At 40.5% G+C, this 288,358-nt stretch overlaps 4 protein-coding genes, 1 non-coding gene and 1 pseudogene across 6 annotated transcripts in view; 4 read left to right on the top strand and 2 right to left on the bottom strand.

Moving 5' to 3' along the window:
* Positions 1-17,377, top strand: part of Filip1 (filamin A interacting protein 1) — a 154,189-nt gene extending 136,812 nt beyond the window's left edge. The window contains exons 3-5 of one of the 2 annotated variants that reach the window (XM_032910334.1): positions 1,589-4,394; positions 5,850-5,907; positions 16,789-17,377. In XM_032910334.1, coding sequence (XP_032766225.1) covers positions 1,589-4,394; positions 5,850-5,907; positions 16,789-16,829 — 2,905 coding nt within the window. In that variant the 3' untranslated portion in view covers positions 16,830-17,377. Of the gene's footprint in view, positions 1-1,588; positions 4,395-5,849; positions 6,690-16,788 lie in introns of those variants that run through there. The other variant, XM_032910335.1, reaches the window with a different exon arrangement.
* An 11,576-nt stretch (positions 17,378-28,953) lies between these two features.
* Positions 28,954-52,693, top strand: Tmem30a (transmembrane protein 30A). The gene is made up of 7 exons (XM_032909276.1): positions 28,954-29,486; positions 41,808-41,915; positions 44,793-44,900; positions 45,587-45,674; positions 46,552-46,701; positions 47,474-47,683; positions 50,184-52,693. Exons 1-7 carry the CDS (start codon positions 29,250-29,252, stop codon positions 50,375-50,377), a joined length of 1,095 nt encoding a protein of 364 aa, XP_032765167.1. The 5' UTR covers positions 28,954-29,249; the 3' UTR covers positions 50,378-52,693.
* An 8,268-nt stretch (positions 52,694-60,961) lies between these two features.
* Positions 60,962-65,185, top strand: LOC116907043 (cytochrome c oxidase subunit 7A2, mitochondrial). The gene is made up of 4 exons (XM_032909997.1): positions 60,962-61,089; positions 62,107-62,196; positions 64,308-64,392; positions 64,984-65,185. The coding sequence occupies exons 1-4, from the start codon at positions 61,072-61,074 to the stop codon at positions 65,040-65,042; spliced, it is 252 nt and encodes an 83-aa protein (XP_032765888.1). The 5' UTR covers positions 60,962-61,071; the 3' UTR covers positions 65,043-65,185.
* Positions 65,186-114,755: 49,570 nt separating this feature from the next.
* Positions 114,756-231,783, top strand: Col12a1 (collagen type XII alpha 1 chain). The gene is given in 67 exon segments (XM_032909894.1): positions 114,756-115,127; positions 118,031-118,139; positions 125,720-125,836; positions 127,225-127,368; positions 127,996-128,055; positions 129,717-129,980; positions 130,149-130,313; positions 131,543-131,716; positions 133,506-133,796; positions 134,217-134,819; positions 136,723-136,995; positions 140,224-140,496; positions 140,989-141,261; positions 150,185-150,457; positions 153,499-153,765; positions 154,322-154,514; positions 155,437-155,558; positions 157,272-157,421; positions 157,503-157,622; positions 157,722-157,886; positions 158,605-158,751; positions 161,012-161,151; positions 161,638-161,767; positions 162,283-162,425; positions 162,729-162,858; positions 170,557-170,693; positions 172,127-172,256; positions 175,540-175,679; positions 176,278-176,410; positions 176,516-176,542; positions 177,592-177,734; positions 179,580-179,709; positions 180,959-181,095; positions 181,524-181,653; positions 182,656-182,798; positions 183,912-184,041; positions 184,661-184,803; positions 186,648-186,777; positions 188,440-188,559; positions 190,329-190,475; positions 191,746-191,862; positions 192,010-192,156; positions 192,772-192,846; positions 194,852-194,991; positions 196,387-196,510; positions 196,654-196,746; positions 196,749-196,796; positions 198,573-198,737; positions 199,468-199,506; positions 199,605-199,743; positions 201,799-201,941; positions 203,169-203,278; positions 209,659-209,808; positions 211,254-211,331; positions 212,697-212,783; positions 214,367-214,420; positions 214,907-215,002; positions 215,777-215,830; positions 216,356-216,409; positions 220,013-220,066; positions 221,476-221,547; positions 224,346-224,381; positions 224,473-224,539; positions 225,233-225,421; positions 226,338-226,406; positions 228,371-228,541; positions 230,793-231,783. Coding segments are annotated over 66 exon segments (9,357 nt in total). The 5' UTR covers positions 114,756-115,127; positions 118,031-118,066; the 3' UTR covers positions 230,969-231,783.
* Positions 231,784-258,457: 26,674 nt separating this feature from the next.
* Positions 258,458-259,113, bottom strand: LOC116908218 (annotated as a pseudogene).
* Positions 259,114-287,982: 28,869 nt separating this feature from the next.
* LOC116908467 lies at positions 287,983-288,088 on the bottom strand. Its single transcript, XR_004388984.1, has one exon. It is a non-coding gene; the product is annotated as a U6 spliceosomal RNA (small nuclear RNA).
* Positions 288,089-288,358: the final 270 nt, after the last annotated feature.

Here is a 288,358-nt window from a genome sequence, read left to right as displayed (position 1 = left end):
GTAACGATTTCTATAATAATCCTATGACAATCGATTTTAAGTGATTTTTATAAATATGCCCAAACATTCATTGTACAAGGCATTTCTATGCACTTGGTTAACTGTTGGCCTTGTCATAAGCATGAAACAAACCCTTCTAAAGAATAAGGCCGTAAAATATACTGAAAGAATAAAATGTACTTAAACACATGATAGTGGCTTTTGTAACCTGCACCTCTTAATTAGCATAAAAGTTTCTGAAGTGTATTCTTACGTTGATTGATGGTGACTGATTTTAATTTTAACTCTGACTTACGGGTGTTCAGAGATAACCCTTAACAACATGTTAAGGCCTGATGATGGTTCGGCAGTTTAGAGCATTTTTCTGTGCAGCCATAAAGACTGAAGTTCAGATCCCAGCACCCATACCACAAGCTGGGTACCTAACAAATGTTTGCTAACTACAGCTCTGAGGAGTCTGATGACCCTGTGCACATGTGTCTGCATACACAAACACACATGCAGACATACAAAGTCTGAAGAATTGGTTGTGTTAACTGACCAAAACAAGAATGATAAATCTCTCTCCCTTTCTGAGGCTATACATAAACAACATGGAGAAAGCATACTTCATACCTACAAAATATAATTCCTGTAGCTGCCACATGGTTTTTTGGGGGGTTGGTCATCATTTAGATTTCTTCTCTACTTAATCATCAATTTTAAAAATGTTTAAATTGCAAAACTGATAAACTCTGTCAGTTTTTATGTCGATAGAAATGCCTGAGTAGAGCAGCTTTTGTATCTTTGCCTCCTCCCTATCTGGTGATAGTTGCTTAGTTTCTTTCCATTTCTGTTTCTCTGTGGAGCCCTGGTTGCTCTGAAACTCCCTCTGTTGACCAGGCTGACCTCAGACTGAGAGATCCACCTGCCTCTGCCACACAAGGGCAGGGGTTAAAGATGTGTGCCACCACACTGGACTGGCTTACTTTCTTTCAAAGGTTCAAAATAAAACCTGTGTGCTCTGTTCTGGTCTTTCCTTTATTTAAGTATATTTCTCTCATGAGGTTGGGTGGTGTGGAGGTGCTAAGTAAGAATTCTGGAAGCCTGCTTGCGGCTGAGCTGTATGCCAGCACAGCCGTTTACTTTGTATGTATGTGTCAGGCCACACGTGCTCCGGTGTCCCTCTTACCGAATGAGGGTGAAGTAGCAGTACTTTTCCCATAGGATGCCTGTTAAGATAAAGTATACTAACTGTTCCCGGAATACAGAAAGCACTATATGAAGTCCTTCTTGTTGCCCCAGTTAAGGTACTCATGTCACATGTTCAGCTTATGAATGTCATAAACCGAACAATTCAGCAAGCAAATCATAAAACAGAAACAAGCGCCCTCTGAGCCAGTCTCATGTCCCCTACTAGTCACTGCCCCTCCCCATGGGGAACTGCTATCCTGACTTCTCATTAGTTTTGCGGATAGCCACTGGTGAGCCATACTTTTCTGACGTTTAAGAGGGACCACGGTGCAGCATTTTGGCTATCTAAGGCTGTATTTGCTGATTGTATTTGCTGATTACTCTCCTAACATGGAGCTGACATTTTGTTTTTTAGGTTGAAAAAGCTCCTTGAACAAGAAAAAGCTTACCAAGCCCGCAAAGAAAAGGAAAACGCTAAGCGGCTTAACAAACTTCGAGATGAGCTTGTGAAGCTCAAGTCCTTCGCCCTCATGTTGGTGGACGAGAGGCAGATGCACATCGAGCAACTGGGCCTGCAGAGTCAGAAAGTCCAGGACCTCACTCAGAAGCTGAGGGAGGAGGAAGAAAAACTCAAAGCGGTCACTTACAAATCCAAGGAAGACCGCCAGAAACTGCTCAAGTTAGAAGTGGACTTCGAACACAAGGCCTCGAGGTTTTCCCAGGAGCACGAAGAGATGAACGCCAAATTGGCGAATCAAGAATCTCACAACCGGCAGCTTCGACTCAAACTGGTTGGCTTATCGCAAAGGATTGAGGAGCTGGAAGAGACCAATAAAAGCCTTCAGAAGGCAGAGGAAGAGCTCCAGGAGCTGAGAGATAAAATTGCCAAAGGGGAATGTGGAAACTCCAGTCTCATGGCGGAAGTGGAGAGTCTACGCAAGCGCGTGCTTGAGATGGAGGGCAAGGATGAAGAGATCACGAAGACTGAGGCCCAGTGCCGGGAGCTGAAGAAGAAGCTCCAAGAGGAAGAACACCACAGCAAGGAACTTAGACTAGAAGTGGAGAAGCTGCAGAAGAGGATGTCTGAGCTGGAGAAGCTGGAGGAAGCCTTCAGCCGGAGTAAGTCGGAATGCACCCAGCTCCATCTGAACCTGGAGAAGGAGAAGAACCTAACCAAAGACCTGCTGAACGAGCTGGAGGTGGTCAAGAGTCGAGTTAAAGAACTCGAATGCTCGGAGAGTAGACTGGAGAAGGCCGAGTTAAGCCTGAAAGATGACCTTACAAAGCTGAAGTCCTTCACTGTGATGCTGGTGGATGAGAGGAAAAATATGATGGAGAAGATAAAGCAAGAAGAGAGGAAAGTGGATGGGTTGAATAAAAACTTTAAGGTGGAGCAGGGAAAAGTCATGGATGTGACGGAAAAGCTAATCGAGGAAAGCAAGAAGCTTTTAAAACTCAAATCTGAAATGGAGGAAAAGGTGTACAGTCTGACAAAGGAGAGGGATGAGCTGATGGGTAAACTGAGGAGCGAAGAAGAAAGGTCCTGTGAACTGAGCTGCAGTGTAGACTTACTAAAGAAGCGGCTTGATGGCATAGAGGAGGTAGAAAGGGAAATAAACCGAGGTAGGTCGTGCAAGGGGTCTGAGTTCACCTGCCCGGAAGACAATAAGATCAGGGAACTAACGCTTGAAATAGAGAGACTGAAGAAACGACTCCAGCAGTTGGAGGTGGTGGAGGGGGACTTGATGAAGACCGAGGACGAATATGACCAGTTGGAGCAGAAGTTCAGAACCGAGCAGGATAAGGCAAACTTCCTCTCCCAGCAGCTCGAGGAAATCAAACACCAAATGGCCAAGCACAAAGCCATAGAGAAAGGGGAGGCCGTGAGCCAGGAAGCCGAGCTGCGACACAGGTTTCGGCTGGAGGAGGCTAAAAGTCGTGATTTACAGGCCGAGGTGCAGGCTCTCAAGGAGAAGATCCACGAGCTGATGAACAAGGAAGACCAGCTGTCTCAGCTCCAAGTCGACTATTCGGTCCTTCAGCAAAGATTTATGGAAGAAGAAACTAAGAACAAGAACATGGGGAGGGAGGTCCTCAATCTGACCAAGGAGCTAGAGCTTTCCAAGCGCTACAGCCGAGCTCTCAGGCCGAGTGGGAACGGCCGAAGGATGGTGGACGTGCCTGTGGCCTCCACGGGAGTGCAGACCGAGGCGGTGTGCGGGGATGCTGCGGAGGAGGAGACCCCGGCTGTGTTCATTCGCAAATCCTTCCAGGAGGAAAATCACATCATGAGTAATCTTCGACAGGTAGGCCTGAAGAAACCCATGGAACGGTCCTCGGTCCTCGACAGGTATCCCCCAGCAGCGAATGAGCTCACCATGAGGAAGTCTTGGATTCCTTGGATGAGAAAAAGAGAAAACGGTCCTTCCACTCCGCAGGAGAAAGGGCCCAGGCCAAACCAGGGTGCAGGGCACCCCGGGGAGCTGGTCCTAGCACCAAAGCAGGGCCAGCCCCTGCACATCCGTGTGACACCAGATCATGAGAACAGCACTGCCACCCTGGAGATCACAAGCCCCACATCTGAAGAGTTTTTCTCTAGTACCACCGTCATTCCTACCTTAGGCAACCAGAAACCAAGAATAACCATTATTCCATCACCCAATGTCATGTCGCAAAAGCCCAAAAGTGCAGATCCTACTCTCGGCCCAGAACGAGCCATGTCCCCTGTCACGATTACTACTATTTCCAGAGAGAAGAGCCCGGAAGGTGGAAGGAGTGCGTTTGCCGACAGGCCTCCATCCCCCATCCAAATCATGACGGTGTCAACATCTGCAGCTCCCACTGAAATCGCTGTCTCTCCTGAATCTCAGGAAGTGCCTATGGGAAGGACTATCCTCAAAGTCACCCCGGAAAAACAAACTGTTCCAGCCCCCGTGCGGAAGTACAACTCCAATGCTAATATCATCACCACGGAAGACAATAAAATTCACATTCACCTGGGTTCTCAGTTTAAGCGATCTCCTGGGCCTGCGGCTGAAGGCGTGAGCCCAGTTATCACCGTCCGGCCTGTCAACGTGACAGCCGAGAAGGAGGTTTCTACAGGCACAGTCCTTCGCTCTCCCAGGAACCACCTCTCTTCAAGACCCGGTGCTAGCAAAGTGACCAGCACTATAACTATAACCCCAGTCACAACGTCATCCACGCGAGGAACCCAATCAGTGGTGAGTACAGCAGGACCCAGAGCAAAGCACAAGCGGGGGTGGGGGTGGGGGTGGGGGCTGGAGAGACTAGCCAGCTCCTGCACAGAAAGGAAAAAGGAAACCCCCTGCCTCTGCCTGTAATCCGATGTTTCCCGGAAGGGTACCTATACAGAAATAATAAGGCTCTTACCTAGAAATGAAAATTCACATTTTGACAAATCGAGCCAATTTTAAGGAAGCATTTCATTTATTTATGGAAATTTATGGAGACTCCATAACATACTTACAAAGGATCTCTGAAAATGGTGCTACAGAATAACCATAAGGTTTAAAATGTGATTTTTTTTAATGTTCAAAATATTTAAAAACAAACAAACAAATAGCAGAGTTAAAACTGCTTCCAGGTGTGTTTCTATAGTGTAAAGGCATGGCCACAGCCATTCTTCATTCCAAAATTAAGACCGCAGGATCTTCATATTAGAATCTTTTCAACAAAACGTGACTCTATATGTCTAAAAAAAAAACTGTATTTTATTTAACAACGTCTTGCGAAGCACACGTGACACTGTGAACAGTGACATACTGAAAACAGAACTGAAAACCAGGTGTGGCGGTATAGGCTAGGAATTCTAGCACTCGGGAAATGGGCAAGAGGGTTGCAGGTTTCAGCCCAGCTTAGACTACGTAGTAGGAACATACCTCGAAAGAAAGAGTGGGAAGGCAAAAATTAAAAGATTTCACAACAGAATGCATGCAGGCAGTGGCTCGGGGGTTCCAGTCTTTGCTATGTAACTAGGGCGGGAAATGTAAGATTTGTGAAATGCCTGGGAGATGCTGTCCATGTCCCTTGAGTAGCTGGAAATCAGATCTGGACTTCAGAAGGGACTGGTGGCTAACGACTTTGGGGCTTGGATGCATGGAATACAAGCAAGGGTATTCTCAGGGTAAACGGTGGGAACTTCAATAAAAGGGCCGAAGACTAGGGCATGACGACCCATCTAGAAGGCAGGCAGGGTCAAGGAACCATCAAGAGAAACAAAGGTGTCATTAGAGCTTGGAAGCATCAGTGAGACTCATACAGAGACCAAAGCAATGCACTGCAAGAAACGCTGTAAGAGGGTGGGCATAGTCAGGGTGCCAATTAAAACAGAAGTCTGATGTCATTAACAGGTGAATAGAGCCACTTCCTTTGAAAGGGCAGAATGGAAGGCAGTGGCACATCTAGGCCTTGAGGTCATCCTCTGTCAGGGTAGAGGATGGGAACTAAGGTTTGGGAGGGAAACTCAGCATAGATGTTTCAAGAACACAGAAGGGGTAGGGGCGGTTAGATGCAGACTCCAGCTTTCTCAGTCCTTTTCCCTGGTGTGGGTTGTTGTGAATACCCCTTCGTGGCAGGAATTACGCTAATAAACAGGTTTAAGGCAAAACTGGGCAAACTCACCAACGTATCCCTTTTGTCTGTGTTTTCTCTTCCAGTCAGGACAAGATGGGTCATCTCAGCGGCCTACCCCCACCCGAATTCCTATGTCAAAAGGTATGAAAGCTGGAAAGCCAGTAGTGGCAGCCCCAGGAGCAGGAAATCTGACCAAATTCCAGCCTCGAGCTGAGACTCAGTCTATGAAAATAGAGCTGAAGAAATCTGCAGCCAGCAGCACTGCCTCTCTTGGAGGGGGGAAGGGCTGAGGGCAGTGGCTAAGGGGGTACGTTGTAAGGATGCTACTGCTGCAGTGGAAACAAACCTTCCTCTGTTTGTGCCAACCCTTTCCTTGTACTACTAATTTAAGTTTTAAATATCTTGTTTATAAAATAACCATTTAATAGCCATCCACCCCCCCTCCCATTTTGTGCATCTGTTTCAATGCAGGGGAATAGAATTAATTAGCAGAATTTCTGTTTGCTGAATGTTCTGTTGAAGATGTTGGTCCAGTTCAGTTTTACTTCTAGCATGTGGCCCCATTCAAGGTAGCTCACGAGTTATGAAGCCCTCAATATTGTCACCGGAGAGATTTGAGGACCACATTACATATATGCTCCCAAAGGCTGGCTCCCAATTATCCTAATTGTAAGCCAACTTTAATAGACTCAGTTCTGTGATTTTTTTTCCAAAAAAAAAAATATTTTGAAATAGGACAGAGTTTAACAGTTGTCATTTTGCACTATCAAATCATGACTTTGATATATGGGTTATAAGAAAAGAATACTTTCAAAGCTATCACAGGGTCTCTAAACTTTTGGAAAAACAAAAGCCCCTAATATGACCTCAGGAAACAATTTGAACGTGAAATAAAATGGAAATGAACTATGGAATCTTAAAAAGAGAGTTTGATTTATTTGTGTGTGTTGGTGTGTATTCTAAAAATTGTGGCTAGCTCAAACCACCCCCAGCAGCCATCTCCTAGACAATAACTTTGGACCACTAGGATCAGAGTTATGCTCTCTCCTACTGTACAATTGGTTGAAATCGTAGAGTTGTAGGATAGCGCTGCTGAGGGGCCCTTTAAAAGCTCAGCAGAAACAGTGCTGAATAAAAAACCAGCGGAAAGCAAATGTAGGCATTCTAATGCCAAGGAAAAAGTGACATCATCCATGGCTTAATTGAATTTAATATTTTCCTCAGTGAAGTGCGGATTCTATTTGCAGATGTAGAACAGATCATGATTTGGGGTGCGTGTGTGTGCTTGCCGGTGTGTGAGGTGTGGGGAAGGACTTTATTATGGCTGCCAGTTTTACTCATGTTTTAATAATTTTCTTTAATTGTCAAGCATGCTCTAATAAGCATGGAACGGAGTGTAAACTCGGAGTGCCGTGTGTCTGGGACATTAACCTTGAAGAAGTAGAGTGTGTTTCATGGTCATATAACCATGAATGAGCTCACAGCTGGTCAACTACAGCTTAGCATTCCACTGTCGCATGCAGGCCATGCTGCTGCCAGACTATCTGAGCCACACAGATAAACTTCATAAAATGAGAGCAACTACAGGCTTTCAGATTTGTTCATTCCTATTTCTGACTTCTTCAGTATCCCCAATCATGTGGGATAGCACACACTTTGGGTGTCTAAGCAAGGCAAATTGGAAAAGGAAGATGTGTGCTTGGTTTCCAGACAGAACCAGTGTGTCTCTTGATGAAGAGGCACTTATTCCTCTCTGCACCAAACGCCATACATCCTGCAGAACATGGACTGAACGTATGTGTGATGGCGGGTGTCTCCGTCTCCAATCATCTGCACACAGGTTAGGTGAATCTGTCACTTGCTGCCCATTGGTTCTCTGCGTTTACATTAAATATGTGTAGCAAACCCTGTTAACAGCAATCCAGAATGCTGGTTCTGGAAGGTCAAAGAAAAATAGAGGTTAGCTAAGATGTGTGGATGATCATTGGACACATTTTTCACAAGACGTTTTGCCACTTAGAACACTGACTTGCGTTTCTAGAAGGATTTTTCTCCATTCTCATCAATGGACAGCCAACCTTCCAAAGACAGGACAGTCGTGGTTTTACGAGTGCCTATTGTGTGCTCATGAGGCGTTCACTGTTGCTGCTCTATGACCACACTTTGTTGGAGCAATGACAGTGTCAACCGCTGTGCTCCGTTCGACTCTGCCTGCCCTCCTTTAAGTGACTTACGATCTCAGGATCTCAGTGTCGCTCGCCAATCCTCTTGCTTTCACCTGCCCACATTATGGCTACCTCACTTCCTCTTGGAAGTTCACGGCACCCCTGGGAGAGAGCTCAGGAAGGCTTAACAGTGAATGAACAGGGTGTAGATCTGGCATAGAGTCGTGTACAAAGCACAACCTGTAAGAAACCTTGGCAGAACAATACATAGTCACTTCAGAAATGGCAAAACGGAACTGCTGGGGAAGTTTCTCTTTGTAATTCTAGAAGCAGCTGTGCACTTATTGAATAGCTTTGTTTCGAAGTCCACATTAGAAGTGGAATGCACGGGGGACAGGGAGTGGAGGATTAAATGCAGCCTTACTCGGTCATCTCATTGGTAAATGTCTTTTAAGATGCTACTTAATGTGCTTTCGTAAGGAGTGAATGGGCTAAAAACTTACTCTTTCCTGTGTTAGTAACCCTATTGTATATGCTAAAATAAAAGCGGTCTCATAATGGCTGATGTGTACAACTTCTATTTGGATCCTGCAGCGAGAAACTCTAAGAGGTGGGACACATGTGTCATTTGCAGAGTTCGCTGAGATAATGCTTTCTAGGGATGTGCCAGTACAACCCACACAGCTACAGAGGGGATCCTAGTTGCCCACGTCTGTGGATCATCTGCCTATACTGACTGTCTCACGACACCATGGTGGCTACCATGCATGGTCCCAGGCATACTCTGTGGGCCGCTGTGCAGCGTCCTTGTCACATTGATGCTGTGGGCTTCATTTGCTTAAATGGGTTCGCTGGCTTCCTATCAGGTTTGTGGGAGGACAGGTTAATGGGTAGCAGTGGGGTCTCTCATGAGATGCTAGCATAGTCACCAAGGGTGCTCACAGATCCCTTACTTGGTTGTTTCCAAGAACAAAGTCCAGACTCAGCACTCAGGTGTAGCCTAAGGACAGTGAAATTTCGGTGACGAAACAGGCCCAGGAGTACGAGATGCGAAGAAGACTTGGATTTCTCAGGAATTCGGAATACCGAGGGAAGAATGAGACTGAGCAAAACCGTGGGACTGTCAGTGAGAGGAGCACATGGGGCTGCTGAGGTGGCCCTGCGCTGGGCAGTTGTAGATCAGCGTAATGCCCTAGTGTGATATGAAGCAATAAATAAGAGAAAGAGATGTGTGTCAGAGGCTGAAGATGAGAGAAGGAGAGAGGCGGGGGAGGGAGGGAGAGAAAGAGAGAAGGAGGAGGAGGAAGAGGGGAGGAGGAGGGGGAGGAGAGGAGAATATGAGAGTAACAAAGAGATGGGCATAGGGGACATTTAAAATTCCATCCAAATGTGATATTTCCCTTCCACATCTGCCAGGGTCTCATCATTAGTTATCTCTTCATCTCTGTTCTCCCTCCTTCCTCCCTTCCTCTCTCCTTCCCTTCCCTTCTCTCTCTTTCTCTCTCTCCACCTCCCTCTCTCCATAAGTGCTCTACAACTGTCCTACACTCCCAGCCCCAGATTCCCCTTTTACCTGCCATTTCTACATAGGCTAGAAATACATTCCATCATCTTCGAGTTTAGCCAACCTTTCCGTTCATCTGAGCAGGCCTCTGCAGCTCCCACGGTCTCCACCCACGTCTATCTAAGCTATCGATGGGACAGTTTACATCTCCTGCCCCTGCTTTCGTCCTGCACACGTATCCTTAACATTTTATCATTTTTAATCATGTGCATGTGTGTGGGTAAGAGCCCTTGAAAGCAGGTGCCCTTCATAGGCCAGAGACGTTGGATCTCTCCAAGACGGAGCTAACTGTGGTTATGAGCGGTCATCTTAGGTGCTGTGAATTAGTTGGCCTTCAGCCCTCTGCCAAGCCATCTCTCCAGCCCCAACATTTTCTTTTTAAAAAGTTAATTCATGCACACTGCCTTTGTTGTTTAAGTACCAAGTGCATGGTGGACAGCAATAAAATACTTGTCGTTCTTTTCCTGTTCCTTCTGACCCAAGGTTTTCCTTGGGGACACTTTCTCCAACTCTGACCCATTTCAGTAAACATTTTTCTCCATATTTGTAAACAAGGTCTTCGTAGTCTAAACCTCTTATTTCTAGATTTTAGGTATATTGCCTTCCTAGTATGGTCTTGGTGGTGACCATTTAGGCTTCTAACTTTTTCCTTTTAACCATCCTCTCACCGTGGTCATGCCACATCATCTTTTGGATATAGGAGTTAGATGTTTAAGTGTTTATAAAATGTGTACAGTGGAAATTTGAGTATGGTTCCCTGCTGAACCCAGTCGTACACTCACTAGCAGTGCGTTCTCTTCCTCCTGACACTTCTTCCAAGGAATAATTGCTTTAATCTTTCATCTGTTTGGTTTTTTTATGTATCTATTTTAGTTTTCCCAAACACCCCATTTGATCTGCCAAACACCGATCAGTAATTTTTCCGACACTTAAACACAGCAGTTTTCTATTTCCTCCCACAGGCCTTCCTAGTGCAGCCCCGCTTCTCTCAAGCTGGACTGGTTGTCCTCCAAGACTGCTGCCCAGCTGTTGTCCTTTTGCCTGAACTGAATCCAACCTCACCTCTCTTCTGATTGGTTTCCTTCCTCTCCCCTTCCCTCCCCTCCCCTTCCCTCCCCTCCCCTTCCCTCCTCTCCTCTCTTCTCCTCTCCTCTCCTCCTCTCCTCTCCTGTCCTGTCCTCTCTGGTCCTTTCCTCTCCTGTCCTGTCCTCTTCTCCCTTCTTCTTCCCCCACAAGAAGGAGGTTCAAGGACAACTTTCAGAAATTGATGCTCTCTTCCTACCACAGGTTCCAGGGACCTAACTCTGGTCAGCAGACTTGTGTGCTTCGAGCATTTTAACTTCCTTTTATCTCCCAAGCCTTAGACCCCATTTTTTTTATTCTTTATCTTTCATGTCTTTGTGCCAACATACCCTTCTTCTGTGTTTTAGAATGCACTTTCCCATAGATTCTATAGAAAGAGCACCTGCACCCTGAAGCAGGTTCTAGAACAAGGGGGGCGAGATGTACCTCCCTGTTCCCACGAGTCAACTTTCCATGACCTCGTTCAGTCTATGCTGCCCATTGTTGTGCCTACTGTCAGGGTGTTTTAGATCAGTCCCCCACTCCCGGAAAATGATTGTCTCTATAATATAACTAAACGTCTTTATTTTATGTGTATGGACGTTTTGTTTGTGTGTGTGACTGTGTAGTATACCTGGTGCCAATGGTGGCTAAAGAGGAACTGAACTGTAGCTGAGTTACACGTGGTTATGAGCCACTGTGTGGTTGCCAGGAAATGAACCAAGGTCCTCTGGAAGAACAGCCAGTGCTGCAGGGCCACCTCCAGCCCCCCACGTTTGTTTGTTTGTTTGTTGTTTGAGACAGGTTACCTCATTGGAACCTGGTGCTCAATGATGATGCTAGAGTGAGTACCCGAGATCTGGTCACCTGTTTTTGCCTCTCTGGTGTTGGGACTACAAGCACACTGACATGATTTGCCTTCCAGGGATCCAGCTCAAGTTCTCATGGTTGCCCAGCCATGAGATTTCATGGACTCTGCTGTCTTCCTAGCCCCAAGTTCTAAAATGTATTTTAAGGTTGTATGTATGTGTACCCCATACGTGCAGGAGCATACAGAGGTCACAAGAAGGTATCAGATTCCTTAGTAGAGTGGTTCTTAGCCCTCCTAATGCTGCAATCCTTTAACATGCCACCTCATGGAGTGGTGACTCCCCCCACCCCCACCCCATTCCCGACCATATATTATTTTCATTGCTACTTCATAACTGTAATTTTGTGGCCGTTATGAATCATAGTGTAAACATCCAACATGCAGGGTATCTGATATGCAACCCCTGTGAAAGGGGTTCGACGTCCCCTGCCCCCAAAGGAGTTTTGATCCACTACATGAGAACTGCTGCCCTAGACAGAAAAAGAGAGGCATGAGGTTAAGAGTCACACTGTGAATGCTGGGAATTAAACCCAGGTATTCTACAAGAGCGTCAAGCACCCCTAACTACTGAACTGTCTCTCTAGAACCTCCGCCCAAACCGTTGCAAAGTTAAAGATAGATTTAAACGTTTAGCCTAAGTGCCTGAAAGAACAGAACCTGGGTATCACGGACTCAAAATGTACATATTTCCCATCATTCTGTTTATAGAGAATGTTATATTTGAGAGAAGCAGTTCGAATTTGCTTGTTCTGGGATTGGCTTGCCTGAAAAATAAATTATTAGGCATAACTATTGGTGACTCCTGTAGCCTGGAGCTGATGGCGGAGGAGGAAGTGTTTTGGAAGGAATCAGATAAAGGGTCCAGTGGTTATGAAACCCCAAGAGGGATTATATCATCTGGTTCAAAAGTTTTCTGGAACAAATGACAGAACTGATTATCGGAAGTACTTTTAATTAGCTGAGCTGAATCCAAAAGGAGGCGTACAAGTCCAAGCCAACAGAGGAAGTTTATTGAACTTCCTATTTAAAACAGATGTTCTATCGGGGGCCCTGAATGTGCTAATAGGATTGTATCCCGATGTAGTTCATGGGACTCGGAAATGCCAAAAACAACCCCCCCCAAAAAAAACAAAAAACAAAACAAAACAAAAACAAAAAACAAAACAAAACAAAACAAAAACAAAAACAAACAAAAAACAATACCTAAGTGTTCTCCCTTCTGAATGGCATACGCGACATTTGTTGAGCATTTCTGCAGGTGGGTAAGTTACTTGGAGGGTATCAAGTTCAAAGATGAAGTTTAGAAGCTTGGGAAGGGGAAGAACTAAGCAGGTATGCGTCCTTCAGAGTCCCTGGTAGGGAGGGAGTCACTGAACATGTGGGCAGGTTGGTGGGCTGGTGTGGTAATGGCCACAAGGACATGTACTCCGTAAGTTGATGTAAAATTTTCTGTGAACAAAGCCATCTTCCTCACTAGACGTAAAGCCCCGATACAAGGTGAGATGCCACGGTGCTCTGTCCTCAGTGTGTGTACCTAGCACACAGCCATTGCACTGGTTTGGTCAAACCAACTAGAGGGGACCTTTAAAATGCAGAGTCCCTTGCAGATAACTTGGCAGAGTAAACGCATTGCCTGGGAGGGAGATCAGGCCTTCTGCTGGAGGGTATCTTTCCCACTGGGTAGCCAACATGCTCTCCTGGGAAGAAGCAGAATTCCAACATGCTGTAAAGTTGTCCTACTCCAGCATTCAAGGGGATGCTCCCCGGAATTTCTCCCCAAATCCCACCCCATTGGAATCCACGCCATCTGGTTGGCTAGAAGTTCTGTGAACCACTCACAAGAGAATGGGTTCTAAGTAAGGTCGGCAGTCAAGCGAAACTCGGAATCAGTGAACTATCTAACAGTGTAATCAAAGAACGGGTTAGTGCCCTCCCAGGGCAATGTCGGAATAACAGTAGTGGGTTTATGTTTTGGCAAATTGTCAAAAGTATAGAAAAATCCAGTGTCATCTACATGCATACGATAGTCAAAGTTTAAAGAGCTTTTTCTTTCATTGAAAAAAAAAAGAAAATTATATTGATAAGTGCCTGGGTATCAGGGGCCGCAAATTTAAGTGTTTTTGTTGTTTTGAGTTTGCTAATAGTTGATAAGTAACTATGATATTGGTCTTTAGTGTCTATTAAATACTTGACAAATTATAAATAATCCAAAGATGTATTTATAGAAAGAAAAACTTCTTATGGAATTGTCATAAGACAATTCCTGGTCATAATAACCTCTCCTCAGAGACCCCAAGTGACTGACACTTGGGTTCTTTTCTTGGACAAAATGAAAGCCTAGGAAGAGATGGGAAATATTTGTCAAGTTTGTTACCATCAACAACAAAATTGAAAAAGGTTTTTAAAAATTACATTACTTATGCACTTATTTATTTCTCCCACCACTGTGTGTGTGTGTGTGTGTGTGTGTGTGTGTGTGTGTGTGTGTGTGTGTGCACCATAGAACATGTAAGTTGGTCATAGAACAACTTATGAGAGTCTCTTCTGTCTCCTATATGGGTCCTGGAAATCAAACTCAAGCCATTAAACTTCGTTCATCTCACTGAACAATCTTTCTGGCCTCTCAACAATTTTTTAAAAAACTATTTAATGAACGTTTTCAAAACCTTATGCTGTGCAATATTTATTTCTCACAATTTCGGGTATTAGATGAGTGATTCCTATTTGAATTCATTTGATACTTAGGGGGAAAGAGATCGTAAGAAGTTACAGATAGTAGACGTTTTTAATTATGAACGTACAGTTTGTATGCACAACAACTTGTTATTTGGAAGTTTCGAGTATTTCTGACAATCTACTATAAATATGCACATTTACCCATCGATTGCTACTTTGCTAATTTGCATATACTCATGAAGACATAAAGCGAGACCATGATATTGCTTCCTTTGTGTAAACCCTCTGCAGACCGCTTTGCCAAACATGCGTTCTAATGAGATTGCTGCTGTTGGACTGCACGGCACTAGAGTTAAGAGAAGGAGACTGCAGGAATGGGGAAGCTTGCACTCAGGACGGTGTTGTAAACGTTGAGAAATGTTAGTCCCGCAGGGGACCCTAAAGTGATTGCTGGAACCTTTACTGTTTACCCGGAATGAGAACAAGGATTCTGAGTTACATCACACTGGGAATGACTCTGGATTCCTCTCTGAGCTTTGTTTCTGATTCTTTAAGGGAGGAAACGGGAAGACACTGACATCCTGTAGAAGGGATTTGTGACGCAGGTCTCTTGAGAATTCTTTGATGCATACTATATAATTTTTTAAGCAGTGACCAGAAAATAGCATTTTCATCCTAGATGATGACTTATACATAATATTAAATGCTTTTACTTTCCTGGCTTGAGGATAGATACATTTTTAGAGACTTTCTTAAAAGTGTTTCAGGTCTAGAGAAAATTGTATATATGTATTTATTTTTATTTCTTGCCTTTCTATATGTATATTATTTAAGCTGTGGGAAGCCTTCATTGGTAAACTGTCTTAAGTACAAGATTATTTTTGTGCTTCATATAAACTTTGTTTTGTTTAAAGCCAAACTCAAGCCAAAAGGCCAAGAAAGGGAATGAAAATATCTCCACCTAGTGGCTCCACGAGGTAATTAATAAAACCAAAATCCAAAAGCGTTTTCTGTAGAGGATCATCCACCACACAGTTTAGCATGAACTGTGTCTACGGTGAAATGCAATTTAGTTAATATTTACATAAATAAAATAAAGTTCAGGTAATATGCACTATAATTAAAGTGAAAACAATATGTGGAAATACTATTTGTTAGTTCCTTTTTTGGGCAGTGCGGGGGGCGGGGGTGCTGGGCTGGGGAAGAATTGAGGAAGGAGCTCAGAGCCTTTCAAGTGCTAGGCAAGCATGCTACAACCGTGCTACCCAACAGTTGCTCTTCGTGCTTTTGCAAATGCTGATATAAGTTTCTTTTTTCTGCTTTGCCTACGCTCAGTGACCGTAGAGCTGTGTCTTCTCACCAAGCTAGCTCTCTGCTTGCCGCGGGGTACGGAAGCCGCAGGGTACCCACTTTGTACATGGTTTCTAAATGACTGGATGAAAAATGTGATGATCCAAGTTCATGAGGGCATAAGGGCTCATATAAAAGGAAAACTAATCAAACAATGTTACTAAATGTTTGTAATGTGGCTGGACTGCTTTAATTAATGAGTCAGCTTTGGAATTTATTATGAGACTGGATTAGGGGGCTGGTGGGATGGCTGAGTGGGTAAACGTGCGTGTTGCCAAGCCTGAGGGCCATCCCTGGGGATCTAAATAGTGTAAGGTGAGAACCAATGCCCACAAGCCATCCTATGACCTCCACATGTACACCTGCCTACGTACACAAAATAAATGAACATTAAAAAAAAAAAGGTAAAAAACACGGGATGGAGACCACTACTCTTCCAGGGGTCCTGAGTTCAATTTCCAGCAACCACATGGTGGCTCACAACTATCTGTAATGGGGATCCGATGCCATCTTCTGGTGTGTCTGAAGACAGTGACAGTGTACTCATATTCATGAAATGAAAAACAATGAATGAATGTTTTTTATTTCAAACAAACAAACCACAAATAAATTTATAGGGCCAGCGAGGTGGCTCAGTGAGGAGGGATGGCCGCTGCCAAGCCTGACAACGTGGGGGCCTACATGGTGAACAGAGGTAGCTAAGTCCTGCGAGTTGTCCTTTGAACTCCACAGGTGTGCTGCAGAACACGCACACACACGACACAACACACACACACTCAAATAGATAAATGTAGCTAGCCAAAGAGAATGAATCTAGATATAAGAACATTAGCCAGTTATGCAGAAAAGCAATAGTCAGAAAGCGAATTCTCTCTTAACTTCTTTGGAATGCAAAGGGACCAAGTCGTCATTAGCAATCCAATGCACACGCACGGAAAGAAGTCACAGGTGTGTGGACACCGTTCAGAACAGAGGCGTTTGCCTGGAGAACAGCTTCAGGAAAGTATTTTTCCATCATGTGACTTGTAGACCACAATTACCGTATTTGTGTTTAGTTTTTTTTTCATCGAGTAATATCTACCTAATATTACAAAAAAAAATTAGACACAGTTTCTAAAGGGGTTTAATTATTTTGGAAGTAAAGCACACGTTCATACGTAAAGAAGTTACCCCTAATAGCAAAGTCTGCCAAGCTGTTGTTCCTAGCCTTGTGCACCTGTTTTTGTTCTGTTGTTTAACATTTACAGTCTTGTAGTGAAGTGGTGTGCTACTGGTTTTCAAGTCAACTGCTTAACTTGAGTTTAATCGAAAACGCATCTTTCTTCTCTTTATAGAAAGCGTCGTCATTCACCAGTTGCGTATGAGCTCCAGATGAGATTACCAAGCACAGCACTCAATCATCACTGTGGTCACCAAGGCTACTGATGTTGACTGGAAACACCTCATGACTTCCAGTGATTTTCTTTTTTTGGAGGATACAATTTAGCAGTTAAAAACCACATTGTGGGGGACATGAACATCTGTGGCAAACGCCATTGATCTTTGTGCCCAGAAAAAGGTTTCTTCTCTTTGCAAAGTGTTCAGGCATGTGGGCACATGCTGTATAATGGATTTGTATAATACATTTTGTAATGTGATTTTTCCCCCTAAATTGTCTCTTTTCTCATAGTCCATGGTGCATGTATCTGTAGATTGTACTGTCAATTCTTCGAAGTATTGTGTATTCAAAAGAGGTTAACCTATCATTTTCCTTTGATTAATTCATTATTTTTTAAGGAAAAGAAAGTACAACACTATTTCCCTGGACAACTTCACAAGGTAAACCTAGATGCAGGAGATCCTGGGAATTTTACTGATTGAAGAATGTTATGGTTCTAACCCTGGCCCAACACTGAAAACAGTGTGCTGACTTAGGAGTTTAAGTACTTGAGGGGTTGGGGATTTAGCTCGGTGGTAGAGCGCTTGCCTAGCAAGCGCAAGGCCCTGGGTTCGGTCCCCAGCTCCGGAAAAAAAAAAGAAGGAAAGAAAGAAAGAAAGGAAAAGGAGTTTAAGTACTTGAAACCAATTTGTAATTGTCTCCTTAGCTGTTCTGAGTGGGAAACAAACAGCTTTGACTGACAGTTCAATTTTATTTCTATCTGCATTGTTTAATTCTGTGTACAAAACATAGTGACTTTGATGTCGCTGTATTTCCCACGTACTAATGCCCCCCACAAATCTTGCAAATAAAAACTGACCTAAATAATGTCAATTTTTTTCTCTAAAAACAATAGGGAAACCCAAAGGTAGATAATCACTTCCCTCTGATTTTGATAGACTTTCAAAACTACTTGTAGGTAGGAAAAACAACTCCTCTTCCTCCCCCTCCTCTCCCTCCTCCTCCCCTCCTCCTCCCCCCTCCTCCTCCCCTCATCCTCCCTCTTCCTCCTCATCTTCCTCTTCCTCCTCATCTTCCTCCTCCTCCCCCCTCCTCCCTCCTTCTTTCTCCTCCCTCCCTCTCCTCCTCCTCCTCCTCCTCCTCCTCCTCCTCCTCCTCCTCCTCCTCCTCCTCCTCCTCCTCCGTCTCCTCCTATTCTTTTTCTTGGTACAGGTTCTTGCTATGTATCCTGAGCTAGCCTAAAACTGGCTTTGTAGACCAGGCTGGCCTTGAAGTCACAGGGATCCTGCCTGTCTATGCCTCTCACATGTGCTCGGGACTAAAGGCATGTGCCACGGAACCCAGCTAAGAGTATATACTTAAAGATTTAAAAGCCCAGCATATACCACCCGTCTCATTGTCGGAGCTGCTGTTGAATTTGGGATATGTGAAAATGTGAAGCCTCCTTGAAACATTATATAAAAAAAATACTGTTGACGGGAGTGTACCTCTTATAAGATCTTTAAAGTAACTTTAAGGATAAGAGCTGACACTCAGGTTTCTAAATGAAGTCATTTACCGTGCTACCCCAGTACGAGTAAAGAGCCAAGGCGTCTTCTGAATGTTACGAGGTAAATCAAGTCACATAAGTCACGGGCTGGAGGTTCACCTCTGTAGTCCACAAACTGTACCCATATCAGCTGCAGAGGGAACTTTACAGAGTCTCTGGAATAGGAAACACAATACTAAATTTCCTCCCTCCTGTAACCTAGAAAAGTTTTGTATAGTCTGTGGAACTACATATTATATTCAATACATACTATAAATTAAATATTTCCTGAAAAGCCTTCTTGCATTTACTTAAAGTAAAATAAATGCTATGTTAGGCTTGCCCAAGCTTTAATGATTGTGGAAGTCTCACATAGCCTTCTGTGGTTTTGATTACTGACACAGAAGTCTAGACTCCGTGTGTGTGTGTGTGTGTGTGTGTGTCTGTGTGTGTGTGTGTGTGAGAGAGAGAGAGAGAGAGAGAGAGAGAGATTTTTAAATAGTTAAAATTTATTTTCTCAAAATGTTAAAATATAATGGTATTTTCAATCACCAAATAGTTCTCGCTTTGTGTAGTATTTTTATGTTGACAGTGAGTAGAAGCTTTAGGCCACACAGTTACTGAAGCTTAACTATTGCTTTACGTTACAAAATTACTAAGCTGTGTATATGGGTCTTCTGTGTTTCTTTCCCTCCTGAGTTGTAAAGAAGTTTAGAATTTGTAAAGTCAATGAAGATTATGTTGTAACCAGTCATTTGGGTAGATGCTGAGATTCCCTGCCTACCTCATCACCAATTTCTTTGTTTAAACATAAGTGAAAGATAAGTAAAAACGTGCACTGAACTTGAAGCAAGAGAATAGTAACAAGATCACAGTCACATCTTAGCGATCTTGTCGCTTGTAAAAGTGGCCTTCACAAGCAGTTCCGGCTCTAACCGGATACATCACATAACTTCAATTTCTTTTACTGTTTAATTTTTAAATAAGATATTTTTAAACATCTCCATCAACTTGGATAAGACTAATTTTTGGATGGAATTATTGCATTGTTTTCTGAGCTGTAATCAGTATTCCTAGTTCAAGGCACAGTCGATCTAAATCCATTGTTCTCTGTTCGATTTGTTGTTCTGTGTTTTAAGACAGGGTTTCCTTATGTAGTTCTGGTTGTCTCGAAACTCTCTCTCTCTCTCTCTCTCTCTCTCTCTCTCTCTCTCTCTCTCTCTCTCTCTCCTCCACCCCCGTTTTCCTGAGTGTTGGGAATAAAAATGTGCAATACAATGCCCAGCTTTTACACTTGTTTTCTGAGACAGGGTCTCACTATCTAGCCCAGGCTGTCCTCAGATACACTATGTAGCTAAGGATAGGTTCACACCCATGATCTTCCTGCCAGTCACCCAAGGTTTAGAATTACAAGCATGAATCACAGTGCTGACTACACCTTTCCTCTTGATCACTGGTTTTGCATATTTGATTTTGGTTTTCGTGGCATCGTCTGCATTTTGTCAAGTGTTCATAAAGTGTTGAGCTGGATGAAGGGACTGGATAGAGTGTATCCACAGGATGTTCATGCCCAGAATGTACATACACTACCAATTCATTGAGTCTTAAAACAACCACTAAGAAATCATGATGTGGATATCTATTTAAGCATTAACAGCAACATAGGCACCAATAACTTGGAGCTTGTAAAAGTCAGAGGCAAATGGAGAGTAAATGGTTTATTGGCATGGAATGGTTTTATCCACTGCCATTGTTGAACTTTTCTGGAAATACAGAACAAAAAACAAACATGGCAGAAGTTGTATATGTTCATGTATCGTTTCCGCCACGCATCTAAAAATAGCAGAAATACAAAATAAAAGTTAAAACTCAAGAGTTGATACCTGAGGCTCGTGTCATCTTATCTCCTCTGCTAAAGCAATACTAGAAAGACCAATTAGAGGGCAAAGAGGAGAAAGAATAAAAATAACTGTAAGAAACTTATAAAAATTAGAAGTTTATGAGCATTAGCATTTGCTTAAGTTTTCATAGTTATTTCATAACTATATAATAGTCGTGTGTTCTTTATGGAAAATGTAATAGTTTCACAAATTTTGGACAGGTGTGTTTATGGACGTCACGGTGGGAAACAGGCATTTTCTGCGTTTTTGTTTGTTTGTGGTTCATGTAATTTGGGGGTATTTCACCTTATCACCCAACAGATTTTGTCACTTTACCAGTGAAAATTTGAAATTTTAATCTAATTTTTAAAAAGAGAATGTAAGGCATTCAGATATCCAAAATAGTAAATGTGTAATGTGGTCAGTCAGTCTTAGAATCCTTCAAGTTTTCAGACTTTTCAAAAGCAAGAATATATTTTGGGAAGCTTTAGGAAATACATCCTATTTTCCTATCATTCTTAATTTTCTTCCCTTAAGCCCTATGAAGTACATAAGTTTATTATTTTCACCGAAGCCACCACATGGTTTTGTGTGCTTGTCTTTTATATGAGTGTAATGCCTTCTTTTCAGCTTTTATGAATGATTGAGTTACAATTAAGACATTCTCTGTTGCTTTTAAAATCAAATACATTTATGGACATCTCACCAGAGTGTGAAAAATGACAATGAAATATGAAAGGATTGTGTGATATTCTTTTTACATCTGAACACAACATTCATACAATTAAAACATTAAAATAAATTTCCTCTTTTAACACTTTATTATCTTATGTGTATGTGCATGTATATGTCCGTGTGTGTGTGTGTGTGATGTGCATACAGGTATACCAGGAGATCAGAAGAGGGCATTGAATCCCTTGGAATTGGAAGACTGGTACTTTTGAACCACCTGATAATGGGTGCTGGGCCCCAAACCTAGGTGCTCTGAAGAGCAGCAGGCACCGAGCCGTTTCCCCAGCTTTACAACTTCCACTTACTCAGAATCATTTGCTCTGAAATAGTTCTATGGCTCCACGTTTTATATTTTCTTAGTATCTTTCACTATGGCTCATAGACATGGCAAAGTAGGACCGTCAAAATGAAGGACGCTCTTCCTGGTTACCCCGTAGTTTGATTCTTTTTACACAGGAGACTGGCTAAGAGAGTCCTCTTGCCCCTTTACTACCCCCAAGTGCAGTGTCAATCAGTGGTCATGTGCTATTCTGCTTTCTATTGTTAATCTAAAGGCAGACCACTCCGAAGAGTGGACACACCCAAGGCTCTGCCCACGAGCATGCTAGGGTGATGGCAGTTTGGGAAACGGTTTCTGTAAAGGGGGATGGAGGTGAGGTGGATGACTCTTAACCTCTTCACTTATCAGCTAGCTCTGTGCCAGAAATGGTAGCCTGTAACCAAGGCTGTCCTAACTTACCTTTGTCTTACTTGGAATAAAGGGGCGAGTTAGAGATGCACTTATCAAAGAAGCGAAATGCCAGCGAGATCGAAAAGGCTATCGCTGTCTAGCTGGGCATCCTGAGTTCAATCCCTGAGACCCGTGCATGGTTGATTTTGTTCTCTGATCTCCAAAAGTACACCGTGGGGCAGGAGCTCTTGTACATATATAAGTAGGTATAATAGCATAAAATCAATAAATGTAAAACAAACCTTTTAAAAAAACAAGGGGGGGTTTAGCTCAGTGGTAGAGCGCTTGCCTATAACCCGCAAGGTCCTGAGTTCGATCAGCTCGAAAAAAAAAAAAAGCAAACAGGGAAGCATAGTTAGCCAAAATGCTTCCTGCAGACTAGTTGCAAGGGCTAGTGTGTCCTGCTTCTCAGGGGGTGATCTTTGCCGATGGAGAGAATGAAGGAGAGAAGCCCTGGGTGCACTATGGTTTAAGAACACTGGCTGAAAAACTCATATTATTTTGGCTTTTACAAGAGAAAATGCGCCAGGATCTAAACTACACTTAAATGAGTTTGTTAACCTGGAGTTTGGAGCTCCAGGTTAGTGACCATGAGAAAGAAAACAAGAACAGTCCCTCCAGCCCAGGCTTCTTCAAAGAACAATCCCTCCAGCCAAGGCTCTCGGCATCAGGGCACATTGTCTACTTCTGAGTTGACAACGTAGTCAAGGAACCTATGAAGGATATCAAATATTGAGACATTCTCTTCAAGTAGACTACTGAGGCAACTTCTAGTTCCAGGCACAGTGACCTGATCCATAGGGAAAGCCCTGGAATCTAGAAACTGGATTGCACAACCTCCTTTCTCCACCCCTGCTTTTTTTTTTTTTCTTTTATTCCTTGTTTCTCCTGGCATAGTTACAGGATTTCTTTCAGCTCTCAGGAGAATAAACTCCTTTTTTTCTTCTCTCCAGGACCCTATTTTTCAAAATCTCCCTTCTATTGACTGCAGTATCAGTTCCTTGCTTCTGTAATAAAATGCCCAAGGAGTCAACTGCTGCAGTAAAAGTTTATACTGGTTCACAGTTTCAGAGGTCAGCCCATGGTGCTTGCCTTTGTTGCACAAAGTACATCAGGGCAAGAGTCTGTGGTAGAGGAGACCTATTCAGCTGATGGTAGCCAGGAGGCAAAGAAAAAGACCGGACAGGAACAGGGTTTCACATTCCCTCCAGTGTATGCCCCCACCCGTATGGTTTGAATAAAAATGGGCCCATAGGCTCAAATGTTGGATGCTTGGTTCCCAGTGGGTAGACTATTAGGAAGGATTAAGAGGCGTGGCCTTATTGGAGGAGGTGTGGCCTTGGAGGAGGTGTGACCTTTGTGGTTATGAAAGACCACACCTGGCCCAGTCTCTTGCTCTGCCTGCAGCTTGCAGATCTGATGTGAGCTCCCAGCTACTATTCCAAAGCCATGTGTACCTGAATGCCTGCTTGCCTGCTGACTGTAGACTAACCTCTGAAACTGTAAGCCAGCCCTAATTAAATGTTTTCTTTTATAAGTTGCCTCGGTTGTGGTGTCTCATCACAGCAGTAGAACTAGACACTCTCATTGCTATAACTTCCTCCCTAGGCTCTATCTTTTATGGTTTTACTACCCCACCACCACCTGAGGAACACCATGAACTAGGATCAAGCCTTCAGTACATTGGACTGTGAGGGACATTCTAGATTGAAGCTATAGCAGCTGGTATTGCCTGCCATACAATACACACTTCTTAAAAGACTTACATACTCCATGCTGTGAATTCAAGAAACTGGGCACAGGGCTCCAGCAGCTCAATTGGTTAGCTTTTGGTGCTTATACAAGCAAGATACTGTACATTTTTTTTTCATGTGTTAGAGGTTGAACCTGGGTCTCATATGATAGCACCTGCACCGACAGTGTGTGAATATCAGGCGTAGGTCTGCGGGATTGAAAGAAAACATGTACATGGGTCACCTGTTTTCAGAGAGTGCCACCAAGGCTTTACTGAGATCTCCTTATATACCCAAGGCAGAAGCTGCGGGAAAACAAGGCAGGTGAAATTCCCCATCCAGGAAAACAGGAAAAGTCTGTGTGGTGAAAAGTCCCAGGCTCAATCAGGGGCATAAACAACTTCTTAACAACAACAAGCTGGAAGGCTAGGTGGGGAGGAAGGGTGCCATGGAAAGTCCCGGCCCCAAATCCAGGGCTAAGAGCAGCTGCCAAGGGTGTAAACAACTTCTTGCTATAGCAGGCTAAAAGGCTCAGTGAGGGGGAAGGGAACACCCTAAGGTAGGGCCCAACACTCATACATGTTTAGCAAGTGTTCCACCACAGAGCTACACCCCGCTCTTAGGATAAATGGTTTGAAATGGCAATCCCTGCTAGGACGAAGCCTGGCCTACCCTTCTCTCAAGTTCCCGATCTTCCCAGTTTTGAGATCTTTTCCCATGACCACAACTGCATTCATTCTCTCTCCTCTCCTTCCTCCATTTTCTTTTTGCTCTTTATGAATGGTTCTTTAGTGTCTTCTGCAGGAAGCCATATTAACTCAAGCCCCGTATGCTTTCTAGGCACAGAATGACCTGCTTCTAACCCTCGAAATGGCTCTTTGAGTATCAATTCTGTGTGGTCTTCACTAAAGTATTCTGGTAAATGTATCCAGTACCTTAGACCACTGATTCTAAAGGAAGTTATGCGGTTGTAAGGACCAGGGGCCCACAGCAGGCAGGCTTCCAGTTTATGATGTGTTAGCCAGGGAAATGTGCTCATTCCAAGGGGCAGGAATTGGCTTTCACATGGAACACTGGTCTCAGTGGGCAGTAGGACAAATGAATGGCTTAGGTTAACGTATCGATTACTGTTCTATTGCTGTGACAAGGCAGCAGGACCAAGGCAACTCTTCCTAATGAGAGGAGGTTCATGGCAGCTGCATGCAGGCAGGCTGCAGTTGTGACTAAGAGTTACACCCTGATCCATGGAAATGTGGGCCTGGTGTGAGCTTCTGAAACCTCGAAGGCTTCTTCCAGGGACATACCTCCCCCAGTCCCACAGCTACTCCAAGGAGGCCATGTCTCCTAATATTTTCCAACAGTTCCATTTCCTGGCCACCAAGCATTCAAATACACGAGCCCACGGGGCTCTTTCTCACTCAGATCACCAGTTAACAAATCTCCCCAAAAGCCAGAGCACTGGAGATACGTTTCTATGGTGATGTAAACTGCTAAACCCTTGCTCGAGAACAACTTGATCACCCAGGGTAATGCGGAGTATTAAAGCATTCAGCGTAAGTCTCCTTTGGTTATCATTCTATTTTCTCTTGAGTGGGGCCCCTCTTCCCTGAAGCTTAGTGTCTGACATCATAAAAGGGCCTCATACAACCCCTGTAGACTCATAGAGCTAAGAGCTCATGGTTCCCATGGCTGTTTGCCAAGTGGTCTCTTCCACCGAAATGTGAATTCACTGAGAGCCTCCAGGTAAGCTCCAGGTTGACTGAGTATGTTTTATGTCCTAAGCCTTTTGTCAGGTGCTGGACCTTTAGAAATGAAGAAAACGTCTCTGGCTTTGAGATCTATCTAGTAAGACAGATGTAAGTAGATACCATTCAGTACTAGATGGCAAGTGCAGGGGTGGGGGTCCCCTTGAACTCAGAATTTGGAGTTAAAGTTATAACTTCATAGGGAGCAATGACTAAATGAAAAGAAAAATGTACCTCCCACTGCTAGGATGTCTAACAATCCAAAACATGTCAAAATGGGAAAAATGTTAAGTTTAAGTAAAAAAAAAAAAATGGTCTGCCACACGAGAGGACACTTTTAAAGGTGTGATTCTACCTCTCTGATTTTCATGGAATAAGCTAAGCCTTTATCTTTTTCCATCCCACTCCCCTTTAAATAATTAAGTTCTCTGTTATGCCTCTAACAGATGTCAGCTGGCTGTCATCCTACAGATGGCACTATTTTTGAAGCTAAGCTTTTGTCTATAATTGATGAGACCTTGGGGAGGCAATCAACTGAGAGACTCTAAGCAATGGAAGATGTGGATCCTGAGGCCTCGCCGGAGGTATATTCTTCCGCTTAGAGAAATGAAACCTTATTCTTAAAACTAAGTTAGTAGGCTGTCTACTCGAATTTCAGGAAGTTGGTGTCATTGTTCTTCCATTAAATGACTCAAGATCAAAATACCTTGTTTAACTAGGGCTTATGATTGCTGACTGGTTATGCAAGAGCCTGCAACAGCGGTGACTTCTAGCCAATCAGACAACCTCTCAGTGTGAGGACAAAAGGTTTCTTAAAAGGTTTCTTAAACATCCAATTCTAAGAGTTCAATAAGCACACTACAGAAAAAATACGGGAAGAGGGTTTTTTGTTTGTTTGTTTTTGTTCTTATTTTTGAGTCAAGATTTCACATAGTTAGGACTAACTTTGATTTTCCTGCTTCTGCCTCTTAAGTGCTGGGATTTTTAGATCTGCATCATGTCCAGCTACAGAGGTTTTTTTTTTTGTTTTGTTTTGTTTTTTTCCTTCCAGGCAGGGTTCCTCTGTGTAGCCCTGGCTGTCTTAAAAGGCACGAGCCACTACCACTTGGCTAAAAAAAGATTAATTTTTAAAAGTAATTTTCAAACCCAGTTTTGAAGACTCTGGTATAATAAATACAGGAGACTAAATGTATCACACGAAGTCTACATCACCTTCCTAAAAACCCTCAGGGAAGCCTTAAATATTATTCCACCCAAGTCTCTATTTATGCTTAACTGAATGGTAGTGGAACCAAAGGATACTGAAAAGTCCTATTGAGGACTTTCTCTCAGCGTGCATTTAATTCCAGCACTCAGGAGGCAGAGGCAGTGAAATCTCGAGTTTGATGCCAGCCTGGTCTACAGAGCGAGTTCCAAGACAGCCAGGGCTACACAGAGAAACTATGTCTTGGGTAGGGGGGTATTCTAAGAACTGTGGCTCTCATCTTCAACTTTCCTAGGCAAAATTAATCGGTAGCCTCAAAACGAACCCTTGGGTATGCTTAAAAGATAAAGAAGGAAAAGCAGTTTGAAGTACTGAAGGAGATTGACATACAAACCTGTGTGAACTGTGGCCACACAGTCCAACAACAGTTTTAGTTTTCTTCTCTTCATTCTTCATCAAAGTTATTCTTCCACATTTTTTTCCCCTTTCTGGCATAGTGGTATAATGTAACTGAACTAAAAAATGAAGACTATATAAAACTTACATTTCAAATGCTAAACCAACTTTTCAGATTATTGATCTGACAGCGTTCAAAAATGTCACATAAATTCTTCCTTAAAAAAAAAAAAGATACGTTTTGAGACAAGGTTTCATTGTGTAGCTCTAGCTGTCCTGGAATTTCACTTACATAGACCAGACTGGCCTGGAATTCACAGAAATCTTCCTACCTCTGCCTCCCAAGTGCTGGGAGGAAAGATGTGTGTGACCACCATCTGGTCCCCAGTGAAGTTTTTAATAAAACAGGCAGTTAGTCTTTGCTATGAGCAAACTAAAGAAAGAAGAAGTAACACCAGGAACCATCAGATCACTACTCGGGTAACAACAATAGCACAAAGCTTTAAAGCAAAGGAAGGTTTCTGGCAGCATCCCCGGGAGGTTCTGAAACTTGTGGCTACAATCCTCAGAAGCTCAAATCTTTTATACACAATGTAGCTTTTGCACATCCTCCATACACTTTAAACGGATCCCTGATTATAGTATCTATACTACTCAGTACAGTGTAAAAGACGATGATGGGAAATTGTCTCCCTGTTTACTAGCAAAGAAGCAATCTTTTTTTTTTTCTGAATATTTTCAATTCTAAGTTGAAGGTCCAGTTGTAGCACTGTTTAAACCAAGTTCTACAGTAGAAACAAAGGAACTAACATCCAACTGTGATGATCTAAACAGGAGTCGGGGGGAAAAGAAAAAAAAAGACTCCATGATTATCTCTAACACTGTGATGAACATTTTACTAATCAATAGAACTCATTAAAATAAAAGGATATGCCTCTCTAACTATGACAGATGGTTTTTCATTTGAGCCACTGTGAAGGTAAACTTAGGCTGCTAAAGCAAGATAAAGACCTAAAGATTCTAGTGACCTTAAGAGTTTGAGAGATCAACTAGGCTGTGGTGGTGCAGGCCTTTGATTCCAACACTCAGGAGGCAAGATGATTTATATCAGTTTGAGGACAGCTTGGTCTATGGAGAGAAACCCTGTCAGAAAACCCCCGGGTGGGTGGGTGGGTGGGGATCCAAGATCAAAGAACATACCTATCCAAGCAAGTCAAAACTGTAGGCAAATATTTTTAAAAGTGGGTATTTGCTGTCAGATAGTCTGGATTTCAAACACAATTTTGAAATATAGATGCTATATAATTATTTTTGTAAATTTATAAATTTACATGTTTATAAAAGAAAATTTGTAAAATATAGAAAAGTAAAAAGAAAAAAAATCCAGTCTGCAGTCAATCGATGGAGGTTAGTTAGCACTTCATGCTTTATAGTTTGCATCCTCTGTAGTGCCTCAGTGTCTTTGAGTTACTAATTATTGTTTGTTTTATTGAGACATGTCTCTCTGGATTTCCCTCTGGCTTCTTTTTTCTCTAGTAGCTCAGGCTGGCCTTATATTCTCAATTATTCTGCCTCTACCTTTTGAGTGCTGGGATTACACATAGTCTCAATAAGTATTTCCTTGGCAGGTTAAAATATGTTCTGGTTTTTGATTACCAAGTTTTTTTTTTTTTTTAAATCACTACCATGTTTTACAATAATCTTCCCAAATCAATGTGAAGGAAACAGAAAAATAAGTGAAAATCTATCATAAGCGAGAGATTAGGGCTAAACTAGGTTACATTATTGATTTTTTTTTTAAGATCAAATGGGTCACGTCACCTCACTTAAATTCATGAGTGGCGAATTAAAACTTAGAAAGGAGCTGCATCCTTTTATACGTATGGACTCTGGAACGCTACAATTCCTTTCAGAAAAGGGGTAGGCTTAATAAGAAAAGTCAACCCAGCGCCGAAACTACAAGTAGCCCAGGTCACCGAGTCCGGTCAGACTGCTCCAGAAGTCTCCATGATAACCACAACAGGAAGTAAGCACAAACAGTAGCGTCTTCCCGGGGAGCTAAGACGCTATTGTCCCAGTGCGCAGACGCGGTGACGTCGCCCAGGGCCGCGCATGCGCTCACGTAGCTGCGCGCCCGGCCTAAACCCCTCACTTTGTCGTCACAGGGCAGATGATCAGGGTGCGTCCGCCTTTTCCCTCCCCCTTCCATCCTCCTCCCCCTCCCCTCCCCTCGTCCCTCAATCTTCTCCCTATTTCCTCTCTCTCCATCCCTGGGGCGTCTCCTGAAGACTCCCGCTTCCGGTCAGCGGCCGTCCGCAAAAGCGTGTCCCGCCTCTTCCGCCTCCCCGGTGGCGGCGCGGGTGGCGGAGGTAGTAGCGGCAGCGGCGACTGCGTGTCTCCTGTCAGGGTCGGCAGGCAGGTCCTCTGGGCGGCCCAGCTGGACGTGGCCGAGCCGAAGCCCGGGGGCCAATGGCGATGAACTATAGCGCGAAGGATGAGGTGGACGGCGGGCCCACGGGTCCTCCGGGGGGCGCCGCCAAGACCCGGAGGCCGGATAACACGGCCTTCAAACAGCAACGGTTGCCTGCCTGGCAGCCCATCCTCACCGCCGGCACGGTGCTGCCCACCTTCTTCATCATCGGCCTCATCTTCATTCCCATCGGCATCGGCATCTTCGTCACCTCCAACAACATCCGTGAGATCGAGGTGAGGGAGGGGCGTGGCGGTGATCCCCGGCTCACGGAAGGTGACAGGCGGGCCCCGCCCTCTGGTGCCTTCTCGGTTTCTTCTTATGCGGCTTTTCTGAGTTTGCAGTTTTGTGGGCTAGCTTCCTTTTGCTCTCGATTGACCTGGCTGGAGACGGAATGAATAAAGCTAGAATGTCGGGTGGACGAGACTTATTTTGGGGGCAGTTTGCATGGGTTTCCGAGAGGTAGAGTGTATGGTTTTTTTAGGAGAGGAGAAAAAGTTAGATTTAGGTGTTTAACCCTGAGGCAACAACAGGGGCAGACTGTTGTTATTTGGGTGGGGATCATTCCGGGACACCGAGATTAACAAATTGGTTGCATGAAGGAACCCGGAGTCTTAAAGATATTGATTCTTCTGTGAAGAAATTAAGTCATACAGGGCACACACAAGTAACTTTCATTTTGAACTAATTAGATATATTTAGTTGTTGGCCACGATGTGGTTAAAAGCAGGAAACTTGAGTTCTGGTTTGCTTTTAGTCTGTATTCATTTCTAATTGTGTCTCACAGTGGCCCCAGATCTCCCCGCTTGATTTTTAAAATGTGTGAGTCAGTGATTCCACACGAAATAAGTTGGAATCTATAAACGATTTCACTGGCATTGGGTTTTGTTTTGTTTTTTTTTGTGTTTTTGTTTGTTTTTGTAATATTTTACTTAGACATGATAGAAACCCTCTGCTCGGGGAAACATTTTGATTTGTGCTGGTGCAGCAGTCTCTGCATATTTATCCGTCCACATCAGTAAAGATTGGTTGACAGCAGAATGTGAGTGTGTGTGGCGTACAGGGTTAGATGCCCGCAAGCTCTCCTTCATATTTTAGGGGAGTTGTGATCTGTTTGAATTGGCAAGAGTGATGTGGAGTAAACCCACTTTCTTCTCTTGTTGTAGACATATATTTTTGTCTACATAATTTTAAAATAAATAGTACATGTGATTTAATTGGACGTCCCCAGTCATTTTAGCTAGGGAGTTTTGGTGCCTTTCCAGCTTGCTTAAAGTAAGGTGGCTACATTTTTTTTTTTTTAAAGTGCACAGTGCTTCAGTGTTAATGAAAGTAAGAATAATATCTATAGAGTGTATTTTTTAAGTCTTTCATTAAGGATTATTTTCAGTGTGTTGACTAGAGCAAGTTCACAGCATATGTTTTTGGTATATATTTTATCTTCCTGTTTTTAGCCTTGTGATGGTACTCAAATGTAGCCCAAAATCCTCCAAAATGTAAACGAAGTTCTGGGCCAGCCAGGTTGGACATGAGAAAAGTTTTGATTTTAGAATATTTTGGATTACAGACTTTCAGATTAGGTATGTCCAACTGGATAAAACTGCACACATGTTATAGACTTTTTTTTTTAAGTTCTCAGATGTAAAACACCTGTCCCCTATCATACCCAAACCCTGAATTTTGCAGCTTTTTTTTTTTTTTTCTGGAGCTGAGGATGGAACCCAGGGCCTTGTGCTTGCTAGGGAAGCGCTCTACCACTGAGCTAAATCCCCAACCCCTCTGCAGCTTTTAATTAGCTCAGATTTGGGGTATTTGACTTACTTTCTCTGAAGGTTAGTTGCCTCATCTCTAAAATAAATAGAATAATGGATTTCTTCTAAGATTTCACAAGTAGAAGCAAAATAGATATGACCCATCAACAGATGAGAGCTAAAGATTAGCTTGAGTTAGGACTGGACTGTTTGAGAGTGCTATTGTCCTGGTTCCAAAGTATAAGCTCTTACACTGCGTTAAGATCCTTACTAAAACGGTAGTAAATATAATGGAATTCGTCCTAAGCATTAGAAATTTGAATCACCTTATTTAAACTTAAATATTAACATGAAAGCAACAATGATTTAGATTGTATATGAATATTTACTAAATTGCTTAAAAAACTAGTATTGTTTACTCCAGTATGAAAATAATTTTCTGGGGCTGGAGAGATGGCTCAGCAGTTAAGAGCACTGACTGCTCTTTCAAAGGTCCTGAGTTCAATTCCCAGCAACCACATGGTGGCTCACAGCCATCTGTAATGGGATTTGATGCCCTCTTCTGGTGTGTCTGAAGACAGCTACAGAATATCATATACATAAAATAAATCTTTTTTAAAAAAGAAAATAATTTTCTTTAAAACTTTTGGGTTCTGAAGTAATGTTCTGTACACTTACTTATTAGTGAAATGAAAATTTCTTGTGCTTAGTGTGGCCTTGGTTTTAAGAGTACACTGTAGTTTGCTCGGAGGGACATTGGAGTTAAGAGTTGGTGTAGAGGCGAAAGTTCCAACTCTCACTCTAGTTGGTGATGGGCCCTGAATGTTTGTGTGCTGCTCTTCATACACTAAAAGAATTAGAGTAGGTGATCCTTAAGATGCCGTCCATTCTGAAATTCTGACTTCCATCTTAATTCTGACTTAAAACAATGCTATATTAAAAATGCCATAGTTGAAATCAGAAGATATGAAAATCAGGAGTTACTGGAAATTATTAATATCAACACATGCAGATAGAATGATAAAAATTTGAGCAAAATTATTTCTAATTAGGTCTGGAGTTATTAGAAAAACTTAGAGGACTTTTCCAAAGGGGCATGCGAGTTTGTATGTTTATTCTCATTTCTCTGTGTGTGCTAGAGATTGAACTCAGGGCCACAAGGAAGTGTTGTACCACGAAGCTCGCTCCCTAGCTCCCTAGCTCCCTAGCTCCCTAGCTCCCTTGCTCCCCTGCCTTTTGTTAGTTGTGAGCTTACACTAAAAGCCTCTGAGGGTTATTAAAATGAAATAGGAGGAGCTGGAGAGCTGGCTCAGCCGCTAAGAACACTGGTTTCTTTCGCAAGAGTACCCAGGTTTGATTTCTGTTACCCACATGGTGGCTTACAGCTGTCTTTAACTACAATTCTAGGTCATCATGTCCTCTTACAGCAAGCGTCAGATACCCATTTGGTTCACCTACACACATGGGAAACAGAGGTGGGCGGATCTCTGAACCTGGTCTACATAGTGAGTTCTAGGATAGACAGGGCTAAAAAAGATGATATTGTATCACATAAATAAATAAGTAAATATAAAAATAAAGTAAAAGAAAATAAAGGTAAATGATTTCTGCTCTTTTTTTTTTAAACATGGTTTAAGTTTCCTTTTGAAAACTCAGTAGTCCAAATGCAGTATAGTTCAGGTTACTAGGGCAGAAGAAACTTATAAATCAAAATGTTTGGCTTGAAGTCTTTGCTTAGAACTTGGAAAATTTAAAGTAAAACTAATGAATCTTTCACATTTCCCAGAAAAGCCACTTTTATATTTTAATGCTCGTAGTTAGTGTCCTCTTACCTTCCCTTGTTAAGTTAATGCTCTTACTTAGTTGGTTTTTAGATTTTCTAAGTAAAATGAGTTTTTTTTTTTTTTTAGAAAAGTACCACTGATAATTTTATTAACCACTAAATATTTTAATTATGAATATATTTATTGAATACTTGCTTAATGTCTGAATAAGACTGAATATTTCCTTTAATTTGACAATTAAGTGTCAAGCATGTTCTCACCACAAGGCAGTGAATGACTCCTCTAAGGCTCTTGGTTAGGCCAAGATACACAACTAACTTGAAAGTGCCATCTTTGTAACTTATGTAAAAGCATTACTAGTGTGAAGTGATATCATTGTAAGTTAATGCTTAGAGAGCTGGGTCAGGTGTCCTATTCCTATAGCCCCAGATACTTTGGGGAAGCTTGAGGTAGCAAGATTGTTTGAATGGAGTTATTCAGTGCTAGCTTGGATGGCATAAATCTAGTGTCCAAAAACAATAAAAGAAAAATTAATGGTTAGAGTCAAATTTGGGTGTGCTAAAACATTTAATACAGTAATACCTAGAACCTAAATATTTAAGTTAATATTGCTAAAAATGTTGAAGTGTTAGTGGACTAATACTCACTTTGCTCAACTCCCAGCTTTCCTTTTTTTAGAAAAATCCTATTTAATATTCTATGCTCAGTTATTTTGCCCAGATTATTTCGTGTTTCTGATAAAAATTTACTATTTTTCTAATTTGAATCCTTAGATTGTAAAGTTCTTGAAGGAGATTAAATCTTTTATCTGCATTTAGTAATTTTTGTTTTTACTTAAACTTAAGTAAGCATAGAATCTAGAAAGGATAAGTTTTTGTTTTTTGTTTTTTTTTTAAGATTTTTTTAATGCTCAAATGTACTATGGTAGTTAAACAGGGAACCTTTGGCAAGAGCTTTGCATGATAGGGCTTTTGTTTTTCTTCTTCTGGGGGGATGGGGAGTGGGCAGGAACTGAGACTGGTTTTCCAGATGAGCATTTGTAATTTGGTTAAAGAAAACACTAACTTGAATACCAGTTATATAAGGTATTTCCCTCAAAGAATTCAGTTCTTCTCATAAGTGGAGCTATGTTGCTACCAAGAAATTGTATATAACTGTTGTGATTATATCGTGAATTTCATCCGTCAAGAAAGGTGCAAACCTTCTTTTGTTTTGGTTTTTGGTTTTTGGTTTTTGGTTTTTGGGTTTTTTTTTGTTTTTGGAGCTGAGGACCGAACCCAGGGCCTTGCGCTTGCTCTAGCACTGATCTAAATCCCCAACCCCCGCAAACCTTCTTTTCTTAAAAGGATTAAAAGTTCTCCTTGGGGCTGGAGATATGGCTCAATGGTTAAGAGCATCAACTGTTCTTTTTGAGGTCCTGAGTTCAAATCCCAGCAACCACATGGTGGCTCACAACCATCTGTAATGAGATCTGATGCCCTCTTCTGGTGTGTCTGAAGACAGCTACAGAGTATTCATATATAATAAATAAATCTAAAAAAAAAGTTCTCCTTGGCATCTGCAGCCTAAAATATTTATTTCCTAGTCTTTTATAGAGACAAAACTACCCCTTTCCCCCGATTCAGAGTTTTAAAGAAATGTACTGGCAAATTTAGCATGTGCTACCAAAATAGTTGTATTGAATTACTCATTCTAATGACTTCAGAAAATTCTTAAAGTGCTTTAATGTAATCTGACTAGTACTTACAGTGACCTATCTTATTAGTCAGCATCTTGTCATGTGGCCTATTTAGGTATTATATTGATTTCCTTTCAGATAAATCTACATTCAAAAACTGGAAGTTCCTAACTCTCCTTGTACCCAGTACAGAAACGCATGTCCTTCATAGTCCCCTTATCACCACATTACATTCAGTCTTTTTCTGAGGAGTAGGCTGTGGTTTTAGAGTTACTAAGAAGAAACGTTCCCTTGACTTAGGGGAACGTTCGTAGTTGTCTGTGAACAAAGATGGAAACTTTTCAACTAATCTCATTATCCACATCTGTCCGTATTGCCTCTGGTGTTTTGTCATTAGGATTTAAATAGTTAGAAGAGTTTATGCTTACTCTGTTCTGAACTATGCCTTATATACTTTTGCCATTAAAAACATGTTAATTTTCAAAATAGGGGATTTGGGTCCTTATTTCTACTTGACGGCCTCTCTTCCCTTGATGTTTAGAATTGTTATTCCTTAGTAAACTTTGTCTTGAAAACTATTGAGTGTTACTTCCATGTGGCATGTTTTATTAGGTCAAACTTCCCTTGAGTTTCAGCTGACAAAGGATGTCGTGGTTATTTGATAGAGAAAACTTGTACATTGAATTCTGTTTATCAAGGATTTTTATCAGTATTGGGCATTTTCCATATACAAAGTACCTCTTGGGACATAGGGAATTATTTAAAAAGTTCAGTGACAGGAGTTCTTTTTCCTCCTGTGTTTGAAGAGGGCATCCTTTCATGGAAGGCAGGAGGGTAACTAAAGTAGTTGAGGATGCATCCGTCACTCAGTGACAGTACTTCTCTAGCCGTGTAAGACTCTGGGTTCAGTCCCCAGCTCTGGAAGACAAACACACACGCCGACCACCACGGTGGTGTATTATGACCTGTCACTTAAGAGGTAGGTGCCAAAAGGATCCAGGAGTTCAAGGCCAACCTTAGCTACATAGAGATTAGTGCCCCCCTCCCAGAGAGAAAAACAAAACTAGGTAGGGAGAAGTAAAGAAAAGAAATATTAGAGGAAAATTAAACATTGCTATGTGAATGGCACATGCAGAATGTGCCTGAGTAGTTCCAAGATAAACTTTGGCTAGATGTGGTAGAGCATGTTTCCTAGTTCTGTTTCCTGTTGTAATAAAACACCTTGACAAAAGGAAATTAGTGGACAGGGGGGGTTATTTTAGCTCACTTCCAGGTTTCAGTCTATATTGCAGGGGAGTCAAGGTGGCAGGAACTTGCAAAGAGTCATATTCACAGTCAAGAACAGAGAGAAATTAATACACCTTTGATTGTATTCGCCTGCTTTTTCCTTTTAATATAATCTAGGACCTAAACACAATGATTGATGCCTTACCTTTAGTCTAGATCTTTCTGTATCAGTGAACCTATTCAAGACAGTTCTCCACAGACATACCTACAGGGCAACAGAGTCTAGACAACCACTCATTGCGATTCCTTTCCCAAGTGGTTCTAGACTACAAGACAATGATTAAAACTAACTGTAACAACTCTCCTACTTGTCAACCCGATGTATAAAACATCACTTTTAAGCCGTGATTGTCCACTAAGTTTGATGTTTACCTCGTATTTTAAAATGCAGTTCTTCTGTAAATCCTCACAGCTTTAAAAATTGTAGCTTTAAAAGTTTAAAGCTTACCTGTGAGGTCCTATAACAATACATGGGCATGGGAAATCTCAGGCAAGTAATGTTGATTGCTACTTTGTTCTCTTAAAAGCAGGTTAAACAAACAGACTGAGTACACAGTAGGCTAGCTGTCACAAGTGACCTTAAGGTATTAACTCTTGCTGTGAGGTCCCACAAAAGTTTCAGACTCTTATAAGAATGATTTTTATTTTAATGTTTTGCCACAAAATGGCATGTATTGGGGAGCCCTAAGCAATGGTGTGGATATGCAAGAGAAGACTACTCCATGCAGAAGTAGAAAGAAAAAAGGAGGCATGTGTTTAATAGAAAGAGGACAAGAAAGAAGCCATTGTGGTACTGTGAGAAGGGGCAAATACAGTTCAAAGCAGTACAGTTAGGGTGTACGTTACATGGGCCAGTGTTAGGACTGCAGGTAGTGTGATGGGAAGCCATTAAACAGTTTTGCATAGCTAAGTCATTCCTTAGACCTAAAAGGTTCATAAACCTGATGCTGGGAAAGAAATTAATGAACTGAAATTAATGATTAAGTGAGAGAAGAGCAAAAATCTAATTCCTCTCTATTATATTATCTTACAGTTTATAGAAAACTACTAGACAGAGTAGAGCATGTGTCTTTATCTCCCCTCTCCTTAGGGCTTACTTGTAGGATTTGGAGAGGGAGAGAAGGAGGGTTCTAGAGTACCAGTGCTCCTTCCTTCAGTAAAGAGATTTGTTAGTCTTACAGCAAATCGTACAAGGATTGGGTAGAGTGAAGTGTCTGCTGTTAAAGGTTCTGTAGAAGGGGGAGGTCCTGGACTGCAATGATGTAGCCCTTATTTATATTCAGCCTGTGCTACCTGACCTGGTCACAGAGACTCTGGGTAAGGGAGTTAGTGTATGACTATAGTCTAGCTGCCTTGAGCTCCACACTGGGATTTGTGTGAGGGTAGAGGACTCTTTCTGTGACCTTCCAACTTTGCAGCAGCTGTGAGGAAAAGACACTAGGGGCAGAGGGGTTCAGTCTGTGAGGCTCTGGTGGCAGCACCTGGAAGGTTTGGCTTTTAACAGGGATCATTATTTTGAAGTGACATGATGACACTTAACTGTTAAAGAGTGTCTTAGGCTTGGCATAACATGGAGATTATTGCCTGGGGCAAAGGAGTAGAAGGATATTTGTGATTGGGAGAAACCATTTCTCACTCTAGATGAATGGGGAGCATCCCCTCCCCCCTTTCTGCAGCAATTCTACATTTAGATGCTTATGTACATACCTTATAATATAAGTAATTTCTGACATTGTCTACCCAAAATAGCATCAGATCCAGCTGATTAAAGACTAACTTTATTGTTGTTTATTCTGTTTGGTGCTTAGAGTTTTTGGTGCTAGGGATTGAACCAAGAGCTGTCCTAATTTAAAATAAGAAAAATAACAATAAACTTTTCAGGGCCACTCTACTTTTAAAAGTATTTGTTTTGTTTTATTTTTATATGTATGGGTGTTCTGCTTGCATGCATGCCTAGTGCCCACAAAGGTCAGAAGAGGGCCTTGGATCCTGTGACGTCAGAGTTACCAGTGGTTGTGAGCCGTTACTGTAGGTGCTTGAAACTAAAGCTGAGCCTTCTGCAAGAGCTCTCTCTGCTGAGCTGTCTGTCTGTTTCAGCTCCTGTTCTTTAAGATGACTTGAATTGAGTTCATATATGGCTGACCGAACACATGTGATAGCAGCAGTCAGTAAAATGGGGCGTGCTGTTATGGTAGCTCACCTTCTTAGCTTTATCTCTTTGCTTTCCATCGTGAAAATTCTCCACAATGTAGAGGGTTAGTTCTCATTGTGTTTATCTCTTTTCCAATGCTGCCTCTTTTTCCATATCTTTTTCTGGATTTGCTCAGATTCTTATTTCTTCTAAAAAGTTCAGGTCCTTTGCTAATGATTGATTGTCTCTCTGATATCCAGTTTGACAGCTTTCTTTCTTTGTATTAATGAAGTCTGCCCTCTGGTTGAGTAGACTGAGTTCCCGGGTAAAGATGGTTTAGCAGAAGGAGCATTGGGCTTGAGTCAGAGATCTTGGATTCTAGACTTGTACTTGGGAAGGTTTCTGAGTATGTTCTTATGTATGGAGGTAGCATAGTAGGATTTCTTTAAGGATCAGATAGGATAATGTGTATAAAGGAAAGCCGTTAACTGTTGATGGTATACTATAGCATTACTTATATGGTCCTAGTACTTTGTAGTGTGCCTCGCTTCTATTCAAATTAAGTCAACTATAATAACTTTTGGTTTAGGTTTTTATTTATTTTATGTATGTGGGTACACCATCACTGTCCTCAGACACACCAGAAGAGGGCATCAGATCCCATTGCTGTGGTTGTGAGCCACCATGTGCTTGCTGGGAATGGAATTAAGGACCTCTGGAAGAGCAGTAAGTGCTCTTAACCACTGAGCCATCTCTCTAGCCCCTTATAATAACTTTTAAAAACACTGTTTTCAGAGTTATCTGAAGTTAAAAGATGTAACTTTTGATGCATTTTAAAAGTTAAATCAGCAGTTCGTGATGAATGTATTTTAGCTATCCGCTTTAAGTATTATTTGATATTTAGTAATTATCTAAATAAAATGTTGAGTTTTATACTGAAGCATATAATTTGACTTCCAGTTCCATCAAATTGTTCTTGTTTAGTTAAGTGAAGTCTATCTCTTTGCACAGATGATGATAAAAATAAAAGAGGGTGATTTGAGTCATTCTATTTCTTAGATAAGTCTTAAGAGGAAGAAATGTGAAATTAAAAATGCAGTTTCCTTTGTGGTTTATTTTGACATAAATTTGGTATGTAAGTGGAATGATATGTATAAACAGGCTTTTACAGAGTTGTAGCACACAGGTCTAATGATATTCATGTGTACTTTCCTGTCTTCATTTAATTTTTGTTACATGCGTTGCTTATTGGTGATATTTGCAGTGAAAATAATAAATTAAAGCAAAGTTCTACTAGTTAACAGATACAGTTGTACAGAACATTATGTAATGATTTGATAATACCAAGCATTCTTAAGTTATTGCAGGTTTTTAAAAATTATCTCACTGTTACAATTTAGATGGTGGTTCTATGGTTTTCTAGGTACAGATTTTAATTTAAAATTTTCTGTTATAAAGATAACTATTTTCGGGTTGGGGATTTAGCTCAGTGGTAGAGCACTTGCCCAAACACAAGGCCCTGTTCAGTCCCCAGCTCGGAAAAAAAAAAAAAAAAAAAAAAAAGAAGAAAAAAGATAACTATTTTCTATTTTTAACATGTAGGACTATTTACCATAAAACTCTTATTTATCAAGAGATTTGAAGATAAGCCATAGACTGGCAGAAAAGAATTTAAAGTAATATCTGATAATTGTTATATAAAAGAACACTTAAAATATAAAATCGAAACAGCCTGATAAAAGTGAGCACAGGACCTGATTAGAAACCTCCTCAAAGAAGATGCTTAAGCACCTGGTGGAGGGAGCTGCTGGGATAAAATACTATAGACCAGTGACATAAGTAACAGCATTGGCTAGGTATGGCATAGGCCTTTAGGCTAGCACTCTGGAAGGAGAGGCAAGAGGATCTTTGTGGGTTCAAGATCAGTTTGGTCTTGTCTTTTAGTAGGTGAATAGATAAACTATATATAGTACATCAAACTCTGAACTGATATAGGAAACTTAAGTGTAGGTTACCAAGTGAAATAAGCCAGTATGAAAAGGCTACCTGTAGTATGACTCCAGCTTTGGAAGTGCAAAACTATCAGGACAGTGGAAAGGTCAGTGCTTACTGTGATTTAATACAGAAGATGAATAGGCAAAAGAAAGATAAAGGATTTTTTTAGGCCAGTTAAAGTATTTTAGGTTATATATCATTCTGCATTGTTTAAACCTATAATTTTTCAACCAAGAGTGAACCTGAAATTAAACTTTAGGTGATGATAATGTCAATATTCAGGTATTATTGTAATAGACCACTTTGGGGGGAAGTGTTGATTGTGGAGTACTTACCTGACCAGAAAAAACTCAAGGAAGAAAAGATTTATTTATGTTGGTTTACAACTTCAGACATTCACTCATAGCTTGCTTTTTTCTGTGTCTGAAAGGAAACAGCATCATGGTAACAGAAAAACGTAGCAAAAGGTGAGCAGGAAATAGTGAGAGGAGATGGGCAGCGATAATATGCTACCAAGGACTTTGTCCCTCAGAAACATGCTTCTATCTAGGTCCTCTTCCGAATTTCCAGAACATCACAAAATAGCATCACCAGCTAGGAGCAAGATCTCAACACCTGGGCACTTTTAAAGGGACACTTACTATCCAAACTGTAATAACAGGATAGCCCGTGCATCCACAGATAGCTCTACTAAAAGTACTCTCTAAAAAGAAAGTGCTTCATTTTTTTCTTATTTATAATGCAAAAACAAATCTGTGCTGCTAGAGCAGGCTGACTTTAGCTGGTATTGTATAATTCAGTTCTGACCGAATTAGTATCAGAGGCCACAGGTTCAAAGCGTACACCCTAGTAATTGGCTTTACTTTAGATACAAAGTAGTTCCCTAACCTAAAATACTTCATACTTCAAAATCCCTTATTTTCCCTGCCTCTCACAAGATAGACCTCCCTCATTTCGTATGTCATACACTGTGAGAAGAGGAAAGTTCTTGAAAGAAACACAAAGGGTGGGTGGGGTCTGATCACAAAGCTTTCCATGCCTTCTCTCTGTGTACTCACAGTGCAGCATGTCTATGCCTTACCAACCGGATGGCTCCCTTGTACAACACTAGAATGAAGTGCAGGATTGCATAATTAGGCATGTTTGATTGAATGTTGGCTACGTAGTAGTTTAACTATAAATTTCCAGCCCTCTCTTCACAGATGTTTTGCCTAGGCCAAAGCCCCTAACCAAAGGATTGGTCTTCCTGGGACTAATGGCTATTTTGAATAATCTTGTTTTGATGTTAACTCTGGTTTGAATCAAGGGGCACATCTGAGCAACAAAGATACCCCAGTCACCTGGGATATTCCTATCCTGAAATACCCAGGACCCAAGGTCAAAGAGATGACAGACTTAGCATCAGGTTTTTGGGTGGGGAGAAGCTTTTTGTGATATCTGATGGTTCTGGGGATCATTAAATCCAGGGCCTTCTGCATGCAAGGCAAACACTCTACCATGAGTTACTTTCTGAACCCCCAGGTTTCCTTCCCTCCTCCTTTCCTTTTTTTCCCCCTTTTTTCTGAAATTGGAAATGCTCTGTGGAAAGCAGAGGTGAAATATTTAAAATTGTCATATTTAAGAAGAAAAGTTGTGTTGATCTCTAGGAACCTGGTGTTTTAGTAGTTTAGACCTTGCAAACATTTATATCTTTATACATTATGTGGTGTTGAATCTTGTAGTGACAGTTTTATCCATAAGACTTTCTTCAGGTGAAAAAGGAGGATTATGAACAACAATGAACCAAGAGGGGCTTCTTTACTTCTTAATGCCTCAGACTGTTAAAGTACAAAGCAGGGGTTTTGTTCACATTGCTTTGTTGGACTTATTTCCCTTTTTAATAGCAGGTTGTGTAAGTAAGGAACTGCTTGCTTAATCTTTTTCTCTTGCAGATTGATTACACTGGAACAGAACCTTCCAGCCCCTGCAATAAATGTTTGTCTCCGAATGTGACATCTTGTGTTTGTATCATTAACTTCACACTGGAACAGTCGTTTGAGGTCTGTGTTTCAAAGTAATCTGTTAGAAACTGCATGTTTAAAAAATAATAGTAGTGGGTTTTTTTTTTTTTTTTTGATAATTTATATTGACAAATCAGCTTGGTTTATTGGGATCCATAGACATTTGAAAATTGTTCTATATATTTGGTTGTTGCATCATTAAATTAATTAAATCTGGTAATTAAATATATTTATTTGAATTTTTGCCTTTTAGTATTTTTTAGACAAAATTTAAGGCATTTCATTAACAATGATCCATTTTTTTAAAAGCAAGAATCAATTTTTTTGTCAAGTTTATAATTTTCTCGTGCTTGTATTTTAAAATTGTTTCTTGGTACTTGATTTCTTTTTAGATGTATGTATAAATCCTTAGCCGTTAAGATTTATTCTTAATTTTTAAAATAACTTTTATTTATAGAAGTCTTAAGACAACATTGATCATCCCATTAGTTATTAAATTATTTTGTGAGATGTGAAACAATACCCCAAAATCAAACACTTATTAAAACTGTATTGATATTTTATAGTTTGGTATTTGGACCTCACCCTGTGTGCACGTGTGTGTATGTGTACAGGTGTGGGTATGTGCATTCGTGCCTCTGTGACATTAATACTGGTCTCTACTTTTAGTAAATGAGCATATGGGAAAGAACATAAAATTCCAGAATTGGCCTGGATAGTGACCAATTTGTTCTGCCCTGTACTTGAAAATTGAATTGAAAAACATTCTTCAGGAGCCAGGTGGTGGCAGTGCATGCCTTTAGTCCCAGGAGGCAGAGGCAGGCAGATCCCTGTGAGTTCAAGGCCAGCTTGGTCTACATATTGAGTTCTAGGACAGCCAGGGCTACACAGAGAACCCTGTCTCAAAAACAGTACAAAACAAAAAGCCCCAAAACAATATTCTTCAGGAAGCAAAGCTGTCACAGTACATACCAAGGTTTGAGTGTCATTTAGATTTTCTGTATGTAGTAATAACTAGTAGTTTCTGGTGGTTGGAAGCCATCTAGTGGTTACAGATGCTCTAACACTAAGTTACGTGCCTTTGGGACTAAGATATGAAAACCGATTTGGGAGAAGACTGAAAAGTGCAGTGGTGGGCATACTCTAAAGATGCAGTAAGTTTTGGTTCTGTGCAGAATTGAAGAATTGAGAGGATTAGAACAAGTTAGAAGTTCCATTATTCCCTATTCAAAATATTTATTTTAACTTGGGAGACAGAGATAAGTAGATCTGAGTTTGAAACCAACCTGGATTATAAAGTTCCAGGACAGCCTGGGCTGTTACAGAGAAACAAACAAAATCCTGTCTTCAAACAGAGTCCCGTACTTTAGAACTCCTGTTTAAAGTGTGTTTGTCTCTGTAGGTTTGTTTCTTCACAGATTTTGAATTGGACTAAAACCATTTCAGGGAACTTAAAAGTTAATTTTATATCAGAATTGATTGACAGGATCTCTTTTTCAGTTTACAAATTAAATTTACTATTATTGTTCTTAATTGAGATGCTATTTTTTCCTAAACATTTTTATCATGTTTTTGTCACATAATTTGATACAATTCTCCCAAAGATTTTCACCTTAATACTTTTATATGGAATGGAAAAGTGTATCGTTTGCTCTTTAACAGTCATTATTTTCATTCATTTACTTTTGATGCATGATGTCACGTAGTCTAGGTTGACCTTAGGCTTGCTGTGTAGCTCAGGCTGGCTCGGAATTAATGATTCTCCATCTGCCTTGTAAATTCTGGGATTACACAAGCTTCTGCTACCAAAACCCTTCCGTATTCAGTCTTTATGTCTGAAAGTAGCAAATCAAATAAATCACATCTGTGTTTAGAGAATTCTTTTAATTGAAGGTAGAAATATAAAAATAGGTGCTTTAATCATAAAACAGAAGATAACCTTTTTTAAAACCTATAATAGTTGTAGTCAGTTGGTTTCTTAGCACCTTGTAGTTAATTCAGCTTAAGTTTATGTATATTACTCTTTCCCAAGATATTTTGAAGTTACCTCCATTAAAGTGTCATTCTTGATTATTATAAAATATTATAATAGTATATTTTTGCAACTAATTTAATAATTTACTAATTGCTAATAGTCTATAGTATCCTGGGGAACTATGTGGAGGGCAGAAGGGGAACAGTGCAAGGCGGGAGGAAGTGTCATGAGCAAAGTAAAATATATGTGTAGAAATGTCATTATGAAATATTTGCTGCACTAACATAAACTTTAAAAAGTAGGAAAAGTAGTATATATATCATCTTGTGAAATTGTATATTCTCATTCAACTTATAATTTACTTGTACAATAAATCAAAAGTTTAATCATTCTTCTGAAAGGTGGATGCTAATTGGATGAAAACCAATTTGAATTAGTAAAACTTTATATTAAAAGTAGCTGAGAGCACACTAATATTTTTCAATATTATTTTGATGAGAACACTATTGTGTGCATGTAGTACAAGGTGCGTGCCTTCCTTTGTCACCTTATTCATGGGACCAGTCTCTCCTGGACTCGGACCTTGTCATTTAAGCCAGACTGGCCAGCCAGCACGCCCCTGGGATCTGCCTGTCCTCTCCCTGGCCACCCTCCACCTCTGGGTTTAAAGATGAATGTCGCTGGGATCTACACTGAGGTCCTCATGCTCACACAGCAGTTTGCTTACCCAGTGAGCCATCCTAAGAATTGAAGAACTAGAATGTAGTTGCTCTACTGTGATTTAATTTATATTTAATTGTACAATTTTAGTTGCTACTTCACCTCAGTACCTATTTATCACAAATTGTAAACCAATAAAGTATGAATTGCTTAATTTTACATACATATAAAATAAATACTAACTTTTATGTTAAAAAATTTCCCCTTTCTGTTTTCTCTAGGGCAATGTGTTTATGTATTATGGACTGTCTAATTTCTATCAAAACCATCGTCGTTATGTGAAATCCCGAGATGATAGCCAGTTAAACGGAGACCCTAGTGCTTTGCTTGTAAGTATAAAGAGGAAATACAGATATGTGGCATCTGGGAAGTAAGGACCTGGAGTAAATATTCATCGAGAGATGCTAAAGGACTTAATAATCTTAGAGGAAATTAGAGAATTATATGTCGTTTCTAGTTTTAATAGAAAATTTTAAGTGCTTTTTCTTGAATGTCCTGTACAATGTAAAGATTGGTGTAGACTGCTATAGATTATTTATTTTTTTAGACATGAAGATTTAACTCCAAAATGTGTTCATTTTATAAGTGAGAACATTTACCAAGGGATTTTTCCAAGAAGCTAGAATGTATAGTATCTTTATTCCCAGGTTACGACGTCCTTTATTGTGTATCACAGCTGCATTGATAACTGGTCATCTAATTTTTGTCAATCAGAAATCTTTGAGGTTGTGGTTTCTGTGTTGATAAGAAAATCAAAATGTTAAGTTGATAAGTCATTTATAGCTATGTACAGGTAAGCAAGTATTCTATTTAAAAAGTACTGTAATATAAAAGAGTTTATTTTGAGTATTTAAATGTGATGTTAGTTTACAGCTTACTTTCCTTACAGACTCATATACTTTTATGAGTGGGAAAAACACAAGGCTAGAATTTTTAATTAGTAATTAGGGCTAGCTCCTCACTTTTCCAGAGATCTAGATGATAATTTCTCTTTCTTTTTCCTTCTGAAAACTAGAATCCAAGTAAGGAATGTGAACCCTATCGAAGAAATGAGGACAAACCGATTGCTCCATGTGGGGCCATTGCCAACAGCATGTTTAACGGTACGCTGGGCAGGGATGTCCATGCACACAGATGGTTAGGGAACCATGGAATAGACTAGGACTGTGAATGGAACTACGAAATTCACCTTCAGGACACCTACTCAGATCATGAATAGGATCTTAATGCCCTGTGGCTTTGAGCATTCTTTTATGAGAATGGATTTCTGTCTCTGAGAAGAAAATAGAATCTTTCAATTTCTTACAAGAGAGTAAAAGCCATGGAGCCACCTTCACTGAATTACACCATTAAAGGGGATTGCAGTTGGTCACTTAGATATGCATTGTCTGATAGAGACATAGTTTGAAGCATAGATACAATTTCAAATTTTCTAGTGCTTATTTATATTAAAAGCCCTTAAAGGCGACAAGTAAAATTAACTTGAATAATTTATTTAATCCAGTGCACCAAAACCAGTGTCATTTAAACATATTAGATTACTGAACTATTTTGTGCGTTTTTCACCAAGTCCCTGGTTTCTGTGAATTACTTATTCAAAAGGACTTGTTTATTGTACCCTGAGTACCAAGTACAGAAAACTGGATCGGCAGGAGCTGTTAGGAATGCAGCAGTGACCAAAGAAGGATAAGAAGGATGTCTTTCCAGTTGTGTTTGGATCAGCATTAATTTAGCCTTCTCACATGTCAGTTCAGGAAGGTGACCTGGATGTGTTGTAAATGAAGACAAGTGCATCTATTCATCTATAATTCTAAAATTACAAAGGTTAATTCATGTCTGAATAAAGGGTGCCTGTTAACCCTATGTCTTCTCTGTCAGCTACTTTTGGAACAAATCCCAGATTCTCATTTCTCATAGAGCAAATCAGATGCTATGGATTTTTGGTGAATGTTAGTAACATCTTCCATTTCTTGTGCTTAGATACGTTAGAGTTGTTTCTGGTTGCCAATGAATCTGATCCCAAGCCTGTGCCAATTTCTTTGAAGAAAAAAGGTATTGCTTGGTGGACAGATAAAAATGTGAAATTCAGAAATCCACCTGGAAAAGACAGCCTTCAAGAAAAGTTTAAAGGTAAAACATGACCAATATCTCCTTGTTTAAAAGCTAGTAGGTTTAATAAGGTAACCTAAGTTTTGTCAATGCACTAAAATTATAACGAAAATGGTTTCCTTTAATTGTTATTTGAATTTCTCCTGTGTTTTTAGCTGTAATCCTTACAAACTACTGCAGATTGTGTTTTAACAAACCCTATTTATAATCCACATAGAGTTTTGTTCTCTATTGCCTTAGCTTTATAATACACTTATTTCTCTTTAAAATTTATTTTCACATTTATTTACTTGTTTATTTTGTATGTATGTGTGTACGTGTGTGTGTGTGTGTGTGTGTGTGTGTGTGCGTGTTATACACATGTGTCATAGTGAATGAGTGGAAGAGAACAACTTGTGGGAATCTGTTCTTTCCCTTTACCATTTGGGTCCTGGGGATTGAACTCAGGTCCTCAGGCTTGGTGGCAAGGGCCATTACCTGCTGAGCCATCTTATTGGCTCATATATTATTTAATGCTTTATTTTTACATGAAGTAATCTGCCTTTTCTGCAGTATCTTTTTTATATTCTCTTGAGATATTAGCTGTCTTTTTTACTTTTTGCTATAGATAAAATTGGTTTCTCTTTAAATTTTAAGATAACCTTAGGATACCGATATATTTATACCTTTGAATAAGAAAATATTCAGATTGTGTTTTGTGCCTTTTCTTTTTAGTACTGTAAATTTTCATCGAAACTGTTCATAAAATTGAATATTTTGATTTTCCATCTCTCTCCCTCCCAAACTTATCAAGATACAACAAAGCCAGTAAACTGGCATAAACCAGTATATGAGCTAGACCCTGATGATGAAAGTAATAATGGATTCATAAATGAAGACTTTATTGTTTGGATGCGTACTGCAGCTTTACCTACTTTTCGTAAGTTATATCGTCTTATAGAGCGGAGAGATGATTTACACCCAACACTACCAGCTGGACAGTACTATTTGAACATCACATACAGTATCCTTTAATTTTTTGGTTACGTGTACACATAGAGTTTGAAAAGAGTTTCATGAAATATGTGACATGTTACTTTGCACTCTAGATGCATTTACCTATCTGTGGTGCTGGTAATTGAATGTGGGCTCTCACACTTTCATTTCTGCGTAGATATCAAGCCTTATTTGTTTTATTCATTTCAAAGACCTTTTATTATTATTATTATTGTTATTATTATATATTTATGTACGATGTGTGCACACGTGCCAAGATACATGTATAGTGGTAAGAGGACACTATAGAGAACTTGATTTTCTCCTATTACCTTTTTATAGGGTTTCAGGAATTGAACTCAGGAATTGAACTCAGGTTCAGCACAGCAAAGCCTTTTCCCACTGGGAAATCTCTCTGGCTCAGAAGCAGCCTTTTACAAGAAGGAAATACTGGGCAGTTCTTTTTATCCCTTAACAAAGTTAAGTGTTTTAAAGTATTTTGCCCATCATATATATATATATATATACAGACAGAGTAAACAAAGATTTCCAAATAGTAGCATTTTTAAATGTGTGTTGGATCTTTGTACTTTTTCTTATCTAAATAAACCGTAAGTACATTCTTTTTTTGTTTGTTTGTTTGTTTGTTTGAGACCAAGTCTCATTATGTAGCCCTGGATGGCCTGGAATTCTCTATATATCTATGAGAATAGTCTGGCCTCAAACTCCGATTGGCTTTCCTCTGTCTGAAATGTACTTGGATTAAAGGTGTCATAACCACACCCAGCCTAGGTGGTTTTTGTTTTTATTTGTTTTGTTTTGTTTTCTTTTTTGTTTTGGTTGTGTTTTTTCTAGTTTGGGTTGCATAGTAAATAGTTAATAGGCCTATTTTCAAAATAAAGGTTATCTTTGGATCTTGGACTATCGTTTATACAACTGAAAATGGCCTAATAGTGCCTGACTGAAAGCAACAGTACGCACTTAGAGCAATTTGGATACACAGACTCACTTTATGAGCTGCTGGGAAGATCCACTCCTTTTAGAGGACAGCCAGAATATAGGGGAGCACTCATAGTGTCTAAAAAGATCCAGTACAGTGTACTGGTGCATGCCCGTGTGTAGCCTACTACAGAATGTGGGAGAGGAAAGTGTGTAGCACTGAGAGTTCTGTAGATGGCAGGGAGTCTGCAGTAGAGTCCTAGGGACCGAGAGCACTTTCAGAAAGGATGTAGGATATCTAAAAGACTGACAGGACCTGGGGCTTGCAAAGCATCAGGAGCTAGATGTAAAGGTGCAAGATAAAGAGGGAATTAAGAGCAGAGTTGAATGGAGTTAAAACAGAAACCTGAATGTTTAGAGGAAAAAGAGAAAGGAGGAGCACAGTTGATTTGATACTGTGTCTGGTCCTTGGTGAGTTAGATTAAATAGCACTGATTCTTGCCTCAGGTTAAGATTCATTTCAGTAATTAGAGCAGAGCCTGCCACACCTCCAGACTATTGCCCTTTTCAGTTCAGAGCTTAGTTATAGTTTTGTCTTCTCTACTCTTTTTAGCATCCTAGAGTGGACCATGTAAATAGTTTAACACTGCTTTCTCCTCTCTTGTATATCCTTACTAATCAGTTTTGAATTCTGTATTAAGCTATCAATTCTTAGAGCACAAGTATTGTTACTGCTCCAAATGAACCAGCTAAAACTTGGGCATCATGCTTTGTGACCCTCTACCTCGATCCTCTCTGTTTTATAGCTATGTCTTTAAACATGCTCTATGAACTTAAAACTTTTGATTCTTTTCTGCTTTCTTCTTGCCTGTTAACATCGTGTGTGGCCATCATTGCTGTTCATCTGATGTATTTTTCCATATTACATTACCTTGAAGTCTTTAGTCCTTCTTTGGTAATAAGACTAACACTATCCAAGATTCTTTATAGAAATGAATGTTACTGTTTTGTTAAGACATTTTACTTTTTACTAGCAATGTTATTTCTTTCAGTAGACCAGGTCTGGGAATATATATGGAGGTAGAATACCTTGTCCTGGGTTCAGTGTCTAATACTATATAGAGAAAAATTCTAAATTAATTTTTAAAGATAGTTTTATTTGCTGTGCATATTGGCACAATCCAGCACGTGGGAGGCAGAAGCAGGCCTGTCTTTTGTGACTTAAAGGCCAGCCTTGTCTACAGAGTTGGTTCCAGGACATGCAGAGCTACATAGCAAGACCTTGTTTTGAAAACAATAACAAAATATAGTTCGCTCTGTCATTGTTGCCTGCCTGACTGCCTCCATCCATCCATCCATCCATCCATCCATCCATCCATCCATCCATCCATCCATCCATCCATCTCCATCTATCTATCTATCTATCTATCTATCTATCTATCTATCTACCCTTCATAATATATAAGCAAGGAACTCATGTATCAGAATTATATAAATGAATTATAAGTAATTAGATTAAATGTTAGCTTTAAAATGTGTTTTAAACATCAAGTAACCACAGACAGAAAGTCTTCCTATACCCTCGTCAGATTACCCTGTACATTTTTTTGATGGACGAAAACGGATGATCTTGAGCACTATTTCATGGATGGGAGGAAAGAATCCATTTTTGGGAATTGCTTACATCACTATTGGATCCATCTCCTTCCTTCTGGGAGTTGTACTGCTAGTAATTAATCATAAATATAGAAACAGTAGTAATACTGCTGACATCACCATTTAATTTTCTATTCTGAAACCAAATCTACTGCATGTGCATCAAGGCCAGTCCTGTTCAACCTAGCTTTTGAATGCCGATGTCTGGTTAGTATGTCATTTTGAAGTTGGCACATAACAAAAAACAGCCTTTGTTCTTTGCTTCTTACATATGGATGACTTATGAAAATATATGATGGGTATAAAAATTAGCCATATTGATTATATCAATATATAACTGCTAAAATGACATTCTAATGTCTGCTTTTTATTGGGACAGGCCATGTGATGCATAGAGCCTCTTTGATGTGAAATGCGTCTACTGCTTAAACTGTTTATGCTGTGTTGATAACATTATATTGACATGATGCTGTATATGTGTGCCTACTGTGTGATGAAAGGGATTATGAGATGTATGAGTGTAATGACTTGCTAACCTTTGAAAATTTGGTTACAGTTCAGATTGAAGAAAGACTAAATATAAATAAAACACTTCATCATTTTCATGTGTCGTGTGTAAAAGGCTTAAAGTCTCCCCGTGTTGAGGTGGTTCATATGTTCAGTTTCTCTGTTATAATCCTCTGATAATGACTTTCAGACTTTAGGTTGTCCAGCATAGAAATTAATATCTAAAGAGGTCAGGTGGGTCGTGGATAGAATTTTAAATTCCTTCTCATTTGGCTAAAATATTGCATTCTGGAGTCCTGAGCTACTAGAAATGTTTATATGTGACCCAATTCCCTGGAAGCTTCCACTTCATAAGGGAAGAAGGGACATAGATGAGATGGGACAGCTGCTTGGCAAATCCTTTCCTATGCCTCAACTGTAAACCAGACATAAATGTTCAAAGGAGACTATTTTCATTATTGTGGTTTGTAGTGTTAAGATGATTGCTTCTGCCTTGGAAATACCTCAAGCTGTTCTTACTTAGCAGGTAAGTGATTTGACTTAGTATTAATATTATATTCCAGAAAATTTTGAAATCCTAATTTCTTCCATATTTCATTAAATTTTTACATACAGGTCAAACAAATGTGGATATGTATACACATTCTCTTTAATGAAGGTAATATTTTGGTTAATTTTCCTGAGATATACCTTAAAAGATGTTCTATACATTTCCTACTTAAATTCTTGGGGATTTGGAGTATGTATATGAAAGAAAAAGATTATAATATATTGATTGAAGTTACTTTATTTTCTAACTAGAATTATTTTAATAGTCCTTTATTGAATAAGTGCTGTAATTTGTTTGCTATGAGACTTATTCCTGAAGTGGATGTAAATTATTTTTCCACATGCATGAAAATGTATGTATTAATCAGAGTTGTCTCCATTGCATTGAAATTACTTGTTTTTGAACTAAAGTAACTCATATTTATGTAGTAGAATGCTTGTGTTTTCAGACTTTGTAATGATTTCCTTTGGTTGTATTTTAAATCAAACAGTCTGGGTAAATATATCAGTTTGATTAATATGTGCTTAAAAGGAGAAAAAAATTCAATGGTTCATGGTAGAAATGTGCCACACTTAAATAAGCTTTGTATGACATGAAATTCTGTTAAAAGCTTGTAATTCATGGTGACTTTTAACTTATAAAAATACTACTTGCACGGGTTACTTGATTTATGGATATATGAAACCTCAGGACAAAAGTTCTTTCTCTAAAACTATTCTTTTGTCAATCATTCAGAATGCTGTTATTCTGAAAAGTGTCCCTGTTGCATATGATAGTTTATTTGGGGGATTCTTTATAAGGCGTGGGATGCTGTTGCCAGCCTTTCCTGAGTAAGTGCTGGTGAAAGAGGACTACTAATTTGCCTGCATCTGTCTCTAACTGGGGACCAAGGGGTCTGCTGAAGGAAACTGAAGAGCTCTAACATTTCCACAGCTTGGAGAAGAGATAGAATCTTTAAAAGTACAGTTGAAGCTTGATCAGTTTTACAAGTGCACTGATGGTTCCTGTCTTCCATGGTTCCTGTCATTTGAAACCAACTCCTGTTGTGTATATGAAGAATCTGGGACATTCATATTTTAAAAAAAGTTGATGTCATTAAGGGACTAAGTAGGCTTAGAAAAATGCATTAATTTGCAAGTATTTTGGCACAAGAAACTTTCCAACTGAAAAAATTATTTAGTAAGCAAAAGCTGATGTTTCTTTGAAATCATAAGGCAGTTTAAAATAAACTGAAGAAAATATAACTGTGTTCTAATAGAGAATAATCCAATTAAGAGTCAAGTGAATGTTATTTATTCGATAGTAACAAAATTTATTTGTAAACTTAATTATATTAAAAGTTATTCTGTTAGGATGTTTTGTATTAATAAACGTGAACAAAATTAATTGTGCTGTTTATGTGTCTTACTGAAATAACAATGCCCATCTTTCCTCGCTAATGCTTAGTGTTCATTTTTAACCCAGTCTTAGTCCACAGTTTAACTTGTCCATGGTACATTTGAAAAACATCATTAATTGTTAAAATTATTGTACTTATATTTATTAGTCACTGACAACATAATCACACAACTTATTAATGTTACTGAGGGTTATTACCAGGAAGTAGTGAGACTGTTATGTTCTCGGCGGACTGACTGAAGTTGGGGTTCTATCCAGGAGAGTGGACCATGAGAGCAGTGAAGCCCAGCAGGCAGTAAATGAAACCCTTACCTAAGAGAGGGGCAGGTGAGAGGCGAGGCTTGGGAGGCTGCTCTGCCGCTGCCCCTCCATCTGTGTGTAAACATTGCCTGAGGGTCAATACAGGCTCTTTACGTAGCAAAGTTTTCTTTTTTGTAAACATAAACATTGGAGTTTTAAGTGTAAAGGGGGTAAAAGTGCTGTAGTCACAAAGTTTTGATGTATAAAAGCCTGTTGTAAAGTGAATGATCTAGAAAAGTATTTTAAAGTCCAATTGAGCCCATGCACCCATCAGTTAGTAAATGTGAAAAGCACATTTTTCCTGATGTCATTTTCTTTTAAAATAAATGTATTGTCTAAAACCAAATGAGATGATGGCGATCTTATTTACATATATTATATAGAGGTGTGTGCAGTTTTCAAAGTCAAATAAGTTATTCACAAGCCATTATGATGAAGAAGGATAATCCTTGGAACACTCTTCCTTTCATTCCCAGAGATTCACACGTAAACACACAAAACATTTTTTTAGTTAAAAATAAATGACATAAAAATCATTTTTGACCTTCATAGCTCACTAATAGCTTGACCACACACACATTTTAGGTTAAAAGTAATTTTCTCTCCGTTACTGCTCTGATATATCTGATCTTAAATGCTTGCCTCTCAGTTTGCTGCATAGGTATCCTGTGTGTTCACTGTGTAGTGCAGATGTCTCCCTTTTACAGAATTCGGTTTGATCTTTCAGCACCATCATCCTTCTGTTGAATTAACAATACACATTTAGAAAAATTAGTTTCTAAAACTTTTCACTTCTATTGTTCAGCCTACTTTTTGGTGAATATGTTTTGATGTGTATGTGTTCATGCTCTGTATATGTGTGTACGTGCTTGTGCATGTGTGCTCATAGACACAACATTCTGTTCCTGTCCTCCCTAGTCTCTTCTGGCTTTTCCAGTCTTTACACCCTGACTTCCACGGTGGCCCCAAAGACTTGTGGGTGATGTAGATGTCCCAAGTTTCACATGAGCATCCTGTTGACATTTACTCTCTGCATTGGTCAGTTGTCAGTTCTGTGTAAACCACCATTCACTTGTGGGAAGAAACTTCTCTAACAGCACTGTTTTATGGGTAATCTAATAGGAGTTTGGAGGATAGTTTGATTCTGTGTCCCTTTAGCAGAAAATAGTAGTAGGTTATTCCTGGGGCCTGTTGCTCCTGGCAGCCTTTGAGCAGAAACAAAGTTTGGATGAGAAGAGTAATAGAGATCTGACCTTTTTGTTGTGTACACCTTTCAACTGGCCATTTTCAGGCCCAACCCTGAGTCTATCCTTTGCTGTAACTTTTGTCCCATGTCTAAGCTTCTGAAGGCCTGTGGACCAATAGGCATGCTTTGTAATGATTCTGTCTCATGCTTTAGATTACAGCGTCCTCTGTCCACTTCAATTACAGTATATCTGATTGTTTCCCACAAATTTGTTGGAATTGCTTCTTTCCCTGTCTTAGCTATTTGGGCCTTAAACATTTTTTATAAGATTTTTTTTGGTACACATTACTTTTTTCCTTCTTTGTATACTTCTGTGAGTTTTAATACCATGATTGGATACTAGACAGATCCACTGTGTCCAATAAACTCTTGTGAACCATCTCTTCATTGTACCCTTTCCCCAGGATAGCCAGGTGTCCTATATCTACATACTTTGTCTTCTGCAATATTCTAAATAGTGTCATACCACATGCAGTCTTTTGAAGCTAATTTATATTACTTTGATTTTTGAGGTTGGTCTAAGGTGAGGTGTCCGTCAGTTATTCTTACAGCTTTCTTGTTTAGTCTTGTTTGACTGCAGTAGGAGAGAAGAGAGAGAAGTGTTTGATGTTGGTGTACCATCTTCACTGTCTGTAGTAATAAGAAAATGAACTCACTTTTACATTTTCCAAGCCTAGCATGCCACTTTGTTTCAGGCTTCAGATGAGAAAAAATGAAGTCTTAGAAATATATATCAAATTATATTTGAACTAATCCATCTCTCCACTTTGAGAATCAGTGCTTTATCATAATTCGAGTGTGTTTCCTTTTCACTCAAAGCTTGTAGGTTTTTTTTTAATTTTCAGTTTATATTCATCATTCCATGTCAAAACTGCATTGTGTTCTGTTCATTGACACCGATCTGAAAGATTCAGTAGAAAGCATAGAAATAGATCCGCAGGCTATTAAACATTTATGCGCTGTACCTTCAGATTTCGTTATCTCCTAAACCACGTACGCATTCTTTCTAATGTTGGGATTTCAGTACCTTCTTAACATTTTGTTTTGAGAAATAAAGGAAGTGATGGATGGAAAGCATATAGAAAAGATTATAGCAAATTAGTTATGCCACTTAGCTTTATGTCAGCGTGATGACATTGACTCTGCAGGGAGTCAATGGGGAAGGGCGGAGAAGAGAGAAAGAAATATTGCAGCAGCGTTTCTTTGGGGTTAGCACACAAGGCCTGTGGTCCAGAGCAGGTCAAGGCTGTTGCTCCTGGCAGCTGGACTTGGAGATGTGCCAGCATTTTCTAGGTAGTACGGTTCTTGAAGACATGAAGGGGTCATGGAGAGCAGCTGAGGCTCAGCATTAGGAGAAGCCATTGGTGAATGTGAAGCCTCAGTTGAAGTAGAAGCCCCAGGACTGACAGGGTCATGGACAAGTTTAGGTATGGCACCATGAGGCAAGGTTAAAGTCCCTTAGAAGAGCCCAGGTGAGGCTACTGATAAAAGTGCAACCCAGTTCCAGTGGAGACTCCAATACTTTAGAGATGGCAGTCTGATAGGACCACCACCAAGGACCAGTGTTCACAGAGTAGAGCAGCTTGGATTTGAGCCTCCTAGGAGACAATTTGTTGTATATGACAGAGCCAGAGAAATGTCACCGCCAAATGTTTTGGAGTCCAGAGAGCCTGAGTGAATCCCAGAATTCTGACATCGAAGTTTATACTGTTGGACTTTGGTTGTGCTTTGCTCTAACTGTGACTGTGCCCTTGGTTATTCCCTCATGGAATATTTTTTTAAACTTTGGAGTTTTAGAAACTTTTGACTATCTTAAAGACTTTTGGACTTTTAGATAGTTGAAATTTTAAGACTGGCTCCTTTTAAAAGTTGGAGTGTTTTATATTGTGATATTGATGTTAATGTGAGTTTTTTTGGCGGGGGGAAAACAAGAAAAGAATAGTTGTGGCCTAACAGTGACGTGTTTCTGTGTCACGCTGACAAGGGGTCAGTTGTGCTGGCTAGTTTTATGTCAGCATAAAACTATGACAGAAACTAGAGTGATTTGGGAAGAGAGAACATTAATTGAAAAAAAAAATGCTCCCATTAGATTGGCCTGTTCGTAAGTGTGGGACTTTTTTTTTTTTTTAAGTGTTTGGTGTGTGTGAGATTAACTCTTATCTTGTGAGTGGTGCCACTCCCTGTTAGGTGTTTCTAGGAGTATATAATGTGGAGAGCTCTTGGTGACGCTTTAAGGATATTGGCAAGAATTTGACACTGGAGTAGGACAAGGAAGTTGGCTTAAGAGTTTGATCATCTTGATAAGTCCCTGAATACCATGGGAATCTTTGTTTATGCCTTGTTTGTTCCTTGACTACTTTGTTTATGCCTCAGAAATGGCCATATTCATTGCACGTACCTAGAATGATATGATAAAAAGCAGACTGGAAAAATTAAACCCACTTCAGCACTTGCTGGAATCATACTACAGTATTGTCTAATAAGTCTTTTCTTTAGTCCTCACTCCCTCCCTTGAGACCCTGTTGACTGAGCGGGCTTGGTCAATATAAGAAAGAAAACTCAGCATGCATTGAGGAACAAGCCAGTAAGCAGTGCTCTTTTGTGGTTTCTGTATCTGCTCCTGCCTTGAGTTTTTAACTTCCTTTGATGATGAACTGTGATGTGGACATGGGAGCAAACTAACTCTTTTCCTTTCCAAGTTGCCTTTGGTTATGGTGTTTCAGCAAAGGAATTGAAACCCTAAGTAAGCCTAGGTACCCAATGAATTGTTTCTATTCATGTCTGTCAGGTCAAACAATTTACTTTTTTTACTTTTATCTTGATACTTTTCCTTTTCTTTTCCTTTTCATCTTTAGCATCTGGCTTGTGACCAACTCTGGGATTTTCTTTCTACTTACCTTCCTTAGTTTCCTTTGTATTAGTTATGTTCTGGACTCTTACACATACGTCTGGAACAAAATGAGCACTTCATTTGTTTAGAGACAGTGTCTTACTGTGTAGCCTTGCATGGCCTTGAACTGGACTTGTAGGCCAGAATTGCCCTCACACAGCTCTACCTACCTCTACCTCTTGAGTGCTAGGATTAAGATAGGGACCACCATACATGGCCTTCTAGTGAATTACCATTTTTCACTACCATTTTTTTTATGTGTATTCACTGAGATTCTCCTGAGATCCAAGTAATTCACTCCTTTAATTATAAAACAAGTGATTTATATCAAATTAAACTGTTAATAACACAAACCTAGCAATCATTCCATACAAGCCTGGCTCTCCTTTTGTTAGATGTTGAAGGTGGAATGGCTGCTGGGTTGTATTGAGTCTCTACTGGGCTATATAACTCCTTGCCCAATAAGTTTCTTTTACCCTATTACGAATTAATGTAAAAAAAACCAAAAACCCGTCTTTTCAGCTGCTGGTTTTTTATGGTACCTTGTGTCCACTCACATAGATCCCCTTATTCATCTGTGTCCTGCTGCTGTTAAATTCAGCCTGTCTTCCTTCCTTGGGTTATTACAAAACCTGACTCTGGCCCTCATAACTTGGGGTCTTGCAAGCTTTTAATTACAACCAATGCTATCTTAAAATGGAGTCTGTATTGTAAGCCTGCACTCCTTAAATCTTTGAATGCTTCTAAGGCACTTTCAAAGTGATACTTAAGTTAGTCATGGCAAACAGCCCTCTGTGAACTACTCCTCCTCCTGTCTTTTTGCCAATCCATGCTATTCATTTGTTCCCCTCTCTGCCTGAGTATTCTCTGCCTGAGTATTCTCTGCCAGCTGCCGAGAATTTTCTTCTGTTGTAATAGCTAATGAAGTTTCAACGTAGAAACCACAACCACAAAGGTTTCTGGTAGAGAAATATTAAGAAACGATCAACCGTCCATCCATCTGTCATACACAATAAAGGGAAATAGTAATCTGGAAGTGACACTAGACATTCTAGTTTCTCAGACACATTCCTTTATTAAGCTTGGACTTATAAAATGAATACACCCAGCAACTTCAAATTTCTAAATTTAGAGTTAAATCTCATGTCAGCAATTCCTCCAAAGCCATTCTGTAATATAAAAGAACAAGAACAACAACAAGCAAAAACAAAACAACCCCAAACCGATGTTTTGGAAAGGAGCTCATTTTGAAAGCTCTTATGTCATTGGATAAATTCAGAGACCCGGTAGTAAATTTCTAGCACATTTAGGAGGAACTAGTAAGGTCTGGTAGACCAAGGCAAATTTCAGTCAAATTTTTCTATCCAAGTGATGACAGTTAAGAATGCAGAAACAAGCTCTTGCTCTCTTGCCTTCTTGCTTCTGCTCTGACCTCTTGACGCCCCCCGCCCCCACTCCACACCCACTCCACACACACTACGTGCTCATGGTCAGCCTCTACTCCCTTGTTGCTCTGCCTTTCTCTGTCTCTGCTACCTTCTCGACTCCCCGACCCATGCCCTGAATAAGCTCTATTCTATACTACGACTACTACTACTACTACTACTACTACTACTACTACTACTACTACTACTACTACTACTATGCAGAAACAAGCTATAGAGAACCCTGGGACTGGCAGAGCTGTGGAATGAAGCCAACACATTAGGTGGTTTGTTCTTGTTCTGCTTTCATATTCATGGGTTTTTATGTGTGTGAACAGAGTCCTATTTGTCAAACAAGCTTTTTTTTTTTTTTTTAATTTTTTTTTTTTTTTTTTTTTGGATGATGGGAAACAACGGTGACAGAAGATGGAGATGGAAACAAATTAAGGCTTTTGCAGAAATAAGACCAAGAGATGTTGCTGGCTTGGTCTGCAGTGGTAATATTGCAGATCATAAATGGTCAGATAAGATTCTGAAGTTGCACAGATAGAATTTGATTGTAGGGTTTGGTAGGAAAATTGTAGAGACTTTAAGAACTAAAATAAATGAAAGTATAAACTAGTATGAATTAGAGAAAGGTACTTTGAAGTTTTGGTGTTGCAAGGATTTGGAGCCAAACAAAAACTGGAAGGACCAGTGTGAAATAGGGCTATTAGGAGAGTGATGTGGAAACTTCACTAAAAGTCCTGTGTTTTACACACATGCTGTTCTGCTTGCCTTGATGGTTTATTTCCAAGTTAAAATGTACTCTTGGGGGAATGAGCAACTGTGCTATCTGTGGCTAATAATGCAGAAGCTTGCCTAAGAAGTGATTTTTAAAAAGACTAGCACAAAAGGCAGGGCACACAAGTTTATAAAGAAGTCTGTTTTTATTCCGGAGAGAATGGAGTGGTAAACAGTTTGGCGTGCTTTCCTTTTTAAAATGGAATGTGTTTGTAGATGGAATGACCACTAAAGAGAATATTGTACTCCCTAAGTGACAGGGCTGTAAGGATCAGTATCAACAATAAATACTTTTAATGTGAAGTTGGTTCTTTTTGGACAGTCTTCCTAGGTCTGCCAAGCAGTATGCATTCACTGTTGTTCAGTGGTCCATCTTTGATAGTGCCAGGGGAATGGTAAATATATATATATTCTATTCTGAGAAAACTTATATTCTGTGGTGAAACAGAGACCACAGCACAAACTTTAACGAATTCCAATTACAGACAATAAATGTAAAAAAAAAAAATTCCCCATACCCTAACTATTGGTATATATTGTAAGTATGCTCAATGTTACATCAAATAATTCAGAGGTGGTAGAAAATAAGTCCATCATGATGGGTGTTTATAAACTTGATAAGGAAGAAAACTTAGACTGTAGAGTCTGACATAGAGTAGGTTATGAAGAAAAAAGTACCCCAAGAGTTGAAGGAATTAGGCATTACCAGTTTCTCTTCACTCAGCACTGTTGAACCCGTTTATCATTAGCTCTTACTGAGATGGCAATGAGGTCGTTTCTAAGTTTACAAAAGGGTGGAAAGAAATTTGTTGTAGTGTTGAGTAGATTATTTTTAATTGCACATACATTAGGGTGTGCAGAAGAATAAAGGCAGTTGTAAGGAGGAATAGTTAAGCAAGACTGATGCAAAACACAAACATCCTATCTGTAAAATACGCGCACCTCTGACAACTCCATCAAGGAGTGAAATGTACAGCTGATCTGAGAAAGCACGACGCAGTCGTTATTTGTGTTGAACATGGATTAAAAATGTATTCCCCTCTTTTCAGCGTTTTCCCAGACTCAATAACGAAGCCAGCCAGTTCCAGTCTGGGGACACAGGACGAGCATCCAGCACAAGAGCTTTAGCAGAAGGTGCTAGATACCTGTGGATGCCAGCACCGGTCTTTCCTATATGATCTCAGCACAAAGACTAACGCCTCCCAGTTTCATCTGTGGAAAACAAACCCCCAAACTGAACTCTATCCGTGTTAAGAGGAGCTTTTATTTATTTAAGCTTGCACGAAGTAGCTTTGACAGCCATTGTTCCTTCAGACTGTAAACAATGACTCAAAGCCTTCTCAAAAGACAAGCTATTTCCGGATAGTCTGGTTGCCCACTGATTTCAGCAGAGCGTACGAAGAGGGCTGCAGACATCACGCCTCTCCATTGCGGGCGGCTTTTGCTTTCAGTTGTGATTCTAGGTCCCACTGCGGGTGCCACAGGGCCGAGACAGGAGGTACAGATGGATTCGGAGGTCCGGAGGGTAGACCGGCCGCTTCGAGGAGTCGCTCTGGCTCTCCCTCCGCTCTCTATGGTCCGGAGCGCGAGCCCCTCCTCTTCCGGGAACGAGCACTCTTCCTTGACGCACGCGCAGCGCCAGGAGGGAGTTCCGTTTCCGGTCTGGTGGTTTTCGATTTTTGGCGTTCAGTAGTCGCGGTTGGTGGGTAACAACTGAGCTAAGATGCTGCGGAATGTGCTGGTAGGTAGCTTTGGGGATTTTACTGGTACTGGAGTATCGGGGCCGAGAGTGAGGTACCTTGACAGTAAGCCGTGCTGGAAATGGGACCGAAGACAGCAGCGGAGTCACCTTGGCCGGGCGTCCTTTTCCCTGACCTTCCGACCACTCGCCCCTGGCTATTTCTGGGTAGTTTAGAGAGAAGAACACGATCACATTTGGTTCCTAGTCACTACTGCTTACTGTTGCTTATTGGTAGCTCTGATGTAGTCTCTAGTGGGGGATCTCGAACACCTGGAAACACTAGGCGGGAAGTGGCTTTTTGTTGTCATTTTGTTTTGTATCATAGTGGAAAAAATAAACATTTACACGATTCCTACCTGATTCAGAAGTAAGCTAAAGAACTAAATTACACAATTTTAGTTGGGATTTAATGGGTTTCATGATTGAAGTGTAATGGTGATTCTGAATTACCTTTAACACTTGGGGAATAAATTTTATTAATGTACCAATACCATTTAGAAAGTGGAATGCATATTTGTCTGACTTAAACAAGACCTAGACCCCATTACATTTTTCTTAGATAACTAGGAGTGTTCTAGCATGTACCCTCCACTGCAAAGTAATTTTTCGGTGCCTTGGCTATCCTGTAGCCTAGCCTCTGCCTCCCTAGTGCTGGGATTAAAGTCTCAAGCCACCGTTGCCTTGCCAGGAATAGTTTTTTGACATAGGCAAATATTAAATTTCTGTATGTCATTGTATTTTGTCCAGTGGATATAAAGTACTATTGAGTAATTTCAGGCACAAGTTATATAGGTCATGACTTCTGAAGACTTTGGAATGTAAAATGGAAGACAGCAGAAAGTAGACACCATCTGGAAAATTTGGATGCCATTCTTGACAGGTTCTTGACTTTATTACTGACAAGTTCGATAATGGTTTGAATCTCAGCTTCCTTTCACAGTGTGAAGGGTTGGAAGTTGCCTTTGCAGGTTTCTTTAGACTAAGTCTTATGTGATGTGTGTGGATTTTCTGTTTCAGGCCCTTCGTCAGATTGCCCAGAGGACCATCAGCACCACTTCACGAAGGCATTTTGAAAACAAAGTTCCAGAGAAGCAAAAGCTGTTTCAGGTACTGAAGTATTCTAGGTGATTGTTAATTGTAATAGAGCTGAGAAGGTGGAGTAAATCCAGAGGATCTGCTTCTTAGAGGCTCTCAAGTTTTTGTTTTTGGTTTTTTTTTTTTTTTTTTTTTTTTGAGCATAAGTAAGAATATTTGCTGTTTTTAAGAGGTGCTCAGAGAGGTGGGGAAAAAGGGAAGAGGATTTTTGTGTGTGAGGAATTTATGATGAATTGGTATTCTTTGGGGGCAATAATTGCATAAGCCATCAAAAAAGGTCCACAAACAAACAAACAAAAAGCAGAAATCCAGTAGATGTTAACAGGGTGTAGCATACCTGCTGGAAAGAGTACAGTAAATAATTCTAGGCTTCTAAGGAAACATCAAAAGACCCAAGGAGAAAAAGCAAAACCTAAAAATACCTGTTTTAATCACTGAATGGGGGGAAGAGATAAGCACCTTAAGTGTGGTTATGTCACTGGTATTCAGAGAGTTGCAGATCTGTAAGAAATGCACATTAATCTCACCATAGCGGTCAGGGCAAGAGATGGAGATCCCTGTGGAATGTGGCAGGCATTGCAGTTCTGATTGGCTCTCAGTTAACCTAGTACTCTGCTCCTGCTGTAACTACTGCATTCTGGTTGGTGGGTTGGGAAGCTGCCGAGGTTTGGGGTATGCTATGCCACTTTATGGAGCCAGAATATGGCTTCTCTGACATCTAGATGCTGGCCCCTCCATACTGGTGCAAGAGGAGTCCAGCCAGCTATGAAGGCTGCCAACACAGTTCTTCCAGCCCCCTCAGGACACAAGTTTTTATATACCAGCTTGACTGTGTCACTAAGAAATGGTTGTGACCTGTCACTAACTTTTTGGTTTTATAGATTTAAGACGACTACTTTATCTTGACTTTAAATGTTCTTGAAAAAAAAAAAAAAAAAAGGGGCAAAACGGGGGGAAAAAAGGTCGCAGGCAGCCCTGCATAAAAAATTCCTTCCCTTCGGGGAATAACCACCTGCAAACAATGAATCGGCAAGAAAGCAAAAAAAAAAAAAAAAAAAAAAAAAAAAAGCAAAAAACAAAACAAAAACCAAAAAATAACAAATAACAACAGCAAAACTGTAGCTTCTGTGCCAGCTATTGGAACTGTCTTCTCAAAGCAAACAGATATGAGTCATAATAGATTATGTTTGCCAGGAGAAAGATAGCGTCAGTCATAGGCTTTCTTACAAGTTGAGCAGTGGTGTATTAGGGACAGTTTAGCTGGTACTGGAAATATTGTAAACACATCTATCACGTCAGACCCTTCTGTAGGCTGCATGCATGAGTATAAGGAAATTGAAAAAGGATTTTAACCCAACCTATAAATTACTGGAGGATTGACTAATGTAGTTTAGACTCTTTTTTCACCCAGTAGAATATTATGTAGCCATTGAAGAGAGATTTAAATGGACAAAAACTGTTTTTCAAAATAGTGTATACCATCATTACATTGCATAATGCCGTGTTATATATTAAGTACATATAACTTAGAAGAATTGGTAGATAATAAGCATTAAAAATAGAGATGTATGCCGTAACTGTTAATGGGTGATGGTATGTCTTGGACAAAGGCCCTGTAGACTAGAACAGTTACCCTTTATAAATAATTAGATTGTGAATAATTTTTGTTTTCTTGTGATGTGTGATTTTTCTCTATGCAAAAGTAGTAAAGTATTATACATGCTACATAAAAATAAGATTCTTAAGTGGATATAAGATGATAGACTACTGTTATAAATCAGAGCCCCCTACCCTATTTGGTAAGGGAAAAAATCTTCCTGGTGATTGACTGGCCGGTATCTTATATTTACATTGTTGAATTCAAGGAATATATTTTACTACTCTGGTTTGTATAGTCTCAAAAAGACCTCATTAGGTCTCAAAAAAGCTGGAAAATGATGCTGTCTTTTACAAGTTTGTAAAAGAGAAAGTGCTAGTAGAGAAAGGAAAAAAATTGTAAGCCTCTTAAATTATGTAAATTCTGGGAGTATCTGTAGCTGTGGGTTTAGTATGAATAATTAATGTCCTGCCTCTTAACTGGAAACGAGTGACACATGCATCAATGTCTTTTTGTTTTTAACCAGGAGGATAATGGGATGCCAGTTCATCTGAAAGGCGGGACATCTGATGCCCTCCTCTACAGAGCCACAATGCTTCTGACAGTTGGTGGTAAGACATCGTTTGAGTGTTTACAAGTCAGGAGCAGCTGTGTTGGCTTTCTTGCTTTTGTGGTGTGTTTATTGCAGTCTGTCTGCACATCATCTCCCTGCCCCTCAGATGAGCATTCAGGAGGGCAGTTAGAGCACACTAAGCATTTGACCATTAAAGCCGGTTTGACACGGCAGGTTTGTGGTTAACAGAGCTAGTTTTCTACAGATGTCACTAGTCATTCTCAACCACCCAACCCCAAACATTCAAACTACAATAGTAGGGGTTCGAAAAAACAAGTTTGTATTCCTTATTCTATTGAAGGATATTGTTGTGCTACATCTACATTTTAAAAATAGAAATGAGGTAACGATAAAACTAGATTAAGTAGTTTTTTAGCATCTATCAAGATACTTTTATGTTTGATCATGGATGTGTATGTATGTTCCCACTAGAGATCAAACCCACGAACTTAGGCATTAGATGCAAACACTGCTTTTGCGGTATTCTCAGCCATTAAGCTTAACAGCAACTTTGTCTTTAACGTTTGAGCTGAACTACATATGTGTATGCACTGATATCAGAAGTCTTAGCCCTTCATGTGTTTCTCAGGAACAGCGTATGCCATCTATATGTTAGCTATGGCTGCATTCCCCAAGAAGCAGGACTGACGTCGTCATCCCAGTCTCCACATGGTTCAGTTTCATTCACTGCGCGATGGACCAGGAACCTGATGAATAACTGAACTCTTCTCTGGGGATCAATATTTATTGATGTGTATTAACTGCCACCAATAAAGCAGTCCTTAACCATTTATTGTCTCCCTTTCATTTGAGAATAAATTATTGGTAATAAAGTTTTGGGTCAGCAGTTGGCAAATCTTAGATAAGAAAAAAAATTTAGAAGTTGTTTGTCTGCAAATTTATCTAAAGCACCATTGTGATAACATTTAAGCAAGTTTTACTTTTAGCACCTAGGAATATTTAGTGGATGGTCTTGAACATCATCTGAGCTTGACCATTGAAAGGATGTTGCTTTGCCGGCTCTCCCCTGTCTTAAGGCCTGGCTGAACTGCTGGGCACTGCTTGAGTGGAAGTAGGTCCTGTGGGCTCTTACTCCATTTTCTACGCTGCGTGCTGACTGAGTTCTGTCTCCTAATTAGGGTTTACTCGGCTGCAAAACAACTGAGTGCCGTTTCTACATTCACAATGGGTTTTAAATGGTTTTATTCTAATCCTTAGCATAAAGCTTAAAAACCTGAATTTATAAAAGTTTTGGGGGACTCTAGGGAGTCAAACATTTTTTTCTTTCTACATGGTGTACCCTGGTAATCTCTGAGAAGACTGGAGACTACCTATGTTAGAATTAAGGGAAATTTATGAGGAAGTGTTTCATAAGCTTCAATTTCTAGGTAAAAGTAAAATATATTTAGAAAACTTGAGCCATCTGAAATAGCCACATTAGCCTTTGCTATAAAAACATGAAGATTTGTGGTATTAATTTTTATCAACAAGTTACCAATTAGATGTTTTAGCATCTGAAGTTGAAAGGATCATTAGACTGTAGTATGTATCTTGCTGTCATTAGAAGGAAGTAAACATTAGAGGTCTCTAAAAGCCGAGAAAGCTCCCCAGCGCTTAGAAATTGGACCAAGCCAGTGTCTAGTGGTGAAAGTAACCACTGATAATATTTTGAAAAGAATGGTCTGGGGCTAGTTTGCATAAAAGATTTAAAGTTTTTATGACAGGATGTGAAAGGAAAACCAGGAAACATAGCTTGGAGTCTTTAATAATAACTTTAATTTGATAACCCATAGGTTTACTGTCTCATGCTTAATCAAGTAACAGTTATCGAGAAGTTTTCTGAGACAGTTTGAGTATGTTGCCCAGGCAGCCCTGGAACTCAGGATTGTTTTGCCTCCACCTCCCAAGGAACTGAGATCTCGGGCTTAAAACACTTGGCCCAACTCTACCTAAAGTTCCCCAAGAAGTTTATGCCAAAGCATCCTGCTTGGGGCCAGGTTTAATGTACTACAACTATTCAAGGTGAAGCTACTGCTAAACTGGATTTGCAGATGAAATTAAGTCTCCTGCAGTTTTACAAAGCTTTAATAAATGGCAGCATAAGAGTTCAAGTCCATTTTCTCCTGATTGAAAAAGTATACTTCATCTTCGTAGTTTGATTAAATATATTGACCGTGCTGCATTGATAGTGCTAGACTGTTTACAACAATGCGTGCACACGGGGAAGCCCTACAGACTTCGCTGTGCAAGGGGGGCTTCTAGGAAGATGGTTCAGTTACACTTTGATCTCCAGTTTAACATCCACCTCATCATTGAGCCTTGTGTCTCTCTCACCTTCTACTTCAAATCTAATGTCAGGGCCTTTACTTCCTAGACTTCCTGGTTATTTTCTTTCAGGCAGGGGGACGCTTTCCATACGGTGCCAGAGCCTTGGCTTTCAGCCCTGCGTCAGTGCTTCCGGTGGTCCTGATGGTCACATAGATCAAGCTTTCACGCAGACTTGTTAAGAACAAGAGCTCTGTAGCCTTGTAATAACAGATAGCCTCCAGCCGTGGATTCTTAGGGCTGGCTACAACCACTCAAGTAGCCTGTGCTCTGTGTAAGTGGGATGTAGTTTCTCGAATGCTTAGAAAGCTCAAGAAAGGTTTTGGCATATACCATGTATACAATATAATTTCATGCCCCTGCTGTTAGCTCTGAGAACAAGAACCCTTAGCTTTTCCTCTTGTTCATTGCTCATGTCCATCAACTAGGACAGGATTGGTAGCACAGGGTTATAGTTTGATCTTTCAGCTCTGCTCTCCTTGTAAGCTGCCTGCTTTAGCTCAGGTTCTTTTGAATGGTCTGTGAGGGAAAGTGGAAGAGCACACAATGGACACACTTGTTACTAGCCAGCCACAAAACCTGAGCCTACCTCCCTTTGTAGTAAGTCACACAAACAGAAATGACAGTACTAGGCAGGCTTCCCAAAACAGAGTTGGTATTTGGTTTACTAAAAGCAGAAGGCTGTCAAGTTGGCCACTTGTAGCAGAATCAGTTTCCTATTTTTTGACCCATGGTTTCTTAGGGGATACAGAATACAAAGGGGTCGGGCGAAGGGATATAAGGATAATTGGACTGCTACGTGTACATTTAGTGTTCGCGAATCTTTCCTGCTCTGAGTGAGTTATTCCCAAAGCTGGTAGCCGTGCAGGCATCCAGCCAGCGAATCCTCTGGGATCTGGTGTGCAGCCCTGTGAAGAGTACTATCTTGTGAATGTCCATTCAGGATTTAACACGTATATGTCAAAAGTGATTAATTCCTGCAAGGAGAATCACATTCCTGGCTTTTAGAAAGTTTAGAGTGTAGCAAGTGCTGTCAGGGGGAGCCTTATAGAACAACGTATATAGAATTGTTACAAGTTTTATGAAGGGGAAGGAACAAAGGAAAAATTCAGAATTAATTAAGGATCAAAGAAGCTGAATATACCTGTGGCCAATCAGGTATATATTCTGCATTTGAGGAATAAGGAACTCTGCAGAGTAAATGCCCTGATATTTCTGGCCCTGTTCAAAGAAAGGGGAGGGGAAGGCACTGCTAAGACCTCCATCAAGGAGGGCCTTGCAGTCTTATAGGGAGGGAGCGATTGCAGGGCTCTCTGCTTTAGGGAACATGACCCCGTCTGGCTGTTGAAATAGAGTATAAGGCTCAGCGATAGAGCCACTCGTTAAGGTGCTTTCTGCGGCAAATTGCAGCAGATGATGGAAGCAGACAGGTGTTTGCTGTGGGGTGAAAAGTAGCCAGATCTGAACAAAGGCAGGTCCTGTCAACATCCTGGAACTTAACCTTTCCCATCGGCCACCCTGCCTTCCCAATTACTGAAAACCTACTTTGGAGAAAGTATTCTTCTAGGCTCCGAAATGGGCCGCTAAGCTTTACAGACCTTATTGTCCGGTTAGTGGTTTCACTTCCTCCTGTGAGAACTCGAGGTCCACAGTGTGATCGCTTAGAAGTTGTGAGGTAGAACCTAGAAGAGGTCCATCAGGAGGTGACATCTGAGTGGAAAAGACTGCTAAAGAAAGCACCCATGCACAGGAAGATCGCTTTTCATGGCTGGATTACAGAGACAGCTGGTATTGGAACACAGGAGATGGAGGAAGCAGAAATTGTTACCTTTCCCCCAGTGACTTACCAGCAAATCACTGGGCCCCCACGTGGAATTCTACAATGATCTTTGCTGGTTTTCTAATTAGGCAATGTTATTTGGTAACTATACTCTTTATGTAACTAAATGAATTACCATGAATACCCTTACGATTACTACTATTTGCAAGAAATAGAAACTGAGGGGCTGGAGAGATGGCTCAGTGGTTGAGCATTTACTGCTCTTCCAGAGATCCTGAGTTCAATTCTCAGCAACCACATGGTGGCTCTTAACCAGCTGTAATGGGATCTGATGCCCTCTTTTGGTGTGTCTGAAGACAGCCACTGTGTACTCACATACATGAAATAAATCGAAAATAAATGAAAGAAAGCTGAAACAAACCAAGTAATACAATTACATTAGAATGAGACCATACTTTGATCTGTTTTATTCTGAAGCTTTGTGTTTAATGTGCACCTAGCTAAGAAATGAAGGAAAAACAGGTTCTAGAACATTGCCAGTTAGTGTCTCCACTGAAGTATTTATATCTTTAAATGTGGTTACATCACTGGCTATGTTTGATGGTTTCGATTTAATATTGTTTCCAATTTCTGTAGATCTGTCTGGCTATGATTCTGCTTTGATGGGCCCTACTGAATCTGTATTTTTAAAGCAAATCCTTATTAAAGAAGTGATACTTAATTTTGAAGTGTGTGTGTTCATTCATTTTCCATTGCATGCATGAGTGCAGGTCCCCGCTAATGTCAGAGGCACAGATCTGTCTTCCTGTAGCTGACGTTACCTGGTGACTGAGCTCTGCATTGCGGGTGCTGGCCATCAAACTGATCCTCTGTAAGATCAGTATGTGCTCTTAACTGCTCAGACATCTTTCCAGCCCTGCAATTCCTTATCTTAAAAAACAAACAGCTTCTGTAATATCAGAGATACTTCTGAAGGATTCAGTTCTTGAAGGAAACCAGTCAAAACCTGGGCATTTTCTAATTCCTGGTAGATTAGAAATCTTAAAATATTTACAGTTAGATTGCTTGGAAGATAGAGAAATGCCTACAAAAATAGTAATATTTTTAAATGTAAGTTATTTTTAATTATGTATATGTCTGAAGGTCTCAGGGGATGTCTGCACTTGAGTGCAGTCAGGCTACTGGGAAGATCTGGAGCTTGCGTTCCAGATAGCAGACCAGCTGTGAGTGCCAGGGATTAAACTAGAGCACTGGTACATCCTGGTAACTCTGAGCATCTCTGCAGCCCTAAAGTGGCCATTTCAAAGCCTAAGTGAAGCCTGCTAAAGGGAGGGGAACTCAAACTTGCATACTGAGTGTAAAATATACGACATGTAAAACCGAATTTGACCAGCGTGTCATTAATATGAAATATGAGAAGTGACCGGGCCTCCTAGCTGAGGATCAAACTTTTGACCTTTATCTTTACCCTCTTATCTCTTTCTAGGGAAATTTACCCCATTAATGTGATCAAAACCATCTATGGCCAGAGTGGTGGTACACACTCTTAGCACTTGGGAGGCAGGTCTCTGAGTTCCAGGTCAGCATGGTCTATAGAGTCCCAAGAGAGCAAAAGCTACAAAGTGAGACCTTCTCTGAAACACACACACACACACACACACACACACACACACACACACACACACACACACAGCAAAAAGCCAGTCTGATCATTAGCATGCTTTTCTCATAACACCTTTTCCTGACAGCATCTGTTTGGGGAAGTCAGTTTGGGGTGAGTTATCTGAACTGTTCTATAGTAATGAGACCTTTTACCCAGTACTCATGGCGATCACACCCCTGTGTCCATCAGAATGGGTTTTTGTGGCTTGCTTTCTGTGTTACTTGGGACATACTGAAGAAGAAATAGGGAGTCCCATACAAGGATTAGTAGGAGTCTTTCTTCTGTCTGTATTAAGTCTGGACAGAAACTAACAAAATTCTTCTTGAAAGACTGAAGGAAAGCAAGTTGAATTTTAGTTTATTAGGTCATAAAAGATTCTTATGATTCTTTCCCCAAACTTCAGCTGTATGTCCATTTGTGGTGATTCATTTCCAAATCAAGTCTTTTAAATTGTAGTCATCGTTGTTATAGATGATTAAATACACAGAGAAAAATAAGGTGGACTTCTTAAGGAAACTTACCAAATACCTCATGCATTTTGTTGAAGGCAATGCCTTCCAGACTTCTGTGTGGTTCCAGTCCACCAAAATAACTGTCACAACAAGGCATGCTACACAGATGTTCTGTTTTCTGTTTCTATGCTATGTTTACACTATACTAGTATGTTTGTTGTGTAGTAGCATGTCAAGAAAGCAGTGTACTCACCTTAATTGAAAATTGAGCTAATGATACAGCTCAGTGGGAAAAGCGTATGCCATGCAAACCCGATGGCCTGAGTTCGATCCCTGGAACTCACATGGTAGAAAGAGAGAACCAACTTCCACCGACTTCTACACGCATGACACGGCACACACGAGTGCCCCATTTCCACACGCCAGTTAATGTAATTTTTTAAAGTTAAAATGTGGGGGGAGCTGACAGAATGGGTCAGGAGGGAAAAGTACATGCTAAGCAAGATTGATGAGACTTCAAAGAAAACTGACTCTGAAGGTTGTGCTCTGACCTCCATACGTGTATGTGTGGTACTATGGCATGTGTGTACTCAAGTACACACACACACACACACACACACACACATTAAGTTTAAAGAATTATTATTTTTTGGTTAGACTCCGAATAACCAGAGCAATTTTGGGGCAAAAGAGCAATGCTGGAGGACTTGAGAGACAGCTCAGTGGTTAAGAGCACCAGCTGCTTTGCCAGAAGCTCCAGGTTCCCTTCCCAACACAACACCCATATGACAGCTCTCAACTCAACACCAAGGGGCCTAGGCACCAGTTCCAAATGTGGTATTTGGTGCCACATACAGGCAAAAAGTCTTATAAAAGATAAAAAGTGCTGGAGACATACTATTCAATGCCACAATGCCACCATAGTAAAATGAACAGCGTGTGTCTTAGTCAGGGTGTCTATCATGACCAAGAAGCAAGTTGGAGAGGAAAGGGTTCATTCAGCTTACACTTCCACATTGCTGTTCATCACCAAAAGAAGTCAGGACTGGAACTCAAGCAGGTCAGGAAGCAGGAGCTGATGCAGAGGCCATGGAGGGATGTTACTTACTGGCTTGCTTCCGCTGGTTTCCTCAGCTTGCTTTCTTGTAGAACCCAAGACCACCAGCTCAGGGATGGCACACCCACAAGGGGCTGGGTTCTCCCACCTTGATCATTAGTTGAATCTTTCAGCTGAATCTTATGGAAGCATTTCCTCAAGGGAGGCTCTTTTCTCTGTGATAACTCCAGCCTGTGTCAAGTTGACACACAAAACCAGCCAGTACATCATGGTACCACATAGAAACATATATTGGGGAAAAGATAGACTTCTCAACAAATAGTGCTGTGAAAAATGGATGTCCATGTGCAGAAGATTGGAACTAGATTCCTCCCACTGTACACAAAAATCTACTCAAAATTGATCCAAGACTAAGACCTGACGCTTGACACTGTAGAGGAACATGGAAGAGAAAGACTTGCATAGGCTGAGAACTTTCTGAATAGGATCCCAGTAGCTCAGATAACAGCAAGCGTTGACAAATGGTCTTGCACAAAATTGAAAAGCTGTGCAGGAAAGGAGACAACAGAAGGAAGGACTAGATGGAATATTTAACAACAAACACCAACATTCCATAATCCAATAAAAAAGCAAATGTATTGAACATATAATCCTCAAAGTACAAGTGCACAAAAAGTATGTGTAGAGAGGGCTGGGGGTATGGCTCAGGAGATAAAATGCTGGCCATTTGAATATGAAGTCCTGTGTGGTACCCAAGTCAAAAAGTGAGTCGGGGGGCTCAATTCTCTCCTAAGCTACGTGTCTCTACCCTCTTTAACTGCCATCCCACAAACATGGATCAGGTAATGCAGTTTGTTGAGCCAAGTCGGCAGTTGTTTGTAAAGGACTCAATTCGGCTGGGTAAAAGATGCACCAAACCCGGTAGAAAAGAACTCCAGGAGATCACCATGGCCACAGCCATAGGATTTGCTATCATGAGATTCACTGGCTTCTTTGTGAAACTGATCCACATCCCTATTAATAGCATTATTGTGGGTGGCCGAGTCCTTTCTGATCGTGGGACTAGTGAACCAATGAGGGGGTGACAAGCTCATGAAGTAAAAAGTTACCTGGATGCTTTGTGATTTTTGTTTCTTTCCTCCTTCCTATCATGTTTTCTATTTCTAAATTAAAATAATTTCAACATTAACCTTTTTTTTCCATAACAGAAAAAAAAGTGGGTCATGGCAATGTTCTGGCCAGACAGCCTAACCTATTTGATGAGCCTCAGGCCCTAGTGAGAGACTGTGCTTCAAATACAAGCAATAAAACAAAAAACAAGATGGCTTAATATGTGACAAAATAATCAATATCCTTAGCTATCAGGGAAATGCAAGTAAAAATGACACTGAGATTCCCTTTCAATGGCTGTCATGGAGATAGCTGATAAGAATGAATAGGGAAGCCACTGCAGAAATCACTGGACACTTCTCAAAACAACAAAAACCTTGAAACAAGACCACCATGTGATGCAGACCACTCCTGAGTTATACCTGAGGGAATCTAGGTTCCCGAGATACCTGCACGCCCTGGCCTAATGGAGCTATTCGCAATGTGTCATTTGCAGGAAGATGGATGGAACTGGTGGTTATCACGTTAGACTAAATAAGCCAGATTTAGAACGAAATATGCCATTCGTATGCAGAATCTGCTATTTTAAGAAGACGTGAAAGTATTTGCGAAGAGATAAGGAAACTGGGAGCGAGGGGGCGAAGGGAGGAGGATGGGGATTGAAAATCAAATGAAGGCTTGGTGGTAAAAATCACATGTGTCTATATGTTTGCGACGAAGATGCTGTGTTATCAGGCACGCAAACAACAGCCATGATCCAAGTGTAGGGGTGCATGCCTGTAATCCCAGAACTCAGACGTGGAGCCAGGTGGCCCTTCAAGGCCAGCCTGGTCTACACAGTGTATTCTGGGCTACATAACAAAACGTTGTCTCAACAAGTGTCCCATCAAGCCCAAACCTAGACCACCAACAACGACATACTTGTTACTCACCTCTGTCATAGCTCTTTGATAACCCAGGGCTTTAATCGCAGCAAAATCAGCCTGGATCTATGAATCCAGGCCTTGACCTCTTGTTAGTGCTGAAGCTCCTGGTGGCCTGTGTGTCATCTTGTGGCTGCACTCATCAGTTTTCTTGGCGAGTGTCTAGACAGCTTGCTTTGGGTAGCACAACAGTGTTTCCAACCTTATCTTGCATGTTTATGTGTGGAGGTGTTTCTTTTTCTTAAGCCTCATGGGCTGAGCTGCGGCTCTTCAACTGTTTTCTTCTAGAGATGTCAGTCCATCATGGTGGGACTGGTATGATACAGCAGGACATCCTGGCCACCAAAGCTTTATATCAGCAAGAAGACTATTCATCTACCATTCACGTTCTCACTGGGGTAGTGCTTCAGAGACTGTTTATCTACCATTCACATGCTCACTGGATCCCGTTCAAGAAGCTTGCCCTTGTGTTCTCAGTATGGCGAACTCTTTGGTCAAATAGCTGGCTGTTGGTCTGTCTGGAGTCCTGACACACTTTGCTTACTAGGCCAACCTTTCTAGCTCTTGGTTAAAGATGAGAGTTTGTGACTAGTTCTCTCACTGAACATTTATGAAGCCGTGATAGAGTTACTGATGTGATTTTCATATTCTTTTTTTTTTTTTTGGTTCTTTTTTTTGGAGCTGGGGACCGAACCCAGGGCCTTGCGCTTCCTAGGCAAGCGCTCTTCCCCTGAGCTAAATCCCCAACCCCTGATTTTCATATTCTTACATCATGGGAAATAAGTTGAGGAGAGTGAGAAAGATGATAGAATGGCCATTTCATTTAGTGGCACAGTTAGAACTTATACACTTCTTGGTTAAAGTCTCTATTTTGTAGAGACAAGGCTCATTAATCATCCCACCCCACACCCCAAATTACCTTAGTAACATAAAAGATCATTAGCTCCAGATCGCTTGGATTTAAGAGCATTTGAAATACTGTGAAAATTACCAAGATCCACAGGATACAGATACGTCACAAGAGCACAGCTTGATAGACTTTCTTGGTTCAGGGTTGCCACAAAGCTTTATGTTTGGGTAAAAAATACCCAGTCTCCAAAAAGTGTTAAAGGAAGGTGTGCCTGGAGCAAAACACTTGGTTTTAGGCATTCAGTCCTAGAGTTAGTAGGCACTAAGGAGAAACGATACTCCACTGCATTCTACTTTTCTGTGAGTGTGGGAATGTTTTAGGAACGTTCCACTTCTCACTGGCCAACATCTACGGCTGCCTTTTCTGCATCACAGATGTGTTTGGTAACTGCATTTCCTGGCTTTATAACCCATGCCTGTCAAACCCAAGCTGGTAACATAATACCATACACTGAGTACTGTAAGTGACAGGTTATTCCTCACAATTCTGGAGGCAGGACAGTCCCATCTCAAGATAGCAGCCCGTTTAGGTCCTGGTGAGAGCTCGCTCTCTCTCTCTCTCTCTCTCTCTCTCTCTCTCTCTCTCTCTCTCTCTCTCTCTCTCTCTGATGCAGTCTTCTTGATGTGTCCTTATAAGCCCTTTCCTCCTGGTGTGTCAAGGGTTTCCCTTTTGTGTACCAATACTGGACAGAACACAACCCTTGTGACCTCCTTTAACTATGGTCTCCTTGGTTCTGATCTCTAGCTGTGGGACTTGAGGGTTAGGGCTTCCATGCAGGAATGTTGGGTTGATACAAATGAAAGGATTGTTTCTTCTTCCAACTTAAAAGTTTAAAAAAAGTGAGCTTATAACCCATCAAATAAAGACAGTCACCACTATACCGATTGTTTCAGAATTCATGTTAGCAACCGCTCACAAAACCCTCATGTGTCACAGAAACTAAAATAGAACTGAAAACACAATGCCATGATTCAGAACAATCTGCAGGTTTTTTTTTTTTTTTGGTTTTTTTTTTTTTTTAATCGGTGGAACAAAATGTCACTGGTCGCTGTTTCTACAACCTTCCACTTGGTGCTGGAGTGGCTTTTTTTCTTGAGTGACAGCGTCTTTAGTCAGTGCTCTATTGCTGTGAAAAGACAGCACGGCCACACGGCAACTCTTATGAAAAGAAAGTAATTTGGGTTTGCTTACAGTGTCAGAGGGCTAGCCCATAGTCATGGTAAGAAGCATGGCGGCCAGGCAGACATAGTGAGGGGGTAGGAGATCTGCAGGCTGCAGGAGAGCCAGGGATCTGGCTTGGGCTTTTGAAATCTCAAAGCCCACCGGCCAGTGATACCTTCCTCCAACAAGACCCCACCTCCCCCAAGGCCACACCTTCTCCAAGGCCACACCTCCTCCAGCAAGTCCACACTTCCAAAGCCTTTCAAATGGTGTTGATCCCTGATTCCCTAAGCGTTAGAATATATGAGCCTACAGAGCAATTCTTACACAAACCACCAAAGACAGCTTGGCCTATAGTGGGGTTTTCTAAGTGTCTGTCCCAATGGGAGTAGCTAAGTTCCATTTCTGCAAAACATAAAGTAAGTTCCTTTGTTGTTGTTGTTTTTCCTTCACAGGACAAGGTTTTTTGACACATTATACATGCCTATGTAGTTCAAAGTTCTTTGGACTGTGTTGCAACCTCCCGTGAGCCTCTGCGAGGAGGTTACTTCCTAAAGCAGTCTGAAGACAACAACTGAAGGTTGACTTCTTTTGGTTTTCTTTTCCCAGTGTACTCTCACTTAAATTGCCGGGGTTCCAGACGCCATGATGCATTTACGGTAAATATCAATTTCAGTTAAAATGGCGCAGCTGGAGCCTAGTGCTCACAAATTAGCTCGACTCAGTCGCAGTAGAGGTTTGCTAGCGGTTTGTAGATGCAGTGAGGATTCTTAGTGATTTGTTTCTTTTGTTCTTAAGTTGTGAGGGGTTGTGAAAGAGCCATGTTACCACAGGAGGGTAGTATTGGACACGGAAGAAAAGGATACCATTTCTCTTGTTATCACATAACTAAATATTTCTATAAATCTCAATTTAAAATGTTAAGGATCTGGACTCTGACCTCATAGGTAGCAATGAATATCCTAGTAAGAGCACCAGTGGAAGGGGAAGCCCTGGGTCCTGCTAAGACTGAACCCCCAGTGAACTAGACAGTTGGGGGGAGGGCGGCAATGGGGGAGGGTGGGGAGGGGAACACCCATAAGGAAGGGAGGGGAAGGGATGTTTGCCCGAAACCAGGAAAGGAATAACACTCGAAAAATGTATATAAGAAATACTCAAGTTAATAATAAAAAAAATGTTAAGGATCGCTCCAGTGGGAAAGCTTGCCTCTTCAGACTCCTATGCTGTTCCTTAAGTGCACGTCCAGTAACGAGCGCGCTTTAATTATTTGTGGAAGAACAGTTTATGAGCATCTTCTGAATGCAATCTGACTTCATAATATTTGAGAAATTTTTTAATAGAAATTTGATCTTGATTTTTCTTTGTTCTTAACCTACATGCAAAATTGTGTTTATAATGTACACACATTTTTAAAAGGTTAACTTTTCTTTAAGATTTGTTTTGTTTTATTTTTAGTTTTGTGTACATGTATGTGTATATGGGTGTATGCAGGTATCTTCAGAGTCCACAAGAGAGGGATCCAGGTTTCCTGGAGCTGCAGCTAAAGGTGGGTGTGAGCTGCCCAAAGCGAGTGCTGGGAGCTGAGCTCGGGTCCTCTGCGAGAGCAGTCTGTGCTCTTCACTGCTGGGCCGTCGCCTCTCCAGCCTCACAACATGGTATTTTAGTATATTTGCACATTGTTGAGTTATTCATATTTAACATGTGCATTAAAGCATATACTTTTTGTTATGAAAATACTTAAAATCCATGTGTACAGTAGTTATCAAGCATTATCAGATGTTTTTATTGGATGCAATCACTAAGACTGATGAAACCTATCCAATGCTCACGTTCTGTGACCTTTGAACAAAATTGCTTACTCTCCAAATCTCAGTTTTACTCTATTTTTATGAGTTCATTTTTTTCCACTTGAAAATGAGATTATATTCTTTCTGTTCCTTAACGTAATGCCCTCTAGAACCATCATACTGTTGAAAACAACAGGATTCCCTTAGTTTTTAGTGTATCGTTCTATCATCTGTCTGTCTGTCTGTCTGTCTGTCATCTGTTGCCTGCCTGCCATCTCTCTCCGCTCCTTTCTGTATTCGTCTTGGGATGGACACTTTAATGATTCCAGATCATGGTTATTTGGAGTACAGTAGCAGTTAGTATGGGTGTCAGGTAAATACTACCCCCTCCAAGTGCTTCTTGTTTTTAATTTAAATATTAGTAATTGCCATTTTATAATTTTTTTTTATTATGTAAGGATTTAATACATATATGCTATAAATCTTAATAGTGTCCACTCTGCAACCCCACCACCCAACTCTTCCCAGCTCCCACCAACACATCTCTCTTCCAAATTCATGTCCTTTTTCTGTTTTTAGAGCACACTCAATCCACTTCATGTTGCTCATGTGGGCATGGGTATCCAGCCATCCCCTGAGGTTTGGGCAGCCTACTGGTCGACACCCACAGAGAAGAGCGACTCTCGCCTGACAGTCATTAAGGCCAATATCTTCTCGGAGGTGGAACCTTGGGAGCTCTTCCCCACTCCATGCTGAATTTGAACAGGCTTGATCTTGTGCAGATAAGCCCACTGCTTTGAATTCCTGTATGCAATAGCCCTGCCGTGGGCCAGAGGACATTTTACAGCTCTCTTCCTCATGTGCAGCTCTTATATAATTTCTGCTCGGTCTTCTGCAATGGCTCCTGCGTGTTGGGTGGTGAGCAGCTATCTGGACGATCCATCCAAAGCTGAGCACTTACACTCACTCCTACTTGGCATGGAGACCTAAGTCAACTGCTACCCACCGTATGAAGACGTTTCCCTGGCAAAGGGTGAGAGCAGCACACATCTGTGGATGTAGACATACATAGAAGGCAGCTTGATAATATGACCATTAGCAAACATAATCAAAGGGTTCTTCTCTTGGGCCTTTGACTTCCCCAGCCTTGGGTTTTGACTATGTTTTCAGAACAAGGCATGAATCCCTGCTGTAGAGCAGGCCTACATCCAACCTAGAAAACAGTTGGTTACCTCCATAAACTGTCTTGCCACGATTGCAACAGCCAGAAAGTCAGTATTGTAGCATACTAGTCATATCTTTTCTCCTCCAGCATCCTGCAAAGCCCCTTCTAGCACTATTAAAGCTAGTCAGTAGGGCAAGAGTTCCCCAGACAATTCAAGGTCAATTTCTTTCATCTTGCAACCAGTGTTTTCCATAATAGGTTTTACCATCTAGTTATGGGGGGCAACCAAGAGCAATGGCAATAACCTGGGTTGTTTGGGATACCTCTGGGCCTCTCTGAGCCCTAAATTCCTAGGGACCAGCCCTGGCACTGAGATTTTCATTTAACAACTTCTGTCTTCTGGCAGTAACAACGTGTCCCCGACCTACAGGTTTCGAGAACAGCCTGGCCACTAAACTGCCATCTCTCTGCTTCTGTAAACACTTGTTTACTACAGATGTCCAGAGCTGCTTTTCTGCATACATCACAGTTGCAGTTTTTGTCTTTAAAAACTTGATCAAAATGGAGGTCAAGGCTGCTTCCTGCTACTATGCCTGAGACAACCCACTGGAGGTAAAGACTCCATATGACTTATCTACACACCTTGGGAATTTTTCTCTTCAGGTACCCTTTAATACTTGGGGGCTCCTACCGACATTTTAGAGAAGACCCCCCCACCCCCTGACCCTAGTCAAGGATCAGGGCTGTCAGTCCAAGGAGAGGTCACGGAGAGAACATTCCTTGGCCCTAGGAATCAACTGCCCCTCTCCAACTTTCCCCCTAAATGTTTTTGAAGAAGTCTACCTACATTTATATTTGGTTCCTCTGGACATAAGATAAACCTAGGTTTCAGGTTCCTGGTCTTTCTGGGAAATTGGGGGAACTCATGGACAAAGGGACACATGGTAGGAATTCCCGTATCCAGGATTCCCCTTCTCACCCTCAGGATCTGGTTTGTCTTGGTGGCCACCGATTTCTGTCTTGTTTGTTGCATTCGTTTTCAATGTCTCTTTCCCCTGTCTGTGTTTCTGTGCCCCATTAATCTTTTCCATTTACAGTCAGGCGTGGGAAATCAAACTTCAACAACACTGTCTCCTGAGACTCAGGTAAGTGTCACCAGAGCTGCCTGCTCTGTCTCTGTTGGCTCCTGGAGCCTATTACAGTTACAAAAGCTGTGCCAGTGTGTCAGACTGCTTCCCCCACCCGTCCTGGGCTGTTAAGCTCTGTCTCCCAGCTCCCTCCTGGATCTTGTTCTGTCTCTCTTGCCCCATTGCTCTTCTTTGCTTTGGGCTGCCGCCTCACTAGCTCGATCTGTCTCTCACCTCCCGCCTGGTGCTTCTTCTATCTCTAGCCATGGCAAACAACTTGTTTTTCCTCTTCTCCCTTTCTCATTGCCAGACTGGACCCTGCTGTTTCACAGGTTCATCGGGCATTTCTCTATGCCTTCCTGGGCCTCTAATATACTGCAGTTCTCCATCTGTCAAAGCCCCTGTTTGAAGTCCTTTTCTCTAAGTTTCTCCCATCTCTTCTGCTTCTGAAGGGTGTCTTCTTGCCAGCCGTCTCTCAGTTGACTTCTGTCTCTAAGCACTGGGCTCTCAGGCTGCCTCTGCCCGACCCCAGCCAGTCTAGGGTGGTGCTGGCAATCATAGTAGGCAGATCCATGGGACCATAAGTGCCTCCACCTGCTTTGTTTTGCCACCTGCTGCCTGTTGTGCTATGGCAGCTCGCCTGTCCTCAGGACTCTTAGCTAGAGGGGCACTAGATTTCTAAATTCTCACAGGTTGTTCCTCTGCCATGGCACAAACAGATGTTCCCCAAATCTCTTATCTTCAAGCCTTCTTTGCTCTCTGCTCTCATCTCTGAGCCTCCTCTGTTCTCTGCTTGCTCTAGCCTCACCCTCTGCCACTGGATTCAGTTTTGCAGGGATTCAGGTGTCTTTGAGGTACGGATAAAATTAAGATACTGTTTTGTGTTGTTCTACTCTATAAAAATGCTGGATCTGAAGTTGTGCTATGGCCTTCTTTTTTTCTGCACCCCCCCCCCCAGCATGCTTGTTTAAAGATGATGGTGGCCACTGGCACCTGCCTCAGAGCTCTGAGGATTCTGAGAGACCCATGGAATATGCAGAGCTCACAGCAACTCTGGAACAACAATGACAACACCAACAGCAACAACAGCAGCAACAACAGCAACAGCAATAACAGGCAAGTTGAGAGATAGGATTTTTAATTAGCTCAAAACTCAGCAACAGGATCTGACTCAGGAAGACAGATTGTTAAAAATGCAGGAGAACTGGTATAGACTCACTGACACTTTGCTTATCACCGGACGTGAGTAAATGAGTAATGGATTCTGTTCTGCCCCTGTGATGTTTGTTCAAGCCCCCATTGTGCCCTCCAGCCATTTTGTCCTGCAGAAAGTATTCCAGGAAACGGGCCGCCAAGCCTAACCAGATGTGTTTCAGATGCAGATGCCTCATCAACTCTGACAAAAATTTACCCTAAAGGACAGGAATCAAGATCTGTTCTCAGGAGAAAGAGAGCTTGACCTTTCCCCTCATTTAAACCCTAGAGTCTTAAGAACAATCCTGTGACTTTGAGAGTTTCCCTTTGTGACATTTTTGGTATTTCCTTTTGACATCCCCTCATCTCCTGGAGCTTGTGACTTCTTCCTCTAAAAAGCCCTTCTCCCAGCCACTCGGGGTCAACACCTCTGTCTTCTGCATGGGATACGTGTCGGCCCGGAGGTCTCCATAATAGATCTCTGTAATAAACCTCGCCTTTGTGTGTTACACCCAAAATGGTCTCTCTGTGTCTGGGGTCCGAGACTTCCCAAGACTTGAGTAAGGGTCTCCCTTCGGGGATCTTTCAAAGTCTTATGGGAAGATGCTTTTGCAAAATAGACTCATAAAATTGGAAAGAAAGACAGTGGATCAGAGCCCTCAGTAGCAGATGAATATATCCCCTTTATCACCACTCAGCCAACAGGCTGTAAGCACATAGGTCATGCATGATGAACTGCTGGACACTGCCAGGGAGGACAGGGAGATGTGTGGCAGCCTTGAGCTCATGCAGAAACATGAAATTACCGAGTAGGGCCGGTCTTAGGCTTGCCATCATGGTGATGCTGTGGCTGCAGTCTGTGCTTCTTGCTCTGCTGAGAGGTGGAGACTACAGGGCAGTGGTAACCCTCAGGCTACAAGCACAAAGGTGGGTGGAGTCTGGCAAGCCTCCAGGTGGCAGACATCAAGGGCAGGGAGGTGTTTGGCAGTCAGGAGCTAACAAAGAAGCTGCCCTGGACACTCTGCCACATCGCCCTTCCTCTGGGCAATAGAAAGATACCAGGATGCCACAGACTTAGCAGTGGTCCAGTATTTATGGTGCTTCAGAAACCAGAAACTTGGAACCAGACCAACTACTTGTTATAATGAATATTTCATGTAAAGCTCTTTGGGAGAAAAATCACACACACACACACACACACACACACACACACACACACACACACACTACAGTTTTTATAATGCCACTATGATGTAGGAATACATGATGGAGAGGTGGGCAAAATGGAGGAACAGTCATGAGTGGGAGGTGGTGAGGGGTGGGACTAGAGGTGACAGACTTGAGAGAAGTCTTCAGAGGATGAGGGAATACGTTGCTGAGTAGGGCCAACCGGGTGTAGGGCAGCGCTCTGGAGCTTGTGCAGACTCAGGCCCCCAAACACACTGCCCACCTGTATGATCACCCTTGGTTTCTGGGTTGAACCTTCTCAAAAGACCTCCATGGTTTGTGCTGCCCCTGAAGGATATGTTGGTATCTATGGTCCACTGTCCCAGGCTGTGGTGCTGCTGGAGGCCATGGAGGCCATGTCAATGTCTGTGGTTTGTGCTACTGCTGAGGGCCATGTTAGGTCCATGATTCTACAGCGAGGGGTGGGTGGGGGGTGGGGTGGGAGGGTGCAGACTAATGTCCATGACCTGTGTTGCCACTGAAGGTCATGCTGATGTTATAATCCGGGCATTCTGAAACCATATTGATGTTTGTGGGTCATGTTCTGTAGGGAGTGGTGCAGCCGAAGTAAAGATGGCGCCGACAGCCAGCCCTGTCCGAATGTGAATAACTTACTGAGCATGCGCAGACTTGCCCCCTTGTCAGGGCAGCTGTATGATAATGAGGTGAACAACAGTACTGCGCATCCGTGGGGTTTTGCACCTGACGTCAGTCTGGCTGGGGCGGTACTATGCTAATGGAAATTCATGCCGCACCAATCTCTGGAGGACAAGTAGCTGGGATGACAGTGGGGTGACTCATGCCCCACCAATCCCTGAAAGAATATTAGCATACTGTTGTGTATATAAGGCGAGCGGATTTGCCACTCGGCGTGGTAACATTTGAAGCGGTAACATTTGAAGCTGTAACACTTGGAGCTGTAACACTTAGGGCTGGCTGCTGCCGCCGCCGCCTCCCTGTGTCAACAATGAAGGTGTCCTGCAGTAAAGGCTGTTGAGAAGAATCCAACCGTGTTGCGTCTTCCTTGCCGGCTGAGGTGGGCGTGACAATGTTCTCCTAGAGGGCCATGTCGGGGTCCATGGTCTATGTTACTACCAAAGGCCAGGTGGATGTCCAGGTTACTGCCTGAAGCCGTGTTGATATCCAGGGACGAGGCTGCCGTTGGGGACCATAGTGGTGTCTGTGGCCTGTATTTTCCCAGAGGCCATGTTGATGTTCTTGGCCTGTGCTGCTGCCTAGGGTTATGATGGTGTCTATGGCCCATGCTATGTCAGAGGGCCATGTTAATATCTATGGTGTTTATACCACTGGAGACCATGCTGACACCAGAGGCCGTGTGGATGCCCATGATCCAAGCTCCTGCTGACTGCAAAGGGCAAGGAAACTCCTTGTAGTCGTATCGACTGCAGGCATACCATAGTTGAGGAAGGACGTGGAAGGCTCCTATGACAACCCTTATCCCCTCCCCACCCCATCCCACAAAAGTAACAGCCTAGACAGAAAGCTATCAAAGAGAAAGCTTAAAATTGTGATAAGGATGCACAAGTGTAACTCCCCACAAGTGATAGCTTCTGGTAGGGGTGCAAGTGGGGAAGGACTCAGTTTTCCTTAAGGGGCCACCCCTTGGGAGTTTGACTCCTCCTTCTTCTTTTCTTCTGGTGGGGGAGTGGGACCTGGGAAGAGTGGGAAGTGAGTGTGATCAGGGTGCATGATGTGAAATTTCCAAGTAATAAAAATATTATGTTGGAATTTCTTTTTAAAGAAAATAAAAGTTTCCTTGAAAAATCTCCATCTTAGGCCACTTAGGAACTGTGACAGAACAGAACAGAACAGCCCAGGAGAAGGCACCATGTGCTTTAAACAGCTAGAAAGTAAACAATCCCTGTTAGGGATCTCAAGGTTTTTAAGAATAGTGTGTGAACTTTCTGTACCTCAGGGTTTATACGTTTGTTTGGTATGGTTTTAAAAAAATGGTACAATCTATAACAAGAAGTTAACATAAAACTCGTAATGAAAGGGTTGACAGTTAAACATCTGCCACATGCCTGGTGACTCAGATTCAACTCTTGTTTAGAAAAATTGAGATAAATAGAACCTGTGTGTGCCCGATGGGCTCACCTTGATGTGAATAGCAGCCATGTAGCTGGCAGCCATCTTTGCTAAGGTTAAGGAGAGAACATGTTATAGGAATTCAACCTCCTCCTCATTACCCTGTATAAATTCCTAAGGTTAAATATCTGTTCAGGTTAACAGGATGTATGTCTAACCACTCAAATCTTAGCTAGGTTCAACACCAAGATTCTGGAATATTTTAGATAAGAAACAGTGAATGTTTTATACATAATGCGTGTTTGATAAATAGGTTTATAAATTCCTAAGGTCTTTTTAGACTGACAAACCGAGCTGAAGTTGCATATCTAGCTCCTTTGTCTTGCTAACTGTGGTAAGCTTTAGCTATTTGGATAAATTAACTCATACAAGAATATGTGATATTCTGTATGGGTATATAATGAAAGGATAAAAAAGGTAACGGTCCCATCTGCCTATGGTCTGTGTTTGTGGCTTAAAGTTCTATTTTGATGCCAAAGGAACTTCAATTAAAATTTCAACTTAAAATTTTAAGGCTTAACTTAACAGGGATAAAACCGGAAAACCCTAATCTAATTAAAGCTACTAACTTGTAAACAGAAAGATAATTAAGAAGTGTGAGTTAGACACAGAGGCAAAATTCCTCTAGGACTGGACACTTCCAGTTTTTAGCGGGATTCCCAAACCCGCGGATCCCTGCCCGCAGCAGCTCACTGCTCCCAAACCCCTTGGGAGAGAGAGCTCACCGCCCGGATAGGTGGGCACTCCTGAGACTACAGAGCGGAAGAGACCACCAACACTGCCCACCCCTGCCCACATCCCTGGCCCACGAGGAAACTGTATATGGCCTCTGGGTTCCTGGAGATAAGGGCGCAGGAGCAGCAGGCCCCCTGCGTCTGAGACACCGCCGAAACCTGAAGGGACCGACCAGATAAACAGTTCTCTGCACCCAAATCCCGTGGGAGGGAGAGCTGGGCCTTCAGAGAGGCAGACACGCCTGGGAAATCAGAAGAGACTGCACTCTGCCCACATTACTGATTCCAGAGGAAAACACCAAACGCCATCTGGAACCCTGGTGCACAGAAGCTCCCAGAAAGGGAGGCACAGATCTTCCTGGTTGCTGCCCCCGCGAAGAGCTAATAAGCAACACCCCAGGAGCAAACTTGAGCCTCGGGACCACAGGTAAGACCAACCTTCCTGCTCTAAGCGACCTGCCTGGTGAACTCAGGACACAGGCCCACAGGAACAGCTGAAGACCTGTAGATAGGAAAAACTACACGCCCGAAAGCAGAACACTCTGTTCCCATAACTGGCTGAAAGAAAACAGGAAAACAGGTCTACAGCACCCCTGACACACAGGCTTATAGGACAGTCTAGCCATTGTCAGAAATAGCAGAACAAAGTAACACTAGAGATAATCTGATGGCGAGAGGCAAGCGCAGGAACCCAAGCAACAGAAACCAAGACTACATGGCATCATCGGAGCCCAATTCTCCCACCAAAGCAAACACAGAATATCCAAACACACCAGAAAAGCAAGATCTAGTTTCAAATCATATTTGATCATGATGCTGGAGGACTTCAAGAAAGACATGAAGAACTCCCTTAGAGAAACACAGGAAAACATAAATAAACAAGTAGAAGCCTACAGAGAGAATCACAAAAATCCCTGAAAGAATTCCAGGAAAACACAATCAAACAGTTGAAGGAATTAAAATGGAAATAGAAGCAATCAAGAAAGAACACATGGAGAATAACCCTGGATATAGAAAACCAAAAGAAGAGACAAGAAGCCGTAGATACAAGCTTCACCAACAGATTACAAGAGATAGAAGAGAGAATCTCAAGCGGGAGATTCCACAGAAATCATCAACTCAACTGTCAAAGATAATGTAAAGAGGAAAAAGCTACTGGTCCAAAACATACAGGAAATCCAGGACTCAATGAGAAGATCAAACCTAAGGATAATAGGTATAGAAGAGAGTGAAGACTCCCAGCTCAAAGGACCAGTACATATCTTCAACAAAATCATAGAAGAAAACTTCCCTAACCTAAAGAAAGAGATACCCATAGGCATACAAGAAGCCTACAGAACTCCAAATAGATTGGACCAGAAAAGAAACACCTCTCGTCACATAATAGTCAAAACACCAAACGCACAAAATAGAGAAAGAATATTAAAAGCAGTAAGGGAAAAAGGTCAAGGAACATATAAAGGCAGACCTATCAGAATCACACCAGACTTTTTGCCAGAGACTATGAAAGCCAGAAGATCCTGAACAGATGTCATACAGACCCTAAGAGAACACAAATGCCAGCCCAGGTTACTGTATCCTGCAAAACTCTCAATTAACATAGATGGAGAAACCAAGATATTTCATGACAAGACCAAATTTACACAATATCTTTCTACAAATCCAGCACTACAAAGGATAATAAATGGTAAAGCCCAACATAAGGAGGCAAGCTATACCCAAGAAGAGGCAAGAAACTAATCGTCTTGGCAACAAAACAAAGAGAAGAAAAGCACACAAACACAACCTCACATCCAAATATGAATATAACAGGAAGCAATAATCACTATTCCTTAATATCTCTCAACATCAATGGCCTCAACTCCCCAATAAAAAGACATAGATTAACAAACTGGATACACAACGAGGACCCTGCATTCTGCTGCCTACAGGAAACACACCTCAGAGACCAAGACAGACACTACCTCAGAGTGAAAGGCTGGGAAACAACTTTCCAGGCAAATGGTCAGAAGAAGCAAGCTGGAGTAGCCATTCTAATATCAAATAAAATCAATTTTCAACTAAAAGTCATCAAAAAAGATAAGGAAGGACACTTCATATTCATCAAAGGAAAAATCCACCAAGAAGAACTCTCAATCCTAAATATCTATGCCCCAAATACAAGGACACCTACATACGTAAAAGAAACCTTACTAAAGCTCAAAACACACATTGCACCTCACACAATAATAGTAGGAGATTTCAACACCCCACTCTTATCAATGGACAGATCATGAAACAGAAATTAAACAGAGACATAGACAGACTAAGAGAAGTCATGAACCAAATGGACTTAACAGATATTTATAGAACATTCTATCCTAAAGGAAAAGGATATACCTTCTTCTCAGCTCCTCATGGTACTTTCTCCAAAATTGATCATATAATTGGTCAAAAACGGGCCTCAACAGGTACAGAAAGATAGAAATAATCCCATGCGGCTATCGGACCACCACGGCCTAAAGCTGGTCTTCAATAACAATAAGGGAAGAATGCCCACATATACGTGGAAATTGAACAATGCTCTACTCAATGATAACCTGGTCAAGGAAGAAATAAAGAAAGAAATTAAAGACTTTTAGAATTTAATGAAAATGAGGGCACAACACACCCAAACTTATGAGATATAATGAAAGCATTGCTAAGAGGAAAACTCATAGCACTGAGTGCCTGCAGAAAGATGCAGCGGAAGTTTTTGTTATCATTTTAGCAGCCTTCATGCTTTCTCTTTTGGTTTTTGATTTTTTGGCTGCTGCTAGACAGCGTCAGAGGTTGTATGGGAGCCGCCCAACTGTAATAGCAGGGCAGAGAGTGCCAGGGGAGTTACAAGGCAGCATGTCAGAAACAGAGCGGGGTAAAAAATTAAAGAGCTCAAAGAGAAAAGATAAATATAAGCAAAAAGACCCTTCCAAAGACTCCAGATCTGAGGAAGCAAGAGGTTGGGGAAAGAACGCCCCGGAAGAGAAACAGAGAAAGGAGAAAAAAGTTTTGAAAATGAGAAGTCTTTATCCGGTAAAGGAGTTAGAGGCTTTAGAGCTTGATAGCTCAGAGACAGACTAGCTTGGCTCCTCTGAGGAAGAGGATTTAGAAGATGAGGCAGCTTGCTATGAAGAAGAGCTTCACAGAGTCATACTGATCAGATTTGATAGAGGTAGACTGCCTGAAAATTTATTCAGGAGAATCAAACAAAAGGACATCTCAACGCCCATACACAGCTTGATGGAGTTAATGTAATTGGGTTGTGAGTGGAAATATTCAGGACTATGTTTCACTTCCATACCATTTGTGAATGTCAGTCGTGCTGCTCAGATATCCCGTAATATATCTCAGTATCTTACAGGAATTTGGTTTCAACACGTTGATGGACTAGTCCAGGAATTGAGACAATCCATCGTCCATATCAACTCCACTCGAGTGGATGGTCACCGTGGAAGTGGTGGGAAAGGGGAAATCCTACCTCTCTGCTGACTCCTATTGGAACCTGGGTTCCTTTTTGTGGAACACCATCTAGTTTTTCCCTCTATGTGTATTGTCTGTCCTTGGTGCACCAAGCTGTCCATGTCTGTCAGTTTATGTCTGTGGTTCTTGCTTCTCGTTGTTTAAATGTTTTATGTTTCATGTTCAAAAGAGAAAATGGTAAAAACTTTATCTGCCAATCGTTCATATCTTGATTTGGTTTTAACTCATTTCAAAAAGGAACAAATGAATAAAAAGCAGTTTCAATCAGTCCTTTAGAGCCCTGTACCTGTAGCCAGGAGCATAGGTCAGCTGGAGAAGCTGCCCGGGGGTGAGCGTCTACATGAGCTGATCTTAAAGGCACCAGCAGCTCCTCAGCTTCTTTGGTACAGGAGCTGATGGCTGTTTCTCTTAGAAAAATCCCTGACTTATTATTTGACTCAACAGGTGACAAGGTGCTTCTCTTAAAATCATAGCTAAAAAGGTAAAAATGGTGCTTGGTCTAAATATTAAAGATATGCGTAGCCACTTCAATTTGTTTCTCATTGGTTTTAAATGTATAAATATGCTCTACTTGCCTTGGTCATGGATTGTTGGCTTTTAAGTTATTGGATATGGTTAAAAAGGTATAATATTGGTAACAGAAAGTTGACACAAAGCTGGTAATTTGGATGGAGTCATTCTAGACAACATGTGGCATGAGCCAACCTAGGGAAATAGGTCTAAATTGAGATAATATTTTTATGGAATTCTTACTCTAGAAACCAGGCTTCTAAAAGAATTTAGGACAATGTCTCTTTGTTGAGGTACTGGAGACTATACCATCGTGTGTTCATATGTAGGAATTGACAGTCAAACTTTGTAACATGAAGGACAGACTTGGCATTTTAGAGACTGGATTTTGGAGACTAGATCGTTTGTTGGAGGTTGAGTTTTGCTTTCCAAAGTTGTGGTTTGCCCTGAAGTTACTGTATTTTGATGCTAATTCCACTGCCCCAAGAACAGCTGCCTAGTCACATACTCAGAACTCAGGTGACTTTCCAAAGTTGTGGTTGTGCTCTGGTGTTACAAGGAGAACTTAAAGATTGTGATTAAGGATTGCCAGTGTTACATTGACTAACTCAAACTTATTTGTAATTAAGAAAAATCAAACAGGTAGAGATTGTTACAGGATTTATGAAGGATTGATGAGGTGTTGGAACTTGTGAGAGCATTACAGCCAGTTTGCTTACTTCAACTGCCATTTCAAGATAGATTTAGAGGATTGTTTTTATACAATTTATTTACATCCTGGCGATTGTGAGTTTTCATTTCGTGAGCTTGCTTATAATTTTAGAGAGCCCATAAAGTGATATCATTAGGAATGGCTAACAGCCTTATATTATGTAATTTTGTTGCTTCTTCAATGTAAGAAGTTAGAACTTTAAATCCTTCAGTGTATATGGAAATTTTTACTACAAACCTTTGCTCTCAAAATGAGCTTTAATATTTGGGGAGTAGCTGTTACACTGCTCCAGAAAAGAATATTTAAAACTAATTTTAAGCTTCTAAGGATATGTTAGTTGGCTAAGTACCTCACCTTACCAGAGGTCTTAACTTTGTTATCCCCATTGGAGATAAAGCTTCAGTTGTGTTAATACAGAATTGTAGGCTAGAGTCATGGAAGTATTTTAAAAAGAAACCTAGTAAAGCATACCTTATTCCAAACAGCAATTAAATTGGTTATTACAAAATACTGATATTTGGCCTATTACTTATACAAATTTTTCAGGCAAAGTTGATAATTTTACTCTTTACATGCTTTTGTATTTACTGTAAATTTGTACATGCTACCCATAGAAAATGCGCTTAGTGTATTTATAGGTGGTTCATCTAATGAAAAGGCTACATGTATGATTGGATCACTTGTTTATTCTCTTGAGTTTCTGTTGCTTCAACACAGATTATTAAATTCCGTGGTTTAGCCACTGTTTTTAAATCAAGCTTTCAATTCACATACTGATAGCCAATGTGTGGCTTGTGGTTTACAATTGATTTCAATTACTTAATGCTTTACTAGAGACAAGTTTTCTACATGAATCAGTGAGTGATGATTTCAGTGTGAATTGTCTGACAACTCACTGTCCTTTCAGTGCTCTGGCTCAGACAACTAAACAAAACCATAGACCCAGCTCTTTGAAAATGGTAATGGAGTTGATATAAAAAGAAGAAGACTCCATTTGCTTACTTTCAATTCTCAGCCTCGCCCTGCCAGCTCAGGGATTTCTAGTACGACTGAATCTGGACAATATTTACAGGATTTGACATTTCTAATTAATGCTTATGTTTAGGTAAATAAAGTTTGTGAGGTGCTAGAGAAATGGCTTAGTGGTTAAGAACACTAAATACTGTTACTTTATAGGACATTAAGAACTCAAACTGGATTGCCTGGGCTCCTTAACAAGGGAGGACAATGATACCACACAGATTATAGGCCTTACATAGGAACAATTAGTCAAAAAATCTCATTCTTTATATATCCAAAACAATAATGCTAGAGACAATAATTTGGCATACAAGTCAATTTATAAATACAAGTGCTCAGTGTCCTCAATTTAATCCTCGAGGACTTACCTTAATAAATAATATCTTTACTATATCTTAATAAATAAAAAGGGGGAGTTATCCCTCTATGCTAAATAATGCTCCTTTTATTTCAATTTTAAAATTTGGGTGCCAAGGAACACTCTGAGTGTTTATGACACTCTACAACTAGGCATACTTCTGACTAGGTGAAATAGAAAGATCCATGTATTGACATGATCCTGTCCAGATATTTTATATGGGGAAGAGGGAATGTTTGTGTTTTTTCTACAGGATGCTACAAGAATGTGCCAGCTGCTTGAGTGGCTGGTGAGACTTGCTGATCCTGGTTGCATAAAGATTCAGCTCTCCTGGTTCGGGTCCCTGGAGTCATTCCTCTGCCCTGAGAGGAAGATGGAAGATTCCCCCTCATCTTTTGTCATCACAGAGATTTTTGGCATTGCTACAGTCAGTGTTACCACTGCGTGTGTCCCGTCCCACTGTGGCCTGCTCTCTGACCCTCTGTGCACTGCTGCTTGCTGGAGAAGACTGGACTCCAGCTGTTGCTGCCCCCCTCATTCCCCTGGTGACTCTTGCTGCCTTAACTGCTGTTGTCATTTTACAGTCTGTAGCTTCACAGGAATGCCACCTGCGTGAAGCTGCTGTGGACTGGGGAACTCTGCCCTGGTTATGCAGATCTCAGACATGGTTCCATTGCCTGCTGGTTGTTCCAGAAAAGAATGGCTGATCCTGAACTGTCCTGGGAAAGACCTTGTCATTTTTGCTGCTATTGTAGCAGCCATTACTGCTACAGCCATTGTGCCTACAGTGTCTGGAGTTACCCTCCCCCAATCTATTGTTAGACAAGCACAGTGGGTAAACTTTCTGGAGTAGTTGCTGACAATTGGGATTTCTAAATTTTATTATAGGAGCAGCTTGACTATGGCCCTTGGTGGTAGCAGCTGAGGAGAACCAGATGAGGTGTCCACTATTTATCGGGAGTGGCTCTGTTTGGTGCAGCCCTATGCTGTGGATTAGTGTTCATGCTATGGTTGGTTTGCAAACTCAGATCTCAACAGAAACGTGACAAGGTCGTTATCACTCAAGCACTTGTGGCCATTGAACAAGGGGCCTCACCTGAAATTTGGTTATCTATCCTCAAAAATTAGTCGGTATCTGAGTTCTCTGCTCTTGCACTCCATGGATCTGTGGATCCATTGCACTGGGATGAGAGAGACTCAATGATTCTTTGATCAGCCCTTCTACATCGCTGAGGTTTCCTCATTGCATGCGATAGGGTGATCATGATTTCCCCACTAACTCATTTTCTGGCTGGCCTCTTTTATAGAGTTAGCCCTAGGTCATTTAATAGTTACTGTCACACAGCACTGCGGTATCCAGAGACGGGCAACTTTCCTCATGCACAGACCAATCTAAGATACGGGGTCTGGTGGCGATAGGGTTACCCTTCGACGGATAAGGCTGTGACATAGAGGAATGTCCTAAGACAGGAGCCACAGCAGATGGACGTAACTGCAGGGACCTAGACCAGCCTCATATTAATAAAATAATAAGGGGGATCATATTAATAAAACAATAAGGGGGAGATGTGGAGAGCCGCAATAACATTTGCCACCACAAGATGGCGCTGGCTTCCACTGTGCCCCACGTGGAAAGCCGGGATAGCTTTCGCCATTACAAGATGGCGCTGGCCTCCGCTGCGCCAACCGACTTCCTTTCAGGAAGTTAACTGTGTGCACATGTGCAAGAGTGCCTTTGTGCCAGGTCTTTGCCCACTCTGGGGCGTGCCTAATGAGATCATGGGTAAGCGACCAATCAGGTGTGGATGCGCCGCGCTAGGGTGTATATAAGCCGCGCCATGCCGGCGCCCCGGGCCCCTCTCTTTAAGATTCAATAAACGTTTAGCTGCAGAAAGATTCGTGTGTCCCCACGTGTTCTTGCTGGCGAGATAGCGCGGGGCACCCAATCACAGAAAAACACACATGGTATGCATTCATTGATAAGTGGCTATTAGCCCAAATGCTTAAATTACCCTAGATGCCTAGAACACATGAAACTCAAGACGGATGATCAAAATGTGAGTGCTTCACTCCTTCTTTAAAAGGGGAACAAGAATACCCTTGGCAGGGAATAGAGAGGCAAAGATTAAAACAGAGACAGAAGGAACACCCATTCAGAGCCTGCCCCACATGTGGCCCATACATATACAGCCACCCAATTGGACAAGATGGATGAAGCAGGGAAGTGCAGGCAGACGGGGGCCAGATGTGGATCTCTCCTGAGAGACACAGCCAGAATGCAGCAAATACAGAGGCGAATGCCAGCAGCAGACCACTGAATTGAGAATAGGACCCCCTTGAAGGAATCAGAGAAAGAACTGAAGAGCTTGAAGGGGCTCGAGACCCCATATGAACAACAATGCCAAGCAACCAGAGCTTCCAGGGACTAAGCCACTACCTAAAGACTATACATGGACTGACCCTGGACTCTGACCTCATAGGTAGCATTGAATATCCTAGTAAGAGCACCAGTGGAAGGGGAAGCCCTGGGTCCTGCTAAGACTGAACCCCCAGTGAACTAGATTGTTGGGGGAGGATGGGAGGGGAACACCCATAAAGAAGGGAGGGGGAGGGATTAGGGGGATGTTTGCCCGGAAACCGGGAAAGGGAATAACACTCGAAATGTAAATAAGAAATACTTAAGTTAATAAAAAAACAAAAACAAAACAAATATTCATGTGGGTCTCTTGGTATAATGCAAGTCACAAATGTCAGTAAAATATTTTTAAAAAATAAAAAAAAGAAGTGTGAGTTAATGCTCTGTCATCTTATAAATAATCATATTCTTTTTAACATTTTTAAAGATTTATTTCTTTATTTTATTTATGTGTGTACACTGTTGCTCTCTTCAGACACACCAGAAGAGGGCGCTGGATCATGAGCCACCATGTGGCTGCTGGGAATTGAACTCAGGACCTTTGGAAGAGCAGTCAGTGTTCTTAACTGCTGAGCCATCCCTCCAGCCCCAAATAATCAGAGTCCTTTTTCTCAGAACTATACTTGTAGTCATGTTAAATACAAATTAATTAATTACAGGGGCAACCTTTAGCTTTCTTTATAGTTATCAAGGTTAAGCCTGAGCAAGTAACTAAAAACATATAAACTTTATCTAAAATCAGATGTACTTAATAGCTAGATGATGGTCCTCAAACCCTTCATAAATCCACGGAATATGACATTTAAGGTGTTTAATAGGGGGTAGTGGGAGGCACTTACCATGATAGATAAAAATGCCAAATCCCTGTAGTGGCCCTGTGGACTCCTCCAAAAGATTGTAAAGGAACACAAATGAACTCTACCGGGAGCTTGCTTCAAATATGGCAAAGCTGGCCATTGAGTGAAGAACTGTCCTTTACCTCACTCAGCACCAGGACCCCGGCCAAACTGTGGACAAGCAGGACACTGGAGAACTGCTCGCTCCTCTTTGGCTTGCCGATGTAGGCCAGGTTTTCAAGTTCCTCAACTACAGCAAAGTCTCTCAGACCTTCTGAGTCTGGGAGCCCGGCGGATGCTGCTCTGTGTAGCAGCTGAAGAGACTCAGTGCTGTCCGGTGTGATGGCTGAAGACTGATGACTTCTGCCCCCAACAAAGCCATCAAAACCACCATGAAGAAACCTGGGGTAACTGTTCAGGGAGAAAGTAAGTCTTTTGGCATTGTAATTGATGCAGAGGACATTGGGTTACAGATCCTTTACCTTTCTCAGATTTCTGTGATGGATGCTGACGACTAGCTGTAATGTAACTTTATCTGTTTAGCAAGCAGCCAGTTCCTCCCTCCCCTTAAGGCTGCAGCCACCTGGTTGGTCCTTCTATGTAAAAATCAGGCATAGCTTTTTCTAGAGCTACTTGGTCTCCTGCTCTGAAAGAGAGAAACCCACACACCTCTCCTTATTTAAAGAACTTGTCTTTCAACGGCTGTTCTCAGTAATCAGCATCTGTGTTTCATAGTAAATAATTGGGTGGTGGTGGGGAAAGGCTTAAAGTTTAGATAAGTTGCAATGGTCTAGGGAAGTAACTTAAGGTATATAAGTGTTAGTTATGAGAAATGACTTAAGATATGTGAAAAATGAGACCGAAAGGTGATACATGGTGTTAAGACTTCAAAAGTTCAGAGTTCCCACATACTAATCAATGGAGTTCTCATAAGCTAAACATCTAGCTTTGGTAAAGCACTGGATGTTGTTATCATAGACACAGGTCAAATGGACTCCAGATGAGTATTCCTGTCTGTCAGTAGCTTGAGTCTGGGCTATTGCCTAACCTTGAGGGTGGGCTCTTCTCTTCCCCAGGACCACAGGCCTGAAGGTGTTAAGTGTATGGATTTCCCCGATGCTCCTTGACTTTATCTTCTGTTCCTAGTCTATATCTCTCCCAGTGGATCTCCACTTAAAGCTGACAGATACAATCCAGGATCAATGCTGTGGCCAGCAAACTGCTCCCAAACCTACCAAGCTCCGGGTGGTCCTGAAGAATCGGCAAACCCTGGACTTCCTGAAAGCTGATGTAAACCAGTCCATCTAATATGGTTGCTCCCAGTCTCTTCCGGCTGGGTCAGCAAACCAGAGGCTTCTGAAAAATGCCCCACCATTGCTTCAATCTCTTCCTGGCCTTTGACTAGCATTCCAGACGTCCTGAGTCCTGACGATGAAGTCCTAAACTTAGCTGAGAAGCAATTACAGAGTACATCACCCTTTATCATTAACAAAAGGCTGGCATGTTAGGTCCAAAGTTAACTGCTTCCCCTCTACCAAAGGAAGTTTGCCTCCTTTATCTCTGGCAGAAGGGACAGGCAGCTACCTATGGTGCCTGTAGGCATACAAAGGCTCATGATGACCTCCAGGCTCCTCCAGTATCACAAGTACCTGATAAAAATCAGAGATTTATAAAACAGAAAGGGCTACCCAAGACAGCTCGGATCTGATTGAATGGCTTGCTTCATGGTTAGCAATTTTTACTCAGTTAAAGTGGGTGTTTATTTTTCTCTGTCTTGCTGTTTTATGCATCCTAATGCTCATTTGTGGATGTCAGTGTCTACCCCATCCTATACCTCCTGGCCAATCAAAAGAAAAAGACACTGTAGATACCAGAGGTCCTAAAGTTAAATGCCCCAGACTCATTTTCTCAGACCCAGTAGGGCACATAGTAGGCTACTGAGTTATAATTATGCCATCCTATGATTCCTAAGAATCTTTAAAAAAAGAACATTTGAAATGTAAATACATAAACTATTCAATAAAAAAAGAATACTTTATTTTCTAATTCTATCTTGGGCAAATTGATCTCTGCTCATGTGCACTATTCATAAACTCCTAGAGCAAACTGGTCTTGGACCAGCCACAAATTCCTGTACAAGGTTATGAGAACTGCCTAGCCCCTTAACTGCTATCTCTCTGCTTCTGTAAACATTTGCTTACTGCAGCTGTCCAGAGCTGCTGCCTTTCTGTATGAGTCACAGTTGCAGATTTTGCCTCTAAAAACTTGATCAAACTGGAGGTAGATGTTGCTTCCGACTGTTCTGCCTGGGACAGCCCACTGGTGGTAAAGATTCTATAGGACTTCAGGCATCTCGAGAGACTTTCTTGGCAGGTGTCCCTATGACAATATATTGTTTCCCATAACAGCCATATTACTTCACATCACCATACTCTCCCCTTTCTCCTCGTTTTTACTGACGAGAACCTCTCATACGTTTTATAACAGTCATCCTAACATGTATAAGACACACCTTACAGTTTTGTGATTAGCATTGCCAAGCACTTTTTAGTGTAGCTCTTTGATGTGTATATCTTCTGAGAAATGTTTATTGTTAAGGTCCTTGCCTGATTTTTACAAGTATTTTTATACGTATGGGTGCTTTGCTCGCATGCATGCCATTTACCACGTCTGCGTGCCATCCTCCAGAGGCCAGAAGAGGATCCACTGAAACTGGAGCTGCTGATGTCTGTTCTATGAGCAGTGTGGAGTAAAGAAACTACTGAAATGACCACTCCATTAGTTGGGAGGTGGGATTTGAAGTTGGGGATGCTACCTGTAAGTAAGAAAGAGAGAACAGCTAGAGGCATTCGGAAGAGTCCAGAGGAGAGAGAAAGAGAAACAGACTGGACACAGCCAGGGCTAGAGAAGCAGAAATAGCGAAAGACAGAATAGGGGCAGGGAGAATCAGAATGGGGACTCTGAGGTGAGGAGGGCCAGGAGGCTAGTGTGGGAGCTTTGAAATGTATGCTGGGTATTTCCTCGTGAGTAGGGACTATCGGAGCCTGGTGGCTTGCATGAACTTAGATATATGCTGATGGCCACCCCAGGCACACGCCAATCGAGAGCCGTAGGTCCTTTGCCAGAGAGAAAGACCGTAAGAGCCAGAACAAAGAGAGTTTTCTGTGAGATTGTGTCTTCTAGGAATGTTGAAGCTATACACATAAAGCCTTGCTAACATGGCTGCCTAAACATGGGCTGAGCCAGCCTGACACCAATAGACACACCACGGTGGACCGGGGAAAGACCACAGGCCTCATCCCTACACCAATGACTACAGGCAACTCAGGAATGTTGAGAATGGTGGAAATTACTTTTCCCCAGGGACAGGCACACCAACTGAGTAGCCAACACCAAATGACCAGCCATGGTAATACACAAGCAGAATCACACAAACCGAGCAGGCTATTCTTAAGACCAGATAGTTGTGCATTCAATAACAATAAAAAAGGGGGACCATGAACTTTCAAGAGAGAGGAGGTGCATTTGGGAGGGTCTGGAGGGAGAAAACAGAGAGATGTAATTTTATTATAATTCCTAAGATAGAAAAAGTAAAAACAAAAACCAAAAAACAAGAAACAAGAAACAACCCTGATTGAGTGAACAAGTTCACCAAAAACCTTGTGTTATTCTTGAACAAAAGAAAGGGGTTAAAAAGCAGAGGTTGTGATGAGAGAGATTTCTTATACACTACGCTGGAAACTTTGTGTGTGTGTGTGTGTGTGTGTGTGTGTGTGTGTGTGTGTGTGTGTGTGTGTGTGTAATATGGTCTGTGTAAAACAGATAGAGTAAAATTGGAATCACTGACTTTAGGTTGTTGATGACCATGAAATAGAGATGTTCTAACTCTTAATAATAGACAAGGGGCCACTTGGAAGATTTTATTTTTGGTTAGAATTCCCATAGAGTAAATAAATCAAATCTTTCCTGAAGAGAATCATCTGTTGGGTTGCCTCATTTTTTATGGTTGTTTAGAGACTAATTTGTTCCCTTGTGACCCAGTTCTAAATTCAGTTCTCAAAACCCTTTCTGTTTCAGGAAGTGAAGTAGGAACGCTCTTTGGTACATTTGTGTGTTATTACATGGCAATCGCCGTGGAAATCTGTGGTTACTCCCTTTTCCCTCTGGGAAAATGTTGGCCATGTGAAGTTATCGGGGGTGCTTTATGATAATATAATAACAGACCAAGAATCTTATCTAAGTTTTCTCAGGCCAGCCATGTAAAATTGGTCAGCAAGAAATATCTACTAAAATGGAGGGTGTCTTAGTTAGGGTTTTACTGCTGTGAAGAGACACCACGGCCATGGCAGCTCTCATAAAGGAAAGCATTTAGTTGGGGCTGGCTTACAGTTTCAGAGGTTTCAGTCCATTATCATCATGGCGGGAAGCATGGTGGCATGCAGGCAGTCATGGTGCTGGAGGAGGCGCTGAGAGCTCTAAGTCTTGATCTAAGGGCAGCAAAAGTGAAAGGGATACTGGCCGGGCTTGAGCTTCTGAGACCTCCAGGGACACACTTCCTCCAATAATGTCAAACCTACTCCAACAAGGCCATACTTCCTAATACTGACACTCCTTATGGACCTGTGAGGGCTATTTTAACTCAAACCACCACAGAGTGTATGCTTCATTATAGTGCTCCTTAAACTGTGGATCACTGCAAAAGACACAGAGAGAGCTGCATTCCAAGGACCAGTCATGAAAATAAAAGAATTTGTTGGCTTGCAGAGAAGGCCCAGCAATTAAAAGAGCTTGCTGCTCTCGCAGACGATCCAGGTTCAGTTCCAAAGGCCCAGGTCAGGTAGTTCACAACCTACGTGCAGCTGCAGTATGAGAGGATAGATGACAGCTTTTGACCTTTTCTGGTACCCTTGTGTGAACACACATGCATATGTAAATGAAAAGAAAACACATCTTTAGAAACAGATTCCAGTTGTTAAAGAAACAAACTGATATTGATGTATGTATTTGGGAATAATCTTCGAAGTTAATAAAAATTAAAAAGGCAAGTTGTTTACCTGAGAATTTCATAATTTCATGCTTTGTTGATAACTAGGAAATACTCCGCTGTGTAAATGCACTTTTTATTATTCACTCGTCAGATACATCTAGGTCTTTTCAGTTCTTGACTGTTGTGAAGACAGCAGCAGTAGACATGTTTGAGTATGTATCACTGTGCTGAGGTGCTGAGTCTTTGGGTCTATGTCAAGAAGTGGTATAGCTGGGTCACGTGGTAGATCTATTTCCAGTTTACTTTGAGGAACCTGTTAGGAGAATTTGTTCACAGTCACAGAAGCTAAATCCTACACAGACCATTTGAAAACTGGAGAATGAGGAGGATGGGTGGTTGGGCTCAGTCCAATTTCAAAGGTGCTAGAACCACAGGAGCCAACAGTGGAATTCTCATCCACAGTCGAAGGCCCAAGAACCCTGGGTCATCATATCCAAGTGGGGGAGGGGATATGTCCCAGGTTCAGAAGAGAGTAAAAGTTAACACTATCCAAAAGTAATTAATAGAACGTAAAATGAGGTTTGTTAATGTACACAATCTTGTAACTAACCCATAATTAGGATATGGAACATTTGCATCATGTCCCAAGTTTTCGTTGTATTCACTGTCACGCTTCCTCTCATCCCTCTTTTGACTTCTTTCTCTGCCATTTTGCTAGTGTCAAGGTGGCAAAGATGAAATCATATGTAGCATCCATCCCTTTGTGTCTCGACTATGCATTTGAAATCTGATTTTCATATCCATGATGCATATTACCAGCAGTTTGCTCCTTTCATACGTAAGTGATATTCATTGTATGTGTAGTCTGTGTCTATTTGAGGGACAACACAGTAGCTTCTCGAATTTGACTACTATGAATAATGCTGGTATAAACACATACAAATGTGTATTTATGTGTGTATTTGTGTGTATGTATGTGTGTGTATTTGTGTGTGTGTGTGTGTGTGTGTGTGTGTGTGTGTGTGTGTGCGTGCATGGGCCAGAAGTCAATGTCAGATGTCTTCCTCAATTGTTTTCCAACTAACAGTCTTTCACTTAGCCTGGGACTAACCAATTTGGCTAGACTGTCTGGGTAGAAAGTGTTATAGATCCTCCTGCCTCTGCTTCTAGGCCTGGGATTATAGCTATGTGCTGCCACGCCAAGCTTCTAAGTGCGTGCTGGGGATCTGAACTCAGGGCCTCATGATTTCGCACACTTTACCAGCTGAGCCATCTTTCTATCTTCTGTTTTCAATTATTTTAGGCCAAGTATAGAGAATAAGAACATAACTTTTTAATAACTTTACAATAAAATGCTAATTGTTTTAAAATCTATTGTATCAATTTGTAGCAAGAACAGGTGGATTCCAGTCCATAGTGCTTTTAAAGTCAATACATATGCCCATACTTGATCTTTGGTTATATTAACTTTCATCTATCACTGTTTTAAAACTATATATAACTAATGGCTAAAAGTGATGTCGTCTAGTTGTTTCAGATTGTCCCGGTAGAATGATGTTGAATAAAATACATTTCTCTCCCAAATCATATTTCAGGCTTAATTATCATTCTGCTGAAAAGTGATTTTTAAAGTGATATTTTCTTGAAATAGTAAAAAATAAATCCCCTGGAAGCAAATTTGATAGGATTCTTTCACCAAGGTTTATCAGCACCATTTTCCAGAAGCCCAGCTTAGAGTTGGGGATAGACAGGCAGAATGTGGACATCTGAGTCTTAGGGCCGTAGGCTGGAGGATGTCCTGGAGTAGTGACTAAAGGATAACTTTATTCAATCTTAGGTTCTGTGAAGAGAGGGCAATCTCAAATTTTATCTAGTGAGCTTGCAGTGCTAGAGGGAGCCTGCGGGTGTTGAGAATGTGTCAGTACTGTGACGTACCTGCTGTGTCCACACTAGTGGTTCCATTACAGCCATTTATAGAACACCCAGATTTTCCTGGAAACCTATATTTCCTTACTATTTATAGCTCCATTTATTTTGCCTTATTTCCTTGCCTATTTTCCAGCATAGTGTTTGTTTATTTAAAAAAGATGTCAGGTAATCCTTTCAGTGACATCTATGATAGGAAAGATCAAATGTGAGTTGTTAGGAATTTTTTTTTTAACGGAATGAATGACTTGCTAGGGAAGAGACATGCCCAAGAGTGATGTCATCCATTAGGATTCCATGCTCCTTTGCTTCCTGGGGACATTCTGGGGCACCATAGACCATCTAGTTCAAAGCATGACTTCAAGTAGAACAATGCCAAAATGATGTTACAGGTGAAAGCCAAGAGCTAAGGAATTTCCAGAGGCAATGATGAAAACTGTACTTGTCAGCTGTTTCTCCAGATTGAGTGCGATGAGGCAAAATATCAAAGTCTTCGTAAATCTCAGGTTAGTCAGTGGGACTATTGACACTTTGAGAGCTTGGCTGTAGTACCTGGTTCACTGTCCATAGGTCACCAGTAACTGTTTACTAAGGAGAGAATCCATGAAAAAGATTTGCTGTCATAGTATTAAGGTGGACATAAGACATTGACTTTCTCAAAGAGAAATACTTGCTGGGAAACGATTGAATGTTTATCTCTCTATAAAATAACACAGGGTGAAAGTCTACTCTTCATGCTAATAGCATTTGGAAATGGGACTTTAGGGAAGTAAGCAGGAATCTCAAGAGGACTAGTGCCTTCAGAGAGGAGTTGGTAACCACTGCCAGGCAAGTTGCTTCTCTCTCAGTTACTTCTATCCCCTGCTTCTTTCTCCTCAGTGAAATCTGTATGTCGAGTCTACTGTTCAGGTGAACATCCTGCATCAAAGGTTGTGGGTGGATGTCTGTATGCAAGTGAGAGCAGGCACAAGATAAGGCAAGGCCTGTGATTGGGCGGTGAAAAAGAGAGGCGGGCTGAGAATTTTAGAGATGGGACAGAGAGTAAGGAGGGGGAAAAGGAAGGAATGGAGGACAAGAAGGACGACCCAGATCTGTGTGACTTTAAGTAGCCACGGGTAGCTATGAATATCTTATAATCTATGGGTTCTAACAGGACAATTTGTCTTATCTAGGTGGGCAGTTTATATCAACATCGATTGGCTCTGAGTTTATTGTGTGGGGTGAGAATTTACTGATATAATTCTGATTGATAAATTACAAGCCTTTAGAGTTTTGAATTTGCCAGATTACAGGGATTTGTGACAAATAACCTGGCGGTGGGCGGTCGTTGCATGGGGCTAGTGTGGCAGCGACCTGCTCTGGGAGCTTAGTGAGAGGAGCAGTCACTGCTGGGGCTAGACATGGAGTCAGTGAGACGGATATGGTTCCCTGGTGTCCAGCATAGTGTGAGATGGTTCTTCCTTTTTAAATAATATTTAACACTACAAGGGGGTATTTTAAAACAGAACCCTTATATAGGGTTCCGTTGTGCTGTAGAAAGAACTTGAATGTCCACGGACTTCAGGGCCATATGGATGACTCACTTCATAAACAGTGGTTTCCACCCTTCCTAACGCTGTGACCCTTTAATATAATAGCTCCTCATCTGTGGTGACCTCCATGCATGGGGTTATTTCATTGCTGTTTCATAACTGTGATTTTGCTACTGTTATGAATCATAATGTAAACATCTGATATACAGGATATCTGGTATATGACCCCCCCAAAGGGGTCATGGCCCACAGGTTGAGAACTGCTGCTCACGCATTCTGTGAGTCTCAGTACATTTTGTTGCCAAAGTAGTAAGGTGTTAGGACCCTCATGAGAGGAGTATTGAGAGGTAAGGCAGTGTTCTCAAGGACTCCAAGCGTAGGCTTGAGAAGTACGTGTATCTTGTCTGTCCTAAGCTTGACGAGTCCTTTCATCTGGCAACATGTGCATGTATACTCAACATTGCTGGGTAGTGCAGCATGTGGACCCGAGATACCTCCCTGCTTTGGAGCAGGAGACAGCATCTGATCTTTGCAGTTGTATTAGCTGGTCTGGCAGTGTTGGGCGGTCAAGGGACATCCAGGTGCATAGGTCATGACTTGTTTGCTCTATTCTGACATGGTTTGTAAAACTAACAAAATCCACAGAAGATGGGTACCAGAATCAACCAAAAAGAAGGTCATTCAGGTATCTGGCACTTGTGTCGTCATGGCCTTGCTGATAGGGACAAGACATTGATCAAGCTACTTGTCTCTTGTGACTCTCGGTTTGTTGCTGTGGGATGAAGACTTGGTTATAGGATATCAAAGAGCCTTGTTTTCTAGACCTCATTGCTGTGAGCATCTCTGTCACCACCAGGTCAGGCTGACCTCTGAGTCATTGATCTTGTCATATGTATATTTCTAATCTATTAGGTCTAGGTGCAGTAAAGTATTTATCAGAAGAAGCAAGCAACCTTTCCTCATGTTTTGGGTATATACGTATTAGTGTGAACTTTAATAAGAACGGGAAAATAAAAGATCACTTAGCATGTCCATTGGTTAATGGCATTGTGTCATGCCTTTGCCCGATTTGAATTTTAAATCAGTGATGACAGTGAACAGATTCCTTCTGGATGTCACATGGGAGTAGACGTGTGAATGGCTTAGGAAGCAGGGAACCTGGGTTGTGACTCTGGCTTCTCTGCTCAACAGCTCTCTGAACCTGGGCAATCAGCTTTGTTTCCTTGTAACTTTCCTAGTACTAATCCTTATGTGAAATCCACATTTAAATATACTCTTGAACCATGACTTGGAGACTTGTCCTAGAATCAGTTAGTCTTTATCTTACTCTTCTGGAGAGCAGCTGGGTCCTCAACATGTTTTAGATTCCTGTGTGTCTACTCACTGGCCATCAGAATTACCTGGCTGTCTTCAAAACTCCACAGATGTTCTGGCCTTCCAAGGCATGGAATTTAATTGGTCTAAGGGTAGAACTCAGATACCAGACTATCCTTCCTAGATAACCTTCTGTGCAGTCTGGATCAAGACCCATTTTCAGTTCTTACATTTTGGTTTCTTTAAATAGTATAAGAATGTGTTTTCCTTTTAATTTTGGACTGTCCACAGCAGCTGGCTATGATTTGTCTCTTGCTCTAACAGAGGCATATTTTTGCCTGCTACAGATAGTTTCTACAATTGGGAGCTTTCTACTCTGTGAACTTTTCAGAGGGCACAGCAGTCCCTGAAAGGAAGGTTTGTTGGTTGTCGGTTGTTGGTTGTTGATTGTCGGTTGTCAGTTGTTGGTTGTTGATTGTCGGTTGTCGGTTGTTCAGGGTGGTTAGTTACAGTTTGTTAGTAGTTGTACTGAAAGAAGAAACAAAGGGAAAAATAGATTCTGGGATCTCTTATCTTTCTCTCACCTCTTTCCTTCCTTTCTATTTAGTGGTAGGGGTGAAGTTGGGCAGATAAAGGTTGGGAAAATGAAGACTCCACAAAGTAGCAAATGTGGGCTGCAGCCATTGTCTTAGCCCTACCATGGCCATGTCAAGTCACAGAGTGGTCTCACAGCAAGACTCAGGTGGGAGGACTGTCTTGTCACTAGGGTCAGAGCAGCGCTTATATACTGAGACCCCTATTGCAGCTCCTGTGGAAAGGTCTGAGTGAGTACTGAAGAGCACTCGACCTCTTCGAGAGTAACAGTGAATAGTAAAAGGTCAAGCTTCCTCAAGACAGAGTAGATACGTCAGCACAAAGCACAGCACTTGCCTTTCTAAGTACTACTCTACCATGCATGGTCCCTGCCTGCTCTTAACTGTGGTGATCAAGGCCTTCCACTGAGGGAGTACCCAAGGTACATGTATTAGGAAAAAACAAACAGACAAACAAACAAACAGATCCAGGATATGAAGCTGTTCAGTAAGTAAAATTACCACTCCCTTCCTTTTGAAAGGGATGTGAGACGGTAGATGCATGTGAGGGTTTTAGATAACTTTCCCAATTTAAACAATAAATGCAGCTTTTGAGGATCTATAGCTTGATGAAGGAACTTGGGTATTTGATGGACAGGTGGGAGAGACCCTCTTGGCTTTTCCTAGATGCTTATTTGTACGTCATGCTGTATTGTGTATTTATCTGTGGACATGGCATGCTGTGTATCCAAGAAATGAGTACGCCATCTCTTCCCTTTGAATAACTCTTGTTGCATGGTATATAAATTTGTGTCTTTAGTAGTGTCTCATGTTTTCAAACTTGCAAAGAAAGAAAAAAGAAAAGAAAAAAGAAAAACAGAAAAAAAAAACCTTCTGTATTTAAGCCTGAGATGCAAATATTCTAAGGGAAGGTCACCAATCAACTTTCTTTATTAGGATGAAAATCCAAGGATTTTGATCATATCTGGAGCAACTCTAAAGCCATTGACTGTGCCACTAACTGGTTTACTTCCCCATATTTCCTCATAGCATCACAATCATTCTGGGTCACTAGGTTTGTGTTAGATTAACCTAAAAAGATTTTCTTTCTTCTTCTTTTCTTCTTCTTCTTCTTCTTCTTCTTCTTCTTCTTCTTCTTCTTCTTCTTCTCCTGCTTCTTCTTCTTCCACTTTTTCTACTGTTGTTGCTGCTCCTTTGCTGCTGCTGCTGCTGCTTCTTCTTCTCCTTTTCTTCTCCTGCTGCTTCTTTTCATTCTCCTTTGCCTTTTCCATCTCCTTCTCCTTCTCCTTCTCCTCCTCCTCCTCCTCCTCCTCCTCCTCCTCCTCCTCCTCTTCTTCTCCTTCTCCTTCTCCTTCTCCTTCTCCTTCTCCTTCTCCTTCTCCTTCTCCTTCTCCTTCTCCTTCTCCTTCTCCTCCTCCTTCTCCTTCTCCTTCTCCTTCTCCTTCTCCTTCTCCTTCTCCTTCTCCTTCTCCTTCTCCTTCTCCTTCTCCTTCTCCCCCTCCCCCCTCTCCCCTCTCCCTCTCCCCTCCCCCCCCTCCCCTCTCCCCTCTCCCCTCCTTCTCCCTCCTTCTCCTTCTCTTCTCCTTCTCCTCTCCTCCTCCTCCTCCTCCTCCTCCTCCTCCTCCTCCTCCTCCTCCTCCTCCTCCTTCTCCTTCTTCTTCTTTTTCTTCTTCTTCTTTTTTTTTTTGCAGCAGGGTCTTGTCATGAAGATTATGGTGGTCCAAAACTCACCTTGAACTCTTGAACCTCACCTCTGCTCCCTCCTTCCGAATAATCACTCCTTACTTTTTAAGCCAGTCATATTCCTTTGTGTGCTAGTATGAACAGTGGTGTGTGTGTGTGTGTGTGTGTGTGTGTGTGTGTGTGTGTGTGTGTGTGTGTACGAACATCTGTGCACTTCCAGAGGCCAGAGGAAAACGTTGGGTGCCTTCCTCAGTTACTATTTGCCTCATTCCTCTGAGAAGCAATCTCTCACTGAACACGGAGTTTGAGGCTTTCTGCAGGCTGACTGGCTAGCAAGCTTCAGGTATCCTTTTGTCTCCATAGCAGTGTTCTCAGTGCTGAGTTTGCAGACATGCGCTACATGCTCCCCTTTAAATGGCTGCAGAGAATCCAAACTTAGATCTTCATGCTTGTGAAGCAAGCACTTCTCCCACTGACCCATCTCTTGCAAATGAAACCCTCGTTTCTTATCTGAACCCTGGTACTTTCTCTCTTAACTCCTATTTCCTAGGAATTCTGTTTTGAACAGATTTTTTTAAACATCATTTTCACTCCTGTTTAAGAATCATATGTTTTTATTATAATGGAAACACTAAGGACTTTAGGCCTCTAATAGTTTCCTCTTCCAGAAATTCTTTAGGAATCACTTAAAGGATACCGTGCTTGCTCTTTCCCATGAGCCTCCAATAACCTTTATCCTTAGGAGACTTTTTTTTTCATGGTTTTCTCATATTTTTGCATTCCTGTGGATCAGAGGAACCTCTCTTTGTTCCAAGTGATCTTTTTGAGAGTGTCTTTATAAGAAAACTTTTGGAAGATAGAGATCATTTCTTTGCAGAACAAAGGCCAGCTGTGTCCAGTACAGTTAAGATGCATAGTCCCTCCTGGACAAAAGCCAGACAAGCTTACTACCCTCAGTAAAGATTCTGCACTCAGATGCTGCTCCTCTGATGCACATTTGTGGAACAAAGATCCTGCTGCACCCAGCGAGTGCTGCTGATGCTGTGTACGACATCTTTGGCTTCTTAGACTCTGCAGGTATCACATGTTACCTTATAGCGAGGATAAAAACATTAGACCCTGTCTTAGCTACTTTTCTATTGCTATTTCTATTCATGACACCATCCAAGGAAATTTCTAAAACAAAACACTTAATATCCATCTCAGTGCTCCAGAGGGTTAGAGTCCATGTCCAACAGAGTGTGGAGCATGGCGGGCAGTCATCAAGTATGGAATTGAAATGGCAGCTGAGGGCTTACTTCTGATCCACAAGCACAAGGCAGAGAGAACAGTGGTGGTGGGCCTATTACGTTCTTTTGAAACCTTCAAAATCCACCCCAGAGATGTACCTCCTCCAACAAGGTCATATCTCCTTGTCCTTTCCAAAACAGTCCTGTCAACTAGGGATCAAACATTCAAATATATAAGCCCTGTGGAAGCCATTCTCATTCAAACTATCACACTTCATTTGTTAGTCCCTACAGGATTGTAGTCACACCATGGTGCATAATGCATTTATTTTAACTTCAAACATCCCTGTAATCTTTTAGTCTCAACACTTAAAAACAAACAAACAAACAAACAAACAAACAACCCCCCACCCCCAAAGAAACAAAAGTCCAAAGTCTCTTCTGAGACCCAAAGCAGTCTCTTAATTGTAACCTTCCTGTAAAGTCAAGAGCAAAAAGCAAATTAAATACTTCCGACATACCATGACATAGAATATACATGACAAAAGGGCAAACTAGGGCCACAGTGAAGAGATACTTGGTCAAAACAAGAATCCCATGTTAAAGTCTCATGTCAAAGAGCTTACAAGGTCCTAAAATCCCCCATCCATTCTTTAATGAGGAAAACAATTTTCTCTCTTACTCTGGTTCCACTGTCTCTGCAGTTCTCCCTTGCACACGTCCCATAGCTCTGACATCTCAGAGTCTCCAACAAAATCCAGGCGTCCTCTTCAAGCTTCACGCAATGGCCTCTCTGGACTTCCATTCAGGGACACCCCTGACATGCCTGACCTCAGTAGATTTCCTTAACTAACAAAGAAGATCCCACGACATTTTTACTCTTGTTCTCTTCATAACTCTAAAGCCAGAGCCACATGGCTGATGCTGTTGGATGGGCATAGAATATACCCCTTCCTTGAATTGTGTTTGCATAAGCTTTTCTTTATTGCTGTTCATTCGGAACAGATAATTCCTTAGGCCCCTTCTTTTCACAAATTGCAGAATTAGCTGGGTGTGGGGCTTACCTCGAGTATACCACTCCTTTTATTCCACTTAACGCCTTTCTTTAAACTTCTCATCTCTTTGGGCATAAGACTTGGTTTCAGCATGATATTCTCTGGTGCTCCTTTCCCTCACAAATTGTATATTTTCTACTCCCCCCCATGCTTGTTCTTTTTTCTTTGTAGATCTGCATGAAAACGATCACTAATAACTACCCAAGAGAGTCTATATTAGGCTATCTTGAAATCTCCTCTGCCAATGAAATCAGTTAATTTTCATTTTAGCTTTTTGAAGACCTTTTTAGGACAAGGGCAGAAAGCAGCCACATTCTTTGCCAAAAATCACAAGAATAATTCGTGTCCGGTTGGTGATATTGTTCCCCTCTGAAATCTTTGAACAGGCTTCCTCCACAGCCCACATTGCTCTAAGCTCTACTGTCTTCCCCGCTCCTGCTAAGGCTGCCTATTAATCCGTGTTTACAGTGTTCAACTGATTTCCTAGTCCATCTTGCCCTCTAAAAACAGCACAGTCAGGCCTGACACAGTAGTGCACCACTTCCTCAACTAACTTCTGGTACTAACCTCGGCCGTAAAAACTTTTCTATTGCTGTGATGAGACACTGTGACCCCAGCAACTCATAAGAGGAAGTGGTGAATTTGGGACTTAAAGTTCAGGAGGGAGAATTCATAACTATGATGACAGGAAGCGTGGCAGGAGGATGGATGTGTGTGTGTGTGTGTGTGTGTGTGTGTGTGTGTGTGTGTGTGAGAGAGAGAGAGAGAGAGAGAGAGAGAGAGAGAGAGAGAGAGAGAGAGAGAGAGGACTGGGTCTGCTGTGGGGCATTTGAAACCTGAAGCCTACCCCAGTGACACACCATCAAAGCCACACTTCCTAATCCTTCCCAAAACAGTTCTACCAATTAGGGGCCAAACATTTGAATATATGAGTCTATGGGGTCCATTCTCATTCGAATCACCATAGATCGTTTATAATTCTTAATTAGTTTCTGTAGCATAAAATATGTCTCATATCAATTTATTTTCATCTTTCTTTTGTCATTTGAGGGGAAGTTGAGACATTGTGATAGATTGGGCTGATTTCTCTTCCTTCCTTCCTTCCTTCCTTCCTTCCTTCCTTCCTTCCTTCCTTCCTTCTTTGTTTTCTTTATCCTCTATCCTACATACTTTTCCAAATTAGTTTTTATCCTCTATCCTACATACTTTTCCAAATTAGTTTTTATTTTGGCCCTTCCCTGAATCTTTACAAATTCTCTGCTCATTGTTAATGTATTCACACTTTGTACAAAAGGTGCTTTCTTTTGGTATGGCCTTAAACATGGGAATCTAGAGATTTTCCAGAGTGCCTCAGTGAGCTCTATGAGAAACATTTGTGAATGATTGCTCCAGATTAAATAATGAAGTTGAGCCTGACCAGGGAATTACTTATCTTTTCCACTAGAGGGCGCATGTCACCAAAGTTTAAGGATAGAGAGACTTGTGGGTCAATGATGAATACACTTCACAGCATTGGTTAGTGAGTGTATAAAATACACTAGAAAATATTAGGAACTGAAACGTTTGTCTGGTTACAGCTGAACTTTAGTTGAGAAGAAAGATCTAAGCTTTGTTTGGTTGGTTTTTTTCGAGACAAGGATTTCTCTGTATAGCCCTGGCCTTCCTGTACTTGGCTTTGTAGACCAGGTTGACCTCAAACTCCCAGAGATCCTCCTGCCTCTGCCTCTGGAGTCTTCAGATTAAAGTCATGTGCCACTGCTTCTTGGCAAGATCAAATCTTAAAACACGAGTTCCTGTGATTTTTCAGTTCTACAACCTGAAAATGTGTGTCAGCATTCACATACTGCCTGCAGACACAGTAGACACTTGACTAGGAGTTCTGTGCCTTAGCTTACTCTGACAGCCATGAACAAATAGATCCTACTTTCCTGTGTTGGTCAGAGAGACAGTATCGACTACTGAGGGAATGAAGAGAGAACCAGGCAAAGAGCTGCTTTTTCCTCTTGTAAATGAATTTGTTTCCTTTTGCCTTTTACATTTTGCCCAAGGAGGTCAGAACCAACTTACACAGAAATTCCCAGCAGTCTTTGACTCTTAATAAACCTGAGTAGTCCACCGTGACAAGGTTTTACATGTGGATACTGTGCTTTAGAACCTTTACGATTTCCTATGCAACCCACGAGCTTTGGGCTGAGATCTTGCATAGTAAGATACATATGGTGAAGACTCTTTCTTCTCTTTGCTCCCAAGCTCCCCACACCCTGGACCCTGGTCGGGGAGATTGTGCCCTTAGCATAAATGAGGTGTGGGTAAAGTATTCCAAGTCTTTGGCTTCATGGAAGAAATTCTGGGAAGATAAAAGGTAGGCGTACACTGCACCCCTTCTTTCCTTTAAGAGAGGGCTGTAGTCGATGGGGCCCAATTACTTGAAGTTGCCTTAGGTGCCCAGCTCAAATGTTGTTTAACAGAGTTTTGAGAGGAAGGCCTTGTCTTTATTGCTTTACCATCGGCTGCCCAGAACTTGGCTTTTGGTGGTGTGATGGTTTCAATAAGAATGGCAACCATGGGCTTGAATGCTTGGGCACTGGGGAGTGGCACTATTTGAAAGGATTAGAAGGATTGGCAAGGCCTGAGTGGTGGTGGTGCATATCTTTGATCCCAGCACTTGGGGGACAAAGGCTGAGGCAGGCAACTCTCTGTGTTTGAGGCAAGTCTAATCTACAGAGTTCCAGGAGAGCCAGGGCTACACAAAGCCCTGTCTCGAAAAACAAACAAACAAACCAGAAGGGTTAGGAGTTGCAGCCCAAGGTGTCTCTTCACAGCTGTAGAACAATCATTAAGACAAATGGTACACAGAAGGTGCTGGTTAAATGCATATTGAATTGCCCACAGGGATGGGAAATGTTCACCATCCCTCCGACAACCAGGAGAAGGAACACCAGCAACTCGATACCCTCCAGACTCTCACAACCGTTTTCTGGGCCCACACAGAATCCTCAGCGTTCCATAGTGTCTCCATGTCAGGCCAGGTCTCTCTTTCCTTTCTGTGGGGGCAGGCCAGTCAGAATGTGCAGGGCGAATAGAAACTGTTTATCCTATCTCTAGGGACCTTAGTTAAATTGATTTCATGCACTTAGAATTTTCTAGAAGCTGGTGTGGTGCCATGTCTCAGTTTTATCTTGAAATGTATCTTTCCTCCCTGTTTATTTTTTCAAAAACTGTGCAGAGCCTCACAGCTTTGGGTCAGGGTTTTCTCTACCGAGCGCCTTAATCGACACCAAGTCCCTGTTTCTCAATTACCAGTCCGAATAGTCAGGTGGGGTGAATGTCAGATTTTTTTCCCCCTCCAATCGCTCCCAGCTCTCAAAATCCAATTCTACTTCCGTAATTTTGATTCCGATTTCTAGTCAGCCACTAGGTCGCGCTGTGTGACAAGAGACCTGCAGATCCTGAACCCCCGGGAACCCAGGACTCGAAGGGAGAAGAGGTGGGAACAGAAGAGAGGCAGAGAGAGGATGGGCAGATCGCGGGGATATGGCTCGAGGAGTGAGACCCACAGGAAGCAACTAGAGTCAATAAATACAACCAGCTGTGCTTCAAGTCAGCAAAAAACCACCGCTTTACTGCAAACCTAACGGATTCTAAGGGGAGTTAAGAAGTAAATGCCCATTGAAATGCCCATTGGGTAGGAGGGGTTCAATCTTGTTTGTCCCTTTACTGTACTTGAACTCAAGTTTAGAGGGCCCAGGAGACCAAACAATTGAGACTTTAGGCTGTGAGGATTTGAATTGCCCCATGGCCCCTTGTGAATAAGCGTGCTTGGATAATAAGTTTGTGACTGTCTCCTTCACCAGCAAGTCGTCCCCACTTCTTCCTCTAGAACCATGACATTTTGCGCAGGGATTGGTTTTCGGAGGGCGAGCAGGGCTTTTGCAGCTGTTGGCTTACTTCACCTACCTAGCAATTTTTTCCCCGGCCTTTCTGGCTAAGAATGACTAGAGCCAAAGGAGTCCCTGCATGGGAGCCTGTCCCTCTCTGCTCTGGGCTTGAGAGGATGTGTGTGTCCAGAAGCTTCTTCCACTCAGTCTTCCGGCTGCAGACTGAGCAAGAGGAGGACTGCAGATTGAGCAAGAGGAGGATGGGGACAGAAGGGACAGACACTCTTACTCCTGCACCTCTCCCTTTCTAGATAGGGAGTGTCGTTGTGCTTGTGTGCGTGCCTGTGTGTGCGTGTGCGCATGTGCGCACGTGTATGTGTTCTATGGCTGGTGTAGCCCTTCACCTACACAGTGAGGTGCTGGTCTGGTCAGTCTGGCTGCCCCCTTCCTTCACGTGTCTGGGGACCACACTGGACTCTGCTCCCTACACGTGGTGGTACGTGTCCTGCTGAAGAGCAGGCTGGAAGCTGAGGTCCCTTCAGGCTTGAAGAGGGGCTCACTGCTGCTCCTGGGGTACCTCTAAGCACTACAGGGATGTGAAACATCAGCTGTGTCGCACACATTGGTGATTGCATCCTCCAGACATGCTCACACGCTGGCTGGAGGTCTAGTCAAAGACACCAGAACTGTGGAGACATGAGGGAAAAGCCTGCGCACTGTGTGGGCGCTTTGTGCAAGTTGCTCAGTGGCCTTTGAGTGGGCCCTGCGTGCTCCAAGAATGTGCAGAGGTGGCCATTCTCATTTTTCTCGTTTCTTTTCTTCCAGACTCCCCTCTTGTTCTGGTTAGCTCTGGCCAGAGGCAGCCTGTGCACTGGGCAAGACGCAAGAAGACTGGGAAAAGCGTGCAGAGTTTTGGTCAATCCCAACACTATCGTGCCTAGAGGAGGAAAGAGCAAATCTGCAAAGGTGAGATCAAGGATGGAGGAAAGGCTTAGCTCAGGTGCGTTCTCAGCTTCTGCTATGAAGGGACGGTTAACTCCAGGTCCTGAGCTTTCTCCTGTTTCCAGTACCCACTAGCCCAACCCCGCTGAGGCAACTTCTCTCTGGGCTTCAAGAAGCCGGAAATCCGCGGAGCGAGTTCTGAGCTCACAAATGCACGTATGAATCCGTCTTCGAGCGCTTTTCGGATACCCTCGTGTGACTACTGGACGCTTCCTCCCATGCGTCTTGTACAATTTGGCAACTTCAAGTGCCAGACTCCCACTGCGTCCAAGGGGTGGAGTGCCGGGAATTAGGGGAGCCGCAGAAAAAGCCTGAGTGCTGGCGTGTTCAGCTCCTATTTGGCCATCTCGGTAGCACGCGCGTGCGTGCGCGCGTTCCCGAGCTCCTCTTCGTCCTTTTCACCTCTAGGAATTTTTAAGGGAAGAGCTGCCCGCAGCCCCAGGTTGGGCCAACTCCTTGCTCTGACAAAAAAAGTTCTACGGCGAATAAAACTTGTTCTTGAGTATTCGGTTGGGATGACCCTGGGGTTCCAACAGCTTCCCTTTTCCCTCCCTCCAGACTGAATCGAAGCCTCCCGGCTCTATCCTGAAAAACTAGGTTAGACAGACAGGCCTGGGAAAGCCATCCTCTCCCTGAGCCGGGAGCAGGCGGCTGTCGGAGTTTTCAAAGTCGCAGCTTGGAGACTGGGAAAGACAGAGGCCCGCCGCGTGCACAGACAGTTAGTTAATGGAAACCCTGTAAATCGGTTTTAAGTGCACCCAGGACAGGGGGAGGAAGGTGGAGGTGGGGACGGTGGTGGATGGAGATGGCACGGCGAGGGACAAGGGGATACCCATCCCGGCGTTCTGAAATTAAGATGCGTTTCCCTCTTGTCCATTGTTCTTAACTTAGAAAAATAAACGTATTAAAGAAACTGGTTGGGATAGGGAAACCCGAGCCCCCTAGCCCGCCCCAAGCGGAGGAGTCCGCGGCCTCCCTTGGCAGGGAACCCGGCTGCGGCTGTCCCCCTCTCTCCCTCCCTCCTCCCCGCCCCCGGAGGGGCATTGCTACTACGGCGATCGCCACCTCACGCCGAAGGAATGCTCGAAGTATGCACACGTTCCCAAAAGTAGACCTCCTTCACCGCCGAGGAGCATACATCACCCGTGGCAGCCTTCCACCTTCTCAGGCGTTTCGTAACCGAGTAAACTGAGAGCCCGGAACAGCCCTCTATTAAGTAGCCCGCGGCGCGGAGTCTCTTCCCAGTCAGCAAAGGCGGCCGCTGCAGACGCGTCCGCGGGGCAGCTGCATTCAGTCCCCCTGCCTCCGCTCCGCGCCTCGGGCGCTGCTCCTGGGTGCTCCCGCCGCCTTTTCCACACCCGCGGCCCTCAGGTGCTCCTGGAGCGCAGCGCCCTCACAGGCCCGGGGGGTCCCACGCGGAGACTGCTGGACGCCCGCTCCCTCTGTCACCTCCGGCTCAGGTCAGTCTGGCTTCTGTCGCCCACCCCATCCCCCACCCCTCGCGGCCTTTCCCCAAAGATAACCGGGGAAAGTCGCTTCTTGCTTGCACCTTAACCCGGGGCTGGCAGACTGCCCAGCAGGGGCTGGTTGGCTTTGGAAGCGATTGATTAGTGTGCCCGAGATAGATGTGTGGCACAGAAACTTTGCGGTTTCTTTGGAGTTTTGGAGGGAGAGGAAAGGTGGCTTGCCGGCGTGCAAAGTAGGACTCAATGTGTCCATGTGCAGGGGAATGTCCTCTATAGTCGGCTGTCGCTTTCAGGGAAGTGCACGGGCTGCGTAGGTCGCTCTTTATAATCTGGTGTCTTTGCGGGGGATGCCGGATTTGTAGCAGGGACACAAGGCATGGCAGGAAAACGAAGTGAAGTTCTGTACGCCCCGCGAAGAATTCCATGGAGGGCCAGTGGAAAGCGCTCCAGCTTGGCGAGACTGGGCGCTAGTGGCACCTCCAGATGCTCCGGGGGGAGCTGCCCCGGCTTCATCCTCCACTGCTTTCAAGGGGCTAGAGGGTTAGGCTGGCTTTCAGAGCTCCGAGGCTTCCTTTTTTGGTTCCTCCTGAATGCATTGGGATTAAGTTTTACCTAGGGTCAGTCAGTGGGACCTTTGAGGAGGTTTCTCCTCCAATCTTTGAGTGTAGCGATCAGAAGTGTGTGGAGTTAGCGCATTTAAGAGTAGAGACAAATGCGACCTGCAGCTGGCTTCCTCAGCCACCGTCCCCTGACCAATTCGGATCTTGGGCATATACTTCCTCTCAGCTCCAAGGTTGGAGTCTTCTAAGGAATATTGGGGAAGGATGGGGGTTGGGGGAGAAAGAAACAAGCTCGTCCTTGGCTAGGTAGCCTTTATAGAAGACGTAGGTGACGCCTCGAATCTAGATGGGCTCATGAAACATGTTTGCCTGTGTGTGCGTCTGAAAAAAAAAACTTGAGAGAGTTAAGGAGTTGACCTCTTCCAGCAAGGGGTGGGGGAGGGGCCAGTTGTCCGAAAGGGACCAGTTCCCATAGTGCCCCCATTTCAGGCAGTTGATTCATTTTCATTCATGAGGGGGAAGTAAGGGAAATCCTACTGCCACGTAAGGGCTACCGCTTTCAGACATCTAGGTCTGAGAATGCTCAATGGAGCGTTGCTAAGCACTCCGATAAATGTTTTGGCTAAGCAGGGGAGAGAGACTTTTCTTTAAAACGTATACGGAATTCTTGGCTGGCTGAGAAGGCTGAGTTTTTCATCAGATACCCCAAAGAGAGGTGATTCATTCTTGATGCTTTGTCAGGAAGCCGATAGGTGGCGCACTAGACTAAGATAAACTGTTCCAAGACTCAAGTTTTTGTTCAACTTATTAACAAGCCCCCTCCCGCCCCCCTCGACTGCTCACCGTAGGCTACCACCCTTTAACTTTTCATGACCACAGCTGCCAACTGTATTCTAAACCATTATATCAGCCTTATGGTCGGGTGACGACAACAATGGAGCAATAATACTTTTTTTTTTATCTTTAAAAAATTTGACTAACGTAGGAAAGGGTTTGGATGTTGTTAATTAGGGGGAAAAACATTACCCAAATCCCTTAGATCCCAGAGCTGCGCCAAAATTTTAATATTGGCTTCATAAAAAGGAGCTCTGGGCAATTTGGCTTGCCTGCTCCTCAGACATGTAAAATGCAATTTACACTCCGATGAGGAGAGCTGCCCCAACCCTTGTGCCAGTGATTTGGAAAGGCATGGTTGGAGACTGTCAGTTTCTTTTTCTCTCAAGGAGAGCCCAACCTTTGGCTTATTTTTGAATTCCCAAACACCAGCACCCCTCCCCCTCTCATTTGTCAAGAGGGCTATGGGGTTGGCTTAAAGTAATGTGTGCACCTCTGAATCTCCTTATTCTGTTCCCGCGTTTGGCCAGCTAATTGCTGCTAACTTTTGTTTCTAGACCGGATCATAGACTATACGAGGACAGTCCATTCTGCTGCTGAGACAGCCACTGTGTGTTGGGAAACTACAAAAAGGCGGGTGGGACTCTTTGCCATTAAAGAATTAATCGAGTTGCAAAGTCAGGAAAATTTAAGAACCTTCTCACCTCTGGGGTTTGTACTAGTTGGATTCTTTTAACATTAAGACACGGGCAGTCATAAGGAAGAATTGTTGAGGTTTGTAAAATTTAAGAATGTTTGGAAAACAGACAAGGGTACTTTGCTTTTCTATGGTTTCATCTTATTTATTTATTTATTTATTTATTTAGCATTTTAGAGGGAGTCTCCCACCCTTGTCTTTGGTAAAGGGTTTATCAGATGTGAAAATGACATGGTTGTCAGAAGAATTGGGGTTCATTTGGGCCTTCTGCATCCCTATGTAATCTATTCCAGATCTTAAGGACTTATTCACACATTTTTAGTCAGGATAAACTGAAGAAAATAGAATAAAAGAGGTTTATTATTTCTTTTCTCAAATTACCCCAGGACCATTAAAGCACAGTTACCTAAAGAGTTCAGCAGTTAGGGAAAAGCAACCAAATGAAGTCCCCAGCTGGAAGAGACATTTGGTTGAGTCAGGGATAAAATGACCTCCAAATTATCCATCACCTTGGCAGTATGAAATCATGTGCGGTCTGGTCAGGCCTTTACAGGGCACCAGGCAGAACCAGTTCCCTGGGGGAAGAGTATCCTCTTTAAATTAGAATTTCCTACCAGTGCCCTGATTAAACCTATTGGAAGAACTTGGCTTCCATGGCCCCACAATAGGTCCATTATGTGCTGGGCTGGGCCCTGTTGTTTTAAAGGCAGATTTGGCTGGGTTCGGGACCATGTTTAGGCTCCAGTCTAACCTCGTTCCTGGCCCGCTTAGGCTGGGTTTTGATGGATCACTGCTTCCTCCTGCAGATCCCTTCATGAGGCTGTGAGCTTTGAGGCACAAGCATGCAGACCGGGCTTCCCCGAGCGCTGGCCGCCCTGGGCGTGGCCCTACTCCTGTCTTCTATTGAGGCAGAAGGTAAAATGCTTTTACTTCTCCTATGGCAAATTGAAGCTGCAGAATTCAAGAAAGGAAAAGACTCTCTTGCTTCTGTTGCTTGGTCTGTTTTCTCTGCACGTCCTCCGGTGCTTTCTCTTCTTCAGAGAAACGCCTGCCTTCTGAGGTGTGTCCGTTTCTGAACTTTCAGGTCTAGCCCTCGTATTCTGCTCCCCTATTCTGTACAGTGCTGTGTGGTCTCCTTGCACTTGTCTTTGCAGTGTGCTGTCCACACTGCCACCAACACTGCTGCCTTCCTTGAGGATCAGTTCCCTGAATAGGGCAACAGCTCTGTCAAGAGGATCCCAGACGTCTGGCCACGAGGAACCTCAGAATATGGACATCCTTATAGGATCAGCAGCTGATCACCTGGGTCAGGACTGTGACCTTAGTGACAAGAAGAAATAAAAGACTCCAACACTGCCAGCCCCGCGCGTCTGGTTTTCCTTTCTTTTCTTTTTGAGCAGGTTAGGGGAGCTCAATTGGATAGGCAGATCTTCAGGCAAAGGAGTCAACCTTCAAACTGCTTGGGGAGGTGGGTGGGTGGGGGAGGAGTGACAAGCAGAAATTGACCCCTAGGGGGTGCTCACCGAATCTAGGGACTCTGCTGTATGCGTTTGGTTCAGAGGTTTCTAAAGCACGCGCGTCCCAGAACAACCCAGCTTGGAGGAGGGGCGGTTTGGCTCTGTGCCAGGGTTTCCAGCCTGGAGGCGGCTGGGATCCGGGCACCCCTTTGGCATGCTCTTGCCTTTGCCTGGCTGGCAAGACCTGGCCGCGTCTGACCTCAGCGTCTTGGCACTAGGTACCCAGGGACACCACGATGTGGCTCCGAAACGGCTCCCTGTACCTTGCCGTCTAGAAAACTTTTGTTAGATTTTTAACCTAATTTCGTTTCGTTTGGTTCACTTAGTGCTTTAATGTCTCAGTATTTATTGAGGAAGTCCTTTCCATGTGATAATCTTACCAGCTCTTTCAATTATCATTCGGGACTTTGCAAACTAATCGTGTTCCGCAAGATAAAATGGTTAATCTTAAAAAGTCTTTTTACCCTCTTGAATGAAAGAAATGCCTTTAATGAAGTTAGGGAGGAGATGTTTGTAGGCTCTGGAAATTCCAGGGTGAACTGTGCTGCTCCTAGAAGGGGTGGGTATGTAGGGCTGTTTCTTGACAATCCTAATTTTTTTAAAAAAATGTTCTATTTCAACTACAGGTAGAGAGAATTAACGCTAGGGAACCGTAGTGGCCCTACATGTGTAGCGCATGTAAGATCTACAGATGCTTGCTGGCCTGGCTTTCTTGATGAGGCTACTCTCTCGCCTCCTGAAGGAGTATTCTGATGAGGTGGCCTTTCAGTAATCCTTGCTGTGATGTCAGTTAGGAAGGAATTTTATTTGAGAAACTTCTGGAAGCACTACTGAAGATATTTTTAGATAAGTCACTGAAGTGGGCTGTTTATTGCCCATTAAGAAAATAGTTCTTTGAAAATAAAAGTTTTGAGAATTCTTAAGTATAGGGTTAGGTTGGTGATTATGCTAAGTGGAAAACATCACTTAAGTGGTACTGGCCAGACAGCAAAATACAGTTACAAAGGACATATGATTGGCCTTTCTGATTAGCTCAGATTTTATCTTTTAATTTTTATATTAGTTTCCATATGGTATAGTTGGTTTTTCTTCTTTCTTTCTTAAGCTCTTGTCACCTCCTCCTTCAGGCCAGTATATTTTAATAAAATTCATTTTTGGATTGTTTTCTAGTTTGGCAGCGTCAGACAGAAAGATGAGTAAAAAAATGTAAGACACACATATAACTCAAACATTTCTTATAGTCATATAGACAAAAGGGAACAGAAAAAGTTGATTTTAACATGAAAGGTTTTAACACAATATTTTTGTTTCAAATTGAAAGACAAAACATCAGTGAGCCCCCCTGCATATTTGTGCTAAGTTTTGGAAGCTGGTCATGTACTTTTTACACTTGCAGCACATTTCAATATGCACTGGCCATGCTTCAAGCCCTTCAGCCACATGTGACCATTTGCTCCTTGTTGGGCACCTAAGCCCTGGTGTTAACTGCTAACTAAATGGCCCCAGGAGCCTGTAGAGTGCTAACAAAATTTGTGGCCAAAGTCTTTCTGGAGATGTTGGGATATATAATCCATTCCCCGAAACCTTTCTGTGAGGTATTTCAATGTTTCCACTTGCCTCCTTGCTTACAGTCTTCTGCTAGGGTAGCCAAGGTTACTTAGTGTGTGTGTGTGTGTGTGTGTGTGTGTGTGTGTGTGTGTGTGTGTGTGTCTCATATATGCTCTTGTAGTTCTGTGGTTTCTGGATAACTTTTATTTGCTTTCTTTTATATGTTGGAAGCACAGTTTTTCATGTTAATCTAAATTATTTAAAAATTTATATTTTGCCTTTAAAAATCATAATAAAATTACCACTGTGTTTCCATTTGTATGATGAATTATATTGCCATTCTAGGTTACTGTGTCCTATAGACCTAAATGCAAAGGTGATTTTTTTCTTCCTTAAGTGTTCATTAAATAAACCAGCAAAGTCAAACCTTTGCTAGTGCTCTGCGTGGATCTAGATTGTGTGAGTCAGTCTGGGTTTGGGTATCATATATTAATGGGTTTTTTTTTTTAAAAAAAATGTTAGCTTTGCATTAAATAGTTAATGGTCATTGTTCCTTGAGAACTGGACACCTTTTCAATTAATCTAGAATTTAAGATGGACATGAAATTTGTGAAATTCATTTTTAATTTTGTTAGAATTATTTATAGTTTATTACATAGTAAACAGTCATTATCAGTTCCTCAGTGATCTTAATCCCTGCCTTTAATTGCCTTGTGTCTAGATTAAGGAATCCTCCCACAATCCTTTCCCCATTTCTCCTCTCCTTCTTATGAAAGGGGTTGTTTGACTGTGGGTGTCTGTATCTGAGTCGGCTGCTGGGTGGAGCCTCTCAGAGGACAGCCATGCTAGACTCCTGTCTGCAAGCATAGCAGAGTAGCACTAATAGCATCAGGGATTGGTGCTTGCCCATGGGATAGGTCTCAAGTTGAGCTGGTTATTGTTGGCTATTCCCTCAGTCTTTGTTCTATCCCTCAGAAAAATTTTGGGTTGAAAGTTTCACGGGTGGGTTGGTGGTCCTGTTCCTCCACAGGGGTTCCCGCCTGGCTACAGGAGGGACCTGTATTTCTTTCAGGTTCTATATTTCCAGTTTTGTGAGTCACAGCTAAGATCACCTCCATTGATTCTTGGGTGCCTCCCTTATTCTATGTCTCTGTCTCATCCTGGAGATGCTCCCTACCTCCCTCTGCCCCACTGTCAGTTGCAGATTTCCATTCATTGTCATGGCCTTCTGACCATCTCTTCTTGTATTTTTATAATGCTGTTTCTAATATACAACAAAGCATTCAAACCAGAGAACTTAGTGTCATCTATTCTGATTGTTTTGTTTTCCAGACGAGGAAATGAGAGTTCCTCAAGTTGATATTTTATTGTAGCTTTTAGATTTGCTTTGTTTGTAGCATATTATACACATTGATTGATCTGTCTGTCCACCCACCCACCCATTCATTTATTCATCCACCCATGCACTCATCATCCATTCATCCATCTACCCACCTACTCCTAAGTTTTTTAGTGTAGTTATTACATAGCACAGACCGGATCTGGGACCAGCGGGCTAGTGCTGATTTTCCTTTTCAGCAACTGTTCAGCTTGGTCAACTTAATGGAAAAACCATATCATAATGTGTACCAAGTAATTAATTACTTGTCTGAAATGTTCATTTTCTGCTTCTATTTTTGGTATTTATAAATGCAAACAAAATGAATTTTGGTAGCATTAATAATTAAATTAATGCCTATTTAATATAACAAGCATCATACTTTACATATCCAAGGCTTCTACCATTGAGAGAATATCCTTTCCTATCTTATTTCAAATATTAGAACAAAGGTCCAACTACTTTTTCAAGTTGATATTTAATTTATTTTTTATTTGTTTTGTCTGTAACATTATATTATATTCATCTATCCATCCATCCATCCAATGATCCATCCATCCAATGATCCAATGATCCATCCATCCAATGATCCAATGATCCATCCATCCATCCATCCAATGATCCATCCAATGATCCATCCATCCAATGATCCAATGATCCATCCATCCAATGAACCATCCATCCATCCATCCATCCATCCATCCATCCATCCATCCATCCATCCATCCAATGATCCATCCATCCATCCATCCATCCATCCATCCAATCCAATGATCCATCCATCCAATGTTTCAATTATCCAATGATCCATCCATCCATCCATCCAATGATCCATCAATTCATCCATCTATTTGCTTATTTCTGCCGTTCATGGATATAGACTTTTGTTGGGCACTTTAATTGAAAAAAGGTTATTTTTCTTTAAACTAATACAGACACATCAATTTTAAAATTGTTTGAACAAGTGTGTGAAGTTAATATATCAAATTCTAACTAAATCTATATTAGTGATATAGTGGTGAGCATAGCTGCCTTCCAAAGTCTGTCTATATTTGAGTTGCAGATGTCAGCATGCTACATATATATTATTGGGCAGATATAATTTCTTTTAATAGTGACTTTTCAGAGAGTAGAAAAATGTATGTACATATTAACAGATAGTATAAATATCCTAAAGTTTTTGACTGAAATGTTTCTTCTCTTTACATTTAATCTAATGTGGCAGAAAGCTCTACAGACTGCAAGATAAAATTATTGATACCTATGAACTGTAATGACTTCATTTGAATTTCACTTATAACACAATGATTGCAAGGCCTATAGGTAGGTTATTGTAAAGACAAAGCTGATAACAAGTAAAACATCTAAATGTCTGCACATTATACAGAAGACATTGAATACATTTTACATACTATGATCATTTCTACCATGTCCTAAATCCTATAGCTTGTGTAACAGAAATCTCATCAGAATCCCTTTCTTTTTCACAGTATTTTGATGCTAAAAACATTATGTCTAAGTATAAAATTAAATTATCAGTTATAAATACTCAAGGTTTCATTTCTTCATGATAAAAACCCAGGTTTTATGAATCAGATTGTCATGTATAATTTTAGTTATGTTACCCTTGGCTTGGCTATGGTAGTTTGCGTTCACAAATCATATGTAGCTAGTTAGTGCTTGTACTATGCCAACATCAGAGTTGTTTTAGGGAACACCTAGATTCTGTGACAATGTAATGGTGGTTGTGAATTAATTTAATGTAAAAAATGCCCCAAATCAACAAAAACATGTATTTGCATTGATTTAGATAGATGGGGCCATGCCCTCATACCTACTTCATAATTCTTTTCATGAAAAATCACAAAATATGTAAATAAATGAAAGTCTTGAAATGTTACATATTTGGTAAAATTAACCAGAGTGCAAACAATGGAGAGGGTTCTGCTTTTTGCACATTCTAGGCCATTCTTCCTACTTTCCAATCCCATGCACCACATCCGAGTTTCTACGAGCACCTTACAATCCTCTAAAATGTTCAAGACTTTTCCCCCACAGTCATTTTCTCAGTCTATCTGGAATCCTGGTCACTTGGATATCAATCAACAAGGTGGGCCGCTGCTGACCTTCAGCAGTTTTAACCTAATGTCCGCTCCTTCAGGTCAATTTCCAAGGTTGGTGGTACTATTTTTCCATGTACTGATTTTTTTTAAAAGCTGCTCAGGCCGGTTGTGTCTGCCTTTGCATTAAATTTGTCCTGAGCCATTTCTATCAGAACAATATTTTATAATGATATTCCTAATACCCATTGTCCTATTAACATCTGTTGCATGCTTGTTACAGTATACTAGTGATGACTTCAGCTAAACATTGCAATCTGGTTCCCGACAGAAGAATGCTGAATGATTAAACTGTGCATGTAGATTAATAATAGTTCTAATCTCACTGCCTGTGTATGGATAGCAAGAAAGTAACATTCATTCTTCTAGTGTATCCAATAAAACCAAAGCCATCTTCCACAGCTGGAAGGGGCAATTTATTAAAGCAGATGTTTGCCTGATGAGTTTTGTTTTCTTTAAAAATGTGCTATGGATGTTAAAGATGGCTCTAATCCCCATTAAATTCCGACGTGTATCTCAGAGCTATGACTACACGTCAATTGACTTTCAGAAAATTCTAAGAGGAGATGGTAACCTCTTAAAACAGAGGTAAACCGTCTCGCTCACAATGAGTGATATCTGTAGACTAAGGCTAAGACATTTAAAGAATCAAATGGCTGAAAATCATCTACTGCATTGAACTTGCTTCAAGTGTAATGATTTTCAAAGCATCGACCATGCACTGACAGTGAGTCAGTACAATACTGCATGAGGAGGCATGAAGATTGCGTAGAGAATATCATTATAAAATATTTCAGGAATGTCTTTGTGTAATGACTATTGTACATGGAGGCTTTTGTTCATTGTGGGAAACTAAAAACGAGTCAGCATTTCATTGACACATTGCATGATGCTGTACAGTTCTGTATGTAAACTGTTCCTCTCTGTACCTCACAGTGATATCTGTCATTGAGTCCTCCAAGATTTTATGCAAGTCATGTCTTCCATTGCTGACCCTTCTTTTCCATTTCTCTTCAAGTTCTGTAGATAATTGCCCATAACTACACATGGATGTTGTCTTTTCATAATTAACCATTGTTTTTTAAAGGGACACACTGGCATTTTAACTTTAAAAATGCTACTTCTAGAATGGACAATGCCTACTACGAAGGCAATGACCATGTTGGTTTACACCTTGGGAACAGAGCAAATTGGTGTAAACAGGCAGAATATAAGTTTTATCAACATCTCCAGCATTGTTTATATACTCCTAAATTATTCACATCTCATTTTAATACTTTATTACTTTAATACGGATATACATTTAAATGAATGTTTCCTAGTGAGACATATTTACTTTTATAATTGATTTCTCTTTTCCATTCGAAGAGGTTTTGAAAGCTTCTGCCACAGGCTGAGATGTATCAAACAACAAAAACAAAGCAGCAATGCAAAGATTGAACCTCAATCTCCAGCAATTTTCTTTCTACATTATAAAAGAGTGTGGTGTCACTGTTCTAAATTAACGTCTATGGTTGTAAGCAGGTCGTGATTTGGCATGCTTGTTCAAAGTGCACTCAGCATGCATTGAATTTCCTTAATTGTTATGTGAATTGTTTGCATATGTGGTTATTATATGTGATTTCATTGTTCTTGTATCCAAACATGTTTCTACTCTGCTTGATACTGCTGGCCATTCTTGGATGGCCTAGCAATGCAAGTATCAAGTGTTTCGTGCTGTCTTCTGTAATTTGTACACTTCCTGATGTTTTGTCATATCTCGTCAGCTTTTAATTTTTTTTCCTGATCCAACAAGATATCTTTTATATTTGTTGGAAACAAATTTATGCAAAGACAACTTTAGTAAGCTTTGCTCGACACAATTCTTCATTAATCACATTAACCATTTTCTGACGTTGGCAAACGTAACTGATCTCAGCTCTCTTTTTGCAGTTGACCCACCTTCCGACTTGAATTTTAAAATTATAGATGAAAATACTGTCCATATGTCATGGGAGAGACCAGCTGATCCAATTGTGGGTTACAGAATAACAGTGGACTCTACAACAGGTGAGTTTCAAGGTGCTGAGGTTTTTGGACAGAAACATCAAGATCATACAGTCTGCCAAGCCTCACACTTAACTGCAGGGAGGGCAAGAATGGGCAAGCTAGAAGGATTTGGTTGATGTTGCCAGGTATTTGGTGGACTCAGAGCTACAGATTATGATAGCGATATTTCTAGTAAACAAGGTGAAGCAAAGCAAAACCTGTTTTGGATGTTCTATTGTATTATTTACAGTGCTAATTAACCATGCTGCCCAAGTGTGGAGAACCAATGTCTAAAAACAGTTGGGAAAGTAATCGTTTGCATTGGCTAAATGATAAGAAGTCTTCACTGGCTGTCAGTGCACATGGATATTGCCAATAGTGCTAATCACTAGAGCTTACTTATCTCTTGGCTTTTTAGAATACCGGAAGTTTAAAATGCTTTCTCTCCAGGGAGATTTAAAAAAATAAAAAGACAGTATGGCCAAAGAACTGAAGAAAGAGTAAAAATGCCACCATTTCCTGTTTCTGTCTAAGTGCATCTGGTTAATGACTTCATTTATTCTAAAGAATATTCTAAAACAACCCAAAGAGGGTCCTTCTGGGAACATTGACTTTCAATGTTCAAAATGAGCACCACAAGGGCTCAATATCCTCATGTCCCACAGTGCTCCGGTTATTGTATGTGGCCCACACAGAAACCAGGAGCATTTCTCAGCATTTTGCTATATATGCTACCTTTCTTAACTATGCCTTGTGAAATATTTAATATAATTGATATATATCATATATTACATATAGCTCTCTATATAATATAATGAATATAATATAAACAGTAATACAGTCTTTAGGAGCTATTGTGCTTTCTAATTGAATTGAGAGTTAAAAGAATCTAGAAAGTATGCTGTCATTATGTAAGTAAACACTTAGTATATGATATCTTGAAACATATGATACCCAATTTAGTCAATTCAGAGGACTATTGGTATTAATTAGCATATGGCCCACATTTGAATGTGGTTTCTTCTATCTTTCTGTTCTCTTCTAATTTATAATCTAAAATTAAATTGCTTTCTGATGCATATCTTATTTATAAAATTTTTATTATTTCCTGATGTCATAAAAATGATGATATGTTTTTGGTTTGATATTCTGACGTATCTTTAATTTAGAAGAATTCCAAGTCTTTTAAGTGTTGAGTATGATTGTCAGATAAAGGCAACACCATTGCAATTTAGTTTTCTAAAAATGCAAGGCCTTATTTTTGGAAGACTGTTAAAAACAACTCTTGGAGGACTGGAAAATGCTTATGGCAAGAGTTTCAGTTCTGGAGTACATTTAGGCTTCTTTGTAATATCTTATTTTCAGGAAAGTTTATGTTGTATTCACGTTTTTCTTTTTTGTGTTTTCAGATGGGCCTACTAAAGAATTTACCCTTGCAGCTGGTACCACTGAAACCCTATTATCAAACCTGATTCCTGAAACACAGTACGTGGTGACCATCACTTCCTACGATGAAGTAGAAGAAAGTGTGCCGGTTATAGGCCAACTAACAAGTAAGAACACATACAGTTTTAAGTACTTTAATTATTTTTCAGTTATTCTTTTTTAAGTTTGAAATATTTTTTTGTATATTTTAAATTAAAATACAATTATACCACTTCCTTCCCTTTATCTCTCCAGAACCCCTCCCCACCCCACCCCCCAGAAATTCCCTCCCTCCATGTCCTTCCATGTCCTCCTCACTTTCAAGTTGACAGCTTGTTTTTCTTTGATTATCACTGTTACATAGATACATGTATTTTGCAGACGTTTTTTCGGTTTCAGGTTTAATCTCCTATTATATAGGTAACATATAAGCACCACTTTCTATGATTCTAGTTATTAGCGGCTATGGACAATTCATTTGTGCCTTTAACCTTGGTCTCAAGTAGTAATACAATAATGTAAAAATCCTTTTGAAGTATCTCTAACATTTCATTAAAATAACTTGTTTGTAAAGAAATCATTGTTTGACACTTTGATCAGCTGGTCACGACCAAGCATTTGAAACATAATATCAAAAAACAATGTATGTGTTATGTTTTTAATATATCTATCTATCTATCTATATATCTATATATATCTATATCTATTATCTTTTTCCCATAATTCCTTTTGTTAATCATGGACTTTTGACTCAGTTGAAACAGGTGATCCAGCAAAACCAGGAGAGAAGAAACCTGGAAAAACAGAGATACAAAGTGAGTTTGTAGAAGTTACTCGTGCACTGTAGTAGGTGTTCTAATTATAGACAAAGCTTGATCGTCTTCCCTCTATTAATGGCTATAGGCTTTCTCTGGAAGGAGTATAAATGACAGAGAGAAATGTATAACTAAATACTTATAAGCCTTAAGTTATAACCTTCAGCCAATATTTCCCCCTACTACACATTGATAGCAATAGATGGTACTTACAGATATATGGGAAAAGGCTGAGGGGGGTCTTAGTGCGTGAAGCAACCCAAGTGCTATGGAATACACTTTTTCTACTTGCATACTGAGCTCATCTCTGCGACATTTCCATTACCTTGGCTGATGACGCCAGCTCTCCCGATCTTCCCAGAGTTTGCTGCAGCCCATCTCTAAGGACTTGGTGAACACATAACCAGATGAAAAGCACTTTTATTTAGTTTCAGCTGTGAGGCTCTTCGCCTCCTTTGTCTGATACTGCTTTGTGTGGCTTGCTAGAGTGAACTCCCAAGGAGTTTCTTGGACTTCTGATTTTGCCACTTTGTAAGTTGGATTTATGACCCAGACTGGCCATAAAAACATTGTAAGTACAAAGGCCTCTTTCTCTGGAGAATTTCCCTCTAGACCACTGTTTGTCATTCCCTCAGATGTCCAATAATCTAAAATGAAGTTTCTCTTATGCAGTTACATTAATATTTTCTCCAAACTATCAATATTTATTCTAAGTCAAAATATTCCACCAGATATGGGTTTTTAATAGACTAAAATTGCCCTATTAAACAGCATATAATTGTCTTGCACAATTTTCCAGGACCTTTTTCTGCTCCTCTTTGCCAAATACTTTTTTATTATCTACCAACCAACTTCAAGGACAAAAACATCTTCAGAAGTCCACTAAATGTTGCCTTGCAAATGCAGATTTTCATGAACACCAACTTGCCTGCTTGACCACGGAAGAAAGAGAGATAATGTGTGGCCATAAAAGTCCATGGCATTTTAATCCCTTAAGGATGCCACATGGACATTTGGGCTTTGGACTTAGCCGTATTTCCTCTTTTCATTTAGTAATGGAGATTCCAGTTGTCAAATTTGAGTACATAGATAACAGAGACATAGATATTTTGGCTAGTTTGCATGACTGTGTGCATAGACTACCCCGACTATAAACTTAGATGTTTATATTGGAAGATATGACAGACTATTAAAACATTTGCTCTTTTCAACTCAGACACATCTGCTTGAGGAGCGCAGATTGTATTTATCTGTTGATAAACAAGGAGGCAGGGGGAGACTCTGTGGACATTTCTTTTGTGTGTCTCCTGGATGCTTTATATAATCTTCATACAAAAGATATGGTTTAGAAAAGCAGGCTGCCACTGCATGAGCTCTGACTGAGGTATCCTGGGCAGCGTTCCACATGTCTAGTCATTTCTTTGCACAGAATACTGTACAGTACAATGTAAAGGCATCTAATTCCCATACGTGGGGCTTGACAAGTGCACTAAAATTACTTCCGTGTGCTTTTGAGACTGTATATTCTTTTACGTGCATAGACAGAAAATAGTGGGTCAAATATATTCTAATGAAGATAGAATTCATTTGCAATGTTAGGCTGTGTTTTTTTTAAAGGTGGACTGATTTAATCACTTGAAAATATGTCCAATATATTTCAGAGTGCTCTGTCAGCGCCTGGACCGACTTAGTGTTTCTTGTGGACGGCTCCTGGAGTGTGGGAAGAAATAATTTCAAGTACATTTTAGACTTCATTGTTGCTCTCGTGTCTGCCTTTGACATTGGGGAGGAGAAGACAAGGGTGGGAGTTGTTCAGTACAGCTCAGACACCAGGACTGAATTTAACTTAAATCAGTATTACCGAAGAGAAGACCTGCTTGCTGCAATTAAAAAAATACCATACAAAGGTGGCAACACAATGACAGGTATGTTTTAGAGATTATATTATTGTATAAAATAAACAAAGTGTCTATTTTGAAGAGAAATTTAAGAAATTGGTTATTAAGTAAGCACCCTTGGGATTAATCTCTTAGTCTCCAACTTTGGCAAAATGAGTGCCGAGAGTAAATGGAAATCTTTCTTTTTTCCTTCAGGGGATGCCATTGACTACTTAGTCAAAAACACTTTCACTGAGTCTGCTGGCTCAAGAGCTGGCTTTCCTAAAGTGGCGATCATTATCACGGACGGCAAGTCTCAGGATGAAGTAGAAATTCCAGCACGGGAACTTCGGAATATTGGAGTTGAGGTTTTCTCTCTGGGTAGGTGAAGTCTGACTGGCCTCCTTTCTAGATCTCCTTCAATACACTTGATGCTTAAGAAGATAAAGGTTGATTCCTCAGGGAAGGATGCTGTCAAAAGTGCTTAGTGCCTTTTCTAGGAAAGCATTATGCCAAGTTGTCTTTGAGTAAAAATTCTGCTTATCTCTTTCCTCATAAAACTCTCTGAGCATATGGATTAAGTGAGCTGATGTTCACAAGCCTTGCCAGGTCTCTACTTTTCAAAGAACACTCTGCCAGTGAGTCTAGTAAAGATCCTCCTTGTGTTATCATTAAGTGGATTGTATGCATTTTCTGCATTACACAATACTTGAAATATTCACAGGTCTCCAGCTCATTCAACACTTTGTAATAAAAAATATTATTTTTACAGATGGCAGAGACAAGTGATGGCATAGTTAGATTGGGGGCCTCTCTCCATTAACCATTTGTTTTTCTCTTTGGCTGGTCACTTTTTGTGAAATTATAAAATCCTTTGTCATTGAACATTTGCTTTTCATCTATTATCATATCCATCTATCTATCTATCCATCCATCCATCCATCCATCCATCCATCCATCCATCCATCCATCCATCCATCCATCTATCTATCTATCTATCTATCTATCTATCTATCTATCTATCTATCTATCTATCTATCTATTTTCTGTCTCTATCCATCCATCATCTCTCTTTTTCTCTTTTCACCTATTTTCTGCCTCTATCTATCTATCTATCTATCTATCTATCTATCTATCATCTATGTATCTATCTATCTATCTATCTATCTATCTATCTATCTATCTATCTATCCATACATCCATCATCTATCTATGTATCTATGTATCTATGTATCTATCTACCTACCTATTTATTTTCTGTCTCTATCCATCCATCATCCATCATCTCTCTTTCTCTCTACCTATCTATTTTATCTATCTATCTATCTATCTATCTATCTATCTATCTATCTATCTATCATCTACCTATCTATCATCTATTTGAGACAGTGTCTCAATATGTAGGTCTGTCTGGCCTTAAACTCACATAAATCTTCCAGCCTCAGAGTCCCAAGTGCTAGGATTAAAGGCCTATGCCAAAGCAACTCTAGATTTTGAATTAAAAAGGATTAGAATATCTTCAGTTTTACAAGACTAAGAAATATTGCAAAATGATTCTTGCAGTTGGCACGTCTCGCATTTTATCATATCCCCATCCTTTTGTTTTTAAGGCATTAAAGCTGCAGATGCAAAAGAACTCAAACAAATTGCATCCACACCTTCCCTGAACCACGTGTTCAATGTGGCCAATTTTGATGCAATCGTGGACATTCAGAATGAGATAATCTCCCAGGTGTGTTCAGGAGTTGATGAGCAACTTGGTGAGCTGGTCAGTGGAGAAGAAGGTGAGTGCTTGGTTGGGGATTTAGCTCAGTGGTAGAGCACTTGCCTAGCAAGCCCAAGGCCCTGGGGGGAGGGGAGAAATGAGTAGAAGGTGAGTGCTTGTTTCTTGAGGGGGAGGGGTATATGTGCTAGCCCTTTCTGACAGTGACTCCTGCTTTGCAGGTGTTCTAGAACAGACATACCTTAACCACTTCTTCGAGTGATTGGCCAGTAACTCTACTTGTTAATACCTTGGTATTATTTTCTCCCTCCATTGGAAGATTTGACAAAATACTTATTTTTCCGTGAAGGTCTTGAACATTTTTGGGTTGGGAGGGGAAAGTTTTGATTAGACATAGTTTATTTAATATTTTAACTTTAATTAAAAAACTAAAATATGACATAGTTGTCTCCCCCTTTTCTTCACTCCAAACCACTCCATGTGCCTCTTTGCTTCCCTTTAAGTTAATGGATTATTTTTGTTTGTTATTGTTACATATATATTTGTGTGCCTGTGTGTAAATGCATAAATATATAAATACAGCCTGCTGAGTCTGCTTATTGTTACTTTTATGTATATGATTTCAAGGATCCACTTGGTATTGGTTAAACTCTGGAAAAATCCATTTCTCCCATTCTCAGCATTCTTTAGTTGCCTATAGTTCTTTGTCTAGGGGCCTCATAAGAGTCCCCTCCTCCATTGATTAGACTTTTATAAAAAAATCTTTTGGTATATACTGTCTATGCATAATCAGGCTTTTCTGGTAGTGGATTTAATTATTTTATACTTGGACTTAAACACTGGCAGGTTGTAGACAATTATTTTTTAGGATTCTAGAACATGAATGAATGACAACATTGCTTCTCTCCACCACCAAAGGACAAGGAACACTCATGTGTTCACATCTTTCCATGATCTGTCAGGTTGATACCCCCATCTGAAAAGCTTTCCCATGTCTACCAGTTATTGTTTCTAAGCATGGAGGAGAGAAGAGATATTTCCAAAAGATATTTTACAAGTATCCACTTGAACCCCAAGAGCCCTGATTTCCCCATGGTTATCTTTACCCCTCTTTGGGAATTGACAAATGGTTGAGCACAGCTTGCACATGGCTCCATTTTTAATCATATTTTCACAAATTCCTTGTCTTTACTTCTCCCGGGACTTCACAATGCTTCATATGCTCTGAATCCTTTCTATTTCTCTACTGTCTAATGGCTAACTTTGGCTCGCCATAAGTCTACATTATCATAAAATATATACGCCCATTTTCACTTTTCTTGGATTATCTCTCTTTACTTTAAACAGGTTAGAAGTGAAATGCAATCGTGTGAGTGCCAAGTTTGGGCAAGGCTTTTGTTGTGCCCCTATTTGAACTTTCCCGCATGGGTAGCGAGGACCATATCACAGCTGTGACCATCTTCCTTCAGGGCCTGTATTGAGAAAATTATCAGTGTCCTGAATTGTTAGCAAACATCTATACTGGGACCTGAAAAGAAAAACAAGGAGTGAAATGCCAAATTCAAAATGAAAGGTTTGGATTCAGAGAAGGATTAAACATTAAACATACTTTCATCCATTTATTCACAAAAATGTCTCCTCCTCACCAAACTTTTGAGCATACTAACTAAAATCCTGCCAGTAAGTACTTCCAACAGATTGAAGTAGGGAGAAAGGGTATCAGCTGACACTTTTTGATACAGACATCATCAATGTGAACAAGAAGAATTGAAGGTCCAAATGTAAAACCTAATAGAGTTGTACCCTATTATTAATCACCACGTGCTTCTTTTTCTTCTTTTTCTTTTTAGTCATCGAGCCTCCTTCAAATCTGGTAGTCACAGATCTCTCATCAAAATTCATTAGGCTGAGATGGGATCCGTCTCCCAGCGCTGTGACTGGCTATAAGATCCTCCTCACACCAATGGCTGCCGGGAGCCGACACCACGCTTTGAGTGTGGGGCCCCAGACCACCACGCTCAATGTTCGTGACCTTTCAGCTGACACAGAATACCAGATCAGCGTTTTTGCCATGAAGGGGCTAACATCCAGTGAGCCTGTTTCAGTCATGGAGAAGACACAGCCAATGAAAGTTCAAGTAGGTAAGGTAGCCATTTTGTTGCTATGGCTGGAGTACCACATCAGGGTCTACTAGTTCAGACTTCGTTTTAAACATAGAATTTGCAGTAGTTTTTTTCTCCATTTCTCCCTCCACCCCCCACAATGGCGTTTTACTGGAACTGGCCTAGACTGGCTGGCTAGCAAGCCCCAGGATCTGCCTGTCTCCATGCCCTCAGCACAGTGTAACAGATGCCCTTGGCTCTCACGTGGGTGCTGACTATCCAAACCGAGGTCGCCGTGCTTGCTCAGGAAGCACTTTACCCACTGAGCTGCCTCTCCAGCCTTGTAGCAGCTTTTGAAAGGAAGTAGACTTATAGGGAAAGCAAGATATCTATATCGTAATTTTATTATATCTTTAATTTTATTTTTTTATGTTTAATGGATTTTCTTTCTCTTCACAGAATGTTCACGTGGCGTGGATATAAAAGCCGACATCGTGTTTTTGGTTGATGGTTCCTACAGCATCGGCATTGCAAACTTTGTTAAAGTTAGAGCCTTTTTGGAAGTTCTTGCAAAAAGTTTTGAGATTTCTCCAAACAGGGTGCAGATAAGCCTTGTCCAGTACAGCAGAGACCCTCACACCGAGTTCACATTGAAGGAGTTTAACAGAGTTGAAGACATAATCAAAGCAATAAATAACTTCCCGTACAGGGGAGGATCCACAAACACAGGCAAAGCAATGACTTACGTCAGAGAGAAAATATTTGTGCCTAACAAAGGCTCCAGAAGCAACGTACCGAAGGTGATGATTCTCATCACAGATGGGAAGTCGTCAGATGCTTTCAGGGACCCTGCTATAAAACTCAGGAACTCAGACGTGGAGATCTTCGCAGTTGGTGTGAAGGATGCTGTGCGCTCAGAACTGGAAGCCATTGCCTCTCCTCCCGCTGAGACTCATGTGTTCACAGTGGAGGATTTTGATGCCTTTCAGAGGATATCGTTTGAACTCACACAGTCTATCTGTCTTAGAATTGAGCAAGAGTTGGCAGCTATAAAGAAGAAAGGTTGGTAGAGCCTCCGAGTTCTAAAGCCATGGGTAGGGTTCTTTGATTCACTGGCTACAAGGAAACTTCCAACTGCTGTGGGAAACCATGGGATTTAGTGTAGTCTGACACATAACTTTCCCCTGGGTACGCATACTACTCCATTATTGGTGAAAAAAAAATTGCTTGCCCCAAATTAGATTTCTTCCCTTAGGTCCTCAAGCAAGTCTAGGACCCAGCTTCATCACACCTATTTGTCATAGCCAATTAAACAAGCACTTACCAAGTTTCTATTGTGTAAATACAGATCTGGGTCCTTTGAACCCAAAGGAACTAAAACAGGCTTGGAACTTTGAATTCTTTTGTGTGTTCTTTTTCTTGGTTATTTTTGGGCATGATACTTTACATCCAGAATTCTCTATCTTCTTGATTCGTCTAAATTGTTCTTTCCAATGCTTACTTAAAAATATCACCCATTTTATAATCCCTTCTTAAGTTTTCTGGTATATTTGCTCTTATTTATTTATTTATTTATTTATTTATTTATTTATTTGATATTTTATATATTCACATTTCAAATGGTATCCCCTTTCCTGGTTCCCCTCTTTCCCATTGCCTCCACCCCCTACTTCTATGAGGATGTTCCCTTCCCAACCATCCACTCCCACCTCAATACCCTGGCATTTCCCTACACAGAGGAAATGAGTCTTCACAGGACCAAGGGCTTCCCTTCCTATTGATGTCAGACAATTCCATCCTCTGCTACTTATGTGGCTATAGCCATGGGTCCCTCTTTGGTTGGTAGTTTAGTCTCCGGGAGCTTTGGGGGTGTGTGGCTGGTTGATATTGTTGTTCTTCCTATGGGGCTGCAAACCCCTTCTTCAGCTCCTTCAGTCCTTTCTCTAACTCCTCCATTGGGGTCCCCATGCTCAGTCTGTTGGTTGGTTTCAAGCATCCTCATCTGTATCAGTAAGGCTCTGGCAGAGCCTCTCGGGAGACATCCATATCAGGCTCCTGTCAGCATGCACTTCTTGTCATCAACAATAGTGACTGGGTTTGTGGCTGCACATGGGATGCTTCTGCTACACATTTAGCTCTTTTTGTTAATAATTTATACTTTTGTATATGTGTGTGTCATGATGGGCTGCGCATGCAGTGGTGTTTGTGTGTGTGTGTGTGTGTGTGTGTGTGTGTGTGAGAGAGAGAGAGAGAGAGAGAGAGAGAGAGAGAGAGAGAGAGAGTGCTCTGGTGTCTTTGACATCTACCTTGTTTGAGGCAGTCTTTTGTTGCTTTCTCCTGTGATCTCAGGCTAAGCTCTTGCCTCCCAGCCCCCCCTTTCTTGCTGAAGAAGCACTGGGATTACAGGAGAACTCCACTCTCCACTGCATGCAGCTTTTTATGGATTCAGGGAGGTCAAGTCAGTTCCTCATACATGCATGACAAATGCTTTCCCAGCGGAGGTCCCTTCCCAGTTACTATAATTATTCATTCGCCAGAAAATTCCTTAGTTTTACCCTGAAATATTTGTCTACCTGTCACTAAGGGGTAATACTATTCAAGTACTAGGATGAATGGGAAAATTGTTATGGTTCATTTCAAATCTTCTACTATCTAAATATACACTTGTGGGGAAATGCTTATTTTATTAATGCTTCATCTTGAGAAGCTCAGCGTTCAATAAGTTCATTTTAATTTATTACATTCTTTATACAATTTAATCTCTGTTATGAACAGTCAAGGAAAATGATCAGGACTTCGTTTTAAGAGTGAGGCCTTCTCTCAGTGGTCGTGTGCATGGGTCTCAATGACTTTGCTCCTGAATGAATAGCAACCATTTCAGAAGCACAGCATTGAGAGATCTATTTTTTATAGGTCCCTCATAGATTTAAAAATTTTAAATTCTTTCCTTTTTTCTTTTAAACAGCTTATGTGCCGCCAAAGGATCTGAGATTTACTCAGGTAACTGCTAATAGTTTCAAAGCTGAATGGTCTCCTGCTGGAGACAACGTCTTCTCGTATCACATCACGTACAAGGACACTACTGGTGACGATGAGGTCACAGTGGTGGAGCCAGCCTCCAGCACCAGTGTTGTTCTCAGCAACCTGAAACCAGAGACCCTGTACTTGGTGAATGTGACGGCAGAGTATGAGGATGGCTTCAGCGTCCCCGTAGTTGGGGAGGAGACCACGGCTGAAGGTACGGGAGGGGTCTCCCATGTTGTTTCAAAACTCTGCAGTTAATTAGAGAGCAATGTTAGAACGTGAGCAAACCACCCGCTTTTAGAACATGAAAATGAAAAACAAAAACCTTTTCAGCTATTTCCGCCATCCTTAGGTGCGCAGTTCAATTGCATGGAGTTTATTGACCTCATACATGTGCCATCACCATCATCCATGTGTAGAATGTGCGTAGCCAGAGCCCTGTAGCCAGAGCGGTTCACCACTTTCCAGGTGCCCTGCTCCTGGACTGTCATCTTACCTCCTGTCTCTTCGAATTCAATTATTTTTAAAACTGCACACAATGGAATCATGACATGGCTTTCCTCTGTGTGACTTCTTTCACTTTGTCTAATTCCTCATCCATGTTACATGTTTGTTTGTTTGTTTATTTATTTATTGACTCAGAATCTCACTATGTAGGTCTGTCTGGCCTTAATTTGCTATGTAAACTAGGCTAGTTTTGAACATACAGAGACCTGTCTGCCTTTGACCCCTGAGTGTGGCTGGGCAGAATTTCATTTTTCAAAGGATGGCTAGGATCTTACTGTACGGACACATCATGCTCTGTTTACTCATCTGTTCTGGTTGTTGCCGCTTTTAGCTGTTGTGAACAACACTGCTGGGAGATGAGTGAAATAATCCTACTAGTGTTTGAGATGCGTCCTCTTTACTGACTAGAGCTGAATACCTTTTGGCATAATTAATTTCGTTTGGCATTTAATATGGCTAAGAAAAAAAAAGTCAGGTACTCTTAACATGGAAACGGTGATAAATTACAAGAGATGTAAATTCTCTTCCTTATTTTGCTTGGGTGCAGGGGAAAAAAACCCAGAGGGGCATCATGAGAATTTAAGATGCATAAAGAAGCAGTTAAAGATAGAGTCAGCACACATTGCATACCTTATTAATAAAATTAGGGAATCTTCATCTCTAAAACATTTTTCAAAGAAGATTGATATTTTCTTTTTGTACATGATATAGGTATAGTTCTGGCTACAGGCCAACTAAAGTGCCTAATTCATTTATTCTTATGGTTCTATAACTTAGATCTTCATATTTAAGATATTTCTGCCTTTTTGTTGACTGCAGCACAAGAAGAAACACAAGTCTGTCACTCCCCCATTCACTTGTAATATCCTTCATTCACTTCCAATATCCTTTTGTACAAATAGACACAATGTTTGTTTTGTCTGCTTCATTTTCCCAGAACACTAAGGTTTGAGGGTCTGGGTTCCGGACAGCTCTATTTCAGAGCTCTCTTGAAACAGAAGAGAGAAAGTTTTCTGTAGCAAGAAGTAAAAGGCACAGGAGACAATGATACTCTTAGTCACCTTAGGGCACTAACCTTGAGATTGAACATTTTCCAATCCAAACTCTTATAGTTGTATTTTCTGTACTTAGTTTTATTTTCATTCTTTTAATTGGCTGAAAAACTACTTTGCTTACAAATGTATTGACATTGTTTGTGTCTGGCTATGGGGAACTGGTTTTCCCTTTAATATTACTTATTACAGTTTTTTTTTCATAAAAATAAACTGTAGAAATAAACACTACATTCTCATCGCCCGATCACCAACTACCACCACCACAACAATGGTGGAGGAGGAGCAGGAGGAAGGGAGGAAGAGGAGGAGGAGGAGGAAGAGGAGGAGGGAAGAGAGGAGGAGGAGGAGGAGGAGGAGGAGGAGGAGGAGGAGGAGGAGGGGGGAAGAGGGAGTTTGAGTTGAGGCCAGTGTGTTCACAAATACTCTACTGTTTAGACATTGGGCCACCACAGACTGACTGACAGCCCTACTGTTTTTCATGAAATTGTGGCATTTAAAATTTTTTTTTGTAAATAGTCAAGTTTTAACTTTTAACATCTTAATTAACTGGTGCTTTTTGAGCGCTTACTAGGTATCATATGTCATACTAAATGTTTCTCGTGGATTATCTTATTTAAGTACTTCAATAATCTAATAAGTAGTCATGTTTAACTGCTGAACAACCTGTGACTCCAGTTATACATCCATTAAGCTCAGAGCCAGGATTCACAGCCATTAGTCATTCTGCTTCATTTGTTTTGGCTAATTTGGTCTTTTCTCTTGACATACTTAATGAATCATGGATACAGGCTGCCAAATACAACTTTCTTCTCTTTCTTTTGCTTCTCTCTCTCTCTCTCTCTCTCCTTTCTTCTTTCCTTTCTTTTTCTTTCTTTCCCTCCTCCCTTCCTTCCCTTATTCTTTTCTTCCATCTTTCCATCCTTCCTTCCTTTTCTGGTGAGGGTCAGGGTCTCACTATTTAGCCCTGGCTGGCCTGGAACTGACTATGTAGACCAGGCCGGCCTTGAGCCAACAGAGATCTCCCTGCCTCTGCCTCCTCAGTGCTGTGATTAAGGTATACATCGCCACTCCCCAAATATTTGTTTATTGCTGGATTTATTTTACTTTCCTTTCTTTGTTATCTGGAGTGATCTATTGGTGTATTGACTTTTTTTTTTTTAAATTTTGGTTTATTTGTTTTAGTTTTATGTGTTTACAGTGCCCCCAGAGGCTGGAAGAGATGTCTAATAACCTTAAAAGTGACAGCGACAGCTGGTTGTGAGCTGCAGTGTGGGTGGTGGGAACCAACCTAGGTCTTCTGGAAGAGCACCCCTACTTTCAACCACGCGGCCACCTCTCTCTTTCCATGAAACGTTGAAATTTTAAGTAAACTTCTAATTCTGCTTGCCACCTGCATACAACCACATTCCACTCCAGCGTCACTCTAGTGAATTGAGAATGAGTTCACCTTTATTTCCATATGGGCAATCTTTCTTCTCGAGCATGTTTTCCAAACATAAAGTCCAATGCTGCTCTCATTTGGACTTTTACTTGAAAATTTCATTGAAGACCCTGTCTGTGTTATCTACATTGCAATTCAACCTCAAGATTTATAGTTAGTGACATTCATTAAGTGCTTGTCATATACTTCTCCTTTGTATCTGTAGTCTAGGTTTTCTTCTATGCCAAATGACTATACAAATAGGAAATTACTTGCAGGATGTTTTCAGGATGTTTTAAGGTCTGGCTAATGAATGTTGTAAGTAGCATGCTTGTAAACAAAACTGCTCATGGAATTCAGTTAGAAAAACAAAATCTTATAATTAATGTTCAAAAACTACTTCTTGGACTCACACAAAATCAGATCGCCTTCTAAAAAATGATGTATTTTTAAATTTCAGTAAAAGGAGCACCACGAAACCTGAAGGTGACTGATGAGACAACGGACAGTTTTAAAATTACCTGGTCTCAAGCTCCAGGGAGAGTCTTAAGGTACCGAATTATGTACAGACCAGTTTCTGGTGGAGAAAGTAAAGAAGTCAGTACTCCAGCCAACCAGAGGAGGAAAACACTGGAGAACCTGACGCCAGACACAAAGTATGAAATATCTGTAATTGCTGAATATTCATCCGGACCTGGCTCTCCACTGACAGGAAGTGCAGCCACTGAAGAAGGTAGAGAAAATATGCCAATCGCATGGAAGCAAAGCGCGTTACCTTGTTCCAGTTGTAGGGAAGCTTTGGGGAAACTATTTTATGTGGAAGATTCTGAGGCCAGATTTCGCGCAAAAGATTTTCACCCCCTTTGAGACAGAATACTCATATATATCCCAGGGTCTCCTCATCCTCAAAAATCTTAGGATTTTTCTATCTTACCCTTCTTAGAGCAGGGGATGGCAGGAGCGTGGTGCTATGTCTGGCTTCTATGGAAGATTTTAATTGGTGTAAACACAGAAAAGTGATTAGATGTTTGCTCATCACTATCATGTAGGCGCCTACTCAGCAGTGCTTGCATTTTTAGCTCGGCAATGATTTACCTTGTCACAGAGTCAGTACATGGGATGTCAATTTGATACGACACACATGAAAAAAATGGGTATTTTCAAGTCATTTTTACTAAATAATGAATGCCCTTTGACACAATATTTTCTTTTCTTTTAAATAAAGTTAGAGGGAATCCAAGAGACTTAAGAGTTTCTGATGCCACGACATCAACGCTGAAGTTGACTTGGAGTGGGGCCCCAGGAAAAGTGAAGCAGTATCTTGTCACATACACGCCAGCAGCAGGAGGTGAAACTCAGGAGGTCACTGTGAAAGGGGATACAACCACCACGGTGTTGAGGAACTTGAAGGAAGGGACACAGTACGATTTATCTGTGACAGCACTGTATGCGTCTGGGGCCGGTGAGGCCCTTTCTGGAAAAGGGACAACACTTGAAGGTAATTAATGTCTTGTGTTCTAGTGAGTATTAAGTCTGTGTGTGATTTTTACATGAAGAAGCTGCGTGCATTTTTAGAGAATGAGATCTGGACTATGTGGTCTTTTTTTTTTTCTTAAAAGGAATGCATATTAAAAATGAATGCTGTAACACAGCAGTAGGGCAATACAGTGCAAGCAACTGGTGTAAGGCCATGGGATGCTGCAATGAATAAAGTGGGCAGCATTCAAGTGAATGGATCTTGGGAAACGTAAACTTGAGCAGACTTCAGAGGTCTTCAGGTCATTCACGTCTCTTCTCCAGGTCCACATGGGCTCCACTCTCTGACTTTAGTCATCTTTTTTCATAAAACATTCACAATTGCTATGGGAATGTGAGACTACACCATAGGCTCTTGGGTTTACTTTATTTTTAATCATTATATTTTACATTGCTTATGAGAAATGGTGAGAGAAAGTTAATCTGAAGTATATCACGAGTGCAGAAACCAGTGGAGTTGGGCAAAGGACCCAACGTTAGTTGCATCAAGGAGCTTGGAGGAGGACTGTGGGTGCTGTAACCATCAGTGGCAACGCCTGTGAAAAGATAGTTTGGATTGTAAATTAAATTTTTGGTCAAGAATTAAAAATATAAATAAGAAGTTTAATAAATAAAAGATTAAATGCTAGTAGTCAAGAGTGTAATCTCAATAGTCAACAGAATCCATTTTTAGCAGAGGTTTTAAATAAAATATCAAATCCCAGTATATAAAATACTGGTGACCAGAACAACATTGGCTATGCCCCTTATCTATGTGATCTTGAAATGACCCCAACCCCCCAGTCTCAGTCTGTTTCTGTACAGAGGGATGTTCTTCCTCTTACCTTCCTCCTAGGGTTACTATGGAGCTCAAATGGGGGAAAGCTGGGGAGACCCTTAGGGAAGTGTAAAATACTATCTATAAAATAACTTAATAACTTTAGAGCTCATGCTTACACAGTAAAGCTTTAGTAGTTCAAAGCTACTGATTGGCTGCATCAACTATTTGAAAATATGAGGCAAACAGAAATTATCAGGGCAACAAACTCCAAGCAATAGAAGCATGTAGTCTCGGTGTCTGGAAGAACATCCAAGGTGCTTGAGAAGTCTGTACTCCTCCAACCTTTTGATGTTCTCTTCTTCACATGGTTTGCAGGAGTTTCCAGCCTAGACTGATCAGAGGATATTTTTTAATAGGCTAAACCTCGAAATTTTATTTTATTTTATTTTTTTTACAGAATAGGCGTAGATTATATTTGTTATGATTTCTTCCATACACGGAAATTGTTGGAGATAATGCTTCCCCTTGTGACTGGACCTTTTAACCTCTGATACTCACCAGTATCTTCTGGATTTTAGAAAGTGCATTCACTGCCATCAAACTTTCTTCACTAACTTTGGTTCTTATTGATCGCTAGTTTTACTCTTTCATGTATGGACGTCTGCCTTGCACACCAACTCTTCCCTCTCCTTATTACCCCTGCTCACCCTCTCTGCTCCCCATAACTTTCTCTCACATTCAATCCTTCTTGTTTTGTCTTGTGATCTACTGGATTCACCAGAGCCACCCGCATTCACGTGACTATCTGGAGCTATCTGTTGGGGCTTTGTGGATTAGTAGTGGCTACACAGCTGAAGACAGTGGCTTCCCCCTTTCCCAGAATCTGCCATTAACCATTAGTTCTGAGGCTCTCCCGCTTGCCTGGTTGATGTTGATGGGGCCAGTCTTGTGAGGGACTAGTACAGGTAACGCCTGTTGATGTTTACAAAATTTGAATCCAGTGTAGGAAATGGTGTTTCATCACCCATCTTTCTTGATTTTAAAAATTAGTTTCCACCAAGAATAATATTCTAGAAATCTCACATAGCAAAATGTATTTTTTTAAACACATTCTTTTTGGCCTGTGATTTCTTTTAGGTCAAATGGACAGTGTAGTTATCTATAAATTTATAACTTTATACAAATGGCATAGGGTAATTTCCAAATTATCTTCATGTATATGAGTTTAGCACATGCACGTCTACACATAAATGACCAGGAATCGTTTCTGAGGAAGATGCACAGGAAGTAAACTCAAAAAAGGTATGGTTTCTTATTTCTTGAGAAGAAGGAGGAGAGCAAAATAGTTTGTGAGCTAACTTAAAAATATAGTGAGTCTGAAGCCAATTGTGTTGATCAAAGGCTTCTTTATAATAGAGTCCTCGGCCTATCCTGAAGGTTACAAAAGTGCTGTCCTCCTGCCTTTATGAACATATTTATTCCATTGCATTGTGCGTGGTAAACTTGACGTCTGTGGAAGTGTAGTTGTGGCTAAATTAAAATAATAGATATTTTTTTTGCCCCTGCTTATTCCATTTCATTTTATTATATCAACTCAGCCAAATTCACATACCATATACAGGAATAGGATATGATGGTGAATGTGGGGAGTGGAAAACCCGGAGTAGAGCCAGGCAAAGGCTGCTGAGGGCTGCTGGTTTTCTAATCTGGTTTTCTCCTGGGAGAGGTGGTGCTAAGTGCAGACCTTGAAGGAATGCGGCTTCTATCCAGGGCCTGGAGTCAACCAGCAAGAGCTTCTGTAGGTTGAAAAATTTGCAGCTTACCTCGAGAGCACGTGGCTTTCAATTTAAATTTAGAATACTTTGCATGGTCTGCAACTGTCTCTAACTTGAATTTGTTTCCTAATACTTTCTGCTTTTGAAATGCAGACGATGATCTGAAAATTCCCCTGTCTCTGGAAGACAGATTTATTAGCATTGGCACTTGGGAAGTTCATGGTTGGCTTAGGACTGTTGTGTGATAGAATCACAAAGACAGAGTTTATTACTATTTCAGACCCAAACTTCAGAGGAATCTGAACAGAAGCCATAATATTTGATTTATATTGTCCCCAACCCCCATTGTTGTCATTAGAGTAGATAGGCTTAATGTAATTACTAAACCGATGCTGTGTGTGCAAATGTACTTTGAGTAAGATAAGCCTTCCTAGTCACTGTTGGGACTAGAGAGGGAGGGGGACCTGCTTTGATAAGTCTAAATGAATAATACATATCTTTGATTCAGAGATTCACCACAAATGAATGAAAACATCAGTTTGGGGACAATAGAGTTCTGTTTTTGAATTTTGAGTATTTTCTGGCTATGGAAACCATGCCTTTTCAGGATTTCCTTTGTTTCAGTTGCTGTAGCAACCTCCTAGCGCCTGACCCATGAATGGCTTCCTACAGATCAGACCAAGTTGACTCAGCTGACATTTAGGTACAGTGAGCTTTTCAGGACCATGCAGGGATTCTGCCTTCTGCACAGTGACATGGGCTTCTCCAAGGTGGACTAAACAAGGCCTCTCTGTTTCCTTAGATTTACTGCTGTCTCATAATTTAAAAAAGAAAACCATACATTGTGGGTTATAAGCACTTGGCCAGGGAATGCCAATCCAGGTTCTTTTCTGTGGCTCAATTGCTCGCCCAAGAAATAAAGCTAAGTCAGACTTGGAGAGGCAGCACACAGGGAAGAGAGATGTCTACTCGGGCAGTGCTGAGGCTGAACCTCAATTTGGTTGTTAGGTATTTACAAACTGCTTCTTCCCTTAAGTAGCTGCACTGAGTTGCCGACAGTGAACTTTGTCCCCTGGAGTGGTGGCTCTGGTTCTGTTTCCACACGAATGTTATCCAGGAGGAGGTCTTCTACCGTCTGCTGTGGAAAGTTGGATGACTTCTGAGCTGAGTCTCACGGAAAAGACAAATTGATTCAGAGGAGCATTTACATTACATTTTCAATTGGACCTCTATTTCTGAAAGTGCTGTGTGAAGTCCAGTGAAGGCTGGCTGGAACAGCCTATGAGATGAAGCACAGCTTCGTTACAGGGTGATTCATTCCTCAGTTATCATCGTCGGCTAATTTATATTTTAATTATGTTTGAATTGGATGCTCATTTCCTTTTCTGAGGGCGAATGGAAAAGTGCTAAGGAAACATAGGAAAGTTACTTAAATGAGACGTTACTTCTTTGGCGTAGCATGCGGAAAAAATTGTATAATTCTACTCTTTGTGGATGTTCAGATCATGAGAAATACACCTGTCTGCTAACTTCCCCAGCATCAGCAATGAGACAATGCAAGCAGACATGAGAAAAAATGCCTTTTGATACTCGCACGCACGCACGCACGCACGCATGCACGCACGCGCGCCCATGATTTCTAGTCTGAACAGAAGTGGAGGACACCAACACTGTTTTTAAGAATATTCTTAATTAGGTTTTCTAAACAATTTCATACATATATACAATGTATCTTAATTAATCTATCCCTAACTCTCCTCCCACTGACCCTGGACACTCTGTCTCCGACATTGAACACATCATCCTCCTACCTTCTGGAGTCCAATTAGTGCTTCTCAAATGCATTTGGGCCCGGGACTATTGGCCTGAGCATAGACGATCTGCCAGTGCCTAAGAAACACAAAATCTGCCTCCTTTGGTTGTCAATAACAACCAATGGCTCCTTAGCTAGGGGTGGGGCCTCATGGGCCCCTCCCCTTTCCATGTTGAAATATCAACTGGCTTGACTTTGTGCATGCTAAGCAGGTAGCCATAGCTGCTGCTAGTTCAAGACTGCAATGGCCATATCATGTCCAAAAGATGGCGTTTCATAGCCTTGCCCACTTTCCCTGCTTGCGTTCTTTTTTTCCTCTCTTCTGCAATGTTTACTAAGCCTTGGATGTTAGTATGCTCTATTTAGGACCAACTACTCAAAAGTCACTTATTCTCAGCCCTTTGACTGAATACCAAGATTGCAAACTCTGAGTCCCACACCTTTAAATCTGTGAAAGAGACATACTCCTATTCCTGGCACTTACGCTGGCACCAGGAAGAATGTGTGTGCAGGCACACCGCTGAGATGGAATCAAAGGAAGAGAAGCGATGGAACTAGGAAGATACATTCGAAACAGATGCAATAGATTCTATTCCAGAGATAAATGGAATATAGAAAGTGCAGGTACACAGGTCAGAGCAGAAGAAAGTGAGATTTAAGCATTATTGAGAAACATTCACTCAGGAAAAACCATGAACAGGCCTCAGGATCATCATGCAAACATTTGAGGAGCTCACAGAGGGGAAGGAGCAACTGCTCTAGGGCATGTGAGCCTCAGCTCAGCAAGAGAGCGATGCAGGAATGGAGCTTGGTGGGGTATCTCAGTGCCTCTGTCACGGTGCCTGGAGAGCAGACTCTGACTTCCTGCTTATTTTCTCTCCTCTCTCTTCTCTTATGTATTTTAAAAATGGACACCTGCCTCAAGCGTAGTCTAACCAAACTAATTTCTGGTAGTTACTGACAACTGGGACTTATCGAGGCAGAAGGTATATATACACACACACACACACACACACACACACACACACACATATATATACATACATACATATATATATATATATATTTTTTTTTTTCTTTTCCGGAGCTGAGGACCGAACCCAGGGCCTTGTACTTGCTAGGCAAGCGCTCTATCACTGAGCTAAATCCCCAACCCCTAGACATGTATTAAACAAGCAAACGCCTGCCTAGATAACACTTTGACTAAAACTCCATAAGAGTTTCACTGAGGGTTTGAAAGCAAACATGTTGAGAGCCATTTTTCTTCTGGGACAGGATAGGGCAGAGAGAAGGGAGAGAGCGCATCCCAAACCACATTTTGTGAGATGGAAAGTGAGTGATGATAAGCTGCGTCAACTTCCCAGTTCTCCAAGGACCAGTCTTGAAGGGACTTGGATTTGCTGTGCATGATGATATAACCACACAATAGAGGGACCGCCACAGTCTCAGACATCCTCATCATGACCCCACGGGTTGGCCAGTTTTGTTAATCACAAATACCTCATTTTCAAGGAGCTGTTATTCTAGACAAAAGCTGGAGTGGAGGTTCTCTGCCTCTCTGGCCACATGAATCTTCTGAACAAACAGCTCTGTAGCAGCAGCAGAAAGAGCCTAGGGAGGATGGAGAGGGGACTAGAAGGAGAGTCGGGTGTGTGTGGAGGGAGACATAAAGGAGTAAAGAGCCATGCAGGGATGAGTCGCAGGACAGATCTAAAAGGCTTTTCCGAACTGTTAGTATTTAGACACAGTCTCATGTCTTCTGATTGGAGCAGGGATGGGCTTGGCCTATCAAAGCATTTCTATGTACCTGCTCATGTCCAATCCAGATGTTTTATGGCCAAGGTACTAGAAAGTGACAGAGCTTGCTGGTGACACACTCAGCTGGCTGCACACTTAACTTCAATACTAGCTGCACCCAGCCCCTATCCTGCCCGTTTTACTTCAGTTTCCTCTGTTTCTTCAATTTTTGGTAATCTGATGATTAGCCAAACCAAGATTTCATTTAAAATAAAAACAAACAAACAAACAAACAAAACTTTATAGCTTGTAGGTCTGATAAAACTTTCTTGTCATGGAATTATCTTTTCCTTAAAAATCCATGTGTTACAAAGTATTTTGTATTTCATTAGACTATAGCCTCCTACTTCATAGACAAAACAGCGGTCAGGATGCCTGGAAACAGGAAGACTTAACATTGAGGAGTACTCTTATCGCTCTCTCTGACAGAAGAAATGTGTTTGGAATATTTGTCTTTTCAGTTTTGGCTTCTGAACTGAGGCATTTTTCTCTTTGGGGTCTGAACTTTCTTTAGTGTGGAATGTGTGTCTGTAGATGACGTTCATACACCTGAGTCAGAAACTCTCACTTAAGGCCTGTTCCTTGAGACTTGGAATCTTCTCTGAGGCCATTTCAGTCATTGTTGGTGTGCTTTTAATGAAAACTCAAACACTTTTTTAGTTGCTATTTCCTTTGTATCTTAAAGAGTTATTTGCAAATTAGTTTCATGTCATCAATGCATTTGAAAGAGTCTTTGCTGTGGTTTTGCTAGCATTTTGCTCTAGCTTTACTGGTCTTTTGAATGTTAAAATAGCTGGTTAAGCCCATGGGAAGACATGTCCAGTGATTTGGAATCTTTTTTGTTTCAAGTAACAGAAACATCTCTGTGAATATATTTTTGCCTCAACCACAATTCTCTTCCTGTTATTTTTCTCATAGTGAAATCATTTGCTTGTGTTTGGGAGATTGATGCCTGTTGTCATGGGAACAAACAATGCTACCAGTTCAGTGCTGTAGAAAGTGGGGGAGAAAAATAGACTAAGAAGCATAGCCCTTAGGAAAAGTAGAAGTTGATGATTGCTGTGGTATTAATTTGGAAGAAAATTTCCCATATTTTAAGTTATTTTTGTATGTTTGGAGGATATCATTAATGCATTAATTAGCTTATTTAAGTACAAAGTGATGACCAAGTGAGTTCATTTTCCAGTAGCCCTTTTGACTACAGGCTAAGAGGTTCAGAAGCAAAGACACATATGGAAAAATGGTCTATAGTAAGCAAAGGAAAAGTGGGTTGCAGACTTGAAACTTAACAGAGTTGTGGGAAATCAGTCACCAAAACAAGTAGAAAACAATGAACAGCCAAACCAAGCCGAGAAGCTAGCGATTTGAATATGCATTTTCATATTCTGCAAGTAAAGAAAATACAGGGTTATTCCCACGCAAACAGCCCACACTTCTATAAAGGGTTTTTTTAGCTGAGGGGAAAAAAGTCACTATGTTCTTGAAAATAAGCGTTTGGTTTCAGTGAAATATGCAGCTAATTTCCTTCTAGAGATGAGAAGTCCTGTCTGCTTTCAAAGTTATTTATAATGGAAGAGAGGTTTCCATTAGGGTCTGGTGTGCATTCCAGCGCCTCTGTTTATCTTTCCCTCTGACTTCTTGCGTGCATGAGGAGCGTGTGCACTGACTTTGTGGTTGTCAATCATCATCTTTACTTTTGGCTCATGCTTAACCGTTCATAAGTATTTCTAAAATGTTAATTTTCACTCCCAGTTGAGAAAATAACAGCTTTCAAAAATCTAGTATGTTTACTATGGTTTCCATCGATGTAAAACAGTCATTGGCATCATGTGTGCTAAGGCAGACAGTTTTATATTTATATCACAGTGTGGCATAAACTCTGGTGAAAGCAGCCAATATAAAGTGACCATATTTATATCACATTTCCAATATGGAAAGTGAGGGTTTTATTAGAAATTATCTGTGCCTATTATTAAGTTGAGGTTTCTATATTTTTATTTAATAGTATATGTATAATATATATTAGTATATACATAATAGTATATGTATAATATATAGTAATATAGTAGCAGACAGTTTTGATTAGATAGAATAAGTGGTGTGCTCTATTTCGATGACTAATCACTTTTAAGTTTTCCAGAATGTTGGTGGTTTTTAGTTTTGTTGGAGTTAGCCATGTTGAAAGTTTGTATTTGTGTGTGCTTTTGAATGGAATATGCGAGTAAAAGTCTCTTCAGAAAGCATTTGTGGGAGTTTAGGTGTGCAAGTGGTGTACTATTGTATTGAGTATAATTCACATAACAAAACCAAGACTATTGAAACTAGACAGACAGAAAAAAACAACCTGGTTAGAAAGACATGGAGACCATTGTGAACAGTGAGTTACATCCTAAAGCACATTGAAATGTGATAAAATATTGATATTTAGACATATTATTCCTTTTGGAAAGAATTTTAAAATGTGTATTTCTTCAAATTGGGATGTCAACCTTGGCCTAGAGGTCACTGCAATAAAAACGGGCACATGGGCAGGGCCAATAGGAATCCTGCACCATGGAATTTTCTTCCATCAATTTTTTCCATTGATTAAAAACAGGCCCCAAAGCTGAAAAGGAATGATTAATTTTAGATAGGTGACTTTGAGTCCAGTAAGTTAGGATATCTACCGGGATGAAGGAATACTTAATTATCCAGTTGACATTTAAAAAAAAAAATCATACTCTTTTAATCTCTCTTCCAGAACGTGGTTCACCTCAAAATCTAGTCACCAAAGACATCACAGACACATCAATCGGGGCCTATTGGACATCTGCTCCAGGGATGGTTCGAGGGTACAGAGTCTCATGGAAGTCGCTTTATGATGATATTGAGGCTGGAGAGAAAACTCTTCCTGGAGATGCAATTCACACTATGATTGAGAATCTGCAGCCAGAGACCAAGTACAAAATTTCAGTTTTTGCAACTTACAGCAGTGGAGAAGGAGAGCCGGTGACTGGAGATGCTACAACTGAATGTAGGTAACATCCCAGGTGTGTTGCAATGCGTGTTGGGATACGTGTTGGTGCTTCCTAATGACTAGTCAGCTCCAGTCACGTGCAGTTTAACCACTGAGGTTTTTATTTTCTTAGTTTTTCACTTGGTTATAAGCACTGAACATTCATGCTGTTTAAGGAGTGTGGTTTAAGTTCAAATTAGGTTTGGGCTTGAAAAATATCACATTTGGACACTTTTTGAATTCAATTGAAAGTCAAGGACATGGCACCTGAATGATGGTGCCATGAAAATCATGAACTGGGACTAGACGACTCATTGTCCCTCCTCACCGTGGCTGGCTCAGCAGAGGCATGCCGAGTGTGTCAAAGTACCTGTGAGTCGTAAAAGCTGGAAGAGAACCCATGGTGTGTAAGCTTGCCAGGGCAGTCTGTAGCATTCTGATGTGAGAAACACTGACTTTTAGTTATGAGAACACAACAAAGCCTTTCGTCCCTTCTTAAAACATAATTTCCCACTAAAAATGACGTAGGACTTGATGTGCCTCACCTCAGTACAGTTTCTTCACTGTAGAGAGTTAACGGAAATGCAGAATGCAGTAGAGATCCGCGGAGTGTGTCCCCGTGTGAGGGAGGTGGAGCATTTGGCCGCCACCCTATCAACACATTAGGTTTATAAAGACTTGGAAGGTTGGGATTGTGCTCTTTTTGAGAAGAAAGATTTATTTTAAAGCCATTACTCAGAAGCTTTAATTCTCCATTTTTCTCAGTTGTAAATTGTGGAAGAAACTTTTGAGAACTTTATGTGTGATATAGGTGACTTGTTCTTCTGAGAAAATCTTAGATAGGGATCGTACAATATATTATCACTCAGCACCTTCTAGGAAATGACAGACGCTCACCAATTGGTGTTTAAGAACATTAGTAATAATCCAATGAGGCTTTTCATTTTTCCTCTCTTTTACTGTAAGACATATTTTTCAGGCTGGCATATAAAGTAATAGATTTCACTGTGGCTTCCCCATTGATTTAGATTTCATTATACACGGTCGTTTGTTCTTCCAGACTGCTACCATCCATTCCCTCTGGCTTTCTCTTCTTTCTTTTCTTCTACTAGTTACTTCCCCTTTCATGCTTCCCAGTCACAAGTATTTTATTACTTTATTTCTATCTCCCCCAAAATCTCTTCCTTCTCTCTCATGGTCCTTTTTTTTTTTTTTAATCTGGCATCATGATGTACAAACACACCTACACACTTAAACGCCCACATGCCACCCCACCCCCATTAAGGTTCCTTACATCAGAGATGAGGGTTGGAGAGCTAGCATGAACTAGTCTCCACTTTCTCTGCTAAGGACACTATTCTCATTAGATTAGGACTGCATCTCCACAAACTCATTTAACTGAAATTGTCTCCCTAAAGGTCATTCTTGCAAGTATCAGTGTTGGAGGTTAAAGCATCAACGTGAGTTTTAGGGAGGACACAATTATTATGACAACAATTTAGATCATGACCTTGTTCTTCTTGGTATACCTTATAATTTTTGTTTTGAATCCAGATATTGTGAGTTTAGCTTGTTGGGATCTGGACAGCATATTACTACAAATGCCCCTCACTCCTACCTGGAATGTAGTTATTTGGAAATAGTTTGATCTTTCTGAAATTCGAAGCCCTATTTTAGTTTAGAAGCATTTTTTTCCTTTGTTATTGAAGCGATCACTTGCTGTATACTCTACATGGTGTCACCACAATTCTGAGGTTTGGTCTTCTGCCTGGGAGAGCCTTTCTGGCTACATATGAACTTCAAGAGTGATTCTGTTTGTTTTTGGTGGAGCATTTCTTAGTTTGTGGAACTTTCCTTATCCATAGCCCTGATTTATATTGGGTCGGGACTCAAAGGTCTGTATATTTTCAGAGCATTCAGTTTGTGGCCTGGTCTCTACAGCAGTGCTTTGCATGTGGGTCCCAGTATATGTGGACTCCCACCATCTTGTCAGTTAAAGGAAACCACAGGATTCCCGCTGGATCCCACCGGCCTGTGTTGGTGTCTAGAAACACTGCAGCAACAAAATGGCCAACCATAGTGCCAGCCTGAGTCTGTTCTCAATATCCCAGGCACCACTGGCACTTTTTAAACAAGTGATGCTCATTGTCTAAAAACTATTTTAACAACGTTTTTATTCTCTCCATTTCAAAGCCGTTTCATTATGATTCTTATCCATTTGAGCATCAAAATTCCATTAAAAATCGGCAAAGACAGGTGATTTTGTTTCCTTCAGCTTTAGTGCCTTCTAAAAGTACTTAGGAACCTTTGAGTCTTAAGAGTCTTGCATTGAATTAAATGACCTAGCTAATAAATTCATTATAAGAAAGGGGATATATGTTGTTGGAAGATATTTGGTGATCTATTTCGGAGACTTATTCATAATAATGAAATATTAATAACATAGTTTAATAATGATATTATCTATGCATTAGATAGATATTAACCCATAGTACTTTCTAAAGTATTTGATGTGTATGCTAACATCTGTTAGCTTTTGAGATTTTTTATGTGTCAGAATTGTCTGTTTTGTGTTCATAGTCTTAGACACAGAGCGATGAGAAGGTTGGTGCCAATCGTACTAACTGTGGCCGGGCACTTACAGATTGTAGCTTCTGAAAAGGCCTGAATAAAATTTCTAACTCTGTGTTTTTGATCTCTAGTATTCCTTGTGGCATTATTACTAGAGGAATTCTTTACAGATAAAACACAATAAAAAATTTAAAACCACATCTTCAGTGATTGATTTTTTTCTTTGCAAAATCTCTAGGATGCAGATAGGAAATCCCTGCAATATGAACTTTCATATTTTAGTATTAACTGGATAAAGCAAGAGCATTCTACTGAGGCCATGCTGAGAGGAGGTTCACATGCCGTCACGAAACCAAGACGGCAAGGGTCAGCACCACATCTGTGTCCACACTAGAATCCAGAGTTTCTTCTTTCACGAAGGAAGAGGCAGACAAAAATGTTTTCTTTCAACAAGCTATACATTATTACTTGTATTTTGTATTTCACAGTATCTCAAGACTCCAAAATCTTAAAAGTGGATGAAGAAACAGAACACACGATGAGAGTTACCTGGAAAGCAGCGCCAGGGAAAGTCATCAACTACCGCGTTGTGTATCGCCCTCAAGGGGGTGGGAGACAGATGGTTGCTAAGGTTCCACCCACGGTCACTTCAACAGTGCTAAAGAGGCTTCAACCCCAGACCACATATGACATCACAGTTCTCCCAATGTATAAGACAGGAGAAGGAAAGCTTAGACAAGGATCAGGAACAACAGGTATATGATGATGATGATGATGATGATGATGATGATGATGATGATGATGATGATGATGATGATGATATGATGATATGCCTTTGAGGGAGACAGAAATGGCCATTTCAAAAGATTTTGTATCTATTTCATTTTTAATCATTTTAAATTGAATCTGGGGTTGTAGGTTGTGTCTGAGTTATAGAATATTTGCCCAACAGGAATGGGTCCTTGGATTTAAGCTCTAGTACCATATATATGAATATTTATATTTGTTACAAATTCAAATTATATTTAGTAGATGGGATGTCTAATTAGTGTATTATTTGTTTTGCAAATCTAGTTCCTGGTGAAATGATCCTACTGCTAATAATGTATCAATCCAAAACTTGCCTGAATTGTGAGAATTGTATATGCTGCTCCTGCAGAACTCAGTTTCTCAGGGCTTTTGTTGAGCCCGACATTTTGCACAATTAGACTTGACCTTTCTTATACTTAAATATTTTTGTGGGAGTAAATGCAAGACGCCTGAGCCTATCTTATTGATAATATTGTTTTTTAAAAACTTTTATTTTTATAGCTTCTCGATTTAAATCGCCGAGAAACCTCAAAACTTCTGATCCAACAATGTCAAGTTTCCGAGTGACTTGGGAGCCTGCCCCTGGGGAAGTGAAAGGTTACAAAGTCACCTTTCACCCTACAGGTGACGACAGAAGACTTGGGGAGTTGGTCCTTGGACCATATGACAACACAGTTGTCTTGGAGGAGCTTAGGTAGGAATGAACTGTATTTGTGCTAAGGACTGCATTGTTTATGTGAATTAGTAGGTTTTACACAAAGAACTACCTCACGTTTATAGAGACCAGCAAAGAATTAAGCTTGACAAACAGCTTGTATAGTTTAGATAATTAAGAATACTTGGATCTTGACATGTCCGTATCACATAGTTTCATTGCACTTGCAGTCATGTGAAAATCTGTGGCCAAGTGACTCATTCTGAGACGTTCCCCCAACCCCATGGTGGATGTCCCTGCAGTGAAGCATACTGGAGCTCAAAGGCCAGAGTCTGTGCTTGCTGCCAGCTGGCAGAACAGCCTTGGGTTGATTAGAGGTCTAGTTTTAGACAGTGAGTTGGAAAACAAGGGAGTGTGAATTCGAACAGCACTCCACATTCATCCAGTGGCACCAGTGGGTTACTGTACATTCCTCTTGGGAATTTTGTTCACTTAAGTATTCATTCAGTAATGTTGGAACCTGTATAGTGCTTGTTGTTCTTGATCACTTGAGTAGGTAGGATGAAATTCAGGAGGTCACTGCTTGACATGGCCCAGTGCTGAGTGTCTCAGGTCATTGTGCAGACACAGAGCATTTCAATCATCTTAAAGCCCGCATCTCAGAAGCAGTCTAAGCAAGGCAGCTCATTCTTCCCAACGCTGAGAGGTAACATGGGGGAAATGCTGCCTCTGACAAGTCCTGGGACAGTGCTGTAAATCCCCAGAGCTCCCTGGAATGTTGGGTTTCCCGTGACATCAGCAAGCTGGAATGTGATGGCAGCTATCTTTGTGCTTTTGCAATACTGAACATTTTATGCTCCTATGGGCGGAAGTTTGTTAGTGAAGATAAGTATCTTTAACAAGACGAGAACTGCTCCTTTGAGACCACAGTCCACACCCACACTGCCTGTTACTGTTTCAGGGCAGGCACCACATATAGAGTCAATGTTTTTGGGATGTTCGATGGAGGAGAAAGTTTACCACTCGTTGGGCAAGAAATGACAACCCTTTCTGACACAACCGTGACACCAATTCTATCTTCCGGTAAGAAACCGAGTTACCTTTCCATGGGGAAATAGTTGTATGATGCTATTGCACGTGTGAGGTGTGAGGCTATTAAACGATGACAACTGTGAGTTTCACTACAATTTATTTAAATAATTGACAAACTTTTTTATGTTTGTAGAAACTGCTTCGAATGTCCAGTTGAGCCCAGTTTTTGGCTTTTCATTTTCAATTTTGCATTAATTGAATACTTGATTATTTAAAAATCAGTCCTTATTGGTTATTTTATTTAAAAATGAGTTTTTATTAAATGTAATTTTCTATTTTTTCTTTTTAGTGGTACGATTTTCTTTTGTTAAAATAATTATATATTTTTTACTTTGATGGCTTCCTTGGACTGAGAAAGAAGGCTTTATACATAAGGAACTGGGCACTCATGACTTTGAAGCCAACAGTAGCACAGCCCTTTAGATGGCTTGTCTTTGCCGTAACCACAGCTTCGATGTAGGCAAGCCAGCATTTAAGGGAATTAAAGGTGAGAGTAGGATGTAGAGTTTACTTCTAAACTTTAAAAAAAATCACTTATTAAAACCAGTAGGTCTTAGCATAACGAGAGAAGTCAAGGCCATAAAGATGTAGGTTCTAGAACAGTGTATGACAGTCTTCCATCATGAGAAGAGTCATACACAAATGGCACTAAAGTAATTGGTAGTGTGATGAGCATTTCTTGATTCTCGTTCATTTTAAAAGTGATGTAACTGTGACCTGAAAACATTGCAATAAATGGGAAAGTTTCTAGCTGGGAGGCAAGCTTCAATAAAAAGAGCATTTACAGTTAAGGTGGATAAAGGAAAGTGACAAATTTTGATATTTTGCATTGTTTTATTGTTTCTCTTATGATGATATTAACTGGCTTATATTTTTATTTTGTAGCTTCTCACTGAGGATATTGGGATTATTTTCTCTTCCCAAAGCACCTTAGCTTTGTATCTGTGTTTTTGTTCGTTGTCTCGACAGCTCTCAATTTGTGTGTTTCTCTGCATCCTTTTCCAAATGGTCTTCCTTCTTCTTCAATTCTTTCAATGTGCAAACTTTGCTGTCTGAATTTACCTAATTTTTATATACAGTAGGTGAAAAAGTTGATAGTTAACAATGAAATAATATAACAGTGTTTCAAGTTTTCAAATCGTGTCTTTACTTCACAGAAGTCTGATTTTAACAATCATGTGCCCACGCTTTCATAACACGTAATGGTAACCTGGTAGCTTCACTATTATAAAGGATATTTTTGGCTCACTGGAATCACTTATAGTTTAGCCATTTAACCAGTCCATCCTATGCTTGTTTGCTAATGTCTTAAATAGGGAAGGAGAATGGAACATCTTATAGCACATACAAATCTTATTCAAATTATTAATATTTATTGTTAGAAAGGTATGCATTCTCATTCATTATTTTCAGTAATGATTGGTTGGGTGAGCCTTTCAAACTGACCATCATGGTTTACCTAGAATCTCTAGATTCTGTGATTGTGATCAGAAAATATAGTTACAGATGAAGAAAAGATTTGCAACTGAAATAATATTTGGAGAAACTGATTTTCATGAATGTTATTTAAGGTTCATAAATTATAGTTGTGTCTTTAAATTATTAGACCTAGCTGCAGTGTTGAATAGACAACTTGGGTGGCACAGGGGTATGACCTGCCAACGATATGCTTCTTACTGTCCTATCTTACCACTGCCGTGCCAGGGATGGAATGTCTCACCAGAGCTGAAGCAGACATTGTGTTGCTGGTGGATGGGTCATGGAGCATTGGCCGCGCAAATTTTAGAACTGTGCGAAGCTTCATCTCTCGTATCGTGGAAGTCTTTGAAATCGGTCCCAAGAGAGTACAAATTGGTAGGTCTCATCAATGCTGAAGACCTTTGACAATTTACTTGCTACCTTTTATACATCATAACATCCATGCGGTCATTTCAGCTCTCGCTCAGTACAGTGGAGACCCCAGAACAGAGTGGCACCTAAACGCTCATAGAGATAAGAAGAGTTTGTTACAGGCTGTGGCGAACTTGCCGTATAAGGGAGGAAACACCCTCACAGGTGAGTCAGGATGCTTTGGTGAGGTTTTGGCACATGCTTTTTGTTCAGGCAGGTAGCTGAGAGATGATGTGACTGGCTGTCTTTTAAAAATCCCACTAGGCATGGCTTTGAATTTCATTCGCCAACAGAGCTTCAAGACTCAAGCTGGCATGCGGCCTCGTGCTCGCAAAATTGGAGTTCTCATTACCGATGGAAAATCACAGGATGATGTGGAGGCTCCATCCAAGAAGCTCAAGGATGAAGGTGTAGAGCTGTTTGCTATCGGTAAGCAATGGAGAAGGTAGTGAAGCCCTGAGGTGACAGCAACACTGAGGACATTTTCTGTATTTAAAAATTATTGGATTACCATGCTTACTCACACCAAGGAATGGCAGAATTCTTGACCCTCCCAAACAAAAGTATAGTGGAGAGGAACTGAAATTAATTAACAAAGGGGGGAAATACTAATATTAATTCCAGCTCTCGTTCTTTTGGAATGGACAAGACTTATCTGATGATACCTGAGAAGAATCAGAGCTTAGAGAAACCAGAAGCTAAAGAAAGAAAAGACATACTTTGTCTTGATGGCAATAAAGTTATACTGTGGGATTTATTTGCCTACAAAAAGAAATTCTGGAATGAGAGAAAGGTGCTACATATACCTAGAGAGAACACAGCCCTGTCATGCTTTTTTGAGTTCATTATACAATAAAGGGATTTTTATATTTAAAAATACTACTGGGAAGGGAGAGATGGCTCAGCAGTTAAGAATGGTACTGCTCTGGCAGAATACCTGAGTCCCATTCCCAGCACCTACATCAGGTGGCTCACAACCCCCAGGGTATCCAAAGGGCTCTGTGCGTACCTGTACTCATGTGATTCTACCCAAGAGAGGCACAGTGATGGAGCACTTGTAAAGAGAAAAGGCCTGGAGCATTTGCTTCATTCCATTGACATTTTTCCCGAAAGGTGCTTTCAATTTGTACTTAACTCTTTTGTCAAGGTATTAAGAATGCTGACGAAGTTGAGTTAAAGATGATTGCCACTGATCCAGATGACATTCACGCATACAACGTGGCAGATTTTGAGTCATTGTCCAAGATTGTGGATGACCTCACCATCAACTTGTGTAACAGTGTCAAGGGCCCTGGTAAGCTGGGACAGATACTGGCATATCTAGGTGGGGACCTCTTCATGAAGTGCTCAGTGGCATCAGAGGCTCCCCTGAGGTGGAGTCCCCCGAGGAGTCCCCTGTGGTGACTAAATATAACACTGTAATTTATAGTATTTGCATCGGGTACATGGTACCTAGTTGAAGGCTTTGTGGAAATTAATTATGAAATTTGGTTCTTGTTACATGAGCAAATTCCTTTCTTTTTATACAAGAATATTATAGTAAAACTGCCCTCCATTGATTTATTTTGGATCTGAGAAAGTCAGAATAAATTTAACCTCATAGAAATAGTAGAAATGGTTCCAGATATTTGCAGAATTGTCATTACTGGCACTGGATGTCTGCTTTGAGGAACTTCCTAGTTAAGGGTCAGTGCTTTAGTTCATTTTAAAATGATTTTTTTGGGGGAGACAGGGGTGGCACCAAGCTAGGAAATGACATCTAGCTTATTTAAGGATTTATTTACGTTATATGGCTAGGTCAATGCAAACAAATGTGGGAAGTGACTAAAAAAAAGAAAAAGAGAGGAAAGAGTTGACAGACACTTGCAGTTTCACTTCAGTCCTACGTTACTCAGATGCTGCGACTTGCTTGCTCATTAATGCTTGATAGCTTCCTAATGTATAGGACTGGGAAAGACATCTCACATCTGCTTTCCTCTCTTCAGCTGCAGATTGTCAGATCTGATGCTCTGCACTGATAACCCCTGAATGTGAAGAGAAGTTACAGCCTTAAAGCTTAGACCATATGAAATCACAAGAAGATGTAGACCCAGAGAAGTTGCCTAGTTAGGGTCAGATGGTTAGAGGTGCCGTTGTGGGGCTTTGAATGATGCAACCATGGAAAAGGACTGTAGCTTAGAAACCATTTCAGAACTGGGTTTGTAGTGACAGCAGAGGGTACAGAATGGTCAATATCTGCGTAAACCATAGGGCAAGATAACGGAAGCACCAATACTGAAGAGCTTTGCAAAATTAATGATAAGTCCATGATCCTTCGATGGAGAGGACATTTCTCTTAGGCGTGTGGACTGTGTAGAAGCAGTCTGCCATTAGCTTACAGTGGTTTCAGGGACACAGGGTGGCAAAGTGCTTCTCAAGGTCTGTGTCCTTGCTTATATCCAGTTGTATGTTTCATGTTCCTTCTTGTACGTCTGTCCTCAAACTTTTGCAGATATTCTTTTTTGAATTTTGAACAGCAGACTGACCTTTCCCCTGGAGAAACAGACAAGCTGGGCAGTCAGAATTTGTAGACTTCTGGCTTTGGGTGAACTAAGAGAATTGTCTTTTTTTTTTACTCAGTTGGAGTGAACTTTGAGTGGGGATGAAAACATCTTTTATCTATTTTTTCCTTATTTTTTGTCAACTATGTAATAGTTGTAATCATTGAAGTTTCCTAGGCCATAAAACAACTTGATAATTTTGCAAGCTTGACTTTGACACAAGTGCCAAGAGCAGACATACTCACTCAATTTGGGCTTACAAAGAAACCCAAAGGAGTTTGTACGAAAGTGATTTGTCATGCTCATGGAGTCATAGAAGCAACTCTTTTCTCTTTAAATCATTATTTGTAACATCTTGCTGTTGGACTTAATGTATTTATCACATCAATTTTTTATTTTATAGTTATTGTTACACATTAATTATTTCACCCATATCTTCCTACAGAAAGCACAAACACAGGGTTATTTAAAAATATGTATCACCACATTTTAAAATATTAATATTTGCTTGTTTTCATTCTTTGTAAACACATAAGAAGTAAGTGCTCTAAAGAAACTCAACAAAGACAAGCCATAGTGCTATCTTCATAGAAGACAACATGTGTAGACATGGTAATGGGGTAGGGAACATGGTCTAACCTCATGAGACCATGGAAACGTAGAATGGTCTAATTAGGTAGAAGGGGTTGAGAGAGGACAGGGTGTCAGAGATGACTCAGAGGTTTTGGGTCTAGGTGATATTTTAACTAGTGGTTTCATAAAGAATAGGAGATCATGTTTAAAGAAGGACAAAGCACTCTAGCTTGACTCTTCTGAGACTGAAGGAGCCCTTTGGTCATTTATTCAGAGATGCCAATGGGAAATGGACCTCTGTAGAGATTTGTCATCCATTTCCCATGTTAAGGGGAGGCTGTGAAAGATCCTGTGTAGATCTGCACTGTTTTAAGTTAACTACATCTTTCACCACTCTGCTACAGAAATGAAGGTGTGTGTACCTCTTATCTTCACACACAGGTGACTTGGAAGCACCGTCTAACTTAGTTATTTCAGAGAGAACTCATCGTTCTTTTAGAGTGAGCTGGACACCCCCTTCTGACAGTGTGGACAGATACAAGGTGGAATACTACCCTGTCTCTGGAGGGAAACGCCAGGAGGTGAGCAGGTGACCCTTAAGCACTTCTTCCCTACGGTGAGACTGAGTGATCCTCATTAGAGCCCAGAGCAAAACGTTGAGTGAAAGACAAGAGATGAATGAAAAATGGTACTCTCTGTTCCTCTCAAGGCAGGCACTTCTGTTTGGACCTCATTAAAGGGAACTAACTTTTAAAAATGTTCTTAATGGTTTCTACGTACTGTAGAATATCAGTTCAAGTCTTCAAACAAGTTAATTGATTTGTAAGTTTGGACTAGACTTATAAAGTTGACAAGGGAAACTTATTAAAGGCGGCAAATTTAACTACTTTTCCAGACATGGATATCACAGCTGCGAAAATAAATTATGTTGTCACCTGAGATCTTTCTGTAATCTAGTAATTTCTCAAAATAAAGGTCAAGGCCTCATGGGATACCTGCGGGTGGCTGTTTAAGGATCGGCCAGGAGGAATGGATCTGAGTGTTATTCTTTTTATTTTCCCTTCTAGTTTTACGTGAGTCGACTAGAAACTAGCACAGTGTTGAAGGATCTGAAGCCCGAGACTGAGTATGTGGTGAACGTGTATTCTGTGGTTGAAGATGAGTACAGTGAGCCTCTGAAGGGCACAGAGAAAACCCGTAAGTCAGATGAGAGACAGCAAGAGGGACCCGATAGATCTGTTATTCCATTTCTAAGACAAATGGGAGGGCACATGTAAGACTTCTGCCAGCCTTTGACAAATCCACTGTGTTCCAGTCATTGATGTGTGAAACTTACATCTTAAGTATGTTGTTTTTTAAAAAAAAGAATGAAAGGAAACAATGTGTTGGTAAGTTCTGTCTGGAGTTCTATGACTAAAGGATAAAAATAGCTTAGTGATGTTCCAGAAAAAGGGATTAAAGTCTCAGCAAGTTTATCTATTTTGGCTTTCATATGGCTTCATTGGAATGCCACTTGTAATCTGAATTTTGAGCATTCTCCTCTATTTAGTAGTTGGAATGTGTATCCCAGGGAACTCAGTGCAAAGAACACTGATAGGTTTTTATGGGTGGAAGGAGCTATAGTAACTCATTAATTTCTCAAGCAAATATTTTCTATTTAGCATATATAGTTCACAGGGATTCAACTGATGTCCTCTTTCATACTTTCCTAGTGCCAGTCCCTGTAGTTAGCCTGAATATTTATGATATTGGCCCCACCACTATGCATGTTCAATGGCAGCCTGTGGGAGGAGCTACTGGCTACACTGTATCATACCAACCTACAAGATCTCCAGAAGGGACAAAGCCCAAAGAGGTGAGAGATGTCTATTTCTTAGTCACTTGACTTTTCTCAGACTTTATAGGTTTACAGTCGTATTATAGTTCAGTATTTATGAATCAATTTATAATGTCAGAACCCTCCGAAGAATAGAAATGAGGTTTGTGACCTGTAACATGTTAAAAAATTGACACAAAAGAAAAAAACTCCAGTTCCTATATTTGAATGTAAAAGCTGTGTTCTAATCCAGTGGTTATAGACAGGCTTCTACCACATCACCTAGAAAGTGGAAGCATTTGACTGAAATGTCTTATTTCCCTCTGGGATTTCCGTGTGTAGATGCGTGTGGGGCCCACAGTGAATGATGTGCAGCTGACCGGCCTCCTTCCTAACACAGAGTATGAGGTCACCGTCCAGGCAGTCTTGCATGACCTCACTAGTGAACCTGCCAAAGCTCGGGAAGCCACATGTAAGATGCTGCTTTCTTCTGTTTCTCGTTGCTGTAAACTTAACACTTGTTGGAACACTTCTGCATGGATGTTAATGAGAGTTTGACAATTAGTGCATAATTATAGCTATTAACCTTTCCCTTTTAGTCAGTTATGAAAAAATGGGCATGATTTTGGCATTCCATGTATTTATGTAATTGTATGCTCCTTAATTTGTCTTCCCACTTCCCTGTTCCCTCACTATCCTCCTTCTTTCTCTGAACTCTTCTGAATCTCATGTTATGTCATGTCATACCTACCTACCTACCTATGTACCCACCTATCTATTATGTATCATCTCTCTGTCTGCCAATCTATCTATCTATCTATCTATCTATCTATCTATCTATCTATCTATCTATCTATCTATCTATCTATCTATCTATTATCATCTATCTATCATCTATCTATATCTATCATCTTTATATATATATCTATTTTTCTTTTCATGTTTAATGAACCTTATATTCAGACATATCCTATAATCAGTGGAGTTTTCGAGTTGCTCTTGGCAACATGTTAATCAAGGAATAGACATGAAACAATAGTTTATTTTTTTAAAGATCTACTTATTTTATATGTATAGCTATTCTCCTGCATACATATATATGTGCACCATGTGCATGTCTGGTGCCAAGGATCCCCTGGAACTGTAGTTATAGATAGTTTTGAGCTGTCATATAGATGCTGGGAATTGAACTGGTGTCCTCCCAAGGAGCACGCAGTGCTGTTAGCTGATGAGCCATTTCTCCAGCCCAATAGTACGTTTAATCCATGAAGTACACTGTGTAAGACACATGAAGTGAAGACTGTTGTCTGACTACAGTTTGAGAAGGATATTTAGGGTTAAGTTCAAACATTGTGGAAGTAAAACTGATACTTATAAATGCTCAGTTCAAGTCTGTCAATTCATCGGTCTACTCAATCGTACAACACGATACTCACACATGATATCCAGTCATCAGGCTCGGTGTTGAGGATATACCATTGAATGATGCAGTGTTTGGGGTGTTTTCTTGATCTGTAGTTCTTCTGGGTATTGTTTGATGTCTTGGGCTGATGAGATTTGTTTTCCTGACAATCTAAAAAGTTCCCTTCTTTAAGAAGTGTACTCATTTTCTGCTTGGAGAAGTAGAAATTTCTGTGATAGATGTATGGCTTAAATTTAGTGTTCCTTAGCCTACCTTTCTAAGGAAATTGAAGTAGGAACTTCAAGGGTGAAAAGGATATTGAGGAAACATAAGCATCATGTGGAAGAGAAAAGAAAGAGCCCATCAGTATAAACTTATTGGCAACATGTAAAGATTTATCATTTTTATGTGTTAGATCCTAACCAGTGCTTGTGGTTTTGTGGATAAGGGTAGTGGTACATGAGAGGGTGGGATTCGGTTCAGATTGGAAACATGATCAGAGGTAGCTGGGATAGAGAACCTAAGATTCACAGTGATGTGGCAGATGAAGGGGATAAGAGATCATCTGAGGATGGTTCTAGACCAGTAGTGGAAAGAAGAGGGAAAGATGCAGATGTGAAGAAACGAAAGCAGTGAAAAGTCAGGGGGCAGAAGGATGGTGTTAGAAACAGGGCCTCAGGAAGAGAGACTTGCAGAGTTGAAATGAAAGATGCAGAGAAACAGTCCCGTGGGCAGCTGGAAGGAGGTGCGTCTATCAGTGGGCAGCTGGAAGGAGGTGCGTCTATCAGTGGGCAGCTGGAAGGAGGTGCGTCTATTAGCAAGGAGGTGCAAGAGCTGGAAGGAGGTGCGTCTATTAAATAGATCCAAGGATGATGGTGCACAACTTTAATCCCAGCACTCCAGAAGCAGAGTCAGGACTGCCAGGGCTATGTAGAAAGACCCTGTCTCAAACAAACAAACAAACAAACAAACAAACAACCCCCCCCCAAAGAAAAATGTCTTTTGCCTATTCTCCTTTTTTAAAAAAATAAGTTATTTTATTCATTTACATTTCAGTCATTGCCCTCCCTTGGCCCCTCCTCCCACAGTTCCTCATCCCATTCCTTCTCCCCCTTGCCTTAGAGACGGTGCTCCCCCCACGTCTCCCCTTTCCCTGGGCCTCAAGTCTCTTGAGGATTAAGCTCATCTTCCACTCCAGCAATCCCACCAAGAATGGAGGAGTGTTCCTCTTTCTCCACATCCCCTCCAGCATCTGCTGTCAGCTGAGTTTTTGATCTTAGCCATTCTGACTCATTTGAGGTTGGAATCTCAGGGTTTTGATTTGCATTTCCATGATGACTAAGGATGTTGAACATTCTTTTCGGTGCTTCTCAGCCATTTGAGATTCCTCTGTTGTGAATTCTGTTTATCTCTGTACTCCATTTTTAATTGGGTTATTTAGTTTTTTGGAGGTTAACTTTTGAATTCTATATATTTTGGATATTAGCCCTTTTTTGGATGAAGGGTTAGTAAAGATTTTTTTCCCAATCTGTAGGTTACCAATTTGTTCTATTAATCTCTTGCTTACCAAAGCTTTTCAGTTTCATGAGGTTCCATTTATCAACATTTTTGATCTTAGAACCTGAGCCATTGGTGTTCTCTTCAGGAAATTTCTCCCTCTACCAATGAATCTTTTCCATTTTTCTCTTCTATTCAATTCAGAGTGGATCCAGTTTTATGTTGAGGTCCTTGATCCACTTGGATTTGAGCTTTGTGCAAGGTGATCATTATGGCTCTATTTTCATTGTTCCATATTCAAGACACCAGTTAGGCCAGCACCATTTATTGAAGATTCTTTCTTTTTTCCACTGTATGGTTTTGGCTTTTTGTCAAAGATCAAGTGTTCATATGTATATGGGTTTATTTCTAGGTCTTCAATTCTATTCCACTGATTGACCTCTCTGTTTCTATACCAATACTATGTGGTTTTTATCACTACTGCTTTGTAGTACCACTGGAGGTCAGGGATGGTGATTCCCCCAGAAGTTCTCTTACTACTGAGAATTGTTTTGGATAACTTGGGTTTTTTGTTTTTCCATATGAATTTGAGAATTGTCTCGAATTCTTTTTACATCTTTCCATGTCTGTGAAAAATTGTGTTGGAATTTTGGTGGGGATTGCTTTGAATCTGTAGATTGCTTTTTGTAAGACGGCCATTTTCACTATGGTAACCCTATCAATTCATGAGCATGGAAGATATTTCTTCTTCAGAGGTCTTTGATTTCTTTCTTTTTTTTTTAAGGATTTGAAGTTCTCATTGTACAGATCTTTCACTTGCTTGGTAAGAGTTACACCTACTATTTGTGACTATTATGAAGGGTGTTGTTTCCCTAATCTCTTCTCAGTCTGATATCATCTGTATAAAGGAAGGCTATTGATTCGCTTGAGTTAATTTTATATCTTGTTTCTTTTCTGAAGTTGTTTATTAGCTGTAGTAGTTCTCTGGTGGAATTTTGGGGGTTGCTTATGTATACTGCCATATCATCTGCAAATAGTGAGTCTTTGACTTTTTCCTTTCTAATTCGTATCTGCTGATCTCCTTGTGTTGTCTAATTGCTCTAGCTAGAGCTTTGAGTACTATATTGAATAGACAGGCAGCCTTGTCTGGTCTCTGATTTTAGTGGGATTGCTTCAAGTTTCTGTCCATTTAATTTGATGCTGGCTGTTGGTTTGCTGTATATTGCTTTTATTATGTTTAGGTATGGGCCTTGAATTCCTGATCTCTCCAGGATTTAGAACATGAAGAGGAGTTGTGTTTTGTGGAAGGCTTTTTCAGCATCTAATGAGATGATCATGTGGTTTTTGACTTTAGTTTGTTTATATAATATATTATGTTGATGGATTTTTTTTGTATATTGAACCATCCCTTCATCCTTGGGATGAAGCCTACTTGATTATGGGGAATGACGATTTTAATCTATTTTTAGTAGTTGTGACTTTATAGAATGAATTAGGTAGTGTTCCCTCAGTCATCTGGCCATGAGCTGTTTTTTTTTTTGTTTTTGTTTTTGTTTTTGTTTTTGTTTGGGAGGTTTTTTGATGACTATTTCTATTTTCTTAGTGGTTATAGGACTGTTTAGCCAGTTACCCGATCTTGATTTAACTTTGGTATGTGGTATTTGTTTAGAAAATCATCCATTTCATCTAGATTTTCCAGTTTTGTAGTATATAGGTTTTGTAGTAGGTTCTGATGAGACTTTAATTTCCTCAATTTTGTTGTTATGTCTCCCTTTTCTTTTCTGATTTTTGATAATTTGGATACTGTCTCTGTGTCCTTTATTCAGTTTGGCTAAGAGTTTATCTATCTTGTTGGTTTTCTTAAAGAACCAGCTCTTGGTTTTGTTGATATTTTTGTATTATTCTCTTTTTTTTCGAACTGATTAATACCGTCCCTGAGTTTGACTATTGCCTACTGTCTACTCCTCTTTGCTTCTTTCTTATCTAGACCCTTCAGGTGTGCTTTTAAGTTGCTTGTATGGGATTTCTCCAATTTCTTTATGAAGGCCTTTAGTTCTATGAATTTTCCTCTTAGTGCTGCTTCACTGTGTCCCATAAATTTGGATATGACAAGTCTTCATTTTCATTGAATTCCATCAAGTCTTTGATTTCATTTATTTCTTTATTTCTTCCCTGACAAAGTTATCGATTAGAGAGTTGTTCAGTTTCTGTGAGTATGTGGGCTTTCTGTTTTTTTTTTTTTTTTGTTATGAAGTCTAGCATTTGTCTGTGTTGACTTATCTGTTGAGGCTTGTTTTATGTCTGATTATGTGCTCGATTTTGGAGAAGGTTACATGAGGTGCTGAGAAGAATGTGTATTCTTTTGTTTTGTGGTAAAATGCTCGGTAGATATTTGTTAAATCCATTTGACTTGTAACTTTGATTAGTTTCACTGTGTCTGTTAGTTTCATTGGTGAGAGTGGGGTGTTGAAGTCTCCCACTATTATTATCTGAGGTTCAATGTGTGTTTTGAGGTTTAGTAAAGTTTCTTTTACAAGTATGGATGCCCTTACATCTGGGGCACAGATGTTCAGAATCAAGACTTCCTCTTGGTAGATTTTTCCTTTGATGAATATGAAGTGTCCTTCTCCATTTTGTTTGATAACTTTTGGTTGAAAGTCTATTTTATTGGATATTAGAGTGGCAACTCCAGCTTGTTACTTGTGGCCATTTGCTTGGAAAACTTTTTCCAACCTTTTACTCTAAGGTAGTTATCTATCTTTGTCAATGAGGTGTGTTTCTTGTATATAGCAAAATGCTGGATCCTGTTTATGGATCTAGTCTGTTAAACTGTGATTTTAGTTGTGGAATTGAGTCCATTGATGTTGAGAGATATAAAAAAACATGATTATTAGGTCTTGTTATTTTTGTTGCTAGAGCTGGTATTGTGTGTGTATGATTCTGTTCTTCTGAGTTGAGAAATGTTTAATTTTTTATGTTTTCTTGAATGCAGTTACCCTCCTTGTGTTGGAGATTTAATTCCAGTATCCTCTGTAGGACTGCATTAGTAGAAAAATATTGTTTGAATTTGGTTTTGTCAAGGAATATCTTGGTTTCTCTATCTATGATGCTTGAGAGTTTTGCTACATATCCTGGGCTGGCATTTGTGTTCTCTTAGGGTCTGGATGATATCTGTACAGGATTTTCTGTCTTTTAGAATCTCAGTTGAGAAGTCTGGTACAATTCTGATAGGTCTACCTTTATGTTACTTGGACTTTTCCCCTTATATTTTTTAATATTCTGTCTTTGTTCTGTGCATTTAGTGTTTTGATTATTATGTGACAAGAGAATTTTCTTTTCTGGTTCAATCTATTTGGTGTTCAGTAGGCTTTTGTACATTTATGGCTATCTCTTTCTTTAGTTGGGGGAAGTTTTCTTTTATGATTTTGTTGGTTGTCCCAGCTGGTTGTGGGTATTTGGGCAAGATTCTCACTTGTGACTTTGGTTTCTGTGGGAAGCACTCAGGCTATAGTCTATCTTCTTTATTCAGAGGTAATCTTTTGTTTGATTTGGTAATTTTTTTAACTTAGATTTTCTTCCAACCACTTAGGCAAATATAGTTGTTCTTACAAGTTTAGTGTGTACCTAACCTTGACCCATTTTTATTTTTCACTCTCATAAGCATGTTCATAGAGCATCCCCTATAATAATCTTTTAAATTAACTTTTGAGAATTTCATGTAACACATTTTGATCATATCCATCCTCTGATGTTCACAAGACCTGTCTCTTTTCCATACTCTCCCAACTTTGTGTTCTGTTTTCTTTTTAAACCCATTGAGTTCAATTTGTTCTGCCCATGTACTCTTGGGCATATGGATATTCAATGAAACATGTTTAGTTCACCAGGGCCCACACACTTAAAAAAACCGATACACACTCTTTACTAGAAGGTATGAGTTGCCAACGGCTATTCAGCGGGGATGGGACTTCATGCCTACCTCCAATCTCCATGTTAGCTTTTGTGTGGCTTGAGCTTGTATAGGTCTTATGCATGCTGTCCCAATTCTGGTGAGTTCACATGTGCAAATGTTCTGTTGACTTTGGAGAATACTGTGGCCTTGTAGTTGTCTACCATGTCTAGCTCTTAAAATATTTTGTCCTGTACTTCTGAAATGATTTCTGAGCTTTGGATTGTTATATAGATGTTCTATTTAGGGCTGAACCTTTGTAATCTTCTCTTTACACCTTGACCAATTATAAGTCTCCATGTTAATCACCATCTACTGTGATAAGAAGCTTCTCTGGTGATGGTCCAGAGATGCATTAATTTATGGATAAAATGATGTTTTCAGGAATTGATTTGATATTTATTTATTAGAATAATAATAGTAAGTCCTCCTCTATGGCTTCTGGCCTCTACAGTCACAGGTTGTTGACTTTGATAATTGTGATAAGTATACATTTCATTTTATGGAGCAGGACTTAAATCAAATCAGAAAGTGGTTGGTTACTCCCATGACATTTGTGCCACTATTTTATCAGTAAGCATATGTTGCCAAGCCACTCAGGGTTCACAGTAGTGTAAGAATGATGATTACTTTCCCCCTCTGATGGTGTATATAACTCTATACCACCATGAAACTAATCACTGGGATGCAGTTTCTAGGTCAGTACCAGCTTGCCTTCTTCATGTTCTCTGTCTCAGGTATGTGGTATCTTCAGGAGTCTTACTGTCAAGTTCTGAAAAGTTATTAAGGGATCTCTAACATTCTTGAGGGAGCACACCTTGATAGACTTCCTTTTCAATATTAACTTATTTAAATATCTGAAGACATATAAATTACTAAAGACATCATTTATGGCTGAGTAGCAAGTAGTTTAAATGGACTGGGAGATTATCATGTAAGCAAGAAGTCAGAAGTGTAATAAAAGCATATATCATATCTCTAAAAGGCCTTCTACAGAATAAAGCAACTCTGTCTGGAAAAAAATGGTATTTCCATTTCAAAATCAAATTGGGTATGGTGTCACATGCATAAATTCCAGCACTTGGGAGGCAGATGCAAGTGAATCCCTCAGTTTAAGAACAGGTCTTCAGAGTGAGTTCTAGGACAACCAGGGCTGCACAAAGAAACCCCAGCTCTAAAAAACAAAACTCAAACAAACAAAAAAACATCAAAAGAAAATTGTTTAGCTACATACCTTTAAGTTTTCTTCCCAAAAAGCTTGTGCAGATACTGAAGACACTCTGGTGACCCACATCTTGTTCTAATGTCTTGTGCTTCTTTAGTGCCCTTACCCAGACCCCAGGATGTGAAAATCAGAGATGTGACCCACAGTACCATGAATGTCATCTGGGAGCCTGTGCTTGGAAAAGTTCGCAAATACACTGTTAGATATAAAACTCCAGAAGAGGAGTTCAAAGAGGTAGGTTGGAAATGAGAAAGGGTGGAAAGAGTTGTTTTCCTGTGAGGCTTAATAAAATAACCTTATCTAGGGTAGATGATAGTGTGTTTTGATTATTTGTCACTTTGTTAATGAAAGGCAGAAAACTTGTGCAGTCAAAACATTTTTTGAAAATCAGTAATACATTGGACTGTGTTAGATTTAGTTTGGAAATGTTCTGCTGTGTGATTTTAATCTCAAAAACATCATCCCTCAGTAGATAAAGAGTTATAGAATCCATGAGGTATTTTCTTCTCATCTAGTTGCCTTATATGGTACTCTCTAGTCTATAAATGACTAAAAGTGCCAAATGTTCTAAAAATACAAGGTAGTGAGAAGATTCGGGGGTTGGGGAGAGGAAGGGGAATGTGTTAGATAATGGTAACATGGTCAGTTGGGCAGGTCAGGGAGAAAGTGGGAACAAGCTGTTAGAGGACTGTGCCTTTCAGATTGATCTTTTTGAGGTGATATTGGGGTACACAACTTTTTATGTTTCATTGTGACTGAAAATGGAAGCAAAATGAAGGAGGTTTTTAGGAAGATGGGTTTAAAATTTGGGTGCTCTTCCAGAGGTACCCTAAAAGCTGTTATCTGTACATGGGATATGTTCTTCTAGGTGGGCCCTTTTGTCTGGCCTCAGTGGGAGAGGAAGAGCCTAGCCTTACAGAGACTTGAAGTGTCAGGGTAGAGGGGGGACTCCCAGAGGGGGGACTCAGGGGGACCCCCACCTGCTCAGAGAAGGGGAGGGGGAGCAGGAGGGGGAAAAGAGCGTGTGAGGGGGTGACTGGGAGGGGGCAGTGAGTGGGAGATAAAGTGAATAAGTAAAAAAAAGGGGGGTGCTCTTGAGGAAATTTTAATGCCAGAATTCCAGAGGCATTTTTTTTTGGAGCTGGGGACCGAACCCAGGGCCTTGCGATTGCTAGGCAAGCGCTCTACCACTGAGCTAAATCCCACCCCTGCATATTTTTTTTGAAACCAACTTTTCACTCATTTGTATATATTTGTCATTTATATATCGAACCAAAGTTATTTTATATGTTTGAACACATCTTTCATTTCAAATGGAGTTAGTGGTCAATGAGTCTCACAGAGATCTTAAGTATAAGAAATGAGATTTGTAGACAAGATCATTTCTGAATAATAAAACAACGATAAAAATGGTTTGTTTGATTGAAGCCACCAGCAGTCACTGCTTGCCTGAAAATCAGATCATTATGTTTCCAGAACATACATTGTTCCTACTTTAGAAACATTTAAGTTGTGCCCGTTTTCTGGATTCTTATGCAAAGTGAAAAGTCCTGCTCTTTGGGTGACATGCTCCTTGTGGTTTTCTGCTCAGAGCTCTAGTAAGCAGCAGAGGAGAGGCCAGAGAAAATCCTTTCTAAGAGGCCCCCACTGATTTCTTCCTGTTGCAGGTGGAGGTGGACAGATCAAGGACCAGCACTACCCTCAAAGACCTCTCCTCTCAAACCCAGTACACAGTGAGCGTTTCCGCAGTATATGATGAGGGCACATCTCCCCCGGCGACTGCTTATGAGACAACCCGTGAGTTGCGCCCTGTTTTATGGATACGTTGGGAATACTTGACATGCTTGCAAATCTCTACTTACCAAGACATTTGGTTTTCAATGTTCTTTGGCCAGCATTGATGATGCTAGGGTCTGTAGATTATTTTCTCTTAGTTTTGCCTTTTGTAAGAGGCTATCAGGATAAGCAGTACCTATAAGCATCTTTCCCTTCCACAGTTCACAACTTAGCTGTCAAAATAAAAGGTTAATGGAAAGCCCCAAGGTCATGAAAGGAAGACCAAGTAGGTGAGTGGGACTCAGAATGTGTAGTCAGATCCCAGAAGAGGAGAGGTGGCCTCAGGGGCAGCATGACACAGAGACTTGCTGTCCCTTTCATAGTGATTTTATTTTGTTATCTCTACTCCCGTGATTTAATTACTTAACTCAGTGCAAGAGCATATAGTGATATAACCAAGTGCCCGATTTATAATAACCTGATCACAATGTTGATTAAAAATGAAAGATGACAGTCAGCGATATCCAAAACTAACAACAGGAGCCTCAGATGTATGTAATTAAAAAAATCTGCATTTAAAGAAGATAAAGTGACACATAAAATTAATAAATGCTTTTATTTAAACCACAAATGGTAAAATGGTGAAATTTATCACTTTAACACTTCAGCATAATTATAATAAGGTGTTTCCCTTTTCCTGGAAATAGTTATCACACTTGTATTCACAATGCATCTTAGTGTCCACTAGCCACATAGCTTTTCAATAGTCACACGTGGCTAGTGGCTCCCACAGGACAGCACTTGTTTAGAGAATCTAAATAGCTTTCTGGACCTCATGTGTCATCTACTGGTGGGATCAGCACCAAGGTCTGGAACGTTTGCAGAAGCCAGAGTCTAAAACCTTTGCCTCTGCTATAGTAGGAGGGCGGGCTATTAACCCAGACCCAACTCAGCATCTGCTTTGTTGGTGCCAGCTTGTCTGTATTTGATCAGGGTATTGTCCACGTTACAACCCACTCCTTACTTCAGGCTCATACATTTCTCTCTCTCTTAAACTTCACTGTGATGGGAACTCTTGTACCCAGTTTGTCCCCTTGCTGTCAGTTCTTATTTGCTACAAATCACAGAGAGGAAGACTCTGCTGTGAGTCAACCATTCTGTGTATACAACAGATAAAAAGAGAGGAATGTCAGGAAACACATAATCCAGTAATGAGATTAAGACTTTCAATGCATGCTTTCGAATCTTAGGTAGATCTGACGGGCATCCTGAACAGTTGTTGTCTTGAGCTGTGCTGTGAAAAGTGGTACCACTCTCTATTTCCATGATCGCTTTCACTCCAATCCTAGAACAAACTTCCGATGAGTGTGTATACTCTTGTACGGTCAGTTTTGAGAACCAGCAGATAGGGACCAGATTGACGATGAGAGTTCAGGAGTGGTGGCCTTCTTTGTCAATTGTCATTACTTCCAGAGCGACTCTAATCCTGCTTTAGACAGTCCTTACTTATGTCTGATATCTCAAAGTGTTTTCTCTACTCTTATTTAACATTTTCAGATCTTACATTAAGGCATTTGATTCGTTTTGGGTTGAATTTTTTTTTCCAGGGTAAGAAATAGGGATTTACTTTCATTCTTCTATATGTGATTTAGCACTATATGTTGAGTACATTGTCTTTGCCTTCGTGTATATTATTTTTGATGTTTTGGTCAAAAATTCAGATTGGTGAAGCTGCATATATTTATGTCTTGGTCCTCTATTCCACTTAACTATGCATTTTGAGTCAGCACCATGCCGTTCTTCCTATCATGGCTCTGTAACATAGTTTGAGGCCCTCTATGATGCAATCTCCAGTGTTGTTCTTTGTGCTCAGGGCTTTTGCTTTTGGTTTTTTGTTCCATGGGCACTGTTTTCTACTTCTATGAAGAATGTCACTGGAAGTTTGGCTGAGATTCTGTTAAAGTTTTAGATTACTTTAGGTAAGATAGCCATTTTCCCAATGTTAAGTCCTTGAATGCATGAATATGAGAGTTCTTTTCGTGTTCTACTGTCTTATTTCTTTCTTCAGCCTTTCAAAGTTTTCCTTTTAGAGGTTGTTTACATCCTTGGCTACCTGGGATAAAGCCAAGTTAATCATGCCAATGATCTTTTTCATGCATTCTTTATTTTTAAGTGGCTTTTTTTGGATAAGTTTTGCATCTATGTTCATCAGGAAGATTTCCATATAATTTTGTTTTTGTGATTTATTAGTTTTGTGATCAGGGTAATACCGACTTTGTTAAAAGAGTTTGGTAGCATTTATTCATTTTCTTTTTTAAGGATCATTTAAAAAAATCATTGGTGTTCATGATTTTTGTTTGGTTTCTTATTTCTTGCTCTGGTAAACTTCAGCAGTGAATAGATCTGGGCCTGGAATTTGTTTTTGAGACTGGGTCTTCCTATGTAGATCAGACTGTCCTGAAACTCATAGATATCTGCTTGTCTCTGCCTACCCAGTGTTGGAATTTAAGGTGGGTGCCATTATGCCTGGACTGGAATATTTTATAGAAAAATATTTTGTTTATTCTTTGAGCCATTCACAGATGAATACAATTTATTTTGATCATGCCACTCTCCATCTCTTCCCTCCAACTCCTGTAGGACCTGCCCCACCATGCATTAATACTCCTTCCAACATAATTGGATGTTTTACTATTTTTTAAAATCGTGGTTTCAATATTGTTGTTTATAGGTCTGTTTAAGCTTATCTGCTCTGGTTTATTTTTGGTAGGTGATATCCATCTAGAAATCCACCCATGTTTTCTCATTTAGAGATGTATCGTGTTTTTAATATGTCTCAATAATATACTGGATTTTAATGGTATCTGTTTACTGTCTTTAAGATGCTATTCCTCTTAATGGGAATGCTTGAATCTCTGGGGTCACTGACAGACTGGGTGAGGACCATGAACTGTCCAGCTGCATGTCACAGTTTGTACTTTGTATATTTCTGCTACACCAGATCCTTAAAGTATTGGTATACAAAAAGTTCGGGAAGAGTACTACCAAACAGTACTTTAAAAAGATCATCATTTTAGTAGGCCTATGCATTTTACTTATTTTAGTAACCTATGCGTTATAACCTTACACTGCTTGTCCCGTGTTGCTTTTCAAATGAGCTAAACTGGTAAAATATTTCATTCGAATGCTATGTATTTTGGCAGTTTTTTTTTAACCATATCCTTTAAAATAAAGCATTTTAATTATATTAAATGGAGTTTGTCGTTCCCATTGAAACACATACTTTTGCCTTTCCTTATGATAGGGCCTGTTCCAGCCCCAACCAACCTACAGTTTACTGAAGTAACTCCGGAGAGTTTTAGGGGAACCTGGGACCACGGCGCTTCAGATGTGTCTCTCTACAGAATAACCTGGGCACCTGTCGGAAACCCAGATAAGCTGGAGGTAATGTTAGCTCTCTCTCTCTCCCTTCTGTCCCATTCTCTCTCCATTTGTCTAAAGGAAAGCCCAGCTGAAATACAGCTTATTTCTGTGTATCAGTGACTTCCTATTGTGAGAAAGCACCATGGTCTAGGCAACTCATGGAAGAGCTGATTTGGAATTAGGGCTCCAGAGGGACAAGAGTGCATTATGGTGAGGAGCCCCAGGTAGCAGGCAGACATGGTGGCCAGAGCAGGAAGTTGGGGAATCATGTCCTCAACTGCAAGCTAGGAGCAAATTAGAAGTGGAGCAAGCTCTTAAAGCCCGCCCCCCAGGGTCGTACTTCCTCTAGCAAGGCCACACCTCCCTTTGGCCTCTCCAAACAGCACCATCCACTGAGGACTGAGTATTCAAATGCCCGAGTCTACGGCAGCCATTTCTGTTTCAAAGCACCACATTCCATTACAGATAAGTCATCTTTGACAAGTGGCTTTGGGCTCATGCACCTCTAATGGTGCAGAGGAACATTCCCCTGAAGATGTCAGCACAATGTCATAGGGTATGCATGATCTGAATGGTATTAATTTAGTATGCATGTGATTTTTTTCCCTCTTTGTCTAAGACCATCTTAAATGGAGATGAAAATACCTTGCTGTTTGAAAATCTGGACCCCAACACTCTGTATGATGTCTCCATCACTGCCATTTATCCCGATGAGTCTGAAAGCGAGGACCTGAGTGGCAGTGAGCGCACATGTAGGTGTTAAACTTTCAACTAGGATCTCGATCGTTCAAAATTAAATGTTAAACACGGAGCTGCAGCTGCATCACTAATGTTTTACTAATTCTGTTTTTTTTCAGTGCGTCTGATACCCTTAACGACACAAGGTAAAAACTTAACCTGTTGGATTGTTTGAATGAACAATGTTTAATTAACAAATAAGGCCATCGAATTCATTGCGAACAGGCCTTCCTCATTTTAATAGCAAGGTTTGCCTTTTCCAGGAGTCACCTTCCTAGAGACACTTGCTTTTTCTGTTACCTTTAGAAGAGTGTACGAGTCAGTAACAATCCACGGGATGGCAAAAGCAGAAAAGACTTGGTGCTACAGGCCTGTAATTCCTGTCGCTTGGGAAGCTGAGGAGGATCATGTGTTCAAGGCCAATTTGGTCAATTTAGTGAGATCCTGATTTACAATAGAAAAACAACAACAACAACAACAACAAAAAAAAAACAAGGGTGGTCAAGATGAGTCAGCAGGCCAGGGTGTTTGTCACCAACCATGATAGCCTTAGTTCAAGCTGCAGAGTCGAAGGAGAGAATTGACTCCTCCAAATGGTCCTCTGGTCGCCACACATAAGATGTGGCAGGGGTGTGTTCCACCATAAATAATCAAATGAACACATAAAGTAACAAAGGGCCAGTAGTTGAACACTTGCCTGGCATCTGTAAGCGTTACCTCTAGTCTCCAGTACCACTAAAAAATGTCTGGTGAATAGGAAGTCCAAGATCAAGATATAAAGGCAGCCAGTTCTGCTCTGGGGCAGGGATCTGTATTCATCTCATTGTGCTGGCAGAGAGAAAGTGAGCTCTCTCTCCCACCTTCAATTATAAGGACTAATCTCCCTTGAGGGACCCACTTTCATGACATCAACCTCAAAAGCCCCATTTGCAAGTTCTACTGCATTGAGCATCGGGGCTTCACTATTTAGAAGGACAAAGTTTGGGGCAACACATCCACTCAGTACTGAATAACCATTTAATATTCAATGACCTTATTATTGGTTTACATTTAATTATAAACCCAGTGGTACATAGCGCTCTCAATGTCCCTTAGAATCACACAGATTTTGTTGGTTTGTTTGCTCTTGTGTTTTAGCAGAAGGTGGGGGGGATTGTTCTATGTGCTCAATATGTTCTCAACCATCTTCTTTCAGCTCCAAAAAGCGGTCCACGGAACCTTCAGGTGTACAATGCCACATCTAACAGCTTGACTGTTAAGTGGGACCCTGCTAGTGGTCGTGTGCAAAAGTACAGAATCACCTATCAGCCTTCGACGGGAGAAGGCAATGAACAAACGGTAATTTGTTTTGAAAAATGTGTAACGTGGGTATGCTCTGCCTGCTGCTCTTCAGCTCCCTGGAGTGTTTACAATATCTACGTTGTTAGGGAATATGGGATTCCCTCTATTGGATAGAATCACTTGAATTTAGCCGGCTCCCCCTCTGGAGTGCATGATGGAGACATAGGATGCTCTGGTGGGACCTGATAGTTATTCTTCATAGTAACTACACATCAGTCATGTGCCCAATTAGCACGATGGTGTCTAAAACCTTTTTGAGCTGATCTGTCACTTTTGCTATCCCAGCCCTCTCTTATTTAATAGAGCCTTTGCATGTTCCATTTATTTAATTTAGTGGCTCGTCTGGGATCCCACCAGCTTAGCCTTTTTATGAAGTGCACTTTATCCTAAGTCTAGAAGCATCGCAGTTTTTAAACAGACAGGGTTGTGTTTTCAGATTCACTGTCAAATGTCTTTTTTGATGAGCTCTAGAACTTTGCTGGCCTTTTTAGGGGGCAGGGTATGGGTTATATTATTTTCTTCTATAACCTCACAGAGAGACAAGGCTTGAATTTTCAATGTTAAATGTGTTGAGCTCAAGCAAGGAGATCATCTCTCTCACCAGTTTCGAAGGTTTGCAGAACTGAGGTTGGCAGTGGATAAATGCGTGTAGGAAAAGGCCACTGCTCTCGCCTGGCAAATGAACTTAAATGGACCACAAATGCCCCAATCCCACTGGAATGGCAGTCTATGAAATACTAAAGGACCAAATCACTCACTCTGTGCTTACTTTGGAAAGTTGGAAGGGAGATATAAGTAGACACCCATTTCCTTCCTTATAATATTAGGTCTCTCCTAACTAAGCCCTTCCAACCTGTTACATATCAAAGTTTCTCAAACATAGTTTTTGCCCATCCTGAGCTCTTTTGGAGAGTAGATGGTTTAAAATGAGCCACTGTAACTCAGTTGATTCAAACTGAAGATGGTCCATGAAGGTTCCCACCCTCCCCCAACCCCCCGGAACTCTGATCGTTTGAGTGAATGGGTGCTAACTTGGAAACATCTGTTAGTGGTAATTCATCCAGACCTTTCCATGAGCACTCCCCATGGGCAGCGCGCCATTTGCGTGCCATTTTCATGTGACTTTAATTACTATGGCATAAACATCTGAATTCAGTAGGCTGTTAACAAATCGTACAAATTTTCTTTCAACAAGATAGCAAGGTGGCCTTGAGCAACGAATTAAAAACTTCAGACTCCATAACTGGAGGAAATTGAGATGTTCATACCTCAAGGCTGGTATCTTGGAGATCACTGGGAACCCCTGCCCGAGTGTGGCTTGGTGAGGGGTCTGGTCACGTGGTCCACATAGCCAATGCTGTTAAGAGTGGCAGTATTTGGGGGAAACACCAAGAGCTTTACATCCTCGGCCCAACCATTTAAATGTGTTTCTAAAATAAATAAAAAACATCTGTAAAATAGCAAGAATAATACTGAATGGTGTGGAGCCTGTAAAATTACAGTTTTTTTGGTGTTTAAAAGACCCTTTGTAGCTTACTTATGATTAATGCCTTGTTTTTGGGAAGAGTTCTATGAAATGTGTTTTGGATAAAATTTCGCAGCGCTGGCGGCTAACAAGTTGAAATATCTTTTTGAGCTCCAGTTTAAAGCTTGGAATCCTTTTCATGACTCGAGACACATACTCTACACATAAAATTCTGCCATGAGATATATTTTAAGCCTTCATTGTGGGACATGGTTCCAGAACTTGGCAAGTGTCTCAAATAGTTCCCTCAGAGAAAGGATAAATTGGTGACTTGGAAAGTATAAGGCTGATGCTTACCAAGAAGTGTTTTCCTCAAGACCACAGTAGGAGGACGGCAGAACAGCGTGGTCCTGCAGAAACTGAAGCCCGACAGTCCGTACACCATCACTGTGTCATCCCAGTATCCTGATGGTGAAGGCGGCCGGATGACTGGAAGGGGCAAAACTAGTAAGTGAGACCAGAGTCCCTGCAGCCTCTCAATTACCACCATGGAACGAAATCACACTTCTACAAACACAGAGGAAACAGAATGTCTTACAGATCTTTTCTAAATTAAAAAAAAATTAAGAACATTTTTAATTGATATAGAATTACATCATTTCTTGTTCCCTTTCTTTTTTTCCTTCTAGCCCTGCCCACCAGCTACCCTGCCTCAAACTCCTCCTATGACTCCCTACTCCACTTTCAGGCCTCCCTTCCTTCCTTCCTCCCCTCCCTCCCTCCCTCCCCCCCCTCCCTCCTCCCTCCCTCCCTCCTCCTTCCTTCCTTCCTTCCTTCCTTCCTTCCTCCTTCCTTCCTTTCTTTCCCTTTTCCTCCTTTTTTTTTTTTTTTTCAAACATTCTCTCTATATAAACCTGGCTGTCCTTGAAATCATAATGTAGACTAGGCTGGCCTTGAACTCACAGATATCTATCTGAATGCCTCTGCCTCTTAAGTGCTGGGATTAAAAGCGCGTACCACCATGCCTGGCAATAGCTTCTTTTTCTTAGAGAGAGAGAGAGAGAGAGAGAGAGAGAGAGAGAGAGAGAGAGAGAGAGAGAGAGAGAGAGAGAATATATAAATACAACCAGCTGAGTCTGTTTTTGTTGTGTGTGTGTCTATGGTTTCAAGACTGGCCCCTTTGCATTGACTAAGCAATAAGGGGGGTTATCCCTGAGAGAGGCTAATGCTCCTCCCAGAAGTTGATCATTGCCTGTAGTTCTTTGTCTAAGGGTAGGACCCCATGAAAAAGTCCTCACTCCCTGTCAACTTGACCATTGGTGTTGCTATTGTTCTAGTCTTGTTTATGCAGCTATTTTTAGGAGAGACTGATTTACTGAAGTCTTCTGAATATTCTGGCTCTTATAGTCTTTCTGTCTCCTCTTCCATGATGTTCCCTGAGCCAAGGACGAATCTTTTAAGATGGTAGCTGTTCTTTTTAATGTCTGTGCTTGTAGTAATGTTTTTATTTATGTGAACAAAAGATGTCATTATCTACCAGGATTAAAAAGAATAAATTCAAGGACCCATAATGTCCTACAGATAGATGAGACATGTGTATCACAGAAGTGCAAATCTTTCATTTGTTTAATTACTTCAACAAACATCTGTGGAGACTCTGCTATGTTCTAGGTGACTTGAAGATATTGCTTAACTCGTGTTTTAGATATAGTTGCTAGTTAGAGCATCACAAGAGTGTACTTCCTGTGTATTCCAGAACCTCTGAATACCGTGAGGAATTTGAGAGTGTATGACCCATCTACCAGCACTTTGAGTGTTCGCTGGGACCATGCAGAAGGCAATCCTCGCCAGTACAAACTCTTCTATGCCCCAGCCGGTGGTCCAGAAGAACTGGTAATTATTATTTTTTTGAGACAGGGTTTTTCTATGTAGCTCTGGATGTCCTAGAACTTGCTGTGTAGACCAGGTAGCCCTTGAACTCACTCCTAAATGGAAAATACTAGCCTGTTTAAACTTCAGGAGATTGGTTTAAAATGGAAATAGAAAGAAGTAAGTTGTTTAAAGGTGAAGAATTTGTATTAATGTGAAGGACTTGGTAGAGGACTCATACTTGATGTTTTGGAGCCTAGGGAGTGGGGAGAGAGTGGGTTGGGTGCTGGTTGGGACCAGGAGATAAAGGTAGACAATGTATGCAGAGACGTCATAAACTTCTTGTAATTTCATTGGGCAATGCTTTCAGTTTATATTCTATTATTTGAAGGATTAGCTCCTTTACTAGTTTCAAATTCAATACTCTGCTCTGTGTCTTATTAAACTTTTAGGTACCAATCCCTGGGAATACCAACTATGCCATTCTTAGGAACCTGCAGCCAGATACTCCATACACTGTCACAGTGGTTCCTGTCTATGCAGAAGGTGACGGCGGGCGCACATCAGATACTGGAAGGACACGTGAGTACAAAGCAGGAGAATGGACTTCCCATCATAGACATCGATCCCCACTCTAAAGAGCACATTGAGCAATGAAGACAATTAGAAAAAAAGTCAGAATGAGAAGATTAAAAATATCAAAATGACCCACAGCTCAGTTTTCAAAACTCAACCTGTTGTGTCTTGTCCTTGGATTTTATAGGGTAGGTTGCGGAAATCTGTTCGCTTTATTACTTGGTTGTGCATTTCTCTGGTTTGCTGCTGAAATGCGTTTGGTGTTACTTGCTTTTATCTACTATCAATGTCGTCAAACCAGTTTAAATACTTTTGCCGGCCTCTCTGGATACTGCTTAGCCTCTTGTGCACACTTAGCACTTTATGATTTTTTAAGGCATACCTTGGCTGGTTGAAGGGGATGAAGCATGGGACGTTTCCTCCAGGGTACAATCAGGGGTCTAGAGAAGTGATGCTGTTGGTTAAGCTAGAGTTTTGGGTTAGTAAGCAGATTTAATTTTCTAAATTTTATTGATGGAAGATAATTGAGAACTGACTTGTCTCTTCATTTATCTTTTCTTTTTTAATCGTAGAAGATATTCCACAGCTAGTGTTAAATAAGGAGGAATGAATGACAGAAAGAATGAATGACTGAAAGCAGCTGACTGAATCTATTCCTTTCTGTTGGTTAGAAGGCAGCCTATAAAAGCAAGCTCTGGCTCCATTAGTTATACTGGGAACCTAACTACTTCTGTTTCCTCCTCCTCGTCCCATGTTCCTGTATAGCCAGCCCAGTCCTGTTGCTCACGCTCATTGTCTTTTATTGAAAACAACATTGACTGGGCAAAGAAAGGCTAACTTTGTCTGATTTGCATTTGGAGAGTTTTCATGTGCTTTTGTGTGTAACCAGAAGTATGAAGTGGATAGGACTTTATCCCATTACGGAGAGTGTAACTTGTGAAACAGTGATGAAAAGCTTGACACGTATAAACAGACATGAGAAATGGACACTGGCTTTCCTTTCCTCAGTGGTGAGAGGACTGGCGAGAAATGTCCAAGTGTATAACCCTACGCCCAACAGCCTCGATGTCCGCTGGGACCCTGCCCCAGGGCCAGTGCAGCAGTACCGCATTGTGTACTCCCCAGTGGCTGGGACAAGACCCTCAGAATCTGTAAGTCATTTTGTCGTATTAGAGCTCGGAAAAGAACATTGTCAATTCTGTGTGGCTTCTGCTACAGCAGCTGACTGGGGGACAATAACTCTGTCACTGCCTCTCATGTATACTACTAGGTTTCGTGATTATTAGAGTTGCACGTTTGAGTCGCATTTAGGAGCTTTTATAACCCATCCATATGCTAGTATATTATATTTAAATGACTGTGTTTGCGAGCTATGACAGATATGGTAATTGTAAGTTTGTTTAAGAAAGAACTTGGGGGAAAAGCGAATTAGCTACGGGACACACACCGTTTCTAGAACTTTCAATAATGGATATATTGAGAAGCTACACACGTCTTTGCTATGAAAATATATTCATCACCCCTTTATTTATTAGCTCTCACAAACTGTAGAATCTCTTTAGGACTCGTCAGTATTTTTCCCAAGTGCTGACCAGGCTGTTTACCTTCTGAGGTCAGATGCAAACAGGCATATTTGGGGAGGTCTGGTCAGAGACTTACAGCTATCTTCCTGATAAATTCCGGTTCTGTTCTGAGAGTAGGCCAACAACATATAAACCTGGAGCTATTTAGTGTGAATAATAATGGCCCCAAAATGCGGAAAGGGAAAGAAGTCTATGGACTGACAAGTCTTTGCAAACTCGAGCGATGAACAGAGATAAGAAAATGATAAGAAGTGAATGTATTCTGGAGAGTAGCATTGGTTTTCATGTTCCTTTATATAGTATGGCAAAATTTCTTTCTTAACGACTTTACTCTTATCCAAAATTTCTGTCTTAACACTGAATATCTCTGCCACTATCATGGGCTCCCTTCTCTCATGTGTATGTGACATTTAGGATATACTGTGAGCAAATACACATCCTAATATTCCGTTTGAGTCTTTATGAGGAAGGTAAATGGGAGATAATCGAAGCAAACAAGGGGGGATTTCTGAGAAGAGCTCTGTCTCATACTGCGCTGGAGGCAGACCTTGCAGAGACGCATGCTTGGCTTCGAACGTGCCTGGGCGCAGCCTCTTCTGACAAATACTATTGTGCTGACTAACCGAGGGCCTGGCAAGCGTTAGCTGTCAGGCAACATTTGGCACGTTCTCTCCCCTTCAGATTGTGGTGCCAGGGAATACCCGCACGGTGCATCTGGAGAGGTTGATTCCTGACACACCCTACTCTGTGAACATCGTGGCTCTCTACTCAGATGGAGAGGGGAATCCCAGCCCCGGCCAGGGCCGAACACGTGAGGCAAACACCCTGTTTCCACTTCATCTCTTGTCACTGAGTGAGGGGTGGGGGGTGGGTGATAGGTGAGGGACTCCAAGGACTCTGTGCAGGACAGTGTAGACTCTGCATGTAATTCTGTTCGGGATTTCCCACATTCTTACTCCAGGCTCAGGCTGTGGTTCCACAACTACCTTTTGTGCTGAATGAATTTTATTTGAACGTTAAAAAAAAAATCTGGGGTCTAAATGGAAGAAGTCTTTCCTCTTCCGCCCCCTTCTTTTTTTTATGCAATGGGTTTTATTGCCAAACAGGCACTTTGGCAATGTGAAGGCTTAGCTTCTGTCCTTTAAGTGGAGGTGGTTACAGTGGTTAAAACTATCCCCTTCTTTCCCAGTCTGCATATTTCAGTGCAAATGTAGCCCTGTTTTGTTGAAAGTTCAGTACATAACTGTATCTCAGAAAGGTAGCATGTTATGCTGTGTGGTGTCACATGAAAAGCACAGAAGGTAGTGGACCGTGGCTCAGGGGAGGAAGCATGATGAATGGTGACTTCAGCACCAGTAAGCTTGCCTCTTGTAAGCTGACCTGGAAAAATGCTCTCAGGCAAGCAGCAAAACCAACTGTGTTTTATTTAGTGCCACGGAGTGGACCAAGAAATCTACGGGTCTTTGGGGAGATGACCAACAGCCTCTCTGTAGCCTGGGACCATGCTGACGGGCCAGTTCAGCAATACAGGATCATTTATTCTCCTACTGTCGGCGATCCAATTGATGAATATGTACGTATAATACCCATTGATTGGCATTTAAAAAAATCACTTCACCTGGTAGGAGGGTGGGATTAAGCTTCTTTCTGAGAACTAGGCATCATTGGTTACTTCTGAGCTCTTGGATCTTGTGTGACAGGTCTCACATAGTTTTCTCTGCTGTGGGGACGACAGGAAAGTTCTGCTTGAGTCTTCCATAGTGAGGCAGTGACTTGGGGATCGTTTCTATCGGAAGGACTGATGGAAAACTGTCCTATTCTACATTTCTAACTGCTTGCTTACTTGAAAAGGCCTACTATAATATGCCACATATTAATCCATAATGTCCGAACTAATGTCCTGATGATGTGAATATTCCAATCTTACCCTTCTAGACCAATTCCTCTGCATGCTCTCCCCTTGGTATCTCAGTACTTGTCTCCATTTTCTCTAACCTCGCACTTTTTTTCTGTACTCTTTTGGTTTGGAATGTATCAATCTCCCGTTAGTTGGTTCTAGGTTAACTTTCTCTATTTCTTCCTCCCTTCCCCATCCCTGTCTTTGATTCTTTCACTAAGAAACTCAGGACTTTGCATATGAGAAACAATTTCTCTACCATTGACTTACATTGGTAATCTCTTTAAACTGTTGGCAGTGTAAATATTGCATCCCCCTAGACGCAAGTTCAAGTTTTTTCATCTCTCTTCCCTCATGACCCCACCCCTACATCCCCCACCCCTCCATCCCCCACCCCTACATCCCCCACCCCTCCATCCCCCACCCCTCCATCCCCCATCCTTTCTCCCTTTCTTCTTTTACCTCTTCCTTTTTGTGGGCCTGGGGACTAACCAGGATCTTGTGTGTATGCTAGTCAAACACTCCACCTTGGGGCTACCGTCTTTAACCCCTCAAGTTTCTTGGAATTTCTTTATAGTTGGAAAACTGCAGACACTGACATTTATTGATTGATTTCTGTGACAAGCTCCTAGATTGGCTCAAATGGTGACTGTAAGCTAGTTAGATGTGTGGTTTGCAGCCCCGTCGCTGCTGTATCCTTTTTGAACCGTTCTCCTTCCACACGCTTTTTCATGTGGAGAAATATCCAACCTCTTGATTTTGGCATAACAATCTCTAATTGAAGTCCTCTTTTATTAAGAGGAAACAGGTGATTGTCAATTAGTATTTTTAAGAATCAAAACGAGATAAACAATGTTACTACTCATGTTTAGTATCATTTCTTCCATGCTGGGGGAAAATGTTCCTATGACTTCTGAGAATGTTTCTTTTAGCAGTTCACTGTTTGTAGTTATGGGAGCCCAGGCCAGGAGGCTTAGCCACAGTGTTTGTACATGACAAGGGAGGTTGGGAAATGCATAGATCATTCGTCTTTGAAAAGGGAGTTTAGTACATTTTCCATTTCCTCTTTTTCAAAGTACATGTAATTAGTATCAACTAAACCAATACTCCTGAGGGTGGAAACCTGTCCATTTTTTTCCTGACTGACAGACACCTGGTCCATAGCATGTCCTCTACTTGGAAATGTGATGTGCTATGATAACATACTCAGACACAGCGACTCGGTGATATGCTCCGAGTGTTGTTTGTGTTACTGTCTTTAGAGCTTGTACTCTCCAGAGATGCTCAGTCCTACGACTGCATAGTGGCTGGTCTGGGATTTCAGCCAATATCTGTGAGGCCTTCAACTCTTCTTCCAAGCTGTGTAGAGGCAGGGTAGATAATGTGCCTTTCCCCGAGCATTTTGAAACAAAAGTATGAAGAATCTGTTTTTAATTATGGGGCTGTATAAAAACAGCCTGGGCTTCTGATCTAGGTGTCCTCTTGTTGAAAGTGAATGGTAACTTGAACTTTCCTTACAGACCACAGTTCCAGGCAGGAGAAACAATGTAATACTGCAGCCCCTGCAACCTGACACTCCATATAAAATTACTGTCATTGCCATTTATGAGGACGGAGATGGTGGCCATCTAACCGGAAACGGGAGGACTGGTCAGTGTTGACTTATATTTATTTGCTCTTTTAAGTGCTCAGGTTTTTAATGTCACTATACCACTAAAACTGAGACCCACTACCTTTACCAGCATATGTCAGATACTACACTGATAATACATCATATTCGACGTTAGACATTGAACGTTGTTAAGATGATGACACAAGAACATAATTTATTTCTTAACCACTTAAAGGTACAAGCAGAGGAGCAAAAGGGTGACAGGAATCTGAATATTTTCTGTTGCTTGAGATTCTCTTTTTCTTTTTAGTGCACTCTGTGAAATGTTACAGTGTGCATGGTGTCAAGTGAGGCTGTAGGTGTAAGTCAATGTGGTATTAACTAGACATCCTCTGGTACACTTGAATCGTAATGCAGAAATAGAGAAACAAAATGATGACCTCTTTCTAAAGGTGTAGATTAAAATTATTGCCTTAGATAATCTACGGAGAATAACCAGTGTTTGGGCCCACCCTTTGATCTTTACTGGTGGCAATTTTGTTTGGTTTAAAGATTCTCTAACCTATTTTTTTTCTTGACAGCCTTTAAAAATATGCTTACCTCGAAGCCTCTTCGAGAGCTGCCAATGCCCTTAGCCTGAGATACGGCCTGTAGCTCTTCTGATATACAGTAGCCAAGGCTTGGGAGCCACTGGTTCCCACAAGGCAGGCTGGGCTCCAGTTGTGTAAACACAGACACTGTGTTTTCTTCCTTGATTTAGAAAATCTACTTGGTTACGAGGTTTATGTCTCTTTATGCACTCACTTTCTCAAAGTCTTTTTGGGCTTCCATGTTCTTGATAACATCAAGAAACTTGATGAAAGGCAACATTGGGATGCTTGTAACAGAAAAGCTGACTGGAGTACATTCAGCTCCGTGTCTGCAGCTTGGAAATCTGTGCTATTTATTGACATTCTAGTGACGCTAGGTGTTTCTTGATGAGCAACTCACTTTCCCACTTTCCCAAGCTTAAAATATATCTTGATAACTTTTTGGGGACTGTGGAGTATTTCAGAATTTTGTGCTTACCAAAATCATAAATATAAACTTTGATTTCTGTAGGTAGGGCCAAAGCTATGTCTAGTTTTCCTCATGGAAGTAAGTTTTCATGTTGGAATAGTCATTTCTCTGATGCCATGGATAGAGTACCGCACACAAAATACTATGGATTTTGCAAGTTACATATTTTGGGAGAGAATATACATTTGTGGCAAAACTTCTGACAGACTGAGACTCTAGGCTGTGTAGAGGACAGGGAGGGTTAGGGAAAGAACGTTACTTTAGTCATTGTCTTGCTGGTCTATTGTGAAGACCACATCTTATTTATGGAATGAGGTGCTGACCAGATAGTCTGCAATGTGCTTTCTAGTTCTAATACTGTGCAATGTACAATATTTAAAGATCTGAGATCTTTCTTATTATCTTTAATCCTGATCACACACCAGCCCAGAACCTTGCTATTGAATCTTCTGAAAACCATCCATTCCAGAGTCCATTTGAATTGCCGTTTGAATTTTCAAAACTATTAAGTATTTTTTGGAACACGACAATGGCTCTTTAATTATTTTCTGGATAAGAAAATTTCAGGATATTAAAAAATTAAGCTGCTCTCTAGGGAATGTCCTGACAAGTCAGTGATGTGTACCCATGTTTCCTTGCAGTGGGCCTGCTTCCGCCTCAGAACATGCACATCTCTGACGAATGGTACACAAGGTTCCGAGTGTCCTGGGACCCTTCACCCTCACCAGTCCTTGGATATAAAATTGTGTACAAGCCAGTGGGTAAGGAACCACAGTTTTCATAACAGGAATATATTGGAAAGTTTTATTGTGACAAATACTTAATCTTAATTGGGGGGTTTATACCCCACCTTTGATCATATAGTTCCCTGATAAATAACATACATCTTTTATATTTATAAGCCTTAATAAGCACTAAAGCTGGGCAGATATCTGTCTTCTCTGCTACTATGTCTACTTCCTCACCAATAACCCCGAGTTATAACTTGCCATGTTCTGTCTGGGCTGCTTTTAACTTGAATTGGCCAACCCTCATGGCCATATTTTTATGACTTACCTAACCCATGACTTCTTCTGTCTTCTCCTCTTTCCAGCGTCTCTCCTCTTTACCCTTGTGGTCTCTCCTCAGACCCCAGGCCTGGGAAACCAAACTGCACCGATCACTTTTCTGCCCAGCTATAGGCTTGTAGGTTTCTTTATTCACCAATGAGGGATACCTGGGGCAAGGTTACATAGAATCACTTGTGTATGTGCAGATTCTCTCATATCTGGGGGGCAACTAGGTCTTGGGGAGCAGCATTTTGCATTACAATACACAGCAAAAGACCAAACTTCAGCAAGTCATTTGCATATGATTGTAAATTAATTATGGATTATATTTAGCCCAATCTAGCTTTAAATGAATGAGACTCAAGTTACGATTTATCTTGGGCTCTGCACAATTACTGGGTGATTAGCCCCAATCTAATTCTCTAGTTATTCTGGCCACTTCCTCAACTGTGCTCTGCCCAAGTTGCTGTTTGAAACTTTCTGTTTTATTTCTGCTTCAGCAATCTGGCATCTTGGAGAGGCATTTCACTCCAGCACCTGCTGCTGGCCTATTGTGACTAATGGAGGCCTACCTCCTGTTCTCTTCATCTTCTTCATGTCCCTTTCTCCTTTTCCTTCTCTTCATTGTCCTTATCTGTGCTCCCCACCCCAGCAGAGTAACTCAAACTCTACTCTCTCTATCCCTCCAGTAATTGGCTGTTGACAGTTTTATTTAACTGAGAGTTTTGAATTGGGGAGTAAAGTCTACCTGGCATCACTTGGTGTGTGTGTGAGGATCTGTTCATCACGGGTAACCAGATCTTGGGAGGCTGTATTTAGCATTTGAATACATAGCAGTACTAGACCAACGCCCAACATATGATAGTATCAGACTATACTTCCTACTATTGGATTCTCCTATAAATACATTATGTCCTTTGGTACTAGAGGTACTATTTCCAGAAACAGCCTTTAAGTCATCAGCCTAAAATATCATTATCACTCTGGGTGCATACAAGACTCTCATTAAATTTTACAATTGAAAATGCTGATCTGTGGCTATTCTCCAATGGATGGTCCTCACACCCCAGAGCATTAGTCAGCATAAAGTGTACTTAATGGACTACTAAACCAAAAAGAGGATACTGTTTGGAGAGGGATGGGTAATAAGGATTGATTTAGGAGGAGTTGGGGGAAACGAATGTCAATTGAGTCTGTAGTCTGTGGAAGGCATCATGCTGGCTAATTAGGGCTTTAAAAGAATGAGAGAATGAGTTTCTGACTTTATCTCCATGCTGTGCTGTGCTTTGAGGATGGGAGTGAAGCTGGTGCTTACAGATTCCTGGTTGCTGCCCACTGTGGCATGAGAAAAGAGCCTGAAGGACGATTGGACTTAATGCGCTCATCCTAATAGTCGAGTTTTCAAGTTAACAGCTTTCATTTTGAACAAAAACGAAGACAAGTGATTATATCCTTCGGTGTCCTTCCTTTTGTTTTTAAAGGTTCCAATGAGCCCATGGAGGCCTTTGTTGGAGAAGTCACGTCATACACTTTACACAACCTCAATCCCAGCACTACCTATGATGTCAGTGTTTATGCACAGTATGACTCTGGACTCAGCGTTCCCCTCACAGATCAAGGCACCACGTGTGAGTTATGCATCATGTTGTGGTTGTAAGAAACGTAGTAGAACTTTCCAGGCTGTTCTCTCACAATCTTACTCTCTCTCCTGTGCACATGTCTTCTGCAACATCACAAAGGGTCGTGGCTCTCAGTCTCCCTAAGGCTGAGACCCTTTAATACAGTTCCTCATGTCCTGCTGACCCCCAACCAGCATTTAACATTTCTTCACTGCTAATTCATGACTGTAATTTTTGCGACTGTTATAAGTGGTAATGTAAATATCTGATATGAAGGGTGTCTGATGTGCAGGATATCTGATATGCATCCCCTGTGAAAGGGTCATTCAACCTCAAAGGGGTTGAGACCCATAGGTTGAAAACCACTGACACAGGTAGACAATTTAGTCTCCAGTTAACAACATCTATATAAATCTCTAAGTAACTTAGTAGACTTATACACGTATATAAGAAGAGGAAGTGATTTTATTTATTTATTTATTTTTATTGGTTTTATTTTTTTATGGTCCAGTTGTTACTTCCCTCCTGGTCTGCCCTCCCACAATTCCTCATCCCATTCCTCCTCCCCCCCTGGAGGAAGTGGTTTTTATTTGATATAGAATATTATATTTTGATTTTTAAAATACTAAACTTATTCCATTGTCATTTTGTAACCCATAGTTATTTGTGTAAAAATAAGGCTATTGCAGTTTTTTTATGACATTGAATGTTAAGATATATATCCTGCATTCATTGATATAATCTAATAGAAATACTGACTCAGCAATTCGTCTCTTAGATTTTGTTGTCCTGATGTTTTTTTGATAAGTTTTATAGGATTCAGCAGCTTGTACATCAGATATTTTTACTTTTTTCTGTAAATGACATTCATAATTTTGAGGGACTGTATAATTTCTTTTCCTTGAAAATCGCTGATGGAAACCAGGCATGGTGGCTCATACCTTTAATCCCAGCACTTGGGAGGCAGAGGTAGGTGGACCTGTATGAGCTTGAGGCCAGCCTGGTCTGTATAGTGAATTCCAGGACAGTCACAGCAGCTGTATAGGGCGACCCTGTTCAAGGAAAAAAGAAAACAAAATCATCAACGGAGAAGCAGGATGGTTTTGTCTCTGCCACATTTTCAGACATGTTTCATGGAAGTTTCTCGTAACAGTGCAAGATTTCAAGCATTTGTTTTATTTTTCATCCACAGTGTGTGCTTGAACATCACGTTATGGTGAAAGCTATGCATTTCTTCTGTACTACACATAGTGAATCTATTTTTTTCTTTCCTCTGTAGTGTACTTAAATGTGACAGATCTGAAAACTTACCAGGTTGGATGGGACACCTTCTGTGTCAAATGGTCACCTCACCGGGCAGCAACCTCTTACAGGCTAAAGCTGAGTCCTGCCGATGGTATGTGCAAAAGGAAACAACCTGAGCCTGTGTAGCAGCGTCTTAACTGGAAGCCAAGCACATTTCGCTGTGTTTATAAGCCATTATATAAACATGCCCTCCCAGACAGTGGATGATAACACTTGTTTTTCCTCTGCTCACAATCAGGAACCAGGGGACAAGAAATAACAGTGAGAGGATCAGAGACCAGTCACTGCTTCACTGGCCTCTCCCCGGAGGCTGAGTATGGCGTTACTGTTTTTGTGCAGACACCAAATCTCGAGGGGCCGGGTGTCCCCATCAAAGAACAGACGAGTAAGTTCTGAGGAATCTGGAGCATAGAATGTTCCAAGTGTGGGCGACTTCCGAGTCTTCTCCCCTGGGGTAGCAGTAATAGGATGAGCAGGGTGTGTGGCTATGTCAGGATCTTTGTCTGTAGTGCTTGTCTTTATTGGTGGTATCTTAAAATGCTTCAGTGTTTCTTCTTATTTTATGTGTATTGGTATTTTGCCTGCATATATGTCTGTATGAAAGTGTTGGCTCTCCTAGAACTGGATTTACAGGCAGGTAAAGCTGCCATGTGGGTGCAGGGCATTGAACCCTGATTCTCTAGAAGAGCGACTGGTGCTCCTAATGACTGAGTCACCTCTCCAACCCCTATTATGGTATTCTAAGAATAGGGCGGAAGAAGAATGAGATGGTTCTGACGTAGGTTCTCCCTCTGAACTTCCGCTGTCTGCTCCATAATTGATCTGAGAGTTGACTGAGGGTGCACAGTCTAGCTAGGAAGGAATCTCCTTTAGTTATTGTCAATGGGCTGGACCTCTGCTTTCTAAGTCTTGATTTGTTTTTAAGGGTTAAAGCCCCATTTCCTTGTGGGCTAGGCAATGTGCATGTTATATTTTTCTAACTGTTGCTTTGAAATACTAGCTGTGAAACCAACAGAGGCTCCCACAGAACCACCCACGCCTTCGCCTCCTCCCACTATCCCACCTGCCCGTGACGGTAAGTAACGTTAACACAAAAAGATAAAACCAGGCTGTGGGGAATCCTAGACTCATGCCACGTGCACGCCATTTACAACCGACTCAGAATGTTCTGATATTATGTCTGCTGAAGGGTTTTTGCAGAGGAAACAAAGATGAACAGTTATTTGTTTTTCTTTTTCTAGGCACATTTTGGGGGCGAATCATGTCAGTTCTAATCCAACCCAGGCCTTTAGCTAGGGCTGTTTCCTTAGTTTTGCAGCAAAAGCTCTAAAGGGACCTTCCATTTTCTCCACAGTCACACTGTTGCCTCTTTGCTCTGCTGACTGCTGGCGTCAACAGACACTGTGAACCTTTCTGGCTATATCTGAAATCTAATCACTTAGGCCATTGACTTTGGAATTCCTGGCTCCTGAACTGAGAAGAGACCCAGATTACTCAAAGCTAAAAATATTTCCATTCATCAAAATCTGAGACATGATTGTCAGTTGCAGTGAACTGGTAAAAAACAGACAGAACTATTAAGGCTGCTGTCTCAGTAATTTGAGGGCCTCTTCTCTTCTCTTCTCTTCTCTATCTTCTTTCTCCTCCTCCTCCTCCTCCTCCTCTTCCTCCTCCTCCTCCTCCTCCTCTTTTACTTCATGTTGCATCAAGTCCATTTTAAGCAAAAAAATTTGGTTGATTCTTTTTTCACACTTTGATTTTTAGAAAACATTTCAATTTTCAGTGTTTTTCTTTCATAGTATAAGGATTTAGATGGTTGTAACCTTATTAAAAGTGCTATATAACTAAAATTAAAAAATTAAAGTGTATTATTTAGAGACTAAAATAAGAGCTTTATTCATATTAGACCATTGAAAGAATTGAGGCTTAAAACATGTTAGGTTTTTAAAAAGATAGCCTTTATTTCCTATTGAAGTCTCAGGTTCAGAACATCTTAAGCAGAAAGCACAGTAATCATGGACCCTACTCCCGACCCCTTCTCATCCCCAGCTCTCACTCTCATGACCAGATTGGGGCAGCCACGGCAGTGGTTGAGGCTCCATTCACATTATCATCATGATCCACAGCCCAGAGTGGATCTTCCAGTTCGCTCTTGAAGTTATATTTGTACATGTTAAGTTTGGATGAATTCAGGTTTTTCTAAACATTGCCCTAGAAATTGTTCTTTTGGGTTGCAAGTCCAAAATGAGTCAAGTCAAAGATGTTGTGTTAGAGAGAGAGAAGAGAAGAAAAGAAGAAGAGGGAGAGGAGAGAGAGAGAGAGAGAGAGAGAGAGAGAGAGGAGGGAGGGAGGGAGGGAGGGGAGGAGGGAGGGGAGGAGGGAGGAGGAGAGAGAGAGAGAGAGAGAGAGAGAGAGAGAGAGAGAGAGAGAGAGAGAAGAGGCTGGCCATGAACACTTAGAGAGGGGGGAGGAGAATGGGGAGAGTGAGGGTAAAGGACTGGAGAACAGAGCAATAGCAAGAAGGCAAGAGAGAGGGGATTGTTGCCAGGTAATTGTGGGGCAGAGCCTAGACAAAGTACTAACAAAAGATACCTACCTCTTTTCTTTCCTTACTTATGGTTCTGATGCTGTAATTTCTAAGCAAAGAAAACTTTTTTTGTCCTAAATATTCGATAATTATATTTGAAATCTCTGACCTGCTGATGACCTTTTAAGTTTTGATATTGATGCTTTTCAGCTGGTTCCCTTCATCCATTGTTTGAGGCAGCTTGAAGGATTGCATGCGGCAAGAGGCTATCAATGAGTAATAAATTTAATCAGTGCATTCCCAGAACTAAAGCTGAGGGTCACTTAGATCAGGCTTTTCAATGTTCCTGTACATTTGAGAAATCTGGTCATCTTACTATTTCTGGCCCATGATCCTGGCCAGGCCGAAGAGGCCACATTTCTTCCTGGCTACAAATGGCGCTGTTCCCAGTGTAGCCATTCTGAGAGTTTTAAGGTTTTAGATGCTTTTCAATAACGCAGTGTCATATGATGAGAAAATTAAGGAGATTTGTATTTTCCTTTTTTTTTTTCAGTATGCAAAGGGGCCAAGGCAGATATTGTGTTCTTGACGGATGCCTCTTGGAGTATTGGAGATGACAATTTTAACAAAGTTGTAAAATTTATTTTTAATACTGTGGGGGCCTTTGATGAAATCAGCCCTGCTGGGATTCAGGTGAGCATTTTATTATTTGTAGTGTCTACTGTTTTTTTATTTGTAATTCCTATGGTTTTTTTTCTACTTGCTATTAAAGTAGAAAGTCATTTCAGTATAAGTTCTCTTTTTACCTTGATGGTTTACTATGTACATTACATTTGTCTTTGGGAAGTAATTTGGTGCTTGGGGATAAACAAATAGTAAAATATATATTCCTTTAGCTTTCCTCTTTGTCCAGATGGTGTTCCTGTTGGAGAACTTAGGGGACTCTAACTCTAACGTTCTACTTGAAACTTCCAACAAAACACATTCTATGAAAGGCCATCCAAAGTTCTGCACATTAAATGTGCTGTTATGTCATGCCCTTAACATGAGAATAGTGGTTGGAAAGGGTGTGTGCCTACTCTGTTATTACATCGCATACATTACCCCAGCCAGAAGCATGTCCATTAGTGACCCGAAGGATAGCCAGTTTGTTTTTCTAGAATGGTAATTACCAATTATATTACTGTGGAATCACTTCCAGTGTGTTTTCTTTTGTACTCGAGTAGGAGCTTAGAGAAGTTTATGTTTCTACAAGAAACATCAAAGAGTAATTAATCATTTTATTGCAATCTGTCACAAAACAAAGAGCCTTCTCTACTCTTCCCAGGATACTGTTGGAAAGATGAACATCCACCCTCCACAGTTCTCTAAAGCCTTCTAGGTGATGTTCCAAACTCCTTTGAGAATGTCATCCAAGTGATTATTGGCTACTTTTTTGAATTTCCAAAAGCAATGCTATTATAGCTTATTAACTTCGCTTGATCATATGATTATCAAGCCTTAAAGCAATTCTATGACGTAAATACAATTATCCTGATAACAAAACCAACACCCGGAAAAGTAGGGACGGCTCAGTGTTGCATATCTATAGTTAGACAGAACTAGGACCTGAGCCAGTGAATCTTGACTACATACCACTAAATCGCACTTTCAAGTAAATCATACTGTTTTGTCATGACAGTAATTATGATGATACTGTGACATTTTTATTTACTATGAAGAATGAATTAAGGTCCATGAAAAGGAGAAGGCGGCTGAGAGCCAACTGTTCGTGAGTCAGGATGGTTTTACTCTTGTTTCTGACACTGGGATCTCATCGTTATGCTGGTTGACCCATCTCATTTTACATTTCAGATAAATGCACATATGAATATTTTTGGCAGTAATTTAAATGATGGCAGTAATTTAAATGAGATGAGAAATTAGGAAGTGTAATGAGACTACAGCACTCATGGTTACATTATTAGGCATTAAGAGTTTAAAACATCTTGTTACATCCAAGACCCTGCTTTGCCATTGGAGGAATTACTGGAAGACTGAGGTCCAACTGGATGACTGACACTTGCCTCTAAACTTATTTTCTTTCAGGTTTCTTTTGTGCAGTACAGTGATGAGGTCAAGTCTGAATTCAAGCTGAACACATACAACGATAAGGCTCTAGCCCTTGGAGCCCTCCAGAACATTCGGTACAGAGGAGGAAACACAAGAACAGGTACTCTATGGCAGCATCGGTATGGGGTTCCTCTTCCTGGGGTAGGCAAGGTAGTCTAATGGTCATACCCTCTGTCACCTGGGCATGGTTAGTGGGTAGGTCTCACTGAAGTGACACTAAAGTGCTCAAACCACACTCTGTAGGCAAGGCCCTCACGTTTATCAAGGAGAAGGTCTTGACCTGGGAAAGCGGCATGAGGAAGAATGTCCCGAAGGTGCTAGTTGTGGTCACAGATGGCGGTCACAGGATGAGGTGAAGAAGGCAGCCTTTATCATCCAGCAGTCAGGTAAGCGCGAGCATGGACTTCATGGTGTATAAGATGTCAAGTTTTAAGTGTGCAAGGATGGTAGTAAAAGAACCAAATTTTGTTTCACTGTATACCTTTTAACTATAATTTCTGTTTAATTATGGAATAGGTTGCTAATTCCTTAAAAATGGCACTCTTTTCAAGAGATGTGGTTCAGGGCTGTCAACTGAATCTCCCCGACAGAAGGTGGAAGAGGACAGAAGGCTATGATAAAAGAATAATCCTAGGCCAGGCTTCTTGCTATAGCACCGATGAGTCTTGATTCTAGGTCCCGTGCAAGGAATGTCATAGGATTCCTTCTGCCATTGCTCATCCTTGCAGATGCAGACTGAATGAAGGTTGTCAGTAGGCAGTCTGCAAACAAGAATTATGCAAGTCTCTGGGAGATGGTGATGGGGATTATTTTGCTAACCAGACATTGTAGGAGCCCCTAGGTGACATGGCTCTGTCAACTTATTGTTCAGACTTATTAGAGGTGAAAGCAGGCCTCTTTAGGATCTGTATGAACATCGTCTCTCCTGTCACCAGCTCAAGCAGGGCCTTGGGTGAGAATAGTTTGGAAAGTATTCTGTACTATGTGTGATCTGCCATACTCAGTGGTAGATGACTTTGTTAAATGGAACATCAGCTCCTGTGTAATTGTGTGGCTGAAATTGTAAGTGATGGTGAGTGTCAAAGTCATTTCATTTACTTTTATCTTTAATTTTAAGCTATATAAAATAATAGTTTTCCTTATGGAATTCTCATACACAGTTAATTTTGATTACCCCTCTCCAACTTGCTCCTCTCTTCCTTCTCCTCAAGCCCCATCCCTGTTGGTACCCTTCCATGGCTGGTATTTCTCCATCTACTTTAATTCACACGTGCTCTGTTACTCTCTTCATGCCTTCCCTTAAAGCTTATTTTTCTAATGGGCGCTTTTCTAATTATTGGTATCTGTTGACGCGCAGGTCTTATGAGTACACATGTGTACACATTAGAAACCAGGATCTGCTTTTGAGAGACCAGGTAGCATTCTGAGCCTTGGTTAACTTACTTAATGAAAGAGATAAACTGATAAAAGTGTGGTGCACACACAAATTTTTTTTTTTTTTTTCGGAGCTGGGGACCGAACCCAGGGCCTTGCGCTTCCTAGGCAAGTGCTCTAACCACTGAGCTAAATCCCCAACCCCAAAATGTTTATGTCTGTAAATTTCCTCATTATAGCCTGTTTGTGATGATGTCAAATAGATCATTTAGAATAAAACTACTCGTATTTACTTAAAGAGTAGAATGTTTGTTCTCAGCAAGAGGTGTACTATCATTTTAAAAGTGGTCAAAGTGTTTGAGGCCAAGTTTGATGATTAAAACAAACCAGCTTTAAGAATTCAACTTTAAAACTTAAAGCAGGTTTAAGTTGTTAAGGGAATCAACAGAACGGTTGAACTTTTGTGCATTTGAATTGTGGATCCAGGGAAGACCATGTATGCAGAACAGTCCTTCTACTATTAAAAGCTTCATGTTTAATTGTTGGGGTGTCATTTGAAAAGACTCAGTGAATTGAATTTTATAAGCCAGAAAATAGGATGACAGTGAAGAGGCTATATTCATTAAAGAGTACACATTCTTCTCCTAGAGGAGTTTGTGTCAAATAAAAGGACTTGATGTCCATGCTAAGCAAATTCAGCATGGTTTATGATGCTTTCATTTTGGATTTCTTAAATAACAAAATATGCAAAGAGGCTACGTAATTCCCTTGTCAATGTGTCTCGGCAGGATTCAGTGTATTCGTTGTTGGTGTGGCTGATGTGGACTACAATGAGCTCGCCAACATTGCCAGCAAGCCCAGCGAGAGGCACGTGTTCATTGTGGACGACTTTGAATCTTTTGAGAAGATCGAGGACAATCTTATCACATTTGTTTGTGAAACTGCCACTTCAAGTAAGTCACGCTCAGCACACAGACACGACCTTATTGAGAAATGACTGCTTATAGGCAGTTATCCATACTGTGTGGGATCACGCCCAGGGCATAAATAGATTCTGGGAAATCTCTTGAAACCGATGAATCATTGCTCTTTTGAGATCGTTCTAAATGGGTTCTTGCCAGAAGTCCATTTTTAGCATTAAAGATGTAATAAACCCCATATGGGAAAATCATTTTAATCTCCCCCTTTCCTACCAGTCCAAATATATCCAGCATTTGAATTGTATATTTGGGAGAACTTCAGTGAGGTGGTTTCCTATTTGTAATCAACTGGTCCCTTGTTGGTTTGTACCCTAAGAGAACAACGAGAAGCCTGACCTTTTACTTTTATTTATTTGTTTTTCTTTTTTCTGTATTGCCAGGATCGAACTTAGGACCTGGCCTATGCTAGGCTGGTTCTCTACCATTGACCTGCGTCCTTAGTCTAGGCTTAGGATTTTCCTTTAATGTTAAGATTTCAAATTCATCTTTGAAGTACAGATGCTAAACATAGACCAAATTAATGTGTCTTCCCCCTCAACCACGAGGAACAGTTCTTGTGGTTCAGATGATGGAGACATTATATTATTTCCAGCAATTAAAGACTATATTAAAACCTCTGCTTTGTACATATGCATTGCTACTCTCTGTGCATCTATGTAAGCCATGTTGGTGATGCATACTTAAAGAACATTGCATGTTCCAGGTTGTCCTCTCATCTATCTGGATGGCTACACATCACCAGGTAAGATATTTATGTAGCCTTTGGCTAATTTATTTCAAGATATTCACAACAACGTAACTGTAATGTACTCATTTAATATTTTCTTCTTTGATGTCAAGGCTTTAAGATGCTTGAAGCTTACAACCTGACAGAAAAGAACTTTGCTTCTGTCCAAGGAGTCTCTTTGGAATCAGGGTCTTTCCCCAGCTATTCAGCCTACAGGCTTCAGAAGAATGCCTTTATCAATCAGCCCACAGCGTAAGTGTGAAATGTGTGAAAAGGGGGCTCCCCTATTCTTAGAGTAGACAAGATGCTCTTAGACTTGCTGAGGATTTCCTAAACCTTGGAACTTAAGAATTGCCATAAGACTCCTTATGTACAACCTAAATTTGCTCTCCTAAACACAGCTCGATTATCTTCCTAGGATTACGTAGCAGTGTGAACATCAAACACTGACATCCATGTCTTGCTATTCCTCCCTCCAAGTCTCTCAGTCTGGTCACGGCATGGTGGATGGTGGCTAACACACTATTGAGATGCAGGCTAGGGTTTTCGTTTACTTCCTTCTTCTAAGGGAGGCCATTTACACAGGAAGGCAGTTTATTATTTTGAACATTTCACCCCTGTGGTGTAGAAGAGCTGGGTGGAGTAAGTGAGAGATGAGAGCAGACGTTCTAGCTCATGTTTCAGACCTCAGAAAACAAGGGCTGCAATAGTTACGCTTGCCCATGGTCAGACAGGCTGAGGGTAGTTTTTATTGGCTGATACCTTAGCAGTCTGTTGGGTAGCACCAGATGTATTTTATTTCATGAAAGTTTGCACCTGGGCATGATAACAAAAATTGATGTTTTTTATTCATTAAAATGAAAAACTTTTTAGGTTGAAAAATGAGTGTTTGGCAATTCCAGGGGAGAAAGGAGAAGAAGAAACAAATTGCCCGGAAAGTTAGGAAAGGGTCAGAAAATAATGTCTGAAATTTGAAATGCGCTGAGAATGCCAATGGAAAGTTAATTCTAAAACCAAAGCTAATTTGTTGTAGGGAGGAGTCCATAGCATGGTTTGACCCAATATAAATTCCTACACCTTTTATGCTTAATTACAGTGGTTCAGTATGCTAGGTTTTCTAGTGGGCAGTATTACTCAATATTTAATTTTTTTCAGTCACCTCAAAATATGATTTTAAATGATGGCAGCCTCTTGTCTCTACAGAAGTCACAAGTTGTGACTAGAAGGAGAGAAGGGTAAATGTAATTAGATTTTTATTGTTTTACTGAGGAAGGAGAAAAATAGGCTAAATGAGAGAGATGAGGATGATATAGGAAAAGAAAACCAGTATTTTTTTTTATTTTTTTTTTGGAGCTGGGAACCGAACCCAGGGCCTTGCGCTTGCTAGGCAAGCGCTCTACCACTGAGCCAAATCCCCAACCTGAAAACCAGTATTTTTAACTTGGGACATTAAAAGACAGCTCGTAACCACATGAAAGGCATCATGTCAGCTTTCTCAGAGCTTATGCCCTGGGGAGCAAGAGCACATCACACCTAGGCACCAGGACCTCCACAGATGTCCTGTTCCATTTTCCCAGGAGTTCTCTCCAGGCCTTTGTCCTACCTCCAGGGAGAAAGTGTCCTACAGTGTCATACAGAAACACATTAACTCTCCTTCAAACATCCTCGCAGAACGGCAGTTCACACAGTGCTAGAGGGACACCAGAGACGGAAATATTTGTCTCATGTCGTTAGAGCCAAAACTCATTTTCTTCCAGTTGAATCACATCTCTATTTTGTCTCTAATTGTTTGCATATGTACATGGCCTAAACATTTACAATTGGTCCTCTTTTGGGGTTGTATGTGAGCTTAGAGGTGCTTTCTTGATTTCTGGGAGGAATTTAGAGCTGTAGGAACTACTGTGAGGATAAGAGAGAAACGACAACTTTTTTAAGCCATTTTATTTACACTGTCATACCCCTGCCACTGGAAATTAAGTATGTTTTGTAAGACCCCATCTCTTTACATTATATCTATAGTTATAGTGTTTCTTACTTTAAAATTAGTGCTTCCATGCATTTAGAAAAAGGAGTTATGGATACGGAGATAAAGACTGTTTGAAAGTTTTTCTTGTAACTTGATCAAATCACAAGCCATCAATTTGTATTTATTTTTTTTTAATGTGTTTCATGAGATTTTCTCCTGCTATGAGGTTTGAGGACTATAATTAGGTACTAACACTACCAATAATGATATTCTTGTGTAAAAGTTCAAAACAGTCTCTGGTGAATAATTTCACTTATTGTTTATTTTGTTTGATCCAACAGAGAACTCCATCCCAATGGACTCCCCCCTTCATATACGATTATATTATTGTTTAGACTTCTCCCAGAAACTCCTAGTGACCCCTTTGCAATTTGGCAAATTACAGACAGAGACTACAGACCACAAGTTGGAGTGATTGCAGATCGTAAGGAACTTTATTTTATTTTAAGTCATATGTATAGTTTTGATGATTTTTTTTATATCTTAAGAAATCTTCTGAATGTATGTATAAATGCATATGTATATATTTACATTTGTTTACTTGGTACATGTTTTAAGTTGAAACTTATTAAAATAGGATGCCAACAAATATTTCAATGCCATCTTATTACGATTGAAATAATTCTATTGCTTTTTTCAATTATTTAGTTTTAAAAGTTAATTTATGCATTCTTCGACAATTGTATGCATTGAATCTTTGTTCTGTTCATCTCCATCATCCCCTCTCATCTCCCTTTTCTTTTCTGCTTGAAACCCTTGTTCTCCCTGCAAAGTCCTTTTACTCTTTTGTCTTTACTGGCAAAGTATTGAGTTTAATTGGGGTGGGGGGAGGTTCATCCATGAGCATGAGTAGGAAGTTATTGATTGGACTCTGGAAAACTTTTTAGTGGCTACACTACTGAAGAAAATGACACCTTCTTCCTCAACCAAACATTAATTGGTGGCAAGAGTTGGTCATGGAGAGGTAGGGCCTCATGAGTTCTCCTCTATTCACGTTGAAATGATAATGGACTCAGGATCCCAATCTTGTGCAGTCATTGTGTGTGCAAACGCAACCATAGTGAGAGCAACGGTGCAATTACCGTGACATATTTAGAAGACATTTGTTTGTGTAGTACGACCCTCTATACCATTGTTCTTACGTTGTTTTGCCCTTCTTCAGTGTTCCCTGAGTCTTGCAAGGAGTGATGTAGATGTTTTGGTTAGGGCTGAACACTGCGGCAGCTCTTATTCTTGGTACTTTAGCTAGTTTTGAGGCTCAACGTTAACCTCTGCCTGCACCCATAAGAAGCTCCTCTGACAAAGACCGAATGCAGCACCAAGTGTGGCTATGAACATAGTATTCAGAGGTTGTGTGATAGCATGTCTACTTATCGAAGAATAGAAGTAGGTCCTCCTCTGACTCTGGCCAATGACCTCCTCAGCTCTGGGATCCTTACCTGAGATCTTTCCTATGCAGTGGGCCTTGAATTCAGCCAGAAAGTCATTGGCTACTTTGTTGTAATTGTGTCACCATTGTACCAGTGGGCACATCTTCTCTGGCAGATACTGAACTTTGTTTTTTTCAATTTCTCCAACAAGAACTATTCGTATATTTTGAATAAAAGTATACCGTGCATATAATTTAACAACAATCTTATCTTGATTGCAGCTTCTAGCAAGACACTGTCTTTCTTTAATAAGGATACAAGAGGCGAGGTACAAACTGTTACATTTGACACAGATGAAGTGAAGACCTTGTTTTATGGAAGCTTTCATAAGGTAAAAATGTAAGATTATCTGAGTCTTATTCTTAGAATAAGAATATGAATTAAAAACCCAAACTTAATCTTAATTGTGTTTAAGCTAAATTAGAATTCTAGCTATGTCTTTTACAAATACACTTTTATTTTAAATAATTGGCTTAATCCAAAGGATAAAATTTGAATAAAACAGTAATGCCATTAGCATTTTGATATATTTTCATCGTATCTTTCGAAGTTCGAATCAATACTTAGACATATATTTGTATTTATAGATTTACATATATAATGAAACTTGCTTGTTTTTCTGCTTGCCATTTTTTCAAATTTAAGATATATTGATGTTTATGCGTATGTGTGTTCGTCTGGGTAACTTTATGCTGTGTGTAACTTTAAGCTGCATATGCAGCCCTGAGGAGGGTGTTAGATCCCTCTCGAACAGGAGTTACAGGCAGTTTTGTGCTACCTGACCTGGAAGCTGGGAACTAAAGTCCCCTGGAAGAACAGCAAGTGCTGTTAACCTTTGAACCATCTCTCTAGCCACTCTGCCTACTTCTTTATTGTAAACATTTCTGTCATTTATTTTAACAAACTTAATTTAATAGATTACATTTTAATTGGTCATATTATCATTTTATAGAGAACAAACATTTTATTTTATGCCTTTGCCTATTAAAAAGCTACAGGCATGCAAGCAGACTGTAGAATAAGCATTTTTAAGTCCAAAAGTGAATAATAACTGGTGAAATAATTAAAGTAAATGTGTAATAGATTATTACATGAGCACAAAGTCTAAAGATACCATTCTCTTAATGCAGAGTTTTCTAAATAATCACATTGAAGCTCTAAGATATATTTAAGATGGTTTCTCATTCTTGGAGATCTTGAGTTTTTGTCAGTGTCTAGAGGATTTTGAAACTTTCAGGTTTCCAAGGGCAATCAGTTGACAAAGGACAGTAATGTGACAGGATATATAGAAACAAAAGCAAGGATCTAGTTTAGGAATACACTTTTTAATGCTGTTTTTCATGGTACATTGTGCTAACAGGAATACAAATTATTAAATTGATCATATATAATTTTCCTCTGTATGGCATGGTAAAAGACAAGCTACAGACACGAAAACACAGCTTTCTAGTTCAGTCTGATCCCCAAGTGACACTGAAGAGCCTTTCTCTTGGTTGCACAGGTCAATGCAGACTATTCCCTGCTTAATGCTCTTGGGAAAGCTTCATTTCTTTTCCTGCATTTTCCAGTCCATGAGTTAGATTTCCTCTTTCCCATCCATATGTAAAAATTACTAGTTCTTTGAGAATTTCTCTTTTCTTTTTAACAAAAATAGATTTTTCTCATACACTTTTTTTCTGATTACAGTTTCTTGTTCCCCTGCTCCTCCCAGTTCCTCCCCACCTTCCCTCCCCTCTGGACCAATACCCTTTCTTTTTTGTTGTTGATAACAAAAAAAAAAACATCTAAGAGATACTAAGAAAAATAGAATAAAAACCAAACAAATTGGAATATGACAAAAGAACAAAACAAAAGAGCCAAAGAAAAAGCACAAGAAATGCATATAGATGTACACACACACACACACACATACACACACACACACACACACACACAGAGAGAGAGAGAGAGAGAGAGAGAGAGAGATTTCATAAAAACCCCAAATTGCAAGCCATAATATATATACAATGGATCTAAAAGTAGAAAAAAACAAACCGAAACCAAAAACCAAAAACCGAAACAAAACAAAACCCCCAAACCTCTTCCTTAACATATGGGACAAAGAACTTTCAAAGATGCCATTGAGTTCATTTTCTGTTGCTGAGCTTGGGGTACCCTTCTGTTGCTGTTGCCCTTACAACTAGTTTGTTTCCCTAGTAAGACTCTCGGATACAACTGAGTTTCTTTTCATGTGACTATCACTTGGAGATAGCTTCTGGGTTAGGAATGGTTGTGTGTGTTCACTTTTCCTTTCATCCCTAGGAATCCCTCTAATGCACAACGATACAAACTGTGTACGTGCTACAACACTATTTGTGAGTTCTTACGCGTGTCAGCCCTACTGTATCTAGAAGACCTTGATTATTTGGTGTATTCCCTCTGGCTATAACTCTTTCTGCCTCCTCTTCCACAGAGTTCCTTGAGCCCTGAGGGGAGTGATTTGATGGAGACATTGCTGTTAGGGCTGACTGTTTTAAGGTCTCTTACTCTGAGTATAATGTCTGACTGTGGGTCTCTATGTGCTCTCATCTGCTGTTGAGAAAGCTTGCCCTGATAAGGAAGGCACAGATCTATGAGTATAGCAGAATGTTGTTGGGGGTCATTTTATTGCTACATTACTTTAGCAGAACAGTGGTATTTTGTTTTCTTTTAGGTCCCTGGGCTATCTAGTCTTAGGTTCTTGGTCACCCAAGCAGTGTTAGGTATGGGTTCTGTCTCATGGAATGGCCCTAACCCAATCAGATGTTGGTTGGTTACTTCAAAAAACGTTGTGCCACTATTGTACCAGTCTATCTTGTACCAGGTCCAGCTAAATCATTATTATTATTTAGGGATTGAAGCTAGGTTGGTTTTTACTTTTCTCCTCTGGTAGTGTGTAGAGTACCACAAGAACTTTTCCACAGAAGTGAAGGCACTAGGCTGGTACCAGCTTGGTTCGTGTTCAATCAGTTAGGTAGGTGTTGTCTTCAGCAATATGACCCTGTCAGTTGTGGAGAATCACCAATATTCTTGACAATAGCCTGATTTGTTCGGGAGTTCCCATGGGATATTCTTGGCCAACAATTTGATTAGATATAACTCATTCCCACTACTGGACACTTTATTTGGTGATAAAAGATATTTTCCTTATTATTTAATGTGCCATTTTGATAGACTTCATATATGTATAGGAAGCTTCCACTGTGATAGGTTTCCACATGAGCCTTCAAATGTCCCTTTGTTTAAGCTTTTTCTCCCCATATTCCCTCCCTCATCCCTTTCTTCGCTTCTGTTTAATAGTCTCATTTAGCCCTTTCCTATCCATCCACAATAGAAACGGGAGTTACAGATGCTTAATGAGGTTGGAGAAGGGCTTTCCTAGTCTGGCTTAAAGAGACAAGAGGCTTGCTTATGGACATGACAGCAGTAACAACACAGCCATAGAGGAAACAAAAAGTTCCCAAGTGCCGTAGCAGAGTATATCTTGCTTAAAAATTTGCAGATTTTGATGTAATGCAATAGATAAGCTCCTCCTTGGGAAAGCAAATTCTAGTTTGGGAATGTAATTGGTTTTGACTCATCCTTATCTAGTACATGTTGATTTTGGCAAAGTTCTTAGAAACAACCTTGGCTCATTGATAAAGCTATTAAAATTACAATTGAGTAGCCAGCTGAGAAGGATGAATTTATTTTTTTCATAGTCACTGAAGATGCTAAGAATCTAATCTCCTGAACAACTTGTAAACATTTTGTAGCTATTTAAAAATCCTCAACTTTCATAGAATCCTCCATTTTAAGCCAAAAGAGTAGTACTTTGAGAGATCTCTACTGATAATAATTAATTATTGGAAATGAAGCTAAGTTTTTCTTGGCATTACCTTCCTGTACTGTTTGTTTTCTCAGAGAAGTGTTCATATTTTTCATATTTCTTTCTTCTCACTGGCTCTCTCTTTTTCCAAATTCTCTATGTTCACCCTTTTTTATCTTTTTTTTATTGATAATATTTTGTTTGAAAATTCTATATATATTAAATTTCATATGATATTGCATATAATATGTATATATACACACCTATGTAGATCACATATATACATATAATATGAAATTTAGTATATATGAAAAAAATATATTCTGGTTACCTTCCCCCACCCTCCTTTATGTCTTTCTGAGAGCACCCCTGTTTTTCAACTTCTTTCCCATATTTACTAACTTTGACTAGTTTAGTGCTCATCAGGGTTTAATTTGGGCCATTTGTAAGACCCTAAGTTTAGAACTAACCATCATCTACGTTGCCAGTAGATCAACAGTAAGTGAAGGTGCTGTGATCATCTTCCTCCTTCACAGTTGACTGTTAGGAGGGCCTTACACCTTTGGGCCCAGCGCCAGCGGACATGGCTGTTGTGAGTGCAGGATTGCCATGACCATGTCCTCTTTAGCTTTTGTAGCTCTGTCCCTTATCTCCTGGGTCTTACATTCTTTCTGCCTCTTCTTTCCATGGTGTTCTCTGGGCCCTCAACCATCCTTTGTTCTCAGCACCTTGTGCAGTCATAGCTCTCTACATTCACCGTCATGCGCTTCAAAGAGAAACTTTTTTGATTAAGTCGCAGAGTAGTCTTTGTCTGTGGTAGGCTGCACCAGACCATATAGAACTTTATTTTCTTCATACATTATTGTTTCAATTTTCTTCCTTTTTCCCACTGAATATATATTATTATATTATATTTTATTTATTTTATGCATCTGACTATTTACCTTTGTGTATGTGTGCTACATGCATGGAAGGCATTCAAAGAGTCCAGAAAAGGGTGTCAGATCCAATTGAACTAGAATTACAGGTGGGAGTTGGCTATCATTTGGGTGCCAGGAACTGAAATCAGGTCCTTCAGAAAAGCAGCAAATATTCTTAACAATTGAGCTCTCTCTCCAGTAACACTTCCTGCCCAATTATATAACTTTATCGTAAGGACATGTGGCTGACTGACATATAAGTTTTCTGAGTTTTCTTCTTTGACAATTTCATATCTGTATAGAATGCATTTGGGATACTCTCACCTCTTACTCTTTTTTCTTCTTCCCACTCCCATTGGTCTACCTTCTCTTCTCATACTCATGCCTTTGCATTTTGTCTGGAGATGTTGAGTTAAACCAGAGCTGTTTGTGTGACCTTAAGTTTCAATGTATCCGCTGTGGCTTTAAGTACTCACATGTAGTATATATTGAAGACAATCATTTCCCTACCCCCAAAGCCAGTAGCTTTGAAGCAGGGTAGGCTCTGGTCCTGTGAGTCCTCTCCACCCATGTTTGACTGATGATAGGCCAAGTCTGCAGGCCCAGTGCAGACAACCATAATCCTGAATTCAAGATCAAGAATCCATGCTGAAATGTAATTTGCATATGTTTAGAATGCAGTAAGAAGAGTGAGGAAATTAGAATGAAATATATTCTTAGGATGTGCTGATTTATGGTGAAAGACATACAAATTAAATTCATTTTGATTTGGAAATAACTCTTTTGAACATTTGTCTGTGTGGTCGTTCATAAGAACCAATAATTTTTTTTATTATTTATTAGATACTAAATATCCTAGAAATGCTTATGTGATCTTCTTGAGATCAGTGTTAGTTGTTTATCTCACGGATGTTGAAACTTTATTTTTAGTAAGCTATGAATCACTTGTATATAAAAACATGTAATTCCTATTTATCACAGATGTTATGAACCAGTCCTTTTGTGGTGACTCCTTGTAGGAAAAATATTTAGATTTAAAATAAACCATTAGAAATTTTTCCCATCCTACCTGCTTCAGAGCAGTTACAAATATTTCTGCTTTTTTTAAATCTGTCAAAATTTTCACAGTAATTATCAAATTCTTGCTTAAGTGTTTGTATTGGGATACTGGGGTCTATGAGTCTAAGTATGAAGTCAACATATTCCCGCAGTATTCTCTTCCTTGCTTCAATACAAGTCCTTTGCTAATTTTCTGTACCAATAGATTTCCTATTGTCTCTATCTTCAATAGTAGATTCAATACAATTAACACGTAGTCCTTTCCTTAAATGAATCTTGAGTTTTATTGATTTCCAGGTTTGATTATAGATGATGTGCTAGCTCTTACTATGTTAGAGAGCTGTAAGATACACAGCGAAGGGACAGGAATGAATGAATGAATTAGAATTGACCTCTGTGGAAGATCTTTACACTTCCTTTGTATTGAACGAAATATATTAGTGGTTTATTAACGTCTGTTTAGATCATTCTTTTACACTTCACAAAATTCTGTTGTACACTGCATCATCTCTGCTGTGTCTCAGTGAGAGTACACAGTAGGAAAATATGAAATTACACCCATGTACATAGGTGACAGACTCTGAAACGCCTTGAGTGCCTAGTACAGTTTCATATAACAGCATTGATTTTGAAACCTAGGTTCTTGGACTTTTTAACCCAAGACTCTTGGATTGGGATAAAATGGTTTAAGAACTAATTTATAGGAATGCATCTGGGAGTGGGGAGGGGGGTTAGGGAGAAACTGGGAGGAGTAGAGGGAGGGGAAACTGCAGCCTTGATGTATTGTATGAGAGAAGAATAACTATTAAAGAAACAATTTATAACAATTTATAAAGAATTGGTGTAGAGTAATGCAGCTTACTTTTTTGAGAGAAAATTTATAATGAAAATTAACTATCTTTTTAGGTCCATATTGTAGTGACTTCAAAGAGTGTTAAGATTTATATCGACTGCTATGAAATTGTAGAAAAAGACATCAAAGAAGCTGGAAATATAACAACTGATGGCTATGAAATTCTTGGAAAACTTCTTAAAGGAGAGAGGAAATCAGCCACAGTAAGTAACGCATGTGATGTTTTGATGTTTAGTGCCTTATGGTAAGATTGACATGATGTTTTCTAAATCAGTGAATAGTATTTGCTTTTTTTAATTCCTCAGTGAGTTATAAGCTGTCACACTTGTTAGTCAGTTTGAAAGTGTGGAAAATTATACTCAGCCCACCTGGTGTCTGGGGGGCTCATCAGTAGTTACATAACTGAAGAAGTTGTCTTCCGTTCCCTGAAAATTTATCAGTAGCTAAATGGGGAGAGGCAGGGCCTCGTGAATCTTGCTGATCTCTGACTGATGTGCGGGCCAGTTGCAAACAGTCATAGTCATGGTAAAATGGCTGCATTGGCTGTGTACGACTCAGAAGACCTTTCCTAGCTCTTATCCCTGTCTTCCAGGTATCACATTCCTTCTACTCTCTCTTCTGCAATTTTTCCTGGGCCATAGAGGAGGCCATAGAAAGAGGCCCCAGTGGGTGTGGCATAAATGTCCTGCTCAGGACTGAGCGCTCGCCATGTTTTCTCAGAGCCTTCAGCAGCTGTGTACCTCTGCATTCACTGCCATTCGTTGCAAGGAAAAACTTCTCTGATTAAGGCTGGGGATAGTATTTGTCTATAAATATTTAGAAGGCAGATTAAGACCATGATAACTTAATGTCTATATTAAGCTCACCCCTAGGGCCTAAGACCTCCTCAGTCATGGATTTTTGACTGGGTTTACAATTTGAATTCCCTCTGTTGGAGCAGAGTTTTGTCGTTTGTAGAGTGATAGCAGGGTAAGATGTCAATGTCTTTTCTCCCCCAGTAGCCTGTATGGTACCTTTTGGCTTCAGGAGGGAAGAGACCATCAGATTTTTCAAAGAATGGCTGTGTTTCTAAAAAGAGGGAGGCATATGCTTCACTGAATAGCTCAGTTGAGGGCCTTAAAAATTATTAGTCTATTCCTAATTTATAATTTCTAAAGCAAATATCATCAATCACAGAATCAGGTGGCAGTTTCTTTAATGTTACATTTCTACAAAGAAATGCTTTAAAAGATTGATTTAAATGTGGACAGTATTCAAATTAATCTAAAGAAAGAAACTAATGTTTTTAAATACCTCAATCAAACATTTCTTTTCAGCTAGTGAATCAGGAGCAGGTCTCGTCAGAGGCAGTTCCCATTACTGTCTCTTTTTGACATACAGTTTTACTGATTTTCCTCACCATGGAAGCATCACAATGTTCTCAAGGGTGTAAGCTCTTGGGACAATCTGCCAGAAATAGGCAGGATTAAAATGTTTAAACCCTTTTACATGCAAAAGGGAGGGGGATGGGATGGGGGAGGTTTGTGGAAGGGAGACTGGGAAAGGGGATAATTTAAGAGATGTAAACAAAAAAATGATTAATAAATTAAAAAAATGTTTCAACCGTCTTCCTGTGTGCTTAGCTGATGTTACTGTTGGTTACTTGCAGTTCCAAATCCAGAGCTTTGACATTATCTGCAGCCCAGTGTGGACCAGTAGAGACAGATGCTGTGATATTCCCTCTCGGGTGAGTAAGCCCCGCTCTGGCTTTAAATCCCCAAGACGGAACTCTTCTCATACAAATGGTCTGAGAGAGGAAATAGCACTCAACAGCTGCAGATTGGAGCCCAGGGACGTGCAATGTGTGTGTGCTCTTCAGTTACCACAGTTCATGCCAGGGCTCACGTGACCTTCTGCGCGAAGGATAGGAATGTACAAGACCATATCTGGAAATTCTCTCAACAACAGCCAGGAAAGTCATGCTGAGTCAATGTGTCTGATAAACTGACTTCTGCAGACCTCCCACTGCTTAGCAGCTTTTTACTAAATAAGCTATCACTTTTCTGGATTACTAAGGGTCTTTTGATGGAAGGAATACATACATACATGCATACATACGTACATACATGCATACATACATGCATGCATGCATGTGGTATGTATGTAATTATAAAGTCCAGTGTTGGTGATATGAAGCTTTTGGCAAGCACAGCTGCATACATCTGCCTCATAAATATATACTATTAAATATTTAGTGAACATTTATTATAAACCATCGACTCTTCAATATGACAGGGTTGGAACAGTAAAAAGTGAGTATCAGTGAAAGCCCATGAGAGAAATTAAAAACTAGATGCATTGACTTTCTTATGTGGACTTAACCAAATACAAACTGGGAATATGAAAAAGATCTATTGAACTTATAAGCATAATCTTTGCTCTAATGCTTTCCTAACTGGGATATTTGTCAACCTCACACAGACATTTTTATTGCTATTATTTCCCAAATGTAACAGCTGTTCATAGCACTTATACCATACTAAGTAATTAGACATGATCTGAAGCATGCAGGAGCATATACTTAGGATACATGCAAAAACTACAGTATTTTATACGAGTGACTTTCCTTAGGTGTTGGCACTTTCTGGAGGGCCTGGAACAAATACTCCTTAGATAACCTAAGTGTGATCTGGGTTATGTTGTAAGGCAGGGGCCCTGGAATGAAACCAGGTAGATGGGCAGTGCTGGGGCATAGTGAAAGTAGGAACATGGCCCACAGTGAGACACATAGGCTGGTTTACAGACAGGGAGAGTTGTAGAGACCATAGATATATAGCATTTTCTATAACAGGGAATAAAGAAAATTGGGCTCAATTACCAGGGCTCCTGCTAATCTTATTAATATTTCCTTGTTATGCGTGGTTTGCTCAAGTATAGCACAAGGGAGCAGAGCAAATTCTAACCTTAGACCATTTATAAGCTGTGATTAACCAGCAGTTACTTGTTCCAGTTGGAAAACAGATTTTCATGTATGTAGATAGGGCTGGTGGGCGAGATGTCACCCTCTGGGTCTCACTGAGTTCATGTGCAAATAATCTTTTCAAATTTTCAGAGAGATGAAGCAAAATGCCCTGCCCTTCCGAATGCTTGCACATGCACACAGGACAGCGTTGGCCCTCCAGGTCCTCCAGGCCCTGCGGTAAGGAAACAGACATTCTCACCCTATCGTTTTGATTTGAAATTTGTTTTTGGAGGGGGATCTTTGGCGTGATCACCTGTTTGTCAGTATGGCGGCCATAAAATGCTTTTTATCCATTTGTGGTTTCGATGCTAGCGTTTAGGGAGCTGGCAAGATGAGTGAGTGGGTAAAGGTGCTTACTGCCAAACCGAATGACCTGTGTCTTACCTCTGACACCCACAAGGTAGATTGAAAGCGTTACCTCGTGCAAGTTGTCCTCTGGATTTCACACATGTGCCACGCACATGTGTCCCCCCAATAAATAAATTAATAAATGTTATAACAATTTTACTTTAAAAAAAATAAGAGTTTTATTCTGGTGCTTGGACCATTTCTCTAACCACTCAGGTATAATGACATTCAAGCCTTTCTCTCTTAAAGGCACAAGTTTGGGTTTCCATCTGTAAATATAAGCACTTGGAAATGTATTATATTCCCTTACAGTTTCTTGTATGAATGGAATATACACGGTTTGGGAAGCTGGCCAAGAACAACTTACTTAGAACTTAGCACATATGCACCTTACATGGCAGACATACCATGAACATAACATGTGAAGGTGACATCTCAAATATATGGTCATGGTATAAGCACTGGGAGCAAGCACCCGGGTGTGGGGTGACCTGAGTGGTGAGACTACGACTCGATACTGTATGATGGGATGAGAGACCATGAGATGAGACCATGGGATGAGAGACCATGCAAATGTGAATGGAAACATTGAAGACAGCAGTTACGCTAGAGTACACTAGTCCATCAGCAGCAACTCTTTGGATTAGGGTTGATTTGTAATGCCTGACTTGAGCCCTACTGTGGAAAACAAGTGATTGCTCTAAACTCATTGGCTTTTTAAGAAAATTCTATAAGCAACAATTTTTATTAATACAGGAGCATCTCAAAGGTACTGAGAACACCAGTCTTTGTGATACAGTGGTTATAGAAAATACTTTGATTTTAGGTTAATTACAAAGCCCTTTTTATGTATGGATTCAAAATGTCCCTGGAATTAGTATCATAAATCTGAGATGCACCTGGCATATGGCTTGGATCTGACAGAATTCTTTTCTAGTTTCGAGGTACCATTATCTGATGTCACTGTGGCATTTTTTGGCCTTATTTGTTGGTCCTTGAATTCTTGTTTTGTAACTGCATGCTCTGAGGTCTTGAGACATTTGAGTATTTTCCTTGAAGAACATGATTTATATAATTATCAAATACATTTTTCCTTTTATTTAAGTGCTACGAATATAGCAAGAAACATAGAATGTGCGGTTTTCAAATTCTATTTTCCGGTGTGACTATATGGTACAGATTTATTTCTTAGCTATGGGGCTCAACCCAAGGCTTTGTACATGCAAGGCAAGTGTTTGCCACGAAGCTGCATCCCAGCCGTGACATGATAGTTTTACTTTACTATTTTGCAAATATCTATGTAGGTATTGACCATTTAGGGAATGTATTCCTTTTTGAAACACTATTTTTATGTATTAATTTTTGTATTCCTTTATGCTCATACAGAAATATGTTCTTTTTCTGTGTTTTAGGGAGGACCTGGTGCCAAAGGTCCCAGAGGTGAAAGAGGCATCAATGGGGCAGTTGTAAGTATATATTAGTGCTCCAAATATCCACCGCTCTGTTGAGATCTGGTTGGTTAAGTTCCCTTGGAGGTGGTATTTGACCTTGGGCCACTCACTGATGGTTTACTATACATTAAGTTACATCACTATTCTTGATTTCAGACATAATAAACCAGTAGTGTAGATTCTATATAGTGAAATTAGAACTCATGGGAATCTGAATACAGATATAGCACATTTATATGTTTTTTTTCACTTTAAAAAGGCAGCCTTTATCAGGACATTTTTATTGATACGTAAGTTTTGTCCATTTAGGGCACATTGCACTTTTTGAAGGTGTCATAAAGGGAATGAAATGTTGTGGCCCCAACAGAGTTTTATAAATGCAGATATTTTAAAATGTTTACGAAGATTAGGCAATCATGCCTTCAGGCTATGGTGAGAAGCTTCTTACCAGAGAGTATTATGTCATCCTCTTTCCCTCTCTTTTTTCCTTATATATTTTAGGGGCCCCCAGGTCCTCGTGGAGATACTGGCCCTCCAGGTCCTCAGGGTCCTCCAGGCCCTCAGGGACCCAATGGACTCTCTATTCCAGGAGAACAGGTAAGTATAAAAGCTTTCTACAGTAAATGAAAATGTTGGGTTAACAATGTGTTGAAATGGAACATTATTGTTTTCTTCCTCGTTTTGTCGTGGCTCCCCTCAGCAGTGTTTTGGTATCAGGGTTTGAACCTAGAACCTCATGGATGCGATACAAGCTCTCTACTATTGAACTACACTCCCAGTCCTCTATACGCTTCTTATTTTGAGACAAGGTTTTAAGCTCACTCTGTGGTCAGTGCAGGACTCGAACTTGTGATTCTCCTGCCTCAGTCTCCCGAGTAGCTGGGTTGACAGCTCTGAGCCACTAGGACTGGTTTATGTGTAATATTTTCTACATTGTTCTAAGTGCAAATGTTTTCTAGAAGAATGCAGCTGGTGTCGTCTGATGAATATTATTTTAGATGTGTAAATGAGACATTCAATCAGTAACTAAAAAAAAAAAGTCTATTTATTTGGTCTTTCAGAAACTTCTTGAAAGTAATGCCCATATCACTTTTGTTAAACATTCTTTCAAAGTAGATATATTGTCCCATAATTATATAGCAGTATCATAACATTAAGTGGAAACTATAGAATGGCATTTGCTGGATAGAAAGTGAGTTTTAATAAAAGGGGGAGGGATCATTCATCTTCCCTTACAATAGACCTATGTGCTTATCTCTGAGTACCCATACTAGACCTATACAGTGATAAAAATGCATAAGTGACTCACTGCTTCCTTTTACATTTAATTCCCACAATACCTGAGAACTGTCTTCTCACTGCCCACTCTAGGGTCGCCAGGGAATGAAAGGTGATGCAGGAGAGCCAGGGCTTCCAGGCCGGACAGTGAGTTCTCCAAATTACCTTTTTTTACCTGTAATGCTCTGTCTAAAATGTTGTCTTTTGAGTGTTGCAAATTTGTTTGAGAGGGGAGGTGGAGTTTGGTGGGTGAGGAGGAACAGGGAGGAGTTGGAAGAACAACAAAGCATGATCAGAATATATTATATAAAATTAATTAATTAAAAAGAAGTGAACCAAGATTAAGTAGTGAAGGGTGAGCTCGTATGTGTGCTACTCTGTTCTTTGTATGTGCATGAATGTATGAGTATATGAGTGTGTGTGTGTGTGTGTGTGTGTGTGTGTGAGTGTGTGTGTGTGCTCTGTTCTTACTCTTCAAGTGTATAATGTTTAATTCTGATACTTTCTTGCTGAACAATGTCTGTATGCCTGGCACTGTGTTTGGCCATAGTCTTCAGGTTTTTTTCAGAGTACTCAAACTTTGTTTGAAAACATTTTGAAGCATACTAAGAATCAGGTTTTTACACAAATAGTGTATTATTGCACACTAATTATTTGCTCCCTTCTGTGTAGGGAACCCCAGGATTACCTGGCCCGCCAGGACCAATGGGGCCACCAGGAGACAGAGTAAGTTTTGTGCTACGAATACATTTTAATTACAGAATCCCCTCACAGTCTGTTTGAACAGTTGGAGATGTGGAATTCACATATCTTGTGGGAGGCTTCAACGCTAGCACCAGTGGACCATTCAGCATCAGATCCATCTCGTGTTCCCTTAAAGAAATTGATGGGACTTTGAGGGAAGCGCTTGAAATTTTAATGTAGAGAATTTTAAGTTACATTTTGAAGAGCCCAGTAAATAGCTTTTCACTGATCGGAAAGGCATTCAAGAGATGTAGGCAATTGCTTTCAATCCTACAATTGAAATCTTTATCATGAGACAGATTTTAAATAACTTGGGGAGTAGCTTTAGCTTTCATAGCTTTCTCTTTGGAGAACTCTAGCTCTTTAGAAGACAAGGGTCACTTCTGAGGTTGATGCTGGTGTGAAGGGCTGGTACTTAGTAGGGACTTTCTGTGCTTGTGGCAGCATCCACATTTGCCCTTGACTCAGGGTGACAACAAGTTAGAAAGTCCATTCCTTTCTGGGACAGGTTAATGGGTAGCCTAGTGACCATGGATGGCATTTATGCTTCGTTCACCAATACTGTGGGAACATTTGTTTCAATAAGAGGCCAAGATGCTTCAGTAAGAATTTGGAGATGTTAGAATTGCCCAGTCCACGGACCTTACAGCTTTTCAGCATTTTATAGTTTAAACGTGAGGGTTGTCTGCTCTCTGTCAATCAGTCTAAACTCTAATTAGCAACCTTCTCCAAAAGGGCTAGCGCCGTACCTACTGTCAGTAAATGTGGGTCAGCCTTAATATCTGTAATCACAGATATTAAGGAGGTGTCCCTCAGTAGGAGGAATGGTTCACTCAGAAGAGAGTGTGATGTGCTCCTGAGTGTTCCTTTTGTGCTTCTTCTGACATTTGTGAGAAACACACGAATCAAAGAGCTAGCCAGAGCCTCCAATGAGGAGCTTAGAGACTCAGGTGAGGTATTTACACTTCAGCATCTGTCGAGAATCTGAATTTGGGCAGTAGTATTCAATTTTTACTTTGTAATGAGGAACAACAGGGAGGACACAAATGATACCTCAGCCTTTCCCATAAGAAATTAAAACTGAATATGGCCACTGAGAAAGTGACAGTGGGCTGACTTGCTGCTGAGGGCTCACTGTGCACATCACAACCCATCCCAGTGTGTGCTTCAGATGGAGATGGTGGGGTCCTGAGGTTGGCCCCTAGCAACAGGCAATCAGGAAGCCTATACTGTCACCATTGCACCTGGAAGGGTGAGGGGTCGGGAAGACCAGTACGTTTCCTCTCTGAAACTCCAACTCAGGTCCAACATTGTGGTAATACCGTCACTCTTGTCTCCTGGGATGAAGATGAGGAAAAAAATTTAAGAACTCATCCCCATGCTCCTTCCATAGCCCTACTCATCTGACTATGGCTTAGTAAACTGCCCCTGAGGCTATGAGGAGGTGCACTGAGGGAGGAGGAGGACATAAACAGTTTTACACAGAAAGAGAGGCTGTAGGTATGGGGATCTCAGCAACAAATAAATAAATAAATAAATAAATAAATAAATAAATAATCAGGAACTGAGAGAGGGAAGGAGGAGGAAGGTAAGGCAGAGGACCATGGTGAGGCAGGGTTCTGCAGATATAGTGGGAATTGGGACTGTGGTGGAAAATTTTGAAATGAAGAACCACAGAACGCCATGTACCTGTATCTAATATGCATATTTATATGAAACGATCACTAGTCTCTTCTGACACCATGATGAGGCTGGACATAGTGACAATTGCAGGCTTGCAGTCAGAAGTGACGCTGAGTTAAAACATGATGCCTGCAGGTGGCTTGAGATAGCCCTCTTAAGGATATCAGATTAAATCCCCCTCATCCCAATTTAGGTATGTTCCTTCAAAAAATCAGGTGGCCAGGAAGTTCCAAGCGTGACTAGATTATTAAAAATCTGATAAGGAATGAGAGAGAGAGACAGAACAGAGAGAAGAGAGAGAGACAGAGGGGAGAGGGGAGAGGGAGGGGAGAGAGAGAGAGGGAGAGAGAGAGAGGGGGGGAGGAGGGGGGGGGGGGGGGGGGGGAGAGAGAGAGAGAGAGAGAGAGAGAGAGAGGGAGAGAGAGAGAGAGAGAGAGAGAGAGAGAGAGAGAGGAGAGAGGGAGGAAAAGGAGATAGAGAGAGAGAGGGGGAGAGAGAGAGAGAGAGAGAGAGAGAGAGAGAGAGAGAAGAGGGGAGGAAAAGGGAGAGGAGAGGAGAGGAGAGGAGAGAGAGAGAGAGAGAGAGAGAGAGAGAGAGAGAGAGAGAGAGAGAGAGAGAGAGAGAGAGAGAGAGAGGAGAGAGAGAGAGGAGAGAGAAGAGGGGCGAGACGGAAGGAGAGGGGAGAGAGGACAGAGGAGAGAGAGAGAGAGAGAGAGAGAGAGAGAACTGGTAGCAGTTGGATCCGTTTAGATGGAAGACACACCACTCTACCCGTCCCAGCAGAGCTACTGGAAGAGTTTTGTTTGTTAAGTGGCTCTCAGAAGTAATGTTGGTTTTGTATCAGATGGATTCCGAGTCTGGTTTTTGTTAAGCAGGCCTAGCTCCTTCTGAAAGCAGACTGTAAGTTTATCCCTTTAAGTTTCTGAAAAGATTTGTTTTGGGAGATACGGAGTATTTCTAAAACTCCCGTAAAAGAAACCCAAGTTTCTGCTATTGTGAAGTCAGCAGACTAAGAAATACAGAGGCTGAATAATTATGAACAAAATAATAATTCTTTCATGGTTTGGTTTTTTTCAAAACCAAGCTGGCCCAGACCTCACAGCAATCCTCCTGTCTCAGCCTCCCAAATGCTAGAATTGCAGTGTCACGGAGCCACCGTGGCCTAGTACTGGTCATTCTTTTTCTGTGGAAAATGGGACAAAAATCATTTCTGACAGAGGAATGCAGCAAGTATAAACAGCAAACTGACTCAGAAGTCCTCGGCTGGGTTTCAGAGATCTGTTGTTGCTAACTAGGTAGCAGGGTGACTCACTCCAGGCAGAGGTCATTTGACTCTGTACAGAGGGAAAGAGCACACAGGAGCCAAAGGGCAGCCCTACAGGGAGATGCACCCTGCCCGTTCCTTGCTGCTCATACTGACATAGCTTGGCCCTGTGATGAACAGAGAACTTTAACTAACGCCAGCTGAGAGAATGGAAGACTTCCTTTTCTCTTTGCGTGTGGGGCAGCTATGACAGTTTGGCCCCTTTCAGAGAGTGGCTTTAATAGGCAGAGGCAGTCTCCCTTTACCTCCCTCTGCACTTTTGAAGAAGTAAAAAACTAGAATCTGCCTTCTTTGAAAACTATTAGTTTAGCAATTTGAACTAGTTTTGCTTGTAGCTATGCAAATGAACTAGCATAGGAACTAATTACTCAGTGAAAGTATACTGTAAATTGAAATGAGGTGGGTTTTTGTTTGTTTCTTTCTTTCTTTTGATTTGCCGGTCTTCATATTGAAAGCTTAGCTACCAAACGCCAAATTGTACTCAGTCATTCTTATGATCCTTTCGCCCTTAATGATCTATTTAGCCTCATTTCATGGGTTTGTTTCCTTCCTAACCTATAATTTCATTCTTCCAACAGGGTTTCACTGGAAAAGATGGTGCAATGGGACCGAGAGGCCCGCCTGGGCCACCGGTAAGAACCGAGTGGGTCACACCGCCTTGACCCTGGTCCAGTTTCCTTTTCCTTTTCTCCCATGTTGAGTTTCCCCCTCTGTGCTGTGGGAAATGTCGATGAGCTGTTTGCTTTTGTTTTATAAATCAGAATGTGCTAGAGAAGACAGATGCATCAAAATCCAGACACTTTAGAAAAATCTCAGACTGACTTGGCCACTGTTTGGTTGGTCTCTTTTTTCCCTCTTCAGTGAGATGTTAGGCTCAGTTCCTCAGTGGTCACCGCCTGAATCTGAGCTCTGTGACATTTAGATGTTAAGGATAGCACTGGAGACCATGGCAGACCTGTAATTGGCTTTGCCTGTCTACCGACTTCCATTCTCCTGTGGATGTGGGTAAATGAGAGCTCCAAGGCGTGGGCATGTTTAAGAGCAGCCACAAGGCATTCTGAGGAGGTGGGTTTTATCGACATCTTAAACAAAGGGTCCTCTTAGGCTTCGTGGAGAAGAAGCTGAGGATAGAGATTCTGAAACTTGTTCAAGAAGAACTATCTGTAGGTAATATGACAATGAGATAGAGTCCCTGGCTGTGTCCCCTGTCTGTATGGCAGGATTCTAAGATTCCAGAACATATGTCTATTTGATTTTATTATTTATATTTAATACATGCGTTTTCATGTGAAAACGCATGTATTAAATATGCGTATAGTTTAAATAAATATTAAACTTATGTGCTTACTATAAGGCTCAATTTCACATACGTTTAGAGAAGTGTTTTTATAAAAATCTATGATTCTATTTAACGAAAGTGGTAGGCTTTAGAACACGATGTATTGGATATTATCTTATAAATAGCCTAGTAGATATATATCGGAAATGCTCGCAATTTGACTTAAAAGCAACAGGGAAAAATTCTTGTGGTTTTGGTGGATGAAGAGTGCTGATAGGAGGGAGAGCCTTGGAGCCTGGGGAATGTCCCCACAGAGGAAGGATTCCTAGACTCTGCTACAGTCGCCAGAAGAGTGGCTAGAGCAGGATCAACCCAGCCACCTTCTTAATTCCCCTCTAGCCGAAGTTTCCACCCCTGTCTTTTGGAACTTTTATTTTTTTTTGTTTCATAAATAAACTAAAAATTTAGGGGTTTCATTCTGTAAATATAACTAGTGAAAATGTGCTGAGATTGTAGTCTATAGGTTGTGAAACTGGTTATATGTACGCATGTATTTTTCCTATTGATCTCAAGTTACATTTCAGGCAGAAATTCCAAGATTTCTCCCCTCATGTTACCTTAAAACGTGGCTTTCCTCTTCCTTACTGTGTAATGATATTCTGCTTCTTTTAAAAGGTTTTAAGCCTGTCTGCAGTTCTTCAGTTACTGTGGCTAGGATTTTTTCCTTGTCATAACATTCCCTTTCTTGGTCTGCGGTTGTAGGGAACCCCAGGCTCTCCAGGAGTCACAGGGCCAAGTGGGAAACCGGGAAAACCTGGAGATCATGGCCGACCTGTAAGTAGTTTTGCATGTCTACTGACGTTCATTCTCCTGTGGACGTGGGTAATTGAGAACTCCAAGGCGTGGGCATGTTTAGGTTATCTCAGCCATAAATATGTAAGAGCATCTGCTGAAACAATGATGAACCCGTGGATTTGACTCCGGAATGGTTCTAAAGGCTTTTCCTCCCCCTGCTGGGTTGCTATAATATCCTGGGATGAAAACTGTGGTCCTTGGTTTCTTTAAAAGGAGGAAGGGATTGTGAGCCAAGGCACATTTTTCTGCACTGTATAAACACTCTGAGCTTCAGAGCTGGGTCAGCAAAATCATTCTTCTTTTTATTTATAAGTGGTATGCTGACATAAAAGACATAAAAATACAAGGTCAGGGTGCAGGGCACCTTCATCCTCATTGATGAATGTTAACCCTTTGATAGCACTACCCAGAGGCACCATTCTTTTTCCTCGCTCCACAATTGAGGATTCTGGAGCACCAGACAAGTCTTAACAGTATTTATTGGGGCCTAGGGAGATGGCTAAGAGGGTGAAAATGCTAGCCATGCAAGCGCGAGGATCTCAGTTTGAATTTCCAGGACACTTACAAGTCCTGGACATGTATAGCATGAGTGTCTACCATCTCAGTGTTCCTTCAGATCCCTGGAAGCTCTTAGGCAAGGTATCTGGCATCCACAGTGGACAAATAGCAAAGAGACCATGCCTCAAATAACATGGAAATTGAGGACGAACACTCAGACCTCCACATATGTGCTGTGCACACCCCTCATACTTTACTTTGTATTAGATGAGGCTAATCTAGGTAAACAGAGGCCCGAAACATTCTATTGCTCTATTTGAGATGTGATTGCTGGTGACTGGTGGCCAAAAATGCTTCTACAAGATCACCGACACGATAACAGGGAAGTTATTTCTGTGAATTCTTAACAGTACTCTTACTTAAACAAGACTGCATAATGACAATACCAGGTGGCATGCCAACATGTATTAGGGGGATCTCCCAAGGCCTCACCCTAAATGAAGAATTATAGGCAGTCAATGGTTATAGGCAGTCAAGTGGTCACTCCTAAGCATGTGCACATATAAGAAACATTAAATGAACTCATGTGTGTGTATATGTGTTTTCATGTGTGTGTGTATGTGTATGTATGTGTTTTCATGAGTGTGTGTATGTGTGTGTGTTTTTGTGTATGTATATGAATGTGTGTATGTGTGTGTTTTTGTGTATGTATATGAGTGTGTGTTTTCATGAGTGTGTGTGTGTGAGACAATAATAATTGAGAAGGAGTAGTGATATACATGAGAAGAGTTGAGGGGTGTGGTGGACAGGTGGTTATGACATAAATACAGTATCCATATATCAATTTTTCAAAAATCTTAAACAATTTAGAATAGAAACAAATTGAAAAATTAAGTCGGAAAAGAGCAAGAAATAAAAAAATAAAAGCTGTAGTTTCATAAAGTTCCATATTCAATATTAGTAGTCCTACAAAAATATAGTTCTTTCGAATATAGGCTTCCAAATGGTCTTTGGAAGGCCCTATTTGATGGGAGATTAGAGTATTTTTACAGTAAAGGCAAATGTTAGTGGTGTGGTTTTAAGTGTGATGTACCACGTTGTTGGTTTTTTGTCGTGAGGAAGCCAAGAACAAGTTTTTCTTACAATAATTATAACTCACCATACACCGTTCATGTCTCAGGGCAAACAAGTGAGATAATCTATTTTTTTTTCTTTAAACCTCCCATTCTGGCATCCGTATCAAGAATAGGCTATCAAGAGCAAAAGCAGGAAGTAAGGAGGTCAGTTAAGAGGATACCGGAATCGTTACACTAAACAGTGATTAGAAATAAGTGGTTTCCATGGAAATGCTACAAGTTGGTTTGGCTGGAATAGTTTCCCAGTATCAGATTTGTTAATGACTTGTGTGTTCCTTCTGTGATGGCAGTTGGCAGTTTGAAAAGATACTTACCAAAAAATACGAAATTCAGGCCCTCCAAGGATCTTTCCTGGACCGAAATGGGCTTCTGACTGAGTATGATAAAGATTTTGTGGTTATTTGGATGTGAGACCAATTAAGAGAGAAAAACATCTGTTTCCTTTTCTACCCAATGTACAAAGACTAATTGGAGGAAGAATACACATTTATCTAGGGAGCCGACAGAAAGTCCTTTACTGGTTCTTCCAGGAAGTGAATGGATGTTAAGCTTTTGTGTATTCCACAATAAGCAACTGAGCTAAGTAACCATGGTAACTTAAAGTGTGGTAAAGTGCAGTTTGAGTTCAAGTGCACGTTTCAGTTGTAAATCTATATGGTGAATGGTATAGAGCCCTTGTAATCGTTGTTCTATAACTCACGCTGGAGCAAGGCTTTAGAAGGCCCTATTGGATGAGAGATTAGATTATTTTTACAGTAAAGGAAAATGTTAGTGGTGTGGTTTTAAGTGTGATGTAGCAGGTTACTGGTTTATCAGACAACAGTCTCTGCCCTCCGTATCATCATTGCTGTCCATGCAACATTTTGGACCAGTGGTTCTTAGCCTATGGGTCCTGACCCCCTTCCACATCAAATGACAAAGAAGGGGTTGAAGATCAGATATACTGCAGGCCAGATATTTAAATTATGATTAATAACACTATCAAAATTATAATTATGAAGGAGCAACAAAATACTTTTATGGTTGGGAGGGTCAGTAAAACACGAGATACTGTATTAAAACGTTGCAGCGTTAGGAAGGTTAAGAACAACTGTTTTAGATCATCTCTTCCTGTTTCTAAAATATAAATTATCTGTGTTTCAGGGTCAATCTGGGTTAAAAGGAGAAAAAGGTGATAGGGTATGTATTTCTTAAAAGTTGGCTTCATTTTCTTTCAAGTTTAAGCTACAGAAATAATATTTTAATGATTTTTTTAAATTTAATTAACCAGGGAGACATTGCTTCCCAGAACATGATGCGAGCTGTTGCAAGACAAGTGTGTGAACAACTGATCAGTGGTAATTGACTGTTCACCATTTGAACGACTGTTAAAGCAATGGCGGGGAAGATACAGGACTTGAGTCACAGAGTTGATTGGAAATGTTTCAAACTAACACAGTTCATGCTTGAAGACGGGGCGCAGGCTAGTCTTGAACTCCGGGGTTACCCTCCTAAGTTTCATCAGTACTTCTCACAGCATGGTTGTGAGGATCGCAGCCCGGTCCTGAGGAACACGGTCCATAAATTATCTTAGTTTGTTTGTAAGAAAAGAGAGGTCCATGATCATGGTCTAAAGCCATTGTGCTTGGAAACAAAGCCCCTCAAGTAAAAAATGTTTCAATGTACACTTAACAGAAGTTCCCAGTTGTACTAATAAAACCTGGGCATTGTTGCATTAGGTACCTAGAAAAATGGCACACTGCCTGCCATGATTTCACTCTTTTGAGTGACATTATCTGACACACTGAAAGGCAACGTGTTTCGAAGAGGTACTTCACTTTGATAACTCTTATTCGTAATAAAGCTTATGGCTTGAGGTCAGCTTTGGTATGACTGTTGATCAAGGGTCACTGTGAACTGGGTGGCTGATGTGTCTTATTTTTAATGTCTCTATTAATTAGAACATGAGGGCTAGGTGCTAAGAGGAAACCGATCCCCTATGTGCCCTCTCCCTTCCTGGCTTTCTTTCTAACAAGTCTTGCTATTCATAGGCCAGATGAGCAGATTCAACCAGATGCTGAATCAGATTCCGAACGATTACCACTCAAATCGAAACCAGCCTGGCCCACCAGGACCTCCAGGGCCCCCTGGCAGTGCTGGAGCCAGAGGAGAGCCAGGGCCGGGGGGACGACCAGGATTCCCTGGCACGCCTGGGATGCAAGGACCTCAGGGCGAACGAGGTCAGCCTTTCTGACTTTATGCAGTGATAAAGGAAGGGCTTGTGTGTGGGAGGACTGGGGCAGGTTGAAAGCATTTGTCAGTCAGAATTTGACACGGCACTTGGGTGTTGTGTGGCCAGTCTAGAGGAGCTGTCTGGCAGCCACTTTTCCTGTTCAGGAACATGAAGTGCACAGACGTCTATAATCCCCGTAGTGGGGGTGTGAGAAAATGGATGCTGTTTCAGCAGATCTCAGGAGAGATACTTCTAGCCATTGATTTTTCTTGTGGCTCTGGTGGGAAGTAGTGTCTTGGCAAAAGGAATCCGGCACCAATCTTACCAAGTGCTGTGGCTGTGGCAAGAACTGAGACGCAACCGAGGGCATTCGGTCCAAATTCTTTCTATTCCTTCATTCGGGACCTGGCACTGGCTCCTGGATATTTGTTTCACTTTAATTTCATGGTAGATAAATGAAATTGAAAGGGGGAAAAAAAAAAGAAAAAATGGGATTTTTTTCTACTTCCAGATGTTTCAGGATGCTTGCTTTAAGAGTTATATAACCCTACTACCTAATGGTATGACCGCTGTGCCTACACAGCTCCTAAAGTCTACCTGAAGGCCCTTCTCTGAGATCTCTGGTTTTAATTACTATTTGACAATATATTAGGCATATTTGTATCCTTCAAATAATTTCCCTCTGACTTCCAGCCAGATTTGTTTCTTGGCCATGAATCTGGAATTACACAAATGTCTAGAAAGAATTTGGCTTAAGGAGTGAACTTCTGGGAAAAATTAGGTTCTGTATTCACTAAGGAAATGAGTTACTTGAATTATTATTTAAGATGTAAAAACATGTTTCCAGATAAAAATTTTCCCATGCTTTTATTTTCCTTTCCTTTTTAATTATATTGATGTGTTTAATTTTTGGCTTCTCGTAGGTTTGCCTGGAGAGAAAGGTGAAAGGGGTATTGGGTCACAAGGACCCCGAGGACCTCCAGGGCCCCCAGGTAGGTTTATTAAGACATCAGACTGGAAAAGCATGTAAAAAGGCAACTTCATGGTATCAGTTTTGCACCAACATAGTAGGTCTTTTAGCAAAAAGTTCAGTTTGGATGTAGCCTTTGTTAAAGTGCCTCTCTATCAGGTGTTTGCTCAGGGCTATAGGATAAGAAGAGGTGACCTTGGTGACATAAAGAAGGATTACATTCTTTTGGGGGCGGGGAGGATTCTCTTTGTGGCATTTTGTTTCCTTGTTTTGCTTTGCTCTCTAAATGCTATTGTGTTTTTCTTTCCAGTGTTCTTCAATATGGGGTTATTAGAGTGAGAAAAATTTAAAGACTTGACGCAGATTTTCATTTACAGTATTTCTCCAAGTTGCAAGGAAACAATAGCTGTCCGAGTTGTTTTATGCATTGTTTGACTCGGTTCAAAGTGATTCTTCTCTTTTTTATATAAAGAGATTAAAAAATCCTTTAATCTATCTATCTATCTGTCTGTCTGTCTGTCTGTCTGTCTGTCTGTCTGTCTGTCTGTCCATCCATCCATCTGCCCGCCCACCCACCCATCTATCTATGTATCTATATATCTATGTATTTATCTATGTATCTATCTATGTATCTATCTATGTATCTATCTATGTATCTATCTATCTATCTATCTATCTATCTATCTATCTATCTATCATCTCCCTATCAATCATCTATCTGTCTGTCTGTCTGTCTGTCTGTCTATCTATCTATCTATCTATCTATCTATCTATCTATCCATCCATCCATCTGCCTGCCCACCCAGCCATCTATGTATCTATATATCTATGTATCTATGTATCTATGTATGTATGTATGTATGTATGTATGTATGTATGTATGTATGTATGTATCTATCTATCTATCTATCTATCTATCTATCATCCATCTATCTATCATCCATCTCCCTACCAATCATCTATCTGTCTATCTATCTATCTACCTATCAATCATCTATTATCTGTCTGTCTGTCTATCTATCTATCTACCTATCAATCATCTATTATCTGTCTGTCTGTCTATCTATCTATCTATCTACCTATCAATCATCTATTATCTGTCTATCTATCTGTCTATCTATCTATCTATCTATCTATCTATCTATCTACCTATCAATCATCTATTATCTGTCTGTCTGTCTGTCTATCTATCTACCTATCAATCATCTATTATCTGTCTGTCTATCTGTCTGTCTATCTATCTATATCTCTATCATCTGTGTGTTCGTGTGTGTGTGTGTGTGTGTGTGTGTGTGTGTGTGTGTGTATGTGTTACATGTGTCCGTGGAGTGCATGTGGAGGTCAGAGGACAACTTGTGGGAGTTGGTTCTCTCTTTCTACCATGTGGGTCCTGGGAATTTAGCTCTGATTCTCAGCCTTGGGAGCAAGCAAGCACCTTTACTTACCAAGCCACCTTGCTGGTCACATTTTTCTTCTTTTTCTGAAGTTTCTGTATCTTTGCACTCAAGGACAGCCCTGTGGTTAAATCTTTACATTTATGTCAATCATAGGAAGTGCCACTTTATCCAGAAAAAATGTTACTTTCCACATATACCAGAGACCAGAAACTTACCTGGCTGCCTGATCCAGGCATCTGTGTCCCTGTGTGAGTAGGAGCAAATGAGAGAATTTACAGATAAGTTTAGCTTGGCTTAATTCCTGCTAAATCAGTTTTCTTTAAGTGAAATTGGAACAGTAGTGAATTGCTGCCATTGATTTAACCACGAGACAGTTCTTTGGTCCACATTGGGAATTTCCTAAGGAATTATTTTCTTCTTATGCACTGGTGAATAGTAGTCTAGTCTCAAGGTAGGGGAGATGTCCGTTGGGCATTGGAGTCTGCCTCAGGAGTTTTTGACAAAAGGGGAAATATTTATCATCATCATCATCATCATCATCATCATCATCATCATCATCATCATCATCATCATTATTACTTCACACTAGGTCCACAAGGTGAATCCAGAACAGGTCCACCAGGGTCTACAGGTTCAAGAGGCCCTCCTGGTCCTCCTGGTCGTCCAGGAAACTCAGGTATCCGAGGACCCCCAGGTCCTCCTGGATATTGTGATTCATCCCAATGTGCCAGCATTCCATACAACGGGCAAGGCTATCCAGGTATGTTGCTGCCATTGTAAGGACCCCGGTTCCCCAGAAACAAAGAGCCCTAGGATTGAAGGAATATGGAGCCAGGGATCTCGTGGAGATGCTAACATTTTCAGTTCTATATATTGAGTATGCAACAGCATCTGTCTTCTCAAGCACAAAACACTTTCCACGATTAGGATTTGAGTCACCATTTTCCCCTCCTCTACTTCTGGATTTACCAAACCACACCATTAACTTCTCTACAGCTCTCTTAGGAGTTAAACGAATGCTACCCATTCATGAGGTTTTCTTGTTTTTTTTTTCCCTTTCCTTTCTTTTTTATTTACCTTTCTTTATTTTTTTTACCTAAAAGAACAGAGAGACCAAAATAAAATGAAATAGTGTTATAGAATGCTGAAAAACATGAAAATTATTTCTGCAGTCCCATTTACATGTGAGAGCAAACCAAGTGCAGACCTGTGGAATAACTCACTGCCTTGCACCACACATAGAACTGATGCCCATTGAATCCGGAGCCTAATATTTTTGGGGGGTTGTTAATGAAATTCTAGTGCTGCTCCGTTGGAGACTGCAGAAGCATCTTGTGCCTGACCTTGGGGGATGTGAGGTTTGGGGAGGTGGGGTGACGGTCTGGATAGAAAGACTCTCAGGTTGTGATCGCTGGTTACTTTTTCATTAGAGCGCCCTCATGCATCTTGCAAGTTTAAAAAATGATACTGCTGTTTGATTTGGTTTGCTATTAGCAAGTAGTGCATGAGTAGTTGGATATATTAATATCTATATATCTATATATTTATGTGCATAACTATATGTGATCAAAAGTAATAATGAATCCAAATGCACACTTTCCTGTAATCCATTCATAAGATTATAATTTAATTCTTTGTAAAGCAAATTTAAATTATCCCTGCCTTATGGCATATGTGAACTGAAAATATATGGATATATAAATATACATACTTTAACATTTACATAGATGGATGTGTATATGTATATATTTTTGCGTAGTAATTCAACTTTTAAAAACTATCATCTTTGACCTGTTTCAGGTTCCGGCTAACAAACTTTCTAAGTCTCCAGTGCTGCTTACAGTTTGAATACATGAGAATCCTGTTTCTGAGATGTTTGCGCACGTGCTTATTAGAAAATGAGTCTGTATGGAAATCTCACGGCAGATATGGTTAACGAACTGGGTCGGCATCACACAGGAGGGTGGAGACTCCATACTAACTTGAATGACGCAACGGGCAGTGGTGTCCGCCTGATGCTTTTCAGCAGTAATGTAGAAAACCATCTTTTAAAAAGTCCGAACGCAGCCGGGAGGAGCCCTGGCTGTGAAGGAGGTGCCCTAATAAGCTACTAACCAGCAGAGACACGCCATGTTGAGACAGACGATTAACCGGGTTGAAGAGAAAGACCCCGTGTAAATAATCAACTAATTGTGGCTTGTACATGATCTGTATGTGAGCCCGTGTACTAAAATTTCGTTAACCACTCAACAACCCGCTTCTGCACTAAAGCCTGCTGGCCGCTTGTTCTCTGCAGTAATGGCCGCTTGCTCTCTGCAGTAATAACGAACGGATCTGATCCTTTCTTGCTTGTTAGCAGTGTGTCTGAGTTCAGGGCATGTGACTTCTCAGCATTCTGGGTGTGTACTTTTATTTGGGTTTCTTACCTGCAATCTTTCAAACCAAAGTTGAAAAATCACCGTTCCTTCCGGTTTGGCTGTAGTCACGGGTGTTCCTCACCCACTGGCTGTAACTCTGCAGGAGACATAGCCATAGGGGACACCGTGGACTGTAGAAAACCTGGTGACAGCTCCTTTCACCCCGAGATCAATCTCTAGGCCCAAATACTCTTCATGTCCTCAGCTCTCCAAGTCATTTGTTAACCCTGATGAGTTTGAAGTCATGAACAGTTATCTGGGGATTTGCCAAAAAAGCCTACCTAGGTACTGTGTTTACAATTCTTTGGCCCAATTTCTGATCCTTCCCAGGTTTTGTGCAATGATTGTATTTACTGCTGGATCTTTGCGACACCCCCACCCCCACCCTACCCCCACCGCTGGCACTCCTTATTCGATCACCAAATTCACCCTGCACATGTGCACATGGAAATAATCGGATCTCTGTAATGCAATACATCTATTTGTGGTTGTGAGATTAAGACTGGAGTATCGTCACCTCCAGTGATGACTTAACTTTTGCTGTGCGTGTGTACCTTCCAAGTCATGCCATAACTGTAATGTTGAATCGGACAGAGCCTTATGTGCCCGAGGGCGGGGCCTACCTGCCTGACCGCGAGCCCTTCATCGTGCCTGTGGAGCCTGAGAGGACCGCAGAATACGAGGATGACTACGGTGCAGATGAACCTGAACAGCAGCACCCTGACCACAGGCGTTGGCGGCGAGCCCTACGCCCAGGCCCTGGGCAATGAACCTGAGACCACGGGTTCACCGAGGTGGGAGGTGTTGGGATTCTCATTCACAGGTCAGACAGAGCAGCAGTGACGTTTTCTCAGCGTCGCTTCATCCACAAGTGCTCCTATCTGACTGTAGAGAATCTTGTTTCTGGAGGCAGCCTAGCTCGCAACAGTCTGTAGACATCTTTGCCTTTGCAGTACAAATGGTCACAACACAAGCTTTTCACAGAAGCTGCATGGAGAGAACACACCCAGGGTGCGCTGGGGCAGCCGGGCTTCTTGGTTGCCCTGCAAGCCCTGGAAACCAGAGCAGCTGTCTCTTCAGAAAGGGCCTTTATCTTAGAACTAATCTGCAGTTCAATTGCACCCCATTTCCAGTCATTCCGCTCCTAAAATCAAAAAGAAAGGGGAACACCAGCTCACTGTAGCCGGTCACCTATCTTTTCTTCCTCCTCTTATGCTTTAGGGCATAGTCTTTTTTAACAACCACAGACCTTAAGCCTCGTAGCCGAAGTTATTGTATCAACTGGATACTGTTCCATATTGCTTTCGACGTCTTTGTTGACACACTAACATTTATGCCAAATTGCAGATTATTCTGCCGAGATGGAATTGCATGTTTGTGTTGTATATTTAGAATGAACTTTTTTTTTTTTTTTTTTTTGCAGAACATGTTTCTTAGTTATCAAAGCAGTTGGAAATGTTTGCAAGACTATGAACATAGAGTCGCTGCTTTTATATTTTAACTGCAGATTGTGAATTTCACTGCCTTATATTATTTATTTCTGAAACAAAAGAGGCATTTTTCAATAAAACTACTGAAAATTTGACCTGGCGTATTCTTTTTCTTCGGGGCCTTTTGGACTTCATGAGTGGTTGTTACAACAAACAATTTCATATCCTTGGATACAATTACAAATCTCATTAATACTATTAAATTATGCTAAAAACTTTAGATTTTAATGCTATGGTGAAGTCATTGAAGAGAGTGGCGTGAGCCTAAAAAAAACCCAGCAGATTCCAAAGGTTTTATTAGGAATGTAGAGGATGTGTGGGCTGGTGGAAAAATAATGAGGTATCCTAGGAGACCCCAAACAACCAAGTAATCTACAGCCCACACAATTTCTTATGCATTTAATTACTTTCCTATACTTTTCCCAATAGCAAATTTAATTGTAGAGAGGAAAATTCCTTAATGGAAAATATTAATTTAGGGAAACCCTTCTTTTCCACTTACAAATGCAGCGAAAGCATCCTAAACATCATGGAAATGTCTGTTTGAAAAAAATCAACGGAAGAGGAAGGGGCAGTGGAACAAAGTTTGTCGTGGGGTAAAACGTGAATCAAATTCTCCTTGGAGTTCGGGATTGAAAGGCATAGGTGACCTATTAATGGTGATTAGTTAAAGACTTTCAAGTAGATTGCTAACTCTAGCATTTTTCTTTCACTCTCTACTTTCCTTGAACATTTAAAGCCAGAGGAGAACACTGAGGTTATACTAGGACACACCCTCTGCCCCCTTCATTACACCGTAAGCAGAACTCACCTTTGCCCATCAGAAGAGGACAGATGCTCCATCTTTCTTTGTAGGCGGATACTTCCCAGCCCCTCCCCCTAATCCCTGAATGCTCACTCCCTGGGCAGGGGATTTTGAATCTCAAAAATTCTCCAATATAGCTTTGGATTCATTTGTGGTTTGGATGTTCCCTGAAAAGCCCTTGTATTAGGAGTTTGAAGATGGGTCCCTGTGTCATGGACTCAGTGGAGTCACAACCACATGAATTTGAAGCACAAAGTAATGTCTGACTAGATGTGGTTTGGCTCCTGGTGTTTGTAATTCATTGGTTCACCACGACCTCCTACTTTGCCCTGGGGGAAAGGACCGAAGGCCAGGCCATTTCTGAACAGAGGTGTAGTAAGGATTTAGAATACATGCATTTTTTCTTAATTGAAAATAAATTTCATACAACTCTAACATATGTGGTTTTAATTTTCATAATATATGTCATTACTAATTATGTTTAGTAAATTATTTCTTATAATTCTCTATTAACTGTGCATATACTCGTTAAAGCTTTTGAGGGAAGAGATGAGATAGTCTGGATGTGAACACTGACAGAATCACAGAAGAGTCAGATATATAAGTGCTGGTGTATTTATTTACACTTTCTTAGAAGACAATACAGTACAAGTCAAAGGATAGTCCCAGTATTCTTTCAATATGAGAACAGTGTAGTCTAGTTCATATTTGAAGGTGAGGCCCCGATTTCAGGAAGACAGCCTGGGTGACTGTGGCTGCAGGGTGTCACTTCTAATGAGGTCTACAGCAGGAAAACAGCACTTATACAAGCCGCAGTTCCTGAATATCTCACATAGAATACTTTGTATAATAGAATTAGCAATCTACAAATGTAATGGAAGGCTGTACCTATATTTTCTTACATATGTGGACATGCAAGCATGCATATGATCTATAAAGAATCATGCTATATACTTGCGTGTTATTTTCTATACAAATAAAGTCAGTGTAATTTCTATAAACACTTTCTAGTCACTGGACTGGATTAGGAACTTATGATATTTTTTAAATATTAGTCTTTGTTTTCATCATAATTTCTTCATCAATGAAAAGGGTTTGAATTCAATGGTCATACAGTGATAGAAGTACTTCATAAAAACCAGCCACTTTTGCAAGAATTATTATAGCTACTGCTATTTTCAAGGACAAAGCAATATTGGCTACAAGGTTACTTAGGATTTAATGTGGATCTCTGCCCAAGCAAACACTCATCGCCTTTGCCTTCTGAGATCAGGGTGCTCAAGGCTACTGGGAACATAATTACTGGACTTTCCTTTTTGCTGGTTTTTTTTTCTTTCTTTTTTTCCGGAGCTGGGGACCGAACCCAGGGCCTTGCGCTTGCTAGGCAAGCGCTCTACCACTGAGCTAAATCCCCAACCCCTGTTTTTGTTTTTTTAAAGAAGGATCTGTACTCCCTATCTCCAACCCTAATTAGTAGCTCAGTTCCATGCCAATGTTCAAGAGTAGCTGTCTATCACTAATCTGATGCCTATTTTTTAAAAAAACTTTTATTATAGCTTTATTTTGTTTTTACTACTTTCTTTTCCATTTTCCCCAATAATGTACTTATTTATTCACTTTGCATCCTGAGTGCAGTCCCCCCTCATGTTCTTCCCTCACAGGGGCCCCTCACTCCTCCCCCTCTCCTTCTCTGAGAAGGGGGAGGTCCCCCTTGGGTACTATCCCACCCATGGCTTTTCACACCACTGCAGTATATCCTCTCCCACTGCGGCCATACAAGACAGCTCAGTTAGGGGGACAGAGTTAGGATAAGCACCCACTCCAGTTGTTGAGGGACCTGCAACAGGGAGAGAGGGCTAGGAGAGTGAACAGAAACGGGGAAGGGTATCTTTAGGATGCTGGGTTGGGGAATCTCTAGGGAGTTTATGAGGGTGACTCTAGCTGAGACTTCTAACAGTTGGGGGGATATGAAGCTAAAAGTGACTATCTCCTGCAGCCAGGCAGGACTCCCAGTGCAGGGAAAAGGACACCAATACATCCACAAAACCTTTGACCCCAAATGTGTCCTTCCTACAAGAAGTGCAAGGACAAAGATGGAATGGAGACTGGGAGAATGGCCAATCAATGACTGGCCCAACTCGAGACCCATCCCACGGGCAAGAACCAATTCCCAACACTGCTAATGATAGTTATGCTTGCAGACAGGAACCTAGTATAACTGTCCTCTGAGAGGCTGCTCCCAGCAGCCAATGGAAACAGATACAAACATTAGATGAAGCTCAGGAAGTCTTGCCAAAGAGTTGGGGGCCAGGAAAGGATTGAGAAACTCAGAGAGGAAAGGGACCCTATAAGAAGACCAACAGAATCAACTAACCTGGACCCTTGGAGGCTCCCAGAGACTGAACCACTAACCAAAGAGAATACAAAGGCTAGACCTCAGCCCCCCTGCACATATGTAGTGGTCACTATTTTTGAAAACAGAAATACACGAAGTTGGATAGGTAGGGAGAGGATCTGAGATCTGATGGGAATTGAAGAAATATTATGATCGAAATACATTGTGTGACATTCTCAAAAATTAAAAAGTATAAAAGTTTCCCAGGCACTTGCAATTTAACACGTGTATTAGGATTAGGATTAGTTGCAGCAGAAAGATACAAAGTAAGTGGTTTTAAGGAGAAATTTCATGAAGCCCAGACACCCAATCTCAGGTATTTGGGAGGCTGATGTAGAATGACTACAAGTTCAAGACCAGTTCGGGAAACTCAGTGAGTTCCTGTTTTAAGACAAAACAAAACAATCAAATACAATTGCTGGGTCTCTAATTCAATAGTAAAATTGTTGCTGAGTGTACTGAGGCCCTGGGTTCACTCCCTAGTCCCAGAAAACAATCATTGCCATTACAACCAAATATTGCTTTATTTCATGTGTGTAAGAAAGCAGATTCGTGCTTTTATATTTTATTGTTCTGCCTTTCCTGATTGTCATAGTCAAATTAAACTAATGGCGCATGAGAGTTAATAGAGCTATAATTATAATACCTACATGTTCCACAGTGAGGAAGAGAAAAATATAACACCCTTTATTTGATGCACATTTCTTGAAAATTGCATGTACAACGTATACAGCATATATGTGGCTAGAACGTAGTCTTTTTGTAATATCTCCCTCTAAAGGAAAACAAGGAATAGTACATGTTTTTAGAATTGCCATTTGCCAGTTAAAATGGCAAGTCTGTTACTATAGAGTTAGCGAATGACAACTCAAGTCATCTCAAGCTCTACTTTTGGACACAGAGTCCAAATCAGAGTGCATCTTCTTAAGCCCCCTTCCCCTCATTCTCACCAGCAGTCACCTACTTAGACAGGAGAGAAATGAGGGAGTTACTGTAAGTCAACCAAAGCTAAATAGTTTTGTCACTCTGTATACGTGATAGTCACTTTATCGATTCACTCAACATTCCAGGGAGTGGTCCTCATTGCTGTTCTCTGATGAAAACCTGGCATCTTCTGGAAGACTTCAGCATCCATGTTGGATTATGAATCCAATATTATCAGTTATTTGAATCTCTTATCTTCAAACATTTTCCCCTCAAGCTTGGCTACTTAGTATTTCCAAGGTAGTAATAGAACTTTGTCACATATTGTCAGTTCTTTAAGATCACGAATGGAGACATTGTGTCCCTGTTGGTTCTTCTTGCTTATGTGCTCAAGTGCCCCAACACAGTTATCCTTCAGGTTTGTCCTAACATCTGTCACGAAGAAACCTCCTGTGTTTCTTTTGTCCTTCAGCCCCTCCTTATTTTCACTTGATGTTTATCTAGCTTGATGTCTGCACTATGGTCTCATACCATATTTACTGTATATCCTTAACTTAGGGACACGCTAATTTCATTTTTGTTTGGCCATTGTCTTTAGTTGTGCTTAGTTACCATTACTGTCTCATAATTCTATTACTGTGATAAAACACCATTACCAAGAGCAACTTGGCGAGGAAAGGGTTTATTTCATCATACAACTCTCAGGTTACACTCAACTACTAAGGGAAATCAGGGCAGGAACCTGAAGACAGGAATGCATGCTGGGGCCATGGAGGAACGCTGTTTACTGTCTTGTCCCTCATGACTTGCTCAGTCTCTTTCTTATGTATTTCAGGACAACGTGTTCAGGAATAGCACTGTCCAAAGTGGACTGGCCCCCTTTACAACCATCATTGATAAAATGCCCCGTGCACTTGCCCTTGTGCTAATCTGGTGTGGCTATCTTCTTTGTTGAGGTTCCATCTTTCAATAAAGGCAATCATTCATATCATAAATAGTCATTGCTGAACATTTCTGGGTGGTGGTTCCTGAGTCAAGGTTGTTTGAAATTTATTTTCCAGAGTCTGGAATCAGAGATAAACAGCTAGTGGGTAGTAAGATGGATGCCTAGCAGAAAATGGAGTTTCATTAAATATTGTAGTAGCAAAATAATGACTCCTAATGAAAATTCTGCTACACTCATAGATCAGTACCTTGCTCAACTCTCATCAGAGAAGCGTCCTTCTGCAGCAGGCAGGAACAGATACAGAGATGCAAAGGTAGACATTATAAAGAGAGTGAGAGATCTTGGAACGCTCATTCCTAAATGGGATGTCTCCATCAATCCCTCCTCTCAGTGTGCAGAGATCCCTTTCAGAGGAGGAGGCAGAAAGTATAAGAACAAGAGGGGATGGAGGACAAGGAAACAAAGTTCTGTAAATCAGCATGATCAGAGCCCATGTGAACTCACAGAGACGGAGGCAGCACTCAGACCTGCAGGTGTCTTCACCAGGTCCTCTGTGCATAGAAATGTTATGGCTTCCAGTTTGGTGTTTTTATGGGGTTCTTGGTGTGTGAATGAGTGGGTCTCTGATCCTTGTGCCTTCTCTTGGGCTCCTTTCCTTCTTGTTTATTTGTCTTGTCCAACTCCAACGTGGTAAGTTTTTTTAATCTTACTACATTTTAATTTGTTATATGTTACCATCATCCCTAGAAGCTTTTTTATTTTCTAATGAGAGACAGAAAGGAAGTGAGTCTGAATGGGAGGGAATGTTGGGAAGAATTGGGGGGAGGGAGGGAATACAGGTATGAGAAGACATAATCAGGATATATTATGTACGAAAAAGTCTATTTTCAATAAAAAGACAATAAGTAAATAAAAATAAAAACCTATCAAAATATTTCTAAGGAACTTAGGCATGGTCTATGGCTAACCAAAATATGATTCTGTGCCAATAAAAAACAAATGAATTTAAAAACCATTTGACAAATATATTTAAAAAATACCCAAAGCTCCAAAATATCTTTAAAATATCCAATGTCTCTCAATTGTGGGCTCCATATTTACATTCAGAGTTCCACAGTGGAAATCTTTCAGTGCTTCCCCTCAGGGCTCACTCATGACCCCTGGGTTCCACAAGGCTCTGGCAGCTCTGTTTCTCTGGCTCTACCGTCTGAAGCATATAGTGTTGCTTCTAGGCTCAAGCCAATGTCACTCAACAGCTGTCGCTGCATGTAGTGGTCATCCCATAATTCTGGAATCTCCAAAATTCTGTGGTCTTTGTTGTAAATGGGTGATACTTTCACCAATAGACTCTCCCGACTCCTCTTCAGGGACTCAGAGCCAGTTACATGGTGCCAAGCATCAACTTCTCTACATGATCATTTCAATTCTGTGGCTGGCTTCTGTAACTTAGACTGGACCTTCTTCAATGGCTTTCCATGACCTCTCACAGGGCCAAGCCTCAGCTGCTGCCTATGCCTTCAAAACTACTACTACCTGGAAATGTCTTATCTAATAGCAAGTCTGGTTGCCATCACAAGGTACAGACTTGGCCCCTTTTGGATCATAGCTTCTGTGTACTGATCCTGAGGAAACACTTCCCAGAGATTTTGTCTTAAAGATGTGGGTTTTTTTAAATAATTAATTCTTTTTATTCAAAAAATGTTTTATACAATCTATTTTGATTGTATTCTTTCCATTTCTTTCCAGGTCCTTCTAGCCTCCCTAGCCACTGACTTCATGCTCTTTCTCTTGTCTCTAATCTCTCTCAAAAATGGCAAAATAAAACAAAACAGAAACATGCATACACACACACACACACACACACACACACACACACACACACACACACACCCAACAAAAATCAAAACAAACTAAAACCAAAACCCCAAACCAAATAAGACAAAAATACCAAAATGAACAAAGAAAACCAACCAACCAAACCAAAAAAGTGCTTATGGAATGAGGCCTGTTCTGAAACAGGGTTGATAGAACTAGTGATACTCTGTTGTAGAAAACTGATCTCCCCTTTCCCAGAAAGTATCAACTACAAATGGCTTCCTGATTAGGTTGGGACTTTGTGTCCACTCCTTTTCCATGCTAGAGTTTAGTGTGTTTTGAGCCTATGCAGGTCTTGTATTGCTGTACAGTGTCTCATGTATATAGCATTCCACTCTTGGATGACATTGTTTTCTTGGAGGAATCTACCACCTCGGGCTCTTACAATCTTTCCACATTTTCTCCTACATAGATAGCTGAGATCTGAGCTGAGAGGGTGGATAAAGCAATCTCAGAAAGGTCTGAGCACTCCAAAGTCACCCATTCTCTGCCCATTGTCCGGTTATGAGTCTCTGTAAATTACCATCTACTGCAAGAAGAAGCTTCTTTGATTAGGGTTGGACAATGTACTGATCAATGACTATAGCAATGTCATTAGGAAGTTAATTTATTGCTATGTTCCTTTAGCAAACTATGTTTTCCCCTATGGCCCATAACCTATCTATTCTAAGGTTCTTGAACACTTTACCAGTGTCCGATATGAGGGTTCCATCTTGTAGGATTGGCCTTAAATCTAATTTTAAAAAGTGGTTAGTTATACCCATAACATTCATGCCACTATTGCACTAGTGTATCTTACAGGCAGATCACTGTTGTAGGTCACAGGGTTTGGAGCTGGATGACATTGCCGATTACTTCTTTCCTTTGGCAGTGTGCAGAACACCTTCTAGAGCTATGAAAGCTCGTCAGTTGGGGTAGCCTTTCTAGTTGGACACAGTTCAATTTCTTCATGTTTGATGTCATGAGTAAGTTATGTCCTCAGCAATGGGGTCTCACCGTCAGGTTATCGAGAGTAGTTAACAGCCTCTGCAAATGCCTGGGATATTTCTAAAGAGAGTCTATGGAACCATTTTGGCTCAGGAATCAGCAGTGCATAACCCGTTCCTTGTACTGGAGCTTTTACTCGATGGCATAAGACGTCTAGTGGGAGCATTGTCTTCCCGTGATATGCTTCCTTTCAAATATGTTTATATTTTAAGAAGCTCTATGGCAGTAGATCTCAACACAGCTTTTCAAAAGGCCTTTGGTGTTAGTTGTTTTTCTCCATGTTTCTTTGTTTATTCTGCCGTCTATCCCTCTTCTCTTTTAAACCTTCCACTCTGGTTTCCCCTTTATCTCTTGGAACATCATCTTCTCCCCCTCTAGTCCCTCACTAGCTACCCAAGTCCTGTGGTTATTCTGAACAGAGCACACGTATCTGAAGCTTAAAAGTTAATATCCACATACAAGAGAAAACATGAAATATTTGTCTTTTTGCTTCTAGCTCTACCAATTTACCTTCAAATTTCATTTTTTAGAACCTGAATAATATTCTGTTGTGTAAATGTACTGCGTTTTTATTATCCATTGATCAGCTGATGGGCATCTAGACTGTTTCTCATTCTGGCTATGAATAGAACAGCAATGAACATGGATGAAGATCTATGTAGCAGTATAATAAAGGGTCAAGAGGTATATTTCCAATAGTGGTTTATTTGGATATTGTGATAGAGTGATTTTAACCTTTATGAGGGACTTCCACACTGATTTCCACAGTTTGCACACCCATCAGCAAGTTATGAGTGATTCCTTGCCCTTCATCCTTGCCAGCCCATGCAACCTTTTATTACTATATCTCCATAGAGAATTTGAAATATTGGGTGGTGATATTTATAGGAATTATTTTATTTTTCAAGATTGTTTTAGCTTTCATAGTTGGCTAATTAGCTTATTTATTTGCTTAATTCTTTTTTTGTGCATATATGCATGCATGAATGTATATGTGTTTCCACATTAAGTTGAATGTTATTTTTTTCAGTTTCTATAGAGAATTGTTTGAGAATCTTGATGAAGGCTTGAGTGACTCTCTAGGTTGCTTTTGGTAGGGTAACTACTTTCACAATACTATTCCTAATGATCCACGAGCATGGGAGATCTTTTCATTTTCTAATTTCTTCTATTTCTCTTTTAATGTTTTAAAGTTTTTATTATATAATTGTTTCACTTGCTTGGTTAGAATTATTCCAAGATATTTCATTTTTTTAGGCTAATGTGAAATGTCTTGTTGTTCTAGTTAAGACTTCAACTACTATATTGAACAGATATAAAGAAAATGGAAACTCTTGTCTTCTTGCTGATTTTAGTGGAAATGCTTCAAACTTCTCTCCATGTAGGTTGACTTTGTCTGTGGGTTTGTTGTAGATTGCCTTTATTATATTGAGGTACACCTCTCATATCCCTGGTATCTCCAGAACGTTTATCATGAAGAGATTTTAGGGTGTTATTAAAGGCCTTTTACTTACCCAATGAGATGTTCATGTGGTTTTGTCTTTTAGTTAGTTTATGTGGTGAATGTTATTGATTTTCATACCTTGGATCATCCCTGCATCTCTGGGCTGAATCCAACTCAATCATGGTAGATAAACTTTTTGATGTTTTCTTGAATTTTGTTTGCGAGTAGTTTATTGAACTTTTTGGACTTATGTTCATACGATACTGATCTATAATTTTATTTTTTGTTGGGTTTTTGTGTAGTTTTGATATTAGTATAATAATGGTTTTATAAAACAAGTTAAGAAATGTTCTTTCAGTTTCTATTTTGTGGAATAATTTGAGGAGTATTGTCATTAGTTCCTTGAAGGTCTAGTAGATTTCTGTACTGAACCCATTTAACTCATTGTCTCTTCTAATTCTTCAGCCCCAGTATTGATTGTCCCAGCAATAAAAAGGAAGCCTTTAGTGGTTCTTATTCACAATAAATGCTTTAGTCATAGCTGACTGAAGTCATAGAATCTTAATCCAAAATATCAAACAGCCGAGCCAGCTCTCCATGGTTTGTACTGTATTCAACATTCTTATCTTCCAAGCTCTCATAGAATAGACCGCTGAACTCTGAACACTCAACATCTTTTCCAGCCCAAAGTTCAAATGGCATCCTAATCCTCGCAGAAATACACAGTCAGGCCTGTTAAAGTAATTTTGTACTCTTCTTACCAATTTCTGCCATAGTTTTCTATTACTGTGATAAAACATCACGATGCAAATCAACCTGGGGTGGAATAGGGTTTTTTCCTCTTACAACTCTCAGGTAGCAGTCCATCACTGAGGGAAGTCAGAGCAGGAACCTGAGGTAGGAACTAAAGTAGAGGTCATGGATGAGCAGGCCAGCAAGCAGCACTCCTTCATGACCTCTGCTTCGGTTCCTGGGTCTGGGCATATTTCCCAAGGGAGCTTTCAGGAGTCCTTTCCAGTGTTCGTTTATCTTCCTACTGACTTTTGAAGTTCACTCAACTTTGTTTTCATGGAGTAATTCACAGCTTTGCTTTTGGCTAATGCCCTCCCGGGCCTGAGATCCTTTTAGGAGGGATTACAGCATGTATATACAAGTCTTGCTACTTAAGACATGTCCATTTGACCATAGAGATATAACCTCCTTATCAAGTCAAATGAACAACATTCTCCTTGAATGGCCGTTCAGTGCCTCACGGAGTTGTTTTTATTTCTCACCACTGAATACACATATATGCAGATTAGCTCAGCATGTCTACTCTGTCAACAATCACCACCGTGGAACATCATGCCTGTCACATAGGCATCCTTCCGTCTCTGTGAGCAATTTTCCTAGACTCTCCTTTACATGATTCACTTCAGAGGAGGGTTTGAATCATCCTGCTGTGGACGGCCAAAGCCACAGTTCTTCCCTAAGACAATGATTACTGGCTTCAGCAGTTTCTCAGCTCTCATCTTTTCAGATACAGGCTACGGTGGTGATGGAAAGCTAGTTTCTCAGGCCAGAGTTGATTCTTTTAGTTCCTGGAAGTTCTCTAAGACTGTGCTCTGTGGTTTTCTTTAGAGTACAGATGGTCAGTAATTGTTGTTTTCATAGCCTTCTGCCAAGTTTTACATCAAGAGTAAAAGTTGCATTTAATTGTGTGCAACCAAATAGAGCAGACAACTTGGCTCCTTTTACTCTTCTCTCATACCTGGGTACCGAGTCCCTAACTGCAAGCATTTATTTCTCCTTGCTCTTACTGTAGGTGTGATGCAATTAGCAGGTTTTTTTTCTTTTCTTTTTTTTTCCGGAGTTGGGGACCGAACCCAGGGCCTTGCGCTTGCTAGGCAAGCTCTCTACCACTGAGCTAAATCCCCAACCCCAATTAGCAGTTTTGAGTTCTTGTGCTTTGACTTTTCTGCCATGGTGACCCTGGAATTATGACGTAAAACAAACTATTTTTGTGCTATATTATTGCCAAAGTGTTTTATACAGCAACAAAAATGAAACTAGAACAAGTTCCAAATAATATTTCTACAGAGACACAAAAATGGCCAATAAAATACAGTTATGCCCAGCATAATTTTTTAGGAGGGAAAGTGCAATAGCAAAGCATCACAATGGTATCACACTTATCCCCATAAGATGACTGTCATATAAAAGACAATAGCAAGTGTTGACCAGGACAGGGAGCCTTCATACTTTGAATGTAAGTAAGACGGTTACATTAGTTCTGAAGCATGCGAGCTAATTTACCACAGCATATGTGACTAGTCTACTATCAAAGGCCTGTAAATGGGCAAATAAAAAGAAAGGAGGAGGACTTTAGTCTGGTAGAGACACAAAGGGTTAATAGAATTTTATGAGAAAGTGAGTGTAGGGTTATGGGGTGTGTGTGTGTGTGTGTGTGTGTGTGTGTGTGTGTGTGTGTTTGGAGTATATATGTGCATGCACATGTGGTGTAGGGGTGTAGGCACACAAAGATACACATGGGGATTAGAGGTTATTGTTCGGCTGTATTTCTTAATTCCTTCCACCTTATATTTGAGACACAGTCTTCCACTGGGCCTGGAGACCTGTTTTGGTTAGGATGGGTGGCCGACAACATCCAGGATCCTCCTGTCTATACCTTGCCTCTTGTGTCATCCTAGGGCACATGGATGCCCATGGACCAGACCAGCAGTTCTATCCGTGTGCTGAGGACCTGAACTCGGGTCTCTTGGGAATTCAGCGAGTACATTATCTACTTGGCCCTCTCTCTGTCCCTCACTTTGGGGTCCTGATTTGTCTAAGCCTCTGCAGATTCTAAACTTACTTCCTGTCTGATGGATTTTTTTTGAAAAATTTAAAATTCTACTGTTGGTTTCTACAGAAGTTGAATTTTTGAAAAAGATTTGATTGAGGAAATAGGGAAGACTCTTTGAAAGCACCAGCTATCGTGGAAAGAAGGAGGTGGTCAGAACTGCAAGAGACTAAGGAAAGGACTGTCAGAGCAAGCAGGGTTCGCTTGTTTTTCTACAGCGATTGCAGGATTCACACCGCATAGACAAGAACTCGACTTTAGTGATCGTGTCACTGAGGGAACTTTCTTTTTTCTGGGGAGGAGTCTGCTGGAAAGTTAATGAGGATCATATCCGAACTTGTGAGATGGAGACCACAGATGACACTGAGGGAGTGGAGGTGTTGGTTACCAAGCCTGACCCGAGTCCCACAAGACTTCTGACGCCTACCCCTGATATACATACATTGAGTAAATGTGATGAAGCAGACAAACCAAACCAAACCAACGACTTCACCCCCTAAAAATATCTTAAAAAACCCCAAAACAATCCTTAGGAGATGGCAGTTCATAGATATTTGGAAAAACAAGTACATTATCCTGGGTCAGCAGAACAAATTATACATTGGAGCTTTGTACGTCCTTTGTTTATGAAAATCTGTGGGAGACAGAAAAAGAAGTTGGGTTCATAGTGTAAAAGAACACAGCCATGAAGTACCATGGCTGATGAGAAATGGAGAGATCTGGATGCAGGAAGTTCCTCTTGGAGGAGGCAGAGGAGGGTGCCCTGAGGGATTGCAGTCCTGGAGTTAGAATTTAGGAGGCCCCCAGGGCTGTGAGAGAGGGAAAAGGCTTAGGTCAACAGTTGGAATGATGGTGCGGACTGCATGTGTTGGTTCCACTCCAGCATTTTCCTTGGAGCCTCTCAGGACCAGGAGCACAAAATAGTCTGACAATGTTGCAAATTTCCCTGCAGATGCTCACACTGCACTTCTGTGCTTGGCTCAGTGAGAGGAGTTTCCTGGTGCTAGATAATCAGTTGCCCAGCAAACGTGTCTTACGGTTTTCAGGAACATTTGAATCACATGATCCTTTTATAACTAACATTATATGATTTAACTCTTTTAAACTGGAGGCATTGGTGCTTCTGGAGGCTCGAGCCATACCTAGGATTACAAATGCACCTCCGTAAAATGTGCTGCCGACTGTGTCTTCTCCCTCCTTCACAAATACTTTTCACATCTCCTCTCTCCTCTCAGAGTCACAAAACTGACTCCTTTGGAATAGATCTCTTGGGATTTGGCTGGGTTGGGTTGGGTTCAGGTGAACTGGAGGAGGCTTCAGCGGCTCCTTTCTGGGCATGCTGGACCCTTTCTGAGACTTAGTGGTGGAATTCTTCTTCTGTCAGTTTGGACTTCCCAGGATGTTCTCTTCCCGGTTCTTTGTTCTTAGGGTAGAAACCCAAATTCTGCCTTTATATTCCTGGATGCTTCCCAGCATTTGTCAAATTCAGCTCTCTGACACTTCTGTAAATCATCCTGCCATTAAAGTTTTAGCACAGCCTCTGGGAGGTTTCTCCTTCTTCTGGGACTTTGAATGGCATGGAAGGGGCCACTATTTAAGAAAAGGACATTGCATTAGAATGGGAAGAGGCTTGGTCACTAATTACTTCATAGAAACTGGAAATCATTTTACTGTTGAGTCTTTATTTACCTCAGATAAAAAGGGGCAGGGAATTGTCTTCTGATTCTAAGTCAGAATGGGGATAAATGACTTCAAGAGAAAGTAGCGGGTTGGACTTGGGGATAAAAAGTCATTTTTAGAAGGCCCAAACTGATATAAGCTGGTTAAACTGGAAGCCATCTCAGATGCTTTAGGGGAATTAAAAATATGTATGTATGTATGTATGTATGTATGTATGTATGTATGTATGTATGTATTATGTATGTAATATGTATGTATGTATTATGTATGTATCTATCTATGTATCTATCTATGTATCTGTATATCTCTCTATATCTATCTACCTATGCATCTCCATATGTAACTATCTACCCTCACCTATCTTAGTTTTGTTTTTGTTTTGTTTTGTGGGTATCAGAAACTCATGACATAGAAGCAGAGGGTACCTATGGAAATCCCCCAAGTCCTGTGTAGTGCAAGGCTGGATTTCCTCTCCACAAAGATGACATAGATGGATGCAACGTCACAGGATGCTGGAAAGATATGGAATTAGAAGGAGTTCCTATGGGAGAAAGTATCCGTTTCCTTGATTCTCAAACGCTGTAATTAAAGAGATGGGGGGAGGCAAAACAAAAACAAAACAACCCCCCCCAACCTGATCAGGCATGATTGACATCTGCAGAGGGAGGGACTTGAAAACTCAAGATCCTGTGGATTTGTGCCTTTAGTGCTCTAGGTTCTCTTTCAGGCCCGGTGGTGGTTTGGATGAGAATGCGCCCCACAGGAGCAAATGTTTGAATATTTGGACTCTAATTAGTGGAACTGTTGGGCTGAAGAATAGCTGTGGCCATTTTGGAAGAGGTGTATCTCTAGAAGGTAAACTCTGAGATTTCAAATATCTGGCACTATTTCAAGCTACCTCTCTCCCTTTGCTGTTTGAGATGTGAGGTCTCAGCTCTTCCTGCTGCCTTGCCTTCACTATACTAACGTGAATTCTAATCCTCTGCAAACATAAGCCCAATTAAACCTTTTCTTTTAGAAATTACCTTGGCCATAGCATTTTTATTACAGCGATAGAAAAGTAATTAATACAGGCTCAGTCTTGTTATCCACTTAGGCCCAAGTCTTTGTCATATTCTATTTCCACTCCATATGGGCTTTTTTTTTTTAATTTTACTATTCTGTCTCTGGGTTCCATAAAGTAAAAGTAAAATAAATTGAACACTTGTCTAAGTTTTTTCCTATTGCTGTGATAAAGATCATTATTATAGGCAACTGGAAGGAGAAACATTTGAGTTACCACAGTCTGCTAAGAGACGCTAAAGCAGGAGCTCAAGAGGACTTGGAGGCAGGAATTGAAGTAGAAACCATGGAGGAACCCCACTTGCTGGCTTGGTTTCCATGATCTGCTTAGCCTGCTTTCTATATACCTGGCAGGACCACCAGCCCACAGCTTGGATTCCCCCCGGCCCCCCATGGGCTGGGACCTCCCACATTAATCACCAATCAAGAAAATGTTACGGATTTGTCTACAGGCCAATCTGATGGAGGCATTTCCTCAGTTGATCTAAGCTTGTGACAACTCGACGAAAAGCTAACCAGCATATTCCCTAAACTGCTATGTGCTTCATCAGAACCACAGAGACCCTGTTAATAAAGGCAGGTTTATTGATTAGGTTTACAGAGTTCTGCTTCCATGGAGATTGTGATGTACTGCTGTGGCTTCTTCAGAAGGCTGTCTATAAAACCATCAAGTATGGGGACGAATGAGAGATTATGGAGGGAAAGCAAGCAAAGGGAACTGATCAAGAGAAGAAAGAGAGAAATTTGGCTCAATAGGAAAAGAACGATCACTACCTCAAGAGAGAGAGATTTGGCTCAATAGGAGAATAATGATCATTACCTCATTTTAACTTGTTAAGTAAATATGCTAGAAAGCAAAACAATACCAGTGATATTTCCGAAATGTTTGTTTAGGATTTGATTTGGAAGCAAAGGCTAAGAAAACAAATCCTAAAGGTGGAGTGATGGTTAGTGATGACCTTGATGAAGTATTAGGGGCATTAGGCAAACTAATTTCTGACCAGGTATCAGGGGTTATCTAGATTGGGCTGCTTACAGTGGAAAGCCTCACTCTAAATGTGCGTCCCATGGGATGGACTCTGGGACTGAATGGGAAGGAGGGAATGAGCTGAGCCCAAGCACTCATCTACTACTGTCTGTTTCCTGACTCTGGCTGTGGCCAGCTGCTTTCTGCCCCGGCCTTTAAACCTTCTCTGCCCTGATAGTATATTCTTTGAAGGTGTAAGACAAAATAAACCATTTTGTCCTCAAGTTGCCTTTGCCAGATATTTGTCCTAGCAATAAGACAAACAACAAATAATGACAGCGAGTCGCAAAATTTGATATTCATATAAATATTGGCGGGTGTACTTATAAGAAACCTCATGAAAAATGATCTGAAATAACTTCAGTAAATTTTGAAAACGCGAATGAATGGAATAACAATTGCTACTTGAGTTTGTTCACAATTTTCTCTTTATCATACTAAAAGACAGGATCTTAATTGGGACTGGCAGAGATGTTCTCGCTAAAACTGCAGCCTGTTTAACTGATTTCTGTTTGGAATAGCTTCTCCAGGGTCTTTTGAGCCCAAGATGTAGGCACACTCTATAAGGCCACTGTGTACAGGTGGTGTTTTCAAGTTCTTCCAGCTTTATCAGTTATGTCTGATTTCACTTGGGGTTTATTTTTTGAAATCAGGATAAGCCACACACAAAGGCTCCAAAAAAAATTCCTCATTTTAAGAGCAGCTTGAACCAATTCATCTTTGGCACATCAGAGAAAGACCCAAACATCTCGTTCTATTATGTCATGTTTTGGCATGTACAATTGTCCCCCCCATGTCCTTGGCTCTGTGACTCAACAGATGCTAAAATCTACGGTTGCTCAAGTCTGTATGAAATGGCTGGCGTGTGCATATAGCTCATACTCATCCTTCTACACTTTAGGATTGGCTGCTGTGGTTTTGCTTTGAGATGAGGTCTTGATATGTTGTCCAAGAAGACACGGACTTCTAGGCGCAAGTAATCTTTTAGCTTCAGTTACCTGAGTAATTGGAACAGGAGGCAAATGGCCCAGTATCCAGTCTTCTCACAGGTAAAACCATTTCTAGATTACTGAAATACCTAATGCAATGTAAATACTGTGTTATGTTATGTCAGTCTAGATGTATTCAGCCCAGATAGTTTCCCTCTTAAAATATACCTGTCGTTGGTCGAATGTGTGGATGTATGGGGAGACACCTCTAAAGTGTCGACACACAGTCAGTGTACATAGCACATGCTCTGTCAACAGGTGCATTCCCTTGCTGCTTTTCTCCCACCTTTCATTCTTCTCTAAAATTATCAAGGAATTATCTTAGGAAGACAGAGAGAGCCTGATTTAAAATTTGAAGCCACTGGGCACGAGGAGGGGAAGTAGACACGAGCAATACAAAATACAAGCTGGGAGACCAATTCTCAAACTCCTAGTAACTACACTTATTCTTTCCCCGATAGTAACCACGAATTAGAAGGGGCCACTAGTAATTTCCTTCTCCTAAGAATGAAGAGTAATGCGTTGTACTCAGTGGTGGAATCTAAGTATTTTCGGGCTATACTGGTGGTGAACTCATTTTGCAGAAATGGAATTAGTCATGAGAACTGAAGTAAGTTTCTTAAATCCCCAACTAGCACAGAAGCTTCAGCTGTAGTTCCCAATGAGCTTTTACATGATAAGAGTTAATTATAATTTTGAACAATTTTAGTTAAGAAATTTTGATAACTGCCATTGACGCTAACATTCCTTTTAGTATTCAGCCATCACTTAGCAAAGGAAACAAGCAGTGTGACATTAAACAGACACATCAGATAGTACACTTGTAAAGCTGAAAGTCATATTATACCCACCATCTATGCAATGCTATAGAATTCCTCTTAATATTTCTTTGGTGAGATAATTTCCTTATGACACTAGTGATAACACACCAAAGAAGGTTACTGAAAATAGTTAATGCCAAGTTCCCAGAAGACTGAAAGAAATTTTAGAGTGAGATATGCCAATTTTGCAGGTCTCATGGATATATCAGTGAGGTATGTAGACCAGTAACTTTGAAGGGTTTGTTAGTTTCTTTAATTTTCATATTGCAATAGAACTCGGAGACACTAGTGTTTGCAAGGAAAGCTATCACTAGCTGACGATCCATGTGTCAAAATGTGTAGGACAATATGACTGGAAAGGGGAGTAGGTGCCAGAATGGGCTGTGTCAGAGAAAGGTCTTATTGACTTGCTAAGAAAATGTTTGAGGGTGATCTTGATAACCATGGGAAGAAGGTTCAGTAATAGGAGCCATGTGACATGTGTAATGATGCTTATTTATGTAGTCTGGGACTCCACTGACAGAGATGGACTCATGGCCACTGTTATTTTTCCCTTTAGTTACTGGCTAGGAAGCAGAGGTAACTGGACCACAGGGGAGAGAATGAGACTTGGAGTACCAGGTTACTTTGATGTTATTTCTTATTTGGGGCATGGTAATTACATTCCTGAGTTCAAAGAGGAAGTTGTTCTTCCTTATTATGGACTGTGTCTATAAAATTAATGGACCAGAAGAACAATAGCTTTTGCTTCATCTGTGCCTTTTGCAACATTAAGACAGACTTGAATTTCCTAGCCAGTTCTGACTAAATAAAAACTCAAACCCTGTAAATCCTGATGGAAATGTGGTATTTTTAATGTTATTATATTTTTTTGACAATTTTGTACATGTACATAGTGCCTTCTGATTTCTGTCACTATCTTTTAGCTACTTCCAGTTCCCACCAACAAAACTCTTCCTCATTTATTTCTTTTTTTCTCTCTCTTTTTCTTTTTGTTGGTGTGGTTTGCTGAGATACCGAGATTAACTATGGCTGTCTGTGGTGTGATCCATTGGAGAATGGTGGGCTCATCAGTGGATAAAAAACTGGAGATGGTTTCCGTTCCCCCAGAATCTATGACTAGTTAATCAAAGCGTGAGGTAGTTTCCTATGAACCTCTTCCTGATCCATGATTGACTGTCAATCAGCCCAATCTTAAGCTTCATTGCATGCAGCTACTGTGAGATCATGAGTGAATTAATTATGCCATGCTCAGAAGACACTCTTTCACATCTCTTCTCCATGCCTTCTTGTTTTTTTGCTCCTTATCTTCTGGCTTTTTACATTCTTTCTTTCCCCTCTCCTATGATCTGACCCCCTTCTTTTTCTCTCTGTCTCTGTCTCTGTCTGCCTCTGTATGTGTGAGGGTGTGTGTGATGTCCCATTTAGGGATGAACACCCCACCATCACTTACTTGTCTTTTGACCAATTATAAATCTCTGTATCAAATGGCCCTGTTGTAATAAGAATATTCTTTGAGGAAGCCAACTACTTCTTGTTTTCCAAACACACCCACATACTGAGAGTCGAGGGATAGAAAGCAACCTGAAAAATATATAGAAATGAAGGTTAAAAAAATCTAATGATGTAGATGTTAAACCAAATCACCGTATATTATCAAAAGTGACAATTTATCAAGACATAACAGTTGCAACCATGCAGACAGCAAATAGTGGAGCTCCAACACAAAAATGGACATAAAAGTTCAGATAGATCCTGATACAATGATAATAAATACAGTGATAATAAATAAATAAATTTCTATGTTTTAATATCATCTTCAAATAGGTTATCCCAGCTAAAATAAATAAGGAATCTTCAGATATGAGCTACACCAGAGATCTAAAGGACTTGAAAGATTTCTAGACAATATTACATTCAGCAGAAAGAGGAAATACATCTCAGCCTATGGAACATTTTCTAAGATTGACCACATATAATGATACAAAGTAAGTCTTATTAAATACAAATAACTGAAAAGACATTTTGTCTTATATTTTATCAGATGAGGATGTAATAAAACCAGAAAGACTGTAGTAACTTTGATAACATGTAGAGATTGGATACTGATTTTTAAAGTATCTTTTATTTGTTTGTTGACAATTTCATATATGCAGGCAATATATCTTGGATTCCCACTCTCTTCTTAATTTTTCTTTCTTTTATTTTGATAAGCCACCAGTGAAGACAGTGGCTCACAGCCCTCTGCCCCATCCTCCAGCTCTCAGTTTCTTTCTAACCCTTTTGCAATATTCCAGAGCCTTAGGGAGTTGATATAGACATCCCAGTTAGGGCCGGAGTCCTCAACAGCCATTTACTTTCAGGACTTTGAACAGCGGTGAGTTCCTGCATTGATTGCTGCCCACTTCGAAAGAAGCTTCTCTCGCTAAGGACAGTGGCACTTACCTATGGAGCAAATTGCTGGTACAGGTGTGTTGAGTTCAAAGGATTGCATTCCTCTGGTCGGGGAGACTTCCTGGTGGTGCTGTGTGTGGTAGGATAGCTGTTGGTCTCTTTTGTCTCAGTAAATTTGGAGTTCCGTTATGTGAGGAAAGAAGTTGTAAGCCCTTGGCTCTTCTGGTCCCACAGGTGTGGGCAGAGCCTTGCTTCTTTTCGGTTACTGCTGCTTGCTCCCAGGCCATCACAGGTGAGGAGAGGACTTCCATTTGAATCTCAGCATTCCTGCAGGGTTCCGTGCAGAGACCTCCCCTGGCCGAATTGATTTGTTCACCGACCTGGTCTCTTGCAGGATAAGAGTTCACTTACTCTGTATTGTCTTTTCTCTCACCCTGTTTCACTGGTGAGCCTTCTAGTCTTAATCTTACCTGGAAGTCTTGAACAATAGTTACTGGATGACCAGTAAGTTACTGAAGAAATCAAAGAGGATGTAAAAACCTTTTATAGAATTAAACAAAAATGAAAGCACGACTAACTAGAAATTTTGGAATGTGGCTAAGAAAAAATTTATACAAATATTTACATTAAAAAATCAGAATTATCTGTAATAATAATACATCTCAAGCAAGAGCCATCTAAACTTCAGAGTAGATGACAAGAAATAATACAAATCAGGGCAGAATTCCATGCAATGAGGATTGTATTGGTTCCTTTTCTCATTACCATGACAAAAACCTGACGGAATAACTTTAATCAGGAGAAGTGTTCATTTTGGCTCTCAGTTTGGGTGTATAGTCCATAATGGAGAGAAATCACGGTGGCAAGTGCAGAGGCATCGATCACAAGGTGTGGCAGTCAGAAGGCATAGCCAAAGACTTGTCTTGCTTTCTCCTTTCCATTCAATCCAGGATAGCCATGGAATGTTGTTGCCTATACACAGAGTGGATCTTTAGACTTGTTTTTTTCAACTTAAAAATATTATGTATAATGTAAATTTATTTACATTACCTATTACTGCCTACATGTATGTGTTTGTGAGGGTGTCAGATCCCCTGGAATGGAATTATAGAATGTTATGAATTGCCATGTGGATGCTGGGACTTGAACTTGGGTCCTCCATCTTGCTAGCCCCAGGTCTTTAGTCTTAATTAATTCAGTCTAAAATATCTTTCATAGACAAGTCCAGAGGTGTGTTTACTAAGTAATTCCAGATTTTGTCAGGTTGACAATCAATATTAACTACCATAGACACTAAAAGTGTAATACATAGAATTCATCACATTCACATCAACCCAACATAATCACTAAATATCCGATTGCTTGCACAAGCTGTGTTGAGTGAGGGATAGTGACTGAAGGGACAACCTTGACACATAAACTTGTAAACTGGTAATGGCCAGAAGATGAGGAAACACAGTATCTTTTGCTACAGTTAAGTTGAAGTTTCTGGATATGTCAGATACAGACTCATGTGGTATTTTGATAAGATAGATCCACATGGTTTTTTGCTGAGGCAAGACCCGTGGAAGGACATGTGGTGTTTGGAGAGTGTATAAATAGGACTCAATGGACAGTGATGATATGACTGCATCACTAGCTTTGCAGTGATCCTTGCTGATCTTCACTTCATTGAGAGGCACAGCAGAGAACTTCTCCTGGTATCTCGGTTGGTCCTGGTTGCTGCCACTGACTCATGCTGATTTGACCGAGGCCAGGAGGTTTCTGCTAGATCCTGCCACCACAGCTGATTTGTGTTTGCTATCCTGACACTCCTGAACTCAACTGCTGGTATCCTGACAGAGATAAGAATTGCCCCAAGGAACTACTTCTAAATGGGTCCACATCCTCTTGTCCTATTTATCATCTTTTCTCCCCCACCTTCAGACAGTGGGCTAGAAAGGAGGTTGAAGCATTTGAGAACTCTTATTAAAAGTAGTTTTTTTTTTATCTAAGCCTGTACTACAGTCTATGGAACATAAGTATCTCATTCATTTCGTGAATTAAACAACACAAATATGCCTTTGGCAGTAAGGGCCAAAGGATGGGGATTTAATCATTGCTAGGGAATGTATCTTTTCAAAGAATAAGTCATTAATTTTGAACTTTTCTTCTCCTAATCTGTGTGTAGGAGCCAAGCATGAGACAAGCAGAAGTGTTCAGGGGGAGCGTGAGCCTCCAACCCCATTTTCATTTGGCTCCATGAGAGCATCTGATGGGAAAAGGAAATGTCCTGGGAAAGGACAGAGCCTAGAAGAGAGATACCTCAGGCTGGGTGCATGTATATTACACATACCTTGTTTCTATCATGACCCAGGTTTATGGCAGATTTCCTGCAGGTCAGAGGATTGCATTTGTATCCATTTGGACCAGAGATTTCTTGCTAACTTCAGGAAGGATCATGCCTGCGTGCTTGCCTATAACAAACTGCCAGTCTTCTGTAGGCTTGGAGCTTCTATGGTCAAATTTCAAGAATAATCTCAATGATATTGGGACTCATGGGTTTCATCCTGATGGTTTATAAAATGACACATCACTGTAAAATTGAGTATGACAAGGTGTTAACCCATGATTGAAGCGTTTCATAAACATTAACTCTGTGTAACAAAGTGTATGTCAGAATATATACATTCTTAATTTCTTTTCTATTATTTTCTTTAAATTTGAATGGTTTTTGTAATAGTAAAAGGATCCAATCCCCATCTAGGAATATTTCAGGAAAATTAATGCAGTAATAAATTTTTTGGCAGTTAGTTACAGAGAGAAGCTGAATAGGCTTCATAATGAGGAATTACCAAGACTGCTCTGGTAACCAAGAGATAAATGCTTGATTTCTGGCATCCAGGGAGTAAAAGTTGTTCAAAGTTGATTGGTTGAAAGTATCTACCAAATATTCTGTGTAATTTTCCTCAGAAATTAAAGGGGAATATATACTTCTAAACTTACTTTACCAAGTCAGAATTGCTTTTCTGATAAAATATTATATTCATCAAGATATAAGAAAATGATATAAGATATTATATTATATCTTCACTAATATAAGAAAATAAACACAGATCTCATGAACATGTACAAAAGGTCATCAAATTATGTGTATTGACTCTGTAATTAATAAGTTGGCCAACCCACAATGGACTTCATTGATTTTTTTTATGTGCTTGTGTGTGTGTGTGTGTGTGTGTGTGTGTGTGTGTTTTGTCTAATTATTTTTAGTTGGTTTGTTTTGATTTTCTTACTTTCTTCCTTTCATTTTTAGAGATAAAGAAGATGAAGTTAGGTATAATAAGATAGTTAATGGACAACAGTCCAGATTTCCTTACATAGATAGATGGTTTTCAAAAACGTCAGAAATCCACAAAATATTAGATGTAAAGTTATTTATCTTTGGTTGAGACATATCTGCTCCTAACAGTTCCCCTTTGGCCGATTTAATGAAGAAATTGAGCATCTCTACCTCAATGTGAGGCAATATTTTGTGGTTAGGCAGACACTGGGCAGAAACTGAGAGGGGAAGAATATGATCAAAATATATTGAATGAAAAATTAATATAAAATGCATTAATGAAAAATGGAAGTTTTATTAGAATATTGCCACATCCACCATTTGTGATGGCAGAGTTGATCAGCTACAGATATAACAGAAAATGTACAGTTTGAAAGTTCATGACATTTCTTATGTGATTCTTAAAGTGCTTTGCTAATTCCTGACCTAGATATAGAATCCCATATTCAAATGGTAAATGCTGAGTCTGAAATCTACACAGTGAGTTCACTCAGGAGACCTGGGGCCGGATGGGTACCAGGCCAAGCAGTGGGACAGAGGGCAACTATGCAGCACAGAGGGATGCTCATGGCCTGCAGAGGGTAAGATAGGAAACCATGGCAACAGGGCCACCGTCACTTACAGGGAGATAATATGTGAACCTAGAGTATTTTTCCGAATCTGAAGGTAAGAACAAATCTCAAACTAAAAACTCCAAAAGTCCAAAGAAATCACAAAGATGGGTAAAAACGTAGCAGGCACCGACTTAGAGAGCTTCCTACATAGGGATTAGTGAGCTCATACCAAGGTAAAAATACTATACAAATAGGCAAACAAGCAAACAACAAACAAACAAAAAGCCAGCACAGCTCTTCAGGATAGACTTCTTACAACTAAGTGTAGATTGAGTTATAAAAGTTGCCATTTGGTAGCTATAAAGATACTAATTAATTAATTCCGCCAAGAAACCTCACAGCATTCCAAGGAGAAACAAGTATGTATTGGAATCAGTTGTTAAAACTTTAGGAATTTTTTAAAGTTCATTGTTAACGTTATTAATATTGAGATTATGTGAATATAGAATTAATGATATTCCAAAAAAAAGCTCATCACTTGAGCTGAAACACCCTACCCTGAGCATAAACTTGCCTTTGCCTTGGTACCTAGCGCCAAGCAGCTCCTCTCTGTCACCCAGCAACAACGTCTCCTTTATCTTACTCCCATTCTATTTCTTTCTCCTAAACAGACCCCTGTCTCATAGATTATCTAAGTGAGATCGCTACCTTTACCTTTGGACTTATACTTAAGAGGCCACTACTGTTGGAGTTAAAAGTCTTTCCCCGTAATTTTAGCAAATCTTCAAAACTAGACACTGATTGGCTCAGTTTAAGACAGGAAGCACGCATCAACCAATCACTGCATGAAGACAGCTGAACGAGAGGCATGGGAGGGAATGTGCCGATTGTACCAGTCAAGGTTCCGCTGAGGCTTGAAGTCAGAAATCTAGCTCAGCTGCTTAGGGACTACACGGCTGAAGATGGTTCCTCAGTTCTCAGTCGCCAACCAGTAAGGTATTAGAACCAGCACCAGATCAAGCAGTGCAAGCCAGACCACCAGCAGACACTCACATGTAGAAGAAACAAGGCCATTGAGTCGTCAAAAGTGGCAGGATGGACCAGCGACTCAGCAGACAACTGCAACAAGCTAAGACATGGGAAAGGAGGGAAGGAAGCTAAGAGAGAGGGGTGGGTAGAGGGAGCAAGAGAGTTGCTTTGCTGCAAACATTTGAGAGATCATAAGGAAAGAAAATACAAAGCCTCTGTGTGTACAATTAACGCCTTCCCAGGGTCGCTCAAGTAGAATCATGGGATGCTTATCAGGTTCCTTGGACTCATGACCTCTGCTAGGAGATGGAGGCAACAAAGACATTATGGTTTTCCTTTTTAATGGGCAAATTTTACTTTAATTCAATTTTCAGCTAGCATATAAAGTAAGGAGTTTCGTCATGACATCTTCCAACATATATATCATTGTATTTTGTGCCATTTGCTCCCTTCTCCCCACTGCCATCGTAGGGGTCCCACACCCTCTCCAGCTGCCTTACTCCAGTTCGTCTGTGTTCTGACTTTATGTATATTTTTACGCTAACTATCTCTCACCCTACTTAAGATCTTTTCCTCCCTCTCATGACCCCTTTTCTAGCTTTTAAGAAACACACACACACACACACACACACACACACACACACACTTTTAAATCTAGATTAAGCAGATAAGAGAAAGCATGCACCATTTATTTCATAACATAATATTTTCTAATTGCATCCATTTTCCACAATTGCCATGATTTCATTTTTCTTTATAGCTATATAAAATCCCATTGTGTTTATAGGTCACGTTTAAAATATTTTATCATCTATCCATGGACATGCAGGCTAGTTCTCTTTCCTGGCTATTGTAAACAACTCTGTGCTAAATATGGATGTATAAATTCCCTTTTTGCTGTGTTGACTTACAGTTCTTTTGTTATATACCCAAGGCTGGCCCAGCTGGGCCATTTGATGGTCCTGTTTCTAGTATGTTCATATGAAATTATACTTTCACCAGAAAAAAAAAAGAAATACACATGGATTCCTCTTTAACCACATCCTTCCCAATATTCGTTGGTATTTGTTCTCTTTATGATGGTGTCTGAGTCAGGGTTTGTATTCCTCCTGCACAAACCATCATGACTAAGAAGCAAATTGGGGAGTAGAGAGTTTATTCAGCTTACACTTTCACATTGCTGTTCATCACCAAAGAAAATCAGGACAGGAACTCACAGAGGACAGGAACTTGGAGACAGTAGCTGATGCAGAGGCCATGGGGGCGGGACGGGTGTTGCTTACTGGATCGCTTCTCCTGGCTTGCCCTGCTTGCTTTGTTACAGAACTCAGGACTACGAGCCCAGGGATGGTACCGTCTATAATGGGGCCTCCCACCCTTGATCACTAATTGAGAAAATGCCTTACAGCTGGATCTCATGGAGGCATTTTCTCTGGGATAACTCTAGCTCGTGTCAAGTTGAGACACAAAACCATCCAGTACAGATGGCCATTTTCACCTGAGTAAAATCCAGTCTCAGAAAGTTTTAACTTACAGTTTTCTTTTTCATTTTTTTATCATCACAAGTAAGACTTTTTATTTGTCACTTAAAAATCTGGATTTTAAACACTTTCTTGGACTGGTGGTTCATATCGATCAGCTAAGTTCAAATGTAACATCTGTGTCGTCAACTGTCATTTTCTACGACTCCCATGGAGTCCCAGAGCATGGAGCTCTGGAAGTTTTCCCAAGTCCAACTTGGGTTTCTGTAGTATCTTAACCTTTCTAACGAAGACATCGTGAAGAGGATAAATGAACTGGCAAGCCTTTTCCACATCTTTCCCAACGTTGCCCGGAACCAGTTTATTAAGCACTTCCTTCAAGTCTGTACTTCTTGGTCCATGATTTGTATGATAATCAACCAGATCTGGTGGACCTGCTGGTACTGTGCACACGCAAGCTGTCTTGCATATCTGGTTGTTACATTTGTGTGCATGTTAGTGTGTGTAACCAACACAGAACAGACAGAGCAAATAGTGATCAGCTGTCTTGACGTCAGCATGAGCTTCAATCATGTCTGCCACTTTATGACCTTGCGACACCTTTTGTCCCAGGTAAGATCCATGCCATAGGAATTAGTCAGACCATTTTTTCCCTCAGGAGCATCCTCAGTAATTAGCTTGAATTTTCTAACTACAATTTTGTCATTTTGCAGACTAGCAAGGCTCACTTCAAACACAAGACCGTTGAGGCCAACAGATGCCATTTTGGTTCCTTGCTTCTTTAAGACTTGTGTTTTCCCAATGTTTCTAACATTGAACATAGTCAGAGCTTTTACATCATACCTATCTTTCTTCTTGGCTTTCCTTGCCGCCTTTCTTCGGGTTCCTGTTCTTGTTGACCACCATGGTGCTGCTCTGGGAGCCATAAGCAATTTAAAGTTTTCTAATAGCTAGCAATGTTGAAAGCTTATTCAAATATTTTATTGGCCATTTTCATTTCTTTGAGAACTGTCTGGTCAGTTCATTAACATACTGACCGACAGGATAATTTTGGGTTTTGGTGTTGAAATTTTGAAGTACTTGGTATATCCTACACTGAAATCCCCTGTCACACATAGAGTTAAGATGTCCCTTCCCCATTCTCCAGGCAATTTCCTTCCTCTGGCAATTATTTCCCCCATCGGAAGTTCTAAATTTCTTTTGTAATCTCATTTGACAATTCTTGAAATTAATCTCTGTTCTACTGTATTATCATCTATGCCAACATGTATCGAAGCATTTTCTCTGTTCTCTTCTAGTAGTTTCAAAGATTAAGACCTTACATTAAGAGCTTTGATTCATTTTGAATTGATTTTCATCTATCCTGAGAAAGCTATATACCTGGATTCATTTTTTCTACATGTGCAAATCTAGTCCATGCAACACCATTTCTTAGAGTTTACCATTTCTCCAATGCCTGTTTTGACAGTTTTATCACGATTTTAAGAGCCAGCGCACCAGGATGTCTGTTGTGAGATTGTGTCTTTTATGTATGTCAGGGAACCTCTACATCTGAAGTATTGACCATATTTGCCAAAACAACACCCGACAAAGAACACCAATTGACACCAGTATGGATGGGGAAAAATCTCACTAGTTTCTACTACTAGCTGAAGAACTACAGTCTGATAAGAAAGGGAGAACTCATCTTCTCCAGGGATGGGCCTCTGATAGGATATTCGATCCCCAATGGTTACGTTCATTAATTTACATATACACATATATAAAACCACAGTGATAATTAAAGAATAAGAGGCTACGAATTTAAGGAGTTGAAAGGACATGAGAGTAGGAGGAGGAGAAAAGGGAAGATGCTGTTAAAATAGTACTTATCTATAAAATTTTGCAAAATATTTAGGAAATGAGGTAGCTGTGGGGGTTTATTTCTGGGTCCTCTGTTGTATTATATTGGTTTGGATGCCTGTCTCCGAGACAGTACTATGCTGATTTTTGTCCGAGGTTGTGTACTGTGCCAGAACTGCTCCTCTGCTTTGACCATTTGGGATCCTCTTGCTTTCATGCGAACTTTTTGGTGGTTTATTCTAGTTCTGTAATGAGTACCATTGGAATTTTTATGGAAATTCTATGGAATCTATGGCTTTTCTTTTTAACCATAGGGCTGTTTTTTTCTTTTTTACAATATTTATAGCAACCACAAGGATGGGAAGTTTTCCCATCTTCTACTGTCTTTCTTTCTTTTTTCAGCATCCTAGGGCTTTATTGCAGATGTCTTTCCTCTCCTTGGTAAGGTTTATTCCCAAGGTTATTGTGGTGGGTTGACTGGAGAATGTCCTCAAAGGCTCACATATGGGAACACTTGCTTTCAGTTGCTGACAGTGGGGAGGTTGTTGAACCTCTGAGAGGTACAGCCCTACTGGAGGAAGTACATCCCTGGGAAAGTCTTTGAGTGATGCTTTATTGCTTTATCCTGCTGGAGAGGTAGCTCAGTGGTTAAGAGCATTTATTGCTCTTCCAGAGGTCCTGAGTTCAATTCCCAGCAACCCCATGGTGGCTCAAAACCATCCGTGATGGAATCTGATGCCCTATTCTAGAGTGTCTGAAGACAGCTACAGTGTACTCATATAAATAATATAGCTTTCTCCTACTTCCTGTTTCCTGCTCTGTTTCCTGTGTGCTGATAACATGTGACCAGCCAGCTTTTTGCTTCTGCCACCTGCTGCCATGCTTCCCCGGTCACCATAGAGTCCTTTAGAAACTTTACAACCTTTAGATCGTTTTTAGATCTTTCAGAAACTTTAGAACCTATATGCAAAGCAAATTCTTCTGAAGGTTGATTTTGGTCCTGGCATATCATCATAGAAACAGGAAACTAACCAACGGAGTCATTATTTTTACTTTAATTGAAGCTTCCATGAGTGGGGTTCTCTATATGATATCTTCTAAGTTCATTATTGGGGTGTAGGGAAGTTTCTGACTTTGGCATGTTGATTTTAATATTCTGTTACTTTTCTGAAAGCATTATGGAGTCTAAGAGTATGTTTTACAGTAGGATTTCCCAGGTAGATCTACTATAGTGTTATTTCGTGTGCTAGCAGTGATAATTTGACTTCTTCCTTTCCCATGTGTTTCCTTTCCGTTCTTTCTCTTGCCACACTGATCTTGCAAAAACTTTAAGCATTATACTTCATATTTTAGAAGAAATGCTCTTAATTTATGATGATTTAGTATAACATTGGGTACATGTTTGTTGTACACAGCCTTTCAGTCTCAGAGTATGTTTCTTGTAATACTAGCTTCTCCAAGAATTTTATAATGAAAAGATATTGAACTTTGAACATAAAAGATTTCTAAGCTGCCTGAAATTTACCTGTGCAAGTGTTGAGACCATATTTGTCATGCAGACATAGCTGTACCTATACTATTAAATATTCCATTTACTAAACTAGTGGAAATGTCAGTTTTGCTGAATATTAAGATTTCTTTGCACTTTTTATTTAACCTGCCATGCACTTTATTTTTATGCTCATAAAATTGTGCTGACTCTAATGGTTTTATAGGCATTTTTATTTTTTATGATTTAGTTTTATTTACATGTTTTTCTCCCTCTCTCTCTCTCTCTCTCTCTCTGTGTGTGTGTGTGTGTGTGTGTGTGTGTGTGTGTGTGTGTGTGTGTGTGTGTGTGTGCATGCTATATATCTGCAGTTGCCTGTGGAAGCCAAAAGAGGGCATTTGTTAAGAATGGTAGAAAGGATGTATGCTCATTTCCGAGAATGTGCCTAGATGGTGATCCACAGTGGCGTCCTGTGCTGCCACACACTTAACCAATTTGAAATCCTGTTCAGAAAAAATTCAGCAGAAATGGATTCATGTATCTGGAAAATGCTGTGTCTCTGCTTCTTAGCGGAATGCGAGTTTCGCCTGTGCGGTGCAGCGTGCCAACCTTTGATGTGTGTTTGTTGGAAGAAGAAGGAATCTTTCACATAATTCCTTCTCGGTAGGGTTTTTTTTTCCCCTTGTCTGGCTGAAATAATTATCTTGGGTACATTTATTAAAATGCAGCATGTTCTATTTAATTTTCAGTTAATTGCTTGTTGGGGAAAAAAAGACATTTTCTACAAATTAAATCTATATTTTGAAGTTTACGTTTAAAAGTGAAAGGGATGGTACGGTGTGATGGCTCCTGTCATCACATTCCATTCTTTTCATCGTGGTCAGAAGTGGCAACAATTGCTGCAGTATTCAAAGGTGGTGGGCGCTTTTACAACCAGGAAATGAAACCTGCCCGGGAAAGCCATTGCCCTGCAGAGACTCTCTTCTTTCCCTTGCTTTCAACAGCTGTGAGGAGAGATTTTTTTTCTTTTTGGAGTGGTTAGAATTTTTGAAAGGTGTCCATGATGTTTCTTTTAATTTCAAGCTATGAATTTTAAATCGTGCATGATCCCTGTGGCTACAGAAGATTCCTTGGTGTGTCTGCCTCCTATCAAGGGAGTGTGGACTTACATTGCCTAAGCAACATGATTTAGGGTAGATATGGAACAAACGGCATATGAAAAGTTTTATGGATTAATTTGAACCGTATGAGGGAAGTGTTCAGGCTTCCCAGTTGTAAGACCTCACTTGTTATAATCGCAACGATAGCCCCCATTTTCACTGAAAACTCATTTTTTGCTTCCGTGGTCATGGGTTTGCCAGCGTCTTTGTTAATTTCATTTTAATGCTGTTTTCTTAAAGTCTTAAGTAATTGAGGACTGAAGTCGGTGAAGAATTTCTGTATTTAATTAAAATGGTTGTTTTATGAGTTTGAGAGCTTAAAGCTAGCTCACTGCCTGGAGTCCTTAAGAGGGTCTCTTCAAACTCATGTGAGGCAGAGGCAACTGCAGACAGACGCTCCCTTCTTCCTGGAAAGATTAAGTTTGTGTTCTTATAATTAGTGATACTCTTGATCAGAATAGCAAGTCAGGCTCTCTTTCTCCCTCCCTCCCCACTCCCCATAGACAGGTACCTTCATTTATCACACTTATGCTACTTGTCAAATACTATTTAAGAGAGTACTTGGGTTTGACTGTGGTCAGAATACTCAGATTTCAAAGGCTCAATCCATTAACATTCTGTACAGGAGAGCTTAGATTAAGCAGTGTTAAGGTGTCAAAATTCACCAGAGTAAGTCAGAGAGCTGGTACCAGTTGACTTCATTCTTTAGTAAAACTCACAGAAATGATGAAGTATCAATGATCAGTGTTTGTCCGGCAAACAGAGAGTATCCTAGAAAAGCTGAAAGGCTTTTCACCAACGTGTGCCCGCCTTTTAGGAACTACTCCAGCCTCATGAAATAATTTCAAGTCATCTTACCAAGAGACAGAGGATTTTCCTTTTGTGCAGTTGTCAGGCCTAGCCAGATGGCATTTCAAAAACCAAATGATATGTGATATGATATTATTTCTCAAGATACTGGGTTTGTTTTACTATCTGACGTTAAGCTCTTTTATATGGCCCACGAGATGCTGACTGGCTCCAAGCCCCCACAATGAGTGCACGTAGCAAATTCCTATTTTGAAAGTGAGGAGAGAGAACATTCAATTCTGATTAGTAAGAAATTATGATTTTCTTTATTTGACTGCACAAAAGTTCAAAAGAGCTTTACTCATTTGTATTGTGACAGGGTGTGTACTTGTGCATCTTTTCAGGGCATCCTATGTATTGGCTTAAACCTGAGGGCTGTATTATCCATAAGTCATCCCAGACACTGCCCCAAGGGCTGGTCCTACTGACTGGCTTTGGATTAGTTCTACTCAATCCATCCAAAGATAACTTCAGACACCGAAATGACACTTACGTTCTGGGCTCAAGCGATGTCTTAAGGGACTTTAAACCTCAGAGATTCAGAGATTATTTATAAAATGAAAGAAGAAGATTGATTGGTATCATACAGGAATACTCAGATTCTAACATTTCTGGAGTCTACAGATTGGTTGAATTTCAACTTTGTTTTCATTGGATATAATTACTTGGTTGTTGGAGTTATAAAGAGTAGGATTAGAAAGGTAAACACTTGGGGTTAATGGAGTCCTGGAGTAGTAGGATCTTCTAAATTTAAGTTCCAAGGACTATGGTCCATGTAGAACCTAGTATCTGAGAGCATGGTCATCAGAGTTAAAGGCGGATCCTCCTCTTTGTTCTGGTTCCTTGTCAGAGGAACCGGCTAGGATAGAAAAGGAAGGCTCCTGTGTGCTTTCTGTCACAGGGCAGGAACCCCCTATGGGGTAGAAGAGTTTCCATTCTAATTCAATAGTTAGTGGAAAATAAACATTTCAGCTGTAAAGAAACAGGGTAGGTAGCATAGAGTTTGGGTGGGGGAGGGGTAATCTCTGGCTAAAATTGCCTTGTGGGATACAGAGTATGATGTAAAAATATTCTCTCTGGACAGTTCTCTTGTGCTTCCTCCCCCCCCAACACTAATCATTTCCATATTAAAAATATTTTTTAAACTGACAAAGGAAATATATGTATATATGTATATGGTACATTATATATAATATTTTGAATGTGTATACACCCTGAATACAAAACAAGTGAAATGTATTATTTCACCTGAAAAGGAAGAAACTCCTACCTCTTATACCTAAATTCCACCAGTGATGGTCAACGCTGCTGCACAGATTCTCAACTCTAAGGACCCCTGACCTAAATTTATGATGTAGATAGAAGAACATCAAATTTCTATCTCTTTGTTCTTTCCTTCTTTTTCTCTCTTTTCTTTTTTTATTCTTTTCAAACACATTTTGTTGAAATAATTACCAGGATACCCAATGCTAGGGAACAGAGAATTGAGGGAAATAAGCAGAAGATTAGGGAAAGAAAAGGAAATAAAGAAGGAAACAAACAAGCAAAAACCAAACAGCTGTCCTCTAACCACCACGGCCTGCATAACTGTGGCCAGGGTCTACACAAAGGCAGAGCGAAGACTCCCAAGTTACTTACGCCTAATCTCTGATACTGTATGTGCTTACATTTTAAAAAGGATTTGAAGAAGAGATCAATGATTCTGAGAAGAAATAACTACAGTCTAGTTATTCTCTACCGTGTCTGTACCTAGACTCCCTAGCCTTGGTTTTAGCTTCGTCACAGAACCATGAGAAGCACGGTGCCTCTCTGTGCGATAGTCATGATTAGAAAGAGATAGCTATGGCTGTGAATGAACTGTAATGCAGAGGAGCTGAAAATGGAAGGGAAGCTAAGGATTGACAGCAAAAGGCAAGAAAGTGGGTTCATCCCTGGAAACCACAGAAAAGAATGTAGCCCCTCACAGCCCCACCCTCCATTGTAGTGGACTGGACTTCAAACCTGCGCAGCCGTGAGATAAGGTCGCATTGTTTTAAACCCCTAAGCTTGTGATCGTTTCTTACAGGAGCAGTAGAAGGTTAGTGGAGCCTGCACGGCCTGGTTACCTTTACTTTTCTCTAGAACCTGTCTCCATTCCAGATGACCAAGAGCAATGCCAGCAACCATTTGCAATTTGCCACTCCGAGCACTTCCCACTACACCAGAACTCAGATGGTTATGGTGGAAGGAGCACCAGTGGAAGGCTGAGAAATGAACTTTATCAAGGTCAGGCCTGGCGCTGGAATCCTCTGGCTCTGGCATCCCAACTTCTCTCACGAAAAGTCTGGACCACAAGTACCCATCCTTCTGTTTTTAGAGCATGGCATCTCGCTGGCTCCGGGTTTCCTTTTGAAACTGACTTGGCATAGATTTGCCCAAAACACATGCGTTTGCCTCATCATATGATTCAGCGTTAGGGAGTGAGATCTGAAGACTATTTAAGATGTGAGAGGATTTAAATGAAATCTGGGACGTAAATCTCAGCTCTTCCTCTTGTCAATATGAAGCAGATTCTTTGATATATTAAAACAAAACAAAACAAAACAAAACAAAACAAAACACAAAACAAAACGAACACTGCCTCCCAAGGGCTTTGCACTTTGTTCTTTTCACTTAGCTCATTGTCTACGATGTGGCTGTCAGCACACTATTTACATTCTTCTGGTTCCACATCTTTATTTAACTCTTTATTATTCACGGATTATTAAAAACCTATCACAAAATTAACTATTCTGAAAGTCTCATTTTTACTTAACTTGTAAATATCCATATCCATTAATAATGCCTTTATAATCTGTTGGATAGCTTTGATTATTAGGGTAAAAACATTTTGTTCTAATCTTGGAGTTACTTTGCATGTCCATTAACTCTTTATTTTGGAAATTCTTGGTTTCTGTTATTGTCAGGGAAATGAGCACAGGGGAACCAAACACACTAGAGAAAAACTCATTTTACCTATTTTCTATCTGAAAAACTTAGAGATGGATGAAATATAAAAAACATACTTTAGAGTTACGTTGAGATCCATTTAAACTGACACAGACTATTTAAAATCATATAAGGATAAAACATGAGAGTTGGAAGGGACACTAGATGATGATGATGATGATGATGATGATGATGATGATGATGATGATGACCTCAGTTTTACTTTTAAGTAACATGAAATCTACTCTCATAACAAAAATTCAGGTTTAAAGTATGGCATTATTAATTGTACCACTTTGTATACCAGGCCATTAGAACTTGCTATCTCTGGCTCAGATGCCTGAGCATTGATCATTTTTCTAGAATGTGTGAGAGCCTAGTTCAATCTCGACAACCACACACAGGCAAGGCAAGGCAAGGCCAACCAGAAACAATTTCAATGATGAGCACCAATCTATTTTCACTACTCTACTCTCTGATTTTATTATTTTGACTATTTTGTTTAAAAAGGACTACTTTAGATGCCTCATGGTCCCACACACACATTCCATATTTGTTTTGTTTGCATTTGCTCTCCTGGGCATAATGCTCTCAGGGCTCACTGCTTCCGTACACTGTGGTTCTAGCTTCTTGTAAAGAGGAGATAAACAAGGACAACAGCAGTAAACACGCCAAAGAGGATGGGGGATGGGAACCCATAAGGCCCCAACTCTATACAACAAGTCATAGGCCAATAAAGAATGCTGGAGTGGGAGAAACATCCTCCCCAAGAAAGGGCAAACCACTTGGTAAACTAATACCAAAAGGAGAGCTCTGAGAAGATATGGAAGTAACAGTATACAGACTCAACAGGTTGGTAGTTGTATTTGTGTGAAAAGAGAATGGGGAAACCATGTAATTATAATTTCAAAATTAAAAGAAATAATGTTAAACATGTTCCACAGAAAACAAAGAAACAGGTGATTCCAACACAGAGGAAAAAGGCTATGGCTGAGGTACTTCGGCAGTTGCAGACTTCTGGGGGAGGGAGGGTCACTTTTCTTTAGGAGCATGGCCATTAATAGGTTCTCATGTGGACAGCACTAGGGAAATTATTGGGGGCAGGGTTGAGATAATTTTTTTATGATTTCTTTGCGTTTCCTCCTGTGACTGACTTGTAGATTTGTTTTTTTTATTTCAGATTTACACTCTTTTTAAAAATTATTATTGGATTATTTTTATTTATATTTCAAACGTTATCTGCTTCCCAGTTTCCTGTCCATAAACTCCCATCCATTCCCCTCCCCCTTCTTCTATGAGGGTGTTGCCCATCCCATCTACCTACCCTTTCTCCTTTCCCCCTACACTGATGGGTCCAGCCTTGGCAGAACCAAGGTCTTCTCCTCCCATTGGTGCCCAACAAGGCCATCCTCTGCTACATATGCAGCTGAAGCCATTTGTCTGTCCATGCTTACCCTTTGGTGGTTTAGTCCCTGGGAACTATAGTTGGTTGGTATTGTTGGTCTTATGGGATTGCAAGCACCTTTAGTTCCTTCAATCCTTTCTCTAACTCCTTTAAGGGAGACCCTGTTCTCAGTTCAATGGTTGGCTGAGAGCATTACCCTCTGTATTTGTTATGTTCTGATAGAGCCTCTCAGGAGACAGCTATATCAGGCTCCCGTCAGCATGTACCTCTTGGCATCAGCAATAGTGTCTGGGATTGGGGACTCTAGGTTTACGGGCTGGATCCCCAGGTGGGACAGGCTCTGAATGGCCATTCCTTCAGTCTCTGCTCCAAACTTTGTCTCCGGATCTCCTTGTATGAATATTTTTGTTCCCCCTTCTAAGATGGACTGAAGCAACCAGACTTCGGTCATCCTTCTTCTTGAGCTTCATGTGGTCTGTGGATTGATTTGTGGGTAATCTGAAATTTGGGCTAATATCCACTTATCAGTGAACATATACCATGTGTGTATGTTTGTGATTGGATTATCTAACTCAGAACCTGTCTGTCTGCGTACTAATACAATGAGTTCTTGTTTTTGTTTTTTAAATCACTATTGCTCTGTAAAACTGCTTGAGGTCAGGGATGGCGATTCCCCCAGAAGTTCTTTTATTGTTGAGGATAGTTTTTGCTATCCTGGGTGTTTTGTTATTCCAAACGAACTTGCAAATTGCTCTTCCTAACTCTATGAAGAATTGAATTGGAATTTTGATGGGGATTGCATTGGATTTGTAGATTGCTTTTGGCAAGATGGCCATTTTTACTATATTAATCCTGCCAATCCATGAGCATGGGAGATCCTTCCAATTTTTGAGATCTTCAATTTCTTTCTTCAGAGACTTGACGTTCTTGTCTTACAGATCTTTCACTTGCTTGGTTAAAGTCACACCAAGATATTTTATATTATTTGGGACTATTGCTAAGGATGTCATTTCCCTAATTTCTTTCTCAGCCTGTTTATCCTTTGAGTAGAGGAAGGCTACTGATGTTTTTGAGTTAATTTTATACCCAGACACTTTGCTGAAGGTGTTTATTAGGCTTAGTAGTTCTCTGGTGGAACTTTTGGGATCACTTAAATATACTATCATATCATCTGCAAATAGTGATATTTTGACTTCTTCTTTTCCAATCTGTATCCCTTTGATCTCCTTTTGTTGTCTGATTGCTCTGGCTAGAACTTCAAGAACTATATTGAATAAGTAGGGAAAGAGTGGGCAGCCTTGTCTAGTCCCTGATTTTAGTGGAATTGCTTCAAGTTTCTCTCCACTTAATTTGATGTTGGCTACTGGTTTGCTGTATATGGCTTTTACTATGTGTAGGTATGGGCCTTGAATTCCTGATCTTTCCAAGACTTTTAACATGAAGGAGTGTTGAATTTTATCAACTGCTTTCACAGGATCTAATGAGATGTTCATGTGTTTTGTTTCTTTGAGTTTATTTAGATGGTGGATTACGTTGATAGATTTCTGTATATTGAGCCATTCCTGCATCCCTGGGATGAAGCCTATTTGATTATGATGGATGGCCATTTTGGTGTGTTCTTGGATTCAGTTGGCAAGACTTTTATTGAGTATTTTTGTGTTGATATTCATAAGGGAAATTGTTCTGAAGTTTTCTTTATGTGTTTGGTCTTTTTGTGGTTTAGGTATAATTGTGGCTTCATAGAAGGAATTGGGTAGTGTTCTTTCTGTTTCTATTTTGTGGAATAATTTGGACAGTATTGGTATTAGGTCTTCAATGAAGTTCTGATAGAATTCAGCCCATCTGGTCCTGAGCTGTTTTTTTTTTTTTTTTTTTTTTTGGTTGGGAGACTTTTAATAACTGCTTCTATTTCTTTAAGAGTTATGGGACTGTTTAGATGGTTTATCTGATCCTGATTTAACTTTGGTACCTGGTATCTGTCTAGAAAATTGTCCATTTCATCTAGATTTTCCAGTTTTGTTGAGTATAGGTTTTTGTAGTAGGATCTGATGATTTTTTTTGAATTTCCTCAGATTCTGTTGTTATGTCTCTCTTTTAATTTCTGATTTTGTTAATTTGGATATGGTCTCTCTGCCTTTTAATTAGTTTGTCTAAGGGTTTATCTATCTTGTTGATTTTCTCAAAGAACCAACTCTTGGTTGGTTCTTTGTATAGTCCTTTTTGTTTCTTCTTGGTTGATTTCAGCTCTGAGTTTGATTATTTCCTGTCTTCTCCTCCTCCTCCTGGGTGTATTTGCTTCTTTTTGTTTTAGAGATTTTAGTTGGGCTGTCAAGCTGCTAGTGTATGCTCTCTACAGTTTCTTTTTTGGAGTCACTCAGACCTATAAGTTTTCCTCTTAGCACCCCATTCATTGTGTCCCATAAGTTTGGGTATGTTGTGTCTTCATTTTCGTTAAATTCTAAAAAAGTCTATAATATTTTCTTTATTTCTTCCTTGACCAAGTTATCACTGAGTGGAGTATTGTTCAACTTCCATATGTATGTGTGCTTTCTGTCATTTTTGTTGTTATTTAAGACCAGCCCCAATCTGTGGTGATCTGATAGGATGCATGGGACTATTTCCGTCTTCTTGTATCTATCTGTTGAGGCCTGTTTTGTAACCAATTATATGGTCAATTTTGGAGAAGGTACCATTAGGTGCTGAGAAGGTATATTCTTTTGTTTTAGGATGAAATGTTCTATAGATATCTGTTAAATACATTTGGCTCATAATTTCTGTTAGTTTCTCTGTCTGTTTAGTTTCTGTTTCTGCGATCTGTTCATTGATGAGAGTGGGGTGTTGAAATCTCCTACTATTATTGTGTGAGGTGCAATGTGTGCTTTGAGCTTTAGTAAGGTTTCTTTTATGTATGTAGGTGCCCTTGTATTTGGAGCATAGATATTTAGGATTGAGAGTTCATCTTGGTGGATTTTTCTTTTGATGAATATGAAGTGTCCTTCCTTATCTTTTTTGATGACTTTTGGTTGAAAGTTGATTCTATTCAATATTAGAATGACTACTCCAGCTTGTTTCTTCAGACCATTTGCTTGGAAAATTGTTTCCCAGCCTTTTCCTCTGAGGTAGTGTCTGTCTTTGTCACTGAGGTGTTTTTCTTGTGTGCAGCAAAATATTGGGTGCTGTTTAAGTATCTAGTCTGTTAGTCTATGTATTTGTATTGGGGAATTTAATCCATTGATCTTAAGAGATATTGAGGAATAGCTATTTTCGTTTCCTATTTTTTTTTATTGTTGTTAGAAGTGGAATTATGTTTGTGTGTCTCTCTTCTTTTGGTTTCATTGCAAGGAGATTATTTTCTTGCTTTTTCTAGGGTACAGTTTCCCTCCTTGTATTGAAGTTTCTTTGTAATACACTTTGTAGAGCTGGATTCAGAAAGATATTGTGTAAATTTGGTTTTGTCATGGAATATCTTGGTTTCTCCATCTATGTTAATTCAGAGAGTTTTGCTGGATACAGTAACCTGGGCTGGCATTTGTGTTCTCTTAGGGTCTGTATGACATCTGTCCAGGATCTTTGAATTCTCTGGTGAGAAGTCTGGTGTAATTTGATGGGTCTTTGTTCCCTTTTTATATGTTACTTGACCTTTTTCCCTTACTGCTTTTAAAATTCTTTCTTTGTTTTGTGCTTTTGGTGTTCTGACTATTATGTGATGGGAGGAATTTCTTTTCTGGTTCAATCTATTCTGTAGCTTCTTGTATGTTTATGGGCATCTCTTTCTTTAGGTTAGGGAAGTTTTCTTCTATGATTTTGTTGAATATATTTACTGACCCTTTAAGTTGGGAGTCTTCACCCCCTTCTATATCTATTATCCTTGGGTTTGATCTTCTCATTGTGTCCTGGATTTCCTGGATGTTTTGGGTTAGGAGCTTTTTCCATTTTGCATTTTCTTTGACAGTTATGTTGATGCTTTCTATGGTATCTTCTGCCCCTGAGATTCTCCTTTCTATCTCTTGTATTCTGTTGGTGATGCTTGCATCTATGACTCCTGATCTCTTTCCTAGGTTTTCTATCTTCCACGTTTGTCACCCTTTGTGATTTCTCTATTGTTTTTATTTCCATTTTTAGATCCTGGATGGTTTTTTTCAATTTCTTCATCTCTTTGGTTGTGTTTTCCTATAATTCTTAAGGGATTTCTGTTTCCTCTCTAAGGGCTTCTACTTGTTTACCTGCGTTGTCCTGTATTTCTTCAAGAGAATTATTTATGTCCTTCTTAAAGTCCTCTAACATCATAATGAGCTGTGATTTAAAATCCAAATCTTGCTTTTCTGGTGTGTTGAGATATCCAGAGCTTGCTATGTTGGGGGAACTGGGCTCTGATGATGCCAACTGGCCTTGGTTTCTGCTCTATAGATTCTTTCCTTGCCTCTCACCATCTGGCTATCTCTAGTGGTGGTTGGTCTTGCTGTCTCTGACAGTGGTTTGACCTCCTGTAAGCCTCTGTGCCAGCACTTCTGGAGACTGGGCTTTCTGCCAGAGGGATCTGGGTACAGAGAGCTCTGTCACAGGGTCAGCTCTGGGCACAGGCAGAAACTGAAAGATTCCTGTCCCAGACTGCTCCTCAGTTCATGTGTCCAGAGGGATCCAGGTGGGTTCCTCTTGGCCAGGAATGTGAGCAGAAGTTGTGGTCTCACCTGTGCTGTCAGGATTGTCCACACTTCTGAGAGTCCAGCTCTTTCCCCATGGAATCTGCATATAGAGAGCTGTGTCCCAGCTTTTGGATTTATTCTATGTGGATAAAAACTTCATACGATTTCAGCTTTAAGATTTGAAGATTGTGTTATAGAACCTATTGTGGTTTATCATGGAGAACATTTCCTGAGCACTTGAGAAAAATATATATTCTGCTATTAGTGGGTATTATGTTGTAAATGAGTTTCTTAGGTTAATGAGGTCTAATGTATTGCCATGCCCATCATTTCTTGCCTTTTCCTTAATATTTTATGCACTTTTGAAAAAGATATTGTTTATTCTTCCTCCCTTATTGTTTATCTGTTTATCCCACTGTTGAGATTGGCCAATACTTGTTTTACATATTTAGATATACTAGATTGGATGAGTGTTTATTTATCTTCTTTGTGAATTGACCTTTTATGATTATGTAATGTCCTTTTCTTGTCTTGTAATAAGTTTTCAAGTAAAAAAATTTCTTTTACAGATACTCTTTTGGCTATCATTTGCATAGAGCATCTTTTCCACGCACCCACCCCCCTTTCACGCTCTCTGCAGTGTTAAAATCTCTAGAGGCTTTGCTGTACACATGTGTTCAAGCCTTTTAAAAAGAAACCTATTCAGTTAGTCTACATTTTGATAGAGGCTTAAATCTATTTACATTTAGGCTAGTTCTAGGAAAGGGTTTACTGTACTAGGCTGATACTATTTTTTCAGTCCTTTAGTCTCTTTTATCTGCTACTTATAGATTGTTTTATTATATAGATATTCTTTGTCTTTTATTCTGCTTATTTTCTTTATGATTATTATGACCTTGAAAATGTTTTATACTCTTAAAAGTCTGTTTCATTTGTAACAACTTAGTGTCATGTGTAAATGAGTCTCTACTTCTAGTATTCCTGTCTCACTTCATTATGAATATTACAATTACATCTATCACATTGTGCATCAGTTAGCTTTTTAGTTAACTTTTTATTTATTTGTGATATATTTGTCTTTGATGTTGGCATTTAAGGTTATTAAGCCTTGCCTGAATTAGTAATATAATATTTGGTATTTGTGCATATGCTTCTGTAGCATCAAAGTTGCTCTATACCTTCGTACACTCTTGTGCTATCCAGTGTGATTTCATTTCAACCTGTGGGACTATAAAGCATTCCTTGTGAGATAGGTCTAGTGAGAAATGTCCCAGATTTTGTCTGGGAATGAATTTAGGTCTGCTTTTGGGTACAGTCTGTTTCATCTGTGTGTGTGTGTGTGTGTGTGTGTGTGTGTGTGTGCACTTTGAATACATATTTCCAGTGCAATCTGCCTTCAGAGTAATCAACTGGAAAATCTCATAGTTTGATAGAAATTCTTTTGTAAGTGGCCTTTTCTTATTACTCCTAAGACTCTTACTGTCTTTGACCTTCTACAATGTGTTTCTTTGTAGATTTCTTTGTGTGTATTTGCAATTCTTGGATCTGCATGTTTATCTCCTTCTTCAGATGCAATCATCTTTCAGCCATTTCTGGAAGAAAGGGGTTATTTCACCTTACATTATTCCCATATTTCAGATATTCATTGAGGGAGTCATGGAAGGAGCCTGGAGGGAGGGCCTGAAGCAGGAACTGTGGAGGAACTCTATTTACTGTTTGCTCACATGTCTTGCTCAGCTCTCTTTCTTTTTTGCTATCTGGTCTCCCCCTTCTCTTCTGTTGCTCTTTAGCTCACCACAATGAAGATGCCAATTTTTGAGATGGTGTGTTCTACATCTCTCATGCTTTTGTCCTGTTCCCCAACTTTCCCCATTTTTCCTACTTTCCTGAGAATGTCATAGATGAGCCCTGCACCATTCCTGCCTCTCTGTCACCTCCAACTCCTCATTCCTTCCAAATTTAATACTTATTTGTTTTAAACTCTCTTTGTGCACATACATATATGTATATTTAAAGTAAACATAAAATAATGTTTCCTGGTGGTTTTCCCAAATATCCTTACTGCTATCCACCTTTTCTTCCTCCCTCTCCTCCTGTGTTACCTTCCCCCACCCATTTAAGCACTCCCATTTCCCCCTTCATAGCATCTGTGTTCTACTATGTCCCTTTTAGAGCTCCTTCTTCCTCTTTCTCTCTCTCTCTTTCTCATCCTTCCTGGTTTCTGCAGTTGTTTGAGGGCATATACTCAAACCTAAAGATGACTCTTGCTCTCATGAATACCCTAAGACGGAGTGAATGAAAACCAGTCCTCTAGGTATCATTTAGACATTTTAGGGCAGTAGATGCCTGGTTCACTTCTTCCTTTCCCCTCTATACTGAACCAAGCTGAAGTACAATGGGACTCCTGATTCCTGTCCATACCAATATTTTGCTTCTAACTTCCTACAGATAAGTAAGATATGCTGGGTTGTTTTCCAGAACTACAAAATGGCCTAGATTTATGCCTATTCTATGTGTGATCCCCAGAAAAGCTGGGACATCATACATATCTTCCCCTACAAAGGAGATACATGGGTGACTGAGGTTTTCCACTTAGTTGTTCTGTATTGAGCCTGGGGAGGAGCTACGGTTGTGTGGTAATGGACTGACTACATTGGTACTTCTAACCCTACTGACTATAGATAGTTAGATTAAGAGAGGACATGTGAGTGTCCCAAGAAAGTTAGGTAGATGCAATCCTACTGGAGAGCTTCAGGGGAAATTAAAGTATTGCATATGATTTTAATTGTTTTCCTGGAAGAAAGTAGGAATGGGAACTTTCTCTAGTCATATGGTGCTGCCCAGAAGTCCCTGTTTCCCTTATCAATCAACTTTGGTGTGAATAATTTCACTCTTATCCTGCATTCAGGAGCCTTTTAGATCTCTTATTCACAAAGGAAACCCGTCCTTTTGTTGTTGAATTGATGTGTCAAAAGATGAAGAAGTGAGATAAGAACTTGTTTTTTTTCTGCCATCTTACTGACGTCTCTTTACTATCACTAGTGCAAATATTTGCTTCATGTCATTTAAAATAGATTGTTTAATAAACTCACTGAGATTCTTAGATTAAAAAGTTAAATCTCAGATAGAAAATAAAATTTAGATACACAATCCTAAATTGCTGCTGTCAAGGGTTTGTGCTTACATTATTGTATGTCTTGCATTTTGGATGGCTTGTTAATCTCAAGCTGAAGGCACGCTATTGGCACATACCAGGAGAACACTGGCATCAGGTTCAAAGGCTGGGATGTGTGCCCCAGTGCTGATTTGTTCTAGATATGCAGGCTTGATAGTTCTTTTATAGAACTGATCTTTAGTTTGATTGTATTCTGAACAACATTATTGATAAGCATCTTATTGTCTTCCAATACAAACACTTTAGAATAAACTATTTGAATTTAGTAGGTGGTCAATAAATCGTTCTATGTTTGTGCATAACTTGCCTTGGTGCCTTACATGTGGTGTCTCTGCAGTGCTCCTTGGATAAAGTCTACGGGTCATTCAGTACACACTGTACTCTGTGAGGCCCAGATCTTACATCCCATGCTGACGTGAATGCTGGAGTGCACACCGTGTAGCAGGTCAGCTTGCACTGCAGGCCCAGCACTAACAGGAACAAGATCTACACAGGCGCTTGCAGACACAAGTCTCAACTGTTAGCTGGAAATCATAGATCTACATTTTTTTCTGTTATTGGCACCAAAAACATAGAAATTGGTGACAAAATTTTCTTTCTTTTTTATTTTTCAGTCTAAACCCTTTTCACTTTTATCAGTCTGTATCATTTAATTTTATATGATACCATCATTCCATTCTAGACTAAATCATGATAGCAAACAACGGATATGTATATTTTCACATGTATTAGATCTCACTATTCTTGACCCTTAAACATACACAATCAAAGAAGACAGGGCAAGTTACAGACTCATTACCCACTCCTTCCCTATCTCAGAGGGTGAGACCAACTGGATATATTTCTGGATGAAGAATGACTTAATTTTCACTGAAAAAAATTCATTGAACATTGTGAAACGTTGACCAAATATTACCAAAATCTGTCTATACACATTTATAGGAAAGCATTTAACATATGCTAAGCTCTAGATTAAGTCGCTTAGTACCTAATGACTTCAGTGATAATTTTAAACTTTCTAACGATATGATAATGGAAACTTGACACAACAGGCCTTCTGGGGCTCTTCCCAGCTCCTGTGATTCTGGAAAGTGTGTCTTCTAATGGATATATTGGAAAGTGTTCCCTGTCTCTTTCTTTTACTATTTTTTTTTTATTAACTTGAGTATTTCTTATATACATTTGAATGTTATTCCCTTTCCAGTTTCGGGCAGGATCCCCTAATCCTCCCTCCCCTTCCTTCTGGGTGTTGCCTCCCATCCCCCCCCCTCTGTCCCTCCCCCAACAATCTTGTTCTTCCACTGAATTCAGTCTTATCCTGCATTCCAGGGCCTCCTTCCTTATTCTGGTGTGCTCTTTAGGATTTCATTGCTTTTAAGATAGTCTTTACTTACGATGTGTGCAGGCATTGTTGTAATAGATCTTGAAATGCTTCAGTTTTTCTCTGATTCCTTCAGGACTGTGGTATTATGGGTTTCTGGTCCTAGGGAGAATAAATTTTCAGATGTCTTTAGATGGCTGTATATGCATCTGTGGGGCAGGATGAAAGGCCTGTTCTGTTTTAATCTTTACTCTCTCCTCCTGGGGGATCTACTTATTGCCACTGCTTTCCAATATTATTTCAGAGGGATGCTTTCTCTATCAATGTCATTGGATTTATTTTGATTTCTATGTTTTTCATAATCTCATTGGATAGCTGTGTCAGATGTACTTTTGTATGCTTCTTGTTGAACAGCATCTGGGTCTTTTCCAGCTTCTAGCTGTATAAGCACAGACCACAGCCCATGTTGGGGCATGTACCCAATGAGATTTGTTCTGATCCTGCAGGCAGTTCATGTCATTTTCACATGATTTCCAACATGGAACCCCACAAACAATGGAGAATGCCTTTTTCCTCATCCTCTATGGCGTTTGCTGTCACCTGAGTTTTGATGCAGCCATTCTCACTGGTGGGAAATCATTTTTTGATTTACCATTTCCCCATGACTGGCATGCAACATTTCTTTAGGTGTTTCAACATTATTGTCTCCCGCTAGAAATTGAATTTTCTTTCTTTGTATATTTTGGATATAAACCCTTTATCTGTTGGTTGCCGTTTGTTTATGAACCATCATTCCATTCTAGGGGTATATAGATCCCATTTGTCGATTATTGATCTTACATATTCTTGAAATTTTTCCATCTTCTTCATTACCTCCTTCCCTTCTCAGAGATTAGACCAACTGGATATATTTCTGGATGAAGAATCTTTTCACTGAAAAATGCTATTCATTTGATGGTTTTGTTGATAACCAAATAAAAAATCTGTCTATCAAAAGTTTATAGGAAATTGCATTTAACATTCAGGGATAGTGATCTAAGCTTTTTTTTGAGGAGTAAACAGCAGTGACAATTTTTAAAATTTGCAACTGATACAAGATAATGAAAACTTGAGAAAAGGCTTTCTATACCTCCAACGCCACTTTGGTAATTTCTTATTCTGTACAGTTGACAGGTACTTTATTTATTTGTCTATTGTTCTAGAGAGGAAGGCATTAAGATGCTTTCTGGTGTACAGCTTTCTTTTGGATCACTTATGACTATTTTAAGAAACACGATGTGTACAGAAATAAGATCTAAATGCCAGTTTTGTGTGGACTCACTTATGGGTTTGGTCCTAGTAATACTTTTCAGATGTCTATTAGAGCAAAGCTTCAGGATGAAAGGCCTGTTTCTCGCTAGCTCTCTCTCCTGTACCCACTGCTTGTGACAATATTATGTCAGAGGGATGCTTTCTATCCAAGTCAGATTTATTTTGAGAGCTTGGGCTGTGTGATAACTCAGCTCTTATAAACAGAAGAGTCCTTGTATAAGCACAGACCACAGCCCATGGATGTACACATGTGACACATGTACATTCACATGAGGAATTTGTAAAGATCAACAGAAAGGTGTATCAAAGGTACATCTATCTATCAATTAATATTAGCCATTCAGCTATGATAAAAACCTATCATTTAGACTTTATGACAAGTTCAAAACTAAGAAAAGTGGATGGAACTTGTTCTAATAATTATCATCTGGAGGTTCCTCAGAAAATTGGACATTTCACTACCTGAGGACAATCACATATACCCAAAAGAAAATATAACAAAGACACATGCTCCACTATATTCATTCTTATTTATAATAGCCAGAAGCTAAAACCCCCTTCAACAGAGGAATGGATACAGAAAATGAATCTCCAATGAATATTACTCAGCTATCAAAAACAATGTGACATTCACATGAAACTGGAAATATCATCCTGAAACTCACAGAAAAACACACATGGTATACCAAAATGGCTATTAGCCCAAATGCTTCCCTAGATGCCTTCACATGAAACTCAAGAAGGATGACCAAAATGTGAATACCCTTCTTTAAAAACAAGAATACCCTTGGGAGGCAAAGTTTAGAACAGAGGCAGAAGGAACACCCATTCAGAGCCTGCCCCACATGTGGCCCATACATATACAGACACCCAATTAGATAAGATGGATGAAGCAAAGAAGTGCAGGCTGACAAGAACTGGATCTCTCCTGAGAGACACAGCCAGAATACAGCAAATACAGAGGCGAATGCCAGCAGCAAACCACTGAACTGAGAACGGGACCCCCGTTGAAGGAATCTTAGAAAGGACCGAAAGAAGGGGCTCGAGACCCATGTGAACAACAATGCCAAGCAACCAGAGCTTCCAGGGACTAAGCCAATAACCAAAGACTATACATGGACTGACCCTGGGCTCCAACCTCATAGGTAGCAATGAATAGCCTAGTAAGAGCACCAGTGGAAGGGGAATCCCTTGGTCCTGCCAAGACTGAACCCCCAGTGAACGTGATTATTGGGGGGAGGGTGGTAATAGGGGGGAGGATGGGGAGGGGAACACCCATACAGAAGGGGAGGGGGAGGGACTAGGGGGATGTTGGCCATGAAACCAGGAAGGGGAATAACAATTGAAATGTAAGTAAGAAATACTCAAGTTAATAAAGATGGAAAAAAAACCAAAGTAGATGAAATACAAAAAAAGATGCTAAAACCATAAAAATCTTCCTATAATAATAGAAAAGAAATGTAAAGCATAGAGCAGAATATTTCCGATAAAGCATGAACAGTTCACATAGAATAAAGTTGTTTTCATTCAGTGGAGAACGAGTTAACTTCCAAACAATGCCATGAGTCTTTGTCTTGTAATCCTCATGTCATGGTGACCACCAATCATAACATTAGTTTTGTTGATACTTCGTAACTGTAATTTGCTATTGTTATGAATTGGAATATAGATATCTGTGTTTTCCAATGGTCTTAGGTGACCCCCGTGAAAGGATTGTTTGACCCCCAAAGGGTTTACAACTCACAGGTTGAGAAGTATTGTTCTAGATGGATTAGCAACTAATGAGGCTTAGCTTTTAAAAAATTAAATAGCATTTCTAAAGAACCTAATAATTTCCTTTTAAAGATAAATAACTCTGCTTTTATCCAGAGAAAAGATGATTATTTTGCCTGCTTTACAAGGATTTTGTGAAAGTATTTTCCATTGATAGTTTTTCTTAAACATATCCACTATGTGTTAATTAATATTAAGACACTTCTGCATGATTTTTAGCTGAAATGAGAAGATAATTTTTCCTTCTACATTAGATAAATTTAAAGAGCATGGATATCTCAAAAGCCTCCTTTGCAAATTTGTTATTTCCATCAACTCTCCCACCACACAGATCCCTGAGCCATTAAATGTTGTTCAGGTTCAAATCCAAGTTAAAATCTCAGATTCATCACCAGCTCTGTCCCTTTGTTTCAGCTTTTCTTTCTTTAAAGCAGAGAGAAGTACACACTTTATGAAGAAATCGTTTAAGAACAAATAAAATGATTTCATAAAGGATTCTAGGATAGTAGCTATAAGTGTTCAGTAATGGAGACATTGTTATTAATCATAAATATAAAAATAGATGAACATTTGGGAAAGTGAATGTTTTATTTGAGGCAGAATGTCTTAAGTTAGTCATTCTTATCTTATGGCTTTATTAAGTAATTGTCTACATTTAGGAGAATATGTTGTCTTTCCAGCCAGTATGCTGGATATGTTTTTCTTTACCATGGTTTCAAAGTAGGTAACAAATAATCTGACTCGACTTAGAAGCCAGAACAGAGAGACTCACACAGAGTGGCCCTGGACAGAGGATGAGCTTCTGTTCATCCTTATATTCACGGACATGTAAACAATGTGTGGGTTGGATTCTGGTGCAGTGCCCTTCTCTCTGGAGAGTCCTTGCCGAGAATTCCATGAACTCTTCACCAACAATTCCAGTTAGTGGCTCTGGTTTTGTAATTTTATTTCCAATTTTGGTTGTTTTATTTTTCATTTTGAACCCTGTGTTCTATATGCTTGTAGAGGACCTGTGGCTTTGTGGTCTCTTTCTGTGCCCCCACTTTACTTCATCACTTCTTCTTGAATCACTTCACTTTTATTTTTTGACTATGGAGAAAACCAGCCAAATACAAAGAAAGTCTCATATTTATGTTGTCAACTTATGTGCTCTGAAGGAAGCATATCTCTCTTAGAGATCCCTAAAGGTGGTAGTTTCCATAGTCAATTGTCACACAAAGACATGGGTTTGAGACTTGGAAACTCATGCATATGAAATTTTATTTTGTTATTTATTAGTTTTTTTTTAAAAAAATAGTAATTGTTTTTTCTTGAAGTATAATTGTTTTATTATCAAAGAAGGGGAACAATACCCAAGTCTTTCTGCCAAATTACTGCTTTGGATGGTGTTAATGTAAATGAGATACAAAGATTGATTACTCGTGTAACCTGGATAACTGACAGCTGCTATTTTGATTTTTGCCAATGGACATGAGAAGGCAGAACACTGTTACAGCTTCTTGTGTCTCCAGATTCATGCACTTAACACTTGTTGGTTAAAAAAAAGATTGACAGTGGATCCTTGGGCCAGAAAGATGTTTGAACAGACAGTTTAAAGTAACACCCAGGTACTTGCTTCGCATTGATTCTTGGGTGACTCCAGAGAGCTACACAGTTTGTGACAATAGCACTATGGGAGTAGAAGACAGTCAAAGCCCAGCTTTGAAGAGTAGTCTTTCCTTTTCCACCATTGTCAGAAACCCCTTCACCTTTCCTAACAGCCTCTTTCATCAAAACAACTCCCATTTTAGGTTAGTTTTCATCCCTATGCGGCTGGGCATTTCAGGAGGCAGTCAAAAAGGGGGAGGAGAGAGGAAGGATTCTTTGCACTGTTTGCCTGATGAGTTATCATAAGAATGGTCCATGCTCTCTCTGTATTTCAAGCTAAAAGATACCAGGTTCAAATCCTAGCTCTATCTTTTATTGACTAATGCTGTATTTGGTAACAAAATCCTCTACAATGTAACATTCTGTCCTGGAGAAAGGCCCATTATACTCAGGAAGCAAAAGAAACTTGCTTTTGAGTAGTAAATGCTCTTGTAAACACTCTGTGTCCACACTCCTATAATTAACTATGATAAACTCACCAGGTTCACTAAGAGAGGCTCAGATGGTATCATTTCTCTGATCTATTCCTAGTGCTGTACCTGGAGTAAGCACTTGTTTGTTTGTATTTCCCTAGGACAAGCCACGCAATGTCTCATAAATCATGTCCCAGTTTTATTATCTGTGAAGAAATGAAATACCCACATGAAGGAAAATAGTAGCATTCTAGAGCAAAGTAGATGCTAAAAAAATGGCATATCCTTCTTCTCCATTGTACTGGAGTTAATAAAAGTTTTATGAGTAGAAATTTTCTCCCCCAGAGTTTACTTTTAGGTAAACTTAGGAAAATGGTCTATTATCTATCTATCCATCCATCTTTTGATCTAAGGACAATAATCTATCATCTATCTACCCATGAATCCATCAATCTATCATCCATCTATAATCTGCCTATCTATCCATCCACCCATTGATCTATCATCTATCTATATCTACCTGTCTATTATTTATCATCTGTCTATTCATCCATTCACCCATCCATCAATCTATAATCCATCTATCTGTCTAACTATCCATCCATCCATCCATTAATCTATCAATATCTACCTGTCTATTATTTATCATCTATCTATCTATCTATCTATCTATCTATCTATCTATCTATCTATCTATCTATCTATCTATTTATCTGTTATCTGTTTTGGCTATAGAGCAGCAGAAGAATGTGTGTGTGTGTGTGTGTGTGTGTGTGTGTGTGTGTGTGTGTGTGTGTATAAACTTTCATTTGGTAAAGATACAAGAATTCTATATGTGGATGATACTGGTTCTTCCAAATTAATATGAATATGTCTAGACATTGATTGCTTACTCTCCACATCTTTTAAGGTTATTATAAAGAAAGATGTAACTAGTTAAATGAGAGCATAGAAAAAGATCTGACATTTCTCTCCTTTTGCTTACTACTCCATGGTGATATTTGTAATGATAGAATGGGCAGGAAGTAGAGCTCTGTAAAAAAAACAGAACTAAATTTGTGGGTTCTTTGGAATTTTAATTACAAGTCCAAGAATGTTCCTGCAATTGAATTTTGTTGTAATTAAAAAATCTACTTACTAAATCTTGAATGAAAATTATATAATATAGATTCTCATTTTATAATAAGTTAAACTCAGGAAGAATTGCAATCACTCAAAGAAGAGAATCCTATCTAAAGAATCTTTGTGGTGAAACTGGCATAGAGTGGAGGGTCTGTTTCTTAGACATCACTCAGATACGCTTCTCCAGCAGTAGTTGGGTTGTTTATTTACATGAAAACTTCAGGCATCTTTGATATCCAAATCTGGGGTCCATGAGCAGAGGAAAGTACAATTCACTCAGTAATCTCAAAACCACATCCCTCCATCTGTTGAGTTGCAGGCTCTGTTTGTGAAGAAGCCGGTGTTGTGGTGACTGGGACAAACAGCACATCTTCTCTTTCCACTGCTGTCCTGTAGTGCAGTTGTCTTCACCATCTTCCCTGCGTCATGTGCTCATTTGGTCCCTGGTGCACGAGGGAAGGCAGTGTTGTGCCATGTGGGTTGCATGCTGTGGGTCTGGCAGAGCACATGCACGGGTTACCAAGCCTTTTACACCCACGTGAGTAATGGAAACCAAGCTCCTTTTCCATTTCCCACCCGTACACACATCTGTAGAAGAAAAAGACTAAACAAAATGTTCCTTTTTTTATCCTACATAAAAACAAATAGAAGAATGAGTGGAAGGCTATGGTCAAATTTACTGTAAGTGCCCTCAGAAGAGGCCCCACCTCAGCAACTGAGAAACCGAGGCTTCCAGATGCTAACAACATTCATCCTGTAAGCTGTCAGCATGGAGATGCTCTCCCAAGTAGCAGGTGTCTGTTGTTGCCAAAGAGGATGCTTAAGGCCAGCTACAGTGTATTCTTCTCTTTTGAGTGCTTAGAATATTCTTTTCAGTAAGTTTATTTAGCTTCTTTTTTGTATTGTAGATAAAGTGGAAAAGTAGTAGGCGTGTTTGCATATGTTTTTGGAGGTTCTGCTAAAATAGTAAGGGAATAAAACAGTTGTAAATGATATCTGTTTGATGTCAGGTGATGGAGGGGAGGCAGTAAGAGATGTCAGTAGTGTGTCAGATGCTCTAAAGTAGATGGCAAAGCACAAGCCTAGTAAAAGAGAGACATACTATGATTGCTACAGAATAACACTCTTCCCTACAGAAGGTAAGAACATCCTTCTTTGGCGCAAATGAGAAAGCAAACAAACAAGCATTCTGATGCATGGAGACAAGTCAAACTGGGTCTTACCAAGTGTGGTGGAATTTGCTAACTAGAAGAATTGCGAAGGTGATGTCAGCCTGGTCAAGAAGGTTTTTTTTTTTTTTTTTTTTTTTTTTTTTTCTAAAGCAGGGTCTTGCTTTCCAGTCACCCTATGGTGATATTTCAATTGGCAGGACCCCCTCAATTCATCACCCCTGTGTGGAAGGCACGGAACCATCCTTTCAATGAATACAAAATGTTAGATAAAGGTAAAGGGGAAATAAATACAATGGATAACTAGAAGTAAACCTACAAATATATTTAGAATGAGTTAATATACTCAGAAGGATAAGGCGGAATACATAGCATTAGAATACGAGGAAAGAGTTCCAGGGTTATAAATGTACTCCTAATTAACATTAGAGAGATGTGCCTCAAGGCATTGTTGATAAAATGTCAAACAGTCACAGCTCCTCCCTGAAAGGAAAAGAGAAGTAATGTTAGGAAACTCAGTTTAGGAGGTCCTTGGAAAGAGAACTTACAGAAAAGCAGAAAAATGGACAAAACCAATCAATATCAAAACCTGTATTCGCAGATAAAAAGTCTTGCTGAATGTCCAGAGAGGAGAAAATACTCACACCAAGATTTATTAAGAAACGAGAAGGACAATTTTGATAATACCCAAATTGGAAAAAAACATTGGGATAAAAGGGGCATTGATTGCTCTAAACGCTGTGAATGAGAAAAAAGAAAAGGGAGATTTTTTTTTTAATTAAAAAGAAAAAGTATTTCCTTCTTGGGAATTATAGTACTACTTGAGCGAGTTTTTGAAAAATGATCATCCCTCTCTCAACGAACTGTGGGTTGATGCAAAATATAGGAGCATGGGATCCAGAGGCAGAGGCTTCCGAGTTAGGGAATGTCTGGGGTTAGCAGTCATGTCTGTGGACAGTGATTTACATACGCATAAAGACGTAACAGTGACTGGCTATTTTAACCAAAATTTTAGTGAAATTTAATCGGGAGGATGAGGAACAGTGACTGAGTGGCTGTTATTGTTGATGGTTCTGAGGTGGTATTGGGGCTTGAGAGAGTCTTCCTGCCCTGCCCTAATAGAAGCAGTGCTTTAAACTGGTCAATGGAGAAGCAGAACTAGAGGCCCATTATTTACTGTTACATGCTTGAGTGCCATAAAATCTGCTAGAAGCATGAAATTATCTGCCTTCGGGAATGGAATTAGTTTTGCCACTCTGAAGCAAGATTCATTGTTTTTACATTTTTAGACACCTATTGTCTGTTTCTATGTTATCTTTTCAACCTGTAAACTTTGTTTTTTGTTTTCACAGCTATATACATGTACACTATGTATTCTGGTCCCTCTCCCTCAGCTTTGCTGTTCTCTTTTGTTTGTTTGTTTGTTTGTTTTTGGATATTTTTTATTTACATTTCCAATGTTATTCCATTTCCCAGTTTCCTGTCCAAAAGCCCCCTATCCCATTCCCCTCCCCCTTCTTCTATAAGGGTGTTCCCCCTCCCTAGCCACCCCTTCTTCCCACCTTCCTGCCCTGACATTTCCCTACACTGTGTGGGGGGGGTCCAGTCTGGGGGTCCAGTCTTGGTGGAACCAAGGGCTTCTCCTCCCATTGGTGCCCAACATGGCTGTCCTCTGCTACACATGCAGCTAGAACCATGGGTGTGTACAAGTGTAGTCTTTGGGTAGTGGTTTAGTCCCTGGGAGCTCTGGTTGGTTGGTATTGCTCTTATGGGGTTGAGAGCCCCTTCAGCTGCTTCAATCCTTTCTCTAACTCCTCAAATGGGGATCCTGTTCTCAGTTCAATGGTTTGCTGCTAGCATTCGCCTCTGTATTTGTCATGTTCAGGCTGAGCCTCTCAGGAGACAGCTATATCAGGCTCCTGTCAGCATGTACTTCTTGGCATCATCAATATTTTCTAGTTTTGGTGGCTGTATATATATGGGCTTGATCCCCAGGTGGGGCAGTCTCTGAATGCCCATTCCTTGAGTCTCTGCTCCAAACTTTTTCTCCATATCTCCTCCTGTAAATATTTTTGTTCCCCCTTTTAAAAAGGACTGAAACATGTGCACTATGATCATCCTTCTTGAGCTTCATGTGGTCTGTGGATTGTATCTTGGGTAATTTAAGCTTTTAGACTAATATCCACTTATCAGTGAATGCATTCCATGTTTTTTTGTTTTTTTGCTATTGGGTTACCTCAGTCAGGTTGATATTTTCTAGTTCAATCCACTTGCCTATGAATTTCATGAAGTCATTGTTTTTGATAGCTGAGTAGTACTCCATTGTGTAGATGTACCACATTTTCTGTATTCATTCCTCTGTTGAAGGGCATCTCAGTTCTTTCTAGCCTCTGGCTACTATAAATAAAGCTGCCATGAACATAGTGGAACATGTGTCTTTGTTGTATGTTGGAGCATCTTTTGGGTATATGCCCAGGAGTGGTATAGGTGGATCCTCAGGTAATGCAATGTCCAATCTTTTAAGGAACCATTAGACTGATTTCCAGAGTGGTTGTACCAGCTTGCAGTACCACCAACAATGAAGGACTGTTCCTCCTGTCATCTGAGTTTTTGATCTTAGCCATTCTGACTGCTGTGAAGTGGAATCTCAGAGTTGTCTTGATTTGCATTTCCCTGATGACTAAGGATTTTGAACATTTCTTTAGGTACTTCTCAGCCATTCGATATTCCTCAGCTGAGAATTCTTTAGCTCTGTACCCCATTTTTCAATAGTGTTATTTGGCTCTCTGGAGTCTAACTTCTTGAGTTCTTTGCATATACTGGATATTAGCCCTCTATCGGATGTAGGGCTGGTAAAGATCTTTTCCCAATCTGTTGGTTGCCATTTTTTCCTAATAACAGTGTCCTTTGCCTTACAGATGCTTTGCAGTTTTATGAGGTCCCATTTGCTGCTTTGTACAGGGTAATAAGAATGGATTGATCTGCATTCTTCTACGTGCTGACCTCCAATTGAACCAGCACCATTTGTTGAAAATGCTATCTTTCTTCCATTGGATGGTTTTAGCTCCTTTGTCAAAGATCAAGTGACTATAGGTGTGTGGGTTCATTTCTGGGTCTTCAATTCTATTCCACTGGTCTATCTGTCTGCCTCTGTACCAATACAATACAGTATTTTTTCTTTCTTTTTTTTTTTTAATCACTATTGCTTTGTAATCCTGCTTGAAGTCAGGGAATGATGATTCCCCCATAAGTTCTTTTATTGTTGGTAATAGTTTTCATTATCTTGGGTTTTTTTTTATTCCAAATGAATTTGCAAATTGCTCTTTCTTACTCTATGAAGAATTGAGCTAGAATTTTGATGGGGATTGCATTGAATCTGTATATTGCTTTTGGCAAAATGGCCATTTTTACTATCTTAATCCTGCCAATCCAAAAATATGGAAGCTTCATGAATTTATGTGTCATTGTTGCGTACGGGCCTTGCTATTCTTCTCTGTGTCGTTCCAATTTTGGTATATGTGCTGCTGAAGCGAGCACTGCTGGTCCCTTCTTAACCTCAAGTCCTTTCCTAGTCTCTTTCCTGTATTCATTAGTTTTGTTTATGTCTAGTGAAGTTTAATCAAGGCCAACTGTGTGAAGATCATCAGAGTCTGATTGCACACAACTTGATACCAAAGCCCCCCACCCCCGATCTGTCTGATGTTAACAGAACAGCAGTATAGTCAGGCCCTCTGAGTCCCTTCTGCCTCCGTAGCAGACTGTTACAAGAATCCAACTTCCGTAGACCACAAGTGCCCGTGTGCACAG

Source organism: Rattus rattus, chromosome 8 (assembly GCF_011064425.1).
Source record: "Rattus rattus isolate New Zealand chromosome 8, Rrattus_CSIRO_v1, whole genome shotgun sequence".
Lineage (NCBI taxonomy): Eukaryota > Metazoa > Chordata > Mammalia > Rodentia > Muridae > Rattus > Rattus rattus.
This window is presented reverse-complemented; position numbering and strand designations above follow the sequence as displayed.

Coding starts and splice junctions, on each gene's coding strand:
- Tmem30a (XM_032909276.1), top strand. CDS start 29,250: ATGGCGATGAACTATAGCGCGAAGGATGAGGTGGACGGCGGGCCCACG. Junction 29,487..41,807: donor ACAACATCCGTGAGATCGAG/GTGAGGGAGGGG, acceptor TTTCTCTTGCAG/ATTGATTACACTGGAACAGA. Junction 46,702..47,473: donor CCTTCAAGAAAAGTTTAAAG/GTAAAACATGAC, acceptor AAACTTATCAAG/ATACAACAAAGCCAGTAAAC.
- LOC116907043 (XM_032909997.1), top strand. Junction 62,197..64,307: donor AGAAGCAAAAGCTGTTTCAG/GTACTGAAGTAT, acceptor GTTTTTAACCAG/GAGGATAATGGGATGCCAGT. Junction 64,393..64,983: donor AATGCTTCTGACAGTTGGTG/GTAAGACATCGT, acceptor TGTGTTTCTCAG/GAACAGCGTATGCCATCTAT.